The sequence below is a fragment of the Neofelis nebulosa genome, chromosome 2 (assembly GCF_028018385.1).
Source record: "Neofelis nebulosa isolate mNeoNeb1 chromosome 2, mNeoNeb1.pri, whole genome shotgun sequence".
NCBI lineage: Eukaryota > Metazoa > Chordata > Mammalia > Carnivora > Felidae > Neofelis > Neofelis nebulosa.
In genome coordinates, this window is record NC_080783.1 from 4248801 (window position 1) to 4537158 (window position 288358).

Below are 288358 nucleotides of genomic sequence, written 5' to 3' on the forward strand. Positions count from 1 at the left end.
GAAATATGACGTCTCCTACAAGATCCACCTCACCCAGCTGGGACTGTGGACAGAACTTAAGGAGGGAATATACTGAGAGAACTCTGGGCTGCTTCAAGGGAACTAGAAGGGCCACTGAGACACCCAAGGGCAAAGTCATTAAACACTCAGACCCGAAAGCAAGAGAGCAAGAAACCGTGATATCCCCATTGGGCAAGAGTGGGAACCACGGAGGGGCGGGTGCCCAGCAGAAGTCGTGCATTAGGGGACATGGTTTTGCTTCCAGAACCACAGCATCGATGGAGGGAAGGACGGAAAGAAAGGCCTGATGCTGGTCTCCCTTCACTTCCTATCTCCTGGAGGCTCCTGTAGACAAACCCAGCCAAAGACCGAGGGCAAGAATACGCAGCAAAGGACCCAGGCCACGGGGGTCATGGCCTGGGGCCCAGAGCAGAGGGGATCATGGCTTTGGAGGATGTTGTGGGTGGACTGTGTCTTCCCAAAAAAAGGTACGTTGAGGTCCTTACCCCTTACCTCAAAATGTGACTTTATCTAGAAATAGGGTCCTTGCAGATATAATTAGTCGAGGTTGTGCTGGAGGAGGTGGGCCCTCACCCAGCATGACCTGTGTCCTTAGGAAAAGATAGCTGTGTGGAGCCAGAAGCACAGGGAGAACACGGGGGAAAGGCAGGATTAGAAGGATGCTTCCAGAAGCCCAGGAGCGCCAAGGATGGAAGCTAAGAGAAAAGCAGGGGCAGAATCTCCCCTAGAATCTCCAGGGGACGCACAGCACTCCTGGCACCTTGACTTTGGACTTCCAGAACTTTGACACATCAAGGTTCTGTGGTTTTAACGTGCACTTTGTGGTACTTTGTGACAGCAGCCCTGGGAAGCTGTTACAGGGTGATGGACAGGCTAATCAGCATCTTCAGGGAACGTGATGAGCAAAGCCCCTGATGGCACTGGAGGGTCATGAGCACAGGCATTAAGTGAGCTTCCTGGGAAGAAGGGAGGGAGAGGGCAGAGTGTGGGGTGGATGCTGGGAAGGGAATTAAGGGCACTCCCTTCCTTCCACCCCTGCCTTCTCCAGGGTGTGGCGGGTGAGGTCATCTGCCCTGAGATAGGGGTGGGGGCTGGAGTAGGAGTTTGAGGAGCCAGGGGAGAGCCAGAGGCATCTATCTGGCAGGGAAGGGAGAGGGGGGTTTCTGGAAAAGGACATAATTTCAAGGGTCTGGAGAACCATCCATATGATTGACACCTGTCTATGTAGTCTAGGGATTTTTTTTTTAATGTTTATTTATTGTGGAGAGAGAGAGAGAGAGAGAGAGACAGAGCATGAGAGCGGGAGGGGCAGAGAGAGGGAGACACAGAATCCAAAGCAGACTCCAGGCCCTGAGCTGTCAGCACAGAGCCCGATGTGGGGCTGGAACTCACGGACTGTGAGATCATGACCTGAGCCGGAGTCAGACACCGAACCGACTGAGCCACCCAGGCACCCCAGGAGGTTTCTCCACAGCAAATAGCCTGGTACAGGACAGGATGGGGGATGTGTGTATCAATCCCAGGCAGGGGACCTGCAGTGTGGACCCTGGGGGGCAGCACTGCCCAATAGGATTTTCTGTGATCAAGCAAATATTCTCTAAATCTCCACTGTCCAGTGAGAGAGCCACCAGCCACGAATGCTTTCATTGGGGCCGGTGCAACCGACCAACCGAATTTGCTTTATTTTCATGAACGGAAATGGAAATAACCACAGGGGCTCTTGGCTACCATATTGGATTCAGCATGCTGCTGAGCAGGTGAGGGAAGGCAAGGTCGGTTTGAACCAACGAGTGCACTCAGGGAACTAGGGCCACAGGGTCGGAGGCCAAGTTGGAGGCTCATCCAGGCAAAAGAACAGCCTGGAGCCATTCGAGTCTTTCTTTATTAAACTTCTCAAGGAGGAAATTGGCATTGGCCTCGAAGTTGGTGGGCAACCCCTTGGACATGTTTTAAGGGTGACAGTTGTATTGAGGTGTGAATCCTGGAAAGTATGGTTATTCCCTGAAGTCATAGTTCTTTTCTCAATTGACACAGGTCACTGTGCCCTCCAAGTATCCTGGGCTTCTGTTACGTGTGAGCAGCTCTCCAAAATGTTTAAAAGCTCCCCAGATGCGCCAAGGAGATGTGCCCCAGAGAAGTTGTAGGCACGTTACTTTCATGGTGCTTTGTTTTATCATTGGATCCTTCTCCCCACGTTTTAAAGAAATCCCTTAGGGGGGATAAGATACCTGTTGGTTAATTAAACTGTGTGTAAGTTATTTGCCTTCTCCTGGGCCTTATTAAGCTACAGATATTCCATAAAGGAATCTCTACAGGAATTGCAAGGTCTGGAGAAACATACTTATCCACACTGTATCATCCACTAAACTTCTCACTGGTTTTCTAGATGCCAAAATGCATTTTTGGAGACGTGGCACTTTCCCTCCATACCTGGGCTCACTCCCCATAAATTCTTGGATCCTTAGTTGGGGGAGCCACGCTCCTCAGGCATATTCCAGAAAAGCAAGCTGGGACGTGGTCTCCGGGCGGAAAGGGCCCAACCCAGGCCTCCAAACTCGCAATTCAGACCCGTTCCACTATGTGATGTCACCTCCTAGGCACTCCGATCAAAACAAAAATACCTTTAATTCACCCCTTGTCTCAAAATTCCATAAAATTTCCACCACGGTATTTGCTCAGACACAAGGGGGAAAAAAAGAACGTCTTAGAGACGCCACGCGAAAGAATTCTAGGTGCAGAAGAAAAATAAGTGTTGGGAAATCTATACGTGTACCGACAATGGAAAGATGTCACACTGATTCGAATGAGAGCGGCTGATAAACGGTCCCTTTAGGAGAGCAGGAAGCGTGGCCACGGGCCCAGCTCCGTGGCTCACATGCCCCCGGGGGATGTTCTGCTCCCCAGATGCCAGTGACCGGTCATCAAAAATCTCCCCCGGGGCGGGCAGTAGGGGGGGGTGGTGCCAGGTGTTTCCGATGATAAAATTCTCAAGATTAATGAAAACTTCCCTTACACGATATTTTTTCCGGGATTGACCAAAAAAAAAAAAAAAAAAAAAACCAGCTGACCCTTTGTTTCGGCCGGCTGTGGACTCTGCCATCACGAGCCCCGGGGCTGCCCATCTCAGAGCCACACGGCTCCAGCAGCTCAGGGACCCCTCTGTGGCTCTTTCCATCCCTCGGTGCTCTAGTTTATTGTTTTTTCCCATTTATTCAAACATAAATGACAAAAAAATAAAATAAAATCCACTCAGAGAACCCTTATTAAGTACTGTCGTCGTTACTCTCATGCAGCGGTGATGAGGTCATTGGGGGACTTTCGGAAAACAGCCTCTTTTTCAAAAGCTGGCCTCACCTCTTGAAATTCGGGTGTTATCTCAGTAAAATGAGTCTCCCCGGGTGATGTTTTCAGAGGGAACGGTCTGGCGGGCCGGTACACAGGTGACCAAAACGGCAATATTTCTCTTTAGCCAAACAGCACGTAGGGTGTCTCTTACTAAAGCAACATCCAAAGCTCGCCTTTGGCTCCTGCTGGTAAAAATCCATTTTAGCGCCAGCGTGGACAGCAGGGTTTAGTGATGAGTGGAGTCATTCTAGATAGAGCATTTGGTAGCACAGCTAACACCACCACGAGCTCCAGAGCTAAACAAAAGTCCATAACTCAGGCTTGTGAGTTTCGCTCTCCGTAGGAAAGAGAAACCACTCAAAATCGTGTTCTGCGCGTCCCTCTCCTTCCGAAAGTTACCTGCCAGGGGCAGGGGTGGAGGTGGGAGTGGGGAGCAGCCTGACGTTGGTTTCGAGGCTTCCCCATCATCCGCCTGGAGCAACGTCCCCATCACACGACCTTCCTGGGACGCGGGAGGGCACAGCATCGGCAACGCGGGGTCCGTTGCGATGACTGGTATTATTTACAGGTCTGGCCAACGCTCAGCCCCACCACCCGCCGAGGCTGCTCCCGGCAGAAACACTGCAGGTAATTAGAGAGGAGCCTGCTTCCCCGGGGCTGTCGCTGGTGAGTCCTGGCATGAGTTACGTTGTTTGGTCTTCATTAGGGAACCTACAGAGAGTTGCTTTCAAAACCTCCGCGCGCCCCGAGGACGGATGTGGGTAAGTCTTGGCCAAATTGACGAGATCTTCGTGAAAGCGCATGAATCAATTGGCTGGGGCTGAATGAGTGAAGTCTTTGTTCCCTCAAAGGGCACGGGTCTCATTCATTCATTCCTTGCCCCAGCAGGCATGCAGGGCTCCTCTGTGTTTGGGGCACGTTTGAGGACCCGAAGACACGAAGAGGAGCAGGACAGTGTCCCGTCTAACGGTTCTACCGCCCTCCTCCCCACGCCCTTCAGGGCAAAAAAATATAGCAGACGCTGGAGAACGTGGAAGTGAAACGAAACCCAGACCCGTTCTCTTCTGTGTCACGTGCTCACAGGTGGACACAGGTGCCCGATCTTTGCTGTCCCTTCTCTGCCACCCCCGAGATTGCATCGAGACGGAGCATTGGATGTGCTGAGTGCCCGAGGACTCACAGTGTGGACAGCTGCCTCGAAAGAGCATGTGCGGTAGATTCTGATTAAGGGCCCTCGAGGAATTCTGCCTCCTCCAGGAAGCCCTCGAGGGCCTATCGGGCAAGCTGGGGCCCCATCCCTTTGCCTCGCTGGTGGTGTTCCACAAACCGAACTAGCTGACCTCAGGGAGTGCTGTCTGCTGACCATCACTTACTCAGGCCCTGGCTAAGACCGGGGTTTACATGAATTGAGTCATCCTAGGTGGGATCAAGAATTTGTTTTTTGTTTTCCCCCATGGTTAGCAAATTTGGGAAATATGTGAATTCCTCAAGTATCATGCACATAACCACAGGGTGGGGTTTCAGAAACTAATCACTAAGGGCTATTAAAATGGAAAAGAACTTGACATTTGAAATGTTAGAACAAATAACCTCTAGTAAATCTATATAAAGAGAGTGATGGTATGAAAAGAATTATTCTTCGAGAGGACCAAGAAGACTGCGGTCAATCAGCAAGTTTGCTGATGGGGGAATCCAGCTAATGGATGGATCACACGATAGCCTCCGAGGCCCGCCTGCAGGCACAGGTGTCCCCAGCATGGTCCAAGCCTGCCTGTCACAGGCTCGCTCACACACTCTCTTAGCTATCCCCTCACGATCACGTTCAACATTGCAGCAAGAATGGAAGAAGAGGCAGAGAGGGGACGGGAAGAGAAACCAGCGCTGACGGACGAGCACGAGGGGTAGGGGCAGTCACAGAACGCTCTCTATTATTCTCACCACACACTGTGAATGGATACCAGTGCGGAGCCCATACTCTAGAGGACAGAGTCAAGGCTCAGAAGGACTGTGTCCCTTGTCCAGAGGGAGAATTTAAACCTACGTGTGTCTGATTCCCAAATTCTGATGGATGCCGTCTCTGAACCAGAACATGCCGGAGAGAAAGCAACAAATGCTTGGCGGGCAGAGGACGCCAGCTTTGGGTGATGCTTGCTTCCAGAGCCCAGCTGTGAGCTTGGTGGTCCATCCCAGGAAATCCGAAATGCAAGTCTGACTCGTTGAGTTCCTGGCTTCGAAGACTCGAGCTGGAGGAATCCAGTGAGGACTGGGCCCCGGGGGTCATTTGGCCCGCCCTAAAGCCAGGGACATTTGGAGAGACGCGACCCAAAGTGCCATGAAGCACGCTTCATCTGGCCCAAAGCCAGACCTGACTCCCAGCGATCATTATCTTCTCAATATTGGCCAACTTCTTGGAGCTTGCATTAAAATCCAAATGGGTCCACTCATTCTGCATGTGCCCTAATTGAAGGAAGAGTTGCCAGAAGGAGCAGTCACGCAACTGCCTATTAAGTCAATGGAGCCTCCCCGAGACCCGCTATGTTGCCAGGCATCGTGTGAGACCCCAGAGCTACAAGGGTACCGAAGCCGCCTCCCCAGCAAGGCCGTCTCTTGGAATATAACCGAATGAGAAGCAGCTAACCACAGAGAAACACGGAAACCTTCTGTTTGCTGACCATTCAAATGTATGGATGTTTTCTAGATCAAGTAACCAAAAGAAGGCACTGCACAGAAGTGAATAGCTCATTAGAGAAATGACTCTCTGTTGAACTGTTGACGCAAAGCCCTGCTTTAGGATCAAAGATGTGGCAGAAAGCTTGGCCTCCTCTCAATGAAGGATCTTCACAAAGTAGCACGGCCGCTGATTGGCCTCCCCTAAAAAACAATATCAAGTTTCAGACCTTTCAGGCTTTTTACGCCAAAAATACGCCACGCGGTTTGGGGTTTCTGCCTTCCTCGCCGCCCCTACCTTTATGGCAGCGATCCAGCTTCTAAGAATAAGCTTCCCACCCGTACGGCGATCGATATTATTTTTACACACTGTCCGGAAGAAGGATGCATCATCAGTTTTGGCAACCTTAGAGTAACCCTAGAAGACCAAGTCTAACAATCAAAAAGAAAGGAAGGGAAAGTGAGCCTCGAAGTAGAAACTGATGTCCTTTGCTTTAGTTTTAAACCTACTTCATCTTTCCTTCCTTTCGAGGGGAACCCCAAAGGCCCAATTTACTATTTTCAAATACTACTCCTGAACTGCAGTCTGGTTCGGCCTTAGGATAACTACTGACTTCGGCCAATTCTGTAAACTAAACCTGGATGTCATCAGGGGATCCGCCCTTGGACACAAAGCATCAAGGACTTATGCTCGAATCCATCGCTCAGAGAGAAGGCAGGAAAAATGAAATTCTTTTGTCAACTGGGTTGGGGTCTCTGGCAGGGCCGGGGCTTGCTCTGGACCGCTGGGCTGATGGTCTCGGAATGCCCCTGGGTCCCTGATACAGTCTGCTGGGACTCAGTCCTTCTTCTGGGTGCAGCCTGGCGGCGGGGGGTTGGGGGCGGGGGGCTCGGAGCCGGGTCAGTCTTAGGTTCAGATTCAGGCTTCCTCCATTTACCCTCCTTGTACCAGCACCTTTGTGCGTGAAACAGGGGTGATAAGGACACCCCCCGCCAAGGCCCAGGTTGGCACCGAGTGAGAGGCTCAGCCCCGCGCTGAACACCTAGACTGGAGTTTGCACCCTTCACCTGCTGCTAAGAGCTCAGACCTCAGACTGTGCCCACCCCACCGCCTGCGGTGGCCGCTCCCGTGGCACTCACTGCCAGAGCCACCCAAACACCCGAAGCTTGAGCAGAACTGCCGGGAACCCCTGCTTTTGTACGCTAAGAACACGGTAGCTTTTTTGTTTATGTTGTGTGTGTGTGTGTGTGTGTGTGTGTGTGTGTGTGTGTGTTTTTAGTTGTGTGGGCTTTGTACTACTGTGTAAGTCAAAACACATGAAGAAACTTCTCGTGCTGTTGCACAGGGAAAGGAAATCCAGTTACAGCTCAGTATCTTAGGTTTCAGGTCTCTGAGCAGGAAACCATTTGACACTGTGGGAAGACCAAGTCTAAGGGCACCTCCTGCTAAAACGAGCACCTGTGGACTCCGATGCCCTATCTGCTGTCCCTTCTGAATGTAGCCACGGGCCAGCGTGCGGGAGACCATCCGTTAATCTGTTTAAACCCATCATGTTCCTGCTTTCACTGCCTCTGGGTTTTTTTTAAGTTTACTTATTTATTCTGAGAAAGAGAGAGGGAGAGAGAGAAAGCTCGAGCAGGGGAGGAGCAGAGAGAGAGAGGGAGAGAGAGAATCCCAAGCCGACTCCACACTGCCAGCACAGAGTCGGACGTGGGGCTCGATCCCATGAACCGTGAGATCGTGACCTGAGCCGAGATCAAGACCGAGCCACCCAGGCGCCCCTCAGCACATCTATCACCTCCCCACTACAAGCAATACAATGGAGGGCAAAGCTCACAGCGTTGTTCCCCCATTTGGTCACGTGTCTGTTCCACAGCTGTGCACTGAGCAGGCAGCACCGAGCCAGGCCCAGCGAGCAGAGACGATTTCCCGGTCCAGGGCCCTCGCGTCTCGTCGGGGAGACAGGAAGCAAAGGCAGGCAGGTCAAAGCCCAAGGGAAGCACGAGGGACAAATAACTTGTGCTGGTTGCACGTGCCCGAAGGGCATCCAGTTATCAGGCACGGTGCATGCAGTTCATACGCTTTCTCTGATTTAACCCTCGAAACAAGCCCACGAAGAAAATACCTCCAGGATCCCTGTATTGTAGTCACAGACACTGAAGCTCTGACAAGTTAGGTAACTTTCCCCAAGTCACACGGTGGTGAGTGGGGAGTAAAACCCAGATCAGACCTACTAGAGCAAAGTTCGAGTCTTTGACAATTCTTTCACATGCTATGGGTTTCGCCTCCGACCTCTGAGTTGCCATCCACACCTTTTTCTGGGTTGTCTGCTCCCTCAAACCCCCGAGGTGCCTTGATAGCGGGGGGCAGGAGGTAAAAAAAAAAATACACACCTGTGAAGTATTAGTATACTCCTGAGTTTTTGTGCAAGGCAGTGCTTGGTGAGCTGGGCACGAGCTTGATGCTTTAAGCAACGCTGAAACTTAATCTGAGAATGAGATACGGCCACTTACTAAACATAACTTATTCAACTGATTTTCAGACTCTTTGGTGCAGCCACGCTTCGCCACATGAGGCTCGTCAGGGGGGCACGGAGCCCCTCCCAGCCTGGCTCCCGCTCACCGCGGGGTCCCCCCAGTGCAAGGTGCTTGTCCCAGGGCCTTCTGGTTCTACTGAAATCACCGCTCACGGGAGCTCCATTCCATGAGCGTCGGACAGCCCCGATTTTTGCAGGCCGCATCCATCGATATTTGATTTGGCGGCCGGGCCTGGCGCTCACGCTCCCCCACGCAGAGGGGTTGGCACGGCTAACTGCCTTCCCGCTACTAAGAGGGGGCGCCGGGTTGGGGGCGCCTGGGTGGGGGCGCCTGGGTGGCTCAGTGTCCGACTCTTGATTTCAGCTCAGGTCATGATCTCACAGTTCCTGAGTTTGAGCCCCACGTTGGGCTCCACGCTGACAGTGCAGAGCCTGCTTGGGATTCTCTCTCTCCCTCTCGCTCTACCCCTCTCCACTCATCTCTTTCAAAATGAATAAGCTTAAAAAAAGGGGGGGGGGAGGGCGCCTGGGTAGCTCGGTCAGTTGAGCATCCGACTTTGGCTCAGATGATGATCTCACGGTTCATGGGTTCAAGCCCCGCATCTGGCTCTGTGCTGACAGCTCAGAGCCTGGAGTCTCCTTCAGATTCTGCGTCTCCCTCTGTCTCTGCTCCTCTCCCGCTCACACTCTGTCTCTCTGTCTCTCAAAAATAAATCAAACAGGGCGCCTGGGTGGCTCAGTCGGTTGAGTGTCCGACTTCGGCTCAGGTCATGATCTCACAGTCTGTGAGTTCAAGCCCCGCGTCGGGCTCTGTGCTGACAGCTCGGAGCCTGGAGCCTGCTTCGGATTCTGTGTCTCCCTCTCTCTCTGCCCCTCCCCCATTCGTGCTGTGTCTCTCTCTGCCTTTCAAAAATGAATAAATGTTAAAAAAAAAATTTTTTTTTAAATAAATCAAACATTAAAAAAAAAAAAGAGGTACTTCGCGGATCAGTTCTAACCCATGGCCTTGGGCTCTTCTTAAAGTAGTTTCAAATGGGTCCACACACTACTCAGATGTCCCCATGACGTGATGCTTCCATGTCATGTTGAACACATAACACATTTCCCGGGATGGGTGGAAATGTGCGTTACGCATTTTCCTGGATGCCATACAAGCCGAGGATGAATCAACATTCATGGAGGAGATCGTCTCCTCCTGCTGCTTCCCAAAGGGAGAGCTGCTCATTTAGCAGGGCAGTGCCTCTGGGGGAGACATTTTCCTGGCACCCTACATCAGGGCAAGCCCCTGGGGTAAAGGGAATCCCCCAGGGCCATCTTTCCCAGCCCTCGAAAGGCACGACTGCTCCACATAGATCTGTCCCGAGACGACATTTTCCAAGACTCACCCACACGATGAGTCTGAGGACGAATTTGTACCACACTGACTCCTCTCCCCCGTTCGTCCCAGGGATGCTCAGCCTTCAATCAAAACAGAGGAAAAACTCAGCCGCTGGGCTCTGCGTGGCCACTAAAAGGCTTCCGTGGGCCTGCGAGGTCACTGATGATCAGAACCACCTGGAAACTTTTAAAGAGTGTGAATTGCGGGGTTCACCCTGCAGCTCCTAAAGCAAAACACCCACGGGTGGACCCCGGGAACCACTTTTGTTTCAAATCCTTCCCCGGGAGCATCCTTGCAGCCGGGCTTGGAAACATTGCCACGTTCCACATCAGCACTGCAGGCCAGAAGTCCAAGTTCTACAAGGAATGAGCTCCACGACCGACAAAGCCACAGAGATTTCTTCACGCCGGGACTTCTCGAGCCTCGGATTTGCCCAGGTGCAAAGGCAGCGTGTCCTCAACCTGTCTGCCCACAGAAACCTCGTTCTCAGGGAACGCCCCGGGACTCCGGCAGGGCTGGGCACCCCTGGGGAAATGCCGCAGGGACACGAAGGAGCAGGCATCCCCTCCAGACATCATCCTCAGTGCTCGTATGTGCGTCCTCGGAGCCCGTGCTGCTCGGCGCGGAACCCAGATCGATCCGTTAGCCCCAAAACCAATCCCGACAATCCCTGGCCTCAACCAGGACACCTGCACTCGCTGTGTCTCTTTCTTCCCCATAAAACAGAGCTGCTGAAGCCCACAGTCTCACATCTGAGATGGCAGAACCTGTAACCTGTGAGCAGGGAGCCTGAATGCTCAGGGCTGGTTACGAAACAGGGCGACGACCAGGCAGGGCCCGCGGAGCCTAGAGATCCAGAGTTGATGAACTGATTAGGTCAGCCTGGAGGCAGGCCACCGGTGGCCACACCTAATTACTCACTGGCCACTGGGGGCCTGCCTGGTGGGATTCTCCCTTCGTGAATCACTCACCCTGCTCCGGCAGCTGGGGCGTCCTTCCTCCCCCAGCACGCGTGCTAGGCAGCGGCCCCAGATGGCTGGGCCCCTTCTGTTAGCACCACTGCCTCTGGTCCCCACTGAGCAGATGTTAACCCCTGAGTGCTAACTGACAAGGAGGCGTTTGGGGTCGCAGGATTCTGCATGGGCAGCATGAGAAATAAAGTATTAAAAAGAAAACATACAAGAAAAATACGGAGGGCAAAGGAGGCGGGGGTGCTCCCACACCCGCCCTGCCCTTGGCAGGAGACTTGGTCAGGTTGGAGGAGAGGACTCACTCACTCAGTCTCGCAGAGTTCAGCCAAGAACAAGGAGATCACGCCAGTCACTAAGGGAGAAAATTGAGCGCGTGGACCTTGGTAAAAGGTGCTGACAGCACTGCAAAGCCGTTCGAGGACAATGAGGCAACCCAGCGGTCACCATGAGGGAGGGGACACCGCCCCTAGGGCCCACGGGACCCTGGTGGAGCAGGAGAAGCTCTGAGGCCAGGCACCACCGGTGAAAACCAGGACCACTGCAGAGATGCTGACCGAAGCAGAGGAAGAGGAGAAGATGCCCACTGTCCTGGGTGCTCGTATGAAGGACGACTTGGTTGGCCAGAGACAAGGTAAGGGGCCAACTGACAAAGAAAGGAATCCCTAGGAAGGGATGAAACCGAGATGATGGCCCTCGTGGGAGAGTGACTGATGGCTGTGTGGCTGCCGACGGGGTGGGGGGCGGCGGGGGGGGGGGGGCAAACCCAGAAGACACTCGGCTGACCTCCCCGGTGGAACACAGCAGGCACCTAGACTGCCCTGCCCCCCAGCACTCCGGATCGGTCAAGGCCCCATCAGGAGAGGAAACCTGAACGGCGAAAAGTTTAATATCAAGGGTCATAAACCACAGCAAGCGCTCACCGGCGTAGCTCGCCAAACCCTCCCTACAAAGGCAGTAGAGAGAGTTAAAATAAAACATCGATACATGCATGTGCGTGCGTACTGTCTTTCACTTTCTATCTTCCCAAACCCGTAATGAAATCAGAAGAGAGAGACAGACCAGTAAGAAACAAATTTATTGGAGCCACGAACCCCAGAAAGCCTTAGGAATTTGAGCTACCAGGAGCCACAAGAAATTTGAGCTACCAGGTGCCAGGGAGAGGGCAGGACGTGACTCAGGGGGCGCTGTGTGCCAGTCAGCTTATACCGGTTCGCAAGGGCCGACTGTCACGTTCCAGAACTTCCCTGCGTCGGTTATCCAACACAGCCGTGATCAAACCTAAATTATAGGAACTTCAGTTAAACGCACTGTATGAAAAACGGAGGTAACGAGGACTCAGAACGCATCACTTCCTGAGTCTTCTGTTCCATTTTGCCGCTCCCTGTGCTCTTGAGGTGACCCACGTGACTGTGTCTACCTGCTGGAGGTGCCACGTAAGGACGTGTGCCACGGAGGCTCTCTCCTCGACTCTGCATCCAGGGGCATCAACCCGGCGAGCTTGGAACCAGCCACGGTGGGAATACTGACCCTACCAGAGTCAACAGGTTCTAGAAATCGGGACGTCTTTTCTTTCCTCCAGGGAGCCAGCTGCTGACCGTTTACCAAGACGGCAGTGGATGAATCTGAAAACACTGTGATCATCTTAGACCCTCAAACCCGACCCCTACTTCACAATCGGGAGACCACCCTTCCCTATCCAAAGAAGAAACTAGACGCATCCCGCGGAGAAACTCCATCAGAGTCTGGGCCCTGGGGCCTCAGGCGTAGCAGCCGGTGGTGAAAGGTAAAGGCTGAATTTGGGGCAATTAAGCAAAAGTCACGTGACTGGGGGGCCCTATCCTCTTCTCTCTCTCCCCTTCCAGAATGCCACAAATCAGGGTCGCACCTCCCAGACAGATAGAAGGATCTGGGAAAAGATGTCACTGTGAACCGTGAGTAGATCGCCAAAGACCTGTAGCTGTTTGAGAAAAACCCCGATGTGAAAGATAGAATCCAAAACCTGCAAACAGGAAAACAGGAGGAGAAAGGCTTGGCTGGAGCCCGGTCGATGCAAGCCTTGTGCGTGCAGGGCTGGGTGGGGAACGACGAGCCGGGCTGACCCTGTGCACACCTGTCTGCCCACCCCGTTCGTGCAGGAACATCCCTGCAGGTGGCGGACAAGTGTCCCCTAAATAACACGTCCACCCAGCACGTGTTATCTGAGAAGGGTCTTTGCAGATATCATTAAGGGTCCTAAATCCAATGACAGGGGTCCTCGTAAGAACAGGAGGAGACCCAGAGTCGCAGAAGAAAGCCCTATGAAGCCCGAGGCCAAGACTGGAGCCATGCAGCCCCAAGCCAATGAAAGCCTGGAGTCCCCAGAAACCAGAAGGGCAGGAACTGATTGTCCTCAGATCCTTCAGGAGGAATGAGCCCTGTCAACAACTTGATTTCAGACTCCCGGCCTCCAGAAGTGTGGGACAGTCAATTTCTAGGGTCCTAATGTCCCCAGTGTGTGATGCTCTGTTACGGCAGCCCTAAGGGGGGACGTGTGCAGGGCTGCGGTGTGCTGAACTGTATTCAGATCCCAGATCCATTGCTGGAGGGCAGGTGGGCGGAGCCCGCACACGCCCCTGCAGCTCCCAGACCCCGGTTCCCTCTCTCCAGAAAGGGGGTGCACACACACCTGCAGGCCGGCCCCGCCTACCTGGGACAGGGCCTGGGGGCCCACGGAGGTGCCTTTCCATTTCTGCAGCTGAATTTTGAGAACGCCCATGAGGGGCCGGGCACACCGTAAGTGCTCAACAAGCATGGTGTTTCATTCATTACACCCTGTCCGTTACGGCCCGAATAATTATTTGTGCCCCTCCACGAAAATTCAGATACTGAAGCTCTGAGCCCCCTGTCCGGTGTAATCACACTGTGTTTGAAGGTGGGAAGTCTAAGGACGTAATTCAGGTTAAATGAGGTCCTGAAGGTGGAGCCCTGGTCTGATGGGATTGGTGTCCTTATAAGGAGAGATGCCAAGAGCTTGCTCCCCCCGCCCCGCCTTGTGCACAAAGAGAAGGTCGTGTGCACACACACACACAGAGCTGGAGCACCCCACAAACCCAGAGAAGCCGGAGGACGAAGCCTCTCCGGCCACTCCCCCGACTTTCTTGTCCTAAAGCCTCATTTCCTGTCCTCAGGGTGGAGATGGCCATAAAGACCTTCCATTCCCAATTTAGAAAAACGTTCCTATCACACCGTGACGAATGCTGTCGGTATTCATGAACTCGTGGCCACCTCTCAGATGCCTTCACTTTTCCTGAACACGTTTACTTTTAACAGTGACAGCATCCTGAAGACTCTCTGTCCCACACCATGTGCCCTGGACCTGCCTCCTGGAGCCTGGCCATCCTCAGGCTGGGAGAGGAGGATTCCTTCTTTGTAAGCCTTCCCCGATGCCTTCTCTAAGGGATCACTCCCTCCCATCGGCTCTGCATATTTCCAGAAAAGCCAACCGGGATCCTTCTCACCACGCAGCCTCGTAACCATTTCCCTATGTCTCCATTGTCCATCGATCTCCCCTTCCAGGCTGGGAGGCGATGAAAAGAAGAAACAAAGCCCTGGCCATCTCTGACATTTTTAAAGCCCAGCACAGTGCCCGGCACACAGTGGGCACTCAGCAAAGCTCGGCCGAACCGGCGACTGAATGAACCAGTGCACGGCTGGATGAATACATTAACGGAAACAAGCGTGGAATAAATTGCAGAGAAAGACACCCATCGGTGGCACAGCTGGGCAACTGACGACTTTTCATTTACCCTTCAGGCGCCACACGGAATTCAAATTCTCATTACGGTCCCGCATAAAACACAATCCGCACTTTCAACAACGACCCTGAGAAATGCAGCGGTGGGGAAAGCTTTAATGCACTCTTCCCATTGATTACAACTCTGCAAAAAAAAAAAGGGGGGGGGGGATGAAAAGATTAGCTTCAAACACTTTGCAAATCCGGCATGGCAGAGCAAAGCCCTGGGGTCTTTCAGACGTACCGCGGCCACCGACACGACGTGTTTGCGGCTCGCCCCACGACACGTTGCCCTGCCAACATACATTCTGAGTCACCCAAGCAGATGTAATGCCATTGCCACAATGACTCCCTCTTTGCTTTTCCTTCGAAAACTTGTTAAAGGGAAGATTCCGACCTACCTAGGAAATGCTTTTAATCAGTTTAGTTCCGGAAATAACTATGGAAATTCAGATTTTTCCATTCTGTTGCTTCTGAACATCATATTGTGACAAACGGCTGATGATCACCGCTCTTCCCCCAGAGCGTCGGGAGGAATGACGTGACTGGCAGCTGTTCTGAATCCCGCATGGAAAGGTCTGAGCGAATAAGCATATGAAAGGCCAGCAAAAAACGAAGCTTTTGAAAAAAAAAAAAAAGAAGAAGAAGAAAAATGTCAAAATTGCCCATCACTCTTCACATACCGATCCGATAGCCATCCCCTCCTTTGGCAAGAGCTGTGCGTGGTCTTTTGTCTCAGTCCTTGGAAAGCAGGGTCCCGGGGACTCTGGACGGAGGTCACGTGTACCGTGACATACGGCCATGCACAGGTGAACAGAAGCCCACTCGTGGACACCAAACGAGCTTGAGAAGTGTGACGGTCACGGAGGTCTGATACACGGGTCTTCCCCAGCTTACGATGGGGCGAATCCCGATCAACTGGAAACATCGCTGCAAATACAAACTGCCTACAATAAGTGAGCTCCTTTCCTTTCATGCCTGACCCAAACTACTGTCGTTCCTTATCAAACGCTGCCAGTGTCCAAATTTGCGACTGCATAGACGTGCACCGTCCAGGATATTCCGGGACTAGGAGAAGAAGTGCTTTGTAACACCGGCACGGTTTTCCAAGCATGTGACCCTCCCGCTCCCCGGAAACCATCCCCCTGGGAGGAACGAAACCGTAGAGGCACACATCCACCAGAGACATCCCTGGGGTTTAGGAGCAGAGTCCAAACCTCCGGGAGGGGACTTTGGGGACCTACCTGCTCTCATCAGCCAATGCGCTCGACCCCGTGCGGCACACATCCACAGCTCCTCGTGTGTCCCCGGGTCCTGAGATACGGGGCTTAGCATGGATGGGGAGTCGCCTGGACCCAGGGTGGAGAAGCCCAGCAAAGAAACAGACCACGTCCTCGAGCCGCGGCCTTCTGGGGAGACCTCCAGAAACAGCGAGCCTGGTGATTTTAAATGTCTTGTTACCCAGGAAGAGAGCTGAACACAAGCGTCCGTGGGGTCTCATCCCAGGTTGTCTGGAGTCTACCGGGAAGGCTGAAGTCCATTATCCAGAGGACATTATCCCGCTGTTTGTACGCTGACCTTCGGAGCAGGGTCACAGGGTGGGAGAGGTCCAGAAAAGCCTTCCCCTCTCTCCAGTGGGGGCGGGGGGGGGGGTCCATCCACATCCCATCCTCTGCTGGAGCCCCAGTAACCCTTCCCGGGGTCCACATGCCATCACGCACTAAACAACGCATAGCTTCACTACCATCTGGCATTTTCAAAGATCTTTCCATCAGAAGGGCTGCCAAAGGAATGAACCTCAAAAGGTAGAAATCTCGGCGCCAGGCTCTCCAGACTCTAAATTTGAGGAGAGTCAGGGGTTTTTGCCCCAAACCTTCTCCACCACCCCCACCCCCCGCCCCTCACCCCACAGTCAACCCCGTACCCAAAACCTGGCACACAACTTCTCCCAACTATACATCGACATCCACGTGGGTGGGACAGGGACAGAAGTTCTTTAATATTAGCTGATTAGCCCCCCCTACCCCCACGGAGTTCTGTACCCCTTGGCCTGTGCCTCCATCGCCCCACCCCAGAGCCACAGGCCAGCGTCACTGCTCCCGGGAACAGTGTTACAGCCACAGATCAAAGGACAGGCTCTGGGGTCTGGATAACCAGGGATGAATCAGGGCAAGTCTTCAAGCCCCAGGCAGGGCGAAGAAAGGGGATTTCTAAGAGCGGAAACAGTCTGGCCACTGGAGCATCCCTGAGATGGGAGTTTGCACGCCAGAAACCCCACCGAGCTCTGAGGGCGGCGTGTCCTGGGGTCTGTGGGGAGATGGGGAATCCCCACAAAGCAGCAAGGGCTGCGTGGTAAGTCGAGAGTCGGTTCAGAGTCTGCCCGCCTTCCCACCGGCCCTCCGTGCCAGAGCAGCAGCTGGTGACTCTCGTGGGGCTGAGGGTGGCCAGAATACAGAAAAGGGTCGAGGCGGTGCACCGAGCACCCGAGCACCCCACGACCCAGCGTGGCGCCGAACAGCAGAAAGAGAGCCTGAAATAGGGTGAGACGCAGGAGACCTGCGTAAGAACCTGGCAGGTGTCAGTGGACACGTCCGAAGATGCTGGCAGGAACTGACGGCCAGGACCGCCCCCCACCCCACCCCCCCGCACCTCCGTCACTATGTACCCCCCGGGCAGAGCTCACCCAAGTTTTCGGATAAATTAGGCACTTGCGGGGAGCATCTCTGAATTGACGGAGATGGGGACTCGAGACAGAAGAAATTAAGTTGAAGTCGTTTTCATGTTACACGTACTGCACGGCCGAGCTTGTGGCTACAGGTATGCCCCTGCCTTGAATGTGCTGCTCGGCGAGCGTGTTTCTATCTGCGCTTAGGCTGCTAGGAAGCTCAGCGCAAGTTGCAATCTACTGTCAGGAACACATATTCTGGTCACGATTTACTGACTTGTCTGTCATTGTGCTCGTCCTTGTCCTTGCTCTTGGGATCTCTGCCCATAGTTGGCCGTGGTCCCACTATCTATGTTATTGCTACCCAATCAGAACCCTCAAGGCACATATGCACCTGAGAACATGTGTGTGTGTCACATAGATATTTAGAGTGATTTATAACCCTGGTTTCAAAATTCTCAGCCATAAAGCCCTTTGAGGAACTAGGAGCCCTCCTGTGGCAGGCTGGGTCTATGGGACCCGGGGGGGCTGCTGGGGGCAGTCCACCGTGAGCGTCTGGGTGAGCCGACATGCCCAGGGGGCTCTCCTCTATGGTAGCAGTCCCCAAACTCACAGGTGAGACAGGGGTTCGTGGCCCGGGTCCCTCCTTGTGTTGGCAAACAGCTCTCTGTGCAAATCAGCCTTAGCACAGCTGGAAGGGGAAAGGGCAGCTTTGGGGAGCCGGGTCCCCCTCTCAGGTCCTGCCCAGACGCACCTGCCTGCTGAGGTCCCCACCGTTCTTGTGGCCCCATAGAGAGCTGGTGAGGGCACAGCAGAACTGGCCATTCTGAAAGTGCTCTCTCAAGCCACCCGTAAAGCGGGTTTATTTGGTAACGCACAGGCCGACAATGCACTCATCGCGTGGTCTCAAGAGGGTCACAGATTGGTTTTGTCTTTTAAATGAAGAGTTTGCCCTGTACACAGGAAGAGAAAGCAGGGACTAAAACCACAGAAAGCGGGGAGTCTGGGTGGTTCAGTGGGTTAAGCGTCCGACTTCGGCTCAGGTCGTGATCTCATGGTTGGTGGGGTTTGAGCCCCACGTCGGGCTCTGTGCTGACAGTTCAGAGCCTGGAGCCGGCTTCGGATTCTGTGTCTCCCTCTCTCTGTCCCTCCCCAGCTCACACTCTGTCTCTCTCTCTCTCAAAAATAAATTAACATTAAAAAAAAAATTTTTTAAAAATTGGATGCTCAAAGGGGCTCCTGGGTGACTCAGTCGGTTAAGCATCAAACTTCAGCTCAGGTCATGATCTCACAGTCCGTGAGTTCATGCCCCACATCAGGCTCTGTGCTGACAGCTCGGAGCCTGGAGCCTGCTTCCGATTCTGTGTCTCCCTCTCTCTGCCCCTCCCCTGCTCACGCTCTGCCTCTCTTCCTCTCAAAAATAAATAAACATTAAAAAAATTAAAAAAAAAAAAAAACTTCACAGGGAAGTGTCAATGGGCTATGTGACATGTGGCCCTGGGGGCACACACCAAGCCACACACAAAGTCCCAGGCTCTGGACAATTCTGGGCTGACAGCAGGCGAGAATCTTCCGGCACGCATGTGGCCTCGAAGGCTACACTGACCCAGCATCTCCTTTCCCGCAAACATACCACATGACATTAAAAAAAAAAAAAAAAAAAAAGCACGAAATGTTTTTCCTTTTCTATCACTGCCTCCAAGCTGACCCCTTGGGTTTTGCTTTATGGTAGCGTTCTTGTTTTAAACACATCAGGCCGACGTAACATGCAGCACAGATGTGTCATTATTACCACACACACACACGCCACTTAAATGTCACACATGCTTTTAAAACTGAGACTCAAATGCCTTCTTAGGGAAAAAAAAAAAACTTTATTAAAAAAAAAAATAACTTACAAACGGAGAGAACTTTCTGGAATAAGACCGCTCGCTTTGTGCACAGCGTCGCAGCCCGGGGCAGCTGTGCTTTGTTTTGCCTTTTTCACGTATTTTTACAACACCCATAAGATCACAGACTGCATGACAGAGTCGTTTTGTCGTTCCATACCCCAAAGCACCACACAGATACAAAACTATCGTAAATAAAGCCTTTCCGCCAAGACTGGCGTATATTTATATACTTATATATTTATAGATATATCCTTTCAAACCAGCTAACGATTAATGTCATCCTTAGTCAACACGGAAGTCAAACTAGTCTTCAAACTACCACACTGTGAATACAAGTCGGCGTTGTGCCTCCCGTACGACATTTAAAATATATTTAAACTTTCAAATACGTTCATCAGGTACACCGATAGTGAGAAAATAAAGTCTTGAGATTTAAATACAAATCGCCATAGAAAACCTTCGGGGAGCACGGAAAGTCCTATGTTACACAAGTGCAGGCAAGCCCATCCCCGCGGCAGGCTTGGGCCAACAGGCCGGTCACAGCTGCGTGAGGAGACGCCGCCAGGACACACGGCCGTGTGCCAGCCGCCACGGCGGCCCGTGGCACGCGCTCCCCTCTTCCCGCCACTCGGGCGCCCGGCCCCGGAGCCCCCCCGGGGCCGCGCGCTCGGGAAACGACGCATCCCGGTGCCGCGTGGAAAACGGGCACCTTCGGTCCCCGGGACCCCGCGGGGCACGTCACTTGGTGCTCTGCTCCAAGGCCGAGTACTCCGTCTCAGACACTCTGGAGGCGTCGATGAGTTTGGTGAGGCCCGTTTTGGCCGAGTACTTAAAGATGAAGGCCTTCATCAGCTCGTACCTGTAGTTACGGTTGATGAAACTGTAGAGCACAGGGTTGACGCAGCAGTGCGCCAGGGACAGGCACTGTGTGACGTGCAGGGCCGTGAACAGGAAGTTCTCCAGCTGGCAGGTGAAGGGCAGGTAGTGGAGGATGGAGAAGATGTCCAGGAGCACCACCACGTGGTAGGGGAGCCAGCACACGAGGAAGACCACCACGTAGGAGAAGATGATCTTGCGGCCCGTCTGCTTCTCCCGGTCGCCGGACGCCGAGATGGCTCGGGCCAGCAGGCAGTAGAAGACGGCGATGACGCAGGAGGGGACGGCGAAGCCCAGCACGACGGAGACCAGCTCCATGCTGAGGAGCCACTCCTTGACGCTGTGCTCGGGGTAGAAGGAGCGGCAGTAGGTCTCGTTGTTGGACGCCGACGTGACGGTCTTCAGGTAGTAGGTGTCGGGCAGGGACACGCAGAAGGCCAGCAGCCACACCAGGGCGCAGACGGCGCGGCGGACCGCCTTCTTCCTGCGGCTCGACGTGCCGGCGAAGTGGGTGAGGGACAGGTAGCGGTCCACGCTCATGCACGTCAGGAAGAAGATGCTGCCGAACAGGTTGATGGAGAAGATGAGGTGCGCGACCTTGCACGTGAGCTCCCCCATGGGCCACTGGTTGTGCTGCACGAGGCTGACCACCCAGACGGGGATGGTGACCACCACCCACAGGTCGGCGATGGCCAGGTTGAGGATGTAGCAGTGAGTGTCGTAGCCGGTGGTCTTGGCCTGGATGGTGACCCAGACCACCACGGAGTTGGCGACCGTGCCGGTCACAAAGATGAAGATGTGGATGAAGGCCAGCGTGTACAACAGAAGGCTTTTGTTGGGCACGTGGGGGCACAGCACCGTGTCCACGACGATGCAGTCGCTGCCGTTGCACGGCCAGCTGACGTCGGAGAAGTTCCCTGGTTCCGAGTAGTCGAAGAGGTGCAGATCCATGGTGCCCAGGGCAGGAAGCAGACGGCCTACGCAAAAACCACACAAAGAGAGATGGAGCGGAAGAGCGGCTTCGTTGGGGAACGCCGGAGCGTCAGCCCACGCGCTTTGCCGGCGCTGCGTACGCTCGGCCATCCCGCTCGGGCTCGGTGGCGGCTTCCCAAAGAAAGGACAAAAGCCAGCCGCCGTGACGGAGCTCTGCACCACCGCCAAGAAAAACCCACCCGGAATCTTAAGCCCACGTGGTGCGAAAGACAGCAAGGGTGGCCGCTGTCTCTGTCTTTTCACGGCTGTGTTCTCAAGACGTCAGCAGCCCGGCCGCGCCCATGGGGTGAAATCAACACGGCCCAGGGGCCAGCGAAGCGTCTGACAGCCCAGGCGACGCTGACGGCTCGCTCATTCCCCGCGGAGGACAGCGGAGCCGTTTTCCCCACGTCCCAAAGAATGGCAGAGCGGATCAGTCCCCGGCAATGCTGCATGACCAGGGTCCTGTGCTGGGGTCTTAATGAGAGCGCTGGGGATTCCCTCCCCGGTGTGCATCAGAAGTGTGACTGACTCGGTGCTTCTGACCTTTCTGCAGCACGCGTGTGTGTCGGCCCGGGTCTCAGGCCGCCTTCGCCCCGCGGTCCTGACGACCATTCGGTACGCAACGTCCTGCAGCTCGGGCGCCTGGGTGCACCCCAAACCCGCACCCCCCGTCCCCGGCTGGGCCGCGCGCTTTTCAACTAAGGGCAGCCAACCGGCTGTGTTCCCTTCTTTTATTTATCCAACTGCTTCGGGGGCGGCTTGTGCCAAGACCCGGAGCACAAAAGTCACCACCTGCCACGCTTCTGGAGGGGCAGACACCTGTCTCCACCGTCTTCCCTGCTGGCCTGGGGATCGTCACCATTTGCACATCCATAGAGGAATCCCGCTCCCGGGTACCACGGTGCCTAGACGTGATTTCTCCCGAAATGCACCCACCGTGAGAGCTGTCAGGGGCTGTCTTCTATGGGTGACCCCCGCCCCCCCGCAAACCTGAGGGTGCTGAGATCCCGCCAGGACCCAGCCCCGGGACGGCAGCCCCACTGTGTGACCGTGGGAACAAGGGCGACCTGCTGAGAGCTACCTCACAGAGGAAGGTGTTTGTGCTTCCTTCCCGCATGTCACGGGTAATGACCCACCCCGAGTTGAGCCTCTGTGCCGAGTTCATTTACAGTGGACTCCAGGTCACCTAGGTGATCTCCCTGGAGGATGCACAGGTCAGTACTCAGGTGGCTACGCTCACGGTATGAGGACACACAGCCGGCAAAAGCACCCATCCCGAGACCAGACCTTCTTGGGTTGGAATCCTGACGCTCCCCTCATGGGCGGTTAACTTGAGACTAGTTAACCTGTCTTCCGCTGCACTGTCAGGGCACCAGAGCCATCGCGGAGTCACCCGGGCACCAAAGGGCCCAGTGCAGAGTCTAGCACATAGGGGACATGCTCTGCAAAAGTCCACCCCCGCCCCCTCCCAACCCTTTAGCAAAGGTCACAGCCTCCCTTAATTCTTGGTCCACGTTTGAAACTAACTCTTGCCGCCTAAGTAATTGCCCGTCCCTGCCTGGAAGGGAAGGCAAAGGTGCACAGAGATGGGCGGGGTGATAGGTTTACCTTCCAGATAAATGAACAGAGTCCCTGACAATGAGACATCCCACTGCCTCCCAGGACTGACTACTTCCTCAGCCTCGAACCCACAGCAGGTGGATCTCAGTTAGTGGAGATCACCAGCAGATTCCTGGGCACTTCTCCTCTGCGGGTTGAAAGTGCCCCTTGGTCCCCCCGTGTCCCTGCTGCTAAGGGGAGAAAGCTGGGCCCCCCGTGAAGTGCCCGCAGCCAGGAAGCCTGGTGGTCCTCGGAGCACCCCACCAGGAGGGTCCCCGTGCCCTGCGACCACCAACTTGTGCAGGACCAGACCCACAGCAGAGGACGGCATCCCGGGAGACTCAGCACGACCAAGTTTCAGACAAAGAAACTCCTCGCGTGACCAGACTCCGGACCACCTTGTCTTAAGAGGCAGCTCGAGGACCCCCACAGGACACGGGGCAGCAGAAGAGACAGGGGTCCCTGACCCACTGGGTTGGCCTTAGGGTGGACAGCCAGCCCCAGACCGTGCCTTGAGGCCACTATTGCCACGTCCACCTGGCCACTAACCTGCCCGGGACTGATCCTCTCCACCCCGACCCCTGAAGCCCCCGATTCCAGAACAGAACAAAGCAAGGATTTCAGCTTTGCTTCCTTCCTGGTTCCAAGGCGGTGACCCCTTCTCCCCCCATTTCCCTAAAATGAAACACATTCTGCAGCACGGCCTAGTTTATAAGGTGCTTTCGCTTCATGACCTCATCTGACCCCAGAGTCCCTGCAGAGCAGAGAACCCCTGCTGGAGGGCAGAGGAGGGCGGGAGCCGGGTGGGGCTCCCTCCTCCACCTTCACCGCTACAGCCCTGAAGGGCCTCAGCAGACACGCCCCGGAGCCCCAGATCTGGACTGTCGGCGGGGGCCAGAAAGGAAGGGATGCGCCCCAGCCTTTGTCACCGTGACTGGGTCCAAGCCCCCCCACCTCTCTGCTCACCACAAGGAGACAGTGGGCTCCCGTGCCGTCCAGTGGACAGGCGGTGGGCACTATTCAGCGTGCACAGCCATACCACACAGGGCGGGAGTGTATGAGAAGCCACCTGCCTCTCACGCCCTGCTCTTTTGGACCCTCTGGGGCTCCTGCCAACCGTCGCTGTTCCCAGAGCTTGAGTTGTGGCCAGAGAGAGAGAGTGCGGGCCCCATCCCGGGTTTTTCCGCCTCTGCCCTCTGAGCAATGAAAACCTGTTGTAGCGATCACGGGTCCTCCTAGGCCTTCGTGGGGTACACCACCCAATCCACGTGTCCTCTCCCTGTGTCTGGGGGGACACAGTACGGCTCTTCCAGCAAAGGTTGATGGGCTGAAGGGCACAGCAGAGGCTTTGAGGCCCCTGGCTACAGCGAGAAAGCCAGCTGGCCCGTCCACCACCGATCATCCACCACCACTCGGCCCAGGAGCTGAAGGCGGGGCCTGTGCCCTGACCACCCGCCTCCGGGGCACCCGCCTCCCAGGCACCCCCTCCCAGGGCAGGAGGCCCCAGCGGTCAAGAGAAGCAGGGAAGCACAGCAAGGAGATGAGACCAACTAGGAATCAAGCCTTCCACGAATCTAAACGGGGCCTAAGGAGAGTAAAAGGCCTCACCACAGCTTAGCCTCTGGTCATGCGGGTATCTTCCGTGCATTTGGCTTTGGAAACAATCAAGGGCCGTTTCCAGAAGAGAATATGATCTGACAAAGACAGTCTGCATTTTCTGTCAAATGCTGTCTGCCGCAAGGCCTGATGACAAAGCTCCCGGCAAAATCTGAGGGTGGAGAGGGCCGGGGAGGGGGGTTGCTGATGAACTACAGGGGCCACTTTAACGCCCAGCATGTCCCACACCAGCTCCTCAGCTGCCCTCCAGCAAAAGCTGGAGGTCACCTCGGCCGGTACACAGACAGACAGACTGCACTCCGCATGAACCCCGGAGGATTTGCACTCCCCGTCTAAGCATCAGGCCTCTGAACCAGTCTCTGGTCTGTCTGTGCTGGGAGGCAGCGGAGGTCTGATGACACCCGGACCTGCAGGAGACCCCTCATCCCACCGGGACCAGTCACCTTCTGCTTTGCACAAACCAGCAAGTCCTTTCCCACCAGCGTGGGGCCAGAGCTTGGGAAAAACTCCCAGGGTCAGTCAAACCTGCACACTGCCCGCCTCCCTGCGGACTCAGAGCCCCGAGGCCGGAGGGTGAGACCCACTTCAACACCTAGGTTCACACGTTGCTCCTCTCGAAAGATTCAGGAGTCCCCAACTGCACGAGCAAGCATGTTTACTGAAGCACCATTTGTTAGCGAAAAAATTGGAGACAGCGTGGATGTCCATCAGCAGGGACAGGTTTGTCAAAGCGTCCACCTTCTGAAATATAACATAGCTCTAAGAAAAACGAAAGGGACCCTCCTTTAGGAACACGGAAAGTTACAAGGTAGCCCAAGTGAAGGCGACGTGCCTGTGCCTACGCGTCGCATAATCTCATTTGCGTCCCATAATCTCATTTACGTAAAACAGGAGCAAAAGGTGGGTGTGTCTTTATATGCAAATACATGTGCACAAAGGCCACAGAAAAAAGATCTGGGATAAGTATAAAACTTTGGCAGGCAGCACAGGGGGAGGGGACGGAGGGGGGATTGTCGATTTGACTCTCTAAACTTCTGTACCACTTAAAATTTGACCTCGAGAATTATGTACATTCAGGAATGTTCCACAGACCAGTAAAGGCTCCCTTTCCATTCTCCTGGACCACGGAGACCCCACTGACAACAAAAAGCCGGACTTTTCACTGTACGTCCCCTTGTCCCCAGCACTCACTGAGTCTTAACTGACCGCTCCTCTCCCCTGGGGTCACTTTCTGTGGACACTTGGGGGTCACCTGTCCCACACCTGTACTCAGGGACCATCACACTTCTGCCATTTCCCTATGGCTGCGGAGGACCCGGTGTCTGTATGGGCCTCCCCACCGGCCTGGGGTCTGCAAAGGGCCTCATCCACCACTCCTCTTCGCTAGTGGTGGAAAGGTTCCTCTTTGTCGATCGGAGGACTTTTCTGGGAGATGAGCCTCTCCTATCTCAGGCTTATTAGTCATCAACCAAGTATCCCAAACAATGAGTGAACTACAGCCAAGTGGCCCGAGGCATTCGTCTGGATCCAAATGGTACTCCTGAGCTCACCCGGTGAGCTGGGGGGTCAAGCCAGAATTAGAAGTCCCCAGGGTTAGTAGGCAAGGGGTGGCGGTCAGCCTGCAGTAAACATGTCCTCTCCTTGGCCGAAAGTCAGTCCCTCCACGACGGAGACTGCCAAGTGTTCCGGCAACCGGCTGGCGTTCGCCAAAACTGCCTCCTGTGTGTTTGCAAATTCCCATCCCAGACCAGGAAGACTCTTCCCGACCCACCCCTTGGCTGCTCCTGTCCCAATGAACGCATCCCGCTTCTCCCTCCTCGTCCGCCACCCAGGCCACAGGTCTCCATTCTGTGTCACTGCGTTCACTTCTCTCCACATTCTTCCTGCCCAAGTCCCGCACCCCGACGACGTCTTCACCTTTTTCCACCACGGCCAGCACAATGCAGGGGCTCAACGCACTCACGGTCAGTAAGTCAGCGGGGTTCAGCAGGCTCCGCCACGCCCAGTGATGCGACGCCATCCCTGGGAATGGGAGTCCAGAAGATTCTGAGCCCCTCATCGAACTGAGACAAACATCAACGCTGTCCAGGCCCCCAAATCTTTGTGGAGCCTCCTCTGCGAGGGGCAGTGCTCTGGGGCATAACAGACCAGAATCACCACGCCCCGCCCCCCAAGAACTTGCCAGTAACTGAGATGGGCAGCGAGGTGCGGGATTTCCCCTCAAGTGGCTTATGGGGGCCTTCAAGGAGAAGGGAAGGCGTGTACCAATGAGGCACCACGAAGAGCATCACTCAATTTGGCTGAGGCCACCCTCCCCACACACGAAAGCTGGCGCAAGACTCCGTCTGGGGCAGGGGTGCAGGGAGCGAGGGGGTCAGGCTGGGCCAGTCCACCAGGAGCCACAGGGGTTTTGAGCAAGGGAGTGGCTTGGGGCAGAAAAGGCTTTGAGGGCAGAGGTGCCACAAAGCCGCGAGAAGGCGCACAGCCGGGTGCTCTGGTGGCCGGGGGCAAACAGGCGGGAGGAAGGCGCTCCCCGACATCCCCAGTGGTGCAGGTACGATTTCACAGGCCAGGCCAGGGCTGGGAGGCAGCAGCTCGGACCCTAAGGGGGACCCTCCAGCCCTCGGGGCTCTTTGGGAGACCTCTGCCTACGGGTGACCTTTTTTATTGGCTTTCTGCAATTTGGGATCTGTGTCCCCCCAGGACAGAATTTCACAGAGCAAGCCCGCGACGTCCAGATCCTATCACCCTGTTCAGCCTCTCTCTCTGCTGAACCTCCGTAAAACCAAGGGACCAGTTGATCTCGGTTTGTGGCTCAACATCAGCTCTCTTCCCTTTCGCAACTTTTCCAGAGACTTCATCCAGCGGGAGCTGTGCTCTGGCCTCCTTGCCAAAGTCCCCCCCACCCCACCTTCCCGCACAGCCGGCACGCGGTCCGCTAAGGAGAATCCGCACTACCTCTAAAAACGTGAGGCAACGGCCCAGCGCTGAGGTTTGGGTTTTGTTTGGCCCTTGGTTTTGGTGTTTTTACCGATGCTGCATTACATCCAACGGGGCAGTCCAGGAAAGCTCCGGCCCTGGCAGGCTCCCCGCGGCCATCTGCGAGGGCTGACAACAGATTGGGGACTGGTGGGTCCCCCAGTGCCAGGCAAACAAAAATAGTGCTGTCTTGACTGCCCATTCAGTCTCAGACGGATACTTACTTTACACAAGTAAGGGGCTGCTCTACGTCAGCAGGAAACTCAAAGGTCATAAAGAGAGAGTCAAGGAGAAAGAAAGCTTCCTACCCTGATTCAGATCTAGGCCACCTACTCCTGGGGGGGGGGGGGGGGGGGTCCTCACCATGCTTCCTGTTAACACACAGGGTGGGGTATCTTCATCCACCTTTAAGCATTTGGGGGAGAAAATGAACCCCCACATCCAGAAAGCCCATCTGGTCTATTGTGCTCAGCTGCCCACAGGGAAACAGGGCTGTGCCCAGAAGGGCAGATCCAGAGAGCCCCACGTCACAAAGGCTGCCGTCTGGGTTGGCCGGGTGTAACCAGAGCCTTAGTTCCCACCCAGCTCAGGACCTGGACGAGGCAGTGGGAGGTCAGCCAGGCTCTCGGCCAGACACAATAGGGTTCCCAGGAGAAGGCGACTCAGTCTTAAGGCTCTGCTAATAAAACTCAGGGAAGATCCCCACAAAGGTATCTGTTACAGCAAGAAAATTGGAAGACGCTGTCTGTCTGGCCGACACGGTCCCCCATGCTGCCCACTGCCCTTTGATCTGTCCCTGGCCAACAGCTGTCCAAAGTCACCACTGAGATACTCAAGTCCCTCTACCCTTCAAGAAATCCATCAAGTGTTCGAAATCAGACAATCCCCTCTTTTGTTCCTTTCCTATTCTTCTCTCTCTCTCTCTCTCTCTCTCTCTCTCTCTCTCTTTATCTCCGCTTGCTTGTTTTTACTTTAATAGAAAATGTGTGTCCCAGGGCTCTGATTTTCCAGACGTGAGAAACACTGGACGTGACCCAGCCTCTGGGTTTCTTTCTACGCTCTACCCACGTGCAGGAAACTCAACGAGAAGGCGTTCTGACACCATTCTTGTTCCGAAAAGGAAAACTAAGTTCAAACACTGTGCTTTCCAGTTCCAAATTCCATTTGTGCCCTGCAAAACCACTGAGAGAAAGCTAAAGTCCTCAAGTCCTGAAGGGTTTTTTTCCTCAGCTCGGTTTTACTCTTAGGGTTTCTAGAGTGTCCGTCCGCCAGCCTCAGGTCCGAGTAACCTCAGCCAGCTCCCACATGCCTCCCCGAAAACAGAAACCCCTGTGCCCCGATGATCACACAAAAAGCCACTGTTCCTGATGAAGTAGGTTTTTTTGTTTGGGTTTTTTTTTTTTTTTTTTTTTTTTTCCAATCCAGAAAGCCTATACTTTGCCTGTTCTGGGTCTGATTAGAAACCATAATACCTTCTCAACTCTCCCAGGACTCGCTGTTAATAAGGGAAAAACTCACCTCCAAAGTCCTGACTCAGTTAAGCACCGTCATGCTGCCTTGGCCACACTTTCTGGAACTTTTTTAAAACTATGACTGCAATGCATGCCCCTCTAAAAAACCAGACAGGCAGCAAAACACAGGCGTTTCTCAATTTTCTTTCGCCCTTCCACCCCACCCCCACCCCCCCCAGCCCCAGGAGGCTGTGTGGCATCCAGCTCCCGCACATTCAAGTGTGCATGACCAGAGACCCGGAGAAAAAGAGCAAATTGTTCCCAAGCTAGAGCGCCTATGTGCAACTTTGCTTTAGAGAAAGGCTCTGCATCTGGGGAAGCTTGCTCCTGACGAAAGGACAGGCAGTTTATCCATTTAAAAATCTATAGAAAGTTAAGCACAGACCCCAGCAGCCTGCCCTCTCTTTTCTAGGCAAGCCTATTCGACCTCCACATTTTCCTGGAATAAATAAAAGGACACAAAGGCAGCATCTGCGTTCAAAAAGAAAAGAAAAAGTTACCACATTGAGACTTTGCAGAATGAAGTTTCAGGGGATGTCAGCTCACCGAATCCCTTCAAAGAGCCATAAACCATGTCAGGGGGGCCCTCTGCCACTCCTGGAAAACCTAGTGATCCTGTTGTGAGCAAGTGAATTGGGGGGGGGGGGGTGGAGAAAGAAGAAAAGAAAAAGGAAAGGAAAAGGAAAGGAAAGGAAAGGAAAAGAAAGGAAAAGAAAGGAAAGGAAGAAGAGAAGAGGAAAGAAAAAAGAGGAGGAGAGAAGGAAAAGAAAAAGAGGGGAGGGAGACAGCCAGTCTGACTTTTACAACTTCTCATTCTCTCTGGAAGTTACAAGTCTTGGCTAACCACCCACCCCTTGACCTCACTCCAAAGTTCTGCCTGCCAGTCACCCCTTGAATCTTTATGCAAGCTAACAATATAGAACAGCACTCATGTTTTACCCGAAGGGTACATTTAAACGACAAAATCCTAGACTTTTGTGTGTGTCTTTATTGTTCTCTAGTTGAAGTTGGACTTACCTTCCAAGAGCACGATACCTACTCAGATTAGATCAGCAAGGATGCAATCAAGACACCAGAAGACCGGGCTGCATTTAACATTCACCCTCCCAGCTTCCCCGCTTACAGGATCTGGTAATCCCCCAAAGCACCGAACTGGAGCACGTTCTGGAATCCCACAGTTCAGTGCTTCACTTGAGGATGCCTCTTAATAAAGTGTACGTCTTTCTGGAACTACAGATTTCCTGCCAATTCTATTTCCCGACTGGTATCCCGGCACGAGAGAGGTTAAGCGATGGTGCCAGGCTGTTCCCTATGCCAACTCGGAGCCAGCCGAGCGGACGGTCTGCATTCTTGCTAAGCTCTCCACTTACCCGAGCTTCAACACCCACAGCAGCAAATCAACACCAGATTCCTAAAGCCAACACACCCACGGAGCGCGCCGTCCACCAGTGCCTGAGGGAAAACGGCCCTTTTTACTTTCTGCAGCCCAAAGGTGAAGCCCCACGTTAGCACCGCGCGTTGCAAAAAAAAGCAGCCCGTGCAGCATGCAGCCCGTGCTTTCGGAGACCAGACCTGCACGCCCCGGGCAACCGTCAGTCACAGCGATGCAAAGAGAGTCCTCGGTAAAAAGACCGCTCGGCTGAAGAGCAGAAACCCTGCCCGCCTTGCTTCCCTTCCTCTCCCGGCAGGGCTGCCGCGAGCAGCTGCCTTACCTCCGGGCTGGGCTCCGGCTCACGGCTCCCTGCGCTCACCGCCTCCGGGCCGAGCAGTTTGCAGGACTGAGCTCGCCGGCTGCGGACCTGCGTTATATACACTGCAGGAAGGCGCCTCTAGGTGGCAGCTTTGTAACCCGCATCTCCCTCCCTCCCTCCCTCCCGGCGCGCGCGCGCCGCCCCCTCCTGACACACACACGTGCAGGGACACACACACGCACGCCGACACGCACACACACGCGCATGCACGCAGGCACGCGCGCACACCCTTCTCGTAACCCGCCCCGCCCATCTCGGGCGCAGCTCTCCCACCCCCCTCCGGCGCACTCCTGGGAAACCCCAGCCGTCCTCGACTTGCAAAGTCTAAGGAGGCCACAAGGTCCGGACCCCACGGGGAAACATATGTCAGCAAAAGGAAAACTGCAAAGACACCCCAGCGCTTTGCAAAATCGTCAAATATTTATCTGGTCTCAGGTATATCTTTAATAATCCCATTACCACCAAGAGTTCCTCTGAATGCCTGTTGGCCCTAGGGAAGACTTTGTTCCCAAGACAAATTGCTCTGACCTTCTGAACTTCGGTGTTGATTTATTTGGCCTGGGTTTTCTTTGTTAATTCCTCCGAAACAGAAGTAACAGTTTGGGTATGAGCAATTAATCAGCACCATTTTCTGTGCCCCGGGAGTGGGGGAAAGGGCTTTTGAAATAGATTTTAAGAATTTATTCGGATAGTTTTGTCTGTGAAGGATTTTAGGTCCAGAGTCCTTGAAACTCTAAGCAAAATGGTGTTCCCGAGTGCCTACCCAGTGCCAGGCACACATTAGGGGTATAATAAATGTCTTCTGATAAGGTCTTTTTCTGAAGTGAGTTTAGCAAGTGCTTTATTATGATTACTGAAATCCGCATTCTCATCAAAAAGCGTAGAGCTTAAGTTATGCCCATGGGGAATTCAACCGAAGAAAAACCAACCATTAAACAAGGACGTAAACTTTCACTTTTAAAACCATGCTCACTGAGCTTTTTTCCCCCTAATGTGCAACAGCGTGTGACTTTTGGTTTGCTTTCTGCTTCTTGTGGGGTTCCCTAAGGGCACGTATGCGTGGAGGCACCCGCGTGTTCCCCCTTTCTCCCCAGCTAAAACTTTTTGCCATTCTTTTTATACTTCTCCCTAAAAATAACAGCAGACAGCCCAACGCTGCGCCTGGAGAATCGGAAAGGTCAAACTCTCCCGTGGCGACAAGGCCCTGGTGTGGAGAAAGCCCTTAACAAAAGAAATCCTCTTTTCAGATAAAAGCTTCCCATTTTCCTCCGGTGCCAGAACTCCAAACGCGAGGGCCAAGCGCACACCTGCTCCCCGCCGCCGCCCCCGCCTCCCCCCACCAGCGTCCCCACCCCCACCCCGGGATCGGCGGAGGGCGTCGGCCCGCCCCTTCCCGCCCGTCCCGGCCGGCCGGGTCCCCCTGTCGCCTGGGGACCCAAACTCCACCTCCAGGCGCCTGGGGACAAAGCTGCGGTAAAGGCAACTGCGGGCAGCTCTGGGTGCGCACGCCCAGGATCGAGGGCAGACTGCAAGAATACTTTTTCCTAACTTTCCGATCCTGGTTTCTTCTTGTGCGTGACCCTGTGTCTGAGCCGCATGGGAATGTAAGCACCGGCCAGCGAGCAGAGGTCTCCTCTGTGACACTGACGCACACCGCTTCACTGTGTATCTCCCTGAACTTGAGATATCGACTTTGGAGGACGCCTTTCTCCTTCGGGAGGCTCCAGGCTCCTGGCGCAAGAGCTAAGCACAGGGCGGGCTGGAATCGGCTGTGAATTGCGCGTGCTGTCTCTAAAAGAAAATATGCACTGGTGAGAAACGTGCCGCAGGATGCAGTCGCTAACGTGAGGGGAGGAAAAAGCAAAGTTGTTGTTAAAATTAAAAAAAAAAAAAAAAAAAAAGAACCCTCCTGGGTACAGAAGGTGGGGCCCGCACTCCCCTCCCCACGGCGGGGTGGGGATGCAGGAACCTCGCCCCCACCTGCTGGGGTGCAGAGGGCTGCTGGGCCAGGGGTACCCGGGATCCCCCCCTCCACCCCCGCCACCGTGGCTCGGCTGCGTGGGCCCTGCCACCAATTCTGGAGGCACTGCCTTGAAAGGGAACCAGATTCCAGCGTCCCAGGCCCTCAAATGTCTCTGGGAACCCTCCCAAGGTCTGCCCCAGCTTTGTGGAAAGATCCCTTTGGAAGGGAGGGTCACACTTCATGGTTAACTTGGTAGCAGTGGGTTTGGTTACCCCCAATGGGAGCGTCTGAGCAGGCAGGAATGGGCATCTGTCCTTAAAATTGTCCCAGCTGCCTCAGGACTCAGTTCTAGTTGGAAAGGGTGGTGAAGGGGTTTTCAGCCCAGCTCTGGGCTCTTTCCCTGTGTATAATATGAACCTGAGATGTTAGACTCCACAGAGCAGACTCTCCCCTCTGACTTAATTTGCCTGCAGATAAAATAAATCTAATAGATCCTTCTACTCTTGCTGGGCTCTGGAAGCCTGAACCCGCTCGCTGCCTGAAACCCCATCTGAGCCTTGGTAGGCTGGGTCCGGGCTCCTCCTGAGCACAGTTACAATAGAATCAGCCTGGACTCTGGTGGCCCCAGAGACGCTCAACGGTATGGTGGGCCTGAAGACAAGGCTGACTTTGCCTAACGGCGGTCTACACTCCAGCCTGAAGACTGTCACACAAGGCATTGCAGATCCCTGGAGTCATGCCCCTGGAAGAAGCTTCATGCTCTAGTGCCTTGGCCTGGTGAGAGTCGTCTCAGCTGGCACTGGACGTGCCCCCTGAACATCGGACACAAGGCCCTTCTGTGGGGGAAGGGCCTAGAAGCAAAGACAGAGCCCCACACCCAAGGAGGTAGGGTCCCCAGCCTGGGCTCTGTCCAGACAGATCTGACTTGGAGCCCCAACTGACACACGGTGTCTCCTTAGGCAGCTTAGCCTTTTTGAACATGAGGTTCCTATCTTCCAAGTAAGTATAGCAGACCCTTCTTGTCAGGATTAAATGAAAGGACGCGTATTAGAGACATCGTGGCTATTTCTTTCCCTCCCCCCGTCCCCGTCCCCATCCCCGGCTGAGTCAAATTCCAGTGACACAGTGTGTTGCTTTTGTTTATTTGTTTGTTTGTTTTAAGAACTAACACAGATATGTAACCCAAGGCTTGCAGCGTTCTATGAACTTTGATAAGGTTTGGACAGGTTTCATGACAATAGCTGAGTCTGAACATTTGCTCTTGGCCCGTGTAAGTGTTTTGTCCCACTTTCGTAATTGAGGAAGATAAGACCCACAGAGAGGGGGTAACCCAGCCAAGCTCGTGAATGGAGGGGATTCGAAGCCAGATGTGTCCGGCTTCCCCGCACTCGCCATCTCGTCTGGTGCCACAGGAAGACGTACTTTTCAAAGAAAAAAGGAAAAGCCATTGCAGAATATGTGTCGGGCTGTCTTTAGCGGGGGTCCCTGAAAGCAGGGTCGTGGATGAGAATTCAGGGGCAACCCACGAATTAAAGAAGCGCTCCAGAGGAAACTAGGAAGCGAAGGGACGACACAAGCCGAGCTAGGATTCTGGCCAAGTCTCAGCGGCAGCCTGACCCCTCAGGAGCCTCCAAAGCCTGCGTCCTGATTTTGTCCCGACTGCAGGCAGGGATGCTGGCTTTCATACTCCTACACCTTTCAGAGCCTGGGTCAGGGTTGCTGGGTGGGAGGTGGGGAACGTAACCTCCCCTTACTTCCTGCTCCCACCCCGTATGGGCAACGCAGCTCCAGTAGCCTGACGTCAGTCTCGCAGAGATGCGTTCCGGTCACAAGCCTGGACGGTCAACCCCCATTAGATAGACGCACGGACATACAAGGAAGTCAGCAGCCTGTGGGAACAATGCCACCAGTGCCCACAGTACTAGGCATCAGTGGTACCTCTTAGGGCAATTTTGACCCAAATAAGAGAATATCCGCTAATTAATACTCAGACCTACTTGTTTCTACCTCAGGACCTTTGTACCTGACATTTTCTCTTCCTGGAATGCTCTTCTCAATGACCGTTGTATGGTTATGTCCTCCTTGTTATTCAAATAGTGACTTAGGTATAATTTTCTTAGCAGAACCTTCTTTGACTGCTCTGGCCCATGCCAATTACTCTGTCCTTATCCTACTTCCTTCATGGCACTTCCCACCATCCAAAGTTTCCGGTTTCTTGTTTGTCTTTTCCCCACCACAGCATAAATTCGAGGGTAAGGGTGTTGCTGTTTTGTCTTGTGCTGTATCCCTGCTGTCACCCGGAGTGTTTGGCACATGGCAGTGTTCATAAATATTAACGGAATGAAGAAGCTCAGAAGAAGCTCACTCTTGAATCAGGTTCTTGACCCCTCCCCCCCATATTTCACTCACCTTCCGCCTCATAGAAATGATTTGGTGGGAGGAGTGCCAATTAGGACAGGGCTCAAGAAAATGTTTTAAGGAGTCTTAAAATATAGACACTGAAAGTAGGCAAAACTATATAGGTACTTCCCACAACATTGTGACCCCTAAAAATGTGAAAAGGGAGCAACTTCCTTAGTCTGGCAACTACACGTTAAAACGACCGGATGCCTCCAGAACGGCTAAAATGAAAATCAGTGAATGCTTGCAAGGATGCGGATCCTCCAGGAAGCTCGCGCACCTGTGCTTCGCAGACCGTGTGGTGAAGGACCAGTGTTCTCTCTTTTTTCCCCCAATGTATTGCACACCAAGCCGTGGTCCTACTGAGACGGACCGGTGAGGGGCTCCTGCCCCCGTGTGTCATTACACGTGTGCAACATACCGTGTCATACGAGGCTGCTGACCATGCATTTGTGTGTCGCAGCAATGTCACATGTCTTTTAAAACTTTCTAAATGCTCACTGTCCATTTCTGACCTCACTTCTTTGCCAACTAGTGGTAGATCGCTCACAGCCCACACTTGGAGGGACACAGCTGTACCCCAATGGTGGAGGCATAAATTGGCACAGCCATTTTGGCACTAAAGTATTTTTGGGCACAACATATTTGCTAAAGTTGAACCCACGCATACCTATGACCTAGCACTTCCATTGCAAGGCACAGCTTAAAGGTGAACCTACTGCACCAAATAAAACACACAAGAATGTCTACGTAGGACTCTGTGTAAGAACTCCAAACCGGAAATAACCTGACATTAGCAGAAAAGAGTATTACCGATCAATATCCGTCATGAACATAGGGACAAAAACTCCTTCAACGAAAGCAAACCAAATGGAACAATGTATATCATGACGGAGTGGGGCTCATCCTGGAAATGCAAGGCAGGTTCAACATTTGAAAGTCAATATAATTCACTTAAGTTAACAAAATAAAGCATTTGAAAAATTCAAAATCGATTTGCAGTAACACCCTTCAGCAATCTAAAAATAGAATGACTTTGATTACATTTGGTTCTTCAATTTGATACAGGGGCATGGATGAATTTGATACAGGGCATGTGTGAATCCTTAAAAATTTTTTAATGTTTATTTATTTTTGAGAGACAGAACGTGAGCACGGGAGGGGCAGAGAGAGAGAGGGAGACACAGAATCCAAAGCAGGCTTCAGGCTCTGAGCTGTCAGCACAGAGCCCAATGTGGGGCTCGAACCCATGAACCATGAGATCATGATCTGAGCCAAAGTCAGATGCTTAACTGACTGAGCCACCCAGGTGCCCTGGTGTGTGTAAATCCTTAAATCTAATGTCACTTAATGGTGAAAATTGAATGCTTCCAAAACTGAAAAAAAGGAAAAGATATCAATTTTCACCACTTCCTCTCCAGCATGGTGGTCCTAGCTATTGCCAATAAGGGAGATTTAAAAAAATAAAGACATTTGGCTTCTGCACTTCTTTGAGAGGCGTGGGGAGTATGGATCCACCTACTTCTCTGCCGTGTTGCCCCCCCACCCCGAGATACCACCTCACGCGGGTCAGAGTGGCTAAAATGAACAAATCAGGCGACTATGGATGCTGGAGACGATGTGGAGAAATGGGAACCCTCTTGCACTGTTGGTGGGAATGCAAACTGGTGCAGCTGCTCTGGAGAACAGTGTGGAGTTTCCTCAAAAAATTAAAAATAGACCTACCCTATGACCCAGCAATAGCACTGCTAGGAATTTATCCAAGGGATACAGGAGTACTGATGCAGAGGGGCACTTGTACCCCAATGTTTCTAGCAGCACTCTCAACAATAGCCAAATGATGGAAAGAGCCTAAATGTCCATCAACTGACGAATGGATAAAGAACATGTGGTTTATATATACAACGGAATACTACTTGGCAATGAGAAAGAATGAAATCTGGCCCTTTGTAGCAACGTGGGTGGAACTGGAGAGTGTGATGCTAAGTGAAATAAGTCATACGGAGAAAGACAGATACCATATGTTTTCACTCTTATGTGGATCCCGAGAAACTTAACAGAAGATCATGGGGGAGGGGAAGGGCGAAAAAAAGTTACAGAGGGGGAAGGAGGCAAACCATAAGAGACTCTCAAATACTGAGAACAAACTGAGGGTTGATGGGGGTGAGAGGGAAGGGAAAGTGGGTGATGGGCATCGAGGAGGGCATGTGTTGGGATGAGCACTGGGTGTTGTATGGAAACCAATTTGACAATAAATTATATGTAATATAAAAAAATAAAAATAAAAAAACAAAGATACGGATTAGAAAGAAACATGTCAAATCACCTGTATTAACAGTTGATATGATTATTTCCATAGAAAGTCCTGATGAATATACAAAACAACTTCTAGAACTAGCTGGTGAACTCAGGCCCCAGATGGGGCACCTAGATGGTTCAGTCAGTTAAGCGTCTGCCTTCGACTCAGGTCATAATCTTATGGTTTGTGAGTTCGAGCACACATCCGGCTCGTTGCTGTCAATGCAAAGCCCGCTTCAAATCCTATCTCCCTCTCTCTCTGCCCCTCCCCCACATGCTTCCTCTCTCCCTCCCTCCCTCTCTCTCTCTCTCTCTCTCAAAAAAAGTCCATTGTATTTCCATGTATCAGCAGCAAACACTTAGAAATAAAATTGTAAGGTGCCTTTATAATAAATAGCACCAAAACCCATAAAACACCTTGGAATAAATTTAACAAAAAACACATGAGACCTCTACAACAACGGCTCTGAGGGAAGGAAGACCACAATAAATGAAGAAATACACCATGTTCATGGATTGGGGGGGTGCAACAGCGTTAATATGCCAATTCTCCCCACATTGGTCTGTCCAGTCAATGCCACTCTAATCAAAATCCCAGACGTTCCTTTTGGAGGCGTTGGCAAGTTGATTTTTAAATTCTTATGAAAATTCACACGACTTCAAAATAGCTAAAACTGACCTGAAATGGAAGAATGTTGGAGGAATCAGTTCGTGATTCCATGGCTTACTATAAAGTTAGGGCAAGCAATCTAGTGTGGTATTGGCATATTAGGCAAACAGAACAAGGGAATAAGATAGTTCAAAAGTAGACTCAACTGCACAGTTGACTGATACTCAACGATAGGACTATATCAATTAGCAAAAGTTAAGAGCAATTATATTACTGTATCATAGTAGAAATCAAATAATTGTTGTCTGTAAGGGTGGGGAATAACGGGGAGGGAATTTTCTGGGGTGATGACAGTGTTCTAGGTGTCGATTGGGCCGGGGGTTACAGGGGGTGTATATATTTATCATGTCTCATTACCTGTTCACTTAAGATCTGTGCTTTTCATTACATTTTACCTCAATTTAAAAAAAAAAAGTAAGTTGTAGGGGTGCCTGGGAGGCTCAGTCGGTTAAGCATTTGACTTGGGCTCAGGTCACGATCTCGCGGTCTGTGAGTTCGAGCCCCGCGTCGGGCTCTGTGCTGACAGCTCGGACCTGGAGCCTGCTTCGGATTCTGTGTCTCCCTCTCTCTCTGCCCCCCTCTGTCTGTCTCTCAAAAATAAACATTAAAAAAAAAAAGTAAGTTGCAGACTGTACATACCAAGTGACGCCATTTATTTAAAGTTTTAAAGCACTCAAAGTCCTTATTATTTATGGAAATATACAAAAAGCCCACCTAGAGGTAAGAAAGGCTATAAACCAACTTGAAGACAGGGGTTACCTCTGAGGAGGGAGAGGAGACAGGGGATGGACGGGACACACAGAAGTATCTACACAGTCTCTACAGGATTTTTAGTTCTTTAGGCAAAATATTCACATTTGTTGGATGTTATTGGTTGAGCACAAGGAGATATTTTACAGTACTTGCTGTTCTCTGTGTTTGAAATGTTTCATTTCAGCTTGTACATTTGAGGAAAAGGGGGAAAAATGGAAAGTTCCGAGCGAAGCATTGCTTTCTCTCTGCTTCATTGTGAAGTCTGACACCGAGAAGAATGTTTTTCTGATCTCTGAGTGAGTCCAGGCAACTTCTTCGACGAGAGTGTATCAAAGCACGGAGGGGCCTAATGAGACACCAAGCGTGTCGGGTCAACCCTAAGTCTCATTTTCCCGAAACTTTGGCAACATTCTAAAGCACTGCGATTTCACACTCCTCAAACTTCAATATATAGATTGTAGCTTCAAAGCCTAAAAATGATTTCAGCCCCCAAAATATCTAACCTGAAGATCATGAAGAAATATCTGCATACAGCTAATAAAATTCCTTCAGCAGATATGGGTTTTGAAAGTACAAATTTCATCTATGCTAATAGAGTCACACATTTCCGTTTCCACCAATGCTTGAAAATGTATGTAGAGACTTTAAAACACCATGTAAGGTCAAGCTAGTAAGGGAGACTCTTCCTACTTTCTTTCTTCCTTTCCTTCCTTCTTCCTTCCTTCTTTTTATTTTTAAATAATTGTAACATCTTCAAGCGAAGCACAAAACCTCTTTTTTTCCCCTCTGAACTGAGAGTAAATTGTTGACATGATGCCCTCTCACCCCCTAAATACTCAAAGTGTGTTGCTCACAAACAGGCATATTCTCTTTCTTTACCCAAATGCAGCCACCAAAATCAGAAAGCTAACGTTGAGACATTCCTACCTCCAAGCCACAGATCCCATTCAAGTTTTGCCAATTATCCCAAGAACACCTTTTGCAGAGAAAGGATCCTCTGAATCGTGGGTTGCCTTGAGCTGCTGGGTCTTTTCCATTTCTTTCAGTCCGGCACACTCTCTCAGCCTTTCCTTGACATTTATAACCTGGTACTGTTTGAAAATAACAGGTTGGTTATTTTATAGATTGTCCTTCCATTTGAGTTTGTCCGATGGTTCCTTTTGATTAGACTCCAGTTATGTGTTTTTGGTGAGAATTTCCAGGAGTGAGGGTGTTTTTTCATTGCGACCCATCAGATGGTGAACAATGTCAGTCTGTTCCACAGTGTTCACTCTGATCTCTTGATTAGGGACTGTCTGCCAGATTATTCCACTACAGTTACTCTTTTCTCCTATGTGATTTCGAGAGGAGATAGTTTGAATCTGTGCAAATATTTAATTCTTAAAAAAAAAAAAATTTAATTCTTCCTCAAAGTTTCCGTTTCTTCATTTATTTATAGCTACCTGAACTTGTGGTTCCCTGTCTTATCTAGTGAGTTATAATCCCTTACTCTGAGTATTTATTTTGCAGCTCAGATTTCCCCTCATTTGGCCGGCGGTAGTTGGCTTTTGTATCCTTTTAAAACACCCTCATCAGGGGCGCCTGGGTGGCACAGTCGGTTAAGCGTCCGACTTCAGCCAGGTCACGATCTCGCGGTCTGTGAGTTCGAGCCCCGCGTCAGGCTCTGGGCTGATGGCTGGGAGCCTGGAGCCTGTTTCCGATTCTGTGTCTCCCTCTCTCTCTGCCCCAACCCCCGTTCATGTTGTGTCTCTCTCTGTCCCAAAAATAAATAAAAAAAACGTTGAAAAAAAAATTTTTTTTAAATAAAAAATAAAAAAAAAATAAAACACCCTCATCATTTTTTGAAGCTTCCATTGTTTCCTGGCACAAGAATATGGTCCAGGCTCATCTCGTACTTCCTCTACCCCAGCTCAGAATCACCCTTCCAAGGAGCATTACTAAACTGTGATATTTAGAAGCCAAGATCTTGGTGCAAAGTGTGCTCGCAGTTAATGTGTATTGCAACTCCGAGGCTCGCTCGGTGGTCAGAGCCAAGACGTGTATGCATGCACGTGCACACACGTATATAACAGTGGGTTCACACCAGCACCTCTGATTCCAGTCCAAGAGACAGATTTCATCCACATGTTCTCACTTTCCATATTTGTAACTCTCTTCTCCTTAGTGACAATCTTAGCCTCCATTATCCTTATTATAGCAGTGTATTTGACCGTTCCTCTTAGCTTCCTGTTGCTGCTGTAACAAATAACCTTTTCTTACCTTTTTAGAGATCGTAAGTCTAAAAGCATTGTGCCAGCGGACATAAGAATCCCCTTAGGAAGGCTTCAGGGGAGACATGTTCTTGCTTTTTCCAGCTTCTAAGAGGACACCTGCAGGCCTTGACTTGGCCCCTTTCTCATGTGCTCCGTAATCGTGTTCTGTCTTCACATCTTCTACTCTTGGCTCTGATCCGCCCCCCATATAAGGACCTCGTGGTGACATTGGACCCACGTGGATAGTCCAGGTAATCTCCCCATCTCAAGATCCTTACCTCAATCACATCTTGCCATAGAGGTAACCCTCCTAGGTTTGCAGCAACAAAAGATGTGTTTGGGGATCAAAGATGTGGACATCTTTGGGGCGCCTTGTTGTCCCTCTTCCCCCTGTGTGGATGTCGTCCTCGTTCTTTCTGGTCCCTGACACCCGCCACAGGACTGACCTGTGAGAATGCCCTCCTTATCCCAACCTGAGCCTCCCTGGCTTCCCACCGTGGGCCACACACAATTGCTTTAGGACCGAATTGCTCAGGAAGAAAAAGGAAGAAGCAGGGAGCAGCAAGATCTTATTTCCGAAACATACTTTTTCTAAAACTCACTAACAACAAATTCCCAAAGTGACCGTTTCAAATTATATTCGCTTCCTACAGAAACCCTGTATCAAAGACGTGAGAGAATGGTACCCTTGCCTCTTTATTTTTCTCTTTTCATGTTGGGAAAGCTGGAGTTGGCGTTCTTTGTTGATGATCGCCAGAAACCCATCTTGAGCTAGTTTCAGCAAAGAAGATGCACTTATTGGCTTCTATAACCAAACCAAGGCAAAGAGGTACCAGGACCGGCCTCAGGGATGGTGGGCACCAGGGACTCCGATGGCATCAGGCGCTTTCTCTCTGCCGTCTCTGCGTCCGTCTCATCTTAGATGCCTTCTCTCTAGCTAGAGTCAGGGTCGCAGGCAGCCCTTTGCGTTCATAAGGTCTTAGCTTCTCTGTGAACAGAGACTTCTCTTTCCTGCCACCATTTTTGAAAAGTCCCATTTCTGACATTGATCAGGAGTCACCCCGTAGATCAATCACTGTGGCCAAGACAAGGTCAGTTACAAGCGCTCCTATTTTGCCCTATCGGAGCACACTTGGAACGTGTTTGGGGACAGATATTGCCAAGCCTTGCAAAGAGACCCACACACATGGACGTGCATTCATCGCCCTGCTTGGTAGAGTGAAAAGGCTCTGAGCTGTCGGAGAGGTCATCGGGTGTCTGGTTTACAAGAGACAGAAGCGTTGGGCCGAGTTCGTGTATTCGAAGAGCTCCCCTCAAGACAGGTGGCGGGTGTAAGGTAGACGGAAGAGGGCTCGTCCTTCTGGCCGCCGCAGGTCGCGGCTCGCGCCCTGCTGCGGATGCCCCGGAAGTAGAACTAGGATGCAGCAGGGCTTTTAAAGTCCCTTCCCAACTCGACATTCAGCGAAACCCTGCTGTACGCTTACTGACATACTGCCTCTCAGCTACAAATTCACCCTTTTTTTACTGTCTTGTGACAAGGGGCGTGAGCCCCTTGCATGTTTTTACCGGGCCAGTTGGCATGATGTTTAGTTGTGTCAGTGGAGGGGCCGGAGGGGCATGGCAGAAGGAAGCCTTTCGCTTCCCAGTTTGGCTGTGCCACTTACGGAGTTCCCTGTGTACGTGGAAGCCCACAGCAGCCACCAGCTTCCCCCCGGCCCCCTACCTGGTTTTGTGGCAGAAACTTGAGTGGTTTTTGCGCAAAATCCGTGTTGCCTCTGATGACACGTTTCACGAACACCTTTCCCCAGTGCTCTAGAGGACGGAGTTCCGGTTAAGTCCTGACCATGAGTCACCATAGCAACATCCCTGGCATCCAGGAAGCCGTGGCCATGCCCTCTGCCACGAGGCCTGGGTCTCGGCCTGGTGGTGATGTCTGCCTCTCTATCTCCCAATCCTCTCTTCCTCAGAGCCCCCTTACTTCTCGTTGGCCATTCCCTCCTTACTCTAACCCGTTGTTAGAGTTAATAATGTTTTACATTAGAACCTCCCTATTCAGGTTACTGTGTGGTTTCTCTCCTGTTAGCCCCTGATGGATGCATCTGCCTTGCTCCTCCTGGTGTCTTCTCTCTCCCTCCCATTCAGAGTGTATCAGACCCTCACGGATCCAGAGACCTTTTCCATAGATCTGTGGGCACAGATTGTAACTCACATTATTTATGTAAAACGCACAAAGGATTAATAACCCCTCAAGGGTAAGGGAAGGTTTCTTAATCACCTATTTTCCCAGAATGGAAGAGAGGAGAAGGGGCAGGTATCAGAATCACCTGGAAGCTTTTCCCAACTGCGCTTTCCTCCTGGAGCATAAGAACCACTAAAGATTAAGTCCATCTCATGGGGTGCCTGGGTGGCTCAGTCGGTGGAGCGTCCGACTTCAGCTCAGGTCATGATCTCATGGCTTGTGGGTTCGAGCCCCATGTCGGGCTCTGGGCCGACAGCTCAGAGCCCGCTTCGGATTCTGTGTCTCTCTCTGCCCCTAAGCCACTCGTATGCTGCCTCTGTCTCTCTCAAAAAGAAATAAAAAATTTTTTAAAAACCACTCATTTAAAAAGAAAAAAAAAGATGAAGTGCATCTCAGACTCCCAGCCGTGGCTCCGAGTTGCTCTTTTAGGGCATGGCGTCCTGCCCCTCAGAAACAAAGACACCTTGTGAGCCTCTGTCCTGGACCCTGTCTGGCAACGGGGCAGAGAGCGGGCATGAAGGAATTTTCTGGCCAAAGACCTGCACAAATGGAATAGCGATGCAGGACAAATCTCCCGCAATGGCTGGAACGAGTTGAGATGAAATAATTAAAACATCACCAAAGGAAACACTTTCCTTTTCTGCAGGTCGTATTTTTTTGAGACCCTTCCCACTCCTGTGACCGTCACAGGTGCTTACAAACCCGCTATGAACACAGGCCTCCCGGGGTCCCCATCGTGAGCGACCTGTCCCTGAGCCCTCCGACCATCCGTGCCTCACGCACTGGCCACATAAGTACTCACAACCATGTGCACGGGCAAGGGGTTTCCCTATGTCTATCTGGGCCTTAGTTTACTGAACTTACAACTCTGTTCCCAGCAACTGAGCCATATGCCGGCTCAGCCAGTGTGCCCTCCTTGATGGAGACCATCTGGAAGCCGTCTTCTCTGTTGTGGCTCATCTTCGTTGACGTCTCAAGGTCTTGGTCTTTTCCACCTCCACAGAGCTCTCTGTAAAGGATCGAAAGCATAAATACTCCCAAATGTCGTCAGCGGCTGTCTTTACGTTGGGGGGGCAAGTGGGGTGCCAAAGACCTTCATCTGCCCTTTAGCTCCAGGCCCCGCCCTCCTCTACCTGCTCCCCACCTGGGAGGCCGAGCCACTGGACGCGTCCACAGGCTCTGGGCACTCTGGTTTCTGGTGGGATTTTGCAGCAAATAGGAGGGGAATGTCACCCTGTTCTCCACCCTCACCCCAGGGTGCCTCACAGAGCCACCAACTCCACGCAACTCTGTCTCCTCTGTAATGGTGGATCCAGGGGCTGTGGGGTTGACACAATTTTGGAGAGGGTCCCCTTTCAGAAAGAGAATACAAGGGGCACCTGCGGGGCTCAGTCGGTTGAGCGTCGGGCTCTCGATTTTGGCTCAGGTCATGATTTCATGGTCTGTGGGCTCAAGCCCCACATCGGCTCGGCACTGACAGCACAGAGGCTGCTTGGGATTCTCTCTCTCCCGCTCTCTGCCCCTCCCCTGCTCACACTCAAGCGCTCACTCTCTCTCTTTCTCAAAAATAAATAAACATTTTCTTTAAAATTTTTTTTAATGTTTATTTCTGAGACAGAGAGAGAGTGTGAGTGGGGGAGGGGCAGAGAGAGAGGAAGACACAGAGTCCGAAGCAGGCTCCGGGCTCCGAGCTGTCAGCACAGAGCCTGATGCGGGGCTCGAACTCACAGACCGTGAGATCACGACCTGAGCCGAAGTCGGTCGCTCAACCGACTGAGCCCCCCAGGTGCCCCTAAATAAACATTTTTTGAGAAGAAAAGGGATAGAACGTTATGAATAAGAAACACTGTGCCCCTGCATCACCCCGCGTGGGGTGGGGGATGGAACGTACCAAAGGGAACTTGAAATCGTAGTGGAAAGAGAAATGTGTTAATCTGATGGTGCTTAAAATGTGTTACTTCTACAAACGTTCTAAGCAGTGGGGTGCTGTGACCACACCCTGAGAGCCTCTCCTCTCCCCTGGCCTGGGAACGGTCCATGCAGTCTCACTGACTTTATCGTGACCCCCTGCTTCGGGCTCTGGGGGCCACTCAGGCTGCCTGGCCCGTGTCACCCACTACCTTGCTATGTACCCCCTTTGTGGGGACACATACTTCAGATCTCCCCGTTCTGATAGTGTAGTCACAGTATCCATCTTCTTCTTTTTTTTTTCATGTTTATTTATTTATTTTGAGGGAGCGTGAGCATGAGCAGGGGAGGGGCAGACGGAGAGGAAGCGAGAGAATCCCAGGCAGGCTCCCGGCCGTCAGCACAGAGCCCGATGCGGGGCTCGATCCCATGAACTGTGAGGTCATGACCTGAGCAGAAACCAAGAGTCGATCATCTAACTGACTGAGCCACCCAGATGCCCCTCACAGTATACATTTTCTTTTCTTTTCTTTTCTTTTTTTTTGACAAGAGCCGACATCTACAATTTTTTTCCAAATAAAATCACCCCTCCACCACCAGAACACAAGTCTTGGGTCACGGCAACTCCCAGCGGTCACCACTGTGTACAGAATAAAACAGAGGAGGAAAAGTCTGGGGAAACACCCCAAAACTCTCAAGGTGGTTTTCTTTGGGGGGGGTGGGGCCAATGTTGATGTTCCCTTAGGTCTGATTTTACTAATTTCCCCAATTGTTCACCGTGTAAAACAGAAACAATGTCAATGAACAAGATGGCCAACAGACAGGTGGAGACAGACCCTCCCTCTCCCTGCATTTGCCCCCGTCACCTCCCCCGCACACACTCAAGGACACGGTCGGTATCACCTACCAGGAAGCTGTCCCCCCTCCTCCCCCCTCCCCCCTCGGGGTTTCTCTTGCTCTGGGAAATCCCCCTGACTTCCCTACAAAAATGTAAATACTCTGAATCAGGGTATCGGCCAGGAAACCCAGCAGAAAGTCCCACCAGGGGAAAAGACCAGGTTCAGTTACTAACATGGGGATAGAAAGAGGTGCTTGATAACAAGAATCAAGGCCAGAGTCCAAATACTGGTACCCGAGTCCCAGGGCAGGCGGGACCCTCGGCCTCCCAGTTACCGGCCTGAGTGCCCTGCGATGTCGGGACAGGGCTGGCCCAGAGACAGGTGGGAGCCAGCCGGCCTTGGGGCCTCAGCTTCAAGAATCAGAGGGCCCGGGCCACAGGATCCAAGCAGACGGTCTTGAAGGTCTGTGCTCAAATACACTTCAGCGCTCGTGAACTCTGAAAATGAAGGGAAAATAATTTCCAACAGCCCAAAGCGCATTTTCTTGTTTGCAAATATCCCATTTTGCCTTTCAGAAGCCATCATTCTGTGGATTGGGGCGGGGGGGGGGGGGGGTGGAGGGAGAGCAGGTGGACAGTCCCAATGCAACCTGTTTCGATGTTGGGGTCAGTTAGGACCTGAATCGGCGGGGGCCTGGATCCCGTTGTCCCACAGAGACAGTGCATTTCGGGAGGTAAGCTCACGGGACAGCCCCCTACGATCAGCTCACAACGGGGCACCCTGGCTCCGCGCGCCTCAGAGTTTCACGGGGAAATGCTTTCTGAGTTCCTCCTGGGGTTGGGACGGGTGCAGAAGCACACTTTCCATCCTGCAACCACGAGGCTGGCCTCAGGGGCAGCCAGCTTCAGCTCAAACGTCACCAGCAAGGTCCCCAGATACCTGAGCAAGGGACTTCACCTGGCCAGGCAGGAAGGGCACTAGGGCGCTGGGGCACAAGGGGTCAGCATCCTGGCCGGGGCCCCAGGAGGAGGCCTGAGTGCCGTGAAGACGAAGGAGAAGCAGGGAGCTGGTCAGCAACTGTTAGGCGTCATTCAGGCCACAGCCTGGTTAGGGAGGCTGGGTCTCTTGTTGTGGGAGGACCGGCCTCGTCTGGAGCTGGTCTGGGGCTGTGGGCTCCCCCTCAGTCTCCCCCTTAACAGGTAGCACTCACCTGAGACTTAGCAAAGCAGTCACACTGGCCCGGATTCCCTCAAAAGGTAATGCCATCAGGCAATGCATATTTCACTGCCCGATGACACGGAGAGTGTCGACTCGCCCCTGGAAACTGAGATGCTGTTAACCCGGCTCGGTCGGATGGCTCCCCAGCCAGGCAGGTGCAGGGGCGGCAGGGTGCCTACCCCCCACCCCACCCCCAACGTCTCCTGCCAAGAGCTTGTCTGGCAAAGATGCGTCCTGGCGTTCCGGGGCCATGAGGAGGATGTTATGGATATCTCCCCTCACCCCTCCATCGCTGGGGGAAGGCCAGCCCCTCCGTGACCATGGGGGTGAGAAAAAAATGGGGTATGAAGGAAGAATCCATACCGCTGTGGGTTGGCTCCCTACTGCAAAGCTGGGGCCCTCGTTAGCCACCTTCAAGGAGCACTTGTCGAAAGGCCAGTAAGCATCCCCGGTAGCTAGCACTTGGCCTCCAACAGCCAGTCCCCGCCGGCATAGTCACACCTGCAGGAAGGCTAGAGAGGAGGGAGTGTCTCAGTCCCACTGGAGAAATTGGCGATTCACAAACACTACTGACCCACCGATCCTCTGGAAATAAGTGCGTTGAGACCTGCCCCACGGCCCATTTTCTTCGACCGAACACAAGACACGATGTCCATATTCCCGAAGGAAGTCCTGGGGACTATAGTAATTGTACCCGCCATTACATGAGGGCCCCTGAGAGGCGGCCCCCTTGCAGACACAGCAAACATCGGGGGACCACGAACCATGCACCGATCTCCCGGCCCCAGCTTCCACCCTGCTCCTGCTCTCACGTCCAGAAATGCCACCAAGCAGAAGAATGCTGCCATGTTGTACATATTCGTTCCGTTATAATCTAGCTAAACATTACGACACCTGTTGGGGCGCCTGGGTGGCCCAGTTGGTTAAGCATCCAACTTCGGCTCAGGTCATGATCTCACGGTTCGTGGGTTCAAACCCCGTGTCGGGCTCTGTGCTGACAGCTTGGAGCCTGGAGCCTGCTTCGGATTCTGTGCCTCCCTCTCTCTCTGCCCCTCCCCCACTCACGCTCTCTCTCTCTCTCTCTCTCTCTCTCTCTCTGTCAAAAATAAATAAACATAAAAAAATTAAAAAAATAAAAGAACTTGGACCTTACACAATAGACGCAAGAAAGAGTACAGAGAACACCTGTATGTTCTGGACTCAGATCCACCTGTTTCTTGTTAGCACTGCTTCATCTGGGCCTCTCTCTGCCCTCCCCACCTCCCCTCTGTACTCATAATATTATTTTTGCCATGAATCATCTGAGACTTGTTGCCTGTATCACTGCCACGTTCCTCCTTCTCACTGAGGAGGAGCACAGGGTACCTGGAGTCATCACCCTCCTGACGAGCACAGGGGACACACTCAGAAGGGTGGCCGAGCGGGGACCCACAAAAAATCAAGGGCAGCCTTCCAGAGACCAAGCAGGGACCGCAAAGCAGGCTGGGGCCAGCAATCGTGGAAGCACCCCCTTTCGTGCAGCCCCTCGAGCCTGAAGAGTCAGGGCAGGGCTGAGAGGAGACCCCGAGCCCAGCAGAGCTAGACCCACAGGAGAAACTTCCTCCATGGAAGCTGTGGGCTCAGACAAAGCCCCGTCAGACAGGGAGAGAAGGGGGGCAGAAATGCCTCACCCTCTGAAAACATCTCAGCTCAATCTTGCTGGAAAAGCAAAGAGCTTATCTCATTTTATAGCAACAAAATTTGTCAGTTTGCCGTGGGTTCCCAGTGACTCCTGACAGCAATCTCAAATTCCCCTCAAAGTAGAACTGAGACAAGCAAGGCTCTATATTTAAACGACTCTAATTTTTCACCAAGAGATGTTCAACTTGAAGCTTTAAGAATGGCATAAATGTGTGTGCCCTGGTGGTTTGTTCAGGAAATCTATTCCAGAATGGTAATATGTCCTCTTTAGATACATGTAAATGAGCTTTTAATAAGCTTCTTGGCAAGAAACTCATCCACTAAGTATAAATTACAACTAAATAAACACTGAACTGTGCTGGTGTGAGTTTTTATTGGCTGTGATGTCAGAAAAAGCTGACATCCGCAATTCTCCTCAACAGCCCTTCCAGATCTTCCCGTTCGCACATCACATGGGGCCCCCTTCCCAAGCTGCGCAATGCCTCCCGTCCAGAGGTTGGCAATGTCCACTCACATCTGTCCTCTCGCTGGGTTGGCTTGCTCGTGAAAGGTGGGACAAGGGCCAGAGCCGAGAGGTCAGAGCGGAGACCTCCACGCACGATGCCACAGCCTCCACGGGAAGGTTGAGAAGGATGGTGAAGGCTCTCGGTCCTGGTTAAAGGGAGAAAAAAATATTCCCTGACAGTTTATAATAACGGGCCAGACCTTATGCAGGTTTGGGGACTGATTTCGATCCACCTGTGCGGTCCAAAGACATCTTGGTGGAGAATTTGGTAGAAAGTAGACCTTCCTGCAGCAGGCCGACTGAAGCATGTACAAATGCCCGGAAGAATGCACTCCCGACCCAGGGGCTCCCTGAGATGAAGACCGCCATCATGAGTTCACTATCAAAATAAACTTAGAAAAATCACCAAGCTCATGAGGAAACAAGGCATCGTGAACATTGAGTCAGCAGAAACAACCAATGGCAGATCCAAACCCACAAAGACACAGATATTGGAGCTATTGGATATGGACTAGAAAATCGGGGGTAGAAAACCCCAGACATGGAAAACAGAAATGACAGAGGCACCTGGGTGGCTCAGTCAGTTAAGCGTCCGACTTCGGCTCAGGTCACGATCTCGCGGTTCATGAGTTCGAGCCCCGCGTCGGGCTGTGTGCTGACAGCTCGGAGCCTGGAGCCCGCTTCGGATTCTGCGTCTCCCTCTCTCTCTGTCCCTCCCCAACTCGTGCTCTCTCTCTCTGTCTCTCTCAAAAATAAAAAAAAAAAAAAACATTTAAAACTTAAAACAAAAAGAAAAGAAAAGAAGAATGACAGATGAAAAGATAGGAGGGCCAGGGGAAGTGTCTGCCATCTAATGGAAAATCCAGGAGAGACAGAGGAAAACAGGGGTGACACGATAATGGAGGGAAACAGTACTGAATTTTGCAGAGCTGATGAAAGACACGAATCCTCAAGGTCAGGAAGCACAACGAACCTCAAGCAGAACACACATTACAAAGCTCAGCACCCGGGTACATTACAAAGAAATTTCAGAGCATGGAAGTCAAAAGTGAGCATGTTCAAGGCAGCCCCAGAGAAAAGACAGGTTGCACAAAGAAATGGCAGTGAGACTGAAATCTGACTTTTCAGACGCCAGAAGAATGGCCTCCAGAAGTCAGGGGAATAATATCTTCAACATGATGAAAGAAAATGGCTCTGAATCTGGAATTGTAAACTCCGGATAATTATCTATTAAGAACGCGTGCAAAATTGGGGCATCTGGGTGGCTCGGTTGGTTGAGCGTCTGACTTCAGCTCAGGTCCTGATCTTGTGGTTCGTGAGTTCAAGCCCCGCATCAGGCTCACCACTGTCGGTACGGAGCCCACTCACGATCCTCTGTCCCTCTCTCTCTTAGCCCTTTTCCCACTTGTGCTCTTTCTCTCAAAAATAAATAAAACATTAAAACATTTTTTTAAGAATGAGTATAAAATAAAGCTTTCTTGAATTACATAAAGTTCATCTATTTACGTATACGGTTCAGTGATCTCTAATGCATTTCGAAAGCTTCAAAACCATCACCAAAATCCAATTTCAGAACATTCCCATCATCCCAAAAGATGCATTGAATTTTAAAAATTGGTTTCAAGTACTCGTTTTCCAAAGAGCACTTTGACAATAACATATCACATATACAAACCATCAGAAGAGTCTTTGGAGGGGCGCCTGGGTGGCTCAGTCGGTTAAGCGACCAACTTCAGTTCAGGTCATGATCTCGCGCTTCGTGGGTTCAAGCCCCACGTTGGGCTCTGTGCTGTCAGCTCAGAGCCTGGAGCCTGTTTCAGATTCAGTGTCTCCCTCTCTCTCTGCCCCTCCCCCACTTGCGCTCTGTCTCTCTCTGTCTCTCAAAAATAAATAAAAACTTCACAAAAAAAAAAGAGTCTTTGGAGCCATCAAAAACTGAGTTTTTTTTAAACCAACAGAGCCTTCTTAAAAGACAAAATAAAATTATCCCAGAAAAAAACAAAACAAAACAAAAAGATCTGACCTACAAGAAGAAAGGATGAGCAAGGAACATAATAAGCCTGTGGGTAAATCTATTCAAATTCTGATCATGTATTTGTGGAACGTATTCTTCATGCATGAGGAATAGATATTCTTTTGTAGATAAACACAGGGACAAAATGGCTCTCTTCAGAGCACCAGTGATTGAAGGCCAAAACTTTAGTCACTGTGTTTATAGTTTGATAGCCTATGATTTGAAATGTAGTAGAGAGGGAAAAAAAAAAATGGTATATTGTTAAAGAGTCATTATCTCACTGTGGAGATGCTCTGAGCAATTTTTACTTCCTTATTTACACTTTAATAGTTTTCCCATGTTTTCTAGACTCATCATTGCTGGGGGGTGAAATGATGAAAGGAGACGTCCTTGTCAATGACAGCGCATGTCTGCAGCCGGGGGCAAGGGATTCTCCCTGAGGGAGGGACACCAACATGTCTCTACCAACCCCAGCTTTCAGGCTCCAGAAGCTGCACCCCCAGAACCACCGCAATGGTGGGTCCGCACTTCCTGGGCGGGGTGGGGGGGGCAGGCTTCTACCTGAAAAGCCAGGGAACTGATGCGGTATTAATTTACAGTGAGAATAACCATTTCCAGGGCCAGAGCGCTTTCTCTCCCTACAAGCAACTCATGGAGAGAAGCCAAAACATAACAAGGAGGTCTCCCTACTGGGGGGGGATCCAAAGCAAAGGGAGGTCAGGCGAGCACACTGCTTTCTTGCTGAAGGCCAACATAGCCTAGGAGTCCTGCTCGCCCCGGGACCAGGCGACCCACAGTGTCCCATCCCAGGCTCCCTAACCCCAGCACAGCGGCTGCACGGCCACTGCAGTTCTGCCCCTGGACCCCCACGCCCCCAGGCTGACCAATGCCTCCCCTCCCTTGAGTGTGGGTCATCCTGACTCAGGAGGGTGGCCGTGCTGGCGGGCCTGGGCGCCCTCTCCAGCGTCAAGGGCGTCTGCCCAGCCTTGCCCGTTACAGCTTAGATCTCAAGACACCCTTACTCCCTTAAACCTAGGCTCTCACTGGGACCGCCCAGACTGACCCATTTTATTACATTTGTAGTGGAAAAGTAACTGTGTATTAAAGTCACACATAGAATAGCCCCACCCGGGCGCACAGAGACTAAGAGACACAGAGGAGATCCCTGGCCCCTGAAGCCAAGGGGCCTCGGCAGGTGGGCCCTGAGGGGCCATCCTTCCAGAATGAGCCACAGGTGGAGTCCCCTTGTGGGCATATGCCAGTTACCAAAGCGCCCACTTTACCTGCGGCTCAGCAAGAATCAGTCTGCACGTCACCAGTTACCCAGTGTCTCCTGAGACCAGCAAAAATTCTTCTGTGCCAACAAAACGTTTCTGTCGCCTGGTGCTTCACAATTCACAAAGGCCCGCCACCGAATTTTCTCGCGTTTCCTCCAGCCACACACGCAGTGTGCCTCTGAAAAGGAAGCAAAACTCTTGTGGTCAAAGTACAGCTCCCCGCTTTGTAGTCGGGCTGAAAAATAACCCAGAGAACAGCTGTTCCAGAACTTCATTTCCTTTCTCACATGCTCTCAACTTGGGGCTTTTCGGTTCTCCTCACACTGTGAGTTTTAAGGCATGTGAAATTCAACAATGAGAGACTACACCATGCAAATGGCTTCATAAATAAACATGACTTCTCTTTCTAGTAATCTAAAAGTATTTGGCTTGGAAAACACCGTGAACTTATAAAAATACATTCCCAGGGGTTTTAGTTTCCATCCCCCGAGAGAGAGGAGATCCCGGATTACATGCCGTGAAATCTCCCGGTTGTATAACCGAGTTGCAAAGCGGAGCATTAAAAACTTGCCGCCGTCCTGAGACGCGAGTCCATAGGGAATTTCCCCCGTCCCCTGCTCACCGGTGCAGACAAGCATCAAGGAGGAAAGGGAAGTAGGAGACCAGGCCCCGCCGAACTTCCTGACCTTGAATGGTGTTGAACCACGCTCCGAAGAGAAATGGATTGTTTCGGTTGGCCAAGTTCTCTCTTATGGACGGACAGCTTGCACGGATTCCACGCATTCTGTCCACCCTTACTACCATATCTTGAACATCGTTCTCAAAGTATTTAGTATACGCCCACAGCACCCCGGCTTCATGATCGTGGGGGGTCAGAGGTATTACGTAGCCTCTTCCTCTTTAATTACAGCACTGATGGAAGCTTCCAGGGAGCTACAAACATGCACGAACTGTTAAGGAAATACGACATAGAAACACGGAGTGTCGGCAGGACCTCGAGATGGTCTGTAAAGCGGAAAACGTGGTGGCTGTGTCTCCAGGCAGGGGGACGAAGCGGGGGGCCGTGAACAGCCAGCATGGTGGGCATTCCAGAGCTGGGCGTGATCCCCAGCATGTGGGGTGGGGGGCAGAGCCCCCGCAGATCAGGGTCTTTCTCTTACATCCTTCAGTTGCAAGAAATTGAAGGTGCTCTCCGCCTCGCTTAAGCTCCCATCAATGAAGAATGTATGGAAAAGACCCCGGGCGTCCCGTGGAACTCACAGGAAGCAAAGACGCATCCTGAAGGACAGCAGTGAGTAAGGAACGTGGCCCCCCGAGGTGCTGGGCTTCCCGGAGGTCACGTGTGTCCCCTCCTCTCAGCTCTGGTGGCCTGCCACCATCTGCACGCCAGACTCCTCTTCTTTGGGGTGAAGACCAGTGGCCCCATTCCCCTGTAAATATGTCCAAATGTCTCCAATTAAAATAAAGCAAGACCCACATCGTGTCTCGTAGATGTCTGCCTTGATTCCTAAGGGCCTTAAAACAATGGCCTACGCTCCACGTGCCTTTGCTTGCCCCCAAATCCAGCCCCGGCCTCTCTCTCTCCTGAGCATCGAGCCCACGTTTACCCCCTTCCTTGATGTATCTCAGATGCCTGGGTTGAGACAATCATCCTCCACCTAAAATCTGCTCCTCCCCTCTGCTCCTCCCGCTCAGTCGTAAGCCCGTAATCCAGCTATCCTGGTGCACGACCACATGCTGGGACCACCTTCATCCCGTCTTCTTCACATTCAACATCTGCACTGACCCTCTTTCCATCCATCCAGCCTTCCCTACGTCTCTCTTATCTACCCTCAGGTCTACACCCCCAGTGGTAGGTCTTCCCCACTCGGGGCCCTGAAGTTGCCTCCTCACTGGTCTGCCTGCCTCCAGACTTGGCATCCATCGGACAGCCGAGGAAGCCATCAAAATGACAGAGCTCCCCTGTGATGGCCCATAGCACACCCGAGGGGCCTCCGTACCCACAGTGAAAACCTCTCTGAATCCTGGGCCCCTCCGTGCCTACATGACGCTATAGACCTTTCCCCCAGGAGACCGAAAAATCACACACAGTCTGCAACCACTGAGTCGAACAAGCACAATTCATGGATAGAGTCACACAGCAATTTTATTTTGGGTGCCACTGTCCCTTCAAATCTACCCTGCCCTTGGATGGAATTCAGGTCATAAAACTTTAGAACAATCACTATTCTGGTCACTTCCAACCAATGAACGTGGCCATACCAGTCCGTAATTAAAATGCCCAGTGTGGCGATCTAACCAAACGTGGGGTTTCGTTGAAAGTTACTCCTTGCCAACCTGCACCTACTACTGGCTGGGCACCTACCCCCCTGGGAGGCTGGGGGCTTCATCGCTTTTTCTACACAGCGTGTATTTACCCACGCAGCCCCCAGTGGTGCGGTTACGACACAACACGTGAATAACCCCAAAGTCGTCTCTTCGTCTCCAACTCCTTTGCTGTAACCTCAGTGAGGCTGAAGAGTTAAGAGAAGTAAGGCAGCTTTCGTCTTCACCCCCCCCTGCACGCAGGCCTCAAACACCCCTCTCCAAACAAGCCACCTGGGTCATCGTTGAAACTGAAACAAAGTGGTTCCATCCGTCTCTGAGGGTCCGCACCGCAGGAGCCCTGTCTTCCAGGTGGGCGCCTGCCCCTGCTCCACGTCTGGAGCCCTGGCAAGATCCCCAAAGGCACGAGGCTCTCCCTGCACACTTTCTCTCCCTCTACCAGAGCCATTCCCTTTCCCGTCCGCCAGGATAACTGCCACCCACCGTTTTGTACGCCCAACAGCAGCTCATGCAGAAAAACGTCCTTTCTCTGTTGCTTCGGTAAAGCACTGCTCACACTAGACTGTCTAATTTCTGTCTCTTCCCCAAAAGTCTTGGACCCCGGAGGCCAAGAACCATCTTCTTCGTAGCCTCCATGGTCATCACCAGGTATTAGACAAGTGGGCCCTCGTGGATAACTCGGAAACAGAAACCGTGGCCAAGAGTGCAAAGCGTCACGGCCTGCTCTGAGTTTTTACAGGACTCTCTCAAGATGCGGGGGAAGAAATTCCACGGTGGATTCTCATCCACGAGTGCTGTCCCAGATCAATGCTGGCTTCCTCTCAGGTCTGCACTGTGTCCAGGAAACGTCGTGTACTTGCTCCCTTACGCCTAAACTTGACCCAAGCTGATTGCTACTTCTCTTAAACCACCACGATGCTGCTTGGGATGGAACCCGGACCACTCCCTCCTGACCCGAACTCGTGTAAATAGGACGACAAGTCTCTCACCGTCGATTTGCTTCCATGGCATCGGAGACCCGAGGGATGGTCCAAACGCTGGGAGGTAATTATTGAGCTACAACAGGACGGGGAGTTTTCCAACACTTTTTTTACAGTGTGCCTCTGCATAAACAGACTTCGTAATGTTGAAAGTAGGGGGTCCTTACCTTTTGCAATTGCTGGAGTAAATGAATGGCGTGAAGGCGGGCGTGGACGGGGACACACAGCCCGAGGGTGGCCCTGCTGGTCACGCCCACTGATTAGACACCATCTCCAGGGGAGCCCCCTCTGCAGACTGGCTCCAAGATTGTTCTGGGGCTAGTGTAAATTAACCCGGTGCACTCCACGAACACAGTGTGCGCGGGCGACTCTGTAAAGCAGGAAGATCCCCGTCCCTGAGACAACTGCCGGAGGCCATGCGCGCCTCCCCTCACCCCACACGACAGCACGTATGACAACTCAGTCGCTGCCTTGTCTCCCCACCAGCAGGAAGGTTGAACCCAACGATGTGCTCGTCAACGTTCAACAACGTTAGGAAAAGAGTCCTGATTTGTAGTGCTTGCCTGTTTCCAGGGTGCAAATGCCCCCGTCCCTTCCGGACCGCAAGCCGCCAACCCGAGGTCACCGACAGCCAGAAAAAAAAAAAAAAAAGGCTGAAAACTGCTGGGATTGACACATAACACCGGCATTTGTCTGTTGTGGTGATGTTTCTGCAGCAAAAGTTAGAGAAGACTGGAAGGTAGGAAGTTAAAAATGCCAAGTAAATTTTACCGGTAAGAACCTTCAACAACTTGTATTTTTGGATCATGTAAAGAGGAAAAAAAAAATTATTGCAGGGAGTAAGGGTAAAGAAGCAAGCATGTGGAGCGACCCTCCTAAAGACAGACAAAGCCAGCGCTTGGTACGCTACCAGTCCGAGATAAACTCAGGAGACGATGCAGGTTTCAATAAAGGTGTAGACGAAACCACAGATAGACGCCAATAGAGCACTGGGCGAGAGGTTTCTTCCAACCGTCCCGCCTTGGCTTCCCCCAGAAGGCGGAGCCATCCGTGATCAGAACTCAGGCACCGGCGCTCCTAGGACTTACCGTAAAGCTACGGTAATCAGAACAGTGTGGCGTCTGCAAAGACGCAGAATGTGCTGGAAACACACACATGCTCAATTGATTTTCAACCAAGACACCAATGGGATCCACTGGGGAAAGGCAAGTCTTAGTAAAGCATTGGAGAAGAATGGATAATCACACAAGACAGAAGGAGGCTCCCCCCTTACGTTAGACCATAACACAAAAATTAATTTGAAGCAGGGCATGGGCCTAAACATAAAACCTTTTATTTTATATTATATATTATATATTGTTTTATGTATGCCAAGTGTTACAAGAAAATAAGAAGAAAATTGTGTGACTCTGAATCAGGCACAGATTTCTGAGAACATAAAAACACCATACGTGAAAACAGTCGATAACGTGGACTTAATCGGAAATAGAGCCTCCTGTTTTTCCAGCGACGTCATTGAGGGAATGAAAAGGCGAGCCCTAGATGGGGAGCAAGTACCTGAAAAGGACTTGTGTCCAGAATGTATACATAACAAATAACGCAGTAAGAAGACAAATGTGGGCGAAAGACTCGGACAATTCTTTTAGAGACAGGAATGGCCGGTAAGCACCCGAGAAGATTCTCGACCAAATTATCATCAGAGAATTAGGAACCAGAACCACAATAAAATAGCATCTTACAATTACTAGAAAAACTGACGTTTTAAAAAGACAGTTCCGAGTGTTGGCAAGGATGTGGAACAGGTGCACTTTTCACACGCTGTTGGTGCTGTGGGCTGAGTGTTGGCGTCCACCCTGGGATTCATATGCTCAAGTCCTAACGCCCCGCGTGACGGTGCTGGGAGGTGGGGCCTTTGGGAGGTGAGCAGGTCATGAGGGCACAGCTGATGGGGGGTGAGGGAGAGAGGAAAGTGGGTGATGGGCATTGAGGAGGGCACTTGTTGGGATGAGCACTGGGTGTTGTATGGAAACCAATTTGGCCATAAATTTCATATAAAAAAGAAGAGTGCTCACAGGGGCGTCTGGGTGGCTCAGTGGGTTAAGCGTCTGACTCTTGATTTCAGCTCAGGTCATAATCTCACGGTCGTGAGGTCCAGCCCTGTGTCAGACTCCACACTGGGCTTGGAGCCTCCTTAAGATTCTCTCCCTCTCAGAGGGGCACCTGGGTGGCTTAGTTGGTTAAGCTTCAGGTCATGATCTCACGGTTCGTGGGTTCGAGCCCCACGTCAGTCTCTGTGCTGACAGCTCAGAGCCTGGAGCCTGCTTGGGATCTTGTGTCTCCCTCTCTCTCTGCCCCTCCCCCACTCATTCTCTATTTCTCTCTCTCTCTCAAAAATAAATAAACATTTTTAAAAATTAAAGAAAAAGATTCTGGGGGGTGGGAGGGAAGAGTGGGTGGGTGACGGGCATTGAGGAAGGCACTTGTTGGGATGAGCACTGGGTGTTGTATGGAAACCAACTTGGCAAAAAATTTCATTTAAAAAAAAAAAAAAAGAGTGCTCACAGGGGCTCCTGGGTGGCTCAGTCTGTTAAGTGTCCAACCTCAGCTCAGGTCATGATCTCGCGGTCCATGAGTTCGAGCCCTGTGTCGGGTTCTGCTGACGGCTCGGAGCCTGGAGCCTGCTTTAGATTCTGTGTCTCCTCTCTCTGCCCCTCCCTCGCTCATTCTCACTCTCTCTCTCTCTAAAGTAAATAAGCATTTAAAAAATTGTTTTAACAAAAAATAATATAAATAAATAAATAAAGAGACTTCCCAGAGTTTGCTAGCCCTTTCTGTTCCTTGAGGACACAGAGAAGGACCCGGCCATGAACCGTTACGAGAACGCTCGCCAGCATGGACCCATGTTGCTGCCTTCATCTTGGCCTCCCAGCCCCCAGAACTTGGGGGCGGAGAAAAAAATCTGTTGTGTATAAACCACCCAGTCTTGAGATCTTGTTACAGAGGCTGAACGGACCAAGGCAGCTGGTCAGAGAATAAAATGGCACAACCATTCTGGACAACGATTTGGCATCTTCTTACACAGTTAAACATACACTTCGCAGAAGGTCCAGCTTTTCCGCTCCCGGGGTTCTGCCCAAGAGAAATGAGAGTGTGTATGTCCACGAAAAAATGTTGCACACCAAAACACACAGGAGCAGCTTTACTCATGATAGATGAAACATGGAAACAAGTCAAGGGTCCTTCTCTCGGAGGGAGAGAAGACATAAAAGAAGAAGTACCGCCCAATTCCATCTACGTGACGTTCTAAAACCCGAAAGCTTGCTAAAGATTCTTAGAGGCTTGATCAGTCGGGAAAGCCGGCACAGCCTGTCTGGGCCTCCCTGGCCCTGAGCGAGGGTTGCCTGTTCAGCAAGTAAGAATACAGGCCTTAGTCAACCTTCAACTTCAGATAGACCGCAGATAATTGTTTTAGTATAAGTATGTCCCATGCACTGTGTGGGATATACATGGCACACACAGGCCCTGGACATACTTTTTCTAAAAAAGCATGCATTGTTCATCTGCAAAATCCAAATTAGCTAGACATCCTGTTTTATCTGGCAGCTCAACGCTGTCGTTTCCTGTGGCCTTTCTAAGGGCAAGGCCTCTGCTGACCGGAAGGTCCGCAAGGCCTGGTCTTACCCCCAGTCACTTCTCAGAGAAAGGGACAGAAAACGAGTCTGCCCCAGGCCCCTTCCGGCACGCAGGCCCCTGTCACGCTGTACGGGTTTTGACCTTCACTTCTCAAAGGTGCAGGAGTCCGAGCCTTGCAGGGGCTACAAGGTGGGGGGCCCACACCCCAGGGAGGGCACCAAGCTTCTCCCGCGGGGCGGGGCGGGGCCGAGCCCAATATCCGGCTTGAATGACTCCTTCGGACCACATTTTCATTACTTCAAATTGTGAAAATGTGTCATTACTGTGTCGCCGTTTTATTTCGGTTCTTTGTGTCTTGCTTTTTCCTTTCCGGCCGTGTCTGCAGCTCCTGTTACGTTGCAGAACACGCTCCATCGCAGCTAATCAAAGAGGGGATTACAGCACACGGGATTTTTAGCCCTTTTCCAAGAAGTCAAATACCAGATGTGACAGCCTGATATTAACAAGCAAAGGGAAGCCCGATCTGTTTACACTGCTTTTCACACCGGTTACAAAAAGAGCTTTTTGAAGGAGAACCTGTTAAGAGTTGTTCGGGGAATTATTTTTTTTAAACAACCCCCCCCCCTTTTTTTAGAAAGCCTACTTTGAACATAAACACTTTCTCGATAGGGATTTTTTTTTTTTTCCTAGCCTGGCAACAAAAAAAGGGTATAATCTGCAAGAGGTGATTCCCTAAAAGACGCACATTCACTTGCTTGAAAGAACATGAATATATACCAGCGAGAGAAAGTAAATTTGACAAGAAAATTACACCTTTTAGGGAAAGTGCAAAAAACAGTAAAGGTGGTGGAAGGGAACACTTTGATCGAAAAATTAATATGCATTTGCCCTCCCTGCACCTCTCTGTGAAAAATGGCTAACCCTGGCTCATAAATAGTAGCAGGCAAAAAAGAGGAAAACCTGGAATTTGAAAGTAGAACGCGTATGCATTAAGAAAGCAAAAGGAAGAATTTAAACTGTCGTAAAGGACGGGTCGGACGAGCCTCGCCACATCCGGGGGTGCTCTGGGGGCCCGGCACCTTCAGAATTTACATCGGGATGGTCCAGCTGAAGTGGTTTTAAGACGTTTGGGTCGTGGACCATTAAGATCCTCATAAAAATTACGAACCCGCTTCCTGCGACATGCACACACCCCCGTGTGCACACAGCTTTGCAGACCACTGCAAGGGGTTCAGACACCGCCCCCGGATTGCCTCGCAGAGCCCAGGTCGAGGCCTTGAGCGAAGCCCCACCAGCGTCCTTCACGCTGCCTGCCTCCTGGGACGGGCCTCTCCGGCCCCGCTCTTGGAGCCGAGGCGGGCTGCCGGCCCTGGACCACTGTCGCCTCTGGCCTCCCACGCAGCAGCCAGCAGCTTGGACAGCCCACGGGTTGCTTCTCGTCTGATCACGAACCCTAGGATGCTTGTCACGGTGTCCCATGACACCATGCGGTGAGAGACTGGGGGCAGGAGGCAGAGACTGGAACGGGGAGGGCCTGGCTGTGCTCTCTGAGCTTCTGGGCCCTCACCCAGATAGTAGCCACGGCCTCAGGGGCTGCAGTGAGGACTCCATATCACCATGCCTACGAAGTGCCTGGCGTGCGGCAGGCATTCTGGAAAACGGAAGAACGCATCTATTCCAACGGTCAGTCCAGACGCATTGACGCTGGCGGGTGACTCTCAGTGTTTTCTCACACGCGGACGGTGGTTTGTGAAGGGCAAAGCACCTCCACGGGAAACTCATTATTGCGAACTTAGTATTAGCCCACGACGCCCACGAGGTGGTTCGATCAAAGTTATGGTTCCCGTTTCACAGGTGAGAAAACTAAGTCTCAGGTTAAGAGGGCTGTTTTTCTTCATTCCCAAGGCTGGGACATGCCTCCAGAGCCACACCAGCGAGCAAACACCCGGGACTGAAGGTCACCACGTTCCCCTAGATTAAAAGGCACAGGCCACCCACATGCTACCAATGAACTTCACAGCAGCCCAGGAGGCTTCTCTGTCCTGACAGCAAAGGCCTGGCTTGGGGTCAGGCCCTGGAGCTGCATCAAAGGCCCCCCCCGGAGCCCTTCTCACATCCTCCTCACCCACCTTCTACTGGAGCCGTTCTGGCGACAACCGGCCTCCTGCAGGTGCTAGCCGTCAGCGCTTGGCCTCCACGGCCCCAGGCCGCCCTGTGCCGGTGACACCTGCCCGTCACCCATACATAAGGGCTGGAGCGTACAAGGCAGGGACGCCCACACAGTGGCCCCTGACAGTGGAGAACAGGAGCCCCCGGATAACTCCTCCTTCTCCCGTCCTCGGGCAGACCGTCCTTGAAGGCAGACTCTATGCGGCTCCCGAGAGGGTCCAGTGAATGGAATCCCACAGCCCACGGTGGTGGCCAGCGTGAGCAAGCACCTTCCGTAACCTTGCCCCCCTTCCCCGTGTTGGCCTCCAGCCCCCAACACTGCCCTTGCTTCTGTTCTGTGCCCACCTCCTTCCGGCAGCCCAGCCTGGGGAGCGTCCTGGCCACCGAGCACACCTGCTCTCACAGAGGCTGCCGTGACTCAGGACTTAGAAGATTTCCCTCCAAAGGGCCTGGATTCCAACACGGAGACCCCAAGACCCCCGACTGCCGGAGATGGCACCCTCAGCCTCCCCTTCCCCCAGATGTCCCAGCTGAGGCCGGGCTTTCCTCGGCCATGGCCAATCCAACGCTGGGGGACAAAAGCACCGCCTCTCAGCCGCATCCCAAGAGCACGCAAGGAGGGGTGCCGGAGAAGCCAGCAGCCTCCGTCAGCTTCTACTGGTGTCCATCTTTCCGTGCCTTGACCATCGGTTGGTCCCCTGACGCTGGTTTGGACTCTGGTCCCCAGCCGGGACTGGAGTCGGGTCTGAGATGGCTGGGTCCTTGGCGACATTGACATTGGCGACATGGTGCTTCTACGTGCATGGTCCCAGTCACTTTCCCACTCCAAGGCTTGCCCGTCCCGGCCGACTGTCCTAACGCCTGGCCTGTCTCTGCACGGACACCTGCTTCACACCATGTGCCACGTGTGGTCCATGGAACCCCAGCAGTGTGATGAATGAGAACTATGGCGGCCTGGCATAGCTCCCAACGTACTGTGTCACTTTTAACCTCCCCGTTCTGGACACCAACCCAAGTCCCTGCTGAGGCTCTCTTTCCACCTCTCCGAGAAGACGTCCAGTCATCAGGAGGACTCGGTGCCATGGAGATGAGCGACAGGCAAAGGCAGCCATGTCCCTTAGGGTCGTAAGTTCCTGAATACATTGTGTCTGCTCTGCTATGGTTAGGATGAGGCTTAGCATCACCTCCAAGTGCTCCGGGACTGGAAGAGCCTCCAGGCTTTCCCTGCCAGGTTTTCCGGGAAGGCAGTTTCCATGTGGAAGAAGCAGCTGACTGAGGAAAATGAATTAAGGAAACAGGATATTTTTTTCCAAATTTTTTAATGTTTATTTATTTTTGAGAGAGAGAGAGATAGAGAATGAGTGGGGGAAGGAGCAGAGAGACAGGAAGACACAGAATCCAAAGCAGGCTCCAAACTCCGAGCTGTCAGCACAGAGCCTGATGTGGGACTTGAACCCATGAATGGGGAGATCGTGACCCGAGCCGAAGTCCGACACTCAACCGACTGAACCATCCAGGTGCCCCTGGAAATGGAATCTTTCTGTGGATGAGGGTTGGGGCTCACAGCATGGTTGTCTGGTGAGTTGATAGGTGTAGGGGGCCCCGGGGGTGTCCCCAAGACATCCTGCCAAGAACCCTACTAGACTGGGTGAATGGGTCAATGCCCCGAACCTATAGGTGGCCTTACTTTGCTTTACCGAAGCCAAACCCCGACCTGCCCACAGTCTCCTCGTCTCCCTAGAGCAAGGTCAGCAAAGACGTGCTCAACCACCGATTCGTATACTCACTCACTGATGCAACCTGCTTTCACTGGGCTCCGCTGGGCACAGGTTAGGTGCTCATACACAAGACAAGCGATGCCGTCATGAAGCTTACGTGATCTCAAGGAAGTAGACACTAAACCGGTTGAAAACTACATGTGACATCATTTCAGTGGGTGATAATGGCAAAAACGATGAGTTAGGGCAGGTTGGTGGGGATACAGGATAAGTGTCAGTCCCCGATTAGTTTTTAATGGCTCTTCACCTCTGCTGAAGAATACAGCAAAATAGTTCTACATATCTTCTCTACCTCAGACCGTTTACATGAGGCAAGAAGAGACATGCCCATGTTACTTTCGCTAAAGAGAATCACTTAAAAGTACACGTCGCCAGCGCGTCTTTCAAATTTTATACGGATTCATGCTCTGACCACCGAAGGATAACAGAGCTGGTTCTCGAGAATCTTTGCTAGTTCCTGAGTGTTATGTCCTTGCCCTTCACTGAGACTTTGCCATTGAGAATATTTTTGAAAACAGTAACAGCGGTTTTAATTTGCCTTTCTTCAAAGATGTGCTCCTGCTGGCCCTTTGCCCTTTGCAAAGGGGTCTACGCCTTTGTCTTTCACCCGAGACTCACGCTGGTGCTCAAGGAGGCATCCAGGGCTGGGATCATCTCCGAGGAGCCCAGGGGTGTCCCTACCACAGAGGCCTGTCCCCCCGCCCGAGAGATCTCTCTGGGCTCCCAGACTGGGGCAGGCAGTGCCTTGAAGCACGGCTACCGGGAAGAGTACTGGCTTCCCACCCCATGAGCAGGTGGCTCTGGGGTCTTCTGGTGCCCCTCAACCGTAGGGAGACCCCATCGCCACAGTGGAAACCACTGGAAAATGCGCCTCTGTTGGTTTCTTTCTCTTCTCCATCTCACTTCCAGACGCCCTTATTGGAGCTTTCTGGGATCACCACCCAAATCATCTACTTGTCTCACAGTTGACTTCAGGAACCCAGGCTGAGGCAGAGCATACCAGGAACATCTACTAAATGGACCATGGGCCCATGTTCCTTCCTAGCGGAGAGAGAAGGGATAGCACAGAACAGGTGCAGCTCACATAACACCCGTGGCTGGCCACGGAAGAGGAACTAATAGATTCATGTTCAAAGGGAACCTCAGCGATGGGCGGGTCGACCAGCAGACCCAATACATGGGCTCTGGTCACCTGGGCTGCGACCCCCTGCCCTGGGAGCTGCCTCGGGTCGGATCTGTCTTTGCACAGCCCTACCTATCGGCGCAGCCGCGGACATCTGCTGACCTCAGATGTGATGCCTCTGGGGGCTCGGCCTGGGAGGATGTCGAGTGGGGACGGTGCAAGGCAAGAGCATCGCAACACCCTCAGGAGATGATTTTCCACGTTATCATCTCCTCTGGTTCCAAGAGAACTGTAGCGGCTGCCACAGCCCCTGTCCACAGCTGGAGTCTGGACATCTGGATGAGGCTCTGTAGGGCTTCGGAAGGGGATGCGGAAGTGGGGGACAACTCTTTGACCTCCACGCAGGGAAACAGCAGCCGTAAAGAAGTGGTTAAGAAGCCACGTGTGATCTGGTAGTGGGGACGGGTGACTTGCGATCTCAGCCGGGGACAGCAGCTGTCCCTGCCTTTTGGCTAACGCTCCTCAAGCAGCCGGAGCTGAGGCACAGACACCTGGCCTGAGCAGACGAGAGAGGGGCACATCGGATTGCCCACAAAACCTTTGTTCCCGGCTCCACCCTTCTAAAATGTATGTGAAATTTAAAAAAAAAAAAAAAAAAAAAAAAAGGTGGGGGGATGCCTGGGTAGCCCAGTTGGTTGAGTGTCTGACTTCAGCTCAGGTCACCATCTCATGGTCTGCGAGTTCAAGCCCGCGTGGGGCTCTGTGCTGACAGCTCAGAGCCTGGAGCCTGCTTCCGATTCTGTGCCTCCCTCTCTCTCTGCCCCTCCCCCCACTTGTGCTCTGTCTCTCTGTCTCTCAAAAATGAATAAACGTTAAAAAAAATTTCTTAAGAAAAATTTTGAGTAACGCAGATGGCAATGTATAAATGCAATTTGGTATGAAGCACTATGTGAAAAATAATTTCGCCTTGTTGAAAAATGGTTAATAATTTCAACTTAACATATAATAATTTCCCTTCCATCAGGTAACGTCGTGTTTTTCTTTAGCGCACAATGTGTTAGAACGTGTACCGTATTTTATCTCGCGCGGATTCACTTGTGGAAAGACTCGAAGTGTGACAGAAAAGAACAGAGGGAGGGACAGAACAGATCGGCAGAGGGAAGCATGTCCATGGAGAAACCGAGCTTGATGGGGAATCCAGCGGTCCTTGTTGCTGGCAGTTTTTCTGGAACTCTGGCCCTTGTAAGGCCCAGCTAACTTTGGATTCTGGGGACGTCCCTGAATCTTCTCGACAAATTCCTCTTTCTGTGTAACTTAATTTGAGTGGGATTCTTTTGCTTCTACCGTGGGAAGAAGTGGAAACTGTACAAGGCTTTCTTGACAGATTCAGTGTCTTGACAAAGTTACATGACTTTCATTTTCCTTATTTACACAATAGCAACAATAAAGCTTGCTTCATTATGAGGCCTAAAGTGCGAGTGTGTGTGCACGCGTATGAGTGTAGAGTGCTTACCAAGTATAAAATACTACCAATAGGGGCACCCGGGTGGCTCAGTTGGTTAAGCGTCCGACTTCGGGTCATGATCTCGCGGTTCAGGGGTTCGAGGCCCGCATCGGGTTCTGTGCTCCAGCTCAGAGCCTGGAGCCTGCTTCAGATTCCCTCTTTCTCTGCCCCTCCCCCGCGTGTGCATTCACACGCGCGCTCTCTGTCTCTCTCAAAAATAAATAAACATTTAAAAAATTTTTAATAAAAAAATAAATAAAATACTACAAATAGTGTTTTGATGTTATTTTGTCATCAAAACAACTCTGAATGTTTTGTAAGGGAAATACCCCCACAGCTTTTTCCTGGATGAGGACCCGAGTGTCGTGAAAGAGGGAGGCACAGAGCCCAGGCCTCGCTCAGAGCTTGGTCCACTAAAGGGTGGCCGGGCCCAGATGCAGGCTATTTCTACAAATCCACCCTGGTGGCATTAGAAGGGAAATGGAGACAGTGAGGATGACTGAAGTCATTTGGGGCTTTCCTTTCTGGACAAAATACAAACACAACAGTCGTTCGTAGGCATGGCCCAGGGTCCCTCGTCAGACCCTTCCAGGCAGAGATTCAAGGCACTTCTAGCCTATCTCTGGCCGGGACGTTTAGAACGTTTGCGTCTAGTGCAATTATCAGTATGGTTGGGTCGGCGTCCGCCATCTTGTTCTGCGTTTTCTACGTTCTCCACTTTGTCTCTTTCCCCTTCTCTTCTTGGAGAAGCCTGAACACCAAAAGCAGAATCGCCTCCGATACAGAGGTGCCCCACGAAGAGTCCTCAGAACCTCAGGACTCAAACAAAACACAGAACGCCCACACTTTGCCCTTTGCCGCCCCAACGGAGTTTATCTGATAAGGCTGAAACGAGATACGTTTCATGTTAGTAAAAAAGAAAGGTCTCCATTATTCGACTCGTGGCTGTCAGTTCTGTTTTTCTGGTTACATGGGAAACATGTGATTTCGGCAAAGGCTCTGAACGCGTGTCAGCAAACTAAATATTTATAAAAAGTCAACAAAGTGAATTGTTTCTTCCTTGTAAACTGGGAAAAGGCGGGCTGTCCTCACCACGGATCAGGGGCTATCCTGCAAATACGCGAAAACACCACACTTGGCGGGGTTTGAACGGACCCGGCGCCTGGGAATTTGAAAACTCTAGCCCAGCTCGTGTGTGCGCATTTCAGAGGGTGTATCGTGGTGAGGTCGTCACACTCACGTGCGTTAAGGACACTGTGCGTGTGAACCGGCCGGGAAGGCTCACAGGCAAGAGGTACAAAGCACACGCACTCCCAGTGCGGTTGAGTCAGCTCAGTAAGAGGCTGGAGCCTCTCAACGAAACGCGACGGCACCTTTAAAATACGGCATGTCCATTAGCCATAAGTTCTAAGGGAAACCAGGGTCACTGTCAGCCACAAGTCCCTGGCGCGCGTCCCAGGGCCTGGAGAAACAGGAAAGATTCTCTGGCACCCACACCTTACACTCACACGCGGGGCAAGATGGGTTCATTTGTGCACAGACCCAGACGAGCAAGAAGAAAGTGGTCCAAAGGAAAAATAATGTGGGTCCTAGAACCTTCTGAATTATCTGAGTTGGGCAGAAACGTGGCTAAGGAAGAGTCTTTCGCTGCTCACCACCACGCAGGACTGAGGACTCGGTCACAGAGGCTGAGGCACCGAGCACGTGGGACGAGAGCAGGAGCACAAACCTGGCTTTGCGTGGCTCTGCGTGAAGTCACCGCTGACCCCGACCTCTCCGGTGTGGGGGCCGATGCGCGTCCCTTTCCGCAAAGCCCATGTGAGTTGGTTTTCGGCCATTCACAACCAAAAACTAAATAAATAAACAGCAGCCCTGCAGGGGGTCGGATGAGGGAGGGGTGGCTGTGACGTCGGCCGGGCGGAGTGGAGGTCTGGGACAACTGTGGGATCCATAGGGTCCCCTATGGAGGAGGTGGATGGAGGGAGGGAGCAGGGAGGGGACAGCAGCTCTCAGCTGTGACGTTACCAGCCACCCAAATGTGCAGTTATAAAATAAGTAAGCCATGGGGATGATGAACTGCAAAGAGAAGATAGCGGCTAACGCCACGATAACGTCAGATGGGGACAGAAGGGACCACGCTCACCCTGGGGAGCCCCGAGGAGTGTGCAGGGCACGGTCGAATCAACGCATTGTGCTCCCAGAACTAATCTAAGATTGTACGTCCACTATACTTCGATGAAAAATTTGAAAAGATAATAAAATAAACCACGAGAAATCATTTAGGACGCTGGTCAGTCCTGTGTCCCTTAGGAAAAGGCAGTTTGCTGAAGAAGAGACGGAACAGAAAATTTTATCTTCTGGGAAGGAGGCGTCAGTGTTGAGAAAGAAAACGTGGTCGTCTTGGTGCATGCACTGGCTAAGCTTTCACGGAGGAGATTCCAGAAAGCCCCAGTCTGATAAACAGCTGGAGGTTCCAAGCCATCCTGCAGGAATTCGTGGTATAAATTGAGTCTTAATCGTTGCATCCAACAAGCCAACCAAGCGGGAATTTTGAGCCTCGGCTGAGACATGGTTGGCGATTGTTATTAGAAGTGCTCTAGAGGGGCGCCTGGGTGGCGCAGTCGGTTAAGCGTCCGACTTCAGCCAGGTCACGATCTCGCGGTCCGTGAGTTCGAGCCCCGCGTCAGGCTCTGGGCTGATGGCTCGGAGCCTGGAGCCTGTTTCCGATTCTGTGTCTCCCTCTCTCTGCCCCTCCCCCGTTCATGCTCTGTCTCTCTGTCCCAAAAATGAAAAAAATAAAAAAAAACGTTGAAAAAAAAAAAAAAAAAAGTTAAGAAGTGCTCTAGAATGTTTACATTTCAGTAAAAGGTGACTCTCTCTGAGCCTGGAGAATGAGGAAAGCTATCAATCACGCCTCTTAACTTGTTACAAGTTCGTACCAGGTCAACGTGCCACTAATAATTCCTTCTTCTCCTGATTTATGTTTGCTCCGCCATTCGTGTTTATCGTATGCCGCGAACCGCAAGCCTTCCCGCCACCTCGCTGGGCCAGGGGAGCGACCCCTGGCTCTGCTGATGGGTCTCTGTACCCCACGCCACTTGCTTCTGCCAAAGGATCATTGCACCCCTGGATTTACCGGCAAGCCAGACGCACCTCCGCTTGTGAAGTCAGCAGCTAAGGACACGTGCGGCTCCCCCTAAAGGTCACTGGTTACTACTGTGAACTTTGAAAGTGTGTCTGATCTCAGCACCTTCCTTTCTTCCGGTAAAGCAAACGTAGTTCAAAGCGGTATTTTGTGCCATTATGAAAACCTCACACACCGCTGCTCAGCACACGTTTGTCTTGTTTTGTTTTAACACAGAAGTGTCTCTGGGAAGGCAGAAACCCCGGAGGGCAGCCCCACTTGAAGGACAGGTTTCCTGGTAGACTGCAGGCACTCAGTCGATGCTCGATCAGGGAATCTGGCCCCATCTGCTTAGGAGGGCTCCCGCCACACGAAGGCCGCGCTCAGCCTTATGCTGGGTTGCGTTCGTGATGGGTCGTTTTCACTCTATTTTTTGGTGACCCGGAAGTTGAACGCAAAAGTGAGCAAAGGGCAAACAAACTGTCTAGCAGGACGGTTTCCCAACTGGCGGGGAGCCGCTCCAAAGCGCAAAAGAAATTGCGAGGCAAGCTGGAAGGCGTTAACTTCCTGAAAGAGGCAAAGGTGGAAGAGTGATGGATTGATCTCTGAGCGAGGAAGAGGGAGGCATCCGATACGGGATATTTTACTGCACGCACACGTTCACACACTAATTCTCTTGCACTCCCAGAGCAGTGTCAATTCTGCAGAAGCCTTACATGCGCGCGTAAGACACGTAACCAATCCTGCAGCAACCCCAGATACGACACAGATTTGGTATCGTATCTCCATGTTTGGAGGCTGGGCATTAAGAGACCCACCTCTCAAGTAATGCCTATTGATTATTTCCTCTCTTAGCAGAAGTGTGTTTTTTCCTAGCCACCTGACTTCATAACCTGTGGCAGGTAGAATTCTCTAAGGCCCCAGAGATGCCCACCCCTTGGTAGATATGCCTGCATCATCCCCTCCCCTTGAGTGGGGGTGGATCCACACCCGAGATGGGCTAGCGGCTCCCTTGATCAGGTTACAAGCTATCGGCTCTCCCACTGTGGCCCACGAACGAGTTCTCCGGCTGGCTTTGCAGAGGTGCACTGCAGCGGGCAACGGAGAAAGCCGCAGAGCTGGGCCCTCAGCCCTGCTTCTAGGATCTGAGTCCTGGGGGGCTCAGTCCCACACCACAGGGAACTGAATTCTGTCAGCGGCCTGAATGAGCTTGCAGGAGGAGGCAGAGTTCCGGAAGGGAATGCGGTCCAGCCAGCATTCAGTTTCAGCTTTGCAAGCCCCTGAGCAGAGAACCCAGCAGCGTTGGGCTGGGATTTCTGACCAACAGAAACTGTGTGATACTGAGGGGAGTGTGCGCTAAGTTTATGATGAGTTTATGATGAGTTACACAACAATAGAAAATTAATACAGACTCATCTTCTAGGATTTCAAAAAAAAAATTTAATGTTTATTTATTTTTGAGACAGAGATAGAGGGAGACACAGAATCCAAAGCAGGCTCCAGGCTCCGAGCTGTCAGCATAGAGCCCAATGAGGGGCTCAAACCCACAAATGGTGAGATCTTGACCTGAGCCGAGGTCGAACGCCACCCAGGCAGCAACTGAGACCCCTCATTCAGCGCAGAGCCCAAGGCGGGGCTCAAACTCATGAACTGGGAGATCGTGACTTGAGCCGAGGTTGGATGCCTAACCGACTGAGCCACCCAGGCACCCCATCATCTTCTAGGACTTTTATCTAATTCTCTTTTTTTGTTCTTTGTTTTTGTTTTTGTTTCTGTTTCCTTTTCTTCACATCTGACCATTTCTTTTCTCCAGTTACCTCTGCCTGAATTCTGTACCCAGGATATCATTTAATGGTATTACAGCCTACAAGTCACAAAAAAAAAAAAACAAAGAAAAAGGGTGGGGGGGGAAGAGGACCTTAATTCAGCCTCTTGCCAATTCATCCAGGCCTTGAAGCAAGCAGAAATAGAGGTAACCCCACCCCCACTGCTGGTTCCGTGGAAAATAGAACTTCCTCCTCACCAGAGATCCCTGCATTGTTCCGCAGATGAGAGAACGCGATTGGGTTTGGTAGGTGATCGTCCAGGCTGGCACACAGGCCAGCGTGAGAGTGAGGACAAGGCCTTTGTGCTAGACTCTGACCATGAGGGAACCAGGACCACTTTCAGAGTCCCAAGACATTCAGCAGAGAGAGCTGGGTGACAGGCAATTATTTATTAAAATAAAAATCACCCTAGTTCTGTCCAGCCCCGATGAATTAACTGGTACTGTGCCAGCCCTCCTGCCATGAACAACTACGCAGTCGGGCAAAAGTTGTGTGTTAACATTTTGCAGGCATTTTCAAACAATGCGTGGTACAGCAACCAAGAGAAGACAGAAGCAAAAGTGATGCAATCATTTGCAAGATTAGGTCGAAGAAAGACTTTGGCTGCCGTCCTGCCCACCCTCTCTCTCTTGCTCCCTCTGGTGGGGCCGACTTCTGTTCTGTGAGCCGCCCTACAGAGAGGCCCCTACGGGAAGGAGCTGAGGGAGACCTCCAGATGACAGCCAACCCAGAATGGAATTCTCCAGTCCAACAGCTCAGGACAAATTTGGTCCTGCATTTGGTCCTGCCAACAAAGTCCTAAGTAAGCTGGACGCCAACTCCCCCACGGCTGAGCCTCCAGATGAGACCACATCACAGCTTCCCCCGTGAGTATAGCCTGTGAGGAGCCTATGGCTAGAGGCACCACTGTGCTGTGAGCAGATTTTATATCCACACAGATGCTGAGATAACAAATGTATACTGTTCTAAGACACTAGGTCAGGATAATCTGTTATGCAGCAATATAAAGCTAATATAGAAAACAAATAATAAAGATATATATATATTATATTATATTATATTATATTATATTATATTATATTATATTTAGTATATAGATAATTATTAAAACCAAAGTTTGCTTCTTTGGCTGTATTAATAAAAATGATAACCCCTAGCAAGACTCATCAGGGAAAAAGAGAAAACATAAACTGAAACTATTATGAATGGCAAAAGAAATATCATCACCAATCACACAGGTATTAAAAGGATGGTAAAGGAATATCACAACCAACTTACTATCATAAGTTCCACAAGTTACATAAAATGATCAGGTAGCCTGAACCACACAGCTTCCAAAACTAAGAAGAAATGGAAAACCCAGATAGCACTATATCTATTAGAGACATTGAGTTCTTAATTTTAAAAACCTTCTCACAAAGACAACCTCGGGTCCAGATCATGTCCAGCAAACCTTTCAGAAAGAAATAACAACCACCCTATGCAAACTTTTAAAAAAATACAGGAAAAAAAGGGAACATTCCCCAACTTATTTTACGAAGCTAACATTACCATGAGAGCAAAATCTCACACGGCTGTCAAAGAAAATCACAGACTCCTATCCTTCATGAATGCAGGTGCAAACCTCCTCAACAATATCTTATATATAAAGTGTAGCAGGTGCATGATAAGGACAACCCATCAGGTGGGGTTTCTCCCAGCTATGCATTCAAAAATCAAACAATGTACTTCCCTACATTAACAGAATAAAGGGGGAAATCATATGATCCTATCAAAGACTCCAAAAACATCAGCAAAGTTCAACACCCTTTCAGAAAGACACCCATGCTTATCCAGACACTGGATTCATGAGAAGGGTACCACAGAAGAGCAGGGGGAAAGGTGGTCTTCTTGTGAACAGGGCTGGTAGATTTGGAAGTTCCTACAGGGAAAAAAAAAAACAAGATTTAATCTCTATTTCACACTTCATGGAAAAACTAATTCTTTTTTTAAATTTTTTAATGGTATATTATATCATTTTTGAGACAGAGACAGAGATAGAGCATGAGTGTGGGAGGGGCAGAGAGAGGGAAACACAGAATCCGAAGCAGGCTCCAGGTTCCGAGCACAGATCCTGACACGGGGCTCAAACCCACGAACCGTGAGATCATGACCTGAGCTGCACTCGGATACTTAATCAACCGACTGAGCTACCCAGGCGCCCCAAAACACTAATTCTACATAAATTATAGATCTAAATGTGAAAAGTAAGACAGTACAGCTTCGGGAAGACAACACAGAGGAATATTTCATCACCTTGAAGTAGGCAAAAACAAGTTCTTAAACAGAACACAAAAAAATCACTAATCATAGAGAAACAGATGGATATGTTAGGCTTTATTAAAATTAGGAGATGCTATTCACCAGAAGACATCATTAAGAGAGAGAAAAAGCAAACCATGTGGTGACAGGAGCTATTCTCAATAAATATATTAAACGTGGGCTGATGTCAGAATGTGCAAATATCTTCTAAAAATGGGTAAGGAAAAGACGGAATTCTAGTGAAAGTTTGCTCAGTGATTTCCACTGGTGCTTCACGAAAACACAACAAAGGATATCCAAAGGGCCAGACGGGCACGTGAAAAGGTTCTCAGCACCGTGACCCATCCGAGAAATGCCAATCACAAACACAAGGAGATGACGACACCACGATTTCAAAGAAAAAAGACAGGAAATTCCAAGTGTTGGTAAGCGTGTGGAACAACAAAAACTGCCACTCGAAAAACTGGAGATCTCACTCTCCCTCTCCCTCTCCTCTCTCTCTCTCTTCCTCAGGACAACTTCACAAAGTCTTCCTTTATAAGGGAGAAGTACTCATTGGCGTCAGTCGGGTAATGCCTGCCTGTGGGGAAACGACACAGGATGCGATTAGGAAGGGCACAGAGCACTTGGGGGATCCTGCTCGTCTGTGTCTCGGTCGATGTACTTATGAGTGTTTGCAGACTGGGAAAACTCCTCGAGCAGTAGGCTGGAGAGCTGCGTCCTCTTCTGCATTGACTGTAATAAAAGGTAATTTTATTTTAAGTTTATCTATTTATTTTGAGAGAGAGAGCAAGCTTGTGAGCAGGGCAGGGGCAGAGAGAGAGGGAGAGAGGGAATCCCAAGCAGGCTCTGTGCTCTCAGCTCTGTGCTAAGAGCACAGAGCCTGACGCCGGGCTTGAACCTTGGAACCGCGAGATCGTGACCTGAGCAGAAGTCGGACGCTTCACCGACGGAACCACCCGGGGGGCCCATCAACATAGCTCTTACTATGTTCATCTGCATTTCGTGTGTCAGATAACTAAAAAGTCTGAAATCGTATCCACAGCGTAGAAACGCAGAAGTCAGCAACCCGCTGGGAAGACAGGAGGCAGGCACATGACCAGGATGGCTTTACCGCTTAAGGCTCAGCCCAGCATCAACAGGCTGCACTGGGTATTTGAACCAGGAAGACGCCCCGTGGGGTCTGCGACGAGCCCATGCCGAGTGCCGTGAGGTCCCTGGCACCCTGCCCTGCTACAGGGCAGCACCGCTTCTCAGAGAGGTGTGGCATTTGCAGGGAGCAGGGATAAACAAAGGAGCAACAGAGAAACGGCTGGAAGACAGACGGGGTTCGAACGTGCACGTGAACGTCTCACTAGGCTTCTGCCTGATTTCTTTAAATGGAGATTCTATTCCTATTAAGTCCGGCCGTGGACTACGATAAATGAGTAGATTAACTAAGTATTTTCTCTGCCGTTAAACTGCATCTTACTGATGCACTCAGGGCCCCTGGCAATTTAAGTCTCAAAACACCTCTCATTAATGTTATCGCTTTTGTTTTATGCGCCACGCGGCTTTTAATTGCAATTAGCTTTCTACCCTGGGTATCAAGAGCTATTGTTTTGCTAGGAGCATTGTGAAAATCACACAAGAGGAGGGAAACGGTTTGAGAGTCAAACAGAAACACAACAAAACAAAGCAAATTGGACGGGCACGTGCTAGTTATTCGGAAGTAGGATCAGTCATTTCTGAGGCAGTTTTAAGACTGAATTTATCAATGGCTTGTGGGAATCATGTTCATTTTAAAAGACAGCAGGTGTTAAAACAATGAGGAGTGACCTCCTTTGCACCTGGGTTCCAAAAGCTGCCTCAATGTTTGTGGGAAAAAAAAACAGGATAATAACAATAATAATAATAAAAAACATCCTGTCTTTGGCTAGTTCCTTTTCATTTTTTTCTCACGCTGGACAGTTTTATTTATAGATAATACAGCAGCTTATAAGAAGCACACACACACACACACACACACACACACACACACACACACACTCATTTCCCAGGGGAAGTGATGCTTATTTGACGTAAAATAACTTTGCTGTTTGTATCATTAGTCTGAATTCCAACCAGACCATAACGTTCGGATTACTAACAGCCATTTTAAATCTGTTTCCTAGCATATGCTCAACAAAATCCATCAAATAAGACTCATTTCCAGTCCGATATCCTTTGATATGTTATTGTGATAGACTGGAGAGAAGGCAAGTTTCAGAACTAAATGCTCTGCTGTTCGGGCACGTAGATTTCAGCTGCAGGGTCGAGTGTGTACCTATCACTGGTATTAAGCCAATATCTCTGCTACGCGCACCCCACGGAAAAACCTGCATGCATCAGATCCTCGACATCTGGGATTCCTCCCACGATCACCGCAAACCCCCAAATCAGAAATGCTGCTAATTGAGATGTGGATTTTGAGCGGACACCTTGGCAACCCCAGCAGCTTAAGGGATTAGCTGCCACGTAACAGCAGGTGGGTCCTAACGTGTGCCAAGTGCCCTGCATCCATTATTCATTGAATTCTTACAATAATCCTTTGAGGTAAGGAGAATTGCCCCTGCTATAAATTGTAACATGTCGCTGACATCGGACGTTGGTCAGGAGGAGTCAAGAGTGTAAATGGCGGGTCTTGGGACACCAGGGGTCTGCCAACATTTACTTTCAGAACCATGATCGGAAGAAATGAATACTCTCTTCACTTCCAGTTCTGTATGCAAACGTAAAAGGCTCCCCGTGCCACCCGTTAGCTTTTGTGCAGACATAACATCAGACGTAAAAGGGGGCATGTCACGGCAGAGGGTTTGGCATCTGACAGGTTAAAATACGCCTCTTAGGAGGAATGACATTTTATGCTTAGAAGCCTAGAAAACGTGCCTTACATTTGAGAGAAGTCCTTCCAATGGACTTTGAACCTTACACCTTTCCATCCTTATCTGTCCTGCCTTCGCCGCCTGCGGACCCGCGGGTCTCCCCAGACACGTACGGGAGCTGACCCAGAGGCCGGCGCTTCCTGTCCCCCAGCCTTGAAGTCGCACCCCGCGTAAACGCATCGTTGGGGGACTCCTCTACCTGAGCCCGTGAGGAAACGACAGCTATCAGCACGCGGCAACATAAAACCACTCAAGGAGCCACAGCACGCTCTGAGGACGTGGGGGGTGTGATAAGCAGCATCCCCAGGCGGGACTTTCAGGAAATCTAGAACTAGACCCAGGAGGGTCCCGGGACCCGGGACAACAAGCCTGCACGTCCCGGTGGCCCCTCTGGGGCTGCTGTCCTGCCTCGTCTTCCTCACTAAGCCGTGCCAGCGGTCACCCTTGCCCTCTGCTCCCGTCTTGCAGGTGCCCCCCCACGTGAAGCAGCCCAAAGCCGCCTCCCATTCTGCCAGCAGCCCGGCCTCCCTGCCCATCACCGGCACTGGGCCTTCAGGGTCATCTCTGATTTTCCCTCCACGCCACACCACGGCTCCTGTGAATGACACTTTCTCAGTACTTGGTCTCAGTACATGGTCTCCTCCGCTCTCGGCCACCTGCTCAAAACGCCCAGGTCCTAATTCGTGTACACGTGACATAAAACTTGCCATTTTAAGCGTGCGGTTGGATGCCATGGACCATGTCCACAATGCCGCGGGGCCATCGGCACTATTTCCAAGATTTCCCATCACCCCCACCGGAAGCTCCACACCCATTAGGCACTGACACCCCCACGCCCTCCCTCCCCCGGCCCCTGCTCACCTCGAACCTACCTCTGTCTCTGTAAATTTGCCACAATAGGGATGTCATGCGAAGGGACGCCACGCAGGATCTGTCCTTTGGTACCCGGCCTGTCTTCCTTCGCCTAAGGTCTTCAGGGTTCCTCCACGTTGCTGCAGGTGTTGGCCACTCATGCCTTCGTGTGGCTGAGTGTTACTCCAGTGGACGGACATGCCGCCCAGTCTATTTCTTGGTCTTTCTAATTTGGTTTCTCTGGTGGGTGTTTCTGATTTTCGTTTCGTTGCCTTAGCTGTAGAATCCTTCTCTTCTCATTGTGCCATTTCATCATTTCTTTCAGCCCTTATTCTCTTCAGCTAATGGTCATATTAATTTGTTCTAGAACCTGGGACACATGTGACGAATTTTCTTCTCTTTGCTTACATTTTCTTCCGGGCTAGGTTCTTCATCTGTCTCGCCCGCACTGTAATTCTTTTTTTATTGCTTCCCCTGTTACGAAAGCCTTCAGCTTGGGTAGTGGACTTACTGCTTCTGTCTTGTTCATATTAAAATGGATTGCTCTTTGTAAAACCTTCTATTTGTTCAAATATGTGAACAGATTTTCCTCGGCTGCTTTCTCACTGTACCTGAACGAGTTTGAGAGCTGGAAGATTGCATTTTTACCCATGTTTCCATGACCTGTATGTATATACAGTGAGGACTAGGGCTGGCCCCCTGGCTGTGTGCAAGAGTGCAATTCTGCTAAACTCCTGCCCCCACCCTTGTTAGAAGCCTACCCAGTCCCTGTGACAAAAATGTCCTTGGACTTTGAATCTCTGCCTCAACTCGGTGCAAAGGCCTAGAAAGTGGCAAGCCCTAGTGCTTTTTCCCAGCTCTGGTCGGGTCCTGGGGCAGCAGGGGCCGCTTTCTATTCACAATAGTTTTGTCTCCCCTGCGTTTCCCTGGTGGTTTGCTTCTGTGCTCACCCTCCCGCTCGGTGGAGTCACCAAAAACTCGTGGTATTTTGTCTACTTGGTTTCCTTCCCTGGTAGGGATTTGTGCGGAATGGGAATGAGATTCAGATGCCGTGATCGGCAGCGGGCTTCTAGTTCACTGAGTACCGTTTTTGACATTTGTAGCACAAAGCTGTACTTAAGTTTTTAGTTCTTTCTTTCTTTTGCTGATTTATGCGACTCTTTTGTTCACTTCATTAGCGATGGTGGGAGCCAGATTCTGTGATCCAGACTCAGGCTGTTATTTTTTAGGTGGGTTATCTTCTCCAGGCTCTCGGCGCCGCGTTGGTCCTGAATATATTCCTGCAGGGACTGCGGGTTCTAGAATTTGCCAATAAATCTCAATAGTTCCCAAAGAAGAAGGAAGAAGGGCAATGAACGCAGACCCTCATGGCGACTTGCTGCTAACTAACATCCACACAGCATTTTCCATTTACAACACACTAGCTCCTCGCCTCGTTTTCATCCCGTCCCAGAAGGACGGGACTGCTTGTCCTGTATCCCCAGAACCTAAGTCTGCGCTTGGCCCAGAGAAGCCCAGTAAAGGTTGGAACAAATGAACGGCTGTTATCCCATTTTACAGATGGGAGACTGAGGCTACAATCAAGGACCTGGTCCAAGGCCACATATCTGAAGGTGGATGAAAACGGGGCAAACAGGAAAGCGGGAAGACGACGCGGAGGACGACGAGCCGGTGGGAGGCACCCGGGGTGGCCCCCGGGGGCAGGTCCCCAGCGGTGCCCTCCGGGAGCCCCGCCTCCCTACCGGGCGGCACCTCCCCTCCGCGGGACCAGCGTTCCTCGGCGCCCCTGCGCGGTTGCCACGGAAACCAGGCAGCAGCGCAGGCGCCTGGAGCTCAGGGGGCGGGGCGCGCGCCGGGCCGGAGTGAGCCGGCACTGCGCATGCGCAGCGTCTCGGTTGCTAGGTTCCGCCTCGCGTCGCGTCCAGTGGCTACGGTAAGGTCCCGGAGCCTCGGGGTGGCGACGGGAACGTTCGAATCCCCCTCGGTGCCTGCGCGTATCTGCAGGTTGTCGCCTTTTCCTGCCCAAAGTGAGAGGATCTCTCCGATCGCTGTCCCCCCTCCTCCGGAAGGACCTCTCCGTGGACGCCCCTGGCGGTGTCCCGACCCCTGCTAGCCGGCCGCCCCTCGGAGGGACAAGGAAGAGCTTCCAGGCGGGCGAGGGAAAGAGGGAAAGTAGCCAGCCATGTCGAACGCGTAAGTTATGGGCTGCCGGCTTAGAGGCATGGGGTGGGCTTCTTCAGACGGAAGGATAGCTTGTTCTGCTTCTTTTCTTTTTTTCTTTTCTTCTCTCTCCCACCCTCCTTCTTATATTGCACCAAACATGGGCCCAGTATAGAGTGTCCGCTTCTTGGGGACACGGAAGGCCATCCGCTTAGGTGTCGCTCCTCCCGGGCCCACCACCCTCTCCGCCCATGAAGATGCGCTCCCGGAAGCCCGTTGCTCGTGTCTGCCAAGCCCTCGCCGCTGTGTTTTCGAGGAAGCAGTACCCTCAGTAGGTTCGGTACTTGGCCTGCTTTTCCCTTGACCTGGCTCAGTAGTGAATGGATTGCTTTGTGAAAACACGCGAGGCCCATATTAAGTCAAGAAAGGAGTTACGGAAGCTTTGTGGTACCACATTGTTCACCACACCCCTACCATGTAGGACTTGTTACTGTTGTTGGTTTTTTGTTTTTTGTTTTTTTCCCGTTTTACAGCTAAGGAAACAGGCACAAATAGACAAGTAGTTCATACACAGCGCGTCCACGACGCCAGGCCAGGGTCCGTTGCTCAAGCGTGCATGCTTGCTATTTCTTTTTTTTTTTTTAATGTTTATTTTTGAGACAGAGAGAGACAGAGCATGAACGGGGGAGGGGCAGAGAGAGAGGGAGACACAGAATCCAAAGCAGCTCCAGGCCCTGAGCTGTCGGCACAGAGCCCGACGCGGGGCTCGAACTCACGGACAGCGAGATCGTGACCTGAGCCGAAGTCGGATGCCCAACCGACTGAGCCACCCAGGCGCCCCAATGCTTGCTATTTCTAACCCTGTTTTTAGGTGAGAAAACCAGAGCAGAGAGGCCAAGGGCCTGCTGAGATGTTGCAGGTGGGGAAGGTCAGGGGCTCTGTCGTGCAGGTGTTGAGTTTGAAGAGCCAGTTGGACATCACACAGAGGTCAAGTAGGCCATTGGAGGGTCAAGCCTCGAGTTCAGGAGAGAGGTCTGCGTGTGAAATAGAAGCTCGACGGGTGTTGGTATGTACATGGGCTTTATTAACACGGAATGAGGGTAGACAAAGAGAGAGCGGGGTCTGAGGACGAAGCCTTGAGCTTTGAATCATCGGTGGCAAGAGACTGGGGACCAGATACCAGCAAAGGGATCGAAGGTGTGATCAGTGAGGAAGAAGCAAACTCGCGGGGCCCCGGAAGCCAGGTGAACAAGAAGTAATGTTTCTCCCAGAGCCGGGAGTGACACACTCAGACACTGCTGAGGACAGTCAGAGGAGAACCGAAAAGGACCATCCATTTAGCAGCGGGGGGTCAGGTGGTAGGTACCCTTGACCCTCAGTGGGGATGCGGCACGGAGGTGGCCGGGAGTGGGAGGGGGAGACATTGTAGACAGTGAGCACCGCCAACTTTTTGAAGGAGTTTTGCTTTAAGGGGCGGCTGGGTGGTTGAGCGTCTGACTTCGGCTCAGGGCATGATCTCGCGGTTCGTGTGTTCGAGCCCTGCGTCGGGCTCTGTGCTGATAGCTGGGAGCCTGGAGCCTGCGTCAGGTTCTGTGTCTCCCTCTCTCTCTCTGCCCTTCCCCTGCTCATTCCCTGTCTCTCTCTCTCTCTCTCTCTCTCTCTCTCTCTGTCTCTCAAAAACAAATATTTAAAAAAATGTTTTGCTATACGCTGGTGAAAGGCTGTGGGGCCTGGAGAAGGGAGAAGTGGGGTGATGTTAGTGGGGGGGCATGAGCCCCAGCGGGTGGCCTAAGGTCCTGGCCTCCAGGGACGCGTTGTTACTTATCCCAGGGAAGTGAGGAGGGCAGAGTGTGTCCGCAAATGCTGTTCTCGGGGCAGGCGTCTTGTGGGGGCCTCGAAAAATGGTGTAGGTGGCAGACAGACGATGGAGACACTGAGGGGCTTCAGTGGTAATACCACCTGATGAAATGAGGTTCAAAGCTAGGGAGTGGGGTGGTGGGAGGAACGGGGCGTATGGCCCAGACGTGGCAGTGAGGAGCAGGGACCTTGACCCTGTGTCCCCACTGTGGTTAGAGGAGCCTCTCTTTGTGAAGGCTGCAGGGGAGGACAGCTGAGCCCCCCTTAAGCAAGAAAGCCAAGGGAATGTCCTGGAAAGAGGACAAACAGCTAGAAGAACTTGAAGACTCACCCTGAATAAAATATTTGGGGGAGAACGGCCAATTTTACAAGCTTCAGATTTTCCATGGAAGTACGCGGTAGGTCTGAATGGTCAAGTCTTCCCCTCCCCCACCCACCCAGTCACAGAAAAACTGCCAAAATCTAGAAATAACAATCTGCTCGTTATCAACTGGTGTATCGTGTTCTCCACCCACAATCCTCCTGACCTCAAGATCTGTAATATTTCTTGGTCATACGCTCAACCCCGAAACCAGTCATGTACTTAAACAAAATTCTACGCAGTCTCACGGATAAAATGCCACCTTCTCTTTACGAGGCGCGTGTTAAGCTTTCAAGAACGCTTTCACATCTGTTATCCTGTCCCACAGCAATCCCTGGGGGCATCCAGAGAGGAAACATTGTTACCCAGATTTGCCACTTGGGAGGTTCAGTGACCAGCCCCAGACCAGCTACCCCAGGAGAAAGATTCTGATTCTAAACATGGGGCACCTTTACCTTTAAAACCCCCCTTGCCATGACCAAGGAAACTAAAAACACAGGTCCACACAAACACGGGTGCAGGAATGCCCTTAGCGGCATCATCCGCAATAATGAAAAGACAGAAACAGCCCCTGTGTCCCTCCCCTGCAGAATGGGCCAGCAGAGTGGGGTGTGTGTATGCCTGGAACGTATTTGGCAAACAGGAAGGAGGTCTTGATACCACGTTAAAGCACCTGTGAACTTGGCAAACGTGCTGAGTGAAAGGAGCCAGTCGGCAAGGGCCCCCTCCTGTGTGGGTCCTTACCTGAAGTGCCCACCGCCATAGGCAAATAGAGACCGAAACTAGATTAATGGTTGCCCGGGGCTAGGAGGAGGCGGGCTGGGGGTGACAGCGAGTGGGTACGGGGTTCCTCTCGGAGATGAAAATGTTCTCAGGGCACCTGGGTCGCTCCGTCGCTTAAGTGTCCGACTCTTGGTTTCCGCTCAGGTCATGATCTCACGGCTTCGTGAGTTCGAGCCCCATGTTGGGCTCTGTGCTGACAGTGCAGAGCCTGCTCGGGATTCTCCCTCCCCCCTTTCTCTCTCTGCCCCTCCCCTGCTCGCGCTGTCTCTGTCTCTCTCAAAATAAATAAATAGACTTTAAAAAAATGCTCTCAAATTAGAGGTGTTGGTTGTGAATACACAAAAACCACTGATGTGTGCACTTTTAAGGGATAAATTCACAGCACATGAATTTTAGTTCGCTGATGTTGTTATTTAAAAACTCATCTTGGGGCGCCTGGGTGGCTCCGTTGGTTAAGCGTTCGACTTCGGCTCAGGTCATGATCTCGTGGTCTGTGAGTTCGAGCCCCGCATCGGGCTCTGTGCTGACAGCTCAGAGCCTGGAGCCTGCTTCGGATTCTGTGTCTCCCTCTCTCTCTGCCCCACCCCTGCTCATGCTCTGTCTCTCACTCTCAAAAATAAACATTAAAAAAAGAATTAAAAAACAAAATCATCTTGCCACATCCCTTGTCTCACACGATGTTGCCCGGGCACTGGTTCAGCAGAAGGATGCGGGGACTGTGGGGCAGCGAGGCGGGGTAGGTCTCCAGGGGACGTGGGGGGTCTCCAGGCTGGCCTGGCCAAGGCACCGTGGCCGGGCTGCTGGCAGTCCAGAGAGTGGCCGGGCTGTGACCAGTGGGCACACGTCGAGGAACATCAGGACAGCAGGGAGACTGGAGGGCAGTGAAGCGAAGGTCGGTCTCCAGAGAAAAGGCTGACAATGCGGAGGTTGGCCTGCTCACACGGCTACTTAACGTTCGCCATCAACCAATGACCTCTGCCTGGTCTTTCTAGCCAAGATCACGCAGCAGGTGAGGGAGGAAGAGGCTGCCGCCCAAAAGGCAGGACTTGAAAGGCTGAAGCCACAAGGAGAATCTGCGGCCCAGAGCTGCAGTGAGGGGTCCGCCCAGCCATGGCCTTGGAGGCGTTTCTGCTTCCTTGACCCTGGATGGAAGCCAGTGAGTGAGCTAGGGCAGTGAGGCCTCCCCGGGCTGGGTCTGTCCCAAAGCAGGGTCCAGGCTTTCTTAAATTCTAGTTGTATTCTGCCATTAATCTGGGCGTCTTACCCCAGTGGAAGTCCCCCCTCCACGTCCCTTGCTCACGACGGGTTGGGTCTTCGTGGGATTCAGGTCACCCCACCTGCACCCCACGGAGGCAGCCTCCCCGGAGCGTTGCACAACCTTGGTGCTGACTGGTGTGGTAAGCGCTTTGAAGTCTGATAAGCGCCCCTTATCTTTTATTGATGACCCCACCCGCCCATTTAGAAATCTCAACTGGCTTCATTTGTAGAGCCTCCAGGATCTTATCCCCAAATCCTTGGTAATATTAAATCTGCTTGTCAGTCTCAGGAGTCTGCTTTCTTTTCGTCCGGTCTCTCCTGCCTTCTGCCCCTTCTGATCCTCTGCAGCTAGCGTTCCAGAATTTTCTTCAGTGACATTGTGGGGCTCCCACCATATTCATTTTTAGTTGTTTCATCAGTACTGGGAGCGAGGTCTCGTTTTTCCTGCTTTTCTCCGCGTTTAGTTTTTGTGGCTTTCGCCAAAAAGCTTTGCTGTACCAGTTGACTTCTTATATTTGTTACCGACCTCCTTGCAGTTTGCAGCTGTGTCATTTACAAGCAGTTTCTTAAATCTTTTGTATTAATTAATCCCTTTTCGTTCCGCTTTGTCCTTTTTGACTCCTGCCTTCCAGATTTCTAGTGTGTCTCCTGAAAATACTTTTGGTCTCTGGTGTTCAGCGTCTTGAGGGGCTGACAGCATCTGTTCTCTGGGTATGTGGACAGTATTCTGCATCAGGTGTATGCCGTAAATTAAATTTATTGAGCATTTTCTTGGCATCTGTGGAAACAGTCTTCGGTCGGTAGTGTTCTGTTGCTGTATTTAGCTCGGCTTCTCTTTATGTGAAATTCTCGCAGATTCCCGGGATGACCCCTCCCTGGTCAGAGGGAACCACTCTTTTGATCTGGCGCTGGCTACATCCTGTTTGCTAACTGGGATTTTAGATCCAGGTTCTAAACAAAATTAGCCTGTAATTGTCTTCTGTATCGTCCTGACAGGTGTAGGCCACGAAACAAACCACGCGGTTTTCTGTTTTATGTGGACACTTTCTCTGCAGCCGGCGTCACCCATCAGGTCAGGGGACGCCGGGGTCTGCCGTCCCCCCTCAGAGTGTCCGAGTCTGGGCTCTGGCGAACTGAGAACGTGCTCGGCCCCCCGACACCCTGCACAGCCCCCCCACCCCCACCCCGGCTCCCCCGAGGCAGCCTTCAGTATGAACCTCGCTGGAGTGCTGGGGTGGGGCCGTGTGTTTTCAACCGTGAATCTGTTTTCTCGTGGCGCCCATCAGAGCTATGCCCTGCGAGGCGTCACCCTCGTCTGCTTTCACCCCGAAGACCAGGGAGCCACAAAGCGCTCAGAGTATGGGCGCTGGGGCCAGCCTGCCTGGGCGAGGGCCCTGCGTGCAGATCGCTCTGCTTTGGGCAACTTTGCCGTGTCTCCGTCCGCCCGTCTGCAAACCGCAGCGACGATAGCACCTGCCCCATGGGGTTGTCGGGTTTACAGGAGCACTGAGGACGGTGACCGACGTGACGTCCTGGTGAGCTGTTACCCTCATCATCACCATCGTCATTGTCATCGCCATCATCTGAACCTGAAAGACTTGGCACCAAGGAAAGCTTTGACTTGTGGCCAGGAAGATGAACGTCTCTCATCTCTGTCCCAGGAACAAACACATAATGGATTAATGGGGTGCCCGGGTGGCGGTTGAGCCTCCAACTTCGGCTCAGGTCATGATCTCGGGTTCGTGAGTTCGAGCCCTGCGTCGGGCTCTGTGCTCACAGCTCGGAGCCTGGAGCCTGCTTCGGATTCTGTGTCTCCTGCTCTCTCGCTGTCCCTCCCGGGCTCATGCTCTGTCTCTCTTGCTTTTAAAAATAAACAAAACATTTTTTTTTAATTTTTTTTCAACGTTTTTTAATTTATTTTTGGGACAGAGAGAGACAGAGCATGAACAGGGGAGGGGCAGAGAGAGAGGGAGACGCAGAATCGGAAACAGGCTCCAGGCTCCGAGCCATCAGCCCGGAGCCTGACGCGGGGCTCGAACTCACGGACCGCGAGATCGTGACCTGGCTGAAGTCGGACGCTTAACCGACTGCGCCATCCAGGCGCCCCTAAACAAAACATTTTTAAAAATTGATTAAAAAATGTTTTGGGGCACCCGGGTGGCTCAGTCGGTTGAGCATCTGACTTCAGATCAGGTCATGATCTTGTGGTCTGTGGGTTCGAGCCCCACATCGGGCTCTGTGCTCACAGCTGGGAGCCTGGAGTCTATTTTGGATTCTGTATCTCCCTCTCTCTCTCTGCCCCTCCCCCACTTGTGCACACGCTCTCGCTCTCTTTCTCTCTCTCTCTCTGTCTCATAAATAAACTTTAAAAGTGACCACTTCCCCATATTCTCCCTTTTAAAAAATAAGAAAATAAAAAGGAAAAAATGTTTAATTTTTTTAATGTTTTATTTTTTTAAATGTTTATTTTTAAAAATGTTTTCAGTTGTTAAGTTTATACGAACCGATAACATACGGACACGTATTTATTATGCTTAATAGTGTAATATCACATTTTAAAATAAAATGAAAATATTTTAACTTGAAAAATCCAAGAAGTGGAATTTTTTAATGCAAGGTGAAAACGTCCGCACCAGGAGCAGAGTGGGAGCGCACAGCAGTGGCTGGGCCCTGGCACAGGGACGGGCTCTGTGCCCTGGGACTGCTGCCCCCATGGGGCCTGGCTGCAAACCGGCCTGCAGGGCTATGGCTGGACCCCCGTGAATCCGGGTGGGATCGCCCTTCCCGGCAGTGCCCTCGCTGGGCCATGCATGGTGAGACACCAGCTTCTCGGCTGGGAGGCAAGCTGAGGAAGGCATAGACACTCAGAATGTATAAAGAACCCCCAGAAATTAGTAGAAAAACAATCCGACGTAAAAACAAGCAAAGCAGGGACCTGGGTGTCTCAGTCAGTTGAGCCTCCGACTTCGGCTCAGGTCATGATCTCACGGCTCGTGGGTTCGAGCCCCGCTTCGCGCTCTGTGCTGACAGCTCGGAGCCTGGAGCCTGCTTCCGATTCTGTGTCTTCCTCTCTCTCTGACATTCCCCTGTTCATGCTCTGTCTCTCTCTGTCTCAAAAATAAATAAACATTAAAAAAATTAAAAAAAAAAAACGAAGCAAAGCAAATGGATAAACAACCTCCAACGACCAGAGTGCGAGGAGATACTCAGTCTCATTTGTCATCAAGTGAACGGACGTTAAAAGGGGGAGGTCCAGTTTGTCACCCACCCCCTTGGCAAGAGTTAGGAGTGTACTTTCTGGCGGTGGTGGTTCTGTTTTTGGTCAAGGTAGAGGTGGTGGTACCATGTTGAATTGTGGTCCGGAGCTCAGACTCACGCGCACTGGGCTCAGACACCCACCTCCCTGTCAGGAGCAGGCCACCTCCCCCTCCCTCCGCACAGAGAGGCACAGGAGCCCTGCTCAGGGAGCGTCCCCTGCAACATCACACATAACACAGGTCACGGCCCGTGGTCACTTACGGCACCTGATGTTTACGGTTCTCAGAGGACAGGGCTGATGCAAGGAGGAGCAGAGAGTGGGGCCAGAGCAGAAGACCCAGAGGGCGTGCCTGGAAATGACCTTGGGAAGGTCGATGGGGGACTCCCAGGTAAACAAGGTGGACCGAATGAGCATTTCGATCTCCCGCTCTTCCTGAATCGCCTCCAAAATGGCAATAGAGGACTTCAAAGGCCATACACGCATGAGGGCCAAGGGAACATACGAGCATTTGACAGGAGATATCACAAAAACCCAGAAGGAGGGACAACAGATGAGACAAGAGGGAAGAGGCAAGCTAGGGAACGCCAGCAGGGGGGCGGCGAGGGAAAGCCCACCTTCCGGCAGAGCCCTGGGAAGAGAGAGCGCAAGGCCTGGTCCTTCTGAGTGCTAGTTGTCCATTCTTGATGATGATTTACAAGAGTGTCTCTGGGGTATAATTGTTCATTCATAGCATCTGCTCACGTTCAACTTTATAAGATAGTGTGGAATGACTTTCCAATGTCATTGTTCCAGTTTATACCCCACCAGCTGGGTATCTGGACAGATCGGTTGAATATTCTCGTTATCAACTTCTTCGTCTTTTAAATGAGTATAATGATGCAGGTTTTATGGGCCTACTGAGGAATCGCTTTATATCATTTAGGTGAAAAGTCTTTTAATCTACGTATTTGATGATAACAGCGTGGTCACATCCAAAAATCACATGCACCTCAAAATGAGACACAAATGGTCTAAAGGGCCTCGTAATTACATGCCGTGTTCTTAGCTCTCATTCGATGCCACGTTACTGTTTGTTATATCAGATGCCCATTTTGTGTGGCTTATGAAGGAATTTTTGCTTATTCTCTGTCTTCCCTCAGGATGTATAATAAGATATGGCATCAGACCCAAGAAGCCCTCAATTCTCTGCTTGATAAAGAGTCTGAGACTATGATGGAATCACGAAGAAATCAAGGTTTCATCTTCCAAATGTTAGCCACCTTCTACATAAAATATGTGCAGATCTTTAGAAACCTGGAGAATGTCTACGACCAGATTGTCCACCCACAGAAGCGACTGCTGATCCGAAAAATACTGGACGGGGTGATGGGTCGCGTCCTGGAACTAAAGAATGAGATGGTTGAATTGGAATTAACCGAGTTTCATTATTTCGATGATATCCTACAGGACCTAAAGTTGGCTCCTGTAAGTACTCAGCCTCTTTTCTTATCAGCGTCTTGTTTTAAATTGGATACGTAGGTCCGTAACCAATGCTCTAGGCTTCCTAGGCACATTTACTGGTTGTTGTATGAAAAGGTGAAGCTTTGCCCTTCGGTTGGGCCATACTGCCATGGACAAGGATTGGGTTCCTGTAGTTGTGGGCACAGACAAATCTTTTCACAGTCCTTGGGTCCAATGTTGTGGTCTTACTTGGTCACCATGGTGTCTGCCCAGGTCTGTTGGATGGAGGAGGCCAACCCTTTCACAAATATCCTGTGGCACAAACCCTCCCAATTTCCAGTAGCAGTGCTCCTACTTTTCTTGCCCAGGGAGATCTCCTTCTGGCCTTTGTTTACCCCATTTTCTTCGGGCTGATTGGCTGCTGCTTCCTTATTACCAGGTGGATGTGTCTCCTCCTCTCCTTTGGGTCTTTGGTGACTTGGGGATTTATGGCGATAGGCCTCTGAGGCTCAGACAAGAAAGAAGGGCCTCCTCTCTCTCTCTCTGATGCCCTGGAGCTGAGGACCTTCTGTCTCCCCGCCACCGCCCTCCCGACCCCCACTGCCAGACGCCCAGAGTCTCTTCTGACGCTCTGTCTGGCCGAGTCAGCCAGAGGCCAGTGGCCAGCTCCTTGCAGTGTCACGGTCCTGTGAGCTCAGTCTTCGTTTCAAAAGGAACATTTCCCTAAAATAAAATTAAAAGGAGACAGTGTTCAATTTTCCACCTGGTGTGTAATGCTCCTTCCTTTTGAAAACATGCGAGATTCTATAAAGGTTATGTTTCTTTCTGGAATAGGTTTTTCTAGCATTGTTACTGCACTTTGTTAGAAAGGACTATAAAGGGTAACTAAAATGATGGAAAGTGTTGAAGGTCACTCCGAAACTTTCATGTTTGTCGCGTTCACTTACAAGAGCATGGCTTAAAGCCCTGGATTTTTTCGGTCAGGTGTACTTTACTCCACCCGTGTGAAAAGATCAAGAACCCCTGAGGATAAGCGTGAAATCAACAGCCATTAAATCATATCCCTAAATCGAATTAGTGAAGTAGTATTAAATGTATTAATTTAATCCCGAGAATATTAAATAACCTGCTCAAAGTTGAAGAGTAAGACATCTATGAAATCTGTGTGGCGGGCTCCTTCAGATTTTCCCCTGCTTTTCTTCCTGCTTCAGTCGTCACCCCTCTGGTTGAGCTGGTTCATCTTTTCAAAGTTCATGAGCACTAAAAGGGGCGATGAACGAGTGACATTGTCCAGGAAGCCTTCCCGGTAGGAGACTATCAACTGTGTGGTCCAGCACTTCTGGGGTGGGCACACTGAGCCACGTGACGACACTGGGGTCCAGGCGGGACCAGCAGCGGCACGGACCCCGGGAGCGCTGCCAGGCCAGGGACACACACACGTACCAGCTCTGGGAAGTCCTGTGGGGCTCAGCCCTGCAGTTCCCAGTGGAAGCCTGACCAACCAGCGCCCCTGAGTCTGGGCCCCTGTGGCCGCCACCCACATGGCACACGGCTCCGCTATTCCATCGGGCCAGCACCCAGCTATCTGTGTGCAGTGTGACCCACAGCCCGGCCACAGCTGATCAGACCAGGGATGGGTGCTGGTGGCTGCCCCAGGCGATCCTTCCCCGAGAGATTCTGAAACTGAGACCGAGAGACTGGTTTCTGTCTTCGAGTCAGAGCTGTGCTGCCCCAAATTCGCGAGTTCATCAGATGCTCAGAAGAATGGAGAAAGCCGCTCTCCAGAGAACACGAGAGAGGTCCCTTAGAGAATGGGAAACCCCAAAGCATCTGGGTTGGATATAAAGTGTTTTGCGGATGGAGGTCTAGCCGCAAACCCAAGCAACTGTCTTCGGCTTCCCTCCTCTTTTGTCCTCCGCTGCTCCGTTTCCTCACCCTCAGACTCTTCGTTCTTGGACCACGCAGAGCCGTGTCAATAACACGTTGTCGTCACAGTTGGAAAAGCACAACGCTTTAACACACCTACTAATAAATACAATCTCCACATTAAATAAAAAAAGTAATCACTCTCTTCTGACTTTGCTCCATCCCCCAGGCCACAGTCACTCACTGCATCCTGGAAACCCACTTTCAGTTCACCCCAAAATTCCATCCGTCTAAGAAAAGTTTGGTTTTCAAAAGCAGTTGCCGTCTGGTATTGGTACAATCTCACCAAGTCCTAAAAAAGGACACCCCTTTCTGTTACAATGCTTCTTTAAGGGAAGGCCTGTTCAGAATTCCCCGGGTAGGGGAGAGGGTGTGGAGAGTCATGCCAGAATAGGGAAAAGGGGAACTGACCCCGAGGACCGAACCCTTAGCTTTGCCCAGCCGACTGGTCTACCAGGGGGCAGCCAGGAGGGTCTGAAAGAGTGTCTAGCACAGTGTTCCTCATGGGGGGGGTGGCCAAGGGCCACCCCGCACCCCCAGATAGCACTTCTACCCTTCTGATGGTTGAACTTGGGCTCGTAAATATTCGCGTGACCTCCAGCAACTGAACTAGTTGGTAATATGCACGAGTGAAAAACAGAAGTTTATATTTATTGCATAAAAAACAAGTTTCCTAATAAAGCAAATGAACTTTGCCAATAACTTTTGTAATTTGGGGTCGTTTAGGGAAAAGTCCAACCAAAGTATTAGGGGAAAAAAACCTGTGATCATTTACAGGCAAATAGTTAACGATGCTGATGATAAATCATTAGGTTTATTTCAAAGATCTCTCGGTCGCAATACTTTGCTATCTTAATTTGCATTATTGTTTGAGGTAGGCTGAGATGATACTCTATTTCCTTAAAGAAATTCATGAAGTTATCATGAGTTAATTGTGAATTAATTGATGTGAGTTCTTACGTTTTACATAACGATTAAAATAAGGGCCACGGCGATGACTTTTCCTTATGACTTTATTTGTGTTTCCTTAGCGGTAATGAATTGTTTTTATGCCACTGGTGTCATCACCTCTTGAATAAGGATGGGAGGTAAAATGCATCTCTTTGATATACGGTCCTTACTGTATGTTTTAGATGGGTTTGAACTGTGTCCTTAAGTTGTGACAAATGTGCCCTTTTGCTTATTTTTTCTCTTCTCTAGCAACAATTAGATATTCCCATCCCCAAGTATTTTTTGAAGGAGAAGTTGGAAGTAATCAAAGGAAGAGAGAAAATCCTGGCTCAGATATTAGCTGACATTGGATTAGATATGGCTGAAAAGGTTTGTAAACCATTTTAACCACCATCATTCCATAATCTATAAAACCTCCTTTCCCCGTGGCTCCTGACTGTGCGAGAGACAGATTGTCTCCAGGGCGAGGAAAGCAGCACCCGTCCCCCATGCTGTTCAGTATGTAAGAAGTTGCTTACCTTCAGGATGTGTCTTTGACGATTCATAACCATTATTTTCAAGAACTTAGAAACAGAGATCAGAACATAATGCTTTGTTGGCGATGTCAGTGTCTCTGAGATTAGGCAGATCATTGACTCTGTAATTCTTCAACTCAGGTTCACCTAACCTAAAGTCAGAAGCTGAGTGTTTCACGGGAAATAATTGCTAAGATAACCTACTGGGAAGTCTTTTCATTTCAGACTTTTCCACGTGGCACTGCCATATCTGCCTTCTGGCCAGTCACACATTTCGGTGACCCTCGCTGCCTCCCGAATCAGTGCCTCGTGCCCCTGGCTGGTCACGGCCCAAGCAGGGAGGCGGCAGTTGTGTGTCCAAACTGGGACAATTCAGGTGAAAGGGGCACTCTCCGTAACTACGCGAGGGGAAACCAGCACGTGCGGGCTTCCCGCAGATAGGCCCCATTGGGTGTTGGGTCACGGCACCGTGGAAAATTCCGAGCACAACCAGAATGGCAGCAGGGAGAGAGAAGGATGCGGCCTGTCTGCCTGCCTGGAAAAGCAGGTGGGCAACACGCACCATCTGAGGCGTCTCTGTGCTCTCTGGCATTCATGTCCGTGCTTCAAGCTGCAGGGAGGGCTCTCTCTTTCCCCTACACCTCGGCCTGTCGAAACGGTGCTCGTTCAGCAGAGCCCAGCCTGATGCAGCAACCCTCCGGCACCTGTCCTGACCCCGCTAACTCGAGGCTGTCCCTCCTTCCTCCACCTCGCCCTTAGATGCCCGGCCCTTCCTCTGCACTGCACACTCCCGGAGGCCGGTCCCAGGGCCTTTTAGAGTGGGGGCCATCGAGCCGTCCTTGCACCTGTCCCTGCCTTCAGCCCATGCGTCATTCAGAGGGAAGCCCTCAGCACCATCTGGCGCCCCCCAGAGGAATCCCCGGGCACAGAGCACTGACCAGCAGTGCAGACTTCACTGAGGGCTTTTTACAGGGGACACAAGAAGGGAGGTGACATCACAGATGCTACAGTAGAGCCCTAAAGATCCCTCTCTGCTCCTTGTCCTGCTTACCCTCTCTGCTGTCCCTCTTCACTTGTGCGGGGTCGACAGCAGGGAACTTTCTTTCCCAGCAGCCAGCCCCACTGGATCTGCTACGTAGTCCCGGCCATCTCTGTCCCAGCCCCATCTGAAGATGGGCTGAACGTCCGAGAAACACCGGGCTCCGGGCAGCAGCACGCGACACCTGTGTGACTTTCCCTTGGCCTTCGGTGCCTCACGAGACCCCATTTGCACCTTAAGCTGCCTCTTTCCTAAAGATATACGTACATGCAATATAGATCCCAAGAAGAATTCTGGGAGACAGATGTCACCATCCGGTCCTCCATTTCTCATGCTTCGTATTTAGTCTCGGGCCCTCCATAAATGTTCAGAAATCTTTGTCGTCCTGCATAGACCACGCCAACCCTCAGAAGTATTCAGTAAGGGCTGCAACGATTTTCAGAGTGATGATGTCTGAAGGAAATAAGTACAATGATAGCTCATGTTTGCAGGACACCTGCTCTCTGCTCCAGTGATTGAACCGGCCTCATCCAATTCGGTACCAAAATGGCCTCCGTTCTACTCTGGCGTGCCAAGTGCGTTATTGAAAACGTGTGCTCCCTGCACATCTGAGATGATGAGGTGTCACTGAAAACAAAACTTGGAGGGATTGGTATGTGGAAGAGCTTCCTCAAGGGGAGCCAAGGCTGAGGCACAGTGGGGGCTTGGTCAGGAAGATGGCCAGTCGTGGCTCAAATTGGCTCCACCCGTACTAACCGCGGGGGCTCGTGTGAATTATTTTTCTTCTATCGAGCTCCGTCTTCTTAACTCTTGAGCGGTCACAGCAATACCCGTCTTGGAGGTTGCTTTGTGAACTTGCTGAGGATATCTAAGAAAAGCATCTGGCCTCTCCGGGGTCTCAGTGAATGCCCCTCCCCACCCCTTGCTCCTTCCTGGGCACCGCGGCCCCCGACACACACGGTCATTACGCAGAGAAGAGGCCATCGCGGGAAACAGTGGCCCCGGGGATGAATTGGAGCCCACACTTGGGACCTCAGCGTCTGGCACCGTGTCCTGATAAGGTGGCCACGCTGCCCTCTGAGACCTGAGCAAGGGCTCAGCCCACGACTGGGTGTTTCTCAGATTCAAAAGGCCTCTCCCTTCTGCTTCTGTCCCTGCATGAGGCTCCACCCAAGCCAGGCCACGTGCCCAGCTTCTCCCTCCGCCCCAAGGACAGCAGAGAGCCTCACCCCTGCATCCACTCAGAGCTGACACGGGGCTCTGGACGCCCCAGCAGCCTTGCCCTGGACCCTCCTCAGGAAATGGCTCAGCCCCTCACCCGGCGGTGCCTCCACAACCCCCACCTGACGTCTCCAAAGGCAGCATTTTCCTGCAAGAGCTCTGATTTTTCTCCAGACATAATCTTCCCGTCCCATTTGGATGTTCTGAAATGCAAACACGTAGGTACTAGAAGACATTTCATACATAAATTGAATACTCCTGAAATGATTTTAGCCTTACTCGTATTCACTACAACATCCCGTAATTGATTTTGAAGCCAGCATTTTACTGCCTGTGTATTTTACGTTTCAAGGTCTCGTATTAAAGATGTGTTTTTAATTTATATGTTTCCACTATTAAGTTAATCAAACACTGATAGCGATTTTGAGTTTTATTGAATCCATTTTATTGGCATTCCTGGTATAATTTTCTGCCAACCTAAAATATTGTGGGACTCGTTAGGATTTTGTTCGGAATGGTAGAGGAAAGCTTACGGGATCCTTAAATATGGGACCAGAGCACCAGCGTGGCATGTTATCAAAATCCACATAATTAAAGAGTAAGATGATGGAACGAGACAACTCTCAGACTCTTTATCGAACTTTCAGCAAAGTTGTGTTCGAAGTCAGCTTGTGAGGCTCCCAGGATCAACTGATGTAGTGAACATGTCTAAACACTGATTTACCTTGAATGTTTTTGCAGAAATACTCTGCGAAGAGTATCCCCCTAGAAGAGGCCGTGAAACTAATCCAGATTGCTGAGAGGGCGCGGCAGGGTCGTCTAAGAGCCATGTTCATGAAGCAGATCTTTCTTCAAGAATACAGAGCGAAACAAGCCAAGTTCCTTAGCAAGAAAGTAGCGGATCTGGAGGCCGCAGCGCTGCAGATTCAGAAGGTGCGGGCAGGGTGCTGGCGGAGCGGGGGCAGGTGCCTTGACACAGCTAGAAATGCACACCAGGGTCAGGGTGAGCTCTGGAACCCAAAATTCCAAAATTCTGCCTTCAAGAGAACTGGATTTTAAATGCTGGAAAGATTTATTATCTTACCCTGGGGACAACCCTTAAGTAAGCTTGGTCACGTGTTGTTTTATTTTGTTTTTAATTGTATTATAAATAGGTGTAACATGCAGGGCATTTTATTCAAATATTTTCAAAGATCATTGATAATCGTTGGAAAGAGTGTTGTGAAACATTCAGTGAGGATGTCAATCCCTAGTGAATTTTTAAAAGCGTGTTCAGGGGCGCCTGGGTGGCTCGGTCGGTTGAGCGTCCGACTTCAGCTCAGGTCACGATCTCGCAGTCTGTGAGTTCGAGCCCCGCGTCGGGCTCTGGGCTGATGGCTCAGAGCCTGGAGCCTGCTTCCGATTCTGTGTCCCTCTCTCTCTGCCCTTCCCCCGTTCATGCTCTGTCTCTCTCTGTCTCAAAAATAAATAAACGTTAAAAAAAATGATACATTTAAAAAAATAAAAAATAAAAGCGCGTTCACACACAGACGTAATCACAGAAGGGGAGCAAAGGTCAACCCCTCTGGCCGGTGACCGGGACATCCTCGTTCCTTTAAATGTTTATTTATTTGTTGTGAGAGAGAGAGAGAGGGAGAGCAGGGGAGGGGCAGAGAGAGAGGGAGAGAATCCCAAGCAGGCTCTGTGCTGTGAGCACAGAGCCCGATGCAGGACTCAATCCCATGAACCGTGAGACCGTGACCTGAGCTGAAATCAAGAGTCAGACGCTTAACCGACTGAGCCACCCGGGCACCCCAGTGTTCCTTTCTGAAGCGGGCCTGAGGTCCCCCCGCTTTGTTGGATGAGCACCGGGGGTCTGCTCCACACCTTTTTCCAAATGGAGGCCAAGGCTGCTTACGGGAAATTCAGGAGATGGAAACATGAGGCAAATTGGAACCAGATAAGAGAGAAAGAGAGCATGAGGACACAGACCCCAGCGGGAGGGTCAGGACCCCCTCCCTCTGGGTTCTTGATGGGGGCGGGCAGAAGGGTGCAGGGGGACTGCTAACAGACCGTGTTCTTTATGTTCCTGTGATGAAGTTCTAGACAAGCATCTGAGTTCAGAGCTTGAGTCGTATCAATCTTGGACGTGACCGTGTTATATCTCCCCCCACTGTGGTGGAAATTTTTCTTTTAAAACTATGAAGTGCCACCCTTAGATCTAGCCCCACGCTCCTGCAATCTGGAAGTTTCTTTTCAAGAAACCTGGGTAGGGGACTCTCACTAATGAGAATTAGAAGCCATTTCTCCTCTCCCTCCCCCGGCTTTATTGCGAAGCATTTGACATAAAACATTGTGTACGTTTAAGATGTATGATGTCGTGATGTGATATACGTATATATGGCAAAGTGATTATCACTGTAAGGGTAATTAAAACGTCCATCACCTCACATAATTACCAGTTTTCGATAGTGAGCACCCTTCAGATCAACTCTTTTAAGCAGCTTTCAAGAACACAGCACAGTGTTGTTGAATGAGGCGAACTCATTCATCTGACAACTGGAAGTTGGTGCCTTCTGGCCACTTTCCCCCATTTTCTTCAACTCCCAGCCCCTAGCGATCCCAAACCTACTCAGATACCCAAACTACTAGACATCTATTTCTACAGGGTCAGTGTTTTTAGATTCCACATGCAAGTGAGATCTTAATAGTAGTTGTCCTTCTCTATGTGGCCTTCTTTCGCTTAGCATGCTGCCCTCAAAATTCATGCATGTTGACACAAATATCAGGATTTCTTTTTTTAATTTTTTATATGTTTATTTATCTTGAGAGAGAGAGAGACAGAGCGAGAGCAGGGGTGGGGCAGAGAGAGGGGGAGACACAGAATCCGAAGCAGGCTCCAGCATCTGAAAATGCTCAGATTTCCTTCTTCTTTTTTTTTTTTTTAGCTGGATAATATTCCGTTGTGTGTATATAGTATATACCACCTTTTTTATCCATTCACCCATCCACTGACAGGTGGTTTCCATCATCATATCAATCGTAAATAATGCTGCGATGAACATACGTTGAAATAACGTGTACATCTCTCTTCAAGTCCATAACTTCATTTCCCTCAGATATGTACCCAGACGTGGGATTGCTGAGGTGTAGGGTAGTTCTATTTTTAATTTTTTGAGGAACCCCCATACCGTGTCCCCAGTGGCTGCCCCGGTTCGCACGCCCACCGGCAGTGCGGGAGGTTCCTTTTCCCCTCACCCTCGCCAGCACCTGTTGTCGCTCGTCTTGTGGATGACGGCCGTTCTGGCAGCCGGGAGGATGTCTGGGCCAGCAGGTGGGCTGTGTGGTTGGCAGATTTGCTTCCAGGGTGTTGGGCAAGTGTGGATCCTGTCCAGCCCGTGGGTGAACAGGACGGCGCCCCGCCCCCCTTGTTCAGTAGGGTGGCTCTGGGTCCACAGTTGGGTGCTCAGGCAGCGAATAGGCCATTTGTTCTTTCTTTAAATTTTTTGCCTGTGATCACAGAAGAAAAAATATTCCATGAACACACACACACGCACGGCCTTGACTGCATAGTCATTGTATCATTTGAAACGGGAGAAAGGGTAGGACAGGGTTTTTGTTTTTGTTTTAATGTATTAGACAAATAACCATTTATTTCTTTTTAGGTCTGGCGAGGTTTCCATCAATATAAGAAAACCGAAAAACTGAGGCAGGAGGAGATGATATTCCTGGGTATGGTAAGTTCTCTTACAGGCAGGATGCGCATGTGGCTTTCTTGGGACTTGTGTCTTAGAGAGTTTTTGTGGGAAGAGAGGAAAGAAAAATAGGTAACCTGTGACTGAAGAGAATGGAACGGCCCGCACTGTACGGGAGTGTGCCCGGGGGATCTGGACAGAGCAGTCACGTGTCCGTGTACACATCTCCCTTGGAATACGCGGAGCGTTCCGGGCCTGGGAATAAGCTCTGAATTGCTCACAAACTGCCATTCCTGCGTGAGGTCTGCCCTGCCCTCCGTCAGTATTTGTGGTCAAGAGAATGGGTTTGCACTGAGCTAGCTAGCTTTTGGGGGCAGATCTCCGTGGGGATGACTGAATCAGAGCTGAATGGGTGCGTATTAGTTATCTGTTGCCGCGTAACAATATGACCACAACCTAGCAGCTTAAACACACACTCGTCAGCTCAGTTTCTGTGGGTCAGGAGTCTGGGCTTAGCTAAGTCTCCTGCTCAGGGTCTCACAAGGCTGCAGGCAGCTGTCATCTGAGGCCCACGTGGGTAAAATCCACTTCCAAACTTGTGCGGTTGTGAGCAGGATGTAGTTCAGTGCCCCATATTTAATGCCGGGATAAAAACATTGATAGATACTGTGGCTGAGGCTTTGAAAATGCTAATCATGTACCAAGCTCGAGTGGGGCTAAAAGAAGAAAAGAAACACAGATAACCACAAATACCAATAAGCTTTAAAAAAAAAAAACAAAACTATTAAATAGTATCCTGAGTGACTAAGGTAATAAATTAGAAAATACTGAACAGAGAAGATGATCTAGGGAAGTACAAAGATCGAAACAGACCAAAGAGGTAAAAAAACAAATACCCAAACAAACTAATCACTGCAGCGAATGCCAAGTGATTTTCCGCATCCCGGCTTTCACTTGGGGCCTGTGAGAAGCAGGTGCCAGGATGGAGTTGGATGGTCAGAGCATTTACCGGGAGGAGCGGAGGGAGGGAGGGCGGGGAGGCTGGGGGAGCCCCACAGGGAGGCCGGAATGACGGGGCCGGGGGGGGGGGGGGGGGGGGGGGGGGGGGGGGGGCGGGATGCGGCAGGAGAGGGGTGGAGAGGAAGAGCCAGCCCGGCAGTGCTCTTGCGCCATGTTTTTTAAATCTCTGCTAAGAAAGGAAAAGAAAGCCAGTAATGGCGATGCCCGGACTGGGCGAGGACCCAGGGGCAGGTGCAGCCCGGGGACAATAACCAGGGTTTAAGTGCACGCCCACCCTTCTGAGGACAGTTGGTCTCCTTATAAACATTAAAGCACAAGGGAGACTGGGGGGCTCAGTCGGTTAAGCATCTGACTTTGGCTCAGGTCATGATTAGCGATTCGTGAGGTCGAGCCCCGCGTCGGGCTCTGTGCTGATGGCTCGGAGTCTGGAGCCCGCTTCGGATCCTGTGTCTCCTCTCTCTCTCTGCCCCTCCCCCACTCATGCTCTGTCTCTCTCTGTCTCTCTCTCAAAAAATAAATAAACATCAAACACATTTAAAAAAAAAAACACTTAGGCCTGTTTGCTCAGTAATCCTGACCCTTGCAATCTCCATGCTAAAAAAAAAAAAACGAATGTGAGCAACATTTACGATATATAATATTCGTATCAGAGCAGTTTTATACTTGGTAGACAGGTGCCCAGAAACAGTTCACACAGTTAAAACGTGCCATTGTGTGGCTTTAGAAGTGTGTTTAGAGTTTCTGTGTAACGTGCCAAGTGTAAAATGTGAACCCCGTGATCCTATTTTTAATGATTTCGCTTATTTTTACACTTTTCTACAATAAACGTGTTTTTTATGTCTAAAAAATTACAGATAAAGTACATGTTCAAAATTTTATCCCAGGAGCAAATGGTAGGAATCATGGTTTAGACAATCTGTAGCTTTCTTTTTAACTGAACCTTTAAAATTTTTTTTAATGTTTATTTATTTTTTAGAGAGACAGAGCATGAGCGGGGGAGGGGCAGAGAGAGAGAGGGAGACACAGAATCCAAAGGAGGCTCCAGGCTCTGAGTTGTCAGCACAGAGCCTGACGTGGGGCTCAAACTCACAAGCCGTGAGCTCATGACCTGAGCTGAAGTCAGGCGCTTAACCGACTGAGCCACCCAGGTGCCCTGAAACTTTAAATAATACCGATTCACAATACATTTTCCCACGTCTGTGTACTTCTTACCAAATGTATATCTCAATAGGACAAAAATCAGGATTTATGATTTTTCTTGCTTTCTATTTTTAACAATTAATATACTCAGAGAGGTTATGCATCCAACTTTGGCTCAGGTCGTGATCTCATAGATCGTGAGTTTAAGCCCCACATCGGGTTCTGTGCTGACAGCTCAGAGCCTGGAGCCTGCTTTGCATTCTGTGTCTCTGCCTCTGTCTGCCCCTCCCCCGCTTGCACTCTGTCTCTCTCTCTTTCAAAAAATAAACAAACATTAAAAAATTTTAAATATATATATATATATATATATATATATGAACTCAAAGAATAACGTGATAAGTAAAAAAATAACAAATGTTATTTATACTTTTGTAACCAGTGTAGGAAAGTGGGTTTCATTATATTACTCTTTCCTTTTTGTATTTAAGTTATATTTTCTAAGACTGCATTCCACCTTCTCACTTTTAGAGAAATCAGGTGGTGACCAGTGTGTGGGTGATACGAGCACAGTGAGGCACAATAGCTCTCTCAGTTCTGTGATCAACCATCGACGTGTTCCTTTCACCCATATTTCTATCAGGTCTTCTCATATAAAAATATTAGTTTCTTTTCTGGGACTTGAGGATTTAAATAAATTATGAGATCTTATCAGCGATATTATTAAATATAAAAAAGCTGTAATTGAGCCCCACATTCGGGCTACTGCTGTATAATTTTCATCCGTGTTATGATGGCACGTTCTAAGTAACCAACGGCGGGGTAAATACACTTGATGTTGGAATATCTTGTATCTCCCTTTGGCCCCGTGTCCTGGACCAACCACTCCACCCTGCCACTATGACCCCTGTGCACCACCTCCGTTATCAGCACAGAATTGAAAATACAAATTATTTTGCTTGTGGAAAGAATTCAGGGCCATCTTCCAGACACTTGGAAGGGTGTAGTCAGCCGGTGGAGGGGTCTGATGCCACTGCACGTGTTTATAAAGCCTAAATGGTGACATCCAGCCTTTATTGTCTTAAAAAATACGATCAGTCATACAGTATGTATGTACGATTTAAGAAATACCTCAATCTTCATCACCTATTCTCTTGATTTCCCTTTGATCTCTGAGTTTAAAAAAAAATGAGTCAACATTTCTCTTTGGTATCGAGACACCTGGGACCCCAGCCCATCTCTTGCTGTGCACCTGCTTGGGTGTGCTGAAAGAGCCACGTGGGTGAGCAGTCCCGGCCAGCCGTTGCTGATGTCTACGATTTAACACGTTCACTGGGTGGAATACTATTTAGCCATAAAAAGGAAGCCTGTCGCATGCTATAGCATAGGCGAACTTTGAAGACATCGTGTGACGTGAAATAAGCAGTCACGAAAAGATAAATACTGCCCGATTCCACTTGTATGAGGCACCCAGAGTCATCAGAAACAGAGACACAGAGAGCAGAATCATGACTGCCAAAGGCTCAGGGGGCGGGGGAGGGGGGCCGGCAGTCATTGCCCAATGGGTGTGGGGTTGCAGTTTTGCAAAATCAAAAAGTTCTACAGATCTGTTTCACAGCAGTGTGAGGACGCGGAACACTGCTGAACTGTATCCCTAAAAAGTGCCTCTTATGGGTTTGTTTGTTTGTTTAGCCACAATTAAAAAACCTGTTTTTCAATTCACTGGGACATTGCAGCGTATACTGAAATGATTCTATGAGAATCATGACTATTTGCTAGTGGTCAAAAAACACAAATCAAAAATTAAATGAGATACTGCGTTTCCTTGAATCTGAGATGTCACCAATTATAAGACGCATCGTGATTTTTACATGCTCTTAAAGAGAGTACTGTCAGATAAAACAAAACACCACCTTGATTGTAATCCACATCCATCCCTAATTTTGGACACGTTAATTATGAAAACCATGCATCTTAGAATTAGTGACATATGGGACATCTGGGCGCCTCAGTCGGTTAAATGACCAACTCTCGGTTTCGGCTCAGGTCACGATCTCACAGTTTGTGAGATCGAGCCCCACATTGGGCTCTGTGTTGACAGCGTGGAGCCTGCTTGGGATTCTCTCTCTCTCTCTCTCTCTCCCTCTCTCTCCCCCTGCCCCCCTCAAAATAAATAAGTAAACATTAAAAAAAAAAAAAGAATTCGTGAAATAAGCTAAGTTGTTTCTATCTTATAAGCAAAAGAAAAAAATTTTTTTCAAGTTGTAATTATTGGCAAGGGTGGGAGGCGACGCCATGAGTTACGTGGACTCTGCCTTTCTAAAAGACGATGAGCAAAGTGCGAGAAGGTTAAGATGTTTACATCCTGTCCCCACAACGTTCTATCTCTGTCTTGAGGAAACCTCCGAAATAGAGATTTATGCCCGTGGAAGTCTCCTCCAGGGTTCTTTTTGATAATGACAAATCGGGGATAAAGCCGGTTCAGAGTAAGGACGTAGTTAAATAACTTCTAGTGGACCCACATTAATGCAGTCGTATGTCACCTTTGAGAACTATGTTTATGATTAGTTTTTGATGGCATGAAAACGCTCAAAGTAAAAATTCAAGGTTTGGAATTACACATATAATTTGATATGATTTCAACTAAATATATACACACATCTATGCACTTGCAAAAGAAAGAAAAGATACCGTGTACAATAGCATTCATTTTTTTTAATGTGGTGACTTTGGAAGATTGTTTCTCTGTCTGTCATTGTATTTTTCAACATGCTTAAACTTTTACTTCATTAACTGGGGAAAAGTACACATTTAAAATGAAAGCAAGTGGGCGTAGAATCATACCAATTTTTTTTCTCCTAAGACCTCCACATCATTTGGTGCATATGGATGGGGAGACAGACAAAGATATAAATCTGTTTCTCTCTCCAGCCCTGAAGAGGCAGACACATGTACGATATCGTGAAAAAAACAATGGTTCACTCCAACTTTGTACTTTCCAAACTTAACTAGCAGTCAAAACATTCAATCTAAGATCATCTAAGTTTGACATGAAATTTTACATTAGCAGTTTGGTTCAACAATTTCCTTTTAATTTAATTCAGCATGCATGTCCTGGATGTCTATTACGTGTAACACGTAGCCAGAAACTCGGGAATAGCCTAGCACTCTTTCTCATCCGAGAATCTTAATTGCTTACACTGATAGCACACAAAGACAGAATTACGTGTTTATTACTGTATTTTTTCTGTTTTACTTTGGAGTTTATATCTTTTCAGCTCAAATCAAAGAAGTCTGTGTTAATTTTTCAGCAGTTCAGGGTTTGGATAATATAAAGAGAGCAACTTGTCTGTTTTGCGTTAAATGTGACTTTCTCTGGTTTGCCTTTTTTTTTTTTTCTTCCAAGTACGTCTCCTGCTGGTAGTGTGTATTCTATGGAAATTTTACACCATCGAGAAATGTATGGATTCAATTTTTAAGAGAATGATATCTCCTGTCCTCTGGCTGATAACCACACAAAGCCATTACCCCAAATCCAAGAAATGTTTTCAATTGAATATATTTTCCACTATATCACTAATGAAGATATTGTCCACTCGTTTTAAAATTCCATTTTTCCATAACTTCATTTCGTTCCATCATGCCAGTGAATAAGCCATTGACTTATCTGATCAAAAGAGTATTTGTATGTTTTGGGAAGCTTGGCCTATTTCCAGGTATTTAGTAACTAAAGCCAGAATTAGAGCAACAGACATCATTATGCCTTCCTTTCCTGACCAAATGTTCCCTTTACCATTGTCATATAAATTATTTTTTTGATATTGCCATTTTAAATATTTATATTCTAAAATCTACAAAAGAAAATAAATAGCACTCTCAAAATTCATGTGCAGTTACTTTAATTGGCAGAGCCAATGGGGTGAATCGAGCGGAAGGAAAATTAATGAATGTAATATATTTCATTCTGTGGATCCCTTTGAAATAATTTGTCCTATGGTCGTGCCCATCGTATATTTTATGTTACCCTGGAGCTAGCAATGTTTTCATTATAATAACGCTGGGGGACAGTTATTAAAGAGGAAGAGCCGTCGCTTGGAAATGAGTCAACTAAGTCTTCAAAGCACCATAAAACCCTGCTCACCTTCAGATTCTAACATCAAACAAGCTGTATTATAAATTATCTGTTGGTCAATCTGGTCTTCCTTATTAACAAATAACCCCAGGGCACCTGGCTGGCTCAGTCGGTTAAGCGTCTGACTCTTGGTTTAGCTCTGGTCATGAACTCGCAGTTGGTGAGATCGAGCCCCATGTTGGGCTCTGCGCTGACAGTGCGGAGTCTGCTTGGGATTCTCTGTCTCCCTCTCTCTCTGCCCCTCCCCTGCTCACTCTCTATGTCTCTCTCTCAAAATAAATAAATAAATGATAATAAGAATAATAACCCAAAGTTGGAGCTTGGGCCCCCAGTGAGCTCCTGAAACACAGCCCCCTCAGAAGCCCCACTTGGGAAGCCTGTATATATGTCAGGAGCCATCGGTGGTCATGGGCTCTTCCTTGGGAACTGTTCTCAGAGCCAAAAGGAGAGAAGGACCAAGAGGACGTGCTCTTTGTGGTCACGACTTTAGTTCCAACCAAAACCGACATCATCCAGCTTGGTCATATATATTATTCATTACAGTTCAAATGATGTTTGTTTCTGGAAATTTATTCTCAGGAAAAAAAAAAACAGATTTGTCATGATTCGTGGGGGTTTTGTGTAGTTTTAGTTTTAGTTTACTTTTTGAAGGCAAAAGAACTGTTTCCTAAGCGTCCCTGGGGGAGGCAGCATCTTAGAAATGAGCGCATGTCTCCAGGCACCAGCTTAAAGAGTCTATTCCGCCATGTTGATGAAGACAGGTTTCTGGGTGGCCCGCTTGTGCACCCAGTTCTACACGGGGGCCTGTGGGAGGTCTTTGGGTGGCATACCCTCCCTCCCTTGAGCCTCAGTTTCTTCTTCTGTAAGAGCAGGATGCTGCCACCTATTTCACAGAGAGATTCCAGGTAAAGGGCCTGACCTACAGCTTGGGGTAGGATAGGCCTTCAAGGAGCAGTGGCCAACATGAATCATCTTGGAAAAGCATAGTACATTGTCGCAATAAATGAATCATGAAGAAGTGTGATAACTTGTCTACATAATGAAACACAGTATATTCCAAAATAAGTTGTTGCAGAAAATACCCATGCCACTAATTTCAAAATACACACTCTCCTGGCCTTTGTTATTTGCTACTCAGATTAATGAACTTGAAATTAGTCTGTTAAAAGTAGGATCTCAGAAAGTGATGGAGTTGGAGCAGCGCACGCGGTCCGACTCTGATCTGCAACCACCCCATGTAGCTGCGGGGGGAGAATTGTGACAGTCCCCTAAGGCAGCAAGCGCTGCCCCCACAAGCCACACACACTGTGTGTGATGCACCAGAAAACAGTTCGCAACCCAGGAAAAGCAGTGACCCTGGGTCAGGTGTACGCGAAAGGCTCTTAGGCTGGGCAGAGAGATCAGAGCTTGAGGGAGGGCACCATTTTCTGTTAAATGGGATTTACAGCCTACCTACTCAGAAACCTTTCGTTTGATATTAAGTTGTTACTATTTTAATTCTGCTTTATTCTTGTTCCGCGTCCCCAGACCATGAGAAATTACATGACAAAAAGAATTCTCTTCCTTATCCTTCCTTTGTAGCCTGTTCCCAGGATTTTTTTTTTAAACGTTTATTTATTTTTGAGAGAGAGGGGGACACAGCATGAGCGAGGCAGGACAGAGAGAGAGGGAGACACAGAATCCGAAGCAGGCTCCAGGCTATGAGCTGTCAACACAGAGCCCCACCTGGGGCTTGAACTCACAAACCATGAGATCATGACCTGAGCCAAAGTCGGACACTTAACCAACTGAGCCACCCAGGCGCCCCTGATCCCAGAATTTCTTAGCCTACATCCAAGGGCAGAACGTTCATCCTCAACTACCTTAGATTTGGGCTTGTTACACAGTCTGTTAATGTAGCAGGTGGAGTGGTGAAGGCCATGAATTCAGGAGCCCACCCATCCGCGTTCAGATCTGGTTCTACTGTTTCCCAGCTGTGGGGACTTCCGGGAGTGACATGACTTCCGGGTGCCACGATTTCCACACAGGCGGGATGGAGATGGCCATGGCACCACACTCGTAGATTTCGTGTTAATTTCTAAGGAAACTGCTCTCTGGAAAGCATTTAAGATAGTGTCTCACCTAGAGCACACAGTAAGCACTATGTGAGCACCAGCTGTTCCTTTTCTTCAAATGATTTAATATCGTGGGTTTAGATGTTCACATCCTTCGTGATTCTAAATTGCCTACTAAACTGCCCAACTTTTTTTTATCTATTTAAGTATGGAAAGATGGGCTTTGTTGTACCCTGTTGTGCGAAGAGTAAATCTTGCAACGTCTTTGCGGGAAAGCATCGGCAGTGTCTACCAAAATTACAAATGAACATTTTTTAAAGTATGATCTATCGTTCCCATTTAGAAAAGTTTTTTTCAGGGGCACCTGGGTGGCTCAGTCGGTTAAGTGTCCGACTTCGGCTCAGGTCACGATCTTGCAATTTGCGGGTTTGAGCCCCACGTCAGGCTCTGTGCTGACAGCTCAGAGCCTGGAGCCTGCTTCGGATTCTGTGTCTCCCCCTCTCTCTGCCCCTCCCCTGCTCGTGCTTTGTCTCTCTCTCTCTCTCTCCGTCTCTCAATAATAAGTAAATGTTAAAAAAAAAAATTTTTTTAACATTTTCAGACAAAACGGGTTAAGCTGGAAGAAACCTGTCACTGGAGAGACACAGCTGAGCATAGAGGGTGGGAGCAGAGGTGCCGGAAATAGACGCCTTGGGCCAAAGCCGCTTCATGGCTGTGTGACCCTGGCCAAGTTCTTGACCTTTCAGTGCCTCAGTTTCCTCCTGTATAAAATGAAGATAATAATGCCACCTACTCATAAGGTTATTAGGAGGAATAAATTAGTATTTGTAAACCACTTAAACTAGTGCCTCACAGCCTACAAGTGGCATCGAAGTGTTTATTTTAAAAATATTTAAAGAGGGGCACCTGGGTGGTTCGGTCAGTTGAGCGTCTGACTCTTGATTTCTGCTCAGGTCATGATCCCAGGGTCGTGGGATTGAGCCCTGAGTCGGGCTCTATGCTGAGCATGAAGCCTGCTTGAGATTCCCTCTCTTTCTCTCTCTCTCTGCTCCTCTCCCCAACCTGAGCGCTCTCTCTCTCTCTCTCTCTCTCTCTCAAGAAAAATATATATATATTTCAAAGAAAGTAGGACACAAATGTGGCTGAGTAAGCTTCTATCACTTATTAGTTGTAAACTCAACGTGACTGTCCTAGCCCAGCTCCTAAGGAAGCAAATCTTAAATCTACGAAACAATTTTTAGAAGTTAGGCTTAACGAGCTAGAAAATGTTTTATTATCTAATAGTTTTGCATGCACTAAAATTGCGGCATCCTAAAATAAGGCCTTACCATAACTACTCTGGGCAGAGGGCAGGAGACTACCGTTGGCTATGGGTCTGCTTACAATTTTATTCCACTTCTTCTGCTGGGTTCCTCTTTTTTAAGTAGGTGTATTTGTATAAACACACACATATAAATATAGGTCTGTTACTCTGGAACGAAATGACGGAACAAAATGGCTTGTTTTCATAAACTAAGGAGCATACACGCACGCGCACACACCATCTTGAAATGGATCCACCGAAGAGCTGTTTCCTCCACAGCGTGAGGCGGGAGCAGGGAGCCCACTGAGCCCGCCTCTAGATGCTTCCTAATGAACACCAGCACACGCTGCGATCAGAAGGCTCTGGAGCTAATTAATCTCTGCACTGATAACAGCAAGAGATTTCACGGGATGGTCATTTGCTCAGAGTGGACTCTTTCCCTCCCCCAGACCCGTTTCGGCTTCGCCTTCAGTGACAACAAAGCACCATAAAGACGCAACCCCCCCAAGACAATGAGCTTCTGGAGAAAGTTGCCAGCATTAAATCACTTATCTGCAAGTGTATTTGTGACTGACAAATTGAACAGATTTTCATGTGGACAAATGTCCATTTTATCTGACTAATTTGAACAAGGATTTTTAAAGACAAAGCCCATCAAACATTAGATAAGCATTTTAAGTTAATGGACCGTGGAGTCCTATTTCCCCGCAAACCCGGGAAGCATCATCAGATGTCCTATGTTTACGGCAACATCAATTATTAATATGTATATTTTTGCTGACAGAGGACCTTGCTATAAACGTAGGTTTCGCTATGCGGTTCCGGGTCATTAACTGTGGAAAGCTTGTAAATATAATGGTTTATTCACACGGGAAGCCTTCATTAAGATGCATTATTCTACAGCTGATGTATTTCAATATATACTATATTATCATGTTCTCTATTTTCCCTTTAATATTTGTAATTTATTTTTAAATGAGTTGCTGTTTATGCGGTGAGTTAACAAATTTGAATTCCATATGACCAAAGTTGCTAACGAGGAAGAGATATCTTAGCCCAAAGGAAGAGCTGCTCATTAACATAGGACCTAAATATATTATAACCTTTAAATTCAAAAGCAGCTATAGAGAAAGAAGCTGCAAATGACCCCAAATGTATTTTCCGTCAGAGAAAGTCTATATCAAGAAACATGCATGAATACACACGTATTAACGGCACAGCATGGTGTCACGGGAGGCACACAGAACGGAAGGAACCGGGAAACCCTACTAGTAGCTTCTTCCTTAATGTAGAACGACTTGGGAGAGCCACTTAAGTATGATCCTCAGGGTCCTCGTCTGTTCAGTGGGATAGTCACATCTTCGTATCTGCCTCCAAAATGGACGTGGACGCCAGTCAGGGAACGTAGAGGAAGAACGCTCAGGACAGAGTGCATACCACTGGGGTTGCTGCAAAACTCCAGTGAGAGCTGAGAAATTTCTCTGCTTCGCTCAAAGATCATGCAAGTGTAAGGAAGTTGGCTGAACGCTTTGCAGAGTTCTGGAGCTATTGCCAAGACCCAAATCAGAGTCACCTCCTCAATGTTTCATTTTTAGAGACAAAAGGGAAAAAGACGAGCTAAAAATATATTTTGCATGCGTACATCTATGAAAGAAATCTGCTGTAAATTACCATAAGAACAATGTAAGGGAGGGTAAAGCAAGATCCTATGATTGGCTGATAGAGAATCAGAAAATTAATGCAAGACTTCAAAACAATTTTACACATTCATCGCAGACAAAAAAAATTGGGGTACAGATCTATTTTAACCTCTTCACGGACACAGTGAACTTAAAATAGTCGTTGAAGTGGGGCACCTGGGTGGCTCAGTCGGTTGAGCGTCTGACTTCGGCTCAGCTCATGATCTCACAGCTTGTGAGTTCAAGCCCCACGTCCGGCTCTGTGCTGACAGCCCGGAGCCTGGAGCCTGCTTCGGATTCTGTGTCTCCCTCTCTCTCTGCCCCTAACCCACTCGCATTCTGTCTCTGTCTCTCTCAGAAATAAATAAACATTAAAAAAAATTTTTTTAATAGTCATTGAAGAGATCAGGTAAAAATATGTGAATTGTAAGATTCTACTTCATACGTTGAAAATGTACATACTAGGAATAAAAAATATCACCTGGAAAATACAAGAATTGGGTACTTTTTAAAATGATTAAATAAAGGAAATTTCTATCTGTTTTGGCACAAGATACGGAATATAGAGTCAGGCATTTGAGCACACGCATAGCAAGGAAACTTAGATCATTTGTTTTTAACGTTGTTCTTTAAAGTGATCCTATGATTTTCATTCCAGATTCACTTATAAAGTGGTTTTGGGTTTTTTTTTTCCTACCATAAAAGTATGTTTTCATTATACTTAACTCAGACAATTGGATTATTTCCTTAGACTTTTCAATGCATATTTTTAAAGTGTTATATGTGTAATTTTTTTCATCTTTTTTCACTGACTTTGTGTTGTTGAGTGGGTGCTGTATTCTAACAGCATCTTGATTGTATTTCTAGTTGACAAATCACTCCCAGAGGTTCACAGGTATTTCTCAGAGATTGTGTGTGCGTGTGTGTGTGTGTGTGTGTGCACTTATGTGCATACGTGTTACAATTAACTATTTCACCCATTTGGAGCTTATTTTAGTATATAGCATCAATTGAGTGTTTAAGATTATGTTTTTCCAACTAATTAATTTAAATTTGTAATGTTGTTAATGTCTTTTGTAAACAAGGCAAAATTTTGTTTCATGTTTGCATTTTATCCTGTATTTGTTTTGAAGCTTTTGAAATGAACTTCAATGTTTTTCTCTTACCCCTGAAATTTTCTTTATATGGTAGCCCCCTAGCACTCCTGGGTTTCACACACTTAGACGTCGGTGCACCTGCTGATATGGTGGCGGCCACAGTAAAGGCACTGAGGGCTCACGTGATGCCAGGCTCTGTAACAGGATCTCACATAGGGCGATTCACTCAGTCTTCGCAGTGTGATACTGTTCCCATTAAAGAGGAGGAAACTAAACCGTAACAGTGTCAATGCCTTTTACAAACTCCTAGAGGTAGCAAATGGCTGAGCCTCAACTTACATCCAGGCTTCTGTCCCAAACCCCATACCATGGCTTTGGGTCAGATAAGCCAGGGATTGATTGTTTCCTACCTCTCCCATTTGCCAGCTGTGTGAATTTGGGAAAGTTAATTAGCCTCTGTGGTTCATTTCTCATATGATAAAAATACCCGCCTGGCCGGATTATTGTAAGGGTTGAGGGATTACTTCTGTAGAGTGAGGGTGTACTCATTCGGGAAATGATACGTGCATCATCTTCTGTGATGCTTCTTTTAAACAGCCCTTCCTCCTCCTTCCCCTCCCCGTCCTCCTCCTCCCCCTCCTCCTTCTCTGTCATCATTTTAGGCTTTGCAGGCCAGACAGTCTCTGCCACAAACCATCCAACATTGTCCTTGTAGTACGAAAGCAGCCACAGACAATATGTAAATAAATGGGCTCGGCTGTGATCCAGGATAACTTTACTCACAAAAACATGCATTTGAGCCAGGTTTGACCTGTGGGCTACAGGTTACCAAACCCTGGCCTGGATAGTTATCAGAATCACCTGAGGATTTTCCAAAACTGCTAGTTTGATTCTTCCTCACTCCCAGGATTAAACTGGGAATCTGGTTGTTGTTTTTTTTTAAGCTCTCCAGAATTTTGAAGAAAAAAAGAAAATGTGGATAAATAAGTCACCAGTAGATTTGAGGATACGTTGCCTCTAAAAGAACCTCCCCAGGGGCATCTGGGTGGCTCCACCGGTTAAGCATCCAACTTTGGCTAAGGTCATGATCTCACGGTTCGTGCGTTCGAGCCCCACGTCAGGCTCTGTGCTGACAGCCTGGAGCCTGCTTGGGTTTCTCTCTCTCTCTCTCTCTCTCTCTCTCCCTCCCTCCCTCCCTCCCTCCCAGGATGCTCTCTCTCTCTAAGTAAACTTTTTAAAAAATTATAAATAAATCCAAATTAATCAATGGACATAACTGAAAATCAAATTAGTTCTGGAAGGTAATGTTCAGGAAACCTCCGATAACACCGCGCAAATAGATAAAGGAGAAATGGAACATACAGGAGAAAAGTTCAGCCTAGCAGAAGATAGATCTGGTGGCCTGGCAATTTTATCTAACATTTATTGCAGAGAGAGAAATGGGGGAAGAGGCAATAATAGCAGGGAAATGTTCAGAGTCGGAGACGCAATTTTTTATAGTGAATAGACCCACCAAATGGAGAGTGTGATGAATGAGTAAGTGTCCCCGCCTGGGCGCATCTTGATAAACGTTCAGAGCTCCAAGGGTAAAGCAGGAGGGAGAAGAACTTATGTACGAGGAACATCCGTGTCCGACAAGCCAGTCACGGGCGGCTCCGCCTGCTGGAAGTTTCCTCCAAGGTCGCTGCCAAAGGTGGGAGGGACGCCGGGAAACACCTCCAAAGTGCGAGTACTTAGCAGATTCACGGCTGCACGTATCCAGTCTGCAAGTTACGCTCATGGGCGTGTTTCGGCAAAATGAAAACTGAACACAAGAAAAAAGAGTAAACAGAAACCAGAGCAACTTCTGCTTCAACTTTGGGAGCATTTGCTCATTTCCGCAGTGTAAATATCCCCATCGCCCATTCGAGCCGCTAACCGATACAGCGCAGTTGGGCACGTCGGTGCCGTGGCACACTTTATGTGGTATTTTCACCGTGGCGCTAGGGCAGATATACATAATGCCGAGAGCGCAGATGATACAGTAACACCCAGTCAGACCATTAGGAAGTGATGAGTTTTGAGTATTGAGGGCTTTGTAACGCAATTTACTTGATTGTAAGTTTATAGAAATTAGCATTCTACAATGCTCACAACCAACAATGCATGTAACAGCCAGCTTGCAAAATTCTAGAAAATGGGTCAATTGGCTCTCATGAGCCGTCGCGGGCTGGCTCCCGCAGACCACTGAGTGTGCCCTTTATCTGCTCTCTGGCCTGGGCTGACTCTCTGAACTGCTTAGAGCTCAGATCCTCTATCTGTGAAGGAAGCAGAGCTTCAGGGATGTCATTGCCGGTACCACTGCCCTGTGGCGTCTTCCTTCTCCAAGTCCCTTTTTGGTCCGAAACTTCCATCCAAACCCATGTTGCAAAGCGTCGTCAGGGCGGCTGGCGTTGTTCCCTACCATGTCATCCATTACTCCTGTCTTGCCAATTCCGTTTTAGAGGACCCTAAAGAGCAGGGATTATGTCTCAAAATGATTCGTTTTTTTTTTTTTTACGTAAGCGCTGCACCCAACGGGGAGCTTGAACTCACGACCCTGAGATCAGGAGTCACATCCCCTATGGACTGAGCCAGCCAGGCTCCCCTCAAGGTGATTGTGTATTTTCTCTCACCACCACCCCATAGATGTTGGAGCAGTGCTGAGCATCTGATTGGCACTCCCTGGCCAGACTTCTGTTGACTTGCTAACCAGCAGATTTTAAGGCAGAACATTGTACCAACAAGATGTACTATCAGCGTGAATGTCCGGAGTCAGCTGAGAACTTCCTCCCTGGGAGGTCTTTAACCACGGAAGGGATGTTTGCAGAGTTGGTTTGGGGGTAGTTTTTCTTGCAATCGGAGCACCCAAACTTTCCACTTGCTTCAAATACTTTCTTCCTCTATAATCTTTGCTGTCCCATTAACCAAGATTTGGAAACATGTGACTTTCCATAGTGTGAACAGTTTTTTGTCGTATTTATTGCATATGCTTTTTTTCCAGCTAACCGCCCCCCAGCTGGCAGATGGTGTGGAGTGATCCCCATCTTTCCTCCCCACGGTGGTGAATCACTTCTTAAGACCCGCCCGCCAGCCATGATTCTTTCGTTCTGTGTGCATGTCTTGTATGCCTTGATAAGACGCCACCAGAGACATCGACATATTTCACGAGTGTCTGGTGTTCTTTGGCATGAGAACCTTTATGATCTTGTGTTTTCAGAATCCACCTCCCCTGTTTAATGAAGTCAGTGCCACCATAATCCAGGCTGAAAAGGTGACCTCCCTGAGGAATGAAGTGCAGATGAAGCATGAAGAGAAATACAGAGAAGCCTTGGTCACAATCAAGGATGATCTGAAATTAATAGAAGGTCCAGATATCAAGGAGAACCTTCAAGACCAGATTCGGCATTGGTTCATCGAATGCAGGTAAGCGCCAGCGGCCCGGTGATGTGTCCCGATGGTCTCTTCTGTAGGGGTTGAGGTTCTCGTATGTTTTTAAGCGCAGAAGCATGTCCTTGTAGATAGACTCATGGGGTTTTTTTTTAATTTATTTATTTTGAGAGACAGAGCAGAGAAGGGGCAGAGAGAGAGGGAGAGAGAAAAATCCCACACAGGCGCTATGCTGTCAGCATGCGGGGCTCGAACCCACAAACCCTGAGATCACGACCTGAGCTGAAACCAAGAGTTGGACATCTTCACCGACTGAGCTTCCAGGCCCCCCTCCCCCCGATTCATGGAGTTTTAAGCTTCATTTTAGAAAGCGGAATGTCAGGGCTAAGAATTCAGGAACGAACTTTTTTTTCTTTTAATGAGATTGCTTTTTGTGCTGGTGTTTTGGGTTTGTTTTTTTTTTTAATAAGGTCCATGTGGTACTTTTGTGACCACATGGAATTGAACGTCATGAGTAGATGACATAGCCCCACATTGTGGGGCTTCCTGGGCCATGTCTGCTGGAAGCCGAGGGATCCAGTCACAAGCAGGTCCTGGGATCTGGCCAGCCCGTCTCCTTGTATGAGCTTGGGATTCTCAGTCACAGCCCTTCTCTGTCAGAATTCTGTGAGGCAACTGCTGCATCGGTGACCTGACACCGGGGCCCTGGGCCTCCTTGAAATGCTGGGTGGATAGCAGCTCTGGGGACCAGGCCCCAGGGTCTGCGTGAAGGGTCCTCTTTAATGCCCTTGCGTGAAATGTTAACTGACTTAAAGCTTGCTTTACGAAAGAGGGTTTTTGAAACGTATTCGTTTTTAGAGAATCACACGTGGTTAGGACAGACACTTGTGGAGCACAGAAGTTTCCACACAGCGGAACAAACACTTTGCAGGCAGCCTAATTCGAGCAGTTTTAAAATCTGCTTTATTTCAAGGCGGGGTGTGGGGGGGTGTGGGGGTGGAGAAAAAGAGGGCAGATTGTAGTGCTCCGTCCCAGGAGCCGCGGAGGCCAGACTTGGCCATCTGTTTCCTTTACGGGGAGCTGTGCCGCATCGTACCGGGTTCAGAGACGCTCAGACACCAACTTTGGTTGGCTTCTCAGAACCGGAGACTTTGTTGACAATAGAGAATCCCGTTAAAAGGTATTTATGTCTCAGCGTCTGAGATGACCTCCAGCGACTTCACCTCTTGTTGCCGTCATGTCCTTCCCTTGACTGTGACGTAGACCTGGAACTCGCTTCTGAAGGAAGAACAGAGCCACAGTGATGGGGTGTCACTGCCTTCCTGCCTGCCTCTCTTGCCCTCTCTCTGGCTCTCTCCCTCGCTGCTTTGAGAGAAGTCAGCGGCCACGTTGTGTGCTAGTCCCACACGGGGAGGAACGGAGGGCCTCGATCCAGCAGTCGGGGAAGAACCAACTTCCATCACAGCCACGTGATGACCTTGCACGTGGATTCTCCCCCAGAGAGCCTTCAGATGAGACCACACCCATGGTTTGCAGCCTGGTGGCAGACCTGGAGGCAGAGGCACCCAGGGCAGCCACGTCTGGTCCCCTCCCCACAGAAACAGTGACGACATAAACGTGCATCTAAGTTCTGATGTAACGTGTTCTGCAGCACCAGATATCACACGTCCATCAAGGTTTAGAGATACGCGGCCGTCGTAAACTACTCGTGTTAAATTTGTATGGCATTCCGATAGTTTCCTCAACACTTAAATTTCATAACAAACTTTCTTCAAAGAAAGCAATTCAGGGGCACCTGAATGGCTCAGCCAGTTAAGCGTCCGACTCTTGACTTTGGCCCAGGTAACGATCTCATGATTTGTGAGTTCGAGCCCTGTATCAAGGTCTGTGCTGACAGTGCGGAGCCTGCTTGGGATCCTCTCCCTCTCCTATCTCTCTGTGCCTCTCTCTCTCTCTCTCTCTCTCTCTTGCTCTCTCTCCCTCTCTCTCTCTCAAAATAAATTTAAAAACTTTAAAAAAATTTTTTTAAAGAAAGCAATTCAGTGGGGTGCCTGGATGGCTCAGTCACTTAAGCATCCGACTCTTAACTTCAGCTCAGGTCATGATCTCCTGTTTCGTGAGTTCGAGCCCCTCATTGGGCTCTGCACTGACAGTACGGAGCCTGCTTGAGATTCTCCCTCCCTCTCTCTCTCTCTCTGCCCCTCCCTCCTTCTCTCCCTCCCTAACTCTCTATCTCCCTCGAAATAAATAAATAATTCTTAAAATTATTTTAATGCTCGAGGCGCCTGGGTGGCTCAGTCAGCTGAGTGTCCAACTTCGGCTCAGATCATGATTTTGCAGTTTGTAAGTTTGAGCCCCACGTCGGGCTCATTGACCTCGGCACGGAGCCCACTTCAGATCCTCTGTCCCTCCCTCTCTGCCCCTCCCCCACTCACACTCTCTCCCTCAAAAATAAATAAAGCATTTTTTTATTTTTTATATATTTTTTAAGGTTTATTTATTTTTGACAGAGAGAGAGAGAGAGCGTGTGTAAGCGTGAGCTAGGGAGGGGCAGAGAGAGAGGGAGACACAGAATCCGAAGCAGGCTCCAGGCTCCAAGCTGACAGCACAGAGCCTGACCGGGGCTCAAACTTGTAAACCATGAGGTCATGACCTGAGCTGAAGTTGGACACTTAACCGACTGAGCCACCCAGGCGCCCCAAGCATTTTTTAAAACAAAGGAAGCAATCAATTGCTTTTGATTGGGAAGCTCTGTCCTTTATTATAGAAATACAATTTGGGGCGCTTGGGTGTCTCAGTCAGTTAAGCAGCCGACTTCAGCTCAGGCCATGATCTCACAGTTCGTGGGTTCGAGCCCCGCGTCAGGCTCTGTGCTGACAGCCCGGAGCCTGGAGCCGGCTTCGGATTCTGTGTCTCCCTCTCTCTCTCTCTCTCTGCCCCTCCCCTGCTCACACTCTGTCTCTCTCTGTCTCTCAAAAATGAATAGAAATACAATTTGAAAATGCTGATGATTTTTAAAAATTCAAAATTGAATAAATTTGTGAACTTGTCCTTTTACACCTTATTGACCAAGGCTACGTTATAGCAAACTGGGGCATTTTCAGTGAAAGCATATTTAAAGTGCGGAGTTTGAGGCTGTGTTAATTCTGTGCTGGTAATGATCATAAAGAAGTGAATACCGCTATTAACAGAGGGTGGTACATATGTGCACATATGCTCTCCTTTCTTTATCGGGCTCCCTCCTTACTCTCCATTCTGGTGATGGTTTCATGGGCATATATAGAGCCCAGACCTCCCAAACTGTACACATAAGGGACAGTTTGTCATGTATCGATTATACGTCAGTAAAGCTGTTAAAAATGTAACGGCATTCCATCAGCAGAGATACCAGTGTTTTCAGTCCTTAAAAAAGGCACGTTTTTCTGTTCTCCAGATAGCAAAGCCCAGTATTCCTGCCTCTAACTTCGCCCTCGGACCGCCCCGTCTCCTGCACACAGTCTAAGAAAAGCTTAAATTTGCCGGTTGTGGGTGACTCCGAGCCTTCCGGTTTAACAGAGCGTCTTTCGGGCTGTTTTGAGTACATTTGGAGCCCGTCCACACGCCTATCAAGAATGCTTTCCCGCTTCTCTTCCCCTTAGGGCACCTGACCACGAAGGGAAGCTCAACCCTCATGCTGACAGTTAGGGGCCGGACGGGTGTGACAGCGTCTGGGCACATGCTGTGGACAGCGCTGTCACCTGTCCCATAGGCTCGCAGCGTAGTCACCTGGTCCAACGAGGAATGACCACCCACTTGGTCCCCGGGACTTCCTTCCGCAGCCTGTGGTTTCTGCCACGCGCCCCCGATCGCTGGGCACCTGCAATCCTGGCCTCTCATTTCTGAGCGTGGCCTCGCTGGGATGCCGCTTCTCTTGGGAACTCCGTGTCCCCCTGGAGCACGAGTGGTGTCCTGCCCAAGCCTCAGGGCCCGGGCAGGCTCCTTCGGACCCTCACCCACCGAGGCCCCTCCTCCTCGCTGCCCTCCAACCCCCTCCAACCCCCTCCAACCCCCTCCAACCAAGCTGCACGGGAAGGAAGACAGGCACCACTCAGATGTTCCCAGATTCTCTTCAGCCACCTGCTGGGATCTCCACGTGGGCCCCCCTCCTTCATGGAGACCCTTAAAGGGTGAGCCTCAAGGACTCAGGCGGTGTCCCCACTCACGCACCTTCTCCTGCTTCCTCCCGCCCTTCCCCTCTGCCTCACTAACTTCTCCTTCAGGCCGAGACTCCACGAAACCCTCCCTGAGGGGTCTCCCTTCAGAGTTCCTCCTTGTCTCCTGCTTGAGCTCTGCCCAGCCCCACACCCACCATCCCTGCCCCTGACGGCTGGCAGGACGATTAAGAACACAGACTGGAGACGGCTGTGCAGCCTTGAGTCCTCGTCTCCGTGGGTCAGTTTCCTCATCTGTGATATGAGGACAAGACTCACACCTACTTCACAGGGCTGTTAAAGACGCGGGGTGGGCGCCTGGGTGGCGCAGTCGGTTAAGCGTCCGACTTCAGCCAGGTCACGATCTCGCGGTCCGTGAGTTCGAGCCCCGCGTCGGGCTCTGGGCTGATGGCTCGGAGCCTGGAGCCTGTTTCCGATTCTGTGTCTCCCTCTCTCTCTGCCCCTCCCCCGTTCATGCTCTGTCTCTCTCTGTCCCAAAAATAAATTAAAAATGTTAAAAAAAAAAAAAAAAAGACGCGGGGTGCCGAGACCTGGATGTCAGGTCATTACTGCTTCTCCCGTCCTGTGACCACCTGCTCGCTCACATGCCCCTCCGCCAACCACTGGGCGAGCCCCGTCAGGACCTGCCTGGCGCTGAGAAGGGGGCGGTGTATGAATTCCATGTGGAAGAGGTGAATTGTGCAGGCGATGGGATCGCCAAGTTCCGTGCTTGGCCAATTACACAATTGTGCCCGGAGCGACTACACTTGGGATGATTTTGTGCCGTTGTGCACATTTGGGTAGAAAGGCATAACTTCAAAAGAATTGAGTCTTTGGGTGATATCATGCTGGTTTATATTTAGAATCCTTTTGGGGCACCTGGGTGGCTCAGTCGGTTAAGCTTCCGACTTCGGCTCAGGTCACGATCTCGCGGTCCGTGTGTTCGAGCCCCGCGTCGGGCTCTGTGCTGACAGCTCGGAGCGTGGAGCCTGTTTCAGATTCTGTGTCTCCCTCTCTCTCTGACCCTCCGCCGTTCATGCTCTGTCTCTCTCTGTCTCAAAAATAGATAAACGTTAAAAAAAATTTAATTAGAATCCTTTTTTTTTTTTTTAAATAAATAAAGGGAGGAAGGGCCCCTTCCATTGTTCCTGGGGACATGGCTCCTCTGGAGACCCAGCCCTCGCTGGCCAGTCCTTGAGAGCAGTTCACCCGGGTGTCACTGGCCTGACAGTTTGGAGACCGAGTTAGGGTCCCACGGGTATGGGGAGCATCACTCCCAAAGACATAAAGACCCCTCTTTTTGAAGTAACGTAAGGTCGAGGGCAAATTTATTTTCCTAATTGGATTACATTTAACTGATTGACTTTGATAAAAATCCTTTTCCTTGCTTTTTTAAATCAAAGACAAATAAAAAGCAAATATTGTCTTTTGAAGCATGAAACATGACCCATCCTCAAGCAAAATTCCAACAGGACACAAAATGACAACTTGAAAAATTACCAGAAGTTACAGTTTATATATACGCCCATGATTTGGAATACGTATTCGGAGCTCATTTCATCAATACTTACAGCTGCCAAGTTATACTAGGATCTGTTTTTTCACTCAGTTTTCTTTTTTTTTTAATTTTTTTTCAACGTTTTTTATTTATTTTTTGGGGACAGAGAGAGACAGAGCATGAACGGGGGAGGGGCAGAGAGAGAGGGAGACACAGAATCGGAAACAGGCTCCAGGCTCCGAGCCATCAGCCCAGAGCCTGACGCAGGGCTCGAACTCACGGACCGCGAGATCGTGACCTGGCTGAAGTCGGACGCTTAACCGACTGCGCCACCCAGGCGCCCTTTCACTCAGTTTTCACATTACTTTAAAGGAATCCTGTTTTTCCAACGTTAAAAGTGACACATGCTCGTGTAGAAAATGTGCGAGGTGGGGAGGGGCTTAAAGAGGAAGATTAAGATTGTTCCTGATCCCGGCTCGCCAAGGTCGCCACTGTAAAAGTTCTCCCTAAATCTCCTTGAGTCTTTTTCCCTCACACGTGTACTTAATTTCAACTTTACGAATCTTTTTAAATTTTTTAAAAGGTAACATTGGGTTTTCCCACGTCCTTAAGATATTTGCCAGACGATGTTTTTAGCGCTTGGTTAGCCTTCTATGAGGTGGGCACACTAGTGAATGCATAGATTATTACCTTTTTAATCTTTTGTCAAATTGAGGAAAGAAAAGTGCTCTTGGTAATCTTTCCATTTGCACCTATGTCATTAATGGGGGTGGGGGGGTGGGGTTGAAAACTGGGGTTTTCTCAGCAGCATCCTCTCTGTGAACCCCCCTGACTTGTATCCGTTCTCTCTGTGACATCATCTTTTTAAGTGATTTTCTAAAATGTAGTCATGTGTGTTACTGATACTAAAGCTGTTTTGGATACATTATTGCAATAATGACTTCTGAGTTACCATTTGCCTTTGATTTTTTTTTAGCTGGCCTGTAAGAAAGCTAGAAAGAGAGAGGAGGAAAGACAGGGAAGGAGAGAAATGATAAATAATGCAGCGTTAAGAACCCACTGCTCATAGGGGCGCCTGAGTGGCTCAGTCAGTTAAGCAACCGACTTTGGCTCAGGTCATGATCTCACGGTTCGTGGGTTCGAGCCCCGTGTTGGACTCTGTGCCGACAGCTCGGAGCCCGGAGCCTGCTTCAGATTCTGTGTCTCCCTCTCTCTCTGCCCCTCCCCTGCTCATGTTCTGTCTGTCTCTCAATAACAAATAAATGTTAAAAAAGCAAAGAAAGAAAGATCCCACTGCTCACTTTCTGTGCCCCGGGCGCCCCTGAGCCCCACCCTGGCCACCTGCACGAGGAGGTCACCACCCCTGCTGCCTGGGGATGTTGTGGGGGTTAATGAGGCAGCACAGAGGCAATACCGGGGCCCCAGAGTTACGGATTTTTTTTTGGTGTTTTTGTATTTCATAAGATTTTCTCCAAGTAGTATTTTCTACTGTTATTAGTTGTATATTTTGCTTACTGATTTATTGTTTTATTACTGAAGTACGGTGGACATAGAATGCTACGTTAGTTTGGTGTGCAACACAGCGATGCCACAAGTCTGTACATTATACAGCCCTCGCCACAGGTGTGGTCCCCATCTGTCACCACCCAGCGTTGCTACAATATTACTCACTGTGTTCTCCGTGCTGTTAGTCGTATATTTTATATAATTTGCACCATTAGCTGAGTGAACTCTCAGGTTATTTGCAGCAGCCCTTTACTTGACTCTCTTGGATTTTCTCGGATACGGAGTCGTGGGAACAATGTGGCTGCTACTGTCTCCCCCTCCCCCACTTACTCTTCGGGCTCCTTCCCCGACCCGTGAAGCAGGGGGGAGGGTTCACCTTGACGCCCCCTCCTGTGCTGTGTTTCCCGTCGCTTCACACTTGGGCTCCAGGAGCCGAGAATCTTCTGGAAACTGAGCCACTTGTGTTTATAGTCCTCTGTGCAGGCCGAACCATTCGAAATAGCAGTTTTTGGCAAATACCGCAGTCTTGGAAACACGGGCTCAGCTGGCGGGTGCTTTGGTTGTTCATCCAGGGAACACGGCTTCCTCCACCTAACCCTCAGTCCTGCCCCCAGAGGCCTCGCCCTTGTGAGCGCTCCTTGCCCTAACTCACCACTGGCCTCCCTTGCAATTAGAATCATTTGGTGACTGGGTACCTGAGGTGTGTTATTCATCTGAAATGATAGCAACAACAAGCAGAGGCTCCCAGTTATTGAGCGTCCGTTCAGTGCCGGGAATTCTCAGTACTTTACACACTAACGCATGTAACCCTTGCATTAACCTGCCATTGCTTCTGTGGCAAATGATCACAAACACAGTGGCTTAAACCGGTACGAGTTTATTTTCTCCCGCTTCTGGAAATCGGACGTGTGAAATCAAGGGGTCCGCGGTGCGCCATCCGGAAGCCCCAGGGAGAGTCTGTTTCTCAGCCTCTCTTGCTGCCTCTGGAGGCGGCTGGCATTTCTTGGCTTGTGGCTCCGTCCCTTCTCCCCTGTGACCTCTCACCGCCCCCACCTCTCCCCCGGGTGCTTAATCTCCCCGCGCTCCTCTGTCCTGAGAACACCTTTGATTGCGTAACCCGGGATCATCTCCCTGTCTCACATCCTTGATTCAGTGACACTTACGGAGCCCCTTTTTCCCTATAAGGTAACATTCACAGGCTCCAGGGATCAGGACCCAGTATCTTTGGGAACCGTGACTCAGCCGACCACAGCCCTCAACGGCTGTGAGATAAGCACTCTGCTTTGCATTCACCGGTGACTTTCGTGATGAAGGACAGAGTGCACCTTGGGTCCCTCGAGACCAGCGCTGTCCCGTCGGCCTTCCTGCAGTGCTGGAGACGGCCTGGATCCGCGCGGTCCAGGGCGGTGGCCGCAAGCCGCATATGAGCTCTTGAGCACGTGCAGGGTCGTTAATTTTCTCATTCTAATAATTTTATTTATTCTAATGCATTCAGATTTGGGGTTTGGCGCTCCACATGTCACGATTATGACAATAATAGGGAATCTGGAAGAGTATAAATTAGGTAGCCTTACCCCACTATTCAAGCCAACACACAATCAGAAGGGATGAGTAAGAGAAGAGGTCTTGGGGGCTTGGGATGATCCCCATCCTCAGCAGGGTGAGCCAGGCCGGGAATGTAGCAGACACAGCCACTACCTTTTGACCTTATTATGTGGCGTTATCGATGATGTACATTCACATTACCCACGTATGCAGGAGTAGAGGTTAGAGAGCCAAGCAGCATCGGTGCAAATCCCAGCTATGGCACTTACGTGCTGCGTGACCTTGAGCCACTTACTTAACCTCTCTGTGCTTCCGTTTCCTCATCTTAAAATGCTATTCATAGCCCTACCTCACAGGCAGGATAACACGGATGAATACATATGGAATCCTTGCAACATTGTGTGGCACACGCTACCCCCGCCAGAATTACTTCAAGCATAGAGGTAGGCCATCACTTTCCAGACACAGAATTTGCAGCTTTCATCCCGGGGTGTGGGACCTTTGTCGTCACAGCGGGAGGCGTCTTTTCAAGAGTGCTGCATTGGGAAGCTCTAGAAAGAGAGCCTGGCCAGCGGCGGAGCAGGGAGAGGCAGGGCTGCGAGGGCTGGAGTGGGGACAAGGCTAAGGGGGTCATGACAGGGCAGGCAAACACAAGTTAGACCGCGTGGGATGTGCGTCAAGCCTCCAGGGCGCGGGGGTGACATGCCTGCAGAGCCCCAGCAAGTGCGCATTCTTTCTGGAAGAGGTCTTGGGATGCTTCGTTCTGGGGATTGTTTTATTTGTTTGCTTGTTTCCTTTTTAAAATGAAGATACGATTGAAATGCGGTAAAATCCTCCCTTTCGTGTACAGCTCCGCGAGTTAAGCCTGGTCGTTTGAAGGTATGTGGACCCAGAGAGACTCTTCTCTCGCCGCCCCCCCCCCCCCCCCCCCCCCAGTTTACGCCAGTCGAGGCTCCGGGAACTCACCCTGGAGGCGACTCTAGGACTGGTGTGACCATACCCTCTGCCCAGCAGAGCCCGAGGCCACGAGCAGAAATTGGGAAAGTGAGTGTCCTGCCCACCCGGAGAGGGCAGTGCGGGTCTCTCCCACTCTGGCCTCCGGTGCCCCCCCAACCCCCCCAGATATCCTAAGCTCCTGGGCCCACACCGTCTTCCACCAGGATTGACTCCTTCAGAAGCAGGTCCTCTCTGCTCAGCCCATGTGCCTCTCCACTGTTCCTACAAGAGACACCACACCGGCTGCTTCCCACGGGTGCCCTTCTGAGATCCCAAGCCCTGGAAAGGCAGCAACAGTGGCTCCCTCGGGACCCATGGCTCATGGAGGGAGGAGGGGGGGTGCTGGAATTCATTCTCAGGTCTCCGAATTCCCAAAGCCGTGATGCTCCCACAACACCAAGCGCATCTCCTTGTTCTGAGCATTCCAGAAGCAGAAACCTTGCTCTGTGTCTTGACTGCATCGTGCAGCTAAGTGTCATTTTTGTAGGAAACGATGGAGGTTGTCCGAGGCCGTGTGGCTCATTAGGTCCCACCCAGAAACCCCAGGGCTTTCCTTATTTCTGATTCCTTCTCTTTCTTCTCCTCCGATTCACCTGCACGGTGAGCACAGTGATGGTTCTGTGTAGGGAGGGGGGAGAAAGAGAGACAGGAACCGTGGGACCCGAGAGCTGTGGCGTGGCCCCACTTACTTCACAGGCGTCAGAGGGGGCTCAGAGAAGTAGGCTAAAACCTGGGTGTTTGCTGGCAGAACTGAAACCCGGCTGTGTGAAACTTGCAGAAGTGTGAACACCTTGTAAAAACAGAGCTGGTTTCAGGGCAGGGGTTCGGAATTGGCGCCTCTGAGGACTTTTAAAGGCGTCCAAAGAGAAACCACGAGAGTGGGCACGGCAGATACGTCTGGGTAGTGGGACCACAGCTTGTTTTTTTCCCTTCACGCTCCAAGTGTCCAACCTGGAGCACACATGCCCTTCAGATTGGAAGAAGTTTCCGGAGGACGGCGAAAGGGCGGGTCACACACAGGGGGGTGCGTCAGGGGCTCTTTGTTTGGAATTCTCTCTTCAGCAGATCCTCAGGGGCAGCCGTGGTCCGGAGAGGAGCTGTGAACACGTGTAGGTTACTCATAGCAGGAGGCGAATGACTTTCCTGCCACCTGTTTTGGTGGAAAATATGTTAGGTTGAGCACAGGGCGTGAGAAGAGGTGGGATGAGAAATTGAGCGCCTGGCATTGCCCACCGAGGCCTCGGGGACAGGTGCGCCCCCCATGTGACATCGTGTGTAATATGCCCGTCGTCACGCTAAATCAAGTTAAGGGCACCCAGCAGCCAAGGGCACCCGCGGTCTGTCCAGGTGCTGAGTCGTGTTGAAAGACGGGCCCTGAGGCTCTTTGGTGAAGGCGCGGCGGACAGAGTCCCTTTCCGTGGACCACGGACACTCCAGCTTATATTCCCGGCCCCCACTGTGCCTGCCACTGTGCTGTCCTCCTCCGTCTGTCCCGCTAGACCGCAAGCTTTCGGCGGACACGGCCGTGATGTCTTCCTTTGGTCCTCTCCCGACCAAGCACAGGGCCTGGCATTCAGCAGGTGCAACATACCTGCGGAGCTGAGCTGAGCTAACAGGCAGAGACCGCCTGAAGGTCCCGCTAAATGTCACAATTAAGATCGGGCCGGACCGCACTGCCTCGCAAGCTGGAGCCTGCATCACCACCAGTGGCGAAGTGGAACTGATGGTCTGCATTTTCTTTTTTATTTTAATTACCTCCCACTCTTGTTGCTACTTAATCATTTTGTACGTGTGATAAAACCACTTAAGAGGGGCGCCTGGGTGGCGCAGTCGGTTAAGCGTCCGACTTCAGCCAGGTCACGATCTCGCGGTCCGTGAGTTCGAGCCCCGCGTCAGGCTCTGGGCTGATGGCTCGGAGCCTGGAGCCTGTTTCCGATTCTGTGTCTCCCTCTCTCTCTGCCCCTCCCCCGTTCATGCTCTGTCTCTCTCTGTCCCAAAAATAAATAAAAAAAAAACGTTGAAAAAAAAATTTAAAAAAAAAAAAAAAAAAAAAAAAAACCACTTAAGATGGGATCTACCCTCGTAGCAAATGTTCAAGGATACAATGCAGCGTTTGCAACCACAAGCTGCGGGCTGAACGGCAGGTCTCTGGGGCTTGCTCGTCTGCAGAACCGAACTCTGTGCCCTTTGCCCAACACACCCCGTTTCTCCCTTACCCCCCGCCCATCCCTGACAACCTCCATTCTTCTCTCTGCTTCTATGAGCTTGACTATCTTAGGTCGCGCATGTAGGTGGTATTGTGTGCTCTTTGACCCTCTGTGCATGGCTCATTTCACTCGGCAGACTGTCTTCCGGGTCCTTCCATGTTGTTGCAAATGGTAGGACTTCCTTCTTCCTTCTGGCCGAATAATATTCTGTTGTATGTATATACCACCAATTCTTTTCTTAAGTTTATTTATTTATTTTTGAGAGAGAGGGAGAGAGAGAGGGAGGGAGGCAGCAAGCAGGGGAGGGGGCAGAGAGAGTGGGAGAGAGAGAATCCTTAGCAGGCTCTGCGCTGTCAGCCCAGAGCCCGAGGTGGGGCTCAAACTCACGAACCGTGAGATCCGGACCACAGCTGAAATCAAGACTCGGGTGCTCAACCGACTGAGCCGCCCAGGCGCCCCGCCCCCCCTTTCTTCATCCACATATCCCTTAACGGATATTTAGTCGGTTTCCATATCTTGACCTCCGTGAATAATGCTGCAGTGAACACGGGGGTGGGGAAGAAAAAAAACTCACTTCCTCCTGTGTGCTTCTCCCCTACCACACACTACTATCACCCCCACGAGCATTCGTTCACTGCTGACACCAGGGCTGTGGGTTTTCCACATGTGGAGGAATTTCCTCAGCACCCGCTGGGCGCCCCACAGTTCAGCGCAGTCCCCCGGTCACGGTGCCGGAGCCCACAGGTTGGGGGCTCAGTCCCACAAGGCTCTTCCCCTGCAGGTGCCAGTCACAGGTCTCTGGTTCTCACCTCTATGTACTTCTGACTGATCAGCTGTAAATTGGGGTTCCGAGGACTCCCCATTGGGTTCCATAATTTGCTAAAATGGCTCACAGAACTCCGGGGAACCCTGAGGTCTACTGGTCTATTGTGAAAGGAGACAGATGAACGTCCAGATGGAAGAGACGTATGGGACAAGGGACCGGGGAAGGGACACCACCGCCCCCAGGACCTCCATGTGTTCACCGGAGGACCTCCAAACCCTGTGCTTTGAGGACTTCTGTGGAGGTTTCATCACACAGGCACGATCGATCATTAACTCAATTTCCATCCCTTCTCTGCTTTCTGGAGAATAGACAGCGGGACTGAAAGTCCCGAGCCTCAAATCATGGCTCGGTGTTCCTCCTGACGAGCCCCCATTCAGCAGCCCCCCCAGACATTGTTTCAGCAGAACAAAAGGCACTCCTGTCACCCAGAGATTTACGAGCCCTGTGCGAGGAACTGGGGTCAAAGACCAAATATTAGAACAAAGGATTCTCTTAGTGCTCTGATCAATTAGGAAATTACGAGGGTTTTACGAGTCCATGCCGGGAACTGAGGGCAGAGAGCAATGCATATACTTTCTATTATTTTCGTGTGCGTATAACCGTGCTGTCCTCAGCTCGTTTCCCAAAAGTGGGAACATGTTTTCACAAAGGCCACGCCAATTTACACTCCCACCAACAATGCACAAGGCCTCCTTTTTCTTGGTATTTTTCATCTCTGAGTCCAGCCGTTCTGACAGGTGCGGGGTGCTATCTCATTGTGGTTCTGCTTTGCATTTCCCTGATGATGAGTGATGTTGAGCATTTCTTCAGGTACCTATCGCCCATCTGTAGGTCTCTGCTTGAGAAATGTCTATTTGGTTCCTTCACCCATTTTTTTAAATCAGGGTACATGTTTTTTAGTATATATTGAGTTGTAGGAACGCCTCATCTATTTTAGGTGTGAACCCTTTGTCAGATAGATGACTTGCAAACGTTTTCTCCCCTTTTGTTAGGCCGGCTTTCACTCTGTTGATTGCTTCCTTTGCTGCACAAAAGCCTTTTACCTTAATGTCATCCCCCTTGTCTATTTTTGCTTTTGTTGCCTGCATTTTTGGTGTAGAGTTTTGAGTTTCTCACAAGCTCCAAACGGATGCTGCTGCTTCTGCTCCTGGGACAGTACTTTGAGTGGCTCTGGGCCAAAGTTACTGGGACCCTCTGCCTAGGGAAGGGGGACGTGTAGGGAGCCCCCGTAAGGAGTGGCAGAGCACCACTGAAAAAATGAAAACCAAAATTATCTTGGGAATGTGAAAGCCCTCGGGTCTACTGAGTCTCTATTACCCGGGAAAGTCAGACAACTTTGGGCCGTCTGCTTTATGGTGCGTGTAATACGTCATGACAGAGGACTGACTGTTCTTTGGATACAGAGCCTTTAGGTTTGTTGTAGCCAGCCCTTCATTTCTGTGTCTTACGGTGACATATGTCACCATGTATGTGTTGCTCCGGACAGGAATTATCCTGCCTTCGTGCTTCATAAATTTATATTTTCCGTTTGATCCAATAAGGTCAGAGAGCCCGCAGAATTAACCTCTGTGCCCTAAAGCTACCCTTTTCTGTAATGCATTCCATTGCTGTGTGTACGTGGTTATTTCTTTTTTAAAGTAACGCATAAGAAATGAGTTTAAACCATGCATTTCTGTTCTGCTAACGTACACTCTTCCTCTTATGACTACTTTCCCAGGCTTTCTGGATTCTTGAAATAGATAAGGGAATGTGGATGAACCATGGTCGGGGTTTTGAACCAGGAGCGTGTGAACAGAAACCGAGGGCAGCTATCTGAATGCGAAATCTCTCCATTCCTTCCTCAAGCGGTCTGCTCTTGCCCAGGTGTTTGTAAATATTCCTTTGCAAATATTTAAGAAAGGTGCAAGGACGCCACGTGGGGTCATTTCCCCAACGGGAGAGTGACCGAAATCAGACTGGTCCATCACGTGATCACTAACATGTTGTTTCTTTCGATAAAATACAAATGGGCAGGGGGTTGGGCAGGGAGGCTCCTATAGGATTCAAGCACGAGCGAAGGGATTACTTCCGAATCGGGAAGGAAACTTCCGTCTTGAGTGATAACTGCTTGTAATATCCCACTAACAAGGAGAAACACCAGTGAATAAATCAGATTTCGCGATGTGCCACTGTGCAATTGCACACCACTTTTTTCCCCCTCTCGTTTGAGAAATGGTGAGCCCCTCAGTTTCCCAAGGAGGACCGTGGTAATTAGGCCCATGTGCAGCCAATTGCCTTTATTGAGTGTAAGTGAATTTATAGACAGCAAGTGACATTTTGGAGGCTTCTGTGCAGGGGTACAAGCTGCTTTCTTTAGAACACAGGAGAAATTTATGAGCCTGCTGACATTAATGGAGGTAACTGGATGACTGGGGGGGGGGGGGAGTACCAGCCGGAAACCCCTCCACCCATATATTTTTCATACTTGATGAAACACAGATAAATCTCTGTCCTGGGAGTCTGAAACGGTGGGACCCATTGAAGCACAGTGTCAGACCTCAAGGGAAATATTTATCATTTTCGTAGTTCTCCTTTCTAAATCACTGCAAACTGTAGCACTGGTCATTTTCCCGTTCGTGCAAGAATTGTTGACAATATGCGTAAATTTTTAATAGGCCCTAACTTTACCAAAGGTTCTGCAAACCCCATTTGCTAGGCACGGATGTTTTTCTCCTCAAGCTTCCTCAAGAAAAGCACGTAAAGTCAGATCGCTACGTCAAGTATCTTTTTATAAGAAAGTAACGTTAGGGGCGCCTGGGTGGCACAGTCGGTTAGGCGTCCGACTTCAGCCAGGTCACGATCTCGCGGTCCGTGAGTTCGAGCCCCGCGTCAGGCTCTGGGCTGATGGCTCGGAGCCTGGAGCCTGTTTCCGATTCTGTGTCTCCCTCTCTCTCTGCCCCTCCCCCGTTCGTGCTCTGTCTCTCTCTGTCCCAAAAATAAATAAAAAAAAAAAAAAAAAAAAAAAAAAGAAAGTAACGTTAATCACGGAATAGATTCTGTAGGAAACTAGCGTTGCCTTTCGCCGCCAACTCCTGTCACGTATAAATCATAGAGCTTCTAGAGCTGAGACGAACTTTGGAAATGGTCTAAGAGGCACACCATGCTTGTTTTTAACAACCGAGCGGACAAACCCGGTTCAGCTACACCGTGTGGCAGAGCGAGCGAAACAGGTCCCCATAGTGATGGAGGTTTTGTCTCACGCCACACAGCTAATTAGCGGCTGTGGCCCCGACTTCCGTCATTTCCAGGAAAAATACTATTTTCACGATACATCCAGCCACCAGATGCCTCTTTACTGGGTCCAAAGCTTTATTTTATGTTTTTATTAACGGGACCTAAACCAACAGTTGCTTCCCGTGACCTCCCAGCTCCGCGTGGCTCGCGCGTGGCTCCCTCAGTGGAGCTGAGCCCGTAGGCTCTGGAGCGGATCTGCGTGGACAAGTCACCGAAAGCCTGGGTTTTCTCGTCCGAAAACCACTGACAACAACAGTACCTACCTCGTAAGACTGTTGGATGCGTTAGAAGAGGCAATGATATCAAGTTCTGAGCCCATGAGTGTTAATAGTTCCTTTGGGGCACCTGGATGGTTCAGTCGGTTAAGCATCCAACTCTTGGTTTCAGCTCAGGTCACGATCTCGCGGTTCGTGAGTTCGAGCCCCATGTCAGGTTCTGTGCCGACAGCTCGGAGCCCGGAGCCTGCTTCGGCTTCTGTGTCTCCCTCTCTCTCTCTGCCCCTCCCCCGCTCATGCTCTGTCTCTCTCTCTCTCTTTTTCTCTCTCTCCCAAAAGTAAATAAACGTTAAAATTTTTAAAAATAATAATAGTAATTCCACTAGTATGGAAGGTTCATTGCAAATCATCTCGGTAGGTTTACTGGATCGGGTTATCCAGAAATTACACTGCATTTTCAACCACCCTAGTTCGTCACATTCAAGGCGTTCAGGGTACGGGCGAGAAGCAGCAGCCGACGTAGGGAGCACACCCGCCTGCCGAGGGCCGGGCAGTCCATCTTTTCCAGCTGGAAAGTCTGTCTGACTTGAAGTCTTCTCTGCCGGTTCCGTGAAATCGTCCGCTTTGTCCAACAATCCCCCCCACCCCCCCGACCCCGTCTGTGGAGGCTCGCTTTGGTCAGGATGAGGTTACATCGTACAAGTGGCCGTGGCATCATCTGACAAGAGAGGGAGAGTCTGGGGCTCGAAGAACTGCTGGGAGCCCCCCACGAGCTGCTCTCCCTCCCGTTCTCTCGCACCTCCTCACAAGCGGAGGCCCAGGGCCCAGGCCTGTGTTCCCGTCCCCTCCCTGTCTCCCTGGAACTCTCATCCGGCGTGGGGCTTTCCGTCCCATCCGAGCTGCGTGGACTCCCAAGTGTGAGTCCGCCGCCCGGAGAGACGTGGAGGTCCCGCCCGGTATCAGCTGGCTGGGGGACCTCTCAGGTCCGTGTGCCCAGAACCTCATCCCCTCAGAGCTGTCCCCACACGGCCTTTCGCACCCCAGCGGATGGAGAACCCCCCCCCCCCCGCCCGTCCCTGAGGCACGACCCTGACTCCTCTCCTTCTCTGAGCCCATATTCGAGTCCGTCAGAAGATCCCATTGGCTTCACCTTCACAATATGCCCCAAACCCACCACGTCTAGGCCTCCGTCTTTGCTGCCACCGGGCCTGGTCTGAGCCGCGTCAGCCCTAACCTAGACTGCGTGGCCCCCTGACTCATTCCTGCGACCACCCTTGCTCTCCGAATCTGTCTCAACGTGATGACAGTGCATTCACTCTTTATCGCTGCATAACCGTATCAGTCTGGCTTACGGACTTGGTGGCTGGAAACCACAGCCACTGAGTGTCTCGCGGCTGCTGTGGATCCGGAGTCTGGGCTTAGCTGCGTCCTCTGCCCTGGGTGCCCTAGGGCTGCAGACAGGGTCACCTCGGCTTCCAAGCTCCAGTGGCAGCTGGCGGCGTGCAGTTCCTGGGGGGCTGCCAGACCGAGGGCCCCAGGGCTTGCTGGCTGTCGGCCAGAGTCGCCCCCCGCTCTGTGGGGGGTGGGCCCCTCGGTCTGGCAACTTGCCTCATCAAAGCCAGCAAGGGAGGGAGTCTACAGACACGTGGAGCACTCACAGAAGTGACATCCCGCCGTCTTGCTTGCTGTGTCCCGTGGGTTACGAGCCAGCGGCCGGTCCGACCCACACTCAAGGGGAGGGAAACACACAAAGGTGTGAACACCGGGAGGCGGAGAACACAGGGACTGCATACAGTCTGTCCACCACACAGAGGAAGGGTCGTCCTTTAAAATCTGAAGGCGGGTCATGACCCTGCAGTGGCTCCTTTGTCACTCTGGGGCTCCCTGGCCCAGGGACCTGTTCCTCCCCAGGGCAGGTGCTGTGACCTCGTGGCAGGAGCCCCCTCCTTGGGAATTTTAGCTCCCAGACCTGCCCCAGGTGTGTGCTCTGTGGGGGCTTCCAGCAGGATCTGGGGGAAGGGAAATTAGGGGCATGTGATTTGGGTGCTGGACCCTTATTCTGGAGGACTTTGGAAAAATTACATGTCATGGGGACGCCTGGGTGGCTCAGTCGGTGAAGCATCTGGTTAAGCTCAGGTCATGATCTCACATTTCCTGAGTTCGAGCCCCGCGTCGGGCTCTGTGCTGACAGCTCAGAGCCTGGAGCCTGCTTTGGATTCTGGGTCTCCCTCTCTCTCTGTCCCTCCCCTGCTCACACTCTGTATTGCTGTCTCTCTCTCTCTCTCTCTCTCTCTCTCTCTCTCTCTTTCTGAAAAAATAAATATTTAAAAAAATTTTTTTGAATTACACGTCGTGATTTTCTTGTCCATCTCCAACCTGTTTGCGTTTTGATTTTTGTCTCTGACTCAGTTGTCATTTCAGACAGTACTTTTTAGATTTCCAAGTGGCTCGAAATCAGACCGCCAGTGTCTAGTCCCAAAAACGTAAATAGTTTTAAGTGCTAAGAAAATTCAGTGTTGTGTAATACCAATAAAAGCAATGTGATCGTCTCAGCTCATGCAGAAAAATCATTTCATAAAATCAAATACCCCCTTCTTATTTTAAAATTTAAAAACGGAGGGGCACCTGGGTGGCACAGTGGGTTAAGCGTCCGATTTCGGCTCAGGTTATAATCTCATAGTTTGTGGGTTCGAGCCCCACATCAGGGTCTGTGCTGACAGCTCAGAGCCTGGAGCCTGCTTCAGATTCTGTGTCTTAATTAATTCTTAGCATAATAAAATGTAAGCTGAATAAAAGCAAAGACTTTCATATGTTCTGTTCACTGCTTTTTCCCAGTGCCTGAAAGTGTCTGTGGCACTTTGTAGATACTCACTTGAGTAAGTTCTAAATGAGTGCGTGAATGAGTGAAACATCCAGGATTTTTTAAACCAAAAGAAAGCCATGCACTTGAAGAAACGCTGCAGGCCTTCTCAGGAAAGGACAGTATGGATGGCTTTTGCCCCTAATATTACTTAGTTCCATGAGATAAATTATTTTCAGTATGACATTAAAAGGAAATAAGTATTTTAAAGAAAGTGGCACAACGTAGTTTTTAAATCAGCGATAGACTAAATATGAAAGAAAAATATGTGAAAGTCTAAGAAGGCTGTAAATGTTAAAAGGAAGGAATACAAAAAGACTTGTATAAGTGGGCAGACTCACCATGCTCCTGGTCCAACGGAAAGACGACGTGTCTGCTCCAGGTAATTGATAGACCGCAATTCCAATTAAAATCCCAACAGGATTATTTATTGAACTTGCAAACATAATTATTAAAGTCATTAGGATTAAAACAAGAAGGGAACACCAACAGGGCAGGACAAATGGCACTCTGTTTTCAAGTATATTATTATAAAGAAAAATAAGGTGAATGCGTTCTACGAATATAAGAGCAGAAATGTGGATCAACAGAGCAAACTGGAGAGCCCAGGAAGTGACAGACAGAGATGGAAATAGTGTATGATAAATTAAGTGACCAGAAGTAATAAGACTGCAAACGACATAGTTACAAGAACTAGACTGACCTAATTATTAAGGCCAACAAGAAGTAGAAAGCAGAATGGAGAACTTAACTCTCCTAGACACAGGTCACAATTTTCTGACTTCTAGGAACAAAAATATTGTCAAAGAAAATTGGATTGATTCCACTGTAAAATTCACGAAATGTGTATCCTAGTCAAACCCAAAAATGAGACAGAAAGGGAAACCGACCAGGGGTGCCTGGGTGGTTCAGTCGGTTAAGCGTCCGCCTCTTGACTTTGGCTCAGGTGATGATCTCACGGTCTGTGAGTTCAAGCCCCACGTAGGGCTCTGCGCTGACAGCACGGAGCCTGCTTGCTCTCTCTGGTTCTCTCTCTCTCTCTCTCTCTCTCTCTCTCTCTCTCTTTCAAAATAAATAAATAATAGGAAAAAGAAGGAAAAAAAGGAAACCAGCCAAATACGAACCTGTATGTTTAATGTAATTTATTTTACTTTGTCGTTTTATTTAATTACCAACGTAATTCCTATACGCTGTGGCATGGAAAGCAATACTCAAATGCATACAGAATTTACTGGTCTTCCCCCATCCATTCCCACAGCTGTGCGTGAACCTAGGTGCACACAGGGACACAGCCTGTGTCACTGCTCGCCGGTCTCCACGCACCTGCGGACCGAAACACCCACACCTGAGGCTGTCCGCCTACCCCCTTTTCTTTCTAGAACGCATATCACTTCCCAGCCTGGTCTTCCCCCTTAATATTCTACCATTAACATCTCTGCCATTGCTATAGAGCAGCTGGTCTTTGCGAGAGCTCTGAGTGTGTATAAGGTGCCCGTGGCGAACAGGTAAAGAACAGGCGAAGTCGGGCCCAGAAGCAGAGTTCTACCTTGAGGCTTCACCATAATTATATAGCCAATCCCCAGGGGTGCTTATTTGCAGGGTTTGATCGTAGCTTTTGTTATTTACAGTTTTTACTAGTACAGACAGTGCATAGCAGAGTATCTCTGCCTTCACTTCTGCGAGGATTCCTAACAGCGGAACCGTTGGGGGCAGGAGGGTATCCAGGGCAACCGTGGAAGTCTTAGGAATCCGTTGTCTAAGGATTCACGCAAACACAGCAAGTGGCTGTGATGAGTGGGGACGCCCTGCGCATCCAGACACAGGTTCGAGTTCAAGTCGGAATCCGGGCTCTGGAACCACTTGCCTTAGGCTAAATCGCTTGAACTCTCGCATTTTCAGATTTCCTCCTTGGCCAAGTGGAGGGAAATGCGTATCTCACAGAATTTCTGTAGGGACGAAATGAGAAAGTACTTTGTGAAAGGCAGGTGTGAAAACGCGGTGTAAACCTCCGTGCGACACGCGTCTTGTGAGCCGTTGTCATTTCTGCCACTTACGCGGATCCGAGAAAGGACGAGATGCAGATGCACGGGGCACATGGCAAAGTGTCAGCCTCACTAGCAGCTGAAGAAATTCAAGTCCACATCTGGCTTCCAGTCCTCACCTAAACTGGTCAAAACCCGTAAAGGCAAAATGGTGAAGGCATCGGAGGAAGAGGAGAGCTGACGTGTGGGCGCCACGGGTGAGCGTGTCTCCAGTGCCTCCCACGGGCAGAGCGGCCAGCGTCGGGCTGAGTCTCCTTTCTCGGCTCTTGGCCCAGGGCTTCCTGTCGGCAGTAGGTCTCTGGAGATCTTCCGGAGAACCAGCACATGTCCAGGAGCAGAGTCCTCGCACTGATAAAATACAGCGTGAGGAAATATTTAAAAGAATATTTGTAAGACCTGTAAGTACACGCCCTGCAGTTATTTTAAGTCTGGAAAAACCACATCTTCTCAGCAAACAGGGATCCCGGCTGACAAAAGATCTTTTTCCATTTCCTGCTTCGGGAAAACAGACTGCGAAGGGAAACCGGCACCGCCTGGCGTGTCCGAGCGTGAATTCTCTTCTTTTCGGGAAACGACCGGGTGCTTTTCCCAGCGTGCTGCCATGACCCTGCCTCCCCGGGGGAATAACCGGTTGGGGGCACGGGGTCACAGTTGTCACAGATTATAATCTTTCCCGTTGAAGATCAGGAGACACGGGCATCCTGTGTGGGGCCTCTCATTTTCCAGAACGGGTTGGGGCTGTTAGCGGGAGACGCCCGTGAGGTGCGCACTGAGGTGGCCCGAGCTGAGTTGGGTCACAGTGCGTGGCGGCTCTGGACAGGCCACGTCGGGGCCTGGGCGTCCGGGCAAGTTCTCCACCCCAGTTCTGGCCCTGCCCCCACACCACGAAGCCCAGGTGGGCAAGTGTTTCAGGAGCAAGGAGGAAATGGCTGGGACGCCTGGTGGCTCAGTCGGTTGAGTGTCCGACTCTTGATTTTGGCTCGGGTCACAATCTCACGGTTCGAGGGTTCAAGCCCCGCGTCGGGCTCTGTGCTGATAGCATGGAGCCTGCTTGGGATTCTCTCTCTCCCTCTAGTCTGCCTCTCACTCTCTCTCCCTCCCTCTCTGCCTCTCCCCCTCCCTCTCTTCCTCTCTCAAAATGAAGAAGCTTAAAAAAAAAAAAAAAAAAAGACACGGCAACGCCATTGCCTCAGCCACCCTCATACCAGGCAAACACTATCTGCAGAAAAGAAAATACAGGATACTTCCCACTTGCCCTTGTGGAGGTCAAGAGTGGGCAGGAGCAGCCCCTGACCTCGGGCCAGGTTGGGGGCTTGGGGTCCACGTGTCTCAGGCAGGAGCCTCTGTCTTAGGCTGAGAGAAGCTTGGGCACAGCGTCGGGCCAAAGACAGGATTGTGAGCGAGGATCGTGGACCGAGGATTTGGATGGGGGTGGGGCAGAGTGAGAATTAAGTGTTGGGCCAGGACGAAACAGCGCGATGGCTTTACACATGTGAAGCCCACGTGGGAGCTCGGTTAGGGGAGAGCAGGTGTGATGGGTGCAGGCCTCGTCCCCTTGAATAATTCTGATTGTGCAGACGGAGTCAAGAGCAGGACTGGTAGAAGAAGCTGGAAGAAATGTCCAACGACTGCAGATGTCCAACCCCGGAACAACTACAAGACAGCATCACCGAGATTAATTCTCTGGCAGGGACGGGGACTTGGTGGCCCCTCCCGCTTCTTTCTTTTGTAATAGTCCAAGAGTAGTCGGACTTAGTGATACGCAAGTGTCTCTGGGGCTTGGTACATGATATATTGCACATCTAGCGATCGCATTCAGATCTTTCTGAATATTTTTAGGCAAAGGGTTAGATGAACAACTTTAAATTCTATCTTTTGGAAATTGTACTTAATTTCATACGAATTATACTTTGTTCCCCAAAGCTGAATTCTTACCTTAAAATGAACGTAGGGGCACCTTGGTGGCTCAGTCGGTTGAGCGTCTGACTTCGGCTCAGGTCACGATCTCGCGGTCCGTGGGTTCAAGCCCCGCATCGGGCTCTGTGCTGACAGCTCGGAGCCTGGAGCCTGCTTCCGATTCTGTGTCTCCCTCTCTCTCTCTGCCCCTTCCCCGCTCATGCTCTGTCTCTCTCTCAAAAATGAATAAACGTTAAAAAAAATCTTTTTTAAATGAACATAACCCCCGTGGGATATGCCAGCATTTGTTTGCCGGTGACTGAATGGTAAGAGCTCAGAAATACCTGATGAATCCAGTCTCATCAAGCTCCATGTGCCTTTCTCATGCATCGTGTCCTTGGACGGTTTTCTCCTTTCTTGGTGTTCCTTTTCCGTCGTGTTCTGTAGACTCGGGCGAAATGAGAGAGCCCTCAACTGCGCGGTTCAGGTGATTTTCCATGCGGCCCCGTGCCATTTTGTACGTCACTCGCCCCATTAGGTGGTCTGACTGCCCAGCTGAGCCACCTGTTCTGGGCTTGCCTGCTGCCCCCATCGGGGGACAAATAGAAAGTCGGAGGGGGTCCGCGAATGGCGCCGAAGCATGTGCAGCACGGTAACTTTGCAAATCAGCAAAACGATGAAAGATCATCAAATGTCTTTGGAGTCAAGATTCAAAGTCTAATTGAGGGAACGCTGTGATCTCAATCATCACGCACAGAGGCAGCGTGTCGAACACGATAACGTTGCAGGGGTGTTTTGTGTGCTACAATCTAAGTGGAGAAGATCCCCGCATCTGTGAAAGGGTTTTCCAAACTGTAAAGAGAAACTGAAGTAATGATCCAAAAATAACTTTCCATCCCTGTTCTTCCCTACCCCACACGTACCTACCTGGGCGGGACCTTCGGCTGTCAGATGAGAGGGAATGTATTTATTTGGCTGAAAAACTTAATGTATACAAGGTGGTCGGGGAAGACCTCTCTGATGCGATGCTGTTTGAGCATGTGTGTTATCTCTGTGGGAGAACCCGTCTCTGAGGAGGGAGAACCCCCAGTAGACGGGGAGGAGCTGGAAGCGGGTGAGCAGGGGGAAGGCGGTGAGGGCCAAGCCAGGGAGGCAGCAGGTGAGTGTCACGAAGGCCACCGCAGGTGGAGGAACCATATAATTAAATGTCCACACCAGGACGCTTAAGAGTGAAAGGGGGTGCCGTTATGAATTGCATGTGACAGAACCTGTAAGGAGGGACCTAAGTTAACCTGGTCCGCAGGCCATTGGTTTTCACTTTGAGTGAGAGAGTTGGCAAACTTTGAGCAGAGAAGGGGCGTGATGCGATGCGGCTTCTCTTTTAAAAGGTTCGCTCTGGCTGCTGCAAGGAATGTAGTCAAAGCAGGAGTGGTCGGGGGTGGTGGGGGGGACAGCAGGGCATCCTGTGCCTTGTAGTAACGCACACAGAGTCGACGGTGGCCGGGACCAGCACAGGCAATGACAGGGGGTCGGAGGCAGGGTTTGCGGGCGGATTGAACAGAGGCACGAAGGAGGAACGTGCTGGAGGAGGACAATTCTAGGTTTTTGCCCCTGGAGGCAACTACGAGTGTTTTCCATTTTCTGAAATGGGGAAATGCAGGCGGAGGAGGGGGTTTGGGGGAACGAGGTGAGGACGGAGGCTGAGTTTGCGACATCTGGGCTTGAGGAACTCGCTGCACCTCGGACGGAGGTGGTGGGCAGGCGTCGAACATAGGTCTGCAGCCCGGGGGACAGACGAGCCGGAGACACGGCGCTGGGAGGAGTGACGTGCACGGTGCTATTTGAAGCCAAGAAACCAGATGAGACCCTGATGCACATGCACAGAGAAGAGCCCAAGAGCAGAGCCCTGGGTCCCCAGCACCTACAGTCCGGGAGCCGAGGAGACCCTGACCCGGAAGGCTGGAGCAGGTGGCCATCAGGGGCAGCAGAGCCTAGACGGAACCTTCCTCCTGAAATGAAGGGACAGTCAAGAGCTCAAACGCCGATGATAAGCCTCGCAACCTGAGCTCCTTCTGTGTGAGACAGAGGAGGGCGGCCTAAAAAGATGGAGGAGGGGGGAGAGAGACGAGAGGAAGCCAAGAGAGAGAACCTTCCAGAAAAGAGGACTCGGCCATCTGACAGATCCAGAGAGAGTGGAGGGGAGCGGTAGAACGACCGCGGAAGTCGCCAGCAGCAAACTTGTTGCCAGGCTCGTGGATTAGCTTCCTACGGTGACCTTAACAAGTGCCACAGCTGGGTGGCCGAAACAGCCGGAGTTCACTCCCTCACTGTCTGGGGCTCCAGTCCAAGACCGCCGTGGCGTCAGCCAGGTTGGTTCCTTGCACAGGCTGTGAGGGAGAAGCTGTTCCAGGCCCCTCCTTGGCGTGTGGATGGCCACCTTCTCCCTGTGTCTTCACATAGTCCGTGTGTGTCTGTCCTGGGGTCCTGGCTGCCCCCTGTTTATAAGGACACCAGTCACATTAGATGCGGGCCCACCCTGCCCCCTCCAGTATAACCTCCTCTCAACGGCCCTATTTCCAAATGAGGCCACGTTCTCAGGTCCTGGTGGTTAGGATCAGGCCGGCCCGTCTGGGGAGTGGGGGTCCCTTCCACCAGTCAGAAAGGGAACCAGCTGTCTCTGCAGCTCCCCACTCCCCTCCCGGGACACATTCAGGCAACGAGTAGCAAAGTCCCCAGGAGGGATGGGGAGGAGAATTTTCCAGGCCGAGACCCCATCATCCTGTAATTCCAGTTATTTGACTACCGCCAATGTTCACAGCATGTGTTCACAGCCCTAAGCACAGTGGCGGGTTTTCGGGACAGGAGGCCTGGATAAGGCACCCGTGGTGTTCAGACAGACAGCACGTCTGTACCCAAGTGAGAGGACAGTGCCTGCCCCTCGGTGATCCTGGGACTGTGGAGAAGGGGCACAGTCCCAGGAAGACAGGAATGAGGTGCCCGTGGGGGGAGCAGAGTCCAGCAGAAACCAGGCATGTTGTTTCCACCTGTAATCCGTCCTGACACTGTGTCGTTGGAATTACTCCCCCAGAAGTCCCCAGATGGGCTTTCACCTGCAGCCGATGCTGTCAGCCCCAGCTGTTTCTGCCAGGAGCACAGTGGGAGCCAAAATCATATTCTCTTCACTCGTCCCCAAGTCAAGGCCAACGGTCCCTGCAGTTTTCACACCTTGCAGTGTGCTGAGCCCAGAGCGACACCTTACAGCTCGTCACCTTACAGCTTCCTTATGATTAGCGGCAGGAGAGATCAGGTGTGTCCCAGCTTTGAGCACCCTGACTCGGGAGAGGGGAGGCCATGGCCCCACGGCTGAAAATGTGAGGGTGAAACCCAGCAACCAAGGAAACAGAGTAAAATTCAGTATCTGTCAGCATGCTCTAAGTGACTGAGTCACAGGACACACAGGACAGGGTGACAGGGACAGGGAGAATCCCAATCAGTGCACACCCAGGGCACACTTAGAATATCCCAAAGCTGGTGGGCGCCTGGGTGGCTCAGTCGGCTAAGCGTCCAACTTCGGCTCAGGTCACGATCTCACGGTCCATGAGTTCGAGCCCCACGTCGGGCTCTGTGCTGACAGCTCGGAGCCTGGAGCCTGCTTTGGATTCTGTGTCTCTGTCTCTCTCTCTGACTCTCCCCCATTCATGCTCTGTCTCATTCTGTCTCAAAAATAAATAAACGATAAAAAAAATTAAAAAGAATACCCCGAAGCTGGGAAACAACCACTCTGGGGCCAGAGGACTCCTTATGAGGGAGGAAGAACATGGGGATGGTGTGAGCACAGCATGTGTGTGCGTGTGTGCATGATGCAAGTGTGTGCACGTGTGTGCATGGAAGTGAGACAGAGCTAGCAGGCTATGCTGTCACGTCTAGAGAAGAATTTTAAAATCTATCTTTTAAATGTGTGCCCTACAACAGTTTGTGCAGTCTCTAAGGCCAAGACATCCAATTTCAGTTTATGGTTAATTACTTAAACTAACGTGACTTCAAAAAAACGAAGTATGTCCTTTTATCTGTTAAAAATAGATATATTTGATCCTGTTTTTGCAAAAAGAACTATGAAAACTATCATACATGCATTATTAAATCTTACTATGACAATTGATGTGTAACATAATTATGAATTCTATTTTAGAAATGGCACATGTAAATCCTGTTTGTGTTCAGTTTATGTCAGTTTCTAGGTTTGTTCTGAGTCCCCCAAAACACTCAAGCTTTAAAGTGTGGAATTAAAATTAGACAATGGAGCTGCCTATAAAGTGGCCATCGGAGGGATGGGTGGGTGGGTGCACAGAGCAAGAGTGCTCGAGCTTTTAATCCAAATGTATTCATAGTTTTTTGTTGTTTGGGTTTTTTTTTTTTTTAATGTTTATTTATTTTTGAGAGAGAGAGAGAGAGAGAGAGACATAGTGTGAGCTGGGAAGGGGCAAAGAGAGGAAACACAGAATCTGCAGCAGGCTCCAGGCTCTGAGCTGTCAGCCCAGAGCCCGACGTGGGGCTTGAACCCACGAAACGTGAGATCATGACCTCAGCTGAAGTCGGACGACTGAGCCACCCAGGTGCCCCAAATGTATTCATACTTTTTAACCTGTCAAGGCCAAGTGAAGCACAGAACAAGATAGACTGTGGCCAGGCAGTTTAATAAGATTTGAGATTTGAGTCTTGTGAACAAGCAGTGTCTGAAGTCAAATACATGCATCAGCCATGTGATTGTGGAAGGTGAGAGCATCAGGGCAATGGCTGACATTTTAATCTTCAGATCACTGTCTCCCATCACTACATCCAGAATCTCATTGGTACCAATCAGGTGTGTGTTGATTGACCATATGAATAGATGGATGGTTGGATAGATTGGATGGATGGATGGAGGGATGGAGGGATGATGGAGGGATGGATGGATGATGGATAGATGTATGGATGGATGGATGGACGGATGGACGGATAGATAGATGGGTGGGTGGATGGATGGATGATGGAGGGATGGTGGATAGAAGGATGGATGGGTGAGTGGATGGATGATGTATGGATGGAGGGATGGATGGGTGGATGGATGGATGGATGGATGCGTGGATGGATAGATTAGATGGATGGATGGATAGATGGATGGATGGATGGATGGATGGATGGATGGATGGGTAAATGAGTACATGAGTCCACCAAGGTAGCTACAATGACAGAATGTCACTTAGCATGTGACATAGTCTAGTCTATGTCTAGACTAGACGTAGTCTAGTCTAGTCTAGTGACAATGTCACTAAGCAATGTGACTTAGTGTCAATGTCACTTAGCATGTGATCTCCTATCATCATCCTGCCCTTTCATTTGGCCACATATGCCCCATCGTGTTCAGTGCTTTTTAAAGCAAAGCTAAGGAGCTGAGTCATATTCCTATTAAATGAGCCCAAAGAAAAGGCTCAGGAGACCTGAGATATTTTGTGCAGACAATGATGTGACTGTTTTAAAATGCTTTAAGAGTAATTCTGTGGAAACACTGGGGCAGCAGCCAGCAGGGATGTTGACTCCTAAGCATGAACCAAGCAGCAGCCCCAATTCAGAGTCAGCCCTCACCACCATGCGTGTGCCTTTCAAAAAAAGGTTTCATTTAACAGTATCCTTGAGGACACAGTAAAAAGTAATCGTATTAAGAAGAGTTGGCAATTGGGGCGCCTGGGTGGCTCGGTCAGTTAAGTGTCCCACTTCGGCTCAGGGTCATGATCCTGCGGTTTGTGAGTTCGAGACCCACATCGGGCTCTGTGTTGACAGCTCGGAGCCTGGAGCCTTCTTCGGATCCTGTGTCTCCCTCTCTCTGCCCCTCCCCCGCTCACACCCTCTCTCTGTCAAAAATAAATGAATAAACATTAAAAAAAAAAGACTTAGCCCTTGACTACACAGCTTTTTAATATTCTGCATGATGAAATCAAAGTGCGCTGAATGCTTTCGGCCGCACGCCGAGTGTGCTGGCTATCTGGACGCACACCTGTGGAGCCGTCTGCTTTCAGCCGAACCAGCCACTTTTCATGGAACATCATTCTTAATTGAGCAAACAACTGCCAGATTCTCAAAAGAGTGAACCAAATGAGCCTGAAGGGAAACCTCTGACATGGCAGAAATTAAATTTTTGGAACTCTTGTGATCACCCCCGTGAGCCTGAGAGCTTCCCATTACTCAGGCTTTTGGTTTTGAGATCGGTGGAATTGTTACTGAATGACGAAATGTGGCGAACGTGAGGACAGGTTTTCTTCCCAAACTTCAACCGAAACAGCGTGTTGCAGCAGAACGAATACGGAAGCAGACAGGAGCGGCCAGCGAACCCCCAAGCCAGGCATTAAAAAGCCTTCAAAGATGCAGAACAGTAACACTCTTGTATTTTTGTTTGTTTGTTTTCGGACACGTACTAAAGATGTTATTTACGTGAACATATAAGGGGTTTGTCAGTGTTGTTATTAAGTGAATTTAAAATGCATGTTTTAGAAATTTCTCCGTTTTAGTATCTAACACAGTAAATACTTGTAGCTAGAACTCACATAAACAAGAGCTCTTTGAGATGCTCAAAAGTTCTAAGAGTATAAAGGGCTCCAAAGGGCAAATGTTTGAGAACCACTGTTGTAGACTCATCTTCTGCACGGCTGTCTCCTCTAACCCTTAGTGTCTCTGCCTCAGTAGACCCCCAGGCACGTAGAAATAGTAACCACACACACCCCTCGCAAAATTCCTCAATATTCAATTGCAAAGTCTGCGGGGCGCCTGAGTGGCTCAGCCGGTTGAGCGGCCGACTTCGGCTCAGGTCATGATTTTGCGGTCTGTGGGTTCAAGCCCCCCACCGGTCTCTGTGCTGACGGCTCAGAGCCTGGAGCCTGCTTCGGGTTCTGTGTCTGCCTCTCTCTCTCTCTCTCTCTCCTCCTCCCCACTCATGCCCTGTCTCTCTCTGTCTCTCAAAAAATGAATAAACGTTAAAAAAAAATTTTTTTAATAAATTGCAAACTCTGCTTTTTGAAAGGTAAAAATTACACGGTGACACAAAAAACTATTTGGAGCCCGTACAAAATGGAGCCTTAGCCTTATGGAAACTTAAGAGCGTGTCCATGTATCTCATGCACTGTTAGTAAATTTGTCATCCGAACAGCTCCATCCTTCTGTTTAGTTTCAAAACCCTGTGTTTATTCTAAATTTTAAACAGGAAGAAATGATTTGTGCTTCTGTCTTCATTCCTAACTTAAGCACAGAGTGTCTCAATCATTTTAAAAATCTGTTTTCAAGAGAGGGGTGTCTGTCTCCGAGTAACAATTACCTGGAGGAAGCAAACCTCTAGGAACGTCTCCCAGGTCTCTCCACTCCTCGGAGGCAGCGTGTCCGGCCGCAACGGGGCGGGGAGCTTCCACGCTGACAACCATCACTCATTTATTTTTTTTTTAATTTTTTTTAAACTTTGTTTGTTTTTGAGAGACAGAGAGAGGCAGAACGTGGGCAGGGAGGGACAGAGAGAGAGGGGGAGACACAGAATCCGAAGCAGGCTCCGGGCTCCGAGCTGTTTGTTAACGCAGAGCCCGACATGGGGCTCGAACTCACGAACTGCCAGACCATGGCCTGATCTGAAGTCGGACGTTCAACCGACCGAGCCACCCAGGCTCCCCAACCGTCACTCATTTAAATGAGTGTAAGCAGAGCCAGCTAGTGGGAAATATTACAGAGGGGAGTTCTGTATTACGTTCTGAATTACGGAGTTCATTTCTACTTAATCTCCCTCTTTTGCTTCCTCAGGAACTTAACAGGCACGTTTCCTGACTACCCTCATGTAGAAGAAGGAGGGTCAGCTATTATCTTCTCCAACAAGACCCCACAACAGGTACGAACACGCTTGAGAAGTGAAACATAAATATACTGCAACCGCGTTTCTATTGAAGCGTAAGCTGGATGGGTTCGTGGTGTTACTAGGTTTGGGTTATTTCCCTACACGTGTTCACAGGGAACTACTTTTGGGGTTTCACCAATGACGTACTTTTAAATTTATTTCAAAATGAATTCCTTCTTTCTCCCATCTTACCTTTCAAAGAGACGTGACAACGCATGGGGCTCACTTTCTTGGTAAATTCTGAGCAGTTTGACTTCAAGGGCCCCTTTATGCTCTGGCCCCTGCTTGCCTCTCAGGGTCGTCTCCTGCCCCCATCTTCCTGCCACGGACTCCAGCAGCCACTCGCCCACCCTCCTCATGCCTCGTGTCACGGCATCTGTGGTGCCTTTGTGTGGGTCGTGCCCTCCTCTCATCCCAGGGTGGCCTTCTGCCCCTCTTCCCCCACTTAGTTTCTGCTCATCCGTCTGGACTCAGCTCTTTGCATACTGACACTCTTTCAGAGAAACATCTCTATAGATGCTCCAGTGCCATCTGATGCAATTGACTGCTAAAGCTATTTTTATTAATTTATTTATTTTTAAAGTTTATTTCATGCATGGGCAGGGGAGGGGCAGAGAGAGAGAATCCCAAGCAGGCTCCACGCTGTCAGCACAGAGCACGGCATGGGGCTCAAACTCACGAACTGCAAGATCATGACCTGAGCCAAAAACCAAGGGTCAGATGCTTAACCAGCTGAGCCACCCAGGCACCCTTAGAGCTATTTTTAGAGATGTCTCAATAAACTATAAATAGGAAAAACATTCTTTTTTTTATATTTATTTATTTTTGAGAGACAGAGGGAGACAGAGCACAAGTGGGGGAGGGGTAAAGAGAGAGAGGGAGACACAGAATCCGAAGCAGGCTCCAGGCTCTGAGCTGTCAGCACAGAGCCCGACCCGGGGCCCGAACTCACAGACCGCGAGGTCATGACCTGAGCCGAAGTTAGACCCTTAACCGACTGAGCCACCCAGGCGCCCCAATAGGAAAACCATTCTTAACCTCAGCGTATTTATCATAGAAACCAAGAGAAGATTTGCATCATACCCAACAGTAGAGTACTATGAGCATTGCCATTAAAGGTGAAACTCATACTGATACACTCAAGCTGGTTTACTTGACTACATAAAGCTCAAATGGCAAACAAACATATAGCATAATTCAAATTAAGATCATATGATGAACTGGAGAAAATATTTGCGACGTAGGTGACAGTAGCTATCTTTCATACATAAAGAGTTCTTAGAAAATACTAAGAAAAATCTAAACAGCCCAGTAGAAAAGAAGGGGGAAAAATGTTACCTTAATTTAAAAAATTTTAAAACTCACTAGCATCAAGACTTAAATGTAAAATAATGTCACTACATCTCTTTTCACCTATAGGATTGGTAAAAATTTTAAGTCATGGTAATCACTGGAGTTGGTGAGCATGTAGAGAAAAGCCGCTCTCATCCGCTGTGGCTGGATACATAAATGCGTAAATTAGCATGACATGCTTGAGGGACGTGGACCAAGTAAATATGAAATGTTTAATGAGTATACTCTTTGACCCATAAACGCTATTCAAGGAATTTATTCCAAGCACATGATAAGACAAGTTGCCGTAGATCAGAGCCAACAAGCTTTTTCCATAAGGGGCCAAATGGTCAATATTTGAGGCTATGGAACAGCGTTCTCTGCCACAGCTGCTCAACTCTGCCATCGTAGCATGAAAGTGAACACGGACAGTAGGTAATGAATGGGCGTGGCTGTGTTCCAATAAAACTTTATTTACGAACTGGGCAGCAGGCCGGATTTGGCCCCTGCGGTGTGATTTGCTGCCCCCTGCCATACACGTGGTTGAACCAGCTGCCCGTGTCTGCCCCATTTGTGGCACTGACGAAGAAAACAGACTAATACTCCTTAGGAGGGGCCCAGTTAAGGAACACGAAGCACTACGCAGAGGTAAAAGCCATGCTACAGGTCAGGGTTTCTCACCCTCAGCACTACTGACCTCCCACCCCCCTGTGCTCCCCTGAGTGAGCCCTCGGGGTCAAAGGGAAGCGCTCTTCCCCCACCCCCCGTCAGAAGCTGACCTCAGCTCCCCAGCCTTCGCTCCGCCCTCCGGCAGACTCCTGTCCTCCTCGGAACCCAGCGACCACATAACCTCCCCAGCCCATCAAACCCTGCCTTGAGTGGCTGGCATTTCGACTTGGTGCCATTTCTCGTTTTTACACGGTTAGGTCTTGTCTCTGCAGCTACGTTGTCAGGCACACGCTGTGTCCTGAAAGCCCACGGCCAAGCCCCAAATGCATTTCGTGTTAGTTTAGAAAGGTAGTGATCTCAGGATGAAGAAAGCTGGTGCCGTGTCTAAATCGTGTACAAGAGACGTTCACAAGTAGGGCGATGTCTACTAAAAACGAAAGAAACTGAGGATCTCCAGTTAATACATTAAAATAAAGCAAAGGAGGCCAGCCGCAAGGCAGCAGGACTTTCTTTTAATGTTTATTTATTTTTGAGAGCACGAGCATGAGCCCCGGAGGGGCAGAGAGCGCGGGAGAGAGAGAATCCCAAGCAGGCTCCGCGCTGTCAGCACAGAGCCCGACTCAGGGCTCGATCTCATGAACCACGAGATCGTGACCTGAGCTGAAACCAAGAGTCAGATGCTTAAGGGACTGAGCCACCCAGGCGCCCTGAGGCAGCGTGACTTTTAAACATAGGTGAGTGAAGACTGGGGACAGCGTAGTGTTGATGAACCAGAGTCCCAGCACTCGCTACGTCCGCAGCCTCCCCTCGCGCCTCAGTTTTCTCCTCCGCAAATGGACATCCCGGCGGTGCCTCCTTCCCGGGGCTGATGTGATGGTTAGATGAGGTCACGTGCGTCGTGTACCTCCGGCGGCGCACATGGAAATCTTGCAGGAGGTCGTAACAGTTGTCGCTAACGGAAGGAGGAGGATGAAGAGACAGGCCAAGCACAAGCATGGTAGCATGTACCTAAAGAGTCAACTTTACATCTGTAAAAAACAAACCGTGCAAACACTTGCTACGAAGTGAGCATAATCCCATTGTTACCAACTCCCCAGAAAGACTGAGGACAAATAGAACCGCAGACCAGTCTTCGTTACGAGTTTCAATGCAAAAATTCAAACCGAAATATCAGCACGCCAGAACCACTGACAGCCCAGAGCCTGGAACCCGCTTTCAGATTCTGTGTGTCTTTCTCTCTCTTCCCCTCCCCTGTTCGTGCCGTTTCTCTCTCTCAAAAATAAATAAGTGTTAAAATAAATAAATATTTTAAAAAAAACAAATTCAACGGCCATTTGTGATATTATGAAACAAAACAAAAAAAATCAGAATATAGGGATACTTCTCTAATGTGACAAAGTATTTCTTGGTTCAAGATCTGATATTGCGCATAATGAAATTCTCAAGCGACAATTCCACCAATGTCATGAAAAATACAAGGGTGGCCGTTGTCACCACTGTCCCCTAGGATCTATCAAGCACGATGGGACACGAGAAAGAACGTAGAGATAGAGAAATTAGAACGGAAGAGGCAAAGCGAACACTTTTTGCAGGTTTGCTCTACACGTAGAAAAGCAATGAGAATAAACTGAACAGCCCCTTCACACAGTACGAGAAGGAAGACGGGGAGTTACAGAGAGCAAAAGCGTTCGTGTGTGCAAACAGCGGCTGGAAAGAAAGCAGACCAAAACGGCCCGTTTTCAGCAGCAACAGCAACAAAACAATAAAGCATCCAGGAACAAATTTAATAATAAATGTGTGTTCTATGTGAAGAAAAGTTCAAAACACTGTGAGGGATGCAGAGGACAAGAGATAAAAGCACCCTGTGTTCTTAGGCAGGGATACACGGCACCGTGAATACGTCAGCTCTCCCAAACTTCATCTGTACGTGTACTATGATCCAAACAAAAACACCAGTGGCATTATGGTGGAGGTGGGGTGGGCAGGCCTCACAGAATGTGACCAACCTGATTTTCCTGTTTTTTAATTTATATTTATTTTATTTATTTTTGAGAGGAACAGAGAGAGAGAGAGAACAGGCAGGGGAGGGGAAGAAAGAGAGGGAAAGTCAGACATTCAACCAACGGAGCCACCCAGATGCCCCATGACCAACCTGATTTTAAACTTTAAATAGAAAGTCAATACCCAAGAATAACCAATAAAATTCCAAAAGCACAATGTAATGAGAAGAAACTAGCCCTACCCAGTATTGAACTGTGTCATTGAGAGCCCATTGCGGGGGCCTCGGTGGCTCAGGCAGTTAAGCGTCTAACTTCGGCTCAGGTCATGATCTCGCGGTTCGTGAGTTCGAGCCCCGCGTCGGGCTCTGTGCCGACAGCTCGGAGCCTGGAGCCTGCTTCAGATTCTGTGTCTCCCTCTCTCTCTACCCCTCCCCCACTTGTGCTCTGTCTCTCTCTGTCTCTCAAAAATGAGTAAATGTAAAAAAAAAAATTTTTTTTTAATTTCTTTTCCTGGGGGCGCCTGGGTGGCTCAGTCGGTTGAAAAGAATTTTTTTTTTTAATTTGTTTTTTAACATTTATTTATTTATTTTTGAGACAGAGAGAGAGAGACAGAGCATGAACGGGGGAGGGGCAGAGAGCGAGGGAGACACAGAACCGGAAGCGGGCTCCAGGCTCCGAGCCGTCAGCCCAGAGCCCGACGCGGGGCTCGAACCCACGGACCGTGAGATCGCGACCCGAGCTGACGTCGGCCGCTCAACCGACTGCGCCGCCCAGGCGCCCCGAAAAGAATTTTTTTAAAGAGCCCATTGAAAGAGGCAAATAACTAAAAAGACGCGTCAATGGAAACGAATAGGAAATCAAGAAATATACCCAAATTTACGCAAATTTCGTCCGTAATGAAGATGGCATCTCAGCTTTCTTGGGTAAAAAGGGGGAGAAAAGACCACTTAATAAATAGTATTAGAATAAGCAGGTCATCATCTGAAAAAAAGAAGAAAATTAAATCCCTGTTTCTTTATAGCTTCTACCAGAATGCCTCCAGATGGATCAAAGATGTAAACGTCAAACAAAACAAAAACACAAAAGAACTAGAAGCAGCCAAAGAAGAAATTGTCATAAGCTCAGAGTGAGAAAGACATTTCTACCTCTGCTGCACAACCCAGGAGTCACAGAAGAAAAAAATGAAATTTTAAATGACGCACACACAGTTTCTAACCCACGTGGCAAAACCAACCCCAAGTGAAGTCCAATGACCAATGACACAGTAGGATAATTACTTGTAATGAGCATCACACACAGGAGGTCATTGTTTTCATATATAAAGAGCTCCTGCAGGTCTGTAAAAAAAAAGATCAATAACCTGATGTTTTAAAAAGCCAAAGGATATGAACAGGCAGTTCTCAGAAAAGAAAATGTAAATGGGTTTGAAACATAATAAAAGATGTTCAGAATATGAAAAGATTATCAACCCCATGCCTATAACAGAAACGCAAATTAGAACTAAACTAACAGACAACATTGCTCAATTGAACCTCATCAAAATTCAAAAATTTTACATCTCAAAAGATGCTGTCAAAAAAATGCAAAGACAAAAACAGACTGGGGGAAGATATGTCTTCAGGCATATACCTGGAAAGGGATTTATATCCAGGATAAACAAAGAACTCTAACGTCTCAATAAGAAGCCTATTCAGGCAAAGAACGGGCAAAAGACTTGAAGACAACGCACAATGGATGGTATACGGATAGCTAATTAGCGCAGGAAAAGATGCTTGACACCATTAGTCACTAGGGAGATAAAATTTAAAACTGCTATGAACCCACAATTGTATGGTCAACATACAGTTGCTTCAACAAAGCAGGAAAGAATATCCAATGGAAAAAAGACAGTCTCTTCAACAAATGGTGCCGGGAAAACTGGACAACAACGTGCAGAATAAAACTGGGCCACTTTCTTATGCCATACACAAAAATAAATTCAAAATGGATGAAAGACCTAAATGTGAGACAGGAAAAAATCCTAGAAGAGAGCACAGGCAGCAACCTCTTTGACCTCGGCCATAGCAACTTCTTACTAGACATGTCGTCTAAGGTAAGGGAAACAAAAGCAAACATGAACCATTGGGACTTCATCCAGATAAAAAGCTTTTGAAAAGTGAAGGAAACAATCAACAAAACGAAAAGGCAGCCTACGGAATGGGAGAAAATATTTGCAACTGTCATATCTGATAAAGAGTTAGTGTCCAAAATCTATAAAGAACTTATCAGACTCAACACCCAAAAAACAAACAACCCAGCGAAGAAATGAGCAGAAGACACGAATAGACACTTTTGCAAAGAAAACATCCAGATGGCCGACAGACACGTGAAAAGATCCTCAGCATCACTCATCATCAGGGAAACACAAATCAAAACCGTGACGAGATACCACCTCACACCTGTCCAAATGCCTAAAATTAACAACGTAAGAAACAACAAGTGTTGGCAAGGATACAGAGAAAGGGGGGCCCTCTTGCACTGCTGGTGGAAATGCAAACTGGTACAGCCACTCTGGAGAACAGTGTGGAGGGTTCTCAAAAAAACTAAAAATAGAACTACCTTATGATCCAGCCAGTGCACTATTAGATATTTACCCAAAAGTTACAAAAATACAGATTTGAAGGGATACATGCACCCCAATGTTTTAGAGCAGCACTATCAACAATAGGCAAACTATGGAGACCGCCCAAATGTCCATCAACTGATGAATGGGTAAAGAAGATGTGGCATATAGATATATGCAATGGAATATTACTCAGCCAACAAAAAGAATGAAATCTTGCCATTTGCAATGACATGGATGGAGCTAGAATCTATTATGCTAAGTGAAATAAGTCAGTCAGAAGTCAGATAAAGACAAGTACCGTATGATTTCACTCATGTGTGGAACTTAAGAAGTAAAACAGATGAGGGGCGCCTGGGTGGTTCAGTCGGTTAAGCGTCCGACTTCGGCTGAGGTCATGATCTCACGGTTCGTGAGTTTGAGCCTTGCATCGCGCTCTGTGCTGACGGCTCGGAGCCTGCAGCCTGCTTCGGATTCTGTGTCTCCCTCTCTCTCTGCCCCTCTCCTGCTCGCACTGTGTGTGTCTCTCTCTCAAAAATAAATAAACATTAAAAAAAAGAGAGAAAGAAAACAGATGAACATATGGAAGGGGGGGGGGGAGAGGGAAACAAACCACAGGAGACTCAATGATAGAGAACAAACTGAGGATTGATGGACGGAAGTGGGTGGGGGATGGGCTAAATCAGTGATGGGCATTAAGGAAGGCACTTGTAATGACGAGCACTGGGTGTTGTATGTAAGTGATGAGTCACTGAATTCCACTCCCGAAACCAATATTGCACTGTACGTTAACTAAACTTTAAATAAATAAATAATAAATAAATGAATGAATGAATAAATCCTGCAGTGAGACCATTTCCTACCCACTAGGATGGTGACAATCAAGAGGACAGACAATAACAAATGTTGCGGGTGCAGAGAAAAGGGAACCGTCCTGTGGTGCTGGTAGGAACATAAATTAGTGGAGCCACTTTGAGAAAAGTGTGTCAGTTTCTTTAAGGTTAGATATAGGAGCGCTTGGGTGGCTCAGTCTGTTAAGTGTCCAACTCTCGATCTCAGCTCAGATCTTGATCTCAGGATCCTGAGTTCAAGCCCCTCATTGGGCTCCACACTGGGTATGAGGCCTACTTCACTCGTTTTTTTTAAAGGTTTTTTTTTTATTTATTATTTTTGAGAGAGAGACAGACAGAGCCTGAGCTGGGGAGGAGCAGAGAGAGGGAGACACAGAATCCGAAGGAGGCTCCAGGCTCCGAGCTGTCAGCACAGAGCCCGACGCGGGGCTCGAACTCACGAACTGTGAGATCATGACCTGAGCCGAAGTCATACACTTAACTGACTGAGCCGCCCAGGCACCCCTGAAGCCTACTTTTAAAAAAAAGTTAAATATAAATATGCCAAATGACCCAGCAGCCCACTCTCGGGCCTCTATCCAAGAGAAATGAAAATATGTCCACACAAAAAAGTTTATGTATGAACATTCATGAGACTATTATTCATAATAGCCAAAACTTTGGAACAACTTAAATATCCATCATGCGGTAACTGGATAGGGCAGATGTGGTGCGTCCATGCCAAGGAATACTATTTGGCGATAAAAAAGGAAAAATCAATTGAGATACACCGCAACATGGGTAGACCTCGAAAACATGATGCAAACGCAAAGGAACCAGACATAAGAGACCACACATTATATGGTTCCATTTACAGGAAACATCCAGATAAAGTGACTGTATGGAGGCAGGGAGGAGATTAGCATTTGCCTGTCAAGGGGTGAAGGAAAAGCAAAGGGACTGACCACAGACATGAGGGGCTCACACTGGGGTGATGGAAATGTTCTAAATCGGATTCATGGTGATGGTTGCACAACTTGGTGTATCCACTAAAAACAATTGAATTGTACCCTTGGAATGTGTGAATACATGCTATGTGAAACATGCCTCAAAAAAATTACATTATGATATATTATATTATTGTGAAAGAAACCAGGTGGTGGGGCCAGATTTGGCCCTCGGGCCCCACAGTTTCCTGAAAACATGGCGGCTGCCTTAGCAAAGGAATAAAGGGTCCTTCTGACTTCGGGAGGTTTTGCTAAAGTTGAAGAGCGTGAGCAAGATAAATTCAGCACTGCTATCGAGAACAACTCCAGTGACATACCATTTTCTCAGCCGTTCGGGTAGCAAACATAAATACACGGGGCCACACCATGTCAGAGCATATAAGGAAAGAACCACCCCTTCCACTGCTGGCAGAGTAGAAGTTGGCAGCCTGATGCGGGCAGTGGGACTGCATTACAAATGGACATACCCTTGACCCAGCCTACTAGGAACTCATCCTGCAGATAGGCCCACACACCTGCCAAATGATATGTGCATGGACTTACTCGTGCAGCGTTGCTAGTGAAAGCAAATAATCGGGAGCAACCTAACTCCATCGGTGGGAGAACAGCCAGATAATCGACACTACACCTATAAAAAACAGAACAAGGAAGCCCTTTATGCACTGCGAAGGAAAGACGGCCAGGACATTATCAGGAGAGAAGCTCACAAGGACACTGGGTACGATACACTGACGTTTGTATAGAATGACCAGTCTATGTTTATATTATGTGTTTGTGTGTATACCTGTGTACACATTTGTGTACTTTGGAAGATTTTGCTAGGGTCGAAACTCAAGAGGAGGGGCACCTGGGTGGCTTAGTTGGTTGAGCGCCCAACTCTTGATTCTGGCTCAGGTCATGATCCCAGGCTCAGGGGATCAAGCCTCACGTCGGGCTCTGGGCTGAGCAGGGGGCCTGCTTAAGATTCTCTCTCTCTCTCTCTCTCTCTCTCTCTCTCTCTCTCTCTCCTTCTCTCTCTCTCTTCTTTCTCTCGCTCTACCCTCTCCCCCTACTCTCAAGCACATACACTGTCTCTCTCACTCAAAAAAAAGAAAAAAATCTTAAAAAAAAAAAAAAAGAAAAAACCAAGAACAAAATAAATCCAACATTGGCTTAAAAAAAAGACAAACTCCAATCACACACCATTTCACACCATTGGCAAACCTAACACAGCAATGTGTGTGTGTGTGCACATATATTTGCATACAGCTATATAAAATGTCTCCAGAAGTATCTCCAAGGAATTGAGGCTGGCTTTAGAAAGCTGACTGGCTCACAGCATGGGAATGGAACATTTCACTACATGCTCTTCTGTCGTTCTTGAATTGTGGGCCATGTGAATGTATTTATTCATCAAATTAATAAACTAAGGATATGGAGGAAATAAATAATACAATGGAAAAGGCTTTCAAAGATACACTGAATTGTATGTTCCACAAATAAGGATTTCACCATTTTGTATAGCCGCTCACATTTTATACTATTTTTTGAAAATTGTCTTGACGTTTCTGAAAGCTTCCAGACTTCCAAGGACCAAAAAAATATTCATGCTCCATAAGTGCTCCAAACGTAAAAGTCCTGAGCGGCCATGATTTGGGTCTCTGAGTTGAGGTGAGCCTGATCCCCAAGGAAAACATTGCTACTTGGACAAGAGACTTTTAATTCCATCCAAAGACACCCTTTTTATTACCATATAATGTGTGCAACACATACGTCACCTCTCACCCTCCCCAGCACCCTTTCTGTGAGCCTCATCCCACCGAGAGCTTCACTAGAGCCTAGGGGACAGGCAGACCTCTGGATAGAGGGCACATGACTAATGACCATGGTGGTGGTGGTGTTTTTAAGTCCAGATGGGACCAGAATATCCTGCTTGGTTCACAATAAAGCTGTATCGTTTATATTTTTAAAGGTTTGAACTAAGCTCCTAAAAGCCACGTAGGTATAAATAACAAAAATATAATACTAGAAAATAAACGTCAGCAGTGTCGTAAATCACTAATAAGGCGTAACAAGCAGCCCTGGTCCCAGGAGGATGATTTAGTACAACGTAGTAGAGGTGAAATGCTACTAGTCTTTTGGTTTAATTGCATACCCTGCCGCCCAGAAGAAACCACTGTCCTCAATTTGGCATTGGGAGTTCCCTCATATGTCTTTTTTGCTTGGACGACATATGTATGGATCCTGAAACTGGAGAGTATTATTTTTTTTTTTATTGAACTATATGCGTTTTGTATGATAGGATAAATCGACATACGCTGGGCACACCTTGCCTCGTTCCTTTCTATGTTGTGAAATTCATCCCGGTTAGTGCCTCTTTGGATCCCAGCTCTGCACCCCCCAGCTGTGTGTCCTTGGCCACATGACTGAACTCTTTGTGCCCTGTTCTCTTTCCGATAAAACAGGTTGGCGACAGCTCCCATCCCTGGGCTGCATTTAGCAGTAAATGAGTTCATCTTTGTGCCGCTCTTAGGACCATGCCTGGTTTATCATACATGCAATGGACGCGAGTACCGACTTCACTTCAGAAAATGAAACTCGGAAACTAGGTCCCAGGGATGTCATGCCACTTGTCTCGGTCACATGACCAGTGATGGGCGGAGCCCCAGGGTCTAACAGGAAATGGGTCCTATCACCGGCACCCTCACATCTCCCAGAATTCATGGCTCTCGGCCACAGCAAATGGGAGCTCAGCAACCATGTGTTGTACAGAAGGGATTGTGTGATTTTTCACAAACTTTTACTAATTCTCCGATGAAGCTAATCTGATGTGAACCAGGTACTTCTTAAAAGATACTGAAAATTTGGGAAGAATAAATGGGGTTTTGTCACTGTAGGAAATAGAAATGAAGTCACAGGTGAAAGAAACCAATCATGAGGGGCGCCTGGGTGGCTCAGCCGGTTAAGTGTCCAACGTCGGTTCAGGTCATGATCTCATGTTTCGTGAGCTCAAGCCCCCGGTCGGGTTGTATGCTGACAGCTCAGCGCCTGGAGCCTGTCTCACGGTGCATGGGATCAAGCCCTTCATCGGGCTCTGTGCTGATAGTGTAGAGCCTGCTTGGGATTCTCTCTCTCCCTGTCTCTCTGCCCCTCCCCTGCTCACGCTCTCTCTCTCTCTCTCTCTCTCTCTCTCAAAATATTTTTTTTCAAAATTTTTCATAAAAAATTAAAGAAAAAAAAGAAAAGAAAAGTTATTGGAAGGGCGCCTGTCCCATGGAGTCCAGGCAGGAAACCAAGGTAGCCTCAGCTCCACTGGGGAAAGTGTGAGCAGGTCTGGCACTAGGAAGCCGTGAGCTCCCCTGCGTCGGGACTGGGTTCAGAAATGTCCAGCCTCCCTTTCAACCGCCCGCAAGATCCGACGGCTGCCCGATAAATCCAGCCAGAGGCAGCCAGCAGCCAGCGATGTCCCCACGAGGATCTGCCTTGGGCCCCAGAGCAAGGCAGGGAGGGAGGGGGCACTGATCAGCACACATACTTCCTCCAGACGGGAAAACCAGTCCTCATCCCAATGGGGCTCCATTAAAGCACGAAGCTCATTTTGTGTTCCTTACCAGGTTACTGAAGATATTCTTGCAAGCCAAGAAGAGGAGGAGAAAAACAAAAAGAATAAAAAGAAGGCAAAGAAACCCAAGAAACCTAAGGAAGATAAGGAAAAGAAAAGCACAAGGGAAAAAAGCAAGGTAAGGAATTTGGAATTTTAGAAATTTTCTTTTAAGTGACTTTTTTTGCTTTGAATCTGCGGCTTGGTCCCCGCCGGAGATGGCAGACATTCGTTTCCTAGGCAACCGTTCTTTCCTACCAACTGTTTTTCAGTATTTTTTTTTATGCTGCTCCATCACCCGTCACCATCCTCTCTGTGACTTGTAGTAAATAACTATTAGGATAAAGAGTGGTTTCAGGGACTCGGACCCTGTACGTATTTATTCATGTATGGGATACCTTTGAATTTTTTACTCCTCAAACTCAGGGATCCCTCCGGTCTTTCCTCAAAGGTAGACATCAGGAAAAATGCTGACGAACCAGATGACCACTGCAAAGTCAAAATAATCTTAACCGCTTTAACCGAAGTGTGTTCGTTCAAATTTATCCCTTCACGTTGACGTGGTGGCTACATTTGAATGGGAGTTTTTCCTTCTTACTATCCAAAGGAAATCAGAGTTCAAACAGTGTCACTTTGGGCCAGGCCTCCCTCCCCTCGTGCAAGGGGGAAGGTGGTGGCCGTGCCTGGATTCACCAGGTGCTGCTATCTTGGGGGGGGGGGGGGGTAACTGGCGGGGTCTTCACCTTCAAGCACGTGGAGAGGTGGGCGCCCAGGGCAGTGTTCTCCCAGCAGAAACTCCTTCTATGGGGGGCGGAGCTCAGGCTGGAAGCTGGCATCGTCCTGAAGCGTGATCATGTTCAAAGAAGCACCTCTGCATAGACAGTTCCTTCTTCACAGCTGACCAAAACCCTGATCTCAGTCGACTCAAGAGAACGGATCCTCAAGGGTGATGGTCCGTCTGTGACCCTGTCCAGGGGCAGAGACCCAGCTGTTGCTCAGGTAGCAGCGGCCACACTCCTCCTGTTCCAAACGGTGGATTCGGGAGAGACACGGGGCAGGCTGCATAGTCCGGGACAGGTGATGGGACCACGGAGTCAGAAACTATGAGCAGGGGAGAAAGGAGACTGTTGGTGGATGTACAATGACAATACGAAGACTCCACGTAAATGCAAAGCCTGGGTGGTGGTGATGAAGGCCAACCCCTTGTTAAAAATCCCTTGCACAGGGCGCCTGTGTGGCTCAGTCTGTTAAGCGTCCGACGCTCGATTTCAGCTCAGGTCATGATCTTATGGTGTGTGGGCTCGGGCCTCACATCGGGCTTTGCGCGGAGGGCACGGAGCCTGCTTGGGATTCCCTCTCCCTTTCTCTCTGCCCCTCCCCCACTCAAATAAACAAATAAACTTAAAAAAAGTCTCCCTTGCACGATTGCAGCCACCCAGCTGGAGACAATTGTCCCTTCTGCCAGCTTCTTCTCCCCTTGTCCGGCACCGTGGCTGACAGAACCTGCCGCCATCCGTCTTTGTCCCCCTCCTTCACCATGTTGCACTGTGTGCTCTTCTTTTGAAGAGAAGAGACACCTCCTACAGCTCGCTCTGGGCCCAACCCGCTCCACCGCAACCCCAGCTCAGCCCCCAGCGACCCAGCGTGTTGTGCTGACCCCTCACCTGATTCCACCCCAGGAATTGCTGCTGCAAGGCCACGCCACCCAGGGACAGCCAGCCCCCTCCGCGGGGCCATTCTGAAGGGTCATCCCAGCTCCCAGGCTCCCTGTGGGGTCAGCTGACCGCTCACGTCCAGAGGTAGCACAGCTCAGCTACATCCGGTTCTCTTCCCAGGGCTGCTCCCCGCCCGGTGGGTGCTGTTCCCGGTAGATCACCCCCTCAGCCTCCATCCGAGAGTTTCCAGGGAACCCAACCCACGAGGCCACCTGTCGTCCCTTACTCCTCTGCTCGGGTCCCAAAGCGTCTAACGTGTTGCAGAAGAAAAATTTTAAAAATAAATAAAATGAGAAGAAGAGAGCTTACTTGCTACAGTTAATTTTTAAAGCCCCCCCTCACACGCTGCAAGATACTTTTCAAGCGGTGCCTGAGAATAAGGACAATTGGAAGGATTTCAATTTTATTCTAAGCATTCTCTTGCTCTAAATATGCATTAGGGAGTTTGACACTTGCAAATTAAAAATTCACTGTTAATGAAGCGTGTTCCATAAAAAAAAAAAATCTGAAATTATCAGCTATACAATCTGGTCTTTGTTGAGCGAAGGTATTTTATTAACTGGCAATTAAAGAGTCACTTCATGATGAACAGTTTGGGCCAGGAAGCAAGCTCTGAATCCATCAGCATTTATGAAGTGGCTGGAAATGAAGGGAAAAATCCTTCAGAGCTACTTAGAACTGAATCTATTCATGAAAAGTACAGGTCTACCCGGTGACCTTTTGTATTGACTTTTAAGAGTCTTAATTTAGAATCAACCCCAAAGCATCTAAAAGCATTCCTGTGTGTGAGAACTGGCATGTTGACCTGTAGAAACAGACATCTCGCATTCATCCTGGTCCAAGAGTAAGGCAGGGGAGAGGGGAAACTGGTTTGACTTCGCTTGCGTTCGTGCTGACTCACCCCTAACTCTTTCATGGTGGCACAGCTGTGGGCTTATCCCTCAGGTATTTTTGTAAACCTGGTCGTTTCTCTATCGCCAATACATATATATGGTCAGAAAACTTGAGAAAGACCTCATATTAAAAAGAGAAAAACCTGAGGATTATCTGAATATTTCCACTCACCTCTACAAATGGAAAATAGACTCTTGTCAACATATCACACAAGTACAAGCTTCGTCAGTCCATAGAAAGGCTACAAATGAGCATATGTGGCCACAGAGGAGCTGTTGACAAAGGTCTGGAGGTGAGTGAATCAGAAGGCTGCATGGGGATCAGGGGCTCCAGGCAGGATTCCAGGCCAACGCTGAGCCAAAGAACCAGAGGACAACTTCAGAGCAAGGAAGACAGAGGCCAGGGAGGGTGTGGGGTGTGGGGCTGGGGAAGCCTGGAGCGTGGCCTCCAGGTGCTTGGCGGAACCTTCTGGAGAAGATGAGAGTCACCCCTGGGGTAGTGACTTGAGCAGACCTAGGCTGTGCAAGCTGTGGTCTAAGGTCTGTGGCTCATGACCGTGGTTGGGATGGCCTGTGGGTGGGGAAGTGATCGAGGCAGGGAGGCTGTTAGGTCCAGGCAGGGAGTCCCAGGAGACACGAAGCAGGGTCCGTGCAAGCCCAGGCTCCACCCAAGGGCAAGTGTGGGCCAGGGGCCAGAGCTCCTCTGAAGTTTGCGTCCATCTCCATTGGAGAACCCATTTAAAGTCAGACATCATCCACAAGGCTGTGAGTGAAGTGAGTTCTGTTTGTCTTGTTGATTTTTTGTAAAAATGATGAGGAAGGAAAGGCACATCCAGCTGGTGGTACAAAGATCTGGGCTCATAGTGAGCAGAACGGTGACACCCTGGCCTGGCTCACAAATACCCATGGTCATCCTTTCATGACTGCCTCCCCTCCCTCCTCAGCCCCTTCCTGGGGTCCCCTCCATCTGCATAAGAGTGTCTCAGAGTGCCCTGCCCAAAACACCTCTCCTGCAACCCTAGTGCAGCGGGGCAGAGCTCCCCTTAGACACTCTGTCATTCAGGACTCTGAGGATTAGTGAGTGTCCCTGTGGTATATTGAGATGTTTGAACCTGGAGATGACCAGAAGGAAGTTTAAGGGGTTTGGGTGTCCCAGCTTGGATTTCCAATTTCCTGGAGGACTGATGGCATGAGAAGAGAGAGTGCCATCAGGGTGGACCTCCATAAATCGTGCACAGCATTTTAGAACAATTGTGGCGGGTGGTCCTACATTCACTTGACCATTTCATCAAGAAACGTCACAGACAAGTTAACACTTAAAGCATGAAAGTTTTCCATTTCTTATCTGGATCCATCTGGAGACCCTCTCTGCTGAGATGCTGAAGGACAGAAGCAAGGAGATTGATTCATGGCTCGTTCACCTTCACCAGCACGAGTAAAGGGAAAACATAAAAGCACCATAGACACCTTCAAAAATGAGCTTCCAAAAATTAGTCGTTTCATCCCCTAGAGAAGAAAACGAACTTCTATCTTGTACCATTTCTTATACAAAAATTAACTCAACACGGATCATGTATTTACATGTAAAACAAAAACCTTTAGGTAAAAAGAGGGAAAACAGATCTTCAGGATCTAGCGCTGGGCAAACAGTTTCTACATTTGACGCCAAAAATATCCACAAAGGGAAAGATTGATAAATTGGACTTTATCAAGATAAAAAATTTGTTTTTAAGTATAGGGGCACCTGGGTGGCTGAGGTGGTTAAGCGTCTGACTCTTGATTTCAGCTCGGGTCATGATCTCCCAGTTCATGACGTCAGGTTCTGCACTGACAGCACAGAGCCTGCTTGGGATTCTCTCTCCTCTTCTCTCTCTGCCCCTCTCCCACTTGCGCTCGCTCTCTCTCAAAATAAATAAGCAAACATTTAAAAACTAACAATAAAAAAATAAAAAAACTTTTGCTCTGGGAAGAGGACGAAGAAACAAGGAGAAAATGGTTGCAGGCTATACATCTGACAAAGGACTAGCATCTAGAATACATAAAGAATTCTCAAAATTTCAACAGTAAAAAAAAATTAGTCTTCCTTTCTATCTTTGGTTTGAAAATCATCTCTAAAAGCGTTAAGGATCGCAGACGAGGACATCCCCCGTTAAGAATATGTAACAGAGGACAATGCTAGTCTGGTCGGGAGAACGTTCTCTGCAAGCCAACAGCAAGCTTTGCAAACGTGCTTTCGACGTCAGAATCACGCCATTCGCTTGACAGTCGTCTGTGTGGACTTCACGTTGGCTTTAGAAACAAAAACCCAGAGAAGGACCACCATGCGATCCATCCTTACAACCCTTTTCTCTTTGTTATCTTTCAAGCCATATGCTAAGCCATTTGGAACTATCTTAAATGGATTTTACCTGCCCAGACCACACGGTCATGTGATACTAAAGAGTCTTCTCTGCATTCACGTAACTTCGTGCTAAATCCTGGGAAGAGCCTGGTACCCACATGCAGCACCATTAGCTTGAGAAGCTTCTGCTTGTCTGCAGGGCCGCCCAGCCTTTCCGTGACCACAGCGCCTCTTCTCCAACCGCTTGGCCCAAGGAGGTGCTCCATAGTGAACCATGGAGCCAACCACCCTCTTCTATTATGTTAGGGTATTTCAAACTAAATTTTGTACTCCTTCACAAGGATGTAAAAGTGAGTGAATTTCCAGAGGCTGGTATCAGGAATAAAGGTGTCATCATGGAAATGTCTGTATCGAGCATCCTCTGTGTCCACTGAAGGACAGCGAGAGAGGAAGATAAGAAGCCTCGAGCTGTAGGGACAGGAGCCGTAACCCAGGAAACGGAGACCCCAAGGATAGACTCCCTGCAATTGTACGTAAACTTTTACATGAAAGCGTATCACTCCAAGAAGGAGGTATGTGAGTTTTTTTCATGTTTCCTCCTATCTAAAAAGCTCAAAAATCACCACTTCCAGAAAAGACATCATTGGTTATGCAGAAGGGCCAAGGAAAGCGCTGCTGGTTCAGAAAAGAGCAGGGGTCCACCAGCCCTGGAGACAACGGAGGAGGCTTCCCCGAGAACATGGCCTGTCAGCAGCCTTTCAGGAGCTCACGCTCATAGCCCAGGTCTGCCTGGGTCTCCCCATCCCTGGGGTGGGGGAACCACAACAGCCTCGTGGCCGCCACTGCCTCCTCCCGTCCTGCCGTTCTGCCACCTGTCACCCACCCCAGCAGCCAGCGACCTGATGAAACCAGGACTCCAATCAGCACCCAAACAGTGCTTGGGGCTCAAGAGCTGGGCGGTGGTTCTTTCCAAAGGAATGCTGGATGTTCACCTGAAGGTGCTGGAAGGAGGCAGTGGGGTACAAAGAGGCACCAGATGCTAGAGACATCAAGAAGGGTGACTGGCCTGGGCTCGGTGTTGGAGGACGAGAGGGAGGTCAGGAGTCGAGGTGGACGCCAAGTGTCTTCGCTGAGATGCCACAGAGGATGAGGTACAGAAAGCCAGGAGCTGGCTTCAGAATGACACAGATTGGAGGGTGGGACACCCGCGCGGATGCATCACATGGTTAGTGGAAATTCCAGGCAAACTCTGGCAAGATTCAAGAGGCCCCCCCCTGCACAGAAAGCCCCCATCAAGGACAGGAGAATGGATGGGCTGTGGGAAGACCAGCGTGGGGTTAAGCTGGAGAATCTGGATGGCATCCACAGAGGAGGGCAGGAGGAAGAGGGGAAACCAGTGAGAGAAGGCAGCAGCCTGGGAGGAGGGAGACATTCGGCACCCTGGAGACAGTGAGGCTGCCATTTGCTTTTCCAACTGGGTGAGTTTCTGGAAGGACGAAAGGAAGGTTCTCCTTCTGTCCCCTCCGCCCGGCTACCGTGAGAAGTGAGAACTAATAATATGACGGAGACAAGTCAGGAGGTTCTTTGAAGGGTGGGAACCACTGCGTGGAATGTTCCAGAAAAGCCAAGGAGGATGCTTGAGGAAAAGGTGCGTTGATGGACGCAGAGCTCCTTCGGCTACAGAGGAGCGCGGGCCAGCAGGTGCAGAAGGCTGATCACCAGCAGCGGACGGACTCGGGCTGAGACCTGAGGGCAGCTCATATACATACTTCTTAAGGAAATTGCCAAATGATCAATAAAGTCGAGAAAGGATTTTACGAAGGGATAGAGCTAAGTGTTCAGGGACGGGGGAAATGCACCCATGGTGTGGGCTGGGGGAGGTCCCAGGGCGGCAGGCAGGGAAGAGATGTTGCCCAATAGAGTAAGGCCAGGGTTCTCTGCAGCAAAGAATGCTGGGGGAGAAGCCAGGAAAAGCAAAGGGTTTCAGGGGTGAGGAGAGTGTGAAGGGGAGGAAAACCATTTCACCCAAATGGCCTCCATCAAGAAGGCTTAAAACCCATGTGACTCTGCTCAGCCGGCAGAAGGACAGACAGCCACACAGGGACCGGTGCAGGGTTCGATGGTTACCGCTACCCTCTGAACCAGAAGATGGGACCAGACTGATGCTTGATTGACTGATTGATTGATTGATGGATTGATTGAATCAACCAGAATAATTCAGGTTGAGCATTTTCACTGGACCCTGATTTCCCATAATGCGAGTTTCCAGAAAGATAACGGAGATTCCTTCCATTCAGCGTCAGAAATAAAGACAGGAGAATCCCTGGATAGTCCTTTGCTGGCCCTAGGACTTGGTTTTCCCAGACCCATCCCCCTGAATGCTCATCTAATTACCCCCATCAAGCAATATACAACAGTTATCACTCAAGCAACACAAGTTCAGGGTAGAGGAGGAGAAATCGGGTTATTGACTTAAAAAAAGAGAGAGAGAGAAACAAGCAAAGGTCACGTGGAACCCGTCACCCGTCATCATTAACATGGTGGTGTATATCCTTCCAGACACTTCTTTAGGCATCGATGTATACTAATTGTTCCTTACGCTGCATGTTTCTAGTGACCATTAATTGTGGCATCCTGAAATGGGATGCTGAAGTCAGGATAAAGGTTAGGGACAAAGAGGAGTATTTAAGTTAACCCTCTGGAGGCTGAGAAAGCTGGGCTTTTCCCTGAGTTAAGTCTTCCTAAAGGGCAAGGAGCTGAGCCGGGTGCACAGAGGTAAGAAGGTCTTCCCGGCAAAGAGGGCCCCCACTGGGAAAGCATCGCTTGTAGGTGTGGAGCCCGGATGGTGCTCAGGGGCCTCGGGGGAGGACATCAGCTGGCGGTTTGGAGGTCGTTGTGAGAAACGTGGCATATTTCTTACCACCATCATAATGGCCAGGACAATTTTTCTGACAAAAATTAAGCATAGGTGCCACCAGAGAAAATCAGGACCGATGTACTTAGAACACAGCTACCCATTTTTTGACTTCACATTGTGGGTTATCTCAGATGGGCTGAATACCTTCTATGTAAGAAGGAACAGCAGTCTGAAGCCTGAAAAGGCAGGAGTCATTTTGATTCTGAATCTCCACGGAATTGAGAGAACAGTGTGAGCAGAAAAGTAAAATGGCATCCTCAGTTACCTTCAAGCTTGAAAATAGTTATGAGATGCTTAATTTTTTTGCAAAGAGCTCTCATATTATTTTGGTGCCTTTTTATTTTAAAATACGGTTAGTAGCAATGAGAGCTCTTGGGCTGATTTTCAGTTGTGGGTCTAGAATCCGTTGAGTGGGAAATAATCAGTCTCTTCCAAATCACAGTAACCCTACCCCCACCCCTACCCTGAGGACACAGACCCTAAAAAAATAATCAGATTATCTGATAGCCACTCAGTGACCAATCTGACATTTGAACCTATATGTTAAGAGGTATATGCCGAATGCATACCCCCATTTTTTTAGAGGTGGGGGGAGAGAGGGCATGCATGAGCAGGGTAGAGGGGCAGAGGGAGAGGGAGAGAGAATCCCAAGCAGGCTCCACACTCAGCATGGAGCCCAACACAAGACTCCATCCAATGACCCTGGGATGGGCTCAGTTTCTAGAATCATCCACACCCAGTTCGTGGACACAGCACTGCCTGCTCACACGGGCCAGCTGGAACACTGCCCAGGTGGGTGGGCAAGGGGCTGGACCTTTGCTCATAACCTAGGAAGGAGCCTGTGTGCCTTATCGTAGCCCAGTCACCAGGATGTGTGCACTTGTATTTCTAGTCTCAACAGATAAAGTGGGGCTGTAATTAACCAAAATACCATTCTTCTTTAACAGGAAGAAGATGAGGGGTGGAAAATGTCACCGAGTGTCTTTCTTCCTATGATGGAGGAAGGAAATAACGTATACAAAGGTTGGTTTAGGAGAATATACGTGTCACCCTGTCCACCCAGCATGACCCCCAGCCCTAGCACCCTGCCTGGGTGGGGAAGAATGAGGTGCTCAGTCATGAGAGGCTGGAAACATGCAGCTCATAGCCCAGATCTTCTGTCTGTCTCTACTGCAAAATTCCTTTGAGTCACTTAAAAGGCATCGAATCAGTAAAAGAGCCAGATATGAATACCACGAGAACATAATCTCTAAACCTCCATGCTGGTTTTGAACCCCTGGGACTTCAGCTGAACGTCCTCTTGCTGGGAATGAAAGGGATTTGTCCTGGACCGTTTCAATGAAGAAAATCAATACCGTGTGTCCAGTAAAATGTTTTAATCCTGTTAGACCAAGACAGGTGCTCCAGAAACCCACACATAATTCTTCTGTCCACTGTTCAGCCTAATTAGCCCAGCGATAATCTGACTAGACCTGCACCTGTATGAATTCGTCTTTCAAGCATTTCTGGTACAATCTACAAGAACAATTACCCAATTCCTTTGGTTCCCCTCCGCCCTCAGGATGAATCCCAACACAGAATGACCCGTCAGCATGACCCCGGTCATTGGTGCCCTTCGGTAATTCCTGAAAAATGCAGTAAGATTGTGAAGTCGAGTTTTTGCGAGCATCGGCCATGCCCGTGGTTCCTTCCCACTTCTGGTCTTGTCCGGACAGCACTGGTCCTATTATTTACTTACCATCTTTTTTTCATTGACTTGTGGTTTTTACCCTGCGATAAATTGAGCCTCATCCTGGCCAGCAACCCGAATGTCATTTCGGGTTGGAGATGCTAGTTACATGAAATAAAAACGTCCATGCACCACCCGAAATTCTCTCACTTACCGCCAGTGGCGAGGGTCCCACGCCACGTGGGATGCTGAACGAAGGCAGAAGCTTGGGGGGAAAGGTGGCGTCCACAGGATTTGGCATCCACTTTGATCGGGGAGGAAGGAGGTCAAGGCAGTAGCCCCGTCATGTTATTAGGTGCCGAAGACACGCGAGGCTTTGTGTTTTCTGTGCCCTTCTCATCTTCTCTTCCCGACAACCAGGGGGAGCAAACAAAGCCATCCCCCTGTGAGAAGGAGCCTCTGCCCCCCCCCCCCCCCCCAGTTTGAGAAGTCATCAAGTCCTTTACAAACCGCAGTGCAGAGCAATCACCATCAGAAACACCGGGCGTGGTGGAGGTGGATGGGTGGGGGCAGTGGCCTAGGGCGAGCGGCTTCCGCAACTCAGGCCGGCAGCAGCAGCATCCAAGGCCTCGCTGGGGACCTAGGAAGCGCGCGCGTCACACTGCTGGGTCACGGGCCAGCTGTGGGTGCCACCAGAACTCGGTGTGTCTGCAACAGCAGCTGCTACTTGGGGACGTTTCTTTTGGCCTTCATGCCACCCCCGCTGGTCCTACTCTGCATGTCTATCCCCAGCCTCCGAGAGCACTGTTCGCAACTTCCAACGCATCAGATAATTTGCCCCCTCGTGTTCTGCTGAAGTCCCCCCTCTTGGAGCCCTGTCACCTGTCATCCTGGGCCTCCCTTCACCTTTCAGGATTGTCACTCTCTCATTTTGGTGGAGCCCGCCCTTCAGGGTGTCTGGAGAAGGAGCAACCGCAGGGCGGCTCTAGGGGCCAATACATCTAAATACGGTCTTACACTTACGCTCAGCGGGACCATTTCCCTCGGCATTTGGGAGGCCTGGTTCCCTTCTCCTCCGAAATTAACTATCAGGAGAAAATAAGGGGGAAGGAAAGGAAGGTGAGAGATAGCCAACCCCTCATCTGCCATAACAGGAGGTCAGGGGCTCAAGTCTGAAACTAATAAACCAAAAAACAGCAGTATGTGCACATTACAGACACAGAACAACAGAGAAGCAGCTAGATGGCCTCGCACCCTCCTCTCGTGGGCCCTGTGCTCTGCCACCAGCAGGCCAGTCCCTCCCTCCCCAGAGACCTTGTGCTGGGGGTTCCCCTTGCCAGGAATGCTGGTCCCTGCAGGCCTTCCTTGAGCCCCATGTCGGGTAACAGTCTCCAGCCTCACCCTGTCCCCAACCTGCTTTCCCTACCTCCATCTGACGTGGATGTGGGTGTTCCTTGTCTCCCCACAGGAGGACGCGGGTCCCAGAAGGCAGGGCCTTCCACCGTCTGCCTAGTCTGATAGCAGAGCCTGCCCCATAATCAGGCTCAGTCAAGTTCTGAATTAAATAACCTACGAGTAAATCACATTTGTGGATAAATCTGAATCTGTTCAACGCATTTTTTAAATGAAGGAATGAATGCCATTGGGCAGTGTCACCGGAAGGCAGGGTCAGACAGCTTTTTGTTTATAATCCTTTCCCTATTCTCCGACTTTGTCTAAAACGATGTGGGCGTATGATTTTGATATAAGCAAACGTTAATATGGGGGAAATCGAACGTTGCCGTGGGAAGCCAAGTCTTGGTACCTGCCGACCCACTCAGGAAAGCTCTTGAGACTTTCCACGCCGTTTGTGTGATATCTGTTTCCATGACGCTGTTTGTATAATACCTGTTTCTTCTAAGGCTGGGGGGAAAAAAAAAGCCCAAGCCGTGGTCACTTGGGAGAGGAACCGTGAAGTCCCATTTTCCTCTCTGGGTTTGTGGCGTTTCCTGTGTCATCTGCCAGGTCTCTGGTAACTGAAAGAAATTCAATGTCTTCATCTTAGAATTCTTTTCTCAAAAATCAAAGGTTTTCCTTTTCAAATAAAACATTAGCATTTTAATCACTGCCCACCCCCATGTGAGAAACTGTACCCGACTGCTTTTCACATTCCCAGGATGAAAGCTCTTGGGGCAGTTGTTGTGCTTTGAGGGCCCTGAATAGCTTCCTGCATTTGTAAATGTCCATGAAATTCTTGAAGGGATTGAGAGTGCCCTGTGCAAAAGTGTCATGAGAAAAGCAAAGTTTCTCCGCAAAACCAGGACCATTCGAATGGCGGTGGAGGTGAACTCGGCACTAAGCGCCCGTTTACTTGCGAACCACAGTGACAAGCCCAGAATGAGAATTTGTTACGAGGTGCCATTGCTTTTCCATAAATAATCACCTCGTGTTCCTCTCTGTTCAATGTTCTGTGTCTCTTTCTTTAGTTAACGCTGCTGCTCCCAGAGTTTAGTAAGCCTGTCTAGTGAAAAACAGCACAGTAGCTTCCTGGCGATAACAAAGCTATTTCGCTTTAAAATGTCTTAATGAAAGACATTGGAGATTTAATGATCATGCGAGGGGGACACCCGTGAGACAAGAGTTATCAGTGGTTGGCATGTTTTGACACATTTAAGCCTCTTCTAGGACTTCCAAGGGGGAAAGTTTGCAATTTCAAACACTTAAGAAGAAGCATTTATATATTCTTACATTTTGAAGCTTTAAGCTCATGAACATTTCAGAAAATGCACTGAGAAGGAACAGTTACCTTCAGATGAAGAAGTAGATGTGCCTTGGGCACACACACACACACACACACACACACACACACACACGCCAGCCACAAAACCCACCTTGTAGGGAGGTCGGGGGCTAAGAATAAACTTCCAAATTAAGACTGACTGAAAACAACAAAACACGTCAATGGGCTGATTTAGATCACGTATGCAATGCGTATTTTTCATTCCCTAACTGTGAAACGCAGGATGGGCCTCTCGGGCTGGCACTCAGTTGCAGGATTGATTATTTAAAACAATAGAAGCTCAGCTCCTAGCTTTCCAGCAACTTCCTGTGTGCCCACTGCTGCCACAAGTGGCCTCCGTCAGTCTGTTTTGGGTCTTCTCCCTCTTGGTCTCCAAAGGAGTGTGAACTCGGTTCCAGGCTGGTCACCTGCCCCGCCCGGGTGATGACATCCCACGATGTCCTCACCTCTGGGGTCACCCTCTGCCGGGCAGGCATCCGGGAGACACGTGCCAAACCCATCCCGGACCCATCATTCCTTGCCATCATCTCTGCTCTAAAAGTAGGGCCACCTGTCACACGGCCACCCTGATGGGGAAAGACACCGAGGTGACTCAGCTCTGTGAAAACTGCTCCATCTGTGTGACTTAGTTCTTGTCTATCTCCTGTACGTCTACAGTAGCCACCCCAGAAGAAATTGGGGTCTTATCGTCACCCTCGTTTTCCAAAGTCTGTCCCCCCAAATTTGCAGAACGCGTGGCAGAGACCCTGGCCAGCCAGCGACCGGCAGAGTCGTGCCTGTGCACTCCCCTCGATTCCCAGGTGGGAGGCTGGGAAGGCTAAGAGCCCTCGCTGGACCCGGATTCCAGACAGGCTCTGCTCTGGCCCATGCTCTGTACTCCCACGGTACAGCCAGGGAGTGTGGTGGGCCTGCCCAACCTGCTCATGACAACATCTTGCGGTGACCATTTCTGCCTCCAGAAGTGCCCACGCCAACCGCTGGGAGCACCGCAAGGTCTCCAGCCTGGGGCTAACACACTTGGAAAACTGGAGCTGCGTTTCCCTGTCCCATCTTCCTGTACACTTTTCCCGTCCGCGGGGTCCCGACTGATCGCTTTGGGAACGTGTTGGAACGTGTTGACGTTCACTGGCCCTCAGGCCTCCATCGCTCCCGCTTAGCTCTGGGCACAGTTGTCCTGCAAGGTCCGTCTCCCCTCAGGAAGTAGGACTTGTCGATAAGGCGGATGGAGGGCCAATGAGTGGTCACGTGGGGGTTCCACTTGACCCGCCACGAGGGCCGGACAGGCACGGGACGGACAAAGCCCTCGGGCAATTTTTTTGCCCCTTGGCCAGATTTGAGTCATGGGCCAACGTGTTCTGGCCCTGCTGTCCTTCTCTTCGGGATCTGCAGCTTTTCCCCGGTCCCACCGCCGTGTCCTTCCTTAGTCTCTCACCTCTTTGGCCGACCTCGGGCCCCTGTGATTCATTTGACTCCCTTCTCATTGGTTTGCCCAGGTGTCTCTCCAGGCACCTGCTCTGCCCTCTGTCTTCGAGGTTGACACCTCTTGGTCTCCGCAGCACCCAGACATATGTTCCTGTCTGTGACTGTGACTGTGACTGTCCCTCCCTTCTCAGGCAGCTGCGTCAGGGGGACACCCCCCAGGCAGGCTCAGGATCCCCAGTCTGTGCCCATAGGGGAGATGGAGGTTTGGAAGGTTTCTCAGCCTCTGCCCATTCATTCACACTCTCACCCGCCCACACAGGCGCCTTTCTCCCCACATGGAGCCATCACCTGACCCGTGTGGGGAAGCCTCCGTCTGGCCCCCGGGGCCCTCAGCTGACTCCCCAAGTTGAAGGGCATCTCAGGACGAGGTCGTGGCGAAGTGGCCTTGCTGGGTGGTGTTTGCAGGCCGGGTTCTGGCAAGTTTCCATCACGTTCTGAACACAGATCCTGGGACGAGACCTCACTTCCCAGACTGACCGTCTCAGCTCCCACGGGGGGAGCCCCCCCCCCACTGCCCCAGTGCCAGGATCCAGCTGACCTGCACACCTCCGCACACATCTGGAACTCCCCCTCTGAGAAGTGGGCTTCAGCTCAGCTTATGCCAGTGATACTAAATTATCCTTATTTCCTCTAAGGTCACATTTCTCCAGTTATCCTCTTGACTCTCAGAACAAGGCAAAAAGGAAACATAAAACACGTATGATTTCCAACACATCCAAAAAGTAATTCAAAATTATAACCCTTCAGGGGACAGTCATGGGTGTTTGTACGTTCAGTGTTGTCTTTTAACAAGGGGCTGGGGTAAATCAGTCACGAGTTCAGCTAGCAATAAAATCTTTCGTGTTTTAGGGAATTGTTTGAATAATGAAAGTAATCTAAAACATATTGCAAAAACAGCCATCCCACATTTGCATAATTGTATAATCCCACAATTAATATATTGTTTATTACACGGTTATAATCATTAGGAGAATACCATTTCATCGTACTTTTTTATTTTTTATGTTTTCACATTAGCAGTTTTCTTCTTCCTCTTTTGGGCATCATACGAGCACGTTTTTCCCATTTGGGAAGTGGAAGAAAAGAACGCAGAGCCACATCGCTCTCCCATCGACAATCTCTTGATTCTTCTATTCGAATTTGTGTTCCACGCAAGAGGATAGAGAATTAAACCTGTGTTTTGTATTGCATTAGCCGTTTGTCACCCCTCCTCATGTTGAAAAAAAAAACAAATTCCTTTTCTTTTTCTTTATCCTTCTGGATTGCAGACATGTGGAGGAACAGAGACGAGTCGTGGAATTTCCCCCAGGACCATGACCCGGAACTGATCAAACAGGAGAAACGGAAGGAGCTGGAGTCAGAGATCAGAATACAGGTAACACGGCACTTACGTTGCCAGAAGATAAGTCGGCAGAAGAAAAGCCACAGGGCTTTTTCACAGTTTCCTATCAGTGACCGACCCAGATTTGATGCTATTTTTAAACTACACGAGGCACACAGTCGCTCGAAAGTGGCGTATTCTGTCCTCACCCAGGTGGACGAGCTGATGAGGCAGGAACTGAAAAACTTGAAACTGGCCGTGAACAGAGAAGAGGAGCAACCGGTCAAAGCAGGGAAGAAGAAAGGAGGCAAAAAGGTGAGTAGTAGCGAGCACGGGAGGGCTGAGGCGCATACAGATTCAAACCAGGCCCAGGAGGGCTGTCCAGGCGCCCGGTGCTGAATCCCGGGTGCCACCTGGCACACCGGCCGGGCCCGGGTTGCCGTGCATGGAAACGCCTTCCTTGGGTGGCTTTGCCTCATTCCACCACGCGGCCCTCGGGGATACGGGCTCTTAAATGGGATAAATCCAACAGTCTGAGAGTGACCCACCCTGCCCCTCCCCGCTGCAGATTCACGTTCCCCAAACCCCACAGATGTAATGAGGACGACCAGGGGAGCCAGCGATGGGCCCAGATCTAGGGGAGGCCAGCGGCAATGAGCAAGCGCTTTGGGAATCGGGTGAATTCAGTGTTAAAGTGCCAGCAGTCCATCCCACAGCGTTTTGTTGGAGTAGCCAGTTAGATCCCGAAATTCGACGTTCATTTCCTAGGGCCCTGTGAGATCATAGAAAACACGTATATGGGTCCCTACCTCCGGCTCCTGGCACAGAGCTCCCGAAGCCATTGTAAACTCTGAAGTCATGAGAGCACTGAGAGCATCTTTTGTTCTATTGAGACAACTCTGGGTGGGCTCCTGGGTGGCCCCTCTCTGGGGGCTGGTCACCGGGAAGACCAAAGCAGGACGAGAAGCTTAGAATTTGCAGCCCCAACCCCCCATCCTCCAGAGAGGGCAGAAGGGCTGGCAATGGAGTTAATAATGAATCATGCCTGTGTGAGGAAGGCTCCGTGAAATCCCAGTAATGTCAGGAGGGTAAACACGGGCCCGTACCAGGGGGTTGATGCACCCCGACTCGCTCCTGCACTCAGGACCCTCCCCGACCTCACCCTACGTACCACTTCATCTGGCTGTTGGTCTGTACCCTTTCTCACATCCTCGAATAAGCCGATAAACGTCAAGTGTTTCCCTCAGTGCTTCGAGCCGCTGTAATAAATTAATCAAACTTGAGGAGGGGTCACGGGAACCTCAGATTTATAACCAGTGGGTCAGAAGCACAGGGGACAACCCAGACTTGAGGCCGGCGTCTGCTGCGGGGGTGGGGGAGTGGTCGTGTGAAACCGAAGCCATTTCTAAGTAGATAGTGTCAGACCTGACTCAAATTGTAGGACACCCGGCTGGCGTTGCTTGGTGGGGGAACCCCACACACACACATCTGGTGTCGGAAGTGTTGTGCATGTGGCAGTCACATGAGAACGAAGGAGACACATAAGAGGGAAGAACTGGCCTTTTCCTCACCTAGACCCCTACTTTGACTTTCATCCCAGATCCAGCCCTGCCGCCGGGGCCAGAACCCTCCAGGGGCAGGCCACACTTGCCCTCCCTGGCCATGTCCGCAGGTGCGTAGGCAACCTTTGCCCCCGTGATGGCTTTCTCAGGGTTCTCCGGCTCCTCGGCCCTTCTTGTGATTCACAAACTGTCCTGGAGCTTTTCACACATCCAGCTACACGAGTGGCTAGTTCCTCCAGCCCCTTGAGGATGACGCTCTCCTGATCTGTCTTGTGTTGACTTTACAGTTTCACAGTTTAACCTTGACTTCTCAGTGCAACGCCTGAATGTCCTTCATGGCCCTCTTTGAGGATACATCCCTGAAGCCGTAGAGGTCACTGTCTATAGGTCATGGTCTCATCAGTAGGTGAGGGCACTGACTGAGGAGACCACGGACTCTAGTAATGCCTTGCATACCTGCATGAAAAAGTGATGTTTTAGGGGTGCCTGGGTGGCTCAGTCAGTTAAGCCTCCAACTTTGGCTCGGGTCACGATCTCATGGTTCATGAGTTCAAACGCCACACGGGGCTGTCTGTTGTCAACACAGAGCCCACTTTGGCAACTCTGTCCCCCTTTCTCACTGCCCCTCCCCCGCTGGTTCTTAATTAACTAATTAATTAATTAACTTTGTTTAAAAAAAAAGAAAAAAATTGATGTTTTAGTGACTGAACGTGGAGTTCAAGCCAAACAAAATGGGAAACGAAGACAGGAGGTAGCTGTACACCCTCTGGCTGAAAATAGGCTTTCTCGTTTTACCCAACAAGTACCATTGGCCAAGCCCAAGGCCAATGGGCCTCCTCACCCTCCCGCACGACTGCCCTGTCTCACTGCCTGCAGTCTGGTGGCTGCCCTGTCCATGGAATGACTCACAGTGTGTCACAAGGAGGGGCTGCTGCGAATCTCCCTTTTGGGATTAAATGGGTTGTGTTCAGGGTACCCCAATAGCTTGATGGTAAATCTGTAACTATCGAGTTTTGCATGCCTCAAACTCCAATTCAATGACCTAGGCGTAAACCTCGGAGACATAAATTGAATGTGTGTTTCTTTTCCCATTACATCAAAAAACTTATTGCATTGTGGTTTTAATTTGCTTTTCCCTGATAACTAATGCTGTTGAGCATATTTTTTAATATAATTTATTGTCAGATTCGTTTCCATACAACACCCAGTGCTCATTCCAACAAGTGCCCTCCTCCCTTCCCATCACACTATCCCCTCTCCCCCACCCACCATCTACCCCTTAGTTTGTTCCTTAAAAAGGGTTAGTATCAAAAATCTGTAAAGAACTTATCAAACTCAACACCCGAAAAACAAATAATCCCATGAAGAAATGGGCAAAAGACATGAATAGACACTTCTCCAAAGAAGACATCCAGATGGCCAACAGACACATGAAAAGATGCTCAACGTCACTCATCATCAGGGAAACACATATCAAAGCCACACTGAGATACCACCTCACACCTATCAGAGTGGCTAAATTGAATGTGGTTTTAATTTTGAAAGCTGAAGCTTAATTAACTCTACCAAATCCCATCCTTCAGAAGACCATTAGCAGAAGGGAAATAGTCCACCTCAACCATAGAAAAGAAGGAGGAAAAGGACTCAGAGGGATAGAATTGGGCAGTATTAATCCATCATCATCCAGAGAAAGTGACTTGATCAGAGATCGTACAGCAGCCTGAACAGTCCTTTCAGAATACAAATCTGATGTTATCACTCCATGCTAAAACCCTTCAATGGTATCTTAATCCCCCAAGGATAAAGATGACGATCTTCAGCCAGGCTTACAAGGCCATGTCTGACCTGGCCAGTGCCCTCTTCATGATCTTCAGCATTCTGACCTTCCTCTCTGTCCCCCAAACATACTATGCTCCTTCCCAACACAGGGCCTTTGCACATGCTGTTCCCTCTCAAGAACTATCTTCACTCCCTTTCCCCTAATTCCTCGCATAGTTAACCCTACTCATCCCTATGGTCTCAGTGCAAGCCTTTCTTTCTCAAGGAAGCCTTCTGGGCCATCCATAGTAAGTCTTCTTTCTCTGCATACACATAGCACTGTGTACTATATCTTCCTGGTACTCTGTCAGAGTTTTAATATTATATTTACTAGTGAGATCATTTTGTTGGTATCTGCCTTTCTGAACCTACGGAAGAGCTGTGAGTGCAGAAACTGTGTGATTGTCTTTTTTGATTGCTCACCATTGTAACCCTTTCTGGCACAAAGCAAGTCCTCAGCACATATAATCCAATAAATTAATTTGTCAGATCTAGACCCCATGCAGATTGATCCCTGTAAGCTAAAGATGTGCTTCAGGATGTCACAGGATAGCATCAGGAGCGATTCACAGCAGCCAGCCACCTCCCGTAGTAATGCCATAATCACCAAGCAACCTTCCGATGAGTTATTATAGTTTCATATTGATTTTCCTTAAGTTGGAAGTCTACAGGGTCTGTTTCTCTTGGCAAGTGTGTGTGTCATTCTAAATTAATCTACTTACATTGCAGTCTGTTCCACCTTCTCCTGTTATTTGCAGATCCAAAATTAGGCTTGAGGAACAGATTGTCTTTATTAACTGTTTCATTCAATAAGTATTTACGGAACACTGTATGCCAGGAACATTTCAAGGCATTCAGGGTACAGAAGAGAACAACACACACAAGGCATCTGTGCCGGCAACAGCAGGTTTCTAGGTCTGCAGGACTGGGTCTCTCTGGATGTGCTGTCATCCCCATGAGGACACCACTGGGTGAGGTCCTGCCTCTCAGGGGCCCTTTCTCTCCTGAGTTCCTCTCCTGTTGTAATCACAGAAATGTTAAGGACATAGGAGTTCCTGGAGAAGCTAAGAAACTCCTTGACAGTAAAATCCTTGGTTGACTCTCTTGCATTTCCCAGAGTGCCAGCATATATAAGTGGGGGAGGGAGGAATGTCATATACAAAAATAAATTGAGAACCTACTTTTAAAAGAAACAAATGAGGGGTGCCTGGGTGGCTCAGTCGGTTAAGCGGCCGACTTCGGCTCAGGTCACGATCTCACGATCCGTGAGTTCGAGCCCCGCGTCAGGCTCTGTGCTGACAGCTCAGAGCCTGGAGCCCGTTTCAGATTCTGTGTCTCCCTCTCTCTCTGCCCCTCCCCTGTTCATGCTCTGTCTCTCTCTGTCTCAAAAATAAATAAACGTTAAAAAAACAATTTAAAAGAAACAAATGAACATTCCACACCTGAAAAATGCAGTATCGGAGATTAAAAACTCCTGGAACTGGTCTGACAACAGCATGGACATAGCAGAAGACAGATTGAGCTTTTACCGGTCGGTAGGAAATGTAAACTGAAGCACAGAAAGAACAAGAATGTAAAGAACAGAACAGAGAATAAGAGACACTTGAGACACGGTCGAAAGTGGTACCGCATGTGTAACTGGAATCCCCCAAAAAAGAAGGAGAATGGGAAAGAAGCAATATATGAAAAAGTCCATGAATTTTCCCAACCGGATGAAAGACACGAAGCCGCAAGTTCAGCGACGTCACTGAGGTCTGACTGGGATGAAGCAAAGAAAACTACATCTCGACACATAGGAGTCAGAATGCTAAAAGTTGAAGGTAAAAGGCAAAATCTTACTGGATTTTTTTTTAAGATCTATTTCCTCCATGGAAACAAGAATAAGGATGCTGACTTTCCCAACAGAAACTATGGAGCCAGAAAGCAATGAATGGCATCTTTAGAGATTCGAAAGAACTAACTGCCAATCTAGAACTCCAGACCCAGTGAAAACATCCTTCAAAAGTGGAAGGAAATAGAAGTGTTCCCAAACAAAATTTTGGAGATCTTAGCAGCAGCAGACCCACAACGTGAAATACTTTAAAGGATAGTTCTCAGGCGAAAGGGAAAGACTCCCAGATAGAAACAAAGACACGTAAGAAGAAAAGATCCGCTGTTGACAATGGAAGTATTTTGGTAAATATAAAAGGCCACTTTTAGAATATTTGCTTTTGAAGGCAAGAATCATAACAAAGTCATATGTGTTTATACCACATGGAAATGAAATATATGACAACCGCAACCAATAAGGTGGGCAGGGGTAAGTAGACTTGTAAGGTTATGGCATTGTTCAGGGCACTGTAAAGTGCTGGTCTACTATAACAAGTTAATAATATATCTTGCAATTCTCTAATTGATATTAAAATGTATAACAAGCAATAGTGAAAATAAAGTGGAAAGATGAAAAATACATGCTTGATTAGAAAGAATACAGGAAAGGGGAAGGAAAAAAAGAACAGATTGCATAATTAGAAGACAAATATAAGGATAATAGAGTTAAATTTAATTACTGGTAGGGAGTTAGATGCACAGATCAACAGAACAGAATGTGTACTCCCAAAATAGGCCCGCAGGAATACTCCAGAGTGATTTTTGACAAAGGTGCAAAAATTCAAGGAATAATAACTTTTACAATATGCGGTGCTGAAACAATTAGATGTCCACAGACAGAAAAAACGAACCTGGATCTAGGTCTCACACATTGTACAAAAATTAACTCCGACTAGATCATGGGCTTAAATGGAAAATGTACAACTGTAAAACTTTTATTAAAAGAGAGAACATCTTTGGGATCTAAGGCTAGGCAGAGTTCTTAGAATAAACGCCAAAGCAGAATTCATGAAAGGAAAATTTTGGCTTTGTCAAAATGAAGAACGTTTCCTGTGTGAAAGATTTCTATTAACAGCGTGAGAAGACAAAGTACAGACTAGGAGAAAATAACTTGCAAGCCACATATCTGAGGAAAAGCTGGTGCATACAGCATACAGAGAACTCTTAAAACTCAACAGTTAAAAACCAAACAACCTAGGGGCACCTGGGTGGCCCAGCTGGTGGAGCGTCCAACTCTTGATTTGGGCTCAGGTCATGATCCCAAGGTCGTTGGATCCAGCCCGTGTCAGGTCCCGTGCTGAAGGTGGAGCCTCCTGAAGATTCTTTCTCTCTCTCCTTCTGCCCCTCTCCCACTCTCTCTCACACTCTCTTGAAAATAAGATTTTAAAAAAATTAAAAAAAAAAACAATCAGAAAAAATGGGCCAAAGACGAGAGGCATTTGGCCCATGGGGAGGAAGAAGCATAGGAAAAGACATTCGGTGCCATGAGTCATTAGGGAAATGCAAATTTAAATCACAATGAGAGGTCACCACCCACCCATGGGGATGGCTCAAATAAAAAATAATGGCAACACCAGTTGCTGGAAAGAATGGGAAGAAACTGGATCACTAATACATAATTGGTGGGAATGTAAAATGGTATAGGCATCCTGAAAGGGAGTTTGCACTTTCTTTGCAAACCAGACTACTCTACAACCCAGCAGTTGCACTCATGGGCATTTATCCCAGAGAAACAAAGACACACACACACACACACACACACACACACACGCACACACACATTTATGGCATCTTGATTCATAATAACTCAAAACTGAAAGCAGCAATAAAAAAGAATAATCATCGATACGTACAATGACCTGGCCAAATTTCCTGAGAATTATAATGAATGAAAAGCAAAATGATACCAAAAAAAAAAAAAAAAAAAGTCCAGTCTGTGATTTTGCTGATCCAACATTCTCAAAAGGACAAGATTACAGAAATGGAGGGAGACTCTTGTGGTTTCTAGGGGTTAAGGATGGGGTGCTCGTGGGAGGAAAGTGAGTGGGTCTGGGAGAGGCCACCTGAGGACCCTGGTGGAGACAGAAATGTTCTGTATCTTGACTGTGCCCATGTCAATACCAGCGTCTTGGTTGTGACCTTGTAAGATAGTTCTATAAGATGTTACCATTGAGAGAAACCTGGTGAAGAGGACACAGGACCTCTGTAGCATTTCTTTTTTTTTTTTTTTTTTTTTTAATTTTTTTTTTTTTAACGTTTATTTTTTTTTGAGACAGAGAGAGACAGAGCATGAATGGGGGAGGGTCAGAGAGAGAGGGAGACACAGAATCTGAAACAGGCTCCGGGCTCTGAGCTGTCAGCACAGGGGCCCGATGCGGGGCTCGAACTCACGGACCGCGAGATCGTGACCTGAGTGAAGTCGGCGCTCAACCGACTGAGCCACCCAGGCGCCCCTGTAGTATTTCTTATGACTGCGTGTGAATCCACTGTTTTCTCAAATTAAAAATTCTAATTTAAAAGAACCTGAGAAACATCAAGTGCAACCACATAAGTGAATCTTGCAATCACAGTATTGAATGACATTCAGTTCTCTCTTTGAGAGAAAAGAACATGAGCAGGAGAGGGGCAGAGAGAGAGAGAGGGAGACACGGAACGCAAAGCGGGCTCCAGGCTCTGAGCAGTCAGCACAGAGCCCGATACGGGGCTCGAACCCACGAGCCGTGAGATCGTGACCTGAGCCGAAGTCGGACGCTTAACCGACCGAGCCACCCGGGCGCCCCTAGACATACAGTTTGTATTGTATGATTACCTGTAGAGGAATAGGCAACATGAGTCCACAGTGACGTCAGAGGAGCGGCTTCCCACAGCAGCTTGAGAGACAGGTCAAGGATAAGAAGATGTTCTAGATGTTGAACGAGGCGGTGTTTGTATGGTTATATGCAAACTTTAAATGCAAAGGTTAGTCAGCCTGGATGTGGGTGATGCTTCACTGCACATAAGTTATATGTGACAAAAATAATGAACGAGTGAATGAGGACGTGGACGTGGAGGAGTGAGATGCTGGGACAGTAAGTGCCCGACGTTCAGTCTGCGTGACAAGGAGTGCGGGTGGCCCGAGGAGGCCTGAGATGATAAGGGGAAGGAAGAGAGAGCCAGGCTGGGAGAACGTCATCCGCCGTGCTGGCGAACTTGAACTTCATCCTGTGGGCAAATGGGGCAATACCGATGGATGCTGTAGACAGAGGAGTGAAGCGATCGGCGCTGTTTTGAAAGATCACGTCCCAAGCCCTTCCCTCCAGCTGTCCCAGTGATCAGAACGCAGAGCCCTCTGGGAACCAGATCTTGGGCCGGACGCTAACAGAGCGCGACACCGGGTGTTAAGGACGAGCACAACGTGATGGCCTGGGCACACGGCGCTCTCCTCCTCTGCAGATGAGAGCCAGAGTGTTGGGCGCCTGCTGGGAATCAGGCCCCATGCAAGCTTCACAGTGGTGACCTCACTGTCCACCCGGCCAGGGACATGCCCACACAAGCAAGCTGGGGGTCCCCAGGCCAAACCCTATGTCCAGGAAAATGCTACACCCACACGCTCGGCACACCACAATTGACACTCTCATCCCGTTCCCCACCACCACTACCAAAACAGCTTCCCTTGCTAACTGCTAGAGATAATTTGCTCGCTTGTCTGTATTAAATTGTTGGCTCTTTTCATTTTTTTTTCCAGAAAAAGAAAGGGAAGAAAGGCAAAAAAGGGAAGAAGGATACAGATCTGACAGCTGACAGGTGAGATGTGCACAAGTGTTGCTGTTCTGCACGGCTAGGGGGCCCCCCCAGAGCAGCGCGCCGGTCTCAACCGAATTCGGTGGCCCCCGTCCCGGAAAGGCACCCCTCCCTGTACCCCACACCTCCTTCATCCTCCAGGCGCTGGGACCGCTCTGGCCTCCTACACTGGAAAGATGTCTGCCAAGGTCAGGCCCCATCGCTTCTGAGATCATACGACTTAAGCTTTTAAGATTCGTGGGGTTCTTAGGGCGCCTGGGTGGCTCAGTCGGTTGAGCGTCCGACTTCGGCTCAGGTCATGATCTCACAGTTCGTGAGTTCAGGCCCCGCACCAGGCTCTGTGCTGATACCTTGGAGCTTGGAGCCCGCTTCAGATTCTGTCTCCCTCTCTCTGCCCCTTCCCCGCTCATGCTGTCTCTCTCTGTCTCTCAAAACGGAATAAATGTTAAAATAAAATAAAACAAAACAAAATAAAATAAAAATTAAAATCGTGAGGTTCTTAAGAATTTGTTTAAGAAATAGCATCCTGATCCAACTTTTGAGGGAATACTTAGACCCCTTCAGGGCAGAGACAGTTCCTGTGTCCTGCGCTGTCCTGGGCCCCACCCACTGAGGCACTTCCTAAATGCTCATTGAAGGAAAGGAAGAGGATTTGTCTCATCAAGGGATATTTCCATTTCCTTGAGCTCCACTGGCCAAATGTTGATACTCATGAATCATTTTATTTTTTAAGCTTATTTATTAATTTATTTTGACGGAGGGGTGAGAGAATCCGAAGCAGGCTCCACACCATCAGGGCAGAGCCCAACAGGGGGCTCGATCCCACAAACCGTGAATCATGACCTGAGCTGAAACCCACTGAGCCACCCAGACGCCCCTTCATGATTCATTTTAAATGCTCGTTTTTAAGCTGAAATGGCCCTTCGGTGCTTTAACATTGGAAATAAATAGGACTTAGGTTTTCAGATAGTTCCAAGGAATGTCGTGGAATCTAAGGAACAAAATAAACAAAACAAATGCAACAGAACAGAAACAGACTATCGATACGGGAAGCAAGCTAGTGGTCACCGGATGGGGGAGGGTTGGGGGTCAGGTAAAATAGGTAACATGGATCCAGAGGTACAAACTTCCAATTATACATAAGCCACGGGGATGTAACATACAACACAGGGAGTACAGTCAATGATATTGTACTAACTTCGTATGGTGATGGATGGTACCTAGACTTATCATGGCGATCATCTTGTAACGTATGTAAATATTCAATCACTACGAAATGCATATGAAACTAGTAGGATATTATATGTCAATTATACTTCAGTTAAATAAGCAAATAAAAGTAAAATTGAATTAAATTAGATACCTAATAAGTGAATGTCAGAAATCATTTTGAGGGGCTCCTGGGTGGCTCAGTCGGTTGAGTGTTCGACTTCGGCTCAGGTCATGATCTCAAGGTTCGTGAGTTTGAGCCCTACATCGGGCTCTGGGCTGATAGCACGGAGCCTGCTTGGGATCCTCAGTCTCCGTCTCTTTCTGCCCACCCCCCCCCTCAAAAATAAATAAACATTAAAAGAAACAGAAATCATTTTGAAGGAAGACCTTCCTTCCCGTGGGTTTAGTCAACGGATACTACGTGTTGCTCCCTGTTTGGGGTGTTTCCTAGTCCTCCCTTGGGTAGCAGGGATACCTTCCCAAACTCTGTTTGAGAGAAGACCCATGAGAAAGGAAGCCCTTAGAACCATCCAGAAGGAAGTGGAGGCCAGAGCTGGTGCACGTGCCTGGAGCCCTGACACGAAAGCACAGAAGGAGCTGGTTGTCTCATTCCTGGAAGATTTTTCATTTCAATTTTGGACAACCCTGTGTCTCTAGACTAGGGCTAATTCTGCCAAGACACAGGAAGACAACTTCCGTTTCTCTCATGAAGTTAATGTAAACCCAAAACCAGTGTTTTTACCATATTTAAGGTAGGTTTAAAGTTGAAAATGTTTTTTTATTCCATAACAGAATTCGTTTCACTGGAGAGATCGAAATACGGGTTTGTGTCCCGGGCTTCTTAATATATTTTGTTCTGATTGTTTTGGAGAATCTTCAATGTTACGTTAAACATTTTATACATATATTATATGTTTATATCAAATAAGTATTCTAGTTGGAAAACTACAGTTAGTGCCTCCTTGATACAGGTCAGATACTGTTATCCCAAGTACCATTACAACTTAAGCCTTAATTCACAGCAGAATTTTAAACACTTTTCATTTAAACACTATTGTAAATATATTTGAAAGAACAAAATTGCAGTCAGTCAAAGATTGGGGTCATTGAATTAACATGTATCCGAATGGTATTTGGCTTAAATATAACTGAGAATTCTTTATCACCCTAACCTGGATCGTAGAACAAAGAACAGGTTAAATATAGTTATATTTACAATTCCTCATTCTAAAGAAAGACTAGGGTAGAACTAAAGAATAAAGCTTCTAGAAATGAAAAGGGATTAGATGAGACATCTCAAAGGACTGTACTCAATATGTGAGCTTGACCTACCTGAATTCCTATAAGCCAAGCCCCAGTTAATTTCACTGGGACGTTCACTTACTAAGTGGGATACTGTCTTGATTTTTTTCTTCAATTAGTCTAAATTACCAGTGCACTGGCTGTATGCCCAAGGCCCTGTTAGAGTAGTGGGTTGACATCTGTAAACACTATGGAAAAGTATAATATCCTCCTAAAAAATCATCACCCCCACTGCGTTAGACATTTCATCTTTTGGAATAGAATTAGTTCCCCTCTGAGCCTTTGTTCTTTATAGGTATTTCTTTTGAAGTCTTATGCTATTGGGTTAAAAGGAAACATCAGTTGCACAAAGGATTAATGATCTGCTGTGGCTTGCAGATGCTAACTGAATATATAATCGTGGGCCCATTGCACTGCTATTATAGGGCAATTTCTAATTCATATTTGTGCCGTCCCAAGGATTCATGAAAGGGCAGACTGCAGAAGCTGTAGCTGGTCTCAGATGCCCACAGATATAATTCTTATTAATGGGAAACGTCCGACGTGCATGTGGATGAGCAAAAGTATTGCTTTCGAAGCCTGATGTGTCCCTCAATTGTAGCAATGTTTCCAAACACCAGCTTAGTTGCATAGACACAAATGTGCATAGGAATAGGTCTGGTGAAAGTTCTCTGCATATGTGATGATTAACAGAAATGCTGACTTTACGTGTCTGCTCATGGAATAGCTCCTCTGCTTTGTCGCCAGGACCATCGAGTCTCTGTACAAGGAGCTGGTGGAAGAAGGGTTGCTGATCCGGGCTCTGAACGTTAACCTCTCCGATTACATCGGTAAGGTACACCAGGAATTACGCATGTCTGGGTCACATGTGTCGCCCCTCGGGTTTTGAGGTCCCAACAGCTGGAATTAGGTTTCCTTGGTGGTTTTTGCCCAAACCAAAACCTGGCCCAAGGCTCGGAGTAGATTTTTGGCTAATGGAATGGATTTGAATTCATTCCGTGCCGTGAGCTAATAGGTCCAGCTCTCCCCCCTCATGTGGTGGAGGGAGGTTTTTGAACCTACTCGCAAAGTTCCTTGCGGCATTCTGTCTGGAATAAGCTATATTGAGGAAATGAAGACTTGTTCGTATTTTCGTGTTGAAACAAAATGCCCCAGGGGGCAGCACCTGGAACTTGAACGCACAATTCTTACGGGAGGAATTCCTTCCAGAAGGGGCCGCCACACAGGTCACTGGAGGGAAGGAGGAGGGACATTTGCTGACAGCATCTTCAACTAAGTTTTCTCTTAATTTTTAAAAAACAACACGATGACCTGAAAACACACTTAAAGCTTAAAACTATTTGAAATGCCAGCACCCTAACGCAGGTATGATTTTCACCTTCTCGCACATGCCATGAACTAGGCCATTCTCCCACATAACCACGAAAGGATAATCACACTCAGACAACTTGGCGTCACTGAGATGTGATGCCTTCGTAAGTTTTTGTCTTTCTGAATCCAACATCCGGTCAAGGACTGTGGATGCGGTGTTCATATCTTTGCCCCTTCAATTTGGAACACCTTCCAACCTGACGTCTTTCACGCCGCTGACCCTGTCAGAGTCTGGGCTGTTTTACAGACTGTTTTTCAACAGAGGTGGTTTGATGGGTTTCCTCATGACTTGATTCGGGGGAGACTGTTTTTGGTAGGAAGACTTCATAGGTGATATTGTGTCCTCAGAGTTGCACGATGAGGGCCCGTCATGTCCCGTCTCTGGGGGCGTTACATTTCATCACTGGCCAAAGTGCTGTTCCCCAGATTTCTCCACTGTCAAGCTTCATGTTCCCCCTGGTAGTTAATGAACAGCCTGTAGGGGGGAGTCTTTGAGGCTCTGGAGATTCTGTCCCCAACTGGTTTAAAGGTTTTATCAACCACTGATGAGTTTTGCCTACGTCGATAGCTGCAGCTATCGATAGGGTAGCTGTAAAATGGGGATGTTCTATTTCTGTCTTCTGTTCTATGTTTAGAAGGTGCCATTCCTCTAGGAAGAAATTTCCTTCCTACCCCTTTTTGAAATTGTTGTGCTGTCAGTGTAGAAACATGGATTCTCTCTTTTTTATTGTATTATAATCAATTTCCATCTTATTCATTCTGATGTTATACACTGACCTACGTTTGCCCCGTAGGAACAAGGAGATTGATATTTCCCTCTGATCAAAAAGTGATTAATGTGATCCCTTTGAAATAAAGCCACATGGGGCACCTGGGTGGCTTAGTCGGCTAAGCATCCGACTCTTGATTTTTACTCCAGTCATGATCTCACACTTGGTGGGTTTGAGCCCTGCATTGGGCTCTACACTGACAATGCAGACTCTGCTTGGGATTCTCTATCTTCCTCCCGCCCCCCCCCCACCCCACTCTCTACCCCTCAGTGCACTCTCTTTCTCAAGATAAAAAGAAAGAAAGAAAGAAAGAAAGAAAGAAAGAAAGAAAGAAAGAAAGAAAGGAGGAAGGGAGGAAGGGAGGAAGGAAAGGAGAAAGAAAGAAAGAAAGAAAGAAAGAAAGAAAGAAAGAAAGAAGAAAGAAAGAAAGAAGAAAGAAAGAAGAAAGAAAAAAGAAAGAAGAAAGGCATAAAGGAGGAAGGAAGAAAGGAGAGAAAGAAGAAAGAAAGAAAGAAAGAAAGAAAGAAAGAAAGAAAGAAAGAAAGAAGGGAGGAAGGGAGGAAGGAAAGGAGAAAGAAAGAAAGAAAGAAAGAAAGAAAGAAAGAAAGAAAGAAGAAAGAAAGAAGAAAGAAGAAAGGCATAAAGGAGGAAGGAAGGAAGGAGAGAAAGAAGAAAGAAAGAAAGAAAGAAAGAAAGAAAGAAAGAAAGAAAGAGAAAGAAAGAAAGAAGAAAGGAAGGAAGGAAGAGAGAAAGGAGAAAGAAAGAAAGAAAGAAAGAAAGAAAGAAAGAAAGAAAGAAAGAAGACAGAAAGGAGGGAGGAAGGAAGGAAGAAAGAAAAGAGGAAGAAAGAAAGAAGAAAGAAAAAAGAAAGAAAGAAGAAAGAAAGACAAAGGAAGAAGGAAGGAAGGAAGGAGAGAAAGAAAGAAAGAAAGAAAGAAAGAAAGAAAGAAAGAAAGAAAGGAGGAAGGGAGGAAGGAAAGGAGAAAGAAAGAAAGAAAGAAAGAAAGAAAGAAAGAAAGAAAGAAAAAAGAAAGAAGAAAGGCATAAAGGAGGAAGGAAGGAAGGAAGGAAGGAAGGAAGGAAGGAGAGAAAGAAGAAAGAAAGAAAGAAAGAAAGAAAGAAAGAAAGAAAGAAAGAAGAAAGGAAGGAAGGAAGAGAGAAAGGAGAAAGAAAGAAAGAAAGAAAGAAAGAAAGAAAGAAAGAAAGAAGACAGAAAGGAGGAAGGAAGGAAGGAAGAAAGAAAAGAGGAAGAAAGAAAAAAGAAAGAAAGAAGAAAGAAAGACAAAGGAAGAAGGAAGGAAGGAAGGAAGGAAGGAAGGAAGGAAGGAAGGAAAAGAAAGAAAGAAAGAAAGAAAGAAAGAAAGAAAGAGAAAGAAAGAAAGAGAAAAACAGAAAGGAGGAAGGAAGGAAGAAAAAGAAAGAAGAAAGAAAAAGAAAGAAAGAAAGAAAGAAAGAAAGAAAGAAAGAAAGAAAGAAAGAAAGAAAGAGAAAGAAGGAAGGAAGGAAGGAAGGAAGGAAGGAAGGAAGGAAGGAAGAAAAAGAAAGAAAAAGAAAGAAAGAAAGAAAGAAAGAAAGAGAAAGGAAGGAAGACAGAAAAGAGAAAGAAAGAAAGAAAGAAAGAAAGAAAGAAAGAAAGAAAGAAAGAAAGAAAGAAAGAAAGAAAAAGGGCAGGAAGGAGAAGGAAGGAAAGGAAGGAAAGAAAAGAAAGAGGGCTTGGGGGAGCATTTGTATTTCCTAATAGTATAAGAATTTTACCAGAATATATACTGAAATGTGTATTGGGTTTCTGTTTATTTTGTGTATTTCTTGTTCGATTACCAAAGGATTTCTCCTAGATTCCCTTGATTGTGTTCTGTTAATTCCATTAATACAAAAAAATGACGTTTTTAACATAACCCTGCCTCTTTACTTGTTGTTGAGATCTCTGACTTCTTGTCTGCTTTCTCCTGTGACATGGTGTCTTTCTGTTCATCACTGAATTTCCAGAGTTTAGACAGTGGCACAAGGCAGAGTCTCCAAGAATAAATTAAGGGAACTATTTCTCCTCTTGATGATTTCCTATCCGTCTTTACAATGATCTCTCTGTCAGTTTCCGGGCAGCATCTTTATGACACCTAAGGCCAAAGTGAATGCAGTCAGACACTTAAGAGTAACCTCAAATGATGGTGACACAGTCTAACAAAATCAGTCAAATGCCACAAGGGCTTTTTCCATGTTTTCCTTATTTTTTCCCAGTTGCGATCTTTAGCTTGAAAGATGGCAGCGGATGGTCCCAAATCCCCACAAAAAAATGGCAGCCAGGGAGCAAAAACAAAAACCCACAGACATTTACATCAAAACTAAGTGACGAGGTCTCCCCTCCACCCCCAAAGTACAAGCCGCCGGGGACACAGAAGAGACGAATGCCAAAATAAGCCGCAGGCACTCACGGGGATGCACAGGGGGCCAAGCCGGCAACCACAGCCAGAGCCAGTTTGCCAACCTCAAAACAAGCACACCATGTCACAGAGGGGGCTCTGTGACATTTCAAAAGCTATCCTGAGCCAAATTTCCCTCTAAAAGTATGGAAATGTTTACTCACATAAATGTCAGGAATGGAAACGTCCAGGGTGAAAGCCCATGCAAAGTTTCTAGCAAAAAGAAAGAATAAGGAACAAATGAACATCACAAAAACACATGCCTGGGCTCGTGCGTGGCTCCATTGGTTGAGCGTCTGACTTCAGCTCAAGTCATGATCTCACAGTTCGTGGGTTCGAGCCCCGCATCGGGCTCTGTATTGACAGCCTAGAGCCTGGAGCCTACTTTGGATTCTGTGTCTCCCTCTCTCTGTATCTCTCCCCTACTTGCACTCTGTCTCTCTCTGTCCCTCAAAAATGAATAAACGTTAAAAAAAAATTTTTGTTAAAAAATAATTTGTTTTTGTTTAAAGACATGCCCCATAAAGCAGGCGTAAATGGAGCCCACTCTTTCAAGCAAGCTAATGTACATTAAGAACTTGGGATGAGCACTGGGTGTTGTATGGAAACCAATTTGACAATAAATTATATTTTTTATAAAAAAAAAGAAAATTACAGACGAAATGTAAGAATACATAACATGGAATTAGAAAAACTCAGAAACGAGATGACAAAACTCAAGGAATAGTAGAAATAAAGAAAAAAAATCATTTTAGAAAATAAATTATAATGATGCAAGAATGAATAAAGTCAACACAGAAGGGGCGCCTGGGTGGCTCAGTCGGTTGAGTGTCCAACTCTTAATATCAGCTCAGGTCATGATCTTGGAGTCGTGGGATCAAGGGAATCTGCTTGGGATCCTCTCTCTCCCTCTCTCTCTGGCCCTCCCCCGTAGCCGCACATGTAGGCATGCCCTTTCTCGCTCTGTCTCTCAAAATAAGTAAATAACATTTTTAAAAAGTCAGCACATGTGGCTTTAAGAGAAAAAAAAATGTGAAAGACAGAAACATCTCCTCCCCTACCCCTCACCTTCTGAAGGATACGTGTCCTTTCTGTAATCTTTCTGTGCCTCAGTTTCCACAATTGTGGGAACATTAACAGCTCCAACCCCATCAAATCAATGTGAGTGTTTAATGAACTGGGTGATGACATTTGGGGCCGTGCTTGGCACAGAGTTAGAGTGTCCTGCTGTTGGTGGTGGTGGCATTCTCGCCCCGTCTCTGGCACGCTCAGGGGTTGCCATTCGGAGGGCTGATGACTTCATGGTGTCTTTGTGGCCCTCCCCCCACCAGTGCACGTCACAGAAGCACAGAGCACCGAAAGGGTGGCCACTGCTTAAGGGCCAAATACAGGAAGAACAAATGCAAATTAATGTTCCCCTAAGTTAAGTTTTCCTGTCCCGTCCTGGTTCGATAACTGCATTTGGGGAAAACATTGACCCAAAGTCAGAGTTAGTGTTTCTCAAACTCTCCTTGGAGTTCAGAGCCTGCCCTACAGATGAGAACGCCCAGCAGGCTCTCCACGTCCCATCTTGGAAGGTATGACTTAAATATTTACATATGAAACGCCGCCCCCCCCAAAGCTTCAGAACAGGTGATAACCCAGCAGGTGCACGGTCTTGGCCGGCCTGTCGCAACACAAAGTCAACCTGGAGCAGTCTGTCTGCTGACCTCGTTCCGGAAGCTGGGTGGCCCGCGCCCAACGTAACGTTCATAAACAAGTCAGCACCGCTGAATTTTAACCGCGTAGCCCGTGTCCCCATCCTTGTCGTTGGGAGATGGTGCCGTGTGCGGCCCTGACGGAGTCAGCTATTTTTAGAGATGTCTCAATAAACTATAAATAGGAAAAACATTCTTTTTTTTATATTTATTTATTTTTGAGAGACAGAGGGAGACAGAGCACAAGTGGGGGAGGGGTAAAGAGAGAGAGGGAGACACAGACTCCAAAGCAGGCTCCGGGCTCCGAGCTGTCCGCACAGAGCCCGACGCGGGGCTCGAACTCACGAACCGTGAGATCATGACCTGAGCCGAAGTCGATCACTCAACCGACTGAGCCGCCCAGGCGCCCCTCACTAATTCAATTTAATATGATGTGTCTGAATAAAGTCTGTGAGGTTCTAGAAAATGTGGTGCATCTGGATATTAATGTGGATTTATTTAAGCAGGAAAATTGGGGTCACTTTCAGATCACCTCTGATGTCATGTTTATAGCAATAAGCACTGGGTTTAATGGTGGCTACAGGATCTCTTCCTGCTCTAGTGAAGGCGAAATTAACCACTCTTCTATTTATTACCTGCTCATTAAAAAACATGGGGATCGGACGCCGCAGTAGAAGCTTTCATTATCGCTCACTCTCTCCACCAATACCCACTGTCCTTGCCAAGGACTTTTTGTCACATGGAAGCTTTGAAAGCCTGCCCTCCACAACAAAACAGCCATCATTAGCTGGGTTTTCATTCTAATTTTCTTAGCATTCGAAAATGCTTGTCTAAAGCTTCTCTTCCTTCACACACGTAAAACGCATTATATTTGATACACGCATATCACATGCAGAGCTCTGCAAGATCCTTACTTCTTATCGAAAGCAAATATCAGAGACAAAAACGATCGAGACACTGTGACTCATGCACTGAATATTTTTCCTTCAGACTGGTACACATCAAGAGAGAACCGCACAAGCATGTAAAGGTCCCTCCTCATGACAAATGGAGACGGGCAAACTAATTTTCTTGGTGACCTTATCCAAATTAGTTAGAAGATAACACTTCAGATTTACGGCGAGTTACAATTAAGACCTTTGATGCCTTCTAATTAAACCTGTAAAGATTTATTTCTATTATTATTCCTTTGGTAATCCTTTGCAAATGATAAAAATGTAAATGAATATTACCCTCCAAAGGAGATGTTTCTATTTGTCCTAAATTAGACTCCTTCCTTTCCAAGGGTTGCGTTTCAGTTCAGATGCACACCTGCTGCAGTACAAATTCCACGTTGGCCTTAAATAATTTACTTTTAAAGTTTGTGCAAGTGTTAGACACAGTCGCTCCGCCTAGAAACCGAATAAAAAGCCACCACATTCTTGCACACTTTGTATGTCCCGCATCTTGGACCTCTGTGCCACCTCACGTGTTCAACATGCAAAGGTAATCTTTAGAAATGCGAGGGGGTTAGCGTCAGACTCGAGAGACTCCCCGGTCGCTGCAGCCGGGAGGCCTGGCTTTTCTCAAGCCTCCGTCCGAGAAAAGAGGTGTTCTTCATCACGACTCTCCATAACACCATTGTGTTTGCCCCGACATGTTGAGCGTGTATTCTGTGTTAGTTTCACCAGGGCCAAACTGATGCGGCTCAGAGCAGTACAGCCTCCCAGGTCCTTATCCTCTGTCTCTTTCCCCCCAGGAGAGTACAGTTACTTGGGGACCACTCTTCGCCGGGTATCCATAGAGCCCATGCCTTCCCTCCTGGATGTGAGACAGCTCATCGCCCTGTACGGGATCTTGCCTCTAGGTAAAGACTCTGCACGCCCCGTTATGCTTCTCTTAGAAGCAGGGACGCCCTGCTTGGTGACTTGGGTAGCATCTTCCTGGCTGAACTCTTCCTACTGAGGATTTTGACCGAGGGTCTCTCTGTTGCGATAGCGTGCCCCGGAGAGCACACGCCGGCACCGCTTTGGGGTGCCTGCTTGACATTCTGGGCTGAAGGTCCTGTCGGCAGTCATCCGGAGAGATAAAAGCCGAAGCCGGCACCTGCCATTAAAATTAATCAAATTAGACGAAGGGCTAACATCAGGCTTGCCTTCTAGACATAGGCTTCCGTTACGAGGTCCTTCACAAAGCCGGCCTTTGGTGAGTCAGTGAAAAGTGTATTTCGTGGATCCGAAGGATCAAGGCTCCCCCGGTTTCCACTGATGGCCGCTGTAACGGCTAACTAAGATTCGATCATGATTGTTCGGACCGGCGGACCAGAGTCCTGCGGTGTGCCGACAGGTGCAGGCGAGTCAACAGAGAAACCTGCTGCTCTCATTAACTGTTGTTATTTTATGACTTTTTTTATGTGCACGACCTGAGTCATCCGGGGCAGAGGTCGGAGCCCCAGCCAGGCTTTGCTCTGATGACAATTCCGAAATAGAAACCATGTTTCATTTAACTGGCTTTCGAATGGTATGGGAGGGGCGCCTGGGTGGCTCAGTCACTTCGCCTCTTGATTTCGGCTCAGGTCATGACCTCACGGTTCAGGAGATGGAGCCCTGAGTTGGGGTCCAAGCTCAGCTTGGAGCCTGCTTAGGATTCTCTCTCTCTCTCTCTCTCTCTCTCTCTCTCTCTCTCTCTTTCTCCCTCTGCCCCTCCCCCACTCATTTTGTCTCTAAATTTTTTTTTTAATAAATAAATAAATAAATAAATAAATGGTATGGGGGTGGTTTAGGCACTTATAATATTGTTCCACCTTGACTTAAATGTACTGGGAAGAAATAGCTCGTTCCTCTGTCAGAAGTAGTAAATGGGATTGGGGGAGTCAACATAAATTTCACACATAAAATTTACGTCCTAAATAAGCATGTATACTTGGAGGGTCAGCCTGATGTGGGGCCAACAAGATAAACACGCCATACTTACGAGGCCCCTGCAAATAACGTCTCGAGCCTTCCGGCTTCATCGTGCTGTGATCCAAGAACAGGACAGCAGGGAGCAGCGCGTTGTTTTCACGGGTCTCCTAACAAATGAGGGGAGGTATGTTCGACCCGTGGCTCGAGGATACACGGGGATAGATGTCGCCTGCAAGCTGGCAATGAAGCATCGGAAGAAGGGGGCTCGGGAAGCGTGCCACCGAACCCCCTTTTGTCAACGAGGAGCCTGACGTCCCCATGGGCTGCCGACCTCCCCGGGCCCCAGAACGGGCAGGGGTTTGTCCTCGTGACCCGTGTGTGTGTGTGTGTGTGTGTGTGTGTGTGTGTGTACAAGGCACACACAGGCCAGACAGGCAAGTACGCTCACAGATCTGCCTTCGAGAGCGTCATTTAAATGTCATGGATCTAAAATAGTAGCCAGTCACAAGAGGGAGTGTGTTCTTTGGGCCCGTTGTTCAGGTCACCACCGGACCTGGCCAATAGGGCCACTGCAGAGGCCCTGAGGACCCACCGTGAGGCCTCTCTGCACCCAGAGCCTCCGCCAGGGATCCCGGGGTGAGGTGTGAGCTTTCCAAGCCCCTTGGGCAGATAAGGGAGTTCCCAGGACGCATCTGGTCACATTCCACCACTCACCCTCCCAGAAATATTACTGTCCCTCAGAACACAGAGGGAGAAAAGGAAGGGGGGCGGCGCTCCCGGAGCAGAAACGTCATGCTGACGAGTTTTACACACGTCGTTTCGGTCCCCGCTTTTGCAGCTGAGTGGGCCTTTCCAGGATGCTGAGGAACCTTCTCAGGGTCCAGGGGTAGGGAGTGACAGAGCTGCGTTTAGGAAGGGCACGGAACACTGGCCTCCTTGTGATTCTCGCATCCTCTGAGAGTTGGAAAGGGTGAATGCACAGAAGCCTGGACGTCTCTGTCTCTTGGGAATTCTACGTATTTTTTAAAAACTGCCACTGAAAGGCGATAAGCAGGAAGGGCCGTGAACACCGTGGCAGGCGTGCCCGCCCATCGGATGGGCTGTCCAGGGACCAGCCCCGGCTGCAGACGCCTCCCCAAACCACCGCCTTCCCCTCCCTGAGTGACCTTGGTGACCACCCTCTTCCTCTAGCAGGTTGCTTCCCTAGAGTAAGCAGCACATGTTCTCCTGGGTCTCCCCCATCCTTGCGGCTTCCTTCCTGCTGCCCCCTCCTCAGAGTCCGCCCTCAGCACCGTTTTGTCCTCCCTCCACCCCTTCCAAGACCTCTCCCTGCTCCCTGGCTTCAGCCAGCAACCTTAGCAAACCTGCAGCCGCCAGCCACCTTCCAGGGACCCCCAGGGCTGGCCACAGTCTCCCTCCCCAGCCCCTTGCTGTCCCCTGCCCCATTGCTAGTAAGAACTACCTGCCCGAGTCCCACTCCAGGCCTGCAGTTACAGGGCCCCCCCTCGCCTGGCTTCGCCTCACATGTCCCCGTCTCTACACGGTCCAGCTCGGCCCCTTCCGAGGCCACCCTCTCCCAGAAGTCAGGCCTGAGCCCCCCATCCCCCAAGGTGGGATTAAGTTCTTCTCTGAACCCTCCGTGGCTCACACGGATCTCAGCACTATTTGCCTCCCATCCTGGTTACATCCACTGAGGTTTAGCTCCCGTCCTGGCCATAACCCTCTGCAGCAATCCCTGACTCTTCCACATGGGAACCCCACCAGCCCCCAGCCAGCAGCCCCCAATACCAGGTGCTGAACGGACCACCCCGGGAATGGTGTCCCTCTCCTAGCATGACAAACAGCATTTCCTTTATCATATTATGTTACCGTACCCCTCACTGACCACCAATAACACGTGCTTATGTGAGTGCATTTTATTTATTTATTTTTTTGGAAGAGGGAGAGCATGAGCTGGGGAGGGGCAGGGAGAAAGGGGACAGAGGACGTGAAGGGGGCTCTATGCTGACAGCAGTGAGCTCGACGTGGGGCTCACACTTAGGAACCGTGAGATCATGACCTGAGCCGAAGTCAGACGGTCACCCGACTGAGCCCCCCAGGTGCCCCTGTAATTGCATTTTGAACAGAACTTGCTCAAAACTGGTTTCCAAGTTTATGTTAAGTAACCATAAAACAATGTTTCTGGTTACTCGGTAAATTCCCTGTATCTTTTCAATGACACAGGGGCCAAAAAAAAAAAGGCACAATAATAATTGCAATATGGGTCTATTTACGGCTGATCGAAAAGTGCCCAGAGGTTGACTGAAGCAAAGTCACGTGATAGGAGATGGTTTGATCACATTCATTCCGTTCGTGGTCTAATCACTTAGTGCCAGCGTGCTCTCCGTGCGTGTTCAGAACCACAGCAGATGGTCAAACCGAGTCCCGCTCTGGCCCGGGGGAGACGGACAGTGTGGGGGCCTCTGATGCCTGCATGGAACTCGGGTCACTGCAACAAGTGTCGGGCTGCCCCTGCTACAGGCTAGAACCTCGGACAGAACGAGGAAGCTTCCCCCTTTCCCTTCTGAGGATCACTAATGAACATTCTCAGCCCTCCTTAGCGGCTGTGTGTCCGCATTCTTTTTCCCAAGCGTTCAAAGAATGCTGACAAGCAGAGAAATCCACACCCGCCCCCCCCCCCTAAAAAAATGCCGGAGGTGAGTTATTGCAGGAATGTCCTTTAAAATGATGAGCTGGGGCCGGGGCGGGGGCGGGGGGGAGGCATTCTAGGGTGAGGGGCAGCAGGGAAGCCATGTACCGAGACCCTCTGGCCCCTCCTCAAGCCCTGACATACAAATCAAAGGTGTCACAGCCCAACTAAGACAGAAGGTGGGCCTCCGGGTAGAAATGCTCTGGACACGCACTTCCCTGTTGCAGAAACCGGGGGTCACGCAGTGGAGGGGCGGCCTCGAGGGGCTAAGAACCGCTGAAGCGGGATTTTAGAGCCCGTGCCTCTGACTTTTTTAGGTTCCGCAACAGTGCACGAGAACGCTCCTTTGGTGAAATCCCTGCTGCTGGCAGGGCCATCTGGGGTAGGGAAGAAGATGCTGGTCCATGCTATCTGCACCGAAACGGGAGCCAACCTCTTCGACTTATCCGCAGCCAACATCGCCGGGAAATACCCCGGCAAAGATGGCCTCCAAATGATGCTGCATATGGTCTCCAAGGTATTTACCGCAGTTCTTGGCTCCTAATTAATACTCCTCCCTTGTGCAAATCACGGTGTCAAATCCTGCAGCTCGTTTCCGTAAGCCAGCGAGCGCGGACCCTCGCAGATGACTTCCTCAGGCTGACACGCACATCTCTCTTCAACTCCCCCGTCGCGCCCTCCTATAAATTAGTTCGTCGTTGCCTCTGGCCGAGCCTCCGACAGGTAGAAACAGCTGCTCTCTCTGCATAAACACCCTCGGTGTCATCCAGACCGGCCTCCTCCTGCCGCAGGAGTCCTTCCTGAAATGCCTGCGTGCGTCGTTGAAATTGAAAGCCACAATTTCTATTTCCGGCCCACCTCCCTTCGATAATGGCATCAGTCATTCGCGCTTTGGGGGGATATTCTTCCACATGTGGCGTGAACTGCCAAGGCCCGGTTCCTTGGGCACATCTGCTTCTCACACAGGTAACAAGGAGGAACCTGCAGGAGCGTTTACCCCCCACACACATTTACCCCCCCCCGCCACACACACACACACACACACACACACACACACGCACACACTGTTATCGGGGTGGGGGGGGCAGCAAATGCTTCATGATATCTGGCTGGAGGATAGGGTTTCCTAAAAGATCCATATACCACCCAGCTCTGTGATCTTAGATAAGTTCCCCACCTCCCCCAGTCTCTGTCTTACATCACCAAAATGAACCAGTCAAACCAAATGGTACTGAAGTGTTCTGTCAGCCCTAAAAGCGATGAGTCTCGGATATAATTTGGATATGAGTGATGGTGGTAATAGATGTTGGTAGGTAGGTAGGTAGGTGATAGATGGATGAATGGATAGATAGATAGATAGATAGATAGATAGATAGATAGAAAACATGCATATATACAGACAAGGATTAGCAAGTTTTCAAACATTTTGGTACCGAATATTTCTATTGAGTTTTAAAACTTCACAGGGTTTTGTTTTTATTTCGTGGACTACCTCGAGGTCGTCTTTATGCTGCTCGATTCACTCGTAGTTGTGAGCATCCCAGATAAGCCAGGTTTAACAATGGGAAGGTGTCCATGCAGCACGGCGACCCCATACCTGGGGTGAGGTATGAGCTGTGCCTCAGCCCTCGGGGGCTCAGAGGCACGGTTACCCATAAAGTTGCCCAAGGGGATGGTGCCTTTTCCGCATCACGCTGGCAGCCATAGGGAGGACGTGATCGTGATGGGATTTTGTTCTCTCGGCCTCGTGGTCCCCAGCGGTAGGTCGGGTCAGAACATTTCCCATTCTCCCTTTCTCCCCCGCTTGTCCTGCAGAAATTCACAGAGAGAATTGTCTAGAGCTGGGAGACGGGAGAGGAAGAAGGTGGGTGGGGAGGAAAGACCACTAAGGGATTTAACAGGGCACCTCGTTCGGACCAGCTGTCTCGCCTCTTTGTGTCGTACGTTGGACCTTCACAGTGGCCCCGCGAGGAGGCCATCCCCTCCCCGTTTACCGATAAAGAAACTGGGGCCCTGAGAGGGGTAGCAACTTGCCCAAGGCCACCGAGTCACGTGGCTTGGCCGGGGTCACCTGGGTCCTTCTCTTCTTGGCCCTCCTGCACCATTATTATCAAGGTCAAAATTATATACGGTGAAATGCACAGACCTTAATCCATTTTAAGTGCAAGCTTTGGAAACTGTGCACAACTTTACAGCCGCCATTTTCTGGTGACCGTCTGGTCCTTGTATAACTTCTTTTTTGAAATATCTGTCCAAGGCATTTGCCTACTTTTCACTACACGGTTGGTCTTGTGATTTGCAAGAGTTCTTTATATGTTCCGGACACAAGTTCTTTGCCAGACATACGTATTGCAAATATTTTCTCTTGTTCTGTGATCTGCGTGCTCATTTTTAAATTTTTTTGTTGTTCACATGTCCCATCAGTTACTGACCTAGGGTGTTACAACCTCCCACCGTGGTCATGGAACTCTGTATTTCTCCCTTCCGTTCTGTCGGCTTGTGCTGCGTGGACGTTGAAGCGCTGTTAGATGTGCCCACATTTAGGATTGGTGTGACCAGCTGTTTAGTTATCTTATCATTATGAAATGCCTCTTTTTGTCCCGGAAGTGCTCCTTGTCCTGAAGGCTCCCTGGCCTGTTACTAATAGAGTCACATCAGCTTTCTTGAAAATGTCTTTATAGTTAAAGCGCATTTCTTGTGCAGAGCCCATGGTTGAGTCTTGCTTTCTTATTCAATCTGACAACATATGCCATTTCATTGGAGCCTCTCCTCCGTTTACATTAAATGCGTCATTCAGACAGTTGTGTTAGGTCCGCCATTTTGCTCTTTGTTCCCCATCACCCCATTTCTTCTTTTAGTCTTCTGTTTGTCCTTTCCTGCCTTCCTTTGGGTTAACTCAATACTTTTTGTTACTTTATTTAGATTCCTGTATTGTCTTTTTAACGATTCCTCTGTCTTAATCTATGGATTACAATAGTATTTTCAACTTAGCACCGTGGACACAGAGCTCATATTGTACTATTTTACCTAAAATGTGAGAAAAATAGAATCCATTTATTATCCTTTGTCCTTTATGTTCTTCTCATGGATTTTACATTTTCCTCATGGATTTTACATTTCTGTGGTGTTATAAACACCACAAAAAAGTGGTATTATTTTTGTATTAAATAGTCATTTGTCTTTTAAAGAAACTAGGTGGAGGGAATTAAGTACTTTACACCCATCCAGGATGTCCCTCTCGCCAATCCAAGCTCCCACCTGCTGTCATTTCCCCTTCAGCTGAAGGACTTCATTAGCATGTTTTTCGGTGCAGGTCTGCTGGCAACAAATATTTTTTAGCTTTCATTTGATTGATTTTTTTAAATGTGTATATATTTTTGAGAGAGAGAGAGCAGGGGGAGGTCAGAGAGACAGAGAGAGGGAGAGAGAGAATCCCAAGCAGGCTCTGAGCTATCAGCACAGAGCCTGACACGGGGCTCAAACCCACGAACCGTGAGATCATGACCCGAGCCAAAATCAAGAGGCAGGCACTTAACGAACTGAGCCACCCAGGCGCCCCTCCTTTGATTGATTTTTAAGTGTCTGTTCAGCACCTCCAGTTTTGAAGGCACATTTTGCTGGATATAGAACTCTGGATTATATTTTTGCTTTCAGCACTTTAAAGATGTTATTCTGTCATCTTACATCCATATTTCTCATTAACTGTTATCAGAAATTCGAATTGTTGATCTCCTGGGTGTGATGTGTCATATTCTCTGAATGCTGTTAAATATTTCTCTTTACTTTGGTTTTCCTCAGTTTCACCCTAATGGGTCTGGGTGTTTTTCGGTTTTTCTTTGTACTTAAACTGCTGTGTGGCTCACTGTGATCACCAAATCCACAGATATATGTTTTAAACCAAATTTCAGAAATTTTGGCTACGATTTCCTCAAATATTTTTTCTGCCTCATTCTCCCTCCTCTCCTTTGGATACTCCAAGTACATATATATTATGTTCTACAAGTCACCCGGGTCTTGTTCTCTCTAGTTTCCACATTGGATAATTACAATTAGTCAGTATTTAAGTCTACCTACCTTTCTTCCCACTGATGCCAATCTGCTCTTAAGTCTATCGTGTGGGTATATTTTTTTGTATTTGATATTTTGTTTTTCAGTTATAGAATCTAATGTTTATTTATTTTTGAGACAGAGAGAGAGACAGAGCACAAGCAGGGGAGGGGAAGAGAGAGGGGGAGGACACAGAATCCGAAGCAGGCTCCAGGCTCCGAGCTGTCAGCACAGAGCCCGACGCGGGGCTCGAACTCACAAACCGTGAGGTCATGACTGGAGCCGAAGTCGGACGCTTATCCAACTGAGCCACCCAGGTGCCCTTTCAGTTGTAGAGTTTAAATTTGCTTATTTTTACAGCCTTTTATTTCTCTCTTGCAATTCTCCATCTGTTCATTCAAGATGACAATCCTTTCCTTTAAGTCTTCGAGCTTAACGGTTGGCTTACATTTCTCGTCTACCAATTCCAATACGAAGGCACCTTGGAGTTTCTTTCTATCTGACTTTTTTCCCTGACCATGTGTCACATATTCCTGTTCCTTCATATCATTAGTAATTTTTCTTTGCACGTTAGACATTGTGGATGGTATGCTGTTGATGCGCTGGCTCTGTTCCGACCGGCAGTTAAATTACTGGCTGATCAGCTTGAGCTTGCAGAGGTTTTGTTTTCCATTTTGTGATTGTGGGTCTATCTTGATTTTTGCCCTTAGCCTAAGGTGAACCTCTGAGTCCTAGAACATCATCTTCTCTTGAACGAACCTTAAATGGAAAGCCTGAGGTGTTTAACAAGCGCCTTCATTGTGGCAAAGGCTAAGGTATATGCTTAGTAATTTTCCAGCTGTTGCTCTCCACTGAGCCCGGAATCTTCCAGCATGCAGGCACCTTTCTGAGGTTAGCTAAGGCTCTGAACATGGGTTGGAACTTAAAGCCCAGCAGCCTGGCTTGTGGCCTCCTGTACTTACCCACGAAGCTCTACACACCAAGTGCTTCCGTGGAAAAGTAAAAGAAACCTACGCTCTTGCCCAGCCCCCCAAAAACACCTAAATTCATCCATCCTCAACACCTAACTGCGTTGACATTGTAAGTAACAGGCAGAAGCACATAAATATTAAACTATCGCCACTCCACCAGCATCTTGTTTCATATTAACTCGTGCGGTCCTCACAACAACCTTGTGAGGTAGACACTATCATCATCCCCATTTTGCTGATGCGAAAACTGAGGCGCAAGCATTTGAGTAATTTTCCTGGCTTGCCGTGCTGCGACGTGAGCCTCCAGATATGATGGCTGCATCATCTGCCTCTGACGGAGGTAGGGCCGACGTAAGCCTCTTCTCCCTCCTGCCGCATGGCTCCCCTGCTCCTGGCATGACCCTAGGACAGAGCCAATGACAGGATCAGGATGTTCTCTCGCTCAAGACATTATTTCTTCTGCTACTGAGAGGTTGTCTTGATAGCGGGTAAGCTGTCTTCGCATTTATTAAAACCATCGCGTACTGACATTGTGTAGGCCACAAAAGGCCGAACGTCAAACTATCAGAATGTGGAAAACAGTGTATTTAGCCACCTGGGGCACTCTGTGCCTGACACACACCTCGTTAAGCCTCACCTTTACTGTGTGTATCACTGATCCCTGAGAGACACGAAGGTCTCGGGAGTGGGAGTCACTCAATGAAAACTCCTGTGTGGTGAGGCCACCGTGTCCTGGCATGACTGACAGAGGGGCTATCTGCATTGCAAAGAGGTATGTGGCTTTAATTAACCAAAGAGGCGGGAAATTATACCTGTGCCAGAAGATCTAGGCCAGGAAGCCATAATGCATTCCTGTGGTCCGCGAGCCGTAGAATGGGCTGTGGCTTGCACACGGCAGAATCTGGCTCTTCGGCATTTGCTGCAGAAGGTGAGATAACAGAAGCCCTGTTACTTATCATGCCTCCTTCTAAAGAATTCCCATCCCTGAATTAACCTCTAGAAAGCCAAGCACGCGACTCTCAGGAAGCCACTCATAACTGCACTTCTGGCTGTTGTTGGGTTCCTCCCACCACACTCTACATGCGTGAAAACTCTGCAGAAATGCGTCTCTGGTTTGTTGCACGGGCACAGATTCCAATCCGTGCTGTTAGCATTATTTTTGGAGGGTTCCTTTGTTTTACACAGTTTTTCTAGGGGCGTCTGGGCGGCTCAGTCAGTTAAGCGTCCAACTTCAGCTCGGGTCACGGTCTCGCGGTTCGTGAGTTCGAGCCCCACGTCGGGCTCTGTGCTGACAGCGTGGAGCCTGGAGCCTGCTTTGGATTCTGTCTCCCTCTCTCTGCCCCTCCCCTGCTTATGCTCTGTCTCTCTCAAATGTAAAATATACAGTCTTTCTCATGGATTAACAGCTTGGATAAGCGAATTCCTTGAAGAACTGAGTTGGTTGTATGAGGAAGCAACTTAGCTAAAATTCCCTCTTATGCTAAAGTTATATGCAGGAAAGAATACACATCTATTTATCAGGGAAATATTAGAAATGTATCTAACAATTAAGAAATGTGATAAGTGGGGGCATCTGGGTGGCTCAGTCAGTTAAGCATCCGACTCTTGGTTTGGGCTCAGGTCATGACCCCAGGGTTGCGGGATCAAGCCCTGTGTCGGGCTCCACACCGAGTATGGGATCCGCTTAAAATTCTCCCTCCCTCTCCCTCTGTCCCTCTCCCCTGCTTGCACTCTCTCTTTCTCTCTCGAGAAGAAAGAAGGACAGAAATGTGATAAACGATTACTATTTCATACGTATTTCGCGGACGAAAGAAGTCACCACGGCAAGGCACCAGCCTCCTCGGGTCTTTATAATCAGGGGACGGAGGAACAGCAAAGACTCCACGGGACTGGAGCCTGCCACGTGCTAAGGAGTGTAACACACGCTTTCATTTTTTACTGCACCAGTCCCTGATGAGACAGGAACTAAAGTCTCCATTCTACAGACAAAAAAAACACACACAAAAAAAACAACGAAGCTCAGAGTGCTTCATTTGACCCAAAATACAAAAGAACAAAGAGGCTGGCATCTGGATTTAAGCCCACGTCCGACTCCAGCTCTGTCACGCAGCTCCCGACTGGCCTCTGGGGGAGGGAAGCCTCCATCGTGCCCGGCCTGTGGCAGCCATGCCCGCCCAGTGACCCAAGGGCAGGGACATTCCTGGGGCAGAGTGTCAGCTGGGGACGTTGCAGCATGAGAAGGTGAAGAACCGGAAACTATTGCGTGCTGTTGGCACCCCGGCAGGATTCCACGTCTTCCGGATCCCCCTTCTCCTGAGCCTCCGGACCTCCCACGAGAAGGCCGAGCAGAGGCCAGCAGAGCTTGGACGGTCCAGGCAGAGGACTGCTTGTCTTGTGCTCTGGGTCTGGGGAGAGATGGCTTCTCTTCCCCGTGGTCTTTGAGCCCTCCCTGTCCTCCAGTGAGGGCCCGACTCAGAGCGAGGCCGCCTCCCACACTCCGCATCCGGTCCAGGCCACGTGGCCCACACCGGCCTGCATGTCTGGACAAAAAGAAGCCGTGATGCTGTTCGTGCCTTGGCACCACTCGCCAGGAGCTCCTCGTTGGGCTCACAGCCAACAGCCTGTGGCCGCCTGCCAAGGGATCTCGCCCAGATGTGCTGGTACAAACAGCTGGTCCAGGAGTCAGGCCACGGAGACCCCAGCCAGTTATGTTTCTATAGCTCATGGAAGCTCAGATTCCTCCTGGTGAATAACGCAAACAAAGACACAGTTGCTATTCGTGGATGATTTTTTTTTCCAACACACGGATATATAATAAATGTAATAAATGTGGGAGTGTCACCGTCGTCAGGTGAAATTCAATACGGATAAAGCAAACATGACACCTGACCCCAAAACGCAGAGTTGCTCACGGGAGAGAAAGGGAGGAGGGGGAGAGGGCAGGGGAGGAGAGTGGGAGAGAGAATCAGAATCTAGGAGCTCCGGTGGAGCACCAGGTATGAAAATGAAGGAAGGGAGGGGCTGGTGACCTTGATCCTGAATGGGTCACCTTACACTTGTTGTGGAGACAGTTTAGGCTGAGAAGGGAGTCCACATGCGCGTCACAACCTTTTTTTTTTTTTTTTCAGCGTGAACTTTGTATTTCAGAGCAGTTTTAAGTTCACAGGAAGGTTGAGCAGATGCCCCAGAGCGTCCCCACATCCCCATGGAAGGGGGGCCCCAGACCGCGGATGCCCCAAACGTCGTCTGTCAGTAAGGGACGTGCAGGCATTCTGTGGGCTGTAAATCACCGTAAATCTAGGGTCCGTCTGCTCTTGACCAGGGTCCACCCACAGGCGTTAAAGAATCATTAGCCAATTTGGAAACACGTAAAGCAAGGAAGGCCTTGAATGTGGCTAAAACGTGCCACATGTTGGTGGAGACTGTAGATGGCCTTGTGCGTAGGCATTAACCCTTGTGCTGCCCAAGGCTGGCTCGGTCAGTGCAGCCTGGCGTGAAGCCGTTAGCCCCGGTGTGGCTGGGAGTGAGCTGAGGAGGAGAAGGGGATCCAGACAGAATTCCAGAGGGCTTGAAAGCCTGACGCCTGTCACCATGCAGACACCTTCCCTTTGACTACAGCCTGATAATCGGCCGAGCATCAACATGTTGGTGTTGCCAGCACTGACCTGACTCCCCCAACGGCACCCACCTGTCACAGTCTATCAACCGTGCCTGTATCCCAGCTCCTCCTGGTCCTCTCTTCTGCCTCAGTTTCCCTTCCTTTTCATACAGGGCCAGCCCAGCCGATCTCCTGACTCTTTAGTACACCTCAGCTCGTCATTTGAGTATCAACTTACGGTTTAGCCCAGCTCATACCCAGTGAGGAATTGAAGTAATTTCCACCATCTCGTAAAAGACTGTAATTCAAGGAAATCAAAAATTTAAACACTATTTTTAAATAGTGGAGATGCAGAACGAAACACCTTCACGTTTTAAGTGTTTAAACAGAAGCCAAGTGACCACAGTCTCAAAACGTGAGCCTCCCCTCTCCCTGAGTAACTCACAACTCTCCACTCCTCCCCAGCATGACAGCTCCCTGGTGGTTGCCTGCCTGTGCCCAGCAACTCTCATTCAGACACAGAAACTATACACTCTCCACCATGTCTCTCCTGCCTCCCCCCACTGAGCTTGGAATATCACAGATGCTTGGCAAATAGGTATGGGGTGGGTAGTTTGATGGATGGAGGGAGGGAGGGATGCATGGATGGATGGGTGGATGGGGGGATGGATGGATGGAAGAAAGGAAGGGTGGGTGGGTGAGTAGATGGATGGATGGTACATGGGTGGATAGATGGATAGATAGATAAAAGAGAGGACGGAAGGGTAAATAGCTGGATGGTGGGTGGGTGGGTGGATGGATAGTGGGTGGGTGGGTAGACAGATGGGAGAATAGGTGGTAGGAAGGAAGGCAGGGGGTGGGTAGGTGACTGAATAGACAGATGATGGGTGCATACATGGATGGTGACTAAATGGACGGCTAGATGAATGCATGGTAGGCTGTAGATGGATGGTGGTGGGTAAATGGATGGATCGATAGAAAAAAGGAAGAAAGGGTGAGTGGATGGATGGATGGATGGACGCAGGGTGTTTTCAGTTTGGTAAACTGAGACTCAACCACTGAAAAAAGTAACCTGGTTTTTCATCAGTTTCTCTAAGGCAAGCAAAATAGGACACTTTCGGAGAGAACTTCCAAAGCTAACAGGAGTCATTTGGGCAAATCATATTAGTAATTTAAGTGTGCCAAACACAAACAAGTTTTCACCGTGGAGTCATTATATCCTGACCCAAGAGAATCTAATTTTGATGGAGAATGTTGATAGCGTTTCTTTTGGGATTAAAAAAGATCAAAGCCATAAAAATCACATGGAAGAAGTCTTTAATTGTTTGATAGAGCTTCCCAGAATTTGAAAAAGCACATGGTGGAAATTCGTTTTGATTCCAGATTTGACATGTAACTGAAAACCTGTAGTTATATTTGATGGGACTGAAGAGCCCTCTACTGGCAGCTGAAGTCAACTGGCCCGTGCAACTTCTGGAAAGTTCAATTATGAATTAATTACATCTAATTGCCCATGACCTCAAACTCTCTGTGAGTAATTTAAATGAAGGCTTATCGTTGCTAAATGAAAATTAAAAGAGCAAAGGATACCATTTTTCATTAACAAATTGGCAAAGAGTTTTTTATTGTTAATACTCATTAAGGAGGGAGTGTGGAAAAACAGATTCGCTTATCCACAGCTGAAGAGAGTGTAAGCAGAGAACCTCTGGGAGGGCAGGTTGCCAACATGGGCGAAAACAAGAATAACATAAGCCCTGAGGTCCAGCAGCTGTGGGTCTGGCCCCGTTCTAAGGGAATGACCTCGTCGTGGGCCCCCAAAGCTCATCGAAGCACTGTTTGATTTCGTTAGAAGGCAGAAACCTTCCAAATGTTCAAAATCAGAAGGTTAGATCAATAAATTATGGGACATCATGTTAAAATGATGTTGGAGAAATAAATTTCATATGGGGTAAACCAGAATGCAAAACAGTGTATGAGGAACGATCTCATTTTTGGCAAATATGGGTGTCGAAGACGGTCTACAAAGGTGGGAAATACATGACAATTCGCTCGTACAGAGGAGGCAGAGTGTTGTTTATGTGTCTGAATACGTATCCTGAAAACTTTGCTGATGAATACTGCTTTGGCAGTAACAATAAGGAAGGGCCAAATTTCCACGAATTTCCATGTTTTCAAAGCTTGGCCTGTCCACCCTTTGTATCTGCGAACATCCCTCGTGTCACAGATGCCCAGCCTGGGCCAGCAACCATCCTTACCTCCTGCTCCCTGGGGAAGGAGGACAGCCCTTCTCCCTCCTAGGTCGTCCTCTGCTGGCCGCCCTCCCATCCCACGCCCCCTCCGGGCTCCGGGCTCCCCATCCTTCTAAAAGAATGCTCCCTGCCTCAGCCTCTGACCCTTTCACCCCTCAGCCCCCGTCACCTGGCTTCTCTCCCCTCCACACCCCACCAAGGCCACCAGTGACCTCCAGATTACCAGCCCTGGCCGCCATTGCCCACTCCCTTCCTGCACCACTGACCTCCCTGGGCGGTGGCGACAACTCCCTCTTCTGTGCCCTTTGCTGTCCCCAACACAGCACTCCTGCCCCATCAGGCTCTTCACCCACAGCTGTCACCGGGCCTCACCCACTCTCCCCCTCCATTGGTGAGCTCCCACCCTCCACTCCCACATGCCCACAAACCAACTTCCCAATTCCCTGGGAACAGCCCCCCAGCACGCCATGCTTCACACACCCACCAGAAGGATGTTTCCATACTGCAACTAGGATCCAAGTTCTTGATTAAAGTCCCTTACAGACTCTCCACAGCTTCCAGGATAAAAGCAAACTCCGCAGCCCGGCCACAGCCTTTGTGACGCCTTTGTGGCCCCGAGCAGCCCCATGAGGGCATACGTAGCCCTGTGCCCTGGCTCCCGTCCCTGGCATGGCCGACGCATCCCCATCTTCAGGCTCTGTGATCTTCTAGAAACCACTAGAAGGTCTGTGTGCTTTAACACTTTGTCTGCAGTCTCCATTCCTGGTCACCTGCTTGACCCACTTCTCGCTCTTTCTGTCATTGGTGGCCCTCGCCGACACCCCATTTTCCTAGGGCCACCCTCACAAGCTGCCCTCCCTTCCCCTGGGCAGGTCCTTGAGGGCAGGGACCCCAGCACTGAGCACAGCGCCTGGGACATCCTCGGGAAGCACTAACGAATGAAGAAATGTGAGAACAGCTCTCAGTCTACATAAAGCCAGTCTTTCTGGCCCACGAGAGCCTTTCGACTATTTGAAAACAACTAGCTTACCCCCTTGAGTCTTCTTTTCTCCCAAGACAAGTCTCATCCCTTCGATCCTCCCTGGTGGGAGACACTGTCCGCGTGAGGGTCCCGGATTCCATGCCTCTCTCATCTGTCCGGAACTGAGCCTGGCCACCAGATGTCCTCTGGCCAGCTCCCCACTGAGGAGGACAAGGCAGTGACGGCTTTAGAGTTCTCCCTGCTGGAATAAAAAGGGGTAGAGGAGGAAACAGGTCAAGGGTAGTGAGATGCTTTGGAACGGGCATCTTGTCTCCCATGGAGACAGGGCAGACATTAACGCCTGGTTAATAAAGGCAGACCCAGGTCTGACTCCGGGCAGACTGACTCCAACATTTCTCCAGTGCTGGGGGGCATATTACCCCTTCTCTGCCTCAGTGACCTCACATATAAAGGGGAGATGCTGGGACGAGCAGGGCACAGTACACACTCAGCGAGCGAAGGAGAAGTGGTGTCATGAGATCAAGGCGCTTTGCAAGTGATCATTCCTTGTATTGTTATTGTCAGAGAAATCGCTGGGGAAACATTTTCTGCTTCATTTGATAAGAACCGAACCCTCAGAAACCACGTCACCACCAAGGTCCCCCACACAGCCCCGTGTGCCCCGCAGCAGGTGAACGGTCCCGGCAAAGCCATTCCTTCACAGGTGCGGGTGACAAACACAGGAAGCTTGGAATTTCCCCACCAGCCCCGAACGCACACAAGTTCGGGAACAGTTGTTAGACTTTCGCATTGAATGGAATGGTACGACCAGAGACTGTTGGTCTCAAATTACCCCAAGCTAACAAGACTCCTGCCTTTCAAGACGGCTGGAGCAGCTTACTTGGTTAGAAGCAGAAGGCTCCGGAAGGGCTTGTGCTCACATCTGCGATTGCCATTGAGAAGAGTGGATCGGCGGAATGGAGACACGCAAAGACTGGAAAGGCTGTCGCTTGCCAAGTGGACACAGGAGGGGAGAGGCCGGCTCCTTCGGCAAGCTCACCATTAGCCAGAGACGGGAGACAACGGCTTCTGTGCGGTGTTCTTCCAACAGCTTTCTGTTCTAAAGCTACGATTTTTAAGGAGTGAAAAAGAATAAGATTTTGCCTTTGTCATTATAAAGTGTGTCTTTTCTAAGAAGCTGGAAACCCAGGATCTCATTTTCTTATTTTCTTTAGGGGCTGGAAGCAGCGAAGCTTTGGACTTAAAATAGCTTTCAGCAGAACAATGCTTCCTTGGAGCCCGCCCTCGGTCTGCAGCGAGGGAGGGGGCGGGCCACGTTGTAAAGTCGGGGGGCCTACGGCAAGGAACCCAGAGAACCGACAACTGGCGACGGGGCCCGAGAGCCTGGCAGACTTTGCCGCCAGCAGCCCGGTCTTACATCCTGCTTCTGCCATTTTTGAGCTATGTGACCTTGGACAGCTCACTTAGCGCCTTTCAGCCTTGGTTTCCCCGTCTGCAAACCTGGGTGAGCATCGCGGCACCTGCTTCGCAGGGCTGTGGCGTGAACCACGTATTAAGCGGAGGACGTGCTGGGTTAGTGTTGGCCCTGACCATGAGTGTCCTGCCGTGTGCGACGCGTGTGGCCCTGGCCGGGCACACGGCTGCTCACTAACTGCTGGCACTCGCTGCGGTTATCACACCCCGCCACCCCGCCTAGGAATTGGGGCTACAATTTGCAGTTCTTAAACTCTGTGGCTCTGGGTCTAAAAACTAATGCGTACCGAACAGTGGTTGGCAAGACGTGCTTCCCCCCTGAAGGTGCTGGCAAGTGGGGACCGTGAATGCACACAGCCCAGGTGTCACGCTGGCACCAGGATCAAGTTCCATCGGCTTTTGTCTTAGAGCGTGCATAATCTGCCTCACTAGGTACGTAACACTGGGGAAACGGCCGCAGCGAGCCTAGTGACTTTTCCATCATTTGTTAGATGCCTGTCTTGGTTAAAAATCATGCCCGCTGCCTTAATGAGGTTTGAAGAAATATAAAAATAGGAGTAGATAACACTACATTCGCTGCGGCCGGAGGCCGGCTTTCATCTGTCGCAATTTTGCACAAAGCACAGGTTGTTGCAAAAAAACCCGAACTTTGCTGTCATGGGGGCGCTTTGAAGAGATCCTTAGGTGTGTGGCCGTGATTCGCGGTCCCAGCGCTGTCGCGAAGCCCCGCCCACCGTGGAGGGGCTCAGAGCCACTTCCCAGACAGAACCCGGGCCACAAAGGCACAGCCACACCAAGGAGAACAAAAGGCATTCCGGGGGCCCTTGTGCTGAAACAGCTTTTCTCACGAGGAGCAGGTCTGAATAAACCTGGGAGCTGCAAGCAGGCTGTAATTACAGCTTGAGACCCAAACACCCCTTGATTTTGTTGCAGCAGAAAACTGTCATTTTATTTCAAGCCAGACTGATTCAAGGCTCCAGACTGATTCAAGCCAGACTGATTCTAGAGCCAAATGCACAGACCTCAAGGGTGTCCTCCCCGTAAGGTGGGAGAGGAGGCCGCGGTGCGGGGCCCGCCCTGTCGTGCAGGAGGGCCAGGGTCGGGCAGTGGAGCCCCTCCGGGCCCCGCGCCCCCGTGAGAGCCGTCTTGGGGGCCCTGCTGTTCGTGGTCGGGGACCAAGAAAGACAAGCATGTACGTTTCCCCCTGCAGGTGGCCCGGCAGCTCCAGCCCTCCGTGGTCTGGATCGGAGACACAGAAAAAACCTTCTACAAGAAAGTTCCCAGCGCAGAAAGGATGGTAAGGGCTTCTGGAGCATTTCTTCCTTTGGCCTTTTCTTTCCTCCAAGGGGACTCTTACCAGGAACTGTCTCCATTTCTCAAGGTCTTTTTTACGGGAGGAAGGAAATGAAAGGGCAGTCTCTCTCTGCCCTATACATGTCTGCATTTGAAAAAATTCGGTGGTCTGCTTTGATGAGGAATAATTTGGGGAAAAAAAAAGAAGAAGAAGGAAAGTGTGGAAAGAGGGGGGAGGGAGAGCTTTGGACCCAAACATGTGACGCAGAGGTAAGAAACAATTCAGAGAATTTTGCTCAGTTAAAGCAAATGGCACACAGAGGAGTTATTATTAGGATTTCCTATTGTTCATAATAATAAATAGCAAGGGCCTGAAATTTATGAACAAAGGCCTTCTATAGAACTGCTAAGTGCCTGCATTTGGGGCCTCCAGGGAGCCGGCTTTCAACTGCTTCCTTCCTCCTTTTCTCTCCTTTAAACGGCCCCCCCTCCCCCGAACTTCCCCCCACAAATCACCAGCAAATTTCCCACAAGTTAAAAAAAATTTGCAGATACACATGATTGTTATTCGACATCAATTTGCAACAAAGCAAATAGTGGTTAACTGTGAATTTCTGATTAAATTCATAAGGATTTTAATCACTTTCGATCCTTATGCATTATACATCATTTTTAGCAGGTAGAGATGATTTGGAAAAAGAATGAAAGCTCAATCTTTTCTTCCCCCAAATGAGCCTTGATTGCCCTGTCATTTTAGAAACTCTTAAGAGGACTCATTCATGATTTACCGGAATCTGGGAGCTAGCTCCCTCTGCTGGCCACTCTGCTGCAGTGAAGAAAGTCCCCGCCTACGATCGCGTCGAGACAGGAGTTAACTACGGGCCAGATCAGAGATCTAAAGACACACGCAGGGCGCGTGGGACCCAAGGTGCCACACACCCGACGTCATCAGAAACTCTGTCCTGAGAGAGCAAGGGCTTCTCACGCTCCCGCTGGACGTCGGCCTGGACACTAGGAGACGTGGGCTCTGGGCTCACCACACCGTTCATCGTAGCTGGCTGTGTGGCCGTGAGCAAGTCACTTAACCTCTCTGGGCATCCGCTTCCGTGCCTACCTAAGTACGGGGCTCCAGCGAGCACAGCCTCCGGGTTCACGAGGCGCTCCTTGCATTCTCTGCCATGACCCCCTCGGGCTGTGTCTCCGCTCTGAGTGCTTACAGCCATGGGCTCACCTGCACACCTGAGTCTGTGGGGAACAGGGCGACGGTGAAATGCTCACCTGTAAGAGAGCCAGAGGAGCACTGGGGCAAGGGCTGATGGCGGGGAACTTTCGAAATACGGGCTCGGCAGACACATCCCGTGGGCGAGGCAGGCAGCCGGCAGAGGGGAGAGACCAGAAGCCCGTCTCCAGACCTCTCTCCTGAACAGGCCCTACTGTCGCGGATTCCCAGGGACACAGCACGACCTCCGGTTCCCACAAACACAGCCGCGGACTGGTTTGATTCCAGTGGGAAATGAAGACCTTCGGTAGCAGAGTCTTTGCGACGGATAAATCAGACCTTAATTCTGTCCAGCTCTGCATTAGAAGAGTCTGTCGTCTGTCCGGGGAATTAACTGCACTGGAGAAAACGGACCAGGCCCTCAGATAACTCCCGGGACACCTGACGGACAAGAGGCAGAATGTCCCCATGGCTGGCCGGGTGGCCCGGGCCATCCCAGGCCCAGACAGAGCCGCGGGGGGGCGTGCACACCCCACCCAACAGGAGACCGCAGGGGTGGGGGGGGGGGGAATCGCTGTGTGATCCCCCAAACGTACGTGGGAATGTGTGTCCCCCCACGTCCTGGGCCTGCCCCTCGTGCTGCCTCCACTGTCTTCCTGGAAATCTGGGGCCAAGGCTGGTCCAGCTGTGCTCTCTCTCCCCCACACCCGGCCCCTGACTTGCGCTCTCAAGTCCCTCGGCCACCGGGGCCCGGAGCTGCCTCGAGCGTTGGCCGCCTACCTTCTGAAGGTGACCACTGAAAGCTAAGGGCAGCAGCTGCATCCACAGGGGACAGGAACCTGGGAGGCATCACAGCCAGCTTCTCATCAGTCTCATCGGTCACTCGGCCACGCCAGGGAAACCCAGCAGCCTTCCTTCCGCCGTGGTCCAGCCTCTGTCCCAAAGGCTCCACAGTCCCGAAGGCACTGAGGCTCAGAGAGGAAAGTCCACCTGCAAAGGAAGCAGGAGGCTGCCTTGTCCACCACCCTCAGCTACAGCACAAGCGGCACTCCAGTGGCTGCTTCTTGGACCCGAGGGATCCCAGAATCTCCCCCTGAAAAACAGTCTCACCCACGGTGACGTACTCCCCCGCTAGACGCCTCAGCCTTTAGGGAAAGGCCTCCCACGGTGGTAAAATACATGACGATCACCCCGTCATCAGCAGCAAAGCAAAGGAAGACGTCCAGGCAGGCCGCGATGGCTACGGAGCCTGGCTCCGCCCAGGGAAGCCAGGCTCCCTGGTGCGGGGACCCCAGGCCTCACACATACGACCGCCGTGCACAAGAAGAAGAGGTTCCCAGGGGCACGACAGGGCACGCCTCTGTCGGGGAAGCTGCCAGCAACCCTAGGAAGGAGGCAGCCTTGCCCTGTTTGGCACAAGAGGACAAGGGCTCCAAGAGAGCCACAGCAGACTGGGGATAGCGCTGGGCCCCAGAAGAAGGTGTGTCCGAAAGTCCTGCTCCCCGTCTGGATGGTGCTCCCAGCTGGGACGCCACGGAGTGCCAGCCATGCTGCCCTCCCCCCCAGCCCCCCACCGTGCGGCCTTCAGCTACACCCGCATCCACCCGCCACACCTCCCCTACCCCTGGCCGCTCCAGATCACATCCTGAAAACTGCCCGTGGGGCCCTCTGGCCTTAGAGCCCAAAGTGCCCTGCTCCAGAATTCCCACACCCCTGTCCCTTCCCGTCATCCCCAACACCCCGAGAAGCCCTTTCTCCTCTAGACCTTCAGAAATGGCCCAGCTCCAAGTATGCCCCAGCCCTGCCACCTTCACAAACCCCCAGCCAGGCGGACGCCTGGGCCGAGCCCCCTTCCCCTCTCCTCCTCCTCCTGGGAGCAGACCCATCATCTCCACCGTCCGCGGCCCAACACAGCCAGTCGGGTGTCTGTGGACGCGGCGAAGGCGTTAGGAATGAGGCAAGACAGGCTGCGGCTGCATTTTCTGCACCATTAGCCTTCGTTACTTCGTCCAGCAGCCTTCCCGACGTCGCAAGAGGCCTCCATGAGGGAATCTCTTGCTTTGTTGGAGCTGGCGGCCGTGTGGCTTTGTGGAGCTGACTGCAGAAAAGCAAATGGGAATTGCCGTGCGGATGCTAAGCACTGATTCGAAATTGCCCACAATAACACAGTTGTGTGGGGGCTGGCGGGACCGGCCGTAGAGGCGGTGGCTGCGGAGGTTGCCAGGTGACCGTGGGGATGTTGGCTGGCGTGATGGATGAGCGCCAGGGTCTCGTGCGTAATGGACAGGCCTCTGAACTGGAACAGGGGTGGCCCGAGTGCAAGGGAGTGCTGACTGAACGGACTTGCCTTTCATTTTCATCCGCTCCTAATGGGACGACACCTCACCATCAGCGAGGATGTCACTCTGGATGCGGCCCAGGAACAACATTTGTTATCCAAACAGGCTAATTAAGTTCAGGTGTCCCTGCCATTTCGGGACACGCAGGTAGCAATATCATCTGCCTCAGAACAGGCGGACGGCACTGCCATCACCATGGCAACTAGGCTGCTGGGGATGGGCTCAGACCACACAAGCACGCCTCTTCCCCACAGAGTGGCAGTCTCCAGCGTCACTGGGGCCCTGGGATCAGTCCTCCCTTCCACCAGCCTTTGGGCAGCTCCCACATGCACCACCTACATCCCAGTCACCCCCTGCCACCCACTTTATTCTCCATCAAGCTTCTCAAAAGACCGGTCTATTCTCACCATCCCCACTTACTCCTCAACCCGCCTTCGTCTGTTTGCTGCCTTCCAATTCTGCAGAAACTGCTCTCAAAAAGTTCTTCTTTGACATCCATTTTGCCAACACACACTTTGGTCCCCTTGCTCTCCCTTTATGCCACGTCCAAGATGGCTACATTCCACCATTTTGTAAAACTCTCTCTTCCCTTGGCTTCCATAGCCCTGGCCTCCTCATACCCCACCAACACCTTTTTCTGTATCTCCTCCTCCTGTGCCTTCTGTGTCTCCTTGAGTTTCTAACCCAGGCCCATGGCCCATTTCTCTCTACTGGCCCTCTTTGGGCACCGTCTCATGGCTTGAAAAACCACACCCAAACCAATGACTGTCTCCCCAGCCCATGGTCTCCCCAGTGCTCAGATGCAAACATCCATGGGAAACCTCCTCCACAGGGCTGCAAAGCCTGTCCAAACTCTCCTCCCCCCTACCCGTTCCCAAACTGCTGCTCCTGTATTTTCAAAAAGTTGGTTTTATTTAATCTAACCACTCTTCATAAGAGGGCTTTGGATTCATTCTGGTAAAATGAACCCCGTATATCACCAAACTCTCCAAGCCTCATCTAAGCGCTTTGGACTATTTCCTGGCACGGGTGTAGATATTCCTATGAGGTCTCTCCTTCCAGAATCTCAGCAGAGAGCTTTCTTCAGTGGCATGGGGCCCAGAAGGCAGTTTCTCAGGGCTGAGCAGAGGAAGACTTATCATCTAATATAATGGAAACTGATGGGAGCTTTTTACACAGTCATTTTGAGCTCTATTGGCAAATTGCTAGGCTCCTCCAAATTGCAAAGGCCCCAGTTTTTCTGTCTTTTCCCTTTAAAAACCTTGCTCCTCAACAGAGTGGACACGGCATTGTCTCCCACCAGCACTTGGATTTCAGAAGAAAACACAAATCATCCCTTAACAAGCACTTTGTCAGACAGACGCATTATGCCATGCAATCTTCACAGCATCCCAGTAAGTTAGGCTCTCTGATTTCCCCCATTTCTCAGACGTAGGGACTAAAGCTCAGAGAAACTGAGCAACCTGCTCAAGGACACACGACTGTCAAGAGCAGAGCCAAAACTGCAATCAAATATGTCGAACCAAAATCTGTGCACTTAACCATTTGCTATATTATCTGCCTGTTATTATGGAGTTTCTTCCTTGGGCTTTTGTGGGGGGTGGGGGGATTGGGGGGTTGGTGCACAGCCTGGTTCAGTATCAAAGTAAAGGCCCAACAAACACCCCTCCCTGTCCCAGGCCAGCCCGGAGGCTGGGTCCGAGAGATGACATGTTTCTGCAAAGACCTGGGGTGGGGATTAAGGAGCAGCCCCTTTATGAGCGGGTCTTCATCCTCATGGTCAGAGCGCCATTTCTACGATTCCAGGAAGTCTCATTCCATCATGCCTGTCTTGTGCTTTCCCCTCTTTTAAGCTCCTCTGTTCTCCTGGGTGGAATCACGCAGGGCCATTGCTTCCTCCTGGTCGAGGCTCTGGATTCCTGTGGGCGCAGGAGGAAATGACAGGAAGATGCCTGGTGGTCTGGCCTCAGGCCCAGCCTACGGGATTCATTTTACCATAAAAATTCCATCTCCTCTTCTGCTGTGAATTACTTTACAAAAAGTCCCCTCTAAACTGAATCCAACAACATAGAAAAAGGATTACACGCCATGACCGAGTGGGATTTACCCTGGGTTTAACATCCAAAAATCAGTTTGTGTAATATGCCGCATCATTGGAAGAAAAGACAAAAATCACATCATCCCAATACGTTCAGAAGAAGCATTTGACAAAACCCAGCACCCCTTCGTGATAAAAGACTCAGCGACATAGAAAGTGAAGGGAACTTCCTCACATGATAAAGGGCACATACTAACCTCCACAGGTCATGTCGTACTTTTGGCTTTTCGCTTAATGTCACCTCTTCTCTCCAGCATTTTACTGGAGGTTCTCGGCAGGGCAGTTGGGGGGGGGGGGGGAATGAAATAAAAGGCATTCATATTGGAAAAGAAGTAAACCTATCTCTATTTGCTGATGGCATGCTCTTATATAGAGAAAATTCTAAGGAATCCACAAAGAAAGCATTAGAGCTAATAAACACGTCCAGCAAGCTTGCAAGATACAAGATCAACATACAAAAAGCAACTTACTTCCATACACGCGCAATGAAATTAAGAAACAACCATTTATAGTAGCATCCAAAACAATGTTTGGGAATACATTTAGCAAAGGAAGTACAAGATTTCTACTCTGAAAACTCCAAAAGCATTGTTGAAAAAAGTTAAAGGAGACCTAGATAAAAGGAAAGATACATCAGCCTCGTGGGCTGAAAAACTTAATATTGTTGAGATGGCAAGAATTCCCAAACTACCTGCAGATTCAACACAATTCCCATCCAGATGCCATCGGGCTTATTGGCAGAAATTGACAAGCTAACCCTAAAATCCAGAAGGAAATTCGAGGGACCTTAAATAGCCAAAACAATCTTGAAAAAGAACAGAGTTGGAGTATCCAACACTTCCCAGTTTCAATTTGACAAAGGTACCAAAACAATTCAATGGAGAAAGTATAATATTTTCAAACCATGGCACTGGGACAATTGGATAACCACCTGCAAAAGAATAAAGCTGGACCTCCTACCTTACACAGGATTCAAAAATCAACCCATAATGCATCAAAGACCTACAGGTAAAAACTAAAGCTCTAAAACCCTTAGAAGAAAATAGAAGCACAAATCTGTGTGACCTTAAATATATCTTAGCAATGATATCATAGCAATGATATCTTAGCTATGACACCGAAAGCACAAACAACAAAAGGAAAAATAAGCTGCCCCTCATCGAAACTAAAAACCTTTTTGCTGTAAAGGACATCATCAGGAAAGACGACCCACAGAATGGAAGAAAGTACTTGCAAATCATGAATCTATCTGATAAGGGACTTGTACCCGCAACATATAAAGAACTCTTACAACTCAATAATAAAAAGACAAATAATCCAATGTAAAAAGTGGGCAAAAGATCCGAATAGGCATTTTTCCAAAGAAGATAAACACACGAAGAGATGCTGAACATCATCAGCCATCAGAAAAATACAAATCAAAACCACAATGAGATACCCTTTCACATCCATTAGGATACCTAATTTAAAAAAAAAAAAAAAAGGAAAAGAGGGGCACCTGGGTGGCTCAGTCAGTTAAGCGTCCAACTCTCAGTTTCGGCTCAGGTCATGATCTCGTGATTTCATGAGTTCAGGCCCCGCATGGGGCTCTGCGCTGACGGTGCGGAGCCTGCTTGAGATTCTCTCTCTCCCTCTCTCTCTGCCCCTCCCCCGCTGGCACTGTCTCTGCGTCTCTCAAAATAAATAAATAAAACTTAAAAACTATTTTTTAAAAAAATTAAAAAAGGAAAAAGAAAGCGAAAAGAAAAATACATAACGACAAGTGTTCACAAGGGCATATAGGGAATTGGAAACATTATACTCTGCTTCTGGGACTATAAAATGGCACAGCCACTTTAGAAAGTAGTCTGACATTTCTTCAAAACGTTACACATAGAGTAACTATATGATCTAGCAACTCAATTCCTGTGTGTGCCCAAGAGAAATGTTCACGGTGGCACTGTTCACAGTAGTCAAAAAGTGGAAACAACCCAAATACCCATCAACTGATGAATGGATAAATAAAATCTGGCCTTTCCGGACAATGGCTATCGTTCAGTAATCAAAATGAAGTATTAACGCATGCCACAACGTGGGGGAACCCCCAAAATATGCAGAATGAAAGAAGCCACGGACACACACACACACACACACATATTGTATGAGTCTATTTATGTAGAATATCCGGAATATACAAATCTGTAGAGACAGAAAGTAGATATCCTCTTGCCTAATCCTGGGTACAGTCTTTTGGGCCTGATGAAAAGGTTCTAAAATTGACGGGGACAATATTTGCGCAACTCTATGAATGTACTAAAAACCACTAAATTATACAGTTTAAATAGATAAATTGTAGAGTATGTGAATTGTACCTTAATAAAGCTGATGTGGATATATCATAATAATGATCTAAACCTCACAATACAATATAATACAATATAATAATAATAAACATATATTTTAGGTCTCCTTTGCAGCCCTCAAGTGGGATAGGCCCTTTCCCCAGGAAGGAGACTTGGGGGACACCCCAGCCCCCAGCACGTCCCCTCTGGGAGGAAGGGGACCCCAGCAGAGCAGAGGGAGGAGTGCCAGTCTGGAAGTCGGGCTCCTGCTCATCAACTCCGGGACTCAGGAGGTCACACAGCCTCTCTGGGCCCAGGGTCTCGAGGACTGTCCCCTCCTGGGGAGGTTGTGAGGACCAGGTGGAGAAGTCTATGCTGAGCAGAGAGAAGTACCTAGAACACAGTAAGCTCTCACGAGCTGCTCCTTCCTGGGATTACTCAGCTGGAAGACACGTAACCAGCCTGGACGTAGAAGTGCTGAGTCCAGGGTCAATGCTGGAGAAGACCAGCTCCCTGCCTTGTCCTTGGACGCCAACGGAGGCCTCGAGTCTCATGCCTGGTTGGGACCAGAGCTCCCCAAGTTCATGCAACTTCCTACCAGTCTTTCCTCCTAATGGCCCCGTGGCCTCTAGGCTCCTGCCTTTTCCCACTGTCTCCCTCCTGCACCTTGTCAGTCCAGACATGGAACCTGGCCTTCTCACTACCAAAAGCAACCACCGCTGTGGGCACTGCGCAGCCAACAGCCCCACGACGCACAGAGGACACCCCTGGGCTTCAGAAGAACCCTGTGCAGCGCCCCCGGGGAGCCCCTTGCCCTTGCCCGGAAGGACTCCTCTCCCACCCCTCTCCTCTGGGCACCCCTGCCCTCCACGGCACTCGGTCGCACCTGACTCCCCCTCCCCTGTGCACAGCAGATGGTGGGCCCGTCCCTGACTCCCAGCTCTGCCGGGCCCACCAAGAGCCTCCTGGGGAGCAGGAGTGTCCCTGTCCCAGAGGCCCCGCAAACCATACCCAACGCTATCAGCCAGCTGTGGCTCCAATACCCTGCCGTTCACTTTCATTCCTGAGAGCGGGATTTATCAGACACCTGCTCTCCCCCAGGTGTTACCGCCCCTCCCTGTCTGCAGGGCTGTCTCTGGGCTGGGCTGCACAGGGACACGCAGGGATGCACAGGACCGCTCTCTGCTGGGTGTTCCCAGTGAGAGCTGGGGTCTGCTCTGCTCCAGAAAAGCCACATGGGGGCTTCTTTCGCTCCCACTCAGCTTTCAGGGTCTCATTGGCTCCGTCACCCCTTGCCAAGGGAGAGCGAAAGTGGCCGAGACCGTGCCCGGGGCTCCCCCATGGACACTGTCTCCATCACCCCAAGCGTCGTCGTCCTCCTCCCTCCTCGTGTGGCTGTGCGGTGGGAGCTGATTGAAAGCTGGTGCATTGCCATGGCGACGTGGCCAAATCTGACCCCCACAGCTGAAGTCCTCCTCCCTGGGGTACCTCACGTCCTGCTTCTCTCCCTCAATAGTGCTGGGCCTTTACTAAAATGATACAGGTTCAAACCCTTTCCAAACTGCTTCAGAGAAGTTTCACACTCTTCTGTAACCAGGTGTCTTTCAGACGTGAGATCCAGACCTGTGGTGGCTCGCCGTGAGGGCCGCCGGTGAAGGCGGTCTCGGGTTCACCCTCAGAACCGCTCGGAGGGATGCGCGTCACCGCCGGGAGTCCCGGCACCAGCCAGCTTCCTTCCGTTTGCACATCGGCCCTGCGTCCCATTCTGGGGGTCAAGGGGCTAGAAAGATCGGTCAGGTGCTTCCTTCCTGCCCCCTTTCCAAGTCCCAATGCCAGATGTGGAGGAAAGGAAGGGTCTGGATTCAAACCACCCAGGCCAGGAAAAACATCATGGCCTGGGCTCAGGACCAACTCGGAGCATCGTGTAATCGGGGCCTTGAGGCCGCTGTGACCCACGCTTGCCGTGGTGCTTCCGAGAGTGAGTGTCCTCCCGTCCTGGATTCTGTCTCTGCGCGTGGCCTCATTTCCCCCTCTCTCCCCTTCTCCCAGATGGAACCTAAACGCCTGAAAAAACAGCTTCCAAAAATCCTGAGACTCCTGAAACCGGATGACAGGATTCTGATCGTGGGGACCACACAGCGGCCTTTCGATGCGGAACTTCAATCCTTCTGCAAAGTTTACCAAAAAATTATTTTGGTTCCCAGACCAGACTATGCTTCCAGATTCGGCAAGTACCTCCAGCCCCTTCCTGGGCACCGTGACTGGGGTGGGGCCAGGGTGGGGGCCTGACCGGAAGGTGGGTGCCCCTTGAGGGGCCCTGGGAAGCCCACAGAGCCTGGGCCGTAGATACAAACCGCCCGGTCACGAGGACAAGACGTGCATGTCTCTTCTGTTGTTAACTTCGTCCTTTTTACCGAAGACAAAAGGAAACTGGACAGGGATACTTATTTTGGGCCCCGAAGGGGACAGAAGTCCTTGCGGGTGCTAACTTTTCTTTCAACAGGTAGATGAACACCGGTCGTCTTGGACCCATAGTGATGGCGTTTTTCTCAGAGAGCATTAGTCTTTCCACAGATTGATTTTTGTTAAGTTTTCCAGGCTCAAAGTATTAGCCCAAGAGCCTGTTGACTTACTTGTAATAACCATTGAAGTTAAGAGCTTTTTCAGTTTTTTCCTCTTGAATAGACAAATTCAAGACCTACTTGTATTGAGATATATTTCTAAATGGGAATAACACAAAACAAGTGCCCCCGGAGGCAGTGCAGGGAAACCGTAGAGGGCCACGGGACACAAGTTCTGAGGAGACCCGGTTCTGGGTCCCAGCTCTGCCACCGGATGGCCCGGTGACCTTGACGGCTCAGTTGACCTCCTGAGCCCCCACTGTTTCGTCTGTAAAGAGGACCGTTTAGTCTCCAGGACTGCCGTGACCCTTATCTGAGGGGACGGCAGAACACACAGCACCGTCCCAGCTCCCGCGAGAGCATGGGTGGTGCCGGGCACGAAGGGAACAAAGATGGTGGCCGTGGTTATGGAGAAGGAGTACAGGACCGGGCAGCAAGTGGCCATGGTGGGGTGCTGGTGTTTTCTGTTATCTACTGCTGTGTAACAAACCGCCCTAGTGGCTTAAGACAACAGATCATTCCATCCCATGGTTCGGAGGGTTCACGGGCTCAGCCATAAGGTTCTCCTTCAAGTATGTCGGGATGTTGCAGCCAGGTGTCAGTTTGGACTTCATCTGAAGACTCAACTGGGCTGGACAGCTATGGCCGTTCACTCCCGTGACTGGGGCCGACCCTGGCTGTTGACCAGGAGCTCAGCGGGGGCTGCCAACCAGATAGGGTATACACCTGGCCTTTCCGTGTGGCTTTGCACAGCACAGTGGCTGGGTCCCAAGAGAGAGCGTCCTGAGAGCAAACGTTTCCAGAGGTTCTGACAGAAGCCGGAAGGATTCTCGTGACTCAGCCTCAGAAGTCGCACACGATCGCTTTCGCCAGACTCTACCGGTCCAGAGGAAGTCCCAGGCCAGCCCAGATTCAAGGGCAGTGGACTATACAAGGGTGTGAATAATGCGGTGTGGCCCGTTGAGGGGTCATCTTTACCCCTCATGGTGGTGGCAGTGATGGGCACGGTAGTAGATTTGGAATAGAGGGGGTGGTGGTGATGGAATGGACAAGAATGTGGGCACATGGGCACGTTCAGTGGTGATGGTGATGGAATGTGCAGGAAATTGCTCCCAGTGGAGTAGTAGTGGGGATGAGGCAGCGGCTATACGGTAACAGTTAAACATCAAGAGAAGTCATGAAAAGGACCAGGTCAAACCTGGTTTCCATCCGTCCTTCCCCAGTCACAATAGCATCCCCAAAACACAGGGGCTCTGCGGGCCTTTCCGGTTGGTCTTAAGCTCCCGGCCCATGTTACCTGCTAAAGGACGACCTTCTAGCCCCCACACAGAATAAGCTTCCAGCTTCTCAGCCACTCCATGTGCCCTTTGCGCTCATTTCTATCTTGATAAACTGGGATCCTGGCTTCACACATCAATGTTATCCACAAAGTACAGGACGACTTTGGTCTCGGTTGTTTCTTCATCATCCTGGTGGCATCTCCATCTTCTAGAGCCACCAGACCCTCCGCGGGGACCTTCGCGTTCAGCTAGCACAAAAGGAGAACAGAGAAGACACTAGAGAGTATCTCACAGGAGATTTTAGGGACGGGGCCCAGAAGGGCCAGCTGTCGTTTCACTCGTGTCGCATCGGCCAGGATGACTCCCATGGCCCCAGTGAAGTTCAAGCACACAGGGATGCGTGGCCCTGCCTGGAAAGACTCACACAACGGGGTGGGTGCCAGCAGCACGTGAGTCAGCGCAGAGCGTCCCATCCTCCTGGCCTTCTCGGAACTTTCCCGCTCTCATTCTGGTTGGTCAGATCTCCTCTCCCAATTCCACAGACTTTTGGATGGTAGGTATAGATCTTAAGCCATTTGAATGGAATAAGGTAGGGTGTTGTTAATTTTAAGGCACCAGAGCGTTATTCTTGACTTCGGATTGAATAGTTTCTACTGTTTGACAAAACCATAGGCCCTTTAAAAATGAAGCTGTTGGTGTTATAACAAGGACAGTTGTGGGGGGTTTTTTTTGATGGAACGCCGGGCATGTGTTAGGACACAGATCACATTGCAGTTTCCAATCTGAATCTCCCCGTGGCGGCATCACAGGGGAGGAAGGAGAAAGCATCCCCTCACCTGTGGGCAGATGAGAACCTTGCGTGCAGGACTTTTCTCAGGCCCGGGGCTCTGTCCACTAAACCACGTGCCTCTCACATATTTCTCCCATGGTGGGTGATTTGTTCAGGCCGCCATTCTTGCTGACATCATCAATGCCATCTGGCATTTCCTCTGGTGACCTTGAAGTTTTCATAGCCCCAGTGGCTGGGGCATCCATCTTAAAGAAAGACTGTTCCTGTCTTTGCAGTGATCAAAAAGTGGTCTCTTCCAGCCCATAAAGCGTGGACTGCAAATCTATAACTTGGGCCTCTGTTTGGCCGTCTCTCTACCAGCAGCCGAGCGTGGGAGGTGTTCGGGAACATTCATGATCCTGCTTCTCAGATCCCTCTAGGCAGGGTTGGGGAGGGAAGGGTGGGTCAGCTTGAGGAAACACAGCCCTTAATGTTTACCAAGTAGAATTCAGTATCTACCTTCTTTCTCCAAATCAAGCTGTTTCCTTCTAAATGTCTGTAAAGAAAATCCACCAGCAAGGTTGATTAATGCCTTGACTAGTCCCCAGAATTCCCTCTGGGCCTCCTCTCCCCACGTTCCTAATGCCTTCCTCTCTGGCCTCTCTTCCCAGGGATCTGTTTCACTAATATCCCAATTCATCACAGGCCCCCACCCCAGACCCAGTGTCTAGTCAGATGAGTCCAGTCCACGTCTTCCGATTTTCAGAAGCTCATCCAAACCATATTATCCCTTCCTGTGCTTTTGTAAAACCACAAATTAAACAATGAATTTTAAGACACTACATCATCCCAGGCACGCAGTTGGGAGCCAGGGTAGAATCCATGTGGAACGTCAGAAAAAGAGAAGGGGATTCAGAGACCAGATTCTTTTCAGCCTAAAGAAGGGAGAGAGAATGTTGATTCATCTGAAGAAGCGAGGAGCCTTTCACATCCAGGAGAAGGAAGGCAAATATGGGACTTGGTCTGGGGAGCACCTCAGTGTGGGGAGCACCTCGGCGGCCCTCAGTGAGCTCCTCCACTGGTCTGGCCCCCCATCACCACACCCACCGCCAGCCCCATGTCTGTTGTGTTCTTGTCCTCTCCGCCTGCACCTGCTGGGCCAGATGCTCGGCAGCTGTGGCTGCAGTGCTCCCTGTGGGGTTCCCATCTCAGTGAGCCCCTCAGGTTGTGACTTACTCTGCATCTGACTCCCCTCTTAGCCCCACAGCTGGTGGCTCTGTAACAGCAGTGGAAGCCGTTCTTTTAAAGGCAAGTCTAGTCCATCCAATATGAGAAGTCAAACTGATCCTCTTTCCTTCCCATTCTCTGGCTCCTGTGAAGGCTGTGGCTATGTCCTGCCGTAGCTGTGACTGCTTCCCGAGTCCCCTTACTGTGCCTCCATTAACAAATGGTGAGCATCGGGGGGAAATCAACGATCTGTGAATTTGGGAGTACCTTGACCAAAACGCTACATAAATATCAAGTATCATACATTTTAAAGAGTCAATCGTGTATTCACATGTACTTAATGGACCAGAGTAATTGTAGTTGTTTGCTCCATTTGTGAAGAATCTTTACTTGGAGAGGCCCCTCGTGTTGATAGGCTGTGACCGTCATAGCCTAGCAGGGTGGCAGGGATGAGAGCTGGGTTTGGTTTCTGGGATCCCAGACCCTCTGCGTTTACCGACTGCTTACTGACTGGTCCACTCCGTGCCACGGGTAAGAAGTTTGCCCGGGTGCACAAGTCTGAAGCTGTCTGAGTTTCCAGTCTGGGGTACCTACTGGGTCCTCAGCTTTAGGGGCTATATCCTGTGACTTCGCATAAAGCATGCCCTCTCCTCAGCTTCCAGAGTCACCATCCCGACCTGTTCGCACCTTTTTTCGATGTTCTAATAAATCTTGACAGGGGACACACTAGATCCCAAGGGATGATGCTGTCTGGTCATTGTTCTTATTTTTCCTATGGGTTGTATCTTCTGATTTCTAACATTTCCTCAGTTATATCTAGCTAAGGGTAATCCTCACCTGCTTGATCTGTTTTACATAAACATTCTTTGACATGTTCTGTATTTATTTCATGCTATCTTTTATAATTGACGTTTTAATGAGCATTAGGAAACTTTGGTACAAAATGGAATGACAAATAATAATTATAGTTATAATTACAACAACAACAGCAATACAGCTACAGAAAATAAAGTGCCCACCATATATTACAACAGTGCTTTGTCTAAATCCTTGTATGTATTTTTCACAGCAGCCCGAGAAGTAAATCAACTCCCATTTTACAGGCGAGCAAAGATGGATTAGAGCCCAAACAAACCCACCACGGAGGCAGGAGAGTAGATCCAGAGGGTTGGATGTTGCTTTAGGTCAACCTGGTGGTCCGTATGGTCCATGACACCCAACCTGGCACAGTTGGGAGACACTGCAGACCCCAGGGGGACATGCACCCCTTCCAACAACTCGGCTGACATCAAGGCCAAAGGCGACCCCCCCGCCTCGCCACCAAAGAGGACGGTGGAGTCGGATTGTTAAAAGGACTCATGACCCAAAGTCCGACTCTATGATGTGACTCATGGATACGCTGAAGGTCATTCTATTCCTGGACAGTAATTAGACTTTTTCATTTTATCAAGTGTTTTTGGATCAATGTATTTGGATGAGCTAGTCATTTACCAGACCTGACAGTGCTCAGATTATATAATAATGGTCATTTTTTTCCATCTTTTAATGTTTATCTTAGAGAGACAGAGAGAGACAGAGCGTGAGTAGGGGAGGGGCAGAGAGAGAGGGAGACACAGAATCCCAAGCAGGCCCCAGGGTCTGAGCTGTCCGCACAGAGCCTGACACAGGGCTCAAACCAATGAACCATGAGATCATGACCTGAGCCAAAGTTGGACACTTAACCGACTGAGCCACCCGGGGACCCAATATTGGTCATTTTTTTAAAAAACTGTTTCGAATATTCCTCAAAGAAGGTCACAATGCTCGGGAGGCATTTGACCAGATCTTTCCAGCACTGAGAGTCTTTCTGAGATACGTGGTCTTAGCAATGCGTCACCTTTCCTCACTGGGCACAGCTAATGTGGAAAGGATGTAGTACTCTAAGTGTTACAATATTTGAAATGCTGTGTGGGAGTCCAGTCTATATCTAAAGTTGAGTAATTTCATAACTCATTTTCACACCCTCCCTATGTTCTAAGTGAAATCTATTTCCCCAGGTTACACTAACCCGGAGAACAACTGGGCACCCACCGGGGGGATTTCAGTCAACCTCTGCCCATTTACAGCTGTTGGGGTTGGGGGAGAGAATACAGGTCAAACTGCACCCTGAGGGAACTGAACCCACTGGTGACGAATGGAGATTGGAATCTGCATTCCAATTCCACATATAAAAATAATGTACAAAGCCTTCGTAACTAAAAAAAAAATTTAAAAGGTCAAGCTCCTACTCATTCAAACACTTTGGAAAATGTAATATTCTGATGAGCAGAGATCTCATATATACCCTTATCTGAATTTCCAATTCTGGAAGATCTTGAACATTTTGGAAGGTACCACACTAAAACTATACTGAATGTGGTTTAATTTTTTCCTTGTCTTGCGGATCTAGGACCTCAGGGCCATCAATATGTATGTCTTATGGTTGCAAATCACTCAGAGGGGAAAAAAAGTATTTAGCTATTATGGCTTCCTGCTCATTTGAATTACAAATAAAATGAAGTGTTCCTCCTGTGCATCCCTTTCTTGGTGAGATGCCACTTTGTACCAAGAACTAGAAAATCCTGCTTTCTCTGTGGTGACCCTGGTTCTCTGTGTCTTTTCCGCCATCTTGGACGCCACAGTTCTGTGGAAACAGATCATTCAACGCAATGGAGGCATCATTACTAATGCCTTGAATATTAGTTGCCTGGCGAAGGTCACCGATGGCTTCACCCAAGGACACATAGTCCAGGTGGTTAAAGGCGTGCTCACGGACCGCAGAATCCACCGGCAAAATTACAAACCACTTGTGGCGGCGGAGTTCGTGGCAGCGCTAACCAGGATGAGCCCGGTGTACCAGGAGGAAGAAGAGAGCTTTAAGGTAAATGGAACGCCCGTGCGGCCCTGTCTCAGCCACAAACACCTGTCACATGACCCCCTCCCTCTGGTTCCTGAGTTTCATGAATGTGTCATACACAATGAAATTTGGAAACTCGAAATGTTTCGATCGCACATTCTTTCCAGTCTTGCCCGTGAACATGTGTCTTCCCGATTTTAGGAAAAAATGTGGTCTATGATCTTATAAACTAACAGCCGAATTGCAGAATTGAATAGCAGCTTCAAAACCACTGGATTTAAACATACACACACACACTCACACACATGCACACACACTCTCAGGCATGCACACACATCCATGCGTACATGTGTCGCGCCCTTTGTATTTCATGTAACGGAACAAGTTGTGCATAGAGAATACTATTCCCTAAATGGTGCATCTCAAGCCCATGCTGGTTTTAGCCCATATTTTATCCCATTCTGTGACGTTCATAGAATTTTTTAGATCTGGAGGAAACTGAGAACCAGCTCTTCCAAATCCCCGCTTTACAGGAGGAAAGGAAGTTGTGGAGAGCTCTGTGCCTTATGCAGGCAAGTCAACATTAGAGTCCTGGGTGCCCAGGCCAGCGGGCACACCTCACACCCCTAATCAAAGTGAATATAGTTGTGTCCACTTTCGGGACCGGGAGGCAGTTTCCTTGGCCAACTGGGAAAACAAGGGAGGGAAATTATATCCGTGTGATTATACCCACCGCAACATTGGCCCTGCAATCATCGGAAAAAGAATCAGAATTCTCGCCTAAGCCCTATTGTGTCTGGAAGCCTGCTTGAGATTAGGAAAACTTCCCTTGGCAATATAATAGTTGTCCACCAACTCTGAAAACCATGATTCCCTCCTGCTTTTGCCACTAACGTTTCAGTCCAAGGTAGAAAATAGTCACAATACTGATCGCCAAAATAATGATCCAGCGCAGGGATTGGTAAATGTTTCCATAAAGGGCCAGATAGCAAATATTTTAAGCTTTGAGAGCCCTGCAGTGTCTGTCACAAGTATTCAATCCTGTATCACAGTACAAAAGCGTTCACACACAGTACGTAAATGAATGGGCATGGCTGCGTTCTAATAAAACTTTATTGCAAAATCATGCAGCAGGCCAGATTTGGCAGCTATAGTTTGCAAAACTGAAAAGAAATATTTCCAACTCCAAGCTGGAACTCCTGCCAAGGATTTGAGCCAAGGCTCTTGTTAACTGTTTACACCTTGTTAGAATTAATTGCAAATATTTATCCTCTGCACGTGATACGTCGCGTTCTCTTCTGAAATCCCCAATTTCTATTTGCCCTTCTGAAATAATCACCTTCCTCCTTGTTCTGAGGAGCTGGGTTTAGGGTAGCAGAACCTATGCTTTCTCTTAGCTGGCTTTTTAACCGTCCGAAGTGATTTGTAGACGTTTTTCTGTCACAGGTGCCTGAGGTCCAGTAACTGTAAGTGATCACACATTCCAGAGAAGGGCACGCCACCATTGTATAACCTGGATGAGAACATACATGCTTTTCACTTCCATTCTTGGCATATCTGATCACTTTATTCATTTTTTTTGAGGAAACGAAATCATTTTTTACCACCATTTACTACTAGCCCCCTCGCCCCTTCAATTTCTGCTTCTTATCAATAGCTCGAGAGCTTGAGACAGTGCCAGGCCCCAACTAGAGGCCCAATGAAATCGTTTAGTGGCAAATTTATTGAATAGATGGACAGGCGCTGTCACAGTGCTGAATAACGTGATGCTGTGGCTGTAGCTGCTGGTGATCAAGTCAATCACCTCTGCCCTGAGAAATTTGACCTAACCGTGCTTCTGACGTGTCAGACTAGGGTCTTGGCGATGCTCCAAACACATCATACCCTACCCCGTGGACACGATGGAAAAAATATTTAAGGATCATAATGGTACTAATCCTAATAACGTTAGGGGTACCTGGGTGGCTCGGTCGGTTAAGCATCTGGCTCTTGATTTCGGTTCAGGTCATGATCTCGCGGTTTGTGGGTTCAAGTCCTGCATTGGGCTCTGTGCTGACAGTGCAGAGCCTGCTTGGGAGTCTCTCTCTTTCCCTCTCGCTCTGCCCCTCCCCCACGCGCACTATCTCTGTCTCTCTCAAAATAAACAATCTTTAAAAACATATTAGTAATAATCCTAATAATGTTAGCTAATACTTGTGACTACTTATGTACCAGGCCCTCTGTTAACTCATTTAGACCTCATAATCCCTCCAGTTTTCAAATGAGGAAATTGAGTCATAGAGACTCATAGAGTCACAGAGTCATTCTGTGGTAGCAGAATAGTGCCCCCGGCAATGACGTCTACATCTGAGTCCCTAGAACCTGTCAGTAGGTTACACGGCAAAGGGGAGCTAAGGTTGCAGATGGAGTAAAGTTGTTAATCTGCTGAACCTAAAACAGATTATCCTGACTTCTACTGGTGAGTCCAGTGTAATCATAAAAAGCAATCAGAAGAGAGAACAAGAAAGTCAGCAGCCTGGGAAGGATCCGTTGGAACTCCAAGTAGCCCCGCGGTGCCAGTTTGAAGATGAAGGAGGGGCCACGAGCCAAGACAGCAGGTGGTCTTGGGAAAGGGAATAGATTCCCCCTCGTGTTCCAGAAAGGAACGCAGCCTGCAGACACCTAGATTTTAGCCCAGTGAGACCCATTTTGGACTTCTGACCTTTAAGACTGAAAGATAATAAATGGTTTGTTTTACATCACTAAGTTTGTGGTAATTTGCTACAGCAGGAAAAAAAAAAGAGCTAAAATGATTTGCTTCTAGTCACATAGCTAAAAAGGAGCAGAGCTGAAATTCAAACTGTAGGCCAAAGACAAAGACCATATTCTTTTTTATAAAGTTTATTTATTTATTCTGAGAGAGAGAGAGAGCACACAAGCAAGGCTGGGGGAAGAGAGAGAGGGAGAGAGAGATCAAGCTGGGGAGGGGCAGAGGGAGAGAGAGAGAATCCCAAGCAAGTTCCACGCTGTCAGCACAGAACCCGATGCCGGGCTTCATCTCATGAACCCTGACCCGAAATCAAGAGTCAGATTCTTAACCGACTGAACCACCCAGATGCCCCAATACTGTATGTAAATAAATTAGTAGGAGTTCATCACCTGAAATACGTGGCCACCTCACCTTACATGGAAAACAGAGCCAAAGCTAAAAGAAAGATGAGAAAAATCCCCAAGTGCCAGACAAAAACAAAGATAAATCTCAAACACACAGACAAGGCAAGCAGCATAGAGAAAAATCAGGGCTAGGAAACGAAAAGAGACTATACCTGCTGCTCCTTCCTCCAGGTCTGTGGTATGTCGACGTCACCGAGGAGCGTCATTATAAGACGTGCTTCCGGATTTTGGCTTCACAGAATTGTGTAGAAGCACTGTGAGAGAGGGAGAAATAAGGGAGATACAACGAATACAACCAAAACAGAGCCTCCTACTCAAAATGAACCTGAATATAAAAATTCCAAAACATTTGAGGAAATCTAGTGCAACCTGACAAAGAGTTTAAATTAATATAATTCAGGTGTTCAAAATAATAAATGAAGGCCTCATTTCCATTAGAGATGTACACAAAGTTTTGAAACAGAGACAGGCAGAAATGGAATAAGAGATAATAATGGGGGGAAAATCACAAAAAGAAAGCTTAGATATAAAAAATATAGGGCTGCCTGTCTGACTCAGTCAGTGGAGCGTGTGAGTCTTAATCTTGGGGTTGTGGGTTTAAGCCCCAAATTGGGTGTAGAGATTACTTAAAAATAAAAGTCTTTGAAAAAAATTAAAAATATATAACTTAAATGGCCAAAAAAAAAGTAAGAGAGGTATGAACTCTAGACTAGACATGGTCAAAGAGCACATTCATGGATTGGAGGATGCTCCTCTGGAAGCAGCACAGGAAAACATAAAGATAAAAATCTATAAACTGCAATAAGAACCTTGAAGATATTGACACCCAAGCTAACAGAAGTTCTAGAGGAAGAGAATAAAAGAAATATCAGAAGAATAATGATTTAAAGAAATACTTGCTGAAAATTTTCTTGAATTAAAGACATGAATTCTTAGGTTGAAAACAAACTCCAAGTGACCGGCAGGACAAATAAAAATAAATCCACACTCACATACATTATTGTGAACCTAAAAACAAGACAATAAGCCAGTCTTCAAAGATGCCGGGTTGCCTATAAAAAGCCAACAATGGAGAGGCCAGGCGTCTCTTTAACAGCAATCCCTACCAGAAGACAGTACGATCATTTCTGCAAAGTGCTGAGGAACAGTAACTGTAGGCCCAACATTTATCCCCAGCTAAACTAGCACCCAGGAGACAGGAAGGAATAAAGACACGTTAAGACTTACAAAGACTGAGCTATCTTCCCCCTCACAGCCACTCCAGGGAACAATTTAGAAATATTCAGTAAAATTGAAGATGCTCGTGCCCTACCATCCCAGGAAGCCTACTTCTCTGGATATTCTCCAGAGTTTTCTCATAAGTTTACAAGGAGATATGTAAAAATTGTGCATGTCAACATCATTCCTCACAAAAAGTTGGAAACCACTTATGTGCCCATTAATAGGAGAATTGAGAAACCACTTGTAGGATAGTCACTCAGTGAAATACTATTACTACCATAAAGTTTATGAACTAAAATGTTTCTTAGCTTTCAAATGAAAAGTGAAGGTTGAGAAAATGCATTCTCAGGACCAGTTGTAACCACAAGGCGCTTAGCTGGCATGTTGGCTCCAGTATTTCTGCCATGTTTTCAACAGTCCCCCTTGGCGTGTCTACGTGGCCTCCCCGTGGCCCCCGCGTAGCCAGCAGTCTAGCTTCTGGTGGCCATGTGTGAACCATGGAGGGCCATTCACATGACCAAGAAAGCCCATGCCCTCAGGATAGGGTAAGATTCCCCAGAAAGATAGGAGACTAATTGGGAAGGGCTGCTAGTCAGATTTGGTCTGTGATTCTCTGAAACCGTTAACTCCTTGAGGTGGAAGTTAAAAGACAGGTTGGAAAACCCACTGAGAAAGAATTTGTATTAAATATACATTAAATGCCCAAAGTTTAACGGCTGCTTGCCCCTTCCTTCTTAGCAAGTTTTTCTCTGTTTTTAAGAATATTCCCTTGGGAGGCACCTGGGGGGGTGGGGGAGTCAGTCATTTGAGCACCCAACTCTTGGGTTCGGCTCAGGTCCTGATCTCACAGTTTGTGGGTTCGAGCCCTGCGTGGGGCTTTGCTCTGACAGCTCGGAGCCCGCTTGGGATTCTCTCACTCCCTCTCTCTCTGCCCCTCCCTCATTCACACTCTCTCTCAAAATGAATAAACTTAAAAAAAAAAAAAAAGAATTATTTTGGTGCATGAGTGTCATTTTGATATTTTCCTACAAATCTGTTTTATTTCAGGACTGGTATGCCAAAACCCCTATGGGTAAAAAGCGAGCCTTGGCACTAACAGGAGGGACCACTGAAAAGGGGAAAGGAGAAAAGAAGGAAAAGAAAGGAAAAAAGGAGAAGACGAAAAAGTAATGCCTTTCTGAGGAACCATCCTCGAGTGTCTCAGGGATGGAGGCGATCCTGGCTTGCCAGGGAAAAGGTTCACCATCGCCTGTCTGAAGAAGACCCAGGCCAACGCCGCGAGTTCGTCCGCCCCTGCGTTCACTCCGATCTTTGCAGGCTGTACACCAAGTTCAACGTCCATAGCAATTGTTTCTAGAGCTTGTAACTGTCTCTTAATCTACGTAAAGCTTCTGTATAACCGAAATCCACTCATTACACACTTCACAATCTTTCCAGCTCATCAATACCAGTCACCAAAACTAAAATGTGATATTTAGAAAATCCACTGATTTGACAAACTAGTAGGTACCTTGAGTCTGTCACCAGCACTCCAGCTTTTTATTAATCCGTATATACCGCATATTATCTTGCACATAGTTTGATATATTAAGTCTTTGCTCTATTAATGTATTTTAAATAATTGAATAAAAACCATTTTCTTTGAACTGACTCAGTAATTTGGTGGCTGAAGCTAAAAAAGACAAAAAACGATGTTTAAAATTCACAAGTTTCATCTTCTGACTTTGAAGGTGGGGAAACTAGGGCCCAGGGTCACACAGCGGACATCTGGGACAATGGGACCAAAGTTCTCCTCACTCCCAGCCTGCTGCTCTTGGGAAGCATGGGAATTTGGGCAGGCCAATGGCGGCAGAAAAGCACTGTGGGAACATTGGGTCAACGTGGAGAAGAGGAAACCTGAATGAAGAAGGAAGAAATGCTAAACGAGAACAAGACTAAGGCCACCCGAGTGGCTCAGTCGGTTAAGCATCTGACTTTTGGCTCTGGGTCAGGTCATGATTTCATGGTTTGTGAGTTCGGCCCCACATCCAGCTCTGCCTCCATGCTGACAGTGTGGAGTCTGCTTGGGATTCTCTCTCCCTCCCTGTCTGCCCTTCCCCTGCTTGCACATGTACTCACTCTCTCTCTCTCTTTCTCTCTCTCTTTCTAACTTTGAAAAAAATAGAAAAATAAGGATCAAGATATAAATTTAAATTTTGTTTGAATATGAAAGGTGATTTGGTGGAAGACAGTAAGTAACTCACCTCAGAGTTGTGGTGAGAACGCCATCAGAGGAAGCAGACTTGAAAGGAATTTAATCTGAAACTTCAGAATATCCTATCCAATGGTTCTGGTCCCGCCAGAGAAAGTTGTAGAATCTCCCTCCCTATAGACCAAGCTGGCTCTCTGGGTTTTCCCAGATTCCTGGTTAAGTTAGCTTTTCAATGCCTAAGACCACGTGTGCTTTCTGGGTGTCTTCCGGCCCCCAGCACAACCCCCTCAGCCTGTGTCTGCACAGGAGATGGGCACAAAGTAGGACAGAGAGAGGTGGCCATGGGCCCGTGTGCTGGGGATGTCCCCTGCACACACAGAAAGGCAGCTTCCCGGTCTGTGCGCACCAACAACCCCAGCTTTCCAACTGGCCTGCCACAGACTTGCCTCCTCTTCCTGAAGGAACCCCAGTTTCCGCAGACTGTGGGCCTGCCCCCCACTACCCACATCAGCCTGTGTCTGGCCAAAGCCCAAAGTGGCCGGAGAGTTGGGCAGTGGCCACCCGACCTCACTCCAGGAGCAGTTCAACTTCCACGTGTCCTGAGTGGTTGCACCAAGACCCTTCCTATCACGTCACATGGGAAACTGACCCTTGGCTGTGACTCAAGAAGAGACTTCAAGGCTCTAGAACTTGATGCTCATTACCAAAGAATGGGATCGGGATTGTAAAGAAATGAAAATCACGAGGGCTGTAAAGAAATAAACATTATTGAAATGTTACAAGTAGACAGTACCATGGAACTTGGTCTTCTCTTCATGACCAGCGCACTTGGTCATAACTCATAAAATCTGTGTTGGTAAAGCTTAATAAACAACAATTTGGGGGCACCTGGGTGGCATAGTCAGTTAAGCATCTGACTCTCGATCTTGGCTCAGGTCATGATTTCAGGGTTCTTGAGTTTGAGCTCGGGTTGGGCTCTGCACTGACAGCGTAGAGCCTGCTTGGGATTCTCTCTCTCCTCTCTCAGCTCCTCCTGCACATCCTCTATGTCTCTCTCTCTCTCTCTCTCTCTCTCAAAATAAATAAATAAACTTTAAAAAAAAAACAAAACAATAATTGAACGGCAGAAGCCCCCATCCAATAGAACTTCCCGCAGCGATCAAAATGGTGGTTGAGGTCTGTGCTCACCTCCAGGAGTGGCCGATAGTCACACATGGCTATTAAGCGCTTGAAACGTGGCTGGTCCAATTGAGGAACTGGATTTTTTACCCCACTGTTAATTTAAATGGCTTCATGTAGCCAGTGTGACTAATGTATTGAACAGCCCAGCTTTAGAGTGATTGGTAAGGATGATCTAACTTCCGTCCTCGGTGTCTCCTGCTCTTTCCCACAGCACGTTCACATGGAGACGTGATCTCTCCTGGTCACATCATCTTCTCCCAAACTATGGCCTCCCGTCTTTCAAGGTGCTAGATTTTCACTTGAGTTCCCCGTGGCTTGACTCAACCAGCTCTACCTCCTGGTTCCTTGAGAGCTACGACGCTTCCTCCCCTTCACCCCCAGCGAGCTTTGCCCCGCTCACAGATGCCCTCTGCTCTGCACGAGCAGACCCCTCGTATGTCCCTGCCAATTCCACAGGAGCCCTCCTGCTTTGGGTGTGTGGCAGGAAATGCATGGAGACAGGCACGTATACTCACACATAGATATTTTTTACACAATTTTACACACTTTTTTTACACAAATGATTACATATCAGACATATATTTTTCTCATTGCTCTTTTCAATACCTGGGGTATTGTTTTATATCAACACACATAGATTGGCCTCATTTTATATCAGCTACATAATGCCCCACTTTTATGGATATAGTGTAATCCAGATAGATAGATAGATAGATAGACAGATGATTGATAGATAGATAGATAGATAGATAGATGATAGCTGGATAGATAGATAGATAAGGGCACCTGGGTGGCTCAGTCTGTTAAGCGTCTGACTTCAGCTCAGGTCATGATCTCGCAGTTCGTGAGCTCGAGCCCCGCGTCATGTTCTATGCTGACAGCTCAGAGCCTGGAACCTGCTTTGGATTCTGTGTCTCACTCGCTCTCTGCCCCTCCCCCAGTCGTGCTCTGTCTCTCAAAAATAAATTTAAAAAACGTTAAAAAAATTGATGAGATAGATAGGTAGATAGCATAATTATTTATTTTATAGCATACCCAGTCTTTGACACATATTTAGATTACATCCAGTCTTTTGTGTTCCATCAATGCCTCAATGAATACCTTCATACATCCATCTTGGTGGGCCTGTATGGGGGGAAAATTCTGTGAGATAAAACTTTAGAAGGGACATCAGCAGGTCAAATTACCTGCGCATTTTCATCTGAGTAGCTCTTGCTGGGTTCCCCTCAGAAGAGGTGCCCAGCACACCTGTCCTGCAGGAGAATGCCCATTTGCGTCCTCATCACCAGGCAAGTTCTGGAACTCTGAGCCCATCGGGGGTAGGTGTGTGAAATCCCAAATCCCCCGGAAAGGTGATGTAACATCGTGTGCTTCCGACACGGACGCGGGAGGAATGACGTGAGGAAGGGAAAATAAGGAGATGTGTGGGGTGGAGGGCAGAGGGGGCTGGCGGAAAGAAGGGCAGTAGATTCTTCTCGGGAGTTCTGCTGGGGCCTGAGCTATTCCTGGGCCATTATGTGGCATTTAGCTCCTCTTGAGCATGTTCCTAAGTGAAGGGGACAGTAATTAATGTCATTAACCCTCATTAAGAGAGTGTTCTATGGAATGGAATCTGATTAAAGTGGAATTAAAGCTCTTGGTGGCTCTGCGCTTGGCCTGCCCTGAGGAATGAGGTTTCGGGTTCAGAACCCATGCGTGATGACACGGCGTTTTTTAAAAGGTGTTCCCGAGACCACCGGGGCTTACGCAGGCACCTCCATTTAAAACGACAGGTTTAGAACACCCTAACGCCATGTGAAATCTCTTCCTAAGCATAGGTCCACATGTAACAAAAAGGCAATACTTGTGGTAGGCGTCACAGGGCTGTTTCACAAGAGCGACACTTAGTTTCAGCCACTAATGAAACTAGGGGACACAAATGTCTGAGAGAAGTGGCTTCCTATGTCCTTGAAAGTCAAGACTTCCGGAGATGCACGGGGTGATGTTAACGACGGCAGAGGAAAATAAGAGGCAATGGGCTTGAGCCGAGCTAGCAGCGACCTAAGCAGTGAGATTTGGAAAACCTTAAGGCCCCTGGCCCAAAACGGTGTCTCCAAGCCCCTGAAACCCCTCCATTAGAATCATTCCTTAATGCACGGTCCTGGAACGATTCCATCTCATTAGAATTCACAGCCACGGCAGCACAGGGTTTCTTTGCTCATCTTCCAAGTCTTGTATTGAGCGCCTTCTGGGTATGACACGGGGGTACAGAGCGAGCTGCTCCGCAGTCAGGTCGGGGAGGAGACATTCATAAAATGGTCACAGGACGAATGTGCGAAGCCAGACCGCGCAGCGGGTGTGTGTAACCGAGAACCTGGGCTAAGTCCCTGGGACCAGGCTGGCCTCTGCCTGGCTTCACCCCTGCGGGGACCCTTCTCGGATGGAGACTCCCTGAAGTGGCAGGACTGTCGGATTCTGTGGCTCTTCTGAACGGCTGCGCTTGGGGCCCGTGTCATTACCGAAGACAGTGTGTTGAGGGGCCTTGGCACAGGGGCTCTCGGTAAGGGTTTATGGCCTTGTAGCTACTCCGGAATACACCTCTCCCAGTGGGCTTTGGGGAGGGAAAGGGAGCCCAGGAGTCGGAGGTTGGGGGCCAGGTGGGAGGGGGGGTTAGGCACTGTGGCCTCCACGCTCCAGTTTGCTGTCAAATCACTGTCTTCTGGCCCCAAACAACTAACCCAGTTCCTCCGTCTGCCGGGAGCAGTGCCCCACTCTTTCGTTTGGCCGGAGGAGTAAGATCTTAGAAATCAAGTCCCTGTAGTCAAGTCTAACGACGGTTTAGAGCAAAGGCTTCGGCAGGCCCAAGCGCAGAGTCTCTCGCAGCTCTTGCCCTTGTTGGCTCTGCACGCTCGGAGAACCCAGAGGGCACGCATTTAGTCTCTGCCCCTCTGTGCCGCTGCGAGGAGGAGACCCAGCTATGACCGGTGCACCTGTCACGGTGCCCGGCACCACCTGTGTTCTCCATGAACGTGGCTTGCTGCTCGATTACTCCTGATGCCCAAAGCAGACCCGCAGAGCCGGCGTGTACCATCATGAGCACGTGGTGCTAAGACAAAAGAGGGGGAGGGGAGAGCGGTCGGGGAGCCCCTGCCTCCTTGGGGCCAGGGTGCAAGGGTCTTGTGGGAAACCCGGGACTCTCTGCAGGGTCCCCCCACCAGCCTCCGCCTCCAGTGCCGTTTCCCTTTCCCTCGACGCTGTTTCCCTCGCTGGGGGCCAGTTTGGGGGGGGGGGGGGGGTCTGGCAGACCTGGGCGCCTTGCCTCTTGGCCCTACCTGAGCTCCGCCACTGGAGTCCTTGGCTGGCCTCGCTCCAACCCTCCCCAGGCCTCGCCCCAGCCTGCCTGGGAAGGAAGACCAGCCAGCGGCACCGTGAAGGGGTGTGGCCTCTCTGGGGGCAGGGCGGGCCAGATGGGCGGGGCCCAAATCCACCAGCCAGCTGAGTGACCTTGGGCCGGTCCAGCCACGCACGCGCACACACACACACACACACGTGCACATGCATGCACATACACGCAGCACATGTACACACACACACACACACACACACACACACAGCTCACCACACACACACCACACCTACAGACCTGCAAACACACATACAAAGCTACACGTTGCCTTCACCCACCCCACACATGTGAACAGGCAGGTGGACCTACACGTGCCCCACACGCACACACCCACACGCACGCACACGTGCACACACACACCTCCCAAAGCCCCCATTTCCGCCGAAAGGCTGACGGCAGATGCCCGGGGCCCTCACCTCCCTGAGTCTCAGACTTCGCCCGGAGCTGCGGGGCCGGGGGGGGGGGCGGGGGGGGGGGGCGGGGGGGGGACCGGAAGCAGCAAATGGGGGAGACGACCAGGCAGGTGCACCCGGCCCCGGAGGGAAAACATCCGCTTCCTGCCCCTCACCACAGGAAAGGCTGACGCAGACCCCACGGCTCCCACATGCAGCAGGGAGGGGTCAGGAAGGGCCCGCTGCTGCAGGCCAGGGGGACACCGGGGACGGTCACCTGCCGGAAGTGCACCTCCGCCGAAAACCAGGAGCGTTCACCCCACTTTCCAGGCAGGGCGCAGACAGGTTCACGGTCTTCCCAAAGTCACAGGGCTGCCCCCCAACACCACGTGACCACACGAGATGAAGACCGAACAGGGGCGATCTGGGGCCCGCCCGCTGAGCCCCATGTGGGTTTCCCCGTCCATTGAAGCCCTGGGCGAACTCCACAAACATCCTTCCAGCTCTGAGTTCCCAGTGGCCTCAGGAAGGAAGCATTCCAGAGAGGGGGGATTTGTAAACCCTTAAGCTGTGACAGTCATCAGGGACACGCGTGACAAGAGGACCACGGCCCGGTTCACCCTGCCTCCCAAACCGGGGAGTTCCAGAGGCAGCCTTGAGAAGGCACCCAGGATATCACAGCGCCCCGTCCTTCAGGTGCCACCGAAGGCTCAGCATCCACCCAGCACATGGCTCCAGGGCACCAAGGCTTTTATCCTGAGGGATGTGAGACTCGGTGTTTATGAAAAGGTAAACAGCTGGAGCTCAGAGCTGCTCACCCCAGAGCACCCTCAAGTGTGGAAGGCAGCGCCAGTTTCCCCCAACGTGGCGCTGCCGGCCCTCGGGGTGGTCGCCGCTCTGGAGCGGGTGTCCAGACATCAGACTGTGGCTTTAACTTCCTTCTCCCCGCCCACTGCCGAGGTTCTTCACCTTTTCATATGCTTAGGGACCATTTGGAGCCACTCTTGTCAAATGCCTGGTGAGTGTCTTGCCCGTTTCTCTGCCACGTTCTGTCTTCTCATTACCAGCTTTAGCGTTCTTTCTGTGTTCTAGAAGGAAGCTGTTTACAGGTGCGTGGGCTGCAAATACTGCCTCCCACTCTCCAGCTTATGCTTTCACTGCTTTCGTGGTGTCCTGATGAACAGCTCTTTTTTTTCTTAATTTATTTTTATTTTTGAGAGACTGAGAGGGACAGAGTGCAATCGGGGGAGGGGGCAGAGAGAGAGGGAGACACAGAATCTGAAGCAGGCTCCGGGCTCCGAGCTGTCAGCACAGAGCCCGATACGGGGCTCGAACCCACCAACCGCAAGATCATGACCTGAGCCGAAGTCGGATGCTTAACCAGCTGAGCCGCCCAGGTGCCCCCGATGAACAGTTCTTAATGTGAATGTAACAGAGCTTATCAATTTTTTCTTTGTGGTTACACCTTTTTGTGTCCTATTTAACAGCTAGTTTGTTCTTTGTGTCCTTTGCTATAATTTTGCTGTCACATTTGTGCCCTGTTATCATGCTTTAATTTACTTGTTCTGAACTATGTGTAGTAATTGATGTTTTGAGTGTTAAACCAGCCTTCCATGTTCAAATAAAAGGTTGCATTTGAGGTGTCTTTTTTCTTTAATATTTATTTTTGAGAGAGAGGAGACAGAGTGTGAGCTGGGGAGGGACAGAGAGAGGGAGACACAGAAGCCAAAGCAGGCTCCAGGCTCTGAGCTGTCAGCACAGGTCCCCATGCAGGGCTTGAACTCACAACCCGGGAGATCGTGACCAGAGCCGAAGTCAGCCGCTCAACTGACTGAGCCACCCAGGCTCCCCCGAGGTGTCTTTTTGATAAGTATATTATCTTTGGTAATATTTTGCATAGAACATTTCCATCTATGCTCTTAAGTAAAACTCCTCTATAATTTTCTTCTCTTGCAACGTTCTTGTTGGCTTTTCATGTGAAGACCTCATTGAATCAGTAGGAAAGAATTCTTTCTTTTTCTAGCCTGTCCAAGAATTTTTGCAAGATCAGCATTGCGTCTTCTTTCAAGTTTTGGTAGCATTCCGGGCGAGTTGAGTTTTCTTTGTGGAAAGGATTTCAGTTTCCAATTTAACTTCTTAAAGCGTTAGAAAACGATTCAAAATCTATTTCTTCTTGTATCAGTTGGGGAAGTTGTGTATTTTGAGGATTGCATTTAATTCGTCCAAATGTTCACACTGACTGACATAAGGTTGCTCCCAATATCCTCTTCCAATCGTTAAGGTCTGGAAGGTCTGACAAGGAATCCCATCTTAACCCCTGATGTCGGTTATATATGCCTTTTCTTCTTTTCCTTCGCCAGCCCCTTCAGGGCTTCGTCATTTTCAAAGAATCAGCTCTTGCAAGGTCTTCGTTGTGTTAATTTTTATCTCTACCATTTCCTCCGTTCCACACTTCCTACGGGTTAATTTGCTACTCTTTTTCTAACTTTTTGACAGCAACTATCTCCTTGATTCTTAGCCTTTTTTTTTTCTTTTAAATATACACTTTTAGAGCTACAAATTTCCCTCTGAAAATCTCCCTTGGTATTTACCATGTTTAAAAGAACAGCGCCAAGGATGAACTGTGACCAGGGTGATGCATTTTAGGGTGGGAGCGCGGACAGGTGGCATGAGAAAAGTGGGCTCCCCGGGAAGTGGGATTACAACAGTGGCTCTGCCCTTGACATTCTCCCGTTTTCCCAGGCTTCTCTCATTCAGTGCACACCACGATTAATTAACTAATGTGTTTGCGATTAGAATAAAGTATTTTTTTAATTTTTTTTAACATTTGTTCATTTTAGAGAGAGTGTGAGTGGGGGAGGGGCAGAGAGAGAGGGAGACACAGAATCGTAAGCAGGCTCCCGGCTCTGCTCTGACAGCACAGAGCCTGCTTGGGATTCTCTCTCTGTCTCTGTCTCCCTCTCTCTCTCTCTCTCTCCTTCTGCCCTTCCCCAGCTCTTGCTCTCTTTTTCTCTCTGTGTCTCTAAAACAAAGGAAAAGTAAGGGGCATAATCACCCAAAAAGATCCACAGAGCAGAAATTCTAGAGAAGAAATGGGGACAGCGGGGCTACATAGCTTCCTGGAAGCCCCCACCTGCACCCCCAGGTAACAGCCACTGTCGCCTCCGGGTCCTGCCTTTGGCATTGTGTCGCTCTCCAAGGCCTGTGGTTGGCCGTCCAAGCGTGAACTGGTCCCAAAGAAGAGACTCCGTGGGCCAAAGGGGAGCCCCAGTAACCCGCACCCCCGGCCTCCCCAGATGCCAACCCCACAGTCCAGCTGGCCCTGTTCATTCCTTTTGTTCTCTGCGCTCCCTTGGCTTGGAGCCCAGTAGCCACAAACCAGCTAAACTGTCACCTCCGTCAGCTGCACAGCAGCCCCCGGGCCTCCGGGACCCCTGGGAAAATGGAAATACTGGGTGCCAAGCAGAGCCGGTTGACCTGTGGCCTGGAGAAATGGGAACGATGGGCGGTGGGGGGAACATGGAGGGCAAGCCCGTCCTTGACGAGAAGGCTGGGAGGGAGAGCCAGCCGGGAGACAGGTGCGAGGCACCCACTCTGAGCCCTCTGACCCGGGACGGGGAGGCACCGTGCCGCAACATTTCTATCCTTGGTAGCCAACCACCCGCCGTGAGACGAGGGGCTTCACCCCGCCAGCCAGGTGCCACCGTTGGTGAGGGTCAGAGACAGAGGACCCGCACAGAAGCTGATACCAGCCGGACGCCCAGGGCTCCCCGCAGCACACCCGGGGGGGGCCGTGCTCAGCAGCCCAGACCCGCGGGGGTCCTGGGAGCCCCCAGGACCCACTGAACACACTACATCATCCCCACAGGTGAGTCGGCGCTTGATTTCAAACGGCCGGAGAAAGGATGACATCCTCCCTCTTGAAAGATAGATTTCACTCCGCCTGGAAATTAACTGATCCTGCCTGAATTCTCCAACGAGCAGCTCAGCTGATGGGGAATGTTGCCTTTATGGGAAACAGTTAGCCTCCCACTTCAAAGCGTTCTCGAAGGGAAACGTAATTACATCCTCCCCAACGAGACATCCGAAATACCCGCGCTCAGCTTTTGTGTGTGTATTTATTCTAAGCACAATGCCCACGTCCTGTGACATTAGTATTTCCCTTCGTGGCATTGAAAATATGAGCAGCAAATTATAATGCACCCAGCCAGGCCCTTTTTGTTACGCAGCCCTTCAAAGGGGGGGCTGGCGTGGACCTCTAAGGGCGGCTTGAGAACGCGCAAACCCAAATGAGCCTTGCAAATTATTTCTGCCCTATGCAGAGTTTTTATTTTCCTCGTGGCATCGAGTGACTACATATGCACACACACACACACACACACACAAGGGAAGGATTGCGGAGCCGTCGGATTAAATAACGCTTATGGTAATGAGCTGATGGAAAATGGGTTTTGTGTTCGTCCCTGGAGTGTGGTGGTGCCATGTTCAGTGGGGAGAGAGCATCAGGGCTGCGGGGTCTGCGTTTGCTCCTACAGAGGCGGGCCTGTGCCGTCCTCCAAATGCCCCAAATCTGGATCGGGGTTGCATTTGGCCTTGGTGAGGCCCATTCCGGTCTTTCTCCTCTCTCCGGAAAAGGAAGGAGCAATCGGTCTTCCAGAGCGCCACTGATGCTGAGTTGACCCCAGACCACACGGGATCCCACTGTCACTTTGGGCCTGGCTTCCTGGGCTGGGCGCCCCACCCGGGGCCCTCGGCCTCATGAGGAAGGTGGATCCAGCCTGTCTCCCACCAGTAAGAGATCGACCTGGGGTAGCCACCCCTGAGGCAGCAGCACCGGACAACTGGCCACCCCTGCAGAGACTGAGCCACGTCTGCCCACTCACGTGGCCCCCCGTGGCCGAGGACCCCCAGTGCTGTCTCTGTGCGGGGACAGCTGTCGTGGCGGTCACTTGCCTCAGGGACTCCACCCTTGAGGAAAATGGAACCTCCTTTCATTTCTCAACCAGCACGTTGAGAGTTTGATGAAGAGCGGACCAGCGGGTCACCGGGCCAAGGGCCCCAGTTGAAGGAGACACCGGAACAACACGGGGATCACAGTGCCCTCGAGTGGAGACTTGTAAGCACTGCTCTAGTTCAGGGGCAGAGCCTGCACTAACCAGGCTCCACCCTTACCCCTCCCCCCTCCCTGGATGGGGCCCCACCACAGAGACACAGGCCCCACCTGGATGGGGCCGCACCACAGAGACGGGGTGCGGGAGATGATGATACAGGCACTCTTCCTGTGCTAGATGCTGAAGAGGCAAATCCTTAGCACCAAGAATCCAGGAATAGATGAATCCATCTTAATGTCTCCCTTTGAGCTTTATTTATTTGGAGAGAGAGACAGCATGAGCAGGGGAGGGGCAGAGAGAGAGAGGGAGAGAGAGAGAGAGAGAGAGAGGATTCCAAGCAGGCTCTGCACTGACAGTGGGGCTCGAACTCACGAAACCATGAGATCGTGACCTGACCCAAAACCAAGAGCCGGAAGCTTAACCACGGAGCCACCCCGGCGCCCCTAACCGGACAGGCTTACTATTCAAACAGATTTCGAGGATATGCAGAAGAGTAGAAGACTTGACATCGGCCGGCTTCTTCTCTTCTTCTGGGAGCTAGGATTGGACGGGTCTTCTCCAAAGCTAAATAACTGTGTTGACACACGATTGTCTTTTTGTCTTGGCCACTTGTACTGGAGTATGACAGCCGCCCTTATCTGATAACACCACCGTCCCTGCCCTACGCAGACACCTGTGCACAAGTGTGTGCACACGCACACACGCGTACGTCTCAGCCGACGTTCGTAACTGGGAAGTGTTAAAGCCTAACGACTTCCCTCACGTGTGGAGGGAAGAGCTGAGTCCCCTGGAACAGGATGCATTTTTCAAAGCCTTCCTCTGGGTGCCTTGATGAATCCCTACAAAATGGAGGTTGTCTTGGTGGTAAGAAAGGAGCCAAGCCAGGTCAGTGGGGGGACTTGTTGGTGAATTGGGGCCAAGAAGATCTTCCTGAAAGTTGGCCCCTTGAAGACATGTAGGGGACCCCACAGTGCTTTCATACGGGTGTCACGCTAGCATTGTTAGGTCAATAAACTCTCGTAAGCTTTCTTCCTGAACATCATCCCTGAAGACCAGGGCCTGACTTCTATGAACGGCGGCCTGGGAGTGCTGGCAGCTGAAACTAGGTGCTGGTGTCACGTGACTGCCTCCAGGGTGCCTTAGGGTGGCTAGAGGTCAACAAAATGTCCTCAGTCCCTGCCCACCTGCCCCCGTCTCTGCCTGACGTCCCTGGGATTTTAGGAAACACAGATAGTAAGGGGGAAAATAAGGCCCACTGCACAAAACAGATGCCCGTTGAGTAGGAAGAGTGCCTCATGGACCACAGCAGAGTCAGAAAGTGTTTATGCAATAGGAAACAGACCACCAGGGAGGGGTGGTGGATCATCAAAGTCACCTGAAAGAGAAAAGGATGAAGGGTCCAGACTGGTCTTGAGGAACTGGCAAGGGCACCAGTGCATCTCGAGAGGGCTCCCCAGAGCCCAACGCAGGTGCTGTCTGTACATGGTCACCTGCAGCCTAGGTGTCCTGCCGTGGCCTGTGCTGCTGTGTCCCTGAGCAGTGCCTCTGCATGTTGGCTGTGCCCTTGAATCGCCTGACTCTTGTGAATATGCAGATAATTCACCAGCAGGTCAGGATCGGGGCCCAAGATTCTGCATTCATGACAAGCTCTCAGACGATACTGATGCAGCTGGTTCCCAAAAACATTATTAGAAATACATCATCTTGGGCTCCACCCCAGACCTACTAAATCAGAACCTGTAGTTTATGACATCCCAGGCGACTCAAATGCATATGAAACTTCAGGAGTTCTGTTCTGGGCACCACTTATGCATGAGAATCAGAAAGGGGGCAAATCAGAGAAGGCTGTGGGTATTGTTGCCGTTAGTTAAATAGGCAAATGACCACATGAGCGGGCCACACCCAGGAGAACCTGAGACAAAGTATGTTACCACATGCCCTGTCTCCCAAAGTGCCTATCCACGTCTAATTAGACAGCCATCTGCCGGGTGGCATCTGGCGATGATAGGCTCACTCCCTGACAGAAGAAATTCCAAGATGATGACTCCATATGGTCCCACAGTTTGCTTGTTTCAAGATGACCAAGTCACGGGTGCTAAGGCATTTGCCAGACCGAAGACAAACTGGAACCCAATGGAAATGGATCAGGCGCCAAGAAGTGGGTTCTACCAACCTTGGTACCACGTGACATTTAAGACCAGTTTCCCAGGCGACGGGACCTCCAGGAAACTGACGTTCCGCTCAGGAAGATTCTGGCTTGCAAAACACCACCAGCAACTTTGGAATGCTCAGATCTTCCCAAAGATCACCACTGCGGGGGACACAACAGGTGGGGCACTGTTGCAGGCTGAGACAGGTGACAAGGTGCTAGAGGCCACTGGCCTGGGTGGCAGTTGGAGACCAATGGCTCAAAGGAGACTCGGTGGCTCTGCCTGGTGGACCTAAGAGCTAACGATTATTTTCATGATTGGAAGATGTTACTGAATGGGTGCAAGAAGTGGGGGGGGGGACGGGCGATGAGGATCAAAACAGACAAACTTCCAGATGTAAATAAGTAAGTCCTGGGGACATAGTGCACAGCAAGGTGACTCTAGTTAACAAGACTGTGCTGCATATTTGAACGTTGCTAAGAGAGCAGATCTTAGAAGTTCTCATCAAAAGAAAAAGATTTTCCAACGAGGTAGAGTGATCAGTGTTTACTAGTCTTGTGGTGGTGACCATTTTGCAAATATCAAATCATTATGTTACTCGCCTGAATGTAATGCTCTATGTCACTTACATCTCATGAAGGAGAAGGAGGAGGGAGCAGGAGGAGGAAGGAATCTCAGGGGACAGCTCTTCTTGGCCTCCACCTCGGCACAAGAGCTGCAGGGCCGGCAAAATGCCCTGTCCCCTGAGCCCTGCTACAGGCCCAAGGTCACCTGTCTCCACTCCCATGCGCGATATGCCCCACGGTATCTTTCCCTCCTTTGTCTTTCTCCCAGCTGGGAATACACGAGGTCAGAGGTTCGAAAACAACCTCTTGGCTCCTGGTTGCATCTCAATAACACATGTTTTATCATTCAATATTCAAACCAAGTGCAGAGTCTTTTTTTTTTTTTTTTTAATTTTTTTTCCCAACGTTTTTTATTTATTTTTTTGGGACAGAGAGAGACAGAGCATGAACGGGGGAGGGGCAGAGAGGGAGACACAGAATCGGAAACAGGCTCCAGGCTCCGAGCCATCGGCCCAGAGCCTGATGCGGGGCTCGAACTCACGGACCGCGAGATCGTGACCTGGCTGAAGTCGGACGCTTAACCGACTACGCCACCCAGGCGCCCCCCAAGTGCACAGTCTTAAATTGAGTATGGCTAGTGGCCTGTAAGTAACATGCAAAAATATGGACAATTTTACTGGGAATAGGTATAATTTATAAATCTCTTTTTATACACTTCACTCAAAGATCAAGTAATAGTTATAGCTGGAAACTGTGCAAATACAAACCTATTAGGTTGAACCCTAATGTATGGGCTATCCTCAATCACTTTGACCTATGAAAACACTGACTTCATAGGACGGGACTGAACAGGTTCTGTAAGCTGCAGAAGCATCCTTCCCCTCCCCCGTCCTCACCAAAGAGGTAAAGTGTCGGGAAAAGGCCAGACTTCCATAACACCGCCAATTAAAACATTACGTTAAACAAGATGTAACAATGCACGGTCAAAGGTAATCACCAGTATATTGCGGTGCATTTTCTCCCAATGTTTTCATAATGTTATACGATCATTTATCTGTTTGTACTAATAAACATATCTCAATAAAGCCGTTTATAAATGAACCAATGGTGCCCCTATATTTTATTTTCTGAACTTTGATATTGACACGTAACACATAATGAACAAGAAAGGAGCCATATGGTGAACGGACAGCTCAGTGAGTTTTCACAAACTGAAGCTCCCTGTGTAGGCAACACCCAGAAGCCCCCTCTTGTCCCTTTCCAGTTCCCCCCTTCCCAAGGCCCCTCTTGTCCCTTTCTAGTCCCCCTCCCCTCCAAGCGTAATTGATGGCATGATTTCTAACACTTCCTTTCGCTTTGTTTTGAACCTAATATAAAAAAGAATCACAGTCTATGTACTCTTGGCCATGGCTTCTTGCACTCGAATTTTCTGCCGGGCTCATCTGTTCTATGCATGGAGCTATAGAATCGTTCATTCCCGCTGCTCCATACTACCCCGTTGTGTGCACACGCCGCTACTCGTGTATCTATGCTACCATTAGTGTGTCCGTGTGCTTCCCAGTCCCTTCTTCATGTCACAAAGAGCGTTCTTTTTGTTGTTACTTGTTGCAAGGATGTTAGCTAACATGCAGCGTGATATCAGTTACAGGAGTAGAATTCAGTTATTCGTCACAACAAGCGCCCTCCTTAATGCCCATCACCCATCTACCCCATCTACCTCCATCAACCCTCAATTTGTTATTTTTTTGTTAAGAATCTCTTATGGTTTGAGGCACCTGGGTGGTTCCGTTGGTGAAGTGTTCGACTTCAGCTTAAGTCACGATGTCACAGTTCATGAGTTCGAGCCCTGCATCAGGCTCGCTGCTGTCAGCACAGAGCCCGCTTAACATCCTCTGTCCCCCTCTCTCTCTGCCCCTCCCGTGCTTGCACTCTCTCTCTATCGCTCTCTCAAAAATAAATTTTAAAAAATCAAACTTAGAAAAAAGAGTCTCTTAAAATGAACAAATCAGGAGACTATAGATGCTGGCGAGGATATGGAGAAAGGGGAACCCTCTCGCACTGTTGGTGGGAATGCAAACAGGTGCAGCCGCTCTGGAAAACAGTGTGGAGGTTCCTCAAAAAATTAAAAATAGATCTACCTTACGACCCAGCAGTAACACTGCTAGGAATTTCCCCAAGGGATACAGGAGTGTTGATGCATAAGGGCACTTGTACCCCAATGTTTACAGCAGCACTTTCAACAATAGCCAAATTATGGAAAGAGCCTAAATGTCCATCAGCTTATAAATGGATAAAGAAGATGTGGTTTATCTATACAATGGAATACTACTTGGCAATGAGAAAGAATGAAATCTGGCCATTTGTGGCAACGTGGATGGAACTGGAGAGTGTTATGTTAAGTGAAATAAGTCAAAGAAGGACAGATATCATATGTTTTCACTCATATGTGGATCTTGAGAAACTTAACAGAAGACCATGGGGGAAGGGGGAAGGAAAGGGGGAAAAAAAGTTACAGAGAGGGAGAGAGGCAAACCACAAGAGACTCTTAAATACACAGAACAAACTGAGGGTGGATAGGGGGTGGGGGAGAGGGGAAAGTGGGCGATGGGCATTGAGTAGGGCATGTGTTGGGATGAGCACTGGGTGCTGTATGTAAGCCAATTTGACAATAAATTATATTTAATATTTAAAAAAAGAAAAAAAGAGTCTCTTGTGGTTTGCTTCCCTCTATTTTTTCCTTTCCTTATGTTCATCTGGTTTTTTTCCCTTAAATTCCACATATGAGTGAAACCATATAATATTTGTTTTCTCTGACTGGCTTATTTTGCTTAGCATTATACTGTCTAGTTCCATCCACGTCATTGCAAATGGCAAAATTTCATTCCTTTTCCGTGGCTGAGTAATATCCCATTGTATATATAAGCCACACCTTCTTTATCCATTCATCAGTCGATGGACATTGGGCTCTTTCCATAACTTGGCTATTGCTGATAGTGCTGCTATAAACATTGGGGGTGCATGTGCCCCTTCAAATCGGTATTTTTGTATCCTTTGGCTAAATATGTCATGGTGCAATTGCTAGGTCATAAGGTAGTTCTATTTTTAACTTTCTGAGGAGCCTCCATTCCGTTTTCCGGAGTGGCTGCACCGGTTTGCATTCTCACAACAGCGTAAGAGGGTTCCCTTTCTCCAGAACCTCGCCAACATCTGTTGTTTCCTGTGTTGTTCATTTCAGCCATCCTGGCAGGTGTGAGATGATATCTCATTGTGGCTTTGATTTGTATTCCCCTGACAATGAAAGAATGCTCTTGTAGAAGACTTTTGGTTAAAGCATGTGTGTGTAGAAGAAGGACACACACCCAGGAGTAGAATTGCTGGATGTATGTTTTATTATATGTTTTCAGTGTTCGTAGATGTTACCTAATGGTCTTCTAACGTGATTATTCCAATTGCATTTGACCAGCAAAGTACCTGAGTTTCACGTGCCCCATACTCTCACCTACACTGGGATTTTGTGTGTGTGTGTGGTTTGTTGTTGTTTTGAGCCTTTCTGGTGGCTTACTATTTGCCATATTCTTTTATTTTTAATGTTTACTTATTTTGAGAGAAAAAGAGAGAGAGAGAGCACAGGTGCACAAGCAGGAGAGAGGAAGAGAGAGAGGGAGAGAGAGAATCCCAAGCAGGCTCCACGCTCAGCACAGAGCCCCACATGGGGGTCCATCTCACAACCTGAGCTGAAATCAAGAGTCAGACACTTAACCAACTGAGCCCCCCAGGCGCCCCTGCCATATTCTTTTTTTTTTTTTTAACACTGCATTCACCCATTTGGGCTATTATAACAAAGATATCACAGATTCAGGGGCTTATAAACAGTACCCTTATGAACTAACCACCTCCCAAAGGTCCCACTCCCAACACCGTCACATCGGGGGGTAGATTTCAACATAGGGATGCTGAAGGGACACGAACCTGCAGTCTATGGCCAACCCCAACTGGTAGAGGAATAAAAACAACTTCACCAAGAACATGAAATGATCCCCAAGGTTCTCCAAGATCCTCCTCTGCATTAATCAAGGTCATCAAAAGGCTAAAGAAATCGACCAAAGGGCTCCAGTCCCTGCAGAAGTGATAAACCCACAACCCTTGTAAACCTCTGCTCTTGTCACATGTCTGTGTTTGGATCGTTTACCTGTTTTGCATAAAACAGCAGTGAAGACAACACCCACACTACTGTCTCATGTGCCTTCCCTAATGTCTTTTTGCCTATCCTTATGTGTCCTACTTCTCTAAGCATTTGCTTAGGCAACCAGACACATGCTGGAGTTTTGACCGCAAATAAAGTCACATGGCTTCACTTTCAAATTATAATACATTCAAGACCCTACATGCCACGCTTGCGGGTGGATGGGTTTACATGTCCCTTTCTCCCTAAACATCTGCAAATCCCAGAAACAAAAGACCCCATTCCTGGAAGTTTTACCCATTGGTGTAATCCACCCATGAGCATTTCCTTGTCTACTGAGTCAAATCCTGACGCTGACCAGGCTGGTCCCGATAACTTGGTGACTTTACAGGCACCATGAGCATCAGAATAGGTGGAGGCCAACTTGGAATTCCATAATTCCAGGCTACACAGTGACAGAAGCATCTCCACCGGTGTAGAGAGACAGCTTGGGAGGACAGAGGTGTGTGTGTGCAAATTGGGAAAGGTAAAAAGGGCGGCATAGGCATAGGCACAGAGGGGAGGGGAACCCCTTAGGTGGAGAGACAAAAGGAAGAGAAAGAGAGACTGTGGAAGTGTGGGGTGTGTTTGGACAAGAGAAAAACCTCTCCAGACCATGGACCAAACAATGAAAAATACAGAGAGCCAGTTTCTACCTTGCAAACAGCCTTAGGAGAGAAGATTGGAGTTTTCAGGATTCCACGACTTTCTCCGGGCCGGGGCCACCAGTGTGTGTCCCTTAGGGGGAAGGAGCCAGCCCTGGAGCACAGTAGCAATCTCGGGGGTGCACTGGGAGAAAGCAGTCGCCTCCCTCCAATACTGTGGGAAGAGAGTATATTGCCCCCCCCCCAAGGACAAAAGACCCTGCAGGTGCCAGCCAGAGGCCCTTTGTCAGCGGGGTGAGTGGTGCTACCCCAGAACCAGGTCTGTGCAGAGCAGGATCCTTTAAGACTTCAGGGTTTGAATCCCAGAAAAGCGCCTGGGAGGCTCGAGAGACTGTGGAGCAGGACAAGCCAGTCACCCGCACTGCTCTGTGAGGGCCACCTGAACAGGGCGGTTTGAGACACCCAGTCTGGAAAGGAGAGATTGGGTGTCGCAAATTTTCCCCCCACCAACCATACAATGGGGCTTCAGGGAACAGGGTAGCAGGCCCCAGCGGAGGCAGGACCCCCTCACACCAAACCCCACCCCTCCATGCATGGTAACTGCTTCTCCTCCGGACCAGCACAGCCACCAGTCCCAGGATCCAACAGACAACTGTCCTGCAGTTTAGCATTTTCTGATTTGATTTTTTGTCAACTGTTATTATATATTTTTCTCTCCTCTTTTATCTTTCTTCCTCTACTCTGGTTGTTTGTTTAATCGGGCATTTTTACTCTACTCTCTTTACACCTTTTCTGTATCTACCTCTTCTTTGTTTTCCTCTCTATCTTTCTGGATTAAGCCTTCTTATAGTTTCTTTGATTCTCTATTTGGTCTTTTTTTTTTCTGTTCCTGTCCTTTCTCTATTTCTATGGGATACGGCTTCCTCCGCCCTCCTCCTTTTCCATTTTTCCAGGGTTACTTCAACGAACAAATCAAAGCACACCTAGTGGAAGGTCTGAACCACCACTATGAGTAGTGGATAGAGAAGGCAACCATAGATGCGACCACAGAGTGAACACAACACACTCCAAAAACACTTCCTGAGGTGCCAAGACATGGACGGTGTATTACGCCTTTTTAATATAGTAGTACTCACAGGTACAGGACACATAACAACCTATTAAAACATGTAAAAGACAGAAAAGTAGCCAAAATGACAAAACAGAAGAATTCTCCTCCAAAGAAATTCCAGGGAGAAAGGACAGGTAGAGAATTGCTCAAAACAGGAATAAATAATATATCTGAACGAGAATTTAGAATAGTCATAAGACTGATAGCTGGGCTTGAAAAAAAGCCTAGAAGACAGCAGAAAATCTATTGCTGCAGAAAGCAAGGACCTAAGAAATAGTCACCATGAATTAAGAAACGTTGTGAATGAGATGAGAAATGAACTAGATGCAGTTAGAGCGAGGATGGAAGAAGCAGAGGGGAGAATAAGTGAAATAGAAGATAAAATTATGGACAATGATGAAGCCAAGAACAAGAGGAATAGGAAATTGCTAGACCACAAGGGGAGAATTAGAGACCGAAGTGATTCAATGAAATGTAATCATATCCATATCATAGGAGTTCCAGAAGAAGAGAGAAAAAAAGGGACAGAAGGCTTATTTGAACAAATTATAGCTGAGAACTTCCCTCATCTGGGGAAGGAAGCAGACATCCAAGTCCAGGAGGCACAGAGAACCCCCTTCAAAATCAACAAAAACAGGTCAACACCGCACTATATCACAGTGAAACTGGCAAAATACAAAGATAAAGAGAGAATTCTGAAAACAGCTAGGGACAAGTGAGACTTAACCTACAAGGGTAGACACGTAAGGGTAGTAGCAGACCTGTCCACTGAAACTTGGCAGGCCAAAAGGGACTGGCAGGAAATAGTCAATGTGCTGAAGAGAAAACATATGCAGCCAAGAATCCTTTATCCAGCAAGGCTGTCATTCAGAATAGAAGGAGAGATAAAGGATTTCCCAGACAAACAAAAATTAAAGGAGTTCATAACACTAGACCAGCCTGCAGGAGATCCTAAGGGGGACTCTGTAAGTGGAAAGCATAAAAGACTACAAAGGACCAGAGACACCACCACCAGCATGAAACCTACAGATAACACAATGACACCAAATCCACATCTTTCAATAATCACTCTGAATGTAAATGGACTAAATGCCCAAAAGACATAGGGTATCAGAATGGATAAAAAACCAAAATCCATCTATATGCTGCCTACAAGAGATTCATTTTAAACCTGAGGACACCTGTACATTGAAAGTGAGGGGATGGAGAACCACCTATCGTGCCACAGAATATCAAAAGAAAGCTGGAGTAGCCATACCTATATCAGACAAACTAGATTTTAAACCAAAGACTGTTTAAACTAAGAGATGAAGAAGGGCATTATATCATAATTAAGGGGTCTATCCATCAAGAAGAGCTAACAATTGTAAATGTTTATGCCCCAAACATGAAACGCCCAAATATATATAAATCAATTAATCACAAACATAACCAAACCTGTTAATAGTAATACTGTAATTGTAGGTGACTTTAATACTCCACTTAGGACGATGGACAGATCATCTAGACAGTCAATAGGGAAACAATGGCCTTGAATGATATACTGGACCAGATGGACTTAACAGATACATTCAGAACTTTTCATCCAAAAGCAGCAGAATACACATTCTTCTCAAGTGCACATGAAACATTCTCCAAAACAGATCACATACAGGGTCACAAAACAGCCCTCAACAAATATAAAAAATTGGGATCGTACCATACATATTTTCAGATCGCAATGCTATGAAACTTGAAATCAACCACAAGAAAAAATTGGAAACCTCCAAATACATGGAGGTTAAAGAACATTGTACTAGGGGCACCTGGGTGGCTCAGATGGTTAAGCGTCCAGCTTCAGCTCAGGTCATGACCTCACAGTCCGTGAGTTCGAGCCCCGCATCAGGCTCTGTGCTGACAGCTCAGAGCCTGGAGCCTGCTTCAGATTCTGTGTCTCCATCTCTCTCTCTGCCCCTCCCCTGCTCATGCTCTGTCTCTCTCTGTCTCAAAAATAAATAAAAACATTTTTTAAAAATGTACATCGTACTAAAGAATGAATGGGTCAACCAGGAATTAAAGTAGAAATTTAAAAATATAGAGAAGCAAATGAAAATGAAAACACAACAGTCCAAACCCCTTGGGATGCAGCGAAGGCCGTCCTGAGAGGAAAATACATTGCAAGTCAGGCCTATCTCAAGAAGTAAGAAAGATCCCAAACACAGAACCTAATCTCATACCTAAAGGAACTAGAAACAGCAAAGAAAGCTCAAAGCCAGAAGAAGAAGATAAATAATAAAGATTGGAGCAGAAATAAACAATATAGAGTCAAAAAAACACAATAGAACAGACCAATAAATCTGAGAGATGGTTTTTTGAAAGAATAAACAAAATTGATAAACCCCTAGCCAAAATTCTCAAAAAGAAAAGAGAAAGGACCCAAATAGATAAAATTATGAATGAAAGGCGAGAGATCACAACCAACACCACAGAAATACAAACAATTATTAGAGAATATTATGAAAAATTATATTCCAGCAAACTGGACAACCTGGAAGAAATGAACAAATTCCTAGACACCCACATACTACCAAAACTCAAATGGGAAGAAATAGAAAATTTGAACAGACCCATAAACAGTGAAGAAATGGAATCAGTCACCAAAAATCTCCCAACAAATAAGAGTCCTGGGCCAAATGGCTTCCCAGAGGAATTCTACCAGACATTTAAAGCAGAGTTAATACCTATTCTTCTCGAACTGTTCCAAAAAATAGAAACGGGAGGAAAGCTCCGGACTCATTCTATGAAGCCAGTATTACCTTGATTCCCAAACCAGAAAAAGACCCCACTAAAAAGGAGAATTACAGGCCAATATCCCTGATGAATATGGATGCAAAACTTCTCAACAAGATAGTAGCAAATCGAATTCAACAGTATATTAAAGGAATTATTCACCATGATCAAGTGAGATTCATTCCTGGGCTGCAGGGCTGGTTCAATATTTGCAAATCAATCAACGTGATACATCACATTGACAGAAGAAAGGATAAGAACCATATGATCCTGTCAATAGATGCCGAAAGAGCATTTGACAAAATACAGCATCCTCTCTTAATAAAAACCCTCAAGAAAGTCAGGAAGGAAAGAACATACCTTAACATCACAAAAGCCATAGATGAGAGCCCCACAGCTAATATCATCCTCAGTGGGGAAAAACTGAAAGCTTTCTGCCTGATATCAGGAGCACGACAGGGATGTCCACTCTCACCACTGTTGTTTAACATAGTGTTGGAAGTCCTAGCCTCAGCAATCAGATAACAATATAAAATCGAAGGCATCCAAATTGACAAAGAAGAAGTCAAACTTTCACTTTTTACAGATGACATGAGACTCTACATAGAACACCTGAAAGACCCCCCCCCAAAAAAAGCTGCTAGAACTGATACATGAATTCAGCAAATTCACAGGATATAAAATCAATGTACAGAAATCGGTTGCATTTCTATACACCAATAATGAAGCAACAGAAAGAGATACCAAGGAATTGATCCCATTTACAATTGCACCAAGAACCATAAAATACCTAGAAATAAACCTAACAAAAGAAATAAAAGATCTGCATTCTGAAAACTATAGGAAGCTTATGAAGGAAATTGAAGAAGACACAAAGAAATGGAAAAACATTCCGTGCTCATGGACTGGAAGAACAAATATTGTTAAAATGTTGATACTACCCAAAGTAATCTACACATTCAATACAATTCCAATCAAAAACAGAGCCAGCATTCTTCTCAGAGCTAGAACAAACAATCCTAAAATTTGTATGAAACCACAAAAGATCCCAAATAGCCAAAGTAATGTTGAAAAAGAAAACCAAAACTCGAGGCATCACAATCCTGGACTTTAGCCTGTACTACAAAGCTGTAATCACCAAGACAGTATGGTATTGGCACAAAAACATAGACTAATAGAATATAATAGAGAACCTAGAAATGGACCCACAAATGTATGGCCAACTAATCTTTGATGAAGCAGGAAAGAGTATCCAATGGAAAAAGGACAGTCTCTTTAGCAAATGGTGCTGGGAGAACTGGACAGCAACACACAGAAGAATGAAACTGGACCACTTTCTCACCCCAGACACAAAAATACATTCAAAATGGATAAAAGATCTAAATGTGAGACAGAAAACCATCAGTATCCTAGAGGAGAAAACAGGCAACAACCTCTTTGACCTCAGCTGCGGTAACTTCTTATTTGACACGTCTCCAAAGATAAGGGAAATAAAAGCAAAACTGAACTGTTAGGACCTTGTAAGATAAAAAGCTTCTGCCCCGCAAAGGAAACAATCAACAAAACTAAAAGGCAAGTGACGGAATGGGAGAAGATATTTGCAAACGACCTATCAGATAAAGGGTTAGTATCAAAAATCTATTAAAAAGTTACCAAACTCAACACCCGAAAAACAAATAATCCAGTGAAGAAATGGGCAGAAGACATGAATAGACACTTTTCCAAAGAAGATATCCAGATGGCCAACAGACACATGAAAAGATGCCAAACATCGTCATCATCAGGGAAATACAAATCAAAACCATATTGAGACGCCACCTCACATGGGTCAGAGTGGCTAAAATTAACTCAAGAAACAGCAGATGTTGGCGAGGATGTGGAGAAAGGGGAAGCCCTTGCATTGTTGGTGGGAATGCAAACTGGTGCAGCCACTCTGGAAAACAGTGTGGAGGTTCCTCAAAAAATTAAAACTAGAATTACCCTACGACCCAGCAATAGCGCTACTAGGAATTTATCCAAAGGATTCAGGAGTGCTGAACCACAGGGGCACATGCAACCCAATGTTTACAGCAGCACTTTCAACAATAGCCCACTTATGGAAAGAGCCCAAATGTCCAGCAACTGACAAATGGATAAAGAAGATGTGGTTTCCATATACAGTAGAATACTACCTGGTGATGAAAAAGAATGAAATCTTGCCATTTGCAACAGCTTGGATGGAACTGGAGGGTATTATGCTAAGTGAAATAGGCCAGTCAGTAAAAGACAGATACCATATATTTTCACTCATATGTGGATCTTGAGAAACTTAACAGAAGACCATGGGGGAAGGGAAGGAAAAATAAGTTACAAACACAGAGGGAGACAAACCACAGGAGACTCTTAAATACAGAGAACAAACTGAGGGTTGATGGGGGTGGGGGGTTGGAGGGTGCTAAGAAAACGGGAGATGGGCATTGAGGAGGGCACATGTTGGGATGAGCGCTGGATGTTGTATGTAAGTGATGAATCACGGGAATCTACTCCCGAAGCCAAGAGCACACTGTATGTTAGCTAACGTGACCAGTTATTCCAAAAAATTTTAAAAAGGGAATGCGTGGGGACCGCCCTCTGATGGAGCGAATGTCCATCTTAAACGGAGGACACAAGTCTGACAGCTCAGCCCCCTCGTGTTAGTATTGACCATTTTATGTTGAGATAAGTGTCGATTCCCATGCAGTTGTAATAAATCGTGCCGAGAGATCCTGTGTTCCGTTCACCCGGTCTCCCCCGATGGCAACACCTTGCAAAAGTATAGGACAATATACAGTGTCCCAACCAGAACATGGGTAAAGCCACACTCCACTGGCCCTGTTCCGATGTCGCGTTTCACTTGGTGTCGTGTACGTGTGTGTGCAGTTTTTTCACATCTGTGTTCCTGCATCCACCGCCACGCTCAGGACCCAGCGTATCTCCACCACGGCCATCCGTGGGGTTGCCCTTTTGTAACCCCGACCACCTCCCCGCTGCCCTCCTCCATGCTAACCCCAGGCAACAACAAATCAACAACTACGTTACCGCCTGTATCGACAGACCTTTCCTTTTTACAGTTGAGAAGTGCTCCGTGGTGTGGATGGCCACAGCTTGCTTACCACCTACCTGTTAAAAGGACACTTGGGTTATTCTGTTTGGGGTTATTATCCAAAAGCAAAAAAGCTGCTATGGATATGTCTGTAAAGGTTTTTGTGTGAACCTAAGTTTTCACTTCTCTGGGATAAACACCCAGGAGTGAAATCTCTGGGTCTGTGAAAATTTCATTGTTAGTTTCATAAGAAATTCTTGGGGAGGCTGGGTGGCTCAGTCACTTAAGCATCCGAGTTCTGCTCAGGTCATGATCTCACGGTTCTTGAGTTTGAGCCCTGCATTGGGCTCTGTGCTGGCAGCTTAGAGCCTGGAGCCTGCTTTGAATTCTGTGTCTCCCTCTCTCTCTTCTCCCCTGCTCAGTGCTCTCTCTCTCTCTCTCTCTCTCTCTCTCAGTGAATAAACATTTAAAACAATTTTTTTAAAGAAAGAAAGAAATCGTCATATTGGGGCACCTCGGTGGCTCAGTCAGTAGAGCATCTGAGTTCTGCTCAGGTCATGATCTCACAGTCCGTGGGTCCGACCCCTGCATTGGGCTCTGTGCTGACAGCTCGGAACCTGGAGCCTGCTTCGGATTCCGTGTCTCCCTCTCTCTCTCTGCCCCTCCCTCGCTTATGCTCTCCTCTCTCTCTCTCTCTCTCTCTCTCTGTCTCTCTCTCTCTCTCGCTCTCTCTCTTTCAAAAATAAATAAACATTTTAAAAAAAGAAATTGTTGGGGAGCCTGGATGACTCAGTTGGTTAAACATCCAACTCTTGATTTTGGCTCAGGTCATGATCTTGTGGTTTGTGAGATCGAGCCCCTCCTTCTAACTAACTGAATTAACTAAACACACTCAGTGCTGCTTTCAGAGGCATAGGAAGCATGCATCCTCGCCAGAAAAAAAAAAAACAAAAACATTGTCAGGAGACGTGTACCCTCAAACATTTACAGAAAGACCTACAGAAACAGCCTTTAGAACGAGCCGCACTTACGGAACAACTATTGTCAAGAAAAGCATCCAAACACATAAGCCAAAAGCTCAGTTGTTTCTGCCAGATTTCTGAAGGTTCTGGAAGAATATTTCTATACAATGCTCTTTAACAGATTAATGTCTGTACTTATGCGCGGTGGGGGGGGGGGGGGTGTTCACAATGCGGCTCACGGGTCCTGGAGGCTCCATTAGGATGCGGTCCTAATCCTAATACCCAGTGCCGACTCTAACACACAGTGCTATCGGCAGCATATTAAGATTCTCTTTGGGAGAAATGGACATAAGGACTTCCTGGCTTCACGCTTTCCCGGACCACAATCGTTTCTTCTCTGCTCCGCGTTGCAGCATTTTGGAAGACACCTGGGTATTCAAGAAAGTAAACAGATTGGAGCTGCTTGGTCGGAGAGAAGCCCCAGCTCCGGGGATGGGAACTTCCTCGGGCCCTCTGGGCAGGGGGGCGGGCCCACGATGGAAGCAAGGCACAAAACGGGCTCTTGGCACGTCCACACCCGTGTTCACAGCGGGATTATTCAGGATAGTTGAGACGTGGAAGAAGCCGATTGCCCGTCAACAGATGAAGGTGCTCTATCCACACAACGGAATACTATTAAGCCTTAAAAAGGGAGGAGATTCCGTTCCTTTTTTCTGTTCCGTGCTACAATATGGATGAGCCTTGAAGACATTATGCCCAGTGACATAATCCAGTCACAAAAAGGCAAATACTGTATGATCCCATTCACATGAGATCCCCCCGGAACAAAGAGACAGAACGCGGAAAGGTGGTCACCAAGAACCGGGGGACAAAGGAACGGGGAGCTAGAGTTTGCTGGCCACAGAGTTCCAGTCTGGGAAGATGAAAGAAATTCCGGGGAGGATAGCGGCAACGTGGCTCAACGCTGTGAATGTGCTGGAACCCACTGAGCCACACGCCGAAAGATGGTTACCGTGGCAAATTTTGCATTATGTCCGTCTTACCGTAATGTTTGAATGTGCTGTTGACTTTCAGACGCACTTCGATCTGTTCTTCCTGGTCACAGCCTTGTTTGGATTCCCCAAACCTCCAGGAAAGAGCGAAGCGTAACAACCTGGCATCCGCTTCTCATTACCTTTTGGAGCAAAGACTGTCGTCCTCTCTGCCAGCCGTTGGGTCCAGCTTGATTAGGTCTGGCAACACTCCTCTGGCCTTGGGAGCAGCAGGAAAGGCTGTGTCTGGAGCAGGGGTTTAACGGGAATTCAGGTCTTGTTGGCAGAGGAGATATTTGCTGATTTTTTTTCTTTTTTTTTCTTTTCTTTTTTTTTTTTTTTGTCTTCACCATACCTGGCGGACACTGCCTTGGGGGATGCGAAGCTGGTTCAGGTATCAGGGGCTACTGAACTGCGATGGACCCTAGGGATCACTTAATCCAAGGCCACAGATGTGGGATACAGACCACACATCACAGCAGGAAGGGACAGACCCAGGCCACCACCCTTTGCCCCACAACCGGCCTTCAATATTTTGTGCTTTGTTTGCTAACACCGTTCCCTGGAGAGGTTGTCACTGCGTGGAAAAGCCCTGGGAGGACGATGGCTGGACTTCTTACCTGCGGCCACCCAGGGTAAGGGCCGAGCTGTGACATGCACACGAGCTATTAGCTACAGATCCACTGTCCCCTGCAAGGAAGGAGAGACACTCCCGTGCTCTCAAAGGTCCCGAAATGCCCTCTGTACACACAGGGTGCCGTGCTCACTCCTGAACAACGTTCACAAAATCATAAAGGAACGTTCACTGAGCCCTTCCCACAGACCAGCACTGCTCATGGATCAATGCACCAGAAGCATGACATTCCTCCCATTTTCTGGATGAGACAACTAAGGCCCAGAAAAATCAGGTAACTGCCCAAGGCACGTGGCTGGTAAAACGTTAACCTAGACTGGCTCCAAAGGCTAAATTGGCAAAGGCCTCCGCCCCATGTCCAATTGACTGATTTAAATCCCACATCCTTGTAATTCCGACTCTTACGGCAAGCCCCACTCCTCCTTCAGACGGACAGACAGCATCTTGCTGGGGGTGCCCTGTCACCACCTCTTCTCCAGGCCTTTGTGCCCAGTGTCCCCGGCCTGGGTGTGAGTGAACAATGCGGGCCAGTTAGAGGATTGACCGCTGGCCGCTGCTGCCCCCTGCTGGACGGCCTGGGTTCAGCAACTCCCTTCGCGGGGCCCCCAACTCCAGGCAGCTGCCGTGGGCAGGTCTGCGCGCAGCCAGCGATGAGGGGTCATCCCTCCCCACTGCTGGTCCGTGGCCTGCCAGGGCATGGGTGAGGGAGCTATGAGTGGCTTTCGCAGCCCCCTGAAGACACCCACCCCCCACCCAGCCCCTGAGGGAGCCCTGGACGGGAGCTCTCCTTCAACCCGAGGGAGGGTTTCCACGCACATCTCCTCTGTCTTCCAGATATGTCCAGATTCCAAATCCCTGCCATCATGTCCCCCCGCCGATGCCCTGGCCCGAGCCATCGGCTTTCTCCTGAATTGTTACAGCAGCTTCCTACGCGTCTCCCTGGTTCTGTCCTCATCCCTACAGCCCACCCTGAGCTCACCTCTCTGCTCCACACCCTCCAGTAACATCCCATCTCCCCCAGCAGAGTATCCAGCGTCCTTCCAGTGACCATTAAGTCCCTTCATGACATAGTCCCCATTCGCTCTGTCTCACTGCACTGCAGCCCACCCCTCCCCCCCACACACGAACTAGTTGGTCCTCACACACCTGGCACGTTCCTTGTTCAGGGACCTGCGCACCTGCTCTTCCGCTGGCCTGGGATGCCCTTCTCTCCGCTGTGCGCATGGCTGTCTCCTCTCTCTGTGTCGCTCAATGTCACCTCAACAAAGGAGCTCTCCCGATCGTCCCGCAGCAAACGGAAACGGCCGCCGAGCACTTACCGTCCTCCTGTTTTCCTTCGGAAAACACCGCACCCTCGGATAGCTTCGTCGGCTCCCTGTCTCCCCGCGCCACGTACATTCACCCCGAGTGTGGAGACCTTGCCTCTTTGGTTCGCTGCCGGGCCCCCACCACCAGGGCCTGCACCAGACGGTCACTGGGTGAGTTCATGAATTGATCAGTCCTCATCACTCCTTTACTCTCCCCCTGGGGAGGCTTGCTGCCCAAGCATCCCTGCTAGGAGGCCCGCCCCTCTGTCTCTCCAAATCATGCGTTGCTCTAAGGCCAGGTTCACTCTCACCTCCTCCAGGAAGTCCTCAGAATAAATCCCAAACCGCATTGATCTTCCTTCCCATGAACTCCTTCACCTGCCTTCCATTTCTACTACCTGTCCCTCTGGTGTAGTCCAGGAAAAGTACTCTCCCGATTCATGACGAGCGGTCTAGTTGTCTTGTCGACACATCATAAAACCTAGGGAGGAGAGACTGTGTGGTTGTACTCTCTCCACGCTCTTAAGCGGTTGGGAACACATCGCTTCTCGGCCTTTTGGCCAAGATCAAGTGTCAAAGGTTGGGAACACAGAAGGCATTGAGCGCACACTCGTTAAAGGTGATAACTCTTTATTTTGTCCTGCCCTCCACACATGGAAAGTCCCAAACCCAGAAGGGGTGGACTCCCACTCAGGGCGAGTCCTCCTTAGCAATGAGTGGCCCGGATCCCTGCAACCCCGGGCCGTCTGGCAAGGCTCCGGGGACAGCGAGCCCCCTCTTCTTTCCCATTTCTCCCCACAATGGCAGAACCGCCGAGGCAACGGGATTCCCACCGCGTGATGGACTAGCCCCATGGCCCATCGTTCTGCAGGGAAGGAACAGATCAGCAGAACTACAAGTTCCCAAGTGCACCGGCTACTCTTACACTTTTGTATGAAACCAGTGTCCCCTCCTTTCTGTGTCCCCTCTTTGATCCCACCCTACATTCCCCTCGGGGAGTCTGAACCACCCACAGAGGCTCCGCGGCGCTGCTCTCTCCCTGCCCAGCTGGGTGTGGACATCCACCTCCCTGACCAAAAGATGTCCTCGGTGACCTTGGTTGGTGCCTGGAAATTCTGGCTTTCTAATTGCCTCCAGACGCGGAGGCCGCGGACCTCTCGTACTGCACTCCAGCTGGAGCCCCCCCAGTGCTCTCCTCCAGCAGACATGGGGGTGCAGCTGAGGACACAGCCCATACCCAAGAATGGCAGCCTCTCAGAGAAGGTGGGAATCGGTGAGGACGGCAAATGGCGAGCCGACCTAGAAGATAGGATACGTGGGGAACGGCTGCTCGCCTCGGGAGTCTATGGTAGAAAGTACAGATAATTCTGATCGTTGACTTGCTCTCACTTCCCCTCCGCCCTCCTCCCCTCGCGCCCCCAACGGAGAGGGGGGCTGTGAGCCAGAATACATTTGAATGGCAAAATAATTTATGCTTAATTAAGGTGCTGGATTTAAAATTAGAAGTTTAAATGCATAATCACATGGATTGTTTAATCTCATTGTTTTGCCACGCGTGAGCCACAACCCTTTTAGATGTCTGTGACACGGGGACCTGCCCCCTCTTCCTCTCCTTTCTATAAACCAGGCCAAATTAATCTTCCTAAAACCCCACTCGGGTCATTTCACACACGTCCTCTCAATAATTGAATAGTTGTTCATAATAGCCAATCGCTGGCACTTAGGACCCTGCATGGGGACCCAAGCCCTTTTCTCGTAGCACCACATCCCCGCACACCTATCCCCATCCCCCATCCCCCAGCCTGTCTACACACCTAGTGGCCCGTCCACATCCCTCTGCTCCCTCTCCTCCTCCCTCTGGGAGGGAGCCCTGCTACCTACCCAAATCCTGCCCGTTCCATAAGAATCTTTTTAATGAAAAAAGCCACCTGCCTGTGAATCCTCCGATAATTACAAGAAGTCATCTGCCCCTGCCCTGCCACCACCCCTGCTTGGGCTGAACAAATTACGAGTTCTACCTAACTGGCCCCGGAACCAGGAGCCTTGCTCTCCAAGCCTTTCCATGGCCTACAGTAGGGGCTCCCTGACGATGCTTTTGGAGCAAGGATTTCTGAAAAAGAAGCCATGTCTCTCCTTACTCCTTCCTGATAGACCAGAGGAGAGTAAGATGTGATGGGCTCCGAGCGGGATGTTTCCTCCACCGTAGCTGCCACAAAAACCCACGGGCTCGCGGTGTCTTCTACCAACTTTCTCTTTGCTCCTAATCAACCTCTCCCATTGGCCACAACAGATATTTCTAACATTCATGCTATGTTCACACTCCCTCCCCAGCCTCCTCTCCCCTCTCTCAGCCACAGGTTCTCACTGTTATCTCACCCAGGGACAAGACACCGTTAGAGCTCTGCCCCCCTGCATCCAGACTCCGGGGACAAGCTTACCTCATCTTTGGGGCATCTCTCCAATCCTCTCTCACCAGCCCCTCTGCTCCGTCACCAGCCCTATGTCCGTCACGTATGTCCCCTTTCTGGAGTATTTTCAATATTTCTCTCTATATAAGGCTTTACCTCCTAGAATATAAAATGCTCACATGTTTGCATTTCACAATTACAGGTCCATCCTTGTGAAGGTTAATTTTATGTGCCAACTTGATTGGCCCCAGATATCTGGTTCAACATTACTCCTGTGTGTGTCTCTGATGGTGTTTTCAGACAAGATTCGCATTTGAACCCAGAAGCTGGGTAAAGGCTGCTCTCCTCAGTGTGGACGGGCTTCCTCCGCTCTGCTGAGGACGTGAATAAAGCACAGCGGCCCAGGAAGGGAGAAGTTATTCTCTCTGCCCGAGTGGCCGAGCTGGGACATTGGTCACCCCGCCTACCCCCCACCTGTCAGTCTGGAACTTGCCCCAGTGGTTACCAGGTCTTTAGACTCAGACTAGAAACACAGCACCAAGTTTCCTGGGTCTCCAGCTGGCCAACCACAGATTATAGGGCTCTTCGGCCTTCATAATCACATGAGCCAATTCCTTGCAATAACTCTAGAGTGCTAGTTGGGTGATTGGAATGTGCCATGGCACTGGGCAAGGGCACCATCAAGGTTCCGTCTCGCCAAGTAGACGGTATGGCCTGTGGGTCTTTACTATTTGGAATCCGGAGACCAGAAGTCCTCTCCCCGGGGCAGGGTTTGGCGTTAGCATTTTGTCTCTTGTCTTTCGCTGATCAACCCCCTTCTGTCTCCTTCTGGGATGTATTGCTCCATCCAGCCATCTTAGAGCTTAATCTTGCTGACCGGAAAACCATTTTTATGGAAACTATATCTATTGTGTATTCTCTTCTGAAAGAAATAGGTGTTTGTACCAAAATATGCAACAAAGTGAGCAGAATAAAATAAAATGCATCCTTCAAGTCTTTAAATAAATGCGTATTTTTATAAATATCGGTTCACCATATGCGTTGCATTGAAACAAGATTTTCACTAACAATAAACTGTAAATGAATTTCCATGCCATTAAATGCTCTACCGTCACAGCATTTTTATGGCTTTGTACAACTCTACGAATCAATGTACCATAATTTATTTGGCCAATTCCCTATTGTTGGCTATTTGGGCTATTTCCAATGACCCTCCCAAAGAGAAATCTCACTACAGAAATGGCTTGCAATTATCCAAGTGACACTATTTCAGCTTCAACAATTTTAAGATCTAATATCCACTGAGGACTATTTCTTCGCCATCTCCCCTGTTCCCTTGGTCTTAACTCCCACACAGCATCACATTTCTAATTACACTGTCCCTTTGTACCTTCTGGGGAAGCTCTTGTTTCTTACGCTTCCCTCGAAGTCTTCTAAACTAGCTCATCCCTGTATTCTTTTTTTTTTTTTTTTTAAATAGCTTTTTCAGGGGCGCCTGGGTGGCTCAGTTGGTTAAGCGTCCAACTTTTAATCTCTGCTCGGATCATGATCTCGTGGTTTGTGAGATCGAGCCCCATATCAGGTTCTGTGCCTGCTTGGGATTCTGTCTCTCCCTCTCTCTGCTCCTCCCCGCTTGTAGTCTCTCTGTCTCTCTCAAAATAAATAAATAAATAAACTTTAAAAAATTAGTTTTTGGGGCGCCTGGGTGGCGCAGTCGGTTAAGCGTCCGACTTCAGCCAGGTCACGATCTCGCGGTCCGTGAGTTCGAGCCCCGCGTCAGGCTCTGGGCTGATGGCTCGGAGCCTGGAGCCTGTTTCCGATTCTGTGTCTCCCTCTCTCTCTGCCCCTCCCCCGTTCATGCTCTGTCTCTCTCTGTCCCAAAAATAAATTAAAAAACGTTGAAAAAAAAAATTTTTTTTAAAAAAATTAGTTTTTCAGCATGATTGCAAAAGCAATCATCTCACTATGGAAAATAGAAAATACAGATAAAAATCTAAAACATCTCATTTATAGATAACCACTGTGAATGCTTGAATTCCGTCTTCCCAATCTTTCTCTAAGGGTAATATCATACATACTTTACCAAAAATAAATTCACACTAGACATCCTGACCTTCAGAAGTTTTTTTACCCACTGGAAGTGTTTGTAAATGCCCCTTTTCTTATAGTCACTTCAACACACAAACATGCAAGTTTTTGAAGCTTTGCCAATCTAATATCATGTTTTAATTTGCATTGTTTGGAATACTCATGAAGTTTAACATCACTTTAAGTGATTTATTGGCATTTTAACTAATTTTTTGTGAAATGTCCATAAATATTCTTGGCTCTTTTTGCATTGGAGATTGGATTGTGTTTATTGACTCTTAAGGAGCCCTTTACATATGAAGGTTTGTTCGTCTTTCATATTTCCCACAAGTGGTTTTCCCATTTGTTTTTAGGGCTTTTTGATATTTAGAAATTTAATGCTACTTGTTTGGGCAAATCTATCTTCTTCCAGATTCTACCTTCGTTTTAATATTTAGGGAGACCTTCTTCATCTCAAGGTAATAAAAATATGTATCTATAATCTCGTTTAATGGTCACATGGTTTTATTTTCCTTATTTATTTTTTAATATAATTCATTGCCAAATTGGCTAACATACAGTGTGTACAAGGTGCTCTTGGTTTTGGGGGGTAGATTCCTGGGATTCATCGCTTACTCTTTTTAATTTTTTTTAATGTTTATTTATTTTTGAGACAGAGCATGAATTGGGGAGGGTCAGAGAGAGAGGGAGACACAGAATTGGAAGCAGGCTCCAGGCTCTGAGCTGTCAGCACAGAGCCCGACGCAGGGCTTGAACTCACCGACTGTGAGATCATGACCTGAGCCAAAGTCAGACACTCAACCGACTGAACCACCCAGGTGCCCCCATCGCTTACTCTTAAATACAGAGAACAAACTGAGGGTTGATAGAGGGGATGGGGGAGAAGGGAAAATGGGTGATGGGCATTGAGAATAGCACTTGTTGGGATGAGCACTGGGTGTCATTTTCCTTATTCGAACTTTTAAATCATCTGGAGTTTCTTTTGGTGTATCAGAGTACAGACTTGATGTTTTGCTTTTCTAATTATCTCAATTCTATTTATTGAAATCCTTCTTTTCCTGATGCCTTAAGTGCCTGTATTTCATATTCTAAACCCACTTATTGGTTCTGCCTCCAAACTTTGTATTCTCTTCCATTGATCTTCTGTAGAATCTTCTGCCAATACCACATTTCAAGAATTACCATAGCTTCCTGGACATTCTAATGAATTTATTTTTCCAGGATTCTCTCCTCCATACCCTGCCCAATTTTCTAACTTTGCTGGAATATAAATAAGCTTTTTTTTTTTTTCATTTTTGGAAGGGCAATAGACCAGCTTACTGAACATTTCCAGCAGTTCAAGTGAATATTTTTTCAGTTGACTCTCTTGGGTTTTCCAAATAACTGCATCATCTGCAGATAATAATTGGTCATTCTGATCTATTTAAAGGTATTTATTGTTCTTATTTCTTTTTCTGCTCATCGCACTGGCTAAAACTTCTCAAGGAACGTAGAATACTGTCAGAGGTCTTCTCGGCCACGTGCTTCCATATGCAAAACTTCAACTCGTGCGATGCTTCTGGCCTCCCTCTCATCTCACATCTTCTTTCCTTGGGAGTATTTTATTGGTATCTTCGGGAAGAAGAACTCGCTTCCATAGCTCAGCCCTTTCTGGATTCTCTTTGGGTCTGCCTATCTGAGAGGGTGCTCTTTGACCTCTCTGCTTCCTGGGAAGGTCAGTGCCACCTGGGTGTGGGTGGAGAAAGGAAGGTCAGAGTGATCAGTGACTGTGAATCTTGCCTAATTCAGGGATCGCCAGCCAGCTTCTCTGGCTTCAGATCTGAAGCCACCTTCTTCAGTTGGCTTTATCATCATGAAGCTGACATTTTGAGCCGTATCTCTTTGATGTCGCCACTCAACTGATTCCAAACTGAGACAGGGAAGAGGTGATGAAACAAGCTTGCCTGTTTTGTTCTTGACCATGGTAAAAATATCTCTGTTCCAGCATCACGCATGAGGCTGCTTGTTACTTTTAGAAGAATAACCCCTACCACGTAGGAAAATGTTCTTTAATTCTAGCTTACTAAAAGTTTTAGTAAGAAATGGGTGTTAGATGCCATAAAACTTTATTTTAGCATCTATTGAGATCATTATATCGCTTCTCTTTTGACATATTATGAAGTAAAGTGTATTAGTAGATTTTTTTAAGTGAAACAAATTTTGCAGTCCACGATACACCCCACTTGGTCTTATGTATTATTCTTTCAATACATTGGTGGATTTGATCTGTGGACATTTTACTTGGATTTTTTACAATTATATTTGTAATTGATGTTTGTCTACCTTTGTTTGTTGTTCCTGTTATGATTGCTATCATGTTTGTGGTGCTTTACCTCGGCCTTTTGTGAGCATTTCTTTAACAGAATATTTTTAGTTTCACCAACAAAATTGACGTGCTTTGGTTCTCTACCCTCTCCTTATTTCGTTTCATTTTCCCCCAAAAATCACTCATTGCATTAAGACTCTCAGATGAGTTAAAATATATTCTTCCTGAAGATATAAAACTATGTTCTATATCTGGATATAGCCTCTTTCTCCCTAAGAGTATGTATTTGCACTTGTCCTCTTGGCATTTTATTGCCAAGAGGTACTTTTTAATACTGTCTCTTCAAAATAATGTTGAGTTTTTAAATTATCTTCATTACTCTTCTATTTATTTTGCGTCATACTCTTCTAAATCTATTAGTCTGCTTTTCAGGGTTTATTTTTATATTGGTGTTGAAGTGAATGTTTAGTCCGATTTCCCTTCTTTCTTGTTTGATAATAAAAGCATTGAAGGCTAGAAATTTTCTTCTGAGGATGACTTTGGCCACCTCCAATATACTGCTATACCTCGCCCTTGTCATCCATCTGAAACAATTTCTCATCACTGACTTATAACCTGTGAGCTACTCATTAACAAATGTTTTCGTTTGTTTCTAATACCCAAGTGCTACAACCATCTTTGCTTGTCCTAAAGATATTGTCATATATTCATTTTATCCACTTTCGTGGTCGGAGAATATAAACACATGTCTCTGGAAATCTATTAATGTTTTCTGTATGGCCCTCCGTGGATGTGAACAAATGTCTGCACAACACATGTTGCAGGGACATTTGAAAAGACCACGTGTTGTCAATTTACTTACTGAAGAGTGCAACATGGACCTACTATGTCTATTTATTTACTAAATAATAATGGACTGCCTGGAACATTGGGCAGTTTCCTACTGATTACTGTCCAGTCTCGTCCTGGTTGAGAAGTGTTCATCTTCACACCGCGATTCCATCACAAAGTCTCGTGTCCGCTTTTCCACTAGGCTGCCTACCTTTTGCTAATTGATTTGCAGGGTCTCCCTTTGTGGTGGGATTTTGAGATTTCAGACCACTACAAGTGAGTTTCCCACAATTTACGAGTCAATGAGAGAGAAAGGAGAAAACTGGACAATCTTGGAAACACCAAATATCACCCAAAGCAGATGCTCGTTGGCTGACAGGTTGACCTTTGAAACATGGGGTCTACAAGATGACCTAAGGGACCCCTCAGCCCTGAATCAGTCCCCATGGAGATTCCTGGTATTCATAATGGAAAGCCCAGTGTTCTTTATCTGTCTCGGGTGGACAATACTGTCATCCATACTCCAACTCTCCCAGCCCATCGTTTTTTGGTTTCAAAGTGTGAATAAACTCTCAACAAAAGCTCTTGGGAATATTTCTGCCTTGTGTGTGTTTCAGTTGCTTTTTTCTTTGAAACAGTCCATTTCTTTTTTATATTGTGAGGTACAAGATGCATATGGAAAAGTTACATACACATACACAACATAACAGCTCAATGAATTACCACAAACACCCTTGTAACCACCAAGCAGTTCAAGAAGGAGAACATTGCCTGAAGTCTCTCTATGCCCCTTCCCAAGCACTGCCTCCTCTCTCTCTTGAAAAGGCAATCACTGGGGAGCCTGGGTGACTCAGTTGGTTAAGCGTCCGACTTCGGCTCAGGTCCTGACCTTGTGGTTCATGAGTCTGAACCTCGCATCAGACTCTGTGGTGACAGCTCAGAGCCTGGAGCCTGCTTCAGATTCTGTCTCCCTCTCTCTGTCCCTCCCCTGCTTGCACTCTGTCTCTCTTTCTCTCTCAAAAATAAATAATAAACACTAAAAAAATTTTTTTAAGAAAAAGCAATCACTGTCTTAATTTCCATCTGTATAGTGTACCTTTGCCTATTTACAAATTTTATGTAAATGGTGTCCCATGGTATTTGTTCTTTTATATCTGGCAACTTTCATTTACTCAACATTATGGTTGTGAGAGTCAAGCAGTTGTCCCAAATAACTGTGGAGTATCTTCCCTCGTTACTCTACATGTCCCTTTCAGGAATACACCACATGTTATCTGTTCTACTGTGGATGACATCTGCATTGTTCCTAGTTTGAAATGGTTGATGTGGGAAGCGTTTCTGAAGCAGGCATGACTGTCCTCCTGAGAAGCCACTCTCCCCACAGGTGCCAGGCATCAGGAACAGAGGGTGACGTGAGACACTGGTGTTCTGGGTGCACTCTTGTTCTCAGGGCCCCTCTCCGAACATGCTGAGGCAGGATCACCCCAGGGCTCCTTCTCTGCGTTCCCTTCCACTCACACCCACCATGAGCTGGCCAGCCCGTCCTCAATCTTGCCTGCTCGACTTGTCGCAGGAATCGTTCAAACTTTTTGCCCTCGTGATGCATTCTGCCCTAAGTTCAACCACTGACAGATCTTCTCCATTTTTCTCCTTTTTCCTTCATGTCTAAGATTATCTGAGATGGGAGGAGTTAAAATTTGAAAGCAGATTACTGTCTCAAACTGCCCTTCCACGCCCTCAAAGTGACTTTACACTGTCCGCTTTCCATCAGGTTGATTTTCACACTTACTTCTCGGAGGGCAAACTTTTCACTTGCCATCATTATGCTTGACAGATGCATCACTGTCACCCGGCCAATGACACTGATGCACATAATTAGCTGTGAGACTTAATAAGCTGTGATCCTGGTGGTCCAGTCTCTTGCTTAGGGGAACACCATCCGGCAACCAAAGATTTTGCCTTTTTTTCTTTTTTCTTTAAATGATGCCTCTCTTCATTCCCTTCTCACATACATGATACTTGCTCCTAGACCTTCTTCTCCCAAAGTTCCCCCAATACTCCTGGTCCCTGCCTTGCCCTTGTGTATTTCTGCTTCCCTCCCGCTGTTTCCTCATTTTTTCTCCCAAGACTCCATCTGGAAAAAAGACCAAAGAACAGAAAGGAAAGATGAGGGAGAAACAGACTACAAGAGAGTAGAATGGGGTCTGCAGGGAGGGGGTCAGACAGCCAAGATGCTCGACCAAGGAGTTTTAAGAAACACACCTAGACGGGGCGCCTGGGTGGTTCAGTCAGTGAAGTGTCCGACTCTTGCTTTCAGCTCAGGTCATGATCTCATGGTTCATGAGTTCAAGCCCCACACCCTGCTGTCAGCATGGAGCCTGCCTGGGATTCTCTCTCTCCCTCTCTCTCTCTCTCTCTCTCTCTCTGCCCCTCCTCTACTCTGTCTCTCAAAATAAATAAACTTCAAAAAATTTTTTTAAAAAAAGAAGAAGCACCCGTACACCGCACATATTTGCACCTTAGCTTTGCCACTTAGCCACAACGGGACTCCAAGAAAATTGTCTCACTACTCGGTTTCCTCCTCTGCTGGGTGGTGATAATGGTAACACCTGCCGTCCAAGACTGTTGCAAAGGGAAAACGAGCTTATACATGCAACACCTTTAGACGAGTGCCTGGTGTGTGTCATGAACAATATCATCAGTGTGGAGTATATAGTCCCCTAGACTCCCAGCATATCGAGAAGTGCCTAGCAGACGCCAGGGCTCAAAAAGTGTTTATTGAATGAAACTCGTTTGTTTGTTATTTTGTCTTTGAGAGTTACATTAATGGAAACGTCTGCATCTCCAATTGTACAACCCCATTTTTGTGCCATCATAAATCATGCCCCAACAGGAAAAAAAAAAACAAACCCTCGCAAAAGTTGTAAATGGCTTTCATCACATCTCGTTTGTGCCCATATCCCATTGCGTTGTTTCAAGCCTTCGAAAACACAAAGGAAATGAAAGAGCCCTCTGTTTTCCCCTTACACAAAGAGCTGCCCATAAAGACCACATAACAATGCCACTTTACAAAGTGGCTCCCCGTGGCCCAGTAGGTTGATGGGCAAGCCAGTCCCGCCACACCACGGTAAATACATTCACACAAATGTCCTGGTTGAAACCATCGAGCCCGAAAAGCTATGAAAAACCCATTAGAAAGGGATACAGAGGAAACTTCAGCCAAATTAAAAGGCTTCTGACCACAGGGAGAAGCATCTGCGTTGCCAGAGACCGTGGAGTCAGGCTGCAGGCACCTGAGAGAGAACAGAACGGAATGGGAGACAGACGGTGGCATGGCCTGGAGGGGGCCCCAGGGCAACCCCGAGCTGGGAGCATCCACAGCAGGACTGAAAGGTGAGGTATGAACCAAGGGCGCTGGGGACCTAATGTGGGGAACACGCATGTCAGAGGAGCGGCTCTCTAGAACTTCAGGAAATAGCGGGGGCATTTCAGGCTCAAAGGAGAAATCAGTCTCAGAAGTGGATCCGTGTCAGGGTCACTTTGAATGCATCTGGATATGCCCAGTGCCCGTCGCAAGGAGGTCTGAGTATTTGGGGCCCAGCGTTTCTCCCAGATCGTGACCCTCCACTGGCAACCTAGTCTCGCTGACGTTCAACCCTCACACGGTGCTGAGACCAAATGGGACCCAAACTGCATCCATTTACTTATTAAGCATTGTTATTTTGCTGCAAAAGAATTACAAACCAAGCCAAAACCAAAACCCGATTTTTTTTGTTTCAAGTTCTATGGCTGGCGGTCTCTGAAGGCATGCCAGGGGGGCTCTGCACCGTCCAACTTCTGCACGAGCCTGACCTCATTTGGATGCAAACCCGCATGACGTGGAAATCTCCAGATAATGTTTGTGCTTTTCTGTGAGGACCTGTGTTATTAGTTCCCAACCAAACACATTTGTAAACAAACTGACGTAAGTCACATACAGTATATCACTGAAAATACGTGAATTGTGGTGCCCTCTGATGCTTATTTAAACATTAAACTAGAACAACGGAGCGACCTTTATCTGATTCAGAGAAAGCCAGGATCTGTCTACCACTGATTCCTTAAACACATTCTGCACCTTTCAAGGACAATCACTGAAGGAGGTAGTCACGTATAAGGTTTCCAAGAAGTGAAGGGGGCAGTATTGGTTCTGGGCTCCTTCCTCCTCAAATAACGTCAGGCTGTGGGGCACTGAGGCAGGGTGGGCAGTGGAGGGGGTGGGCCATGGGCTAATCAAAAAAGGAGAGATAAAGCGAGATTAGAAGAGTTCACACTGAAATAAAGAAATTCGTGTTGCCTTAAATACAATTTGTGTTAGTTACATTTCAATTCCTAATTTATACATGGCGGGGTTGATAAAGAATTGCATTATAACAAAATTAGCCCGAATAATTAGCATAGTGTATGTGCTACTGATTAAACACCCAGCAGACAGCGTGGTAATTAAGATCAGAGAGTGCCGTATTTTGAGCTTTGTCATCGTATTATCTGCCTAACGAGTGCTTCATTTTTACCTCCCTTCTGATTTGAAGTTTGATAGCAATCTCTAATAATTCTCGGGGTTTTTTCTTTAAATCGCCTCACCCAAATTCCAGTAATTTCTCTCTGGCCGCTACCCTCCGTCACTCTGTATTAACACAAACGGCCCTGGTGTTAAATTTTTTTCTAAATGTAAGGCGTTTGAGGCTGCCAATCATCTGTGCTTGGAGATTCAGGTTCAAAAGTCTCTCTCAAAAACCCACAATTCTTGGGCTGAAGAAGGAGCCAGGGGCCAACCACACTTTCTGTGACTTGGGTCAGACATCTGAACCCAAGGCTGATCCGCTGAGTGAAGATCTCACTTCTGGGCAAAGTCCATTGCCAGGGATTCCCAAGATGTCTCCACAGGGTCCATTTTTTCGGTCCCTGTGACACTGGATGGCAGTCCCTCAAGTGGCTGTGGCTCCTTGCTCATTGAGGACCCCAGCCCACAATGCCACTGCTCCGTGGTTGAGCTGTTCACTCAACATACAGTGAGATTTTATCGTGGAAGGCAAGAGTTCAATCGCCAAAGACCAGAAGGCTCAGGGGGTTCATCCACAGTCTTTATTACAGGCTGAGCCACCTCTGTCCCATCTCTTTAGACTATCGGGACACGTCCGTGACTTTAAAGGTAGAGAGAACACACTACCTACACTTTCAGCCGCAAGCCACTCATGAAGAGCGCATAAGGAATCAAGACAGAAAGTCTGGTGGTTGGCGGCCCAGAGCTGAGGCAAAGGTTCAGAAATGTCATCGAGAAGCCATCTCTTTCCCTCCTGTTCCCTTCCCCTCAGGGGTTCCTTCGTCTCATGACTGCCCCCTGGCTGTTAAGATGGCGGCCACGTCTCCACACATCATATCCATGTTCAAGGGAAGAAGGAAAGGGGAGCGCCCGCTACCGCTTCTCCTTTCAACCAGTTTCAGGACAGAATCTCACTCCTGCTAAAAGAAGACGCTGTTCAACAGGACCTATGAGAGCTCTCTTTTAAAATAGTGTCCCTTTGCACTTGCCAGGATGAGCACTGGGCGTTGCATGTAAGCAATGAATCACGGGAATCTACCCCAAAACCAAGAGCGCGCTGTATACACTGTATGTTAGCCAACTTGACGGTAAATTATATTTAGAAATAAAAATAAAATAAAATAACGTCCCTTTTCCCTCTTCCCCCACTTACCAACAAGTCTACTGCCCCACCTCTAGAATAACCCTTAACTGAGGCCCTCAGGGAAGACGGATTCCCAGCACCCCGTGAAGGAAGAGGCTGCCAGCCACTGGCCCTCCCCAGCAGCTGCAATGGAGCCAGGTTTGTTCTATTTATAGCAACGCCCACAGTCCTCTGCGAAAACAGCTGTTACCGTTGGACTCAGTTGAGAAGAAGAGAAGTCTGGTCAATACGCAAACCGCACGACAACGTCCAACCCTGATGGCCTTCCCGATCACCCGCTCAACTCAGATTTAGTGAAGAGATTAAAGTCTGCCCTGGACGCCAGGGATGAGGAGAGAGTGAGCCACTTGGTCTGTGCTGAAGTGAGGCACGTGGACGCGGTGATAGAACTGGATGAAAGACCCCTCGGCCCAGCCGCCCCCCACCCCACCGTGTGCTCGTAGGTAACCACAATGCATCTGAAACTAAACTCCGCCTCTTGAGCGCGTGGGAGGGCTGGGCTTGAAAAAGGCACATAAGCGGTGCTTGGTCGCCTGGTTCCTGTTTATACACACGCGCTGCACACACTGTGCGTATCTGTGTGTGTTGCTGTGCGTCCGTTAGCACACGATTCAAAGGACTTAGAAAGAGGAAAAGTAATCCATGGCACCCCCCGTGCTCACAAGGCACCTGTTTTCAGTTTTGCCCTGACTTTGCATGTGTAGATTTCCCCGACCCTTCTGCTCTGTTGAGTTACCATATCTAAAGTATTTGCCACGGCGCTGCATAGCCTTCTGAATTTCGATCACCTATTGAGGTGATGAATCCCAAAATGCTTAAACCACATGCCTACAAGAGGGGAATATTTGTTTCCATTTTCACTACTGTCAATAATGCTGTAACTGGCATCTTCAGTAGCCTCCGATGGCTTTTTTCTTATTCAGGGTATATCCTTAAAATAAATTCCTGGGAGGGGCGCCTGGGTGGCTCAGTCGGTTGAGCGCCGACTTCGGCTCAGGTCACGATCTCGCGGTCCGTGAGTTCGAGCCCCGCATCGGGCCCCTGTGCTGACAGCTCAGAGCCCGGAGCCTGTTTCGGATTCTGTGTCTCCCTCTCTCTGACCCTCCCCCATTCATGCTCTGTCTCTCTCTGTGTCAAAAATAAATAAACGTTAAAAAAAAAAATTTAAAAAAAAAAAAAAAAAAAATAAATTCCTGGGAGCGGTATTACTGGAAGAAGGACAGAAAAATCACCGAAGTATTTCCTGAAGGGGTGTCTATTCCCCCTGCCGGTGAGGGTGTCCCGCTGCACCCTGAGCATTGCTGGTGACGAATATCTATCCTTAAGCCACCAACACAAGCGTGCCCTGGTCACATCCACAGCCCGCCTGCCTATCCTTTCTTTACCGCTCAGGACAAAGTCTTATCCATAGGGTTTTGTCTTTCTTCGTAGACCCCTTCCCACGTGACTTGTCTATTCAGGTCCTTGGGCGCACTCTCCCCGTTTCTTTGTATTTTTTTTCCGTCCTTTCATGGAACTTCCGTGTATAACTCATGAGAATATTTTCCCTCATGCAAGATTTACTCTAATTGCATGGTGCTGTGTTCTAATTTGTCACATGCACTTGGCCCCTGCGAGGTGTATGTACCGGGCTTTTCTCCACGCACTAGACAGAGTCGCTCCTAACACACGCGTGTGCCTGCACACGCATGTACCTGTGCACGTGCTCACATCCACGGGCACACACGCACGCACAGACACATGCTTACATATGCAGGAGGTATGCCGAAAGGGAGCACGTGTGGAACATTGGTGCCAGCCAGTGGGGCTGTCATGGGGTGAAGAAGGAGATCAGTTTTGGAACGCGAGGCGGTGACCACCCATCCACTCCCCCGTGACATGGGTGCCGTGTACTTCCGGTGCTGCCTATCACTGGAGACTCGAGCAAGCTGCTTTGGGCTTTAGGGAGAAACTATCTCCTACATCTCCTTTTCCTTGGTTTTCCTGCTATCTAAGGCCATGATCAGGGCCAGAGCGAGGCCCAGGAGCCATGAGCCCAAAGAACAACACACTTTTGCTCCGACCTTAGCGTGGCATAGACAGGTCCTGCAGCCTCAGCAAGCCAGCGCCCATTACACTCACCGGTGCAGGAGACTGCCCTGGGGTGCAGGGAGGGGACGTTGTGGTCACCACCTGCTGTTCGGGTCCGGGAGCTTTGAGCTCTGTGTTTTGCATTTGCCCTCAGAGCTGCCCTGCACTCGACCTGCCCCGAGGCTGACCTTATGAACCACATCATCTGCCGCGTGCTCTCTGACTCCTCTTGGGCGCAGCTAATGGAAGGTGCTAGAAGCACAGGGAAGGCTGGGTACCTGCTCCCAGGCGTCCCCTCCTTGCCAGATCTCTGCTATAATCTGGCTTCATCTTTACGCCGAAGGCTCAGCTCCCGGGGACGGGGAGTCCCACTTTGACCGTGGCCACCTCTACTTGGTCTCCCTGAACCCTGCCTACCTTTGTTACACCGATGGTCACACCGTTTTCTGCCATGCTTAAAGACAAGTGCCCCCTTTCCACATCCACCTTCCCAAGCCATCCCAGCTGCTTGGGGAGCTGTGTATTCGCAATCCCCAGTTTCAAAGAGCATTCCTTTCACATTACTAACTGCCCTGCACAGTCTTCACTGTTCCCCTCCCCACCCCGACTTGGCTGAACACTTGAAAGCAATGAAATTTGCGTCAGACGAGTGTCATTCTTTCCCACGATGAACCCCCTCCATTCTATACCATATACGTATGTACTTCTCTCCACCAAACGGCACCATTCAAAGGGGCAAGAACAGTCCGTTGCTCGTGACACGTTTTAAGGACTTGGGTGAGTTCCGGGCTGCTTTCATTTCAAGACGATCACACACTGAATGATTCAGCGTGTGACCCCAAGGTACATGTTGCAGCCAGTGACTCTATCATAGGGAAGGCAGGTTGGCCTTGAACCTGAGGGCAGAGAGTGCAACATGCTCAGACCTGTGTTCCGTGTATCACTCCGGACACGATGTAAAAGCAGCGTTTGAAGGAAACAAGCAAGGGGAGGCGAGCCTACTTAAGAGGTGACTGAAGGCAGCTTCCAGGTGGCGGATTACAAGGGTCTAAACCAAGAGAGCAGGATAAACGCAAAGATAGATGACAAACAGGAGAACTGCATGGTGGGTCCATGGGTAGGTCTTGGTGACAAGTAGAAGCTAGTGTCACCGACCGAGACCGAAAACAGAGGGACCTGACTGTCATGAGGTGCTGAGCCTGTGCTGCGTGCCTGGCAGTGTGGAGAGTGGAGAATGTAAACAGAAGTAACACGCGTGACCGCCTCCCAGGCTCGAAGCCCTCTCCACGGGGTGCTTATCAGGAGTCTGGAGAAGCTCCCGCCATGGGGTGGGACGCTCCAGAGGGAAGCTTGGGCTCTGCCACCAAAGAGCTGTGTGACCGTAGGAAAGTAGCTTTCCCTTTCTGGGCCAGTGCCTTTACTTATGAGCTAGTACATGAGATGCGATTAAGGCTTCCCAAACAGAGGTCCACAGTGGAATGAGCTTGAGAGATGATCCTTGTTGAATCACATGCTCAGGGATTGGCCCAACGGTATGTGAAAAGCTCTGTGTGGTTTTGCCACTAGGGAAATTGGTAGTTTGTAGACGCTTTTTGGGAAACGCCAGCTTGGAGCTGCGTTGAGGTCCCGGCCATCTCCATGCTTCTCTGAGGCCACGATCCCAAAGATTCATGGTCACAGCCTGAAATGGCGCACGGGTTCCTTTTTGCTGAGCGTGGGAGCAATTGGGCTCTTTCTCCAGGTAACTGTGAGTCCTTGGGGGCCATCCTTGGTGGGAGTGAGAGCTGTTTGGATTCAAATATACAGGTGTTTTAGGATGCTTGAAGAGTGGCCAGAACCTATGGCAATACCTTGAAATGCAGCCCATATGGGGAATGAATACTGTGAAAATTTTAAATCCTCGAGAGAAGGAAGAAAACGGAAGACAGGGCTGAAACCAGCAGGGGTGGGCCAGGAATGCCCACCCAGGCACCAGAGACACAGGAGCCATGCAGCATGCTGGCCAAAGCATCTGAGGAAGATGGGGAAACTTTCCACCCCAAGGACAACCTTGGTTGGCAGGTTTTTGAGCATCGTTCCAAGACGACAATTGGCAAAACTAAGAAAAAGTAATCATTGTTCTCTGCTTGTCAGTATGAACACGCCAGGACCTTGTAGCTGTCAGTGAAATCCCCATGTTTGTGGCTCTGTGAACCTGTTATTCCACCAAATGGAACAGAAAAATAATAATAATAATTTATTTTGATGCCTCTACGTCTGTCACAATAAACGCATGGGGACTAAGAGACACCAGCTGAGAAAATGGTGGGTACAGCTTTTTCTCAGAAGTCTCCCCAGGTGTACGTGTCCCCTCTTGAGAAGGACAAAAATCAGGGGAACGGAACAGCTTAGCCCCGGCCGATCGTGGGGCAAAGTGCAGAATGGATCCTTCCCGCACGGCCCGCAGAGAGGCGGGGGAATGATCATCAACTGGGATCCCCCTGAACACAATGCACCTGTGTCCTCACATAGCCACCTGCTCCCCTGATTAGCTACACAGGACCAAGCACACAGCTCCCCCATAATCAGCTCCCCTATCTGTGCCATCCGCCCCATTCCAAAAGGAAGCATGCCACCAGGGCTGCACCCAAATTCTGAGCCACATGAGGACCTCCTCTGCTCCCCTAGGCCACCCCTTCCTTCCAGACCCTACATAGGGGACAGCCTTCGCTGGAAGGCCACCCCTGCTCACCTGGCCCACAGCCTCTCCATCGCTCCACGACGGCATAATGCCCTCAGTCTCCATTAGTTATTGAAACCCCTGGCCTTGCTGGGCTAATTGTTATACGCCCCAAATATTTCAGACTTCAAAGCAACTCCTTAGGAGTGAGAACCTTGCCTGACACTTGGTATCCAGAGCCTAGTACAAGGTCCTTGCACTGAGAAGGAGCCCAAATTTTGAGTGTCGTGCCTGGCACCACCAGGGACAGGCCGAGCTCCTTTGCTGACATTAAGGTAGGCGGGCACAGACTGCTTTCCCACAGATACTATTGGGGTTAGTCTTCCCCCAAAGAAATATTTAATTCTAGGGGCGCCTGGGTGGCGCAGTCGGTTAAGCGTCCGACTTCAGCCAGGTCACGATCTCGCGGTCCGTGAGTTCGAGCCCCGCGTCGGGCTCTGGGCTGATGGCTCGGAGCCTGTTTCCGATTCTGTGTCTCCCCTCTCTCTCTGCCCCTCCCCCGTTCATGCTCTGTCTCTCTCTGTCCCAAAAATAAATAAAAAAAAAAAAAAAAGAAATATTTAATTCTACTTTCTGCTAAAACCAAGTCTCTACTGTTTAATATTAGTGACGGTCGTGCTATCTACCCTTGCATTTTTTCAATGCCTATGAGCTCCCTAACCACAGAGAACATGGGAAGGAAGAAAGACTGGCTGGGGGGCGGGGTGGTGAGACCCTTCTTGCCCCCAAATGCATCAACTGTACAATTTGGTAACTGGCGTAATCAAACTACTTAAGAAACAACTGATTACTAATTGCTATTATTAAGGATGTCAGCATTCCATGATTTTGCTGCTGATACATTATATACAAGTCAAGATGCTACTTGAATTCTTGATTGAAATAGAAAACTGGAGGCATTATGTTGTGTTTGGGGTAATGGTATTTAAGCATCTGGAGGCAAGTTAAAGAAATACTAATTGGGTGTTTATTAAGAGATCGCGCCCAGCAGCATGTATAGGTGGGGAATGAGGGTGGGGAACGTGTGTTAGGCATGTGCATACACGTCAAGGTGGGGTCTGTTTGGGGAATTCAACCTCTCATCCAACCAGCACCCCCGACGGGCTTGACACTGAGTCTGTCATCACATGAGGGCCACATCCACCGCTCCTTCCCTATGCGTGGAGGAGGATGTCACCCAGGGCAAACCGAATGGCCACATGTCTGGTAAATGAGCACAGCCCCTCCCTTATAGGAGTCATATTTGAACTAATGACAGGAGCATGCACACGGCTGGGGGCCCTGAGACATGATGTTGGGAGCGGCAAGAGACTAACACTGAGGTGACCCGGGCTCTTGCCTTGCTCCACCACTGCTCGTGTGATCTTGAACTTGTCAATCCATCTCTCTGAACCTTAATATGCTCATTTTTTTTTTAAGTTTATTTATTTATGTTGAGAGACGGAGAGCACGGGAGAGGGGGAGAGAGAGAGGGAGAGAGAGAATCCCGAGCAGGCTCTGCGCTGTCAGCACAGAGCCTGACGAGGGGCCCGAACCCACACGCTGTGAGGTCATGACCTGAGTCAAAATCAAGAGTCAGATCCTTAACGGACTGAGCCACCCAGGTGCCCCTTAATATCGTCATTTAAAAAAACAATGGGATTGGTCAGGCCATCTCTTAGGTCTTTATAAGTTGGGCTAACCAAGGTTTCCAGAGCAATGACCTGTGCTTCTGGAGGAGATTAACAACACTCCATTGCCTTCAAAGTGTGGTGCGTCCTAACCGAGGCCTGTGCAGACCAGGCCCTGCCTTCAAAGGGATGGCTCACTCCACGCCGACCGGGGAGGGAAGGGATCTCCTGGAAGGCTGGTGGGAGACTGGTTTATGAACTTGAATGCACCAAATAAGCAGCGAGCTGGAATAGAGCCTGTCTTGTTCTAACTGTTAGAGAGAATACGTTCCCAAACCAGAACATGTTACAGCTGGAACCTGACCTAAGTGGAGGCAGAGAGAGAGGAATCACAGATAATGAGGACCTTCATGAGGTATGTATTTCCCAAGGGCTGGTCTTTCCCACTTACCCCGCTGAGGAAAACGAGACTCTAAGAAGTTGAATTTCATCCCTGGGGTCCCCCAGCTTGTAGAAAGTGTGAATCTAATGCTCTTCCTGGTCCCTCTTGATGCCTGTAGTTCGTGCCATAGCTGCATTTTACAGATGGGGACACCGAGGCTCACATTTGTTCTTTGACTGGTCAATAGCCAGTTAGCCTCAGTGTGTAAACCAGGATGTTTCCTGACTTTTAATCAAGGGCTGTTGATTGTTGATGCCTCCCCCCCGCCAGACACATTTTGCAGGAAGATCCATGAAAAAATTTCCCCACTGAAGTTGTCTACAACCCTTTGACTTTACCTTCCACACACACACACACACATCAATAGCATGGAGTCCCTGGCTTCAAATAATGCAAATAAGAGCATTAAGAAAAAACATGGATGAATGAGTGGGGTGCTCGGCTGCAGAAGAAAAAAAGAAATGAGAAGCAGGAGGTCAGCAGTGACAGGGAAGGATAGGGACGAAAGCGTTCCACCATCTCGGCTGCACACCCTGAGCAGAGAAGGTGGGGGCAGGGAGACCCTGCTCGAAGCAAAATGAAATTAAACCTTTCTAAGTACTTATAAATCAGCACCTAATGACACTATCCCACCACCAGCCGGAGCACTGCTCTTATTACTTTGATTCACAAGCCAGGGAAAGATCCGGAATTATGCACAAATTATTGTCCCATCTTCTTAATTAACACTGATTGCAAAATTCTTGCTAAAGTCCTTGCTAACAGACTCAATTATGTGCTGCCTGAATTGATTCACCCAGATCAAGTGGAATTTATTAGAAATACACTTTCCTACAATAACATCGGATTATCTTTGAATATAGTTAAATTATTTAGGAATGAAATGCTCCAGCATCAGCCTTTGCTTCAGATACAGAAAAATATCTCCCACCACCCAGAATAAAGGTATTTATTTGCTTTCAACCAGATACACACCCGAGGCTCTTTTCTTTCCCAGAAGCAGGTCGAATCACTACGAGATGAGATGCATGTCTTAGGGCTAATGGTCCAGCTTCACAGCAGACGGGGCAGGGAGAAAAATCCTACAGGGTCATGTCTCAGCTGCCCCCCTCCCCCAGTATGAATTGTCACTGCCTGTGGAACACGGTGAAATTGCAATTAGGCTAAATCAGGATATTTTCAGAATCAAAATTGAGAAACAGGCTAATAAGGAAATAATGTATGCTGATGACATAGTTCTATTAGCATCACTCCCGAGCACACTGGAGAGTTTCAAAAGAACAAAAAGGGAATGAGGACGAGAGCGAAGAGGCTTTTCTCCTTCCCAGGATGATATGGTTCCTGCAATGGTGTGCTCTGCTCAGGAAAAATCACCCTACGGCACTCGTTGGAAGTGGCAACTGTAGCCTGGTTCTACTTCCCCGTCCTATCGTCCATCATCTTCTGATACCAAATTCAGCAACTGGGTATGAACGTGGACTGGGTTTGTCCTAGATACCAGATCCTGGCACACAGTAGGCACATAACATTAACAGACCAAATAGCATATGGAGGACACTAAAATCCTCTTGGGTTGGCCCTTGATAGATGAACATGTTCCTACCAGGCTGTGATTGAAAGGAAGGCAATCAAAATAAAGACAGTTTGCTCAACATGGAGCCACCTTGTCCTATGCCACCTTGTGCAAGGAAGAGGGACCCATCTAAAAATGAGAGTGTGTATACCAGAGCAGAGGGAGGGACTCCAGGCGAGTAGGCTGATAGTATTGTGTGAGGTCACAAATCCTAGACATAGGTGTTTACACTTATCCAGAAAGGCAGTGGGGATGCAGTCAGCAAGGGAAGGAGATCCTCTAATTTGAAAAACAAAACAAAAACTCTTTTACATAAGAAAGATGGAGGTGAAGAGACGGGTCCCAAGAAGGTGCCTCCTTCTTTACTAATTGAGTCCCTGAGGCAACACGATGTTCCCACCTCCCTTGAAGCTAGAGTTGGCCTTGTTCTAGTCAACAGTGGACTTCACAGTAGATCCAAGATGACTGAAGAAAGTCCATCAATCAGAAAACAGATCAATAGAAAGTATCCGATTTGAAGAACAGAAAGCAAAATGGTAAAAAATAAAAAGAACGGGGGCTGTGGGACAATTTAGAAGGACTCACATATCCAACTGGAGTCCAAGAAAGAAAGAAGGGAGGAAGACAGTGAAGCTAAGAGCACTACTCAGAGCACGGTGGCAGGCAGGTAGTGGTCTGCCAAGTGTCTGCCAGAAAAAAAATATTTAGAGAAATAGTTACCAAAGAGTTCCCAAATTTGATGAAAGACATAAGTTTACAGATTCAAAAGTTCAGCAAACCAGAAGCAGGATGTAGGTAAGAGAAATAAATCAACTGTGTGCCCGGGAACCTGCCTGCTCCGCTGACTTTTGTTGAGTCAAGTTTGCCTTGAGAGTAAAGAGCAGGTTCACTGAAGTGAGAGCTGGCACGGCACACAGAGAAAAGGATGCAATGACAGTTTCCTATTCAGAGGTGCACGTCTCTCCCCTTCTTCTAAACCTGCAGTGGCTCCCTACTTCTACCACAAAGGTCAGCAAACTAGAGCCTGAGGGCTGGCTGCCTGTTTCGTTATAGTATTATTGGAACACGGCCGTGCTCATTCATTTACATATCATCAATGACGATTTTCACGCTATCAGGGCAGAGCGGAGTCGTTGCCACAAAGACCCACAAAAGCTACGATATTTATTATCTGGCACTTTACAGAAAAAGTCTGATGATCCCCGTCGAACAGCTTCCAGTTCAAATTGTATAGCATGTGCTCAAGGGCCTGAAAGTTGTGCCATGAGCTAACTTACCCTGCCTCTTCTCCCGGCATCCTTTTATCCACCTTGTACTCCGGTGAGTGATAGATAACAGCTAACAGCACCACTCAGAGCACGGTGGGAGGCAGGTGATGGTCTGCCAAGTGTTTGCCATGGAAATTGACAGTTAGCTTTCAAAAACTTTGACAGCAACTTGACAATGAATGCAACAGTGTGTGATTACTGGGCTTTTTTCCCATTGTATTTTTTTCTTGTAATTAATTTTAATTGTGTCTTTACAAAGACTCAGTCCATGGCAAATTGAAACAAACAAACAAAAATCCCCAGTCCTTCACCTCAAGGTGTTTGAGAGACTCCGGTCCAAACCACACCCCAATGACACCATCAATCCCTCATACCCTTCTTGGCTCTTGGGCAATCCATCTCTCTGCTCTCCTGTCCTATCCTGCTCTGACGACACATCTACTCATCTTTCCTGGTGGCCCAGGAGCCTCGGGGGCTCACAGTCTGACACTGAGTAGAGTTGGCCTCACAGGATGTCTGCTGGGCATGAACCCCTGTGAAGAGAGAAAGAATATCAGACTGGCAGAGGGGAAGCCAATCTGTGACACAGGCCCCACAGTGCCATGCATGGCCAGCCCTAGGAGAGCTCTAGAGCTGAGACCCTCTCCCAGTTTTCCCACACTGGGTCAAGATGGCAGGACCTCTCCCCACACCTGATGGATCTTGGGATCTGGCAGCCTCAGGAGATGTATTTTGGGATGAGGCAGCTCTCTGCAGCTGAGGCAAACCCTGAAGGAGTTGGTTGCCATCTGGGATGACAAGTCCTCCCTCACAGTGGGGTCTGGGCAACCCATCTCTATGTCCACCAAAGGTCTCATCCCTGCCACTTACCTCAGCTCCAACCCGTAGGCCCCTTTCCTACCCGCATGCCCCTCTTGCCAGGCCCTCCCTTCCAGGTTACACCCGTGGCCCTATCTAACACAGTCCTGAGGCTACACCTTGGCTCTGGTTCAGCCAAAAATAATAGGGTACAGCTCCTCACCCCCACCAGAGGTCAAGGGAAGGAAAGAGACACCCTCCAGGGTGCATGAGTCATCCTGGTCCCTCAACAACCTCTGTGCTTTGCTCCGATGCCACCTGTGGAGCCGGCCTCTTCCATCCCTACTTCCTGTCACTCTAATGCTCTGCGTGATGCATTCTCCCCATCGGACCTGTACCTCTAGCAGTGATCTCGTCCCCCTCACTAGTTGCTGGTTGTCTCACCTGTCTCTCCCACCAAGCACAACACTTCCCAGAGGCAAGGACTTCTACTCTTTGCCTCCGTAGAATATTTCCAAATTGCACAGAAGTGTATCTTTCCACCTGTAAATGAAGAAGCATCGGATTCACCAAACTTCTCCAAAATCTGTCGTTTTTAAAAATCTTGTTATTTTAACTTGCTTTGAAATTAATAAAAGTGTATATTGCATATGTTTTGAACAGTCCTTTACATTTCTGATAACGCCTTTTCCCCCATCTTTCTGTTGGAAGCCCAAAGTTCTCATTTCTCACCAGCAGAAAAATAAGTAAAGCCAACTTTAAACCATCAGACAAAACTGGCCCTGCTCTGCTCCACGCAGGGCTGCAAAGCACCCACGTGAGCTCACCAGGAACCCTCCCTCCACAACTGCAGGATCAGTAAAGTCCTCGTTTCTAGAAGGGATATGAAAGGGTGACAGGACATAACGAGCAGATCAAAGCAACTTCAAGAGAGAAGTATCTTGCTCCCTGTGTGAGGTTCATAAAAAACAATCAGTCTTAACATGCAATTTGTCTCAAGAGGCAGGAGCTGCTATTTTATCATGTAATTAAATCCCCATGACAGTCATAAAGAAACTTCGTCACCTTTATCAGGGAAAGCTTCGATAATATGCTTTCCAGCAACGTCCCGAGAGTCTATAAACGTCCTTCCACGGCTATTTACTCGTGGTTGTGCATGCCAAGGATCTGGCTGCTCTGTTCCACAGTGGGTATGCCCCACTCAAGGGCACCTTTGTTTCTGAGCTTCCAAAAAAAGCCCTCCTGGGCTATGGATGAAAGCAGCACTTGACCTTTGGATGAGATCGCATTCATAATGAGAAGCGACTTTGTTGTTTTGCACGATCCACGTTGGGTAGCAGTGTCAGGAAAATAGGTTAGCGGGGTGTTCCCCCCACCACCATATTGTGTGCTTCCACAGGATGAGAATGAGATTTCTTAATAATGTGAAATCAGTACAGACAATTTAAGTCATTATTAATAGATACACTTGATCTGAAGAAGTAAGATGTTTTAATGTTTTGTTAAATGAGGTGTGCTGTGCTAACATTGTTATTCAGAGAAAAGGTTGAGGTATTTTAACATTTTTTATATTAATGTCTGTGTGACGAACTCTGGTAGATGGGTGAATGTGCTCTTAGAAGCAGAGTCATACACACCCGCCCAGCTTATTATTCTAAAAACTTTTTTTTATTTGAAAAAGCTACAGGGAGTGGGGATGAAGGAGGAGTGGCCTTTAAAATTAAATGGACAGAGTGAGGACCAAAACAAGATAAAAATGATTTACAGCGAGAGAAAGACCTTAGCTATTGGCCAAGCGGTAGTAAATGTGAGCATCCTAGGGTCTGATCGGATTTAGTACGTGGCCATTTATAGAAACAACTCATGTAGGAAGTATGAAATTGACCAGGCTAACAATATACATTGGCATATTTGAGAGAGTGCTCAGAATCCCACGATGGCCACATGGGAAATTACTTGCTGCCCTAGCTTGCCCATTTATTTGGACACTTGACCTCAGAAGGAAGCAGACATTTGCCCAATGGCCCAGGAAAGAATCTACACATTTGGGTCTCTCCAGGAACATGAGGAAATGGCAGGGTATCTTGCAGCCTGGGAAACTCTACCCTGGGGCCTGAACACATGGAAAGTCGCTGTCCTGGAGAAACAGCCTGACCCTGTCATGAAACCCACATTTCAGGCTCAGCTAGATTCTTCCACCGAGTACCAGCAGGGCTCATCCTCAGACACTTCTGAAGAAAAGAAGATCCTTCATCAATTCCATGGCAGGATGTAAAGATCCTGATGTTACTTGAAAATAATAATTACCATTCATTCAAGCACTACCATATGTATATCTCATTATAATTTCAAGGTGGATTTCGCTTCTTCAGCTCATGTGATCCTGAGGCAAAAAACTCCCTCTCATTGCTATCTACACGTCAAGACTCTATATAGAGAGCCAGTTTTTGTGTCTTCTATGGACAAAATTTTACATTTATAATTTAAGTCCCAGAAAATATTCTTTGCAAAATCATATTCAAATCCAGTTGACTACCCGGATAGTTGTTAGAGAGATTTGGTCCATTCACTGAGTCATTGAGATAGAAGCTGGGTATCCACTCCTATTTGGATTTTTGTCCTTCTTTTCCCAAGTTTTCTCCACCGTATGCAATAAAAGTCCACCACAATTAAATTTGCTTAGTTCTCTGAAATGGTCCACAGATACAAGTGAAGTTTGACAGTTCTTCTGAAGGACTGAAACTGGTAAGTACACCGATTTGGCGAAAGTTATTTTCACCAGAATCCCTCTCTTTCAAGAAGGGCGCCATATTTGTTCAGAAGAATTTCCTGGACCAGGTCCCTGGAGTAGAAGCTGAAACCGCAGGGCCTGAGAATGGGTGGAGCCACAGTGAAGGGGGCAGGTGGGGGACTTTAGTGGTTGTGCCAGAGACAGAAGAAATGGAGACAGAGGAGAGAGGTGGGGTAAGATTGTGCACGTGGTGATAGACACTTCGTATCTTCAGGATAGTCGCCAATCTCACCATGTGATGCTGTTAGTGGGATGGCAAACAAACCAACAAAAAAAAATAATAATTCAGGAGCAAATTTTATGCCCCAGTATGGGGGCAGGACAGACCATATACAGTCTGAGCAAACAGAGAGGTCAAGAAAACACAGGTTCCCACCCCCCAGGGTTCCAGGGGGGGAGTCCAGGTTCTACAAAGCCCAGGGTCTCAAGGAGGAAGGAAACTCAACCTGACACCTGACCGACACAAGGTACTCTGCACCAAGATGCTC

The 288358-nt window shown here is 49.0% G+C and overlaps 2 protein-coding genes and 1 long non-coding RNA gene across 7 annotated transcripts; 1 reads left to right on the forward strand and 2 right to left on the reverse strand.

Moving 5' to 3' along the window:
- Positions 1 to 19237: 19237 nt before the first annotated feature.
- ACKR3 (atypical chemokine receptor 3) lies at positions 19238 to 30627 on the reverse strand. 4 transcript variants are annotated; one of them, XM_058700219.1, is made up of 3 exons: positions 30518 to 30627; positions 30176 to 30257; positions 19238 to 21101 (listed from the first exon to the last, which is right to left on the reverse strand). In XM_058700219.1, the coding sequence occupies exon 3, from the start codon at positions 21073 to 21075 to the stop codon at positions 19987 to 19989; it is 1089 nt and encodes a 362-aa protein (XP_058556202.1). In that variant the 5' UTR covers positions 21076 to 21101; positions 30176 to 30257; positions 30518 to 30627; the 3' UTR covers positions 19238 to 19986. The 4 variants fall into 4 exon arrangements, with proteins under 4 accessions (XP_058556202.1, XP_058556211.1, XP_058556221.1 ...); XM_058700228.1 differs by lacking the exon at positions 30176 to 30257 and having other exon boundaries at positions 30518 to 30624; XM_058700238.1 differs by lacking the exons at positions 30176 to 30257; positions 30518 to 30627 and adding an exon at positions 29306 to 29388.
- A 42768-nt stretch (positions 30628 to 73395) lies between these two features.
- LOC131495377 (uncharacterized) lies at positions 73396 to 78860 on the reverse strand. Its single transcript, XR_009253921.1, has 2 exons — positions 77111 to 78860; positions 73396 to 74070 (listed from the first exon to the last, which is right to left on the reverse strand). It is a non-coding gene; the product is annotated as an uncharacterized LOC131495377 (long non-coding RNA).
- Positions 78861 to 78900: 40 nt separating this feature from the next.
- On the forward strand, positions 78901 to 232208 carry IQCA1 (IQ motif containing with AAA domain 1). Of its 2 annotated transcripts, XM_058700248.1 has the most exons (19): positions 78901 to 79283; positions 87907 to 88231; positions 91334 to 91453; positions 94601 to 94792; positions 97504 to 97575; positions 113194 to 113399; positions 144230 to 144314; positions 156354 to 156479; positions 165154 to 165229; positions 171405 to 171511; positions 171671 to 171772; positions 180431 to 180489; positions 183748 to 183830; positions 190994 to 191101; positions 195144 to 195343; positions 209357 to 209443; positions 219466 to 219643; positions 225974 to 226212; positions 231610 to 232208. In XM_058700248.1, the coding sequence occupies exons 1-19, from the start codon at positions 79273 to 79275 to the stop codon at positions 231730 to 231732; spliced, it is 2499 nt and encodes an 832-aa protein (XP_058556231.1). In that variant the 5' UTR covers positions 78901 to 79272; the 3' UTR covers positions 231733 to 232208. The 2 variants fall into 2 exon arrangements, with proteins under 2 accessions (XP_058556231.1, XP_058556239.1); XM_058700256.1 differs by lacking the exons at positions 225974 to 226212; positions 231610 to 232208 and adding an exon at positions 219924 to 220127 and having other exon boundaries at positions 219466 to 219647.
- The last annotated feature ends 56150 nt before the right edge of the window (positions 232209 to 288358 follow it).

Excerpts from the sequence above, each read along its gene's own strand:
- IQCA1 (XM_058700248.1), top strand. Across the intron at positions 191,102-195,143 it reads GTACGGGATCTTGCCTCTAG|GTTCCGCAACAGTGCACGAG; the intron begins GTAAAGACTCTG and ends TGACTTTTTTAG. Across the intron at positions 219,644-225,973 it reads AGACTATGCTTCCAGATTCG|TTCTGTGGAAACAGATCATT; the intron begins GCAAGTACCTCC and ends TGGACGCCACAG.
- ACKR3 (XM_058700213.1), bottom strand. The coding sequence starts at position 24,412 with ATGCAGACTGTCTTTGTCAGATCATATTCTCTTCTGGAAACGGCCCTT. Across the intron at positions 21,102-24,306 it reads TGACCAGAGGCTAAGCTGTG|GCCGTCTGCTTCCTGCCCTG; the intron begins GTGAGGCCTTTT and ends GTTTTTGCGTAG.